The sequence below is a fragment of the Eleutherodactylus coqui genome, chromosome 10 (assembly GCF_035609145.1).
Source record: "Eleutherodactylus coqui strain aEleCoq1 chromosome 10, aEleCoq1.hap1, whole genome shotgun sequence".
NCBI classification, from domain to species: domain Eukaryota; kingdom Metazoa; phylum Chordata; class Amphibia; order Anura; family Eleutherodactylidae; genus Eleutherodactylus; species Eleutherodactylus coqui.
The window spans coordinates 74,823,326-75,103,210 of NC_089846.1; the positions used below are offsets into that span (position 1 = coordinate 74,823,326).

At 46.1% G+C, this 279,885-nt stretch overlaps 2 protein-coding genes and 1 pseudogene across 9 annotated transcripts in view; 2 read left to right on the top strand and 1 right to left on the bottom strand.

Moving 5' to 3' along the window:
- The window catches only part of LOC136580606 (H-2 class II histocompatibility antigen, E-S beta chain-like), a 474,076-nt gene extending 424,788 nt beyond the window's left edge, over positions 1–49,288 (top strand). The window contains exon 7 of the transcript XR_010786989.1: positions 49,175–49,288. The gene's annotated coding sequence lies outside the window, so the exon portion shown is untranslated. The remainder of the gene's footprint in view (positions 1–49,174) is intronic.
- Positions 1–50,487, top strand: part of LOC136581086 (class II histocompatibility antigen, B-L beta chain-like) — a 73,209-nt pseudogene extending 22,722 nt beyond the window's left edge.
- A 30,995-nt stretch (positions 50,488–81,482) lies between these two features.
- On the bottom strand, positions 81,483–240,779 carry LOC136580603 (collagen alpha-2(XI) chain-like). 8 transcript variants are annotated; one of them, XM_066581279.1, is made up of 67 exons: positions 240,548–240,779; positions 194,572–194,739; positions 194,291–194,501; positions 193,994–194,156; positions 158,040–158,171; positions 157,295–157,408; positions 153,116–153,325; positions 152,175–152,321; positions 151,694–151,882; positions 150,706–150,765; positions 149,665–149,706; positions 148,440–148,502; positions 148,275–148,349; positions 147,932–148,018; positions 147,801–147,857; positions 140,006–140,059; positions 138,545–138,598; positions 138,348–138,401; positions 138,214–138,267; positions 137,136–137,189; positions 137,013–137,057; positions 136,616–136,669; positions 136,489–136,533; positions 136,291–136,389; positions 136,149–136,202; positions 133,974–134,018; positions 132,137–132,190; positions 127,518–127,562; positions 127,342–127,395; positions 123,656–123,763; positions 123,515–123,568; positions 123,370–123,423; positions 120,456–120,500; positions 120,114–120,167; positions 115,574–115,618; positions 114,726–114,779; positions 113,183–113,236; positions 113,021–113,074; positions 112,812–112,919; positions 112,531–112,620; positions 111,622–111,675; positions 110,024–110,131; positions 109,403–109,510; positions 108,739–108,792; positions 107,389–107,442; positions 106,407–106,514; positions 105,059–105,112; positions 104,912–104,965; positions 103,049–103,102; positions 102,858–102,911; positions 102,637–102,744; positions 98,260–98,313; positions 97,968–98,021; positions 97,205–97,258; positions 96,576–96,629; positions 96,354–96,461; positions 90,249–90,302; positions 89,942–89,995; positions 87,688–87,795; positions 87,551–87,604; positions 86,554–86,589; positions 86,067–86,120; positions 85,716–85,965; positions 85,042–85,154; positions 84,895–84,963; positions 83,578–83,811; positions 81,483–82,596 (listed from the first exon to the last, which is right to left on the bottom strand). In XM_066581279.1, the coding sequence occupies exons 1-67, from the start codon at positions 240,648–240,650 to the stop codon at positions 82,450–82,452; spliced, it is 5,613 nt and encodes a 1,870-aa protein (XP_066437376.1). In that variant the 5' UTR covers positions 240,651–240,779; the 3' UTR covers positions 81,483–82,449. The 8 variants fall into 8 exon arrangements, with proteins under 8 accessions (XP_066437376.1, XP_066437377.1, XP_066437380.1 ...); XM_066581280.1 differs by lacking the exon at positions 157,295–157,408 and having other exon boundaries at positions 240,548–240,778; XM_066581283.1 differs by lacking the exon at positions 153,116–153,325 and having other exon boundaries at positions 240,548–240,778.
- Between the last annotated feature and the right edge of the window lie 39,106 nt (positions 240,780–279,885).

Genomic DNA, 279,885 nt, shown 5'->3' on the forward strand with positions numbered 1-279,885 from the left:
CACAATAGGGAGTTGTACCTGCCTGTGTCTATGAATTAAAAAGCCAGGTCTGACTGGGGCATGCAGACACCTTGACAGAATGAATAGTGTGTGGCACACAGGTTCCCCATTGCTATGCCCACGTGTGCAGCTCCTGATGGCGGTGGCACAGGATTATATTTCTCATTGCTTCTGTACAGCATTGTGGGCTATCGCCCCACCCCTTTTAAAGAGGGTCGCTGCCTAGCCGTGCCAACCCTCTGCAGTGTGTGCCTGCAGTTCCTCCTCATGGCAGATGCACTTATAAATAGACATGAGGGTGGTGTGGCATGAGTGCAGCTGAAGGCTGCGCAGGGACAGTTTGGTGTGCGCTGTGGACACTGCGTCGTGCAGGGGGGAGGGGGGTTGGGCAGCATGTAACCCAGGAGAAGTGGCAGCAGAGTGTCATGCAGGCAGTGATTGTGCTTTGTTGTAGGTAGTGTGGTGCTTAGCTAAGGTGTGCCATGCTAATGAGGGCTTTTCAGATGTAAAAATTGTTGGGAGGGGGGGGCCCACTCTTGCCGGTATTGTGGCTTAATAGTGGGACCTGTGAACTTGAGATGTAGCCCAACATGTAGCCCCTCGCCTGCCCTATCCGTTGCTGTGTCGTTCCCATCACTTTCTTGAATTGCCCAGATTTTCACACATGGAAACCTTAACGAGCATCGGCGAAATACAAAAATGCTCGGGTCGCCCATTGACTTCAATGGGGTTCGTTATTCGAAACGAACCCTCGAGCATCGCGGGAATTTCGTCCTGAGTAACGAGCACCCGAGCATTTTGGTGCTCGCTCATCTCTAATAGACTCCTTTAGGCATGTGGTGCAATCTACTATACCGGACAAGCAGAATAGAGAATCATTCAATATCAATATGCAGGAAAGAAGGGCCATCTATGCACTCAAAGACAACAAGGAGATCACCATTAAGCTTCCAGATAAAGGTGGCGCTATAGTTCTCAAGAATACATCAGACTACACGCAAGAAGCAGACAGACAGCTGACGGACACCAGATACTACACCAAACTGGATCAAGACCCAACTCAGAAATATGTGAGGGAATTGAGAAGGGTCATCATAAGCCAGTCTTTTGGACTTGATACAGCAGAACCCCACGGTTGGGGTAATATATATGCTTCCAAAACTATACAAAGCTGGCAACCCAGGGAGGCCAATTATCTCAAGTGTGGGAACCCTCACGGAAGGAATATCATGATGGGTAGAAGGTGTCCTAAAACTACTGATGAGGAACACAATCAGCTACTTGCAGGATACCACGGACCTATTGAACAAACTGTCAACCATAGGTCTCCTCCCCAATGGCGCCATCCTGGTCACCATGGATATGGAGTCCTTATACTCCAACATCCCACACGAAGATGGACTGACCGCCTGCCAGGCGCACCTTATCTCTGAATCTGTGTTACTACTCACAAGGTTCATCCTCACACACAATTATTTCTCCTTTGGCAAAAAGATATTGCTGCAACTCACCGCAACCGCCGCAGTAAAATGGCACCGCAATATGCCAACCTTCTCATGGCAAAACTGGACCGTGACTTTCTGGGCTCCTGCCCCAACAAACCACTGGCCTACTTCTGCTACATTGATGAAATCATAATCATTTAGACCAACACTGAACAAGAACTAATAAAATTCCATGAGAGAGTCAATGCATTTCACCCCACCATAAACCTGACATTAAGCTACTCGTATACAAAAATCAACTTTTTGGACAACACCATAAAAATTTCAAACTCCTCCCTATACCGGAAACTGATTGATCGGCCCACAAACCTCAGATGAAAAAGCTTCCATCCCAAACACATCAAAAAGTCTATTGTTTACAGCCAAGCCATCACATACAACCAGATCTGCTCCCACCGTCAGACAGAGAGGAACATTTTTTTAACAATCTCAAAAAGACATTTTTAAATCAGGGCTACCATCCCACCTCAATTGATGACTAAATCATCAGAGCCACCAGGATACCCAGAAATCAACTACTCCAATACAAGGAGAAAAAAAGAAACGGTCGTGTACCTCTAGTAGTGACCTACAATTCACAGCTAGAGGTACTAAGGAAGACTGCAAAGTACCTCTATCATACCATCACAAGGATGACCGTCTGACCATCATATTCCCAGACCCTCCTTTCCTATGTCATAGGCAGCCTCCTAATTTGAGGAACCTTATAATCAGTAGTGAATTGCCCTTGGACACTCAAAAAGGAACTTATCCCTGTAATGTAAGGAACTTCAAGACCTGCTGACATGTGCGGACCGCGGACACGACATGGATCCCCAACACACGGCAGGACTATAAGATCCTGTGGACATTCACATGTTCCACGTCTGATGTTTTGTACCTGATCATGTGCAGTAAATGTCCTGTTGGGGGGGCTTTATATTGGGGAGACAGGACGAAAGCTGAGAGCCAGGATGAGATCTGTGGCAAAACATTTTTGTGGTCACGGACATAGCATAGAGCAGATGAGGGTTATCATACTGAAGGGCAACTTCAAATCACAGCGTCACAGAAGAATCTGGGAGTATAAGTTTATGGCCCTGTTTGATACCCTTAAGAATGGAATGAACCTCAGCCTGGGATTCTTGCAAAAGTGGGAAATATGAAAAGGTTTGAAGGAGATCAAGATAGGTGTCCTCTTCCCAATCATTGTTTGTTTTTCTCAAAAAATTCTGAAATTGATTGAAGAATATTTCCATACAATAGGTGGTGCTGCAGAGGTAGTATTTCAATTTTCTTCTATGTGTATTGTAGATAAGAGACTTCATAATACTGTCACATTCCTCAGCTTAGTGGACTGATTTAGTATTTCTCTCTCTGCTCAGATTGTCTTCTGTTATTCCAAGTCCCAAATTTTTGTGTGTGAATATTTATTTAGATCAAGAGAGGTGTCCCAACTCCCCTCTGCATCTGTATGTTATATTTGTGTGCTATCTAAACTAGTTTCATTCATTAGCCTGACGAAGGGTAGATAGAACTTGAAAGCTCGCTATAACATCATGTATTTGTTAGCTATTAAAAGGTATCATATCTACAGGATTACTTGGTTTCTCTTACTAAGAACAATCACGTCATACTTCCCAGTCATGCATGAATCCTCTTGAAGAATTTAAGCCTCTGTTGAAAGTCTCAAAACTTGTTTCATTTCTTCTCTGTGTATTGGAGTAGTTGATTTCTAGATTACTAGAGGTCGTGTACCTCTAGTAATGACCTACAATTCACAGCTAGAGGTACTAGGGAAAACTGCAAAGAAACTCCATCATACCCTCCATAAAGATGACTGTCTGAACATTATATTTCTGGACCCTCCCCTTCTGTGTTAGGCCTCTCACATGGGCAACAACGATATTGCCGAGAGAAAATCATAGATTTCGCATCTGTGTTCTGTGTGATATTGCTGCGTTTTCTCACGACTTTTTAGCGCTCTTTAGCCGGGATTTTCGGTAGTGGACCCGGGGGCTTGAAATATAAGCCCTACCCCAGAAATAAGCCCTGGCTACATTTAAAAAAAACACCAAAACAATACATCACCCAACAGCTGCTGCCTGCTTTGCTGCACTTTTCCTGGCAGGTACACTTGTTTGAAGTTTTCCCGCAGAGCTTCCTGGTCAGGGGTTCAAAAAACCTTGCCTCCGATTGGTTGTTGAGCGCGGCGGCTCAGCCAATCACTGTAGTGCTCGTTGAACTAATCATAGCCATTCAATGCGATGGCTGTGATTGGTTCATCGAGAGCTACAGCTCAGCCAATCAGTGCAGTGCTCCATAAACCAATAAAAGCCAGCGCTTCCTGGAGGCGGGGATTTTGAACCTCCTAACCAGAAAGTGCTGGCTGAAAACTATAGACAAGTGTGCTGAAGCTTCAGAAGACGACGTGCGGCAGAGCTAGGGATTATTTTAGGGACAAACAGTAGGACTTCCTGCTGTAAAAGTTGCAAATGTATTCTTGTGCAATGCAACGTAAAAGAAGGTTCTATAGGGAAACATGGCCGGCAAAACATAGCAAATCGTAACAATATTCAGCATGCCGTGATTTTTTTTTCTCACAATGCAACAGGCTACAAAACATTGCTAATGTGAAGGAACCAATTGGAAAGCATAGGCTTCACATACATGTGATTTGTCACGCTGTCACATCGTGGGAAAATCGCACAATTTTGTCACCCGTGTGAAAGCGGCCTTACAAGCAACCTCCAAGTCTGAGGAACTTTATAATCAGGAGTGCATTGTCCTCTGACACATAAAAAGGAACTTCTCCCTGTAGGTTGAGGAGCTGTAAGACCGTCTGACATGTACAGACCGCAGACAAGATACGGTAAGGTTGGGACATCGACACAAAAATACTGATAGTATCGACTATCGCTGAACAAACTATCGATTATTGTAAAATATCAGTGAAAAACTATCGGTATTTCGATATATCGACTTTTTTAAATACTGTATAAAAATAAAACAGGTCTAGGGTTAATAAAGCAACACAATCAAGAAAAAAAATTTAAAATTTAAACTGTTTTATTTATTTCATAACTTATAACTATTAATAACATCCTGAAAATATAGTAAAGTTACAAACAAAAATAAAAAATTACAGATGAAACATATAATTAAAATTAGGTATATGAAAAGAAGTTTTTTATCATTGGCCCCAATAATTGTTATCTAATGAGCCAAGAAATATTAATTTGCTGGCATGCTCTCCCTTCACAATGCTCCTTCCAGCAGACAGAATTTCACCAGCTTTTGAAAACATTCTTTCTGCAGGAACCGAAGTAGCAACTACTATATTTCTGTCTCCATGGCATATTAACCCTTTCCAATCCACTGTCTGACGTCTAAAGACATTCTGATTTGAAGGCTGTACAGCTCCGATGTCGGAAGACGGCCGGCAGGGTATTCTTACTGTGGATAACTGGCCGCTCTCTTGTCGGGGGCCTCTCCAGCATGTCCCATACCGCAGTACTGGCTCTAGCCAGCAGATGACACCATTGTATAATGGCAGAAAGAGAAAGCCCCCTAGGAAACCCTGAATCCAAAATTGGATTGCAAAGGGTTAACAGCCTCCATGGCAACTTGTAAACAATGCAGGGTCTAGTAATTGCGTTAGATGGGTCTCCTATCTTTTCTATGGGCAGTGCATTCGCGTTAGACGCTGAAGACACGACATGTTGCGTCTCCTCTTCTGGACGCGACCTTTGTGCGTTCAGCGCTGCCCTCTATCTGCATGTGGAAATGCTTTCATTTATAAAGCATTGCCCACAGCCATCGTGTTAGACGCAAGCGTTCAGAGCCTGTGTCTAACGCGATGAACAAACACATGTGGGAAAGGGCCCGAAGACCCCACTTTGTCTGAGAGTCATTTTGGCTTGAGCAAACCTTATTGGTGACAAAGGTCACCTCACACTTTCCAAAAGTTTCTAGAACTTGTTTATAAGTTCATTAGTGCCTCGAGCAAAACTACATCCTGTACCGACACAAAGGGTAAGGGCAGAATCTAAAGAAAGAAAATATGGTCCCTAGACCACAAGTATCGCCAAAGCATTAGCGAAATATCGATATATCAGTTTTCGATGTCCCAACCTTAAGATATGGATCTCCAACACACAGCAGGAATATAAGATCCCGGGGACATTCACATATTCCACGTCTGATGTTGTGTACCTGATCCAGTGCAGTAAATGTCCTGTTAGGGGGCCTTTATATCAGGGAAACAGGATGAAAACTGAGAGCCAGGATGAGATCTCATCGCCACACGATAAACAGAGAAAGATAGAATTACCTACGGCTGAGCATTTTTTCTAGCCCCAAACACAACATAGAGCATGTGTAAGTGACCATGTTAAAAGGCAATTTCAAGTCACAACGCCATAGAAGAATTTGGGAGCACAAGTTTATAACAACTTTTAACACTTAACAGAGGGTTAAATTGTTCAAGAGGATTCATGTGTGACTGAGAGGTATGAGAAATCTATAGCACAGATAACACTCTGGCCTAGTGACCCCCTAACACTAATTCAGAGACCATAAAACCTTCATATCTTTATCAGTGACTATTTATGTATTTATTTCTCTACTTATCCTGTTCTGGTATTTTTTTTAATGGAAATTAATCACATCGTGTCTGTGCCCGAGTAGGTTAGAAAGCTCACAATAGCATCATGCATTTCTGTTCGCCATTAGAAGGTTTCATATCTACAGGATTACTTGGTTTCTCTCACTGAGAACATTCACATCAGTAATTTCAGCACCAAATACTTGTTTCCAGCCTGGCACATGTGAAGTACGTCTGTGAGCCCACTGCCCACAGCAGGAAGCGTACCATGCATGCTCCAGAAACAAATGGCTTACTTACAAGATTTCAATGCCACTAGTACTGATGAAAGGCTGGAGATTGTGGCGCTGTTAATTACGGGCGAGGGGGGCACTGGGCAGTAACAAGTAATAACTGGAGCACTTTATAGAATTAGAACAGCCATCGGTGCATTTGGGACCGCCCCTGAGACCACCTCGGGGAACTCGCCACCTAATTTGAAGACAAACTCTTTATTAACAAAAGCCAAATTAAAATTATATTATATATATATAAATTTATATCATAAATAAATATATATATATCACATCCCATGATCCCCTGGGGGATTATATTCTTCCAGGTGTGTGTACGGTCTCCACAAGCTCCTTCTGCTCACTTCTCATGAATCCTTTGTAATTGTCCCAAACTGCAGAAAAAAATAAATACCCCTTTTCATCCTTTGTGCCAGTTTGGTGCAAGATTCAGATACGTTACCAGCGCAGCGATGTACACTATGGTAAGTGTGTCCGACCCTCGCCGACCGTCCGTCTTGTGATGAAGTGCTGGTGGATGTGGGATATTCCCAGATTCAGTAATTCAGAGCGTATTTCACATTTTACTCTTCTTATGTCCAGCCATGATTGCTAGAAGTTTGCCAAGTCTTCTCTTTGCTGCTCGGCTCTTTATTGACCAAGTCTTGTTACACCTTTTGAAAAAGTTTTTAATAAAAAAATTATTCTGAAAAATATACAAAAGGGAAAACTGCTCGGCAGATTACAGTACGGCCCCGCGGACGACATCTGCGCCAATCTCATCCACACAATGCAGAAAATTTCAGCTTGGAAATGTAAAGCGTGACAAGAAGTGTGCCCTCTCAGTGCAGAGTACAGGCTACACGTGTGGACCATTCCACTGCATACGCATCCATCCCTGTTGATTCTTTAGCACCCATACTCACTATCAGGGTGTATTCATATGGGTGAGCGCAAAATCGCTCTGGGAAAGCTGGACAATATCGCACTCTTATTCCAATTCTGGGTGCGAGCGCAACACATTTATACTTTAAAAAATAAAATAAAAAAAGTATTGATAAACTTGAGGTTTTCACATGCATGAAAAAGATTGCAAGTGCTTCCAATAGTTTCAGTGTAAAAATCACATCCCGTTCGCACGCCAATCACATGTTATGCCAGTGTGATGTGATTTTATTTTGAAGATCTCATAGTTTTCTTGTAAGGAATCACCCAGAAGTAGGACTTACGGCAATCTTTCAATCTCACAGCATCGCTCATGTGAGTAAACACATTGAAATCAATCTCGTTATTTACATGTGCGAGTTCATGTATATCGCTATCAGATAGAAGTCACGCATAAAGCTCACTGGTGTGAATACACGCTTATCGGGCTCTCTGTACCGCAGTCTGTGCTCTGCTCTTCTGGCTCCGCCCACTAACTGCCTCTTCTGTGGGACACGCTGCTCCCAAAGGCCACTGCAGGAATAGCATCCTGGGGACAACTGTACTATGCAGACTGCTGGCCACATGATGGGGGCACGAGAAGCCTCAGATGTACTACATACTCAGACCGCCGTATCATTTGTAGTGGTTGTTCTCGGTACTGCAGCCTTATCCTATTGCAGTACTCAGAATGGCCTCTATAAATACGACGAAGTTCTGAGCGCTGACGGGGTCGGCCTCAGATGGACACAATCATCACCTGGGACCCCCCCCCCCCAGCCATAACCACCATGGCCCTTTAGTCAGCTGATTGCTGGGGGTCCCAGGTGATGATTGCTGGAGGTGGGGGGGCTTCCCATGTGATGATTGCTGGGGGGGGTCCCAGGTGATGATTGCTAGGGGGTTCTCAGGTGATGATTGCTGGGGGGGTTCCCAGGTGGACCTGAGGAGAATTCAACAATTTTTAAAGGCTGGATAACCCCGTTAATACAGACACCTAAAAGCAAAGATCTCCGACCCCTAAATAACTGCAGACATCAGATAAGACCCCACAATTAACTGACCTTCACAGAAAAGAACATCATAAAACTCTTTATTGATAAATTTAACGCTGTGGAAAGTTTTCGCGAATTTCTGCTCACAGGTGAGAAATCGCGGCATGTTGTGATTTAGTGCAGGATATGCACGTATCACGGGATACACGTCATTACAGAGCACCAGCACCTACTGCGCATGTGCTAGGGAGTGCTGGCAGGGACACATCCGCAGCGCTGGCAGAAATTGCTGGAGAGGTAGGCAATGGGCACCAGGTTGAACTCTGCTGCAGGAATTCTGCATCCGGGGTCCATCCCACCCGTGTACAGGAGGCCTTAGGTCTTATGCCCATGACCGTTGCGTGATACTCCCACAGATTTACACTGCGGGAGTACCACCCTAGTTAACAAAACATGCCAGCAAGTGATCGCGGAAAAACCCGCAGATTTCTGCGGTCTTCATTAACCCCTTAACGACCAGCCCATAGTGTTTTTACGTCCTCCCGAAGTTGGCTTTATTCTCTGAGGACGTAAAAACATGTGTCCTGCAGAGGCTGTGGACGTGACAGCTCCCCCCCCGGCATTGCGCCGATCCCAAAAAGGAAATAAAAGTACAAAAAAAGTTAAAGATTCAGCTGCTCTGACGGATCGGATCCATGAGGGCAGCTGAAAATACTCACCGAGGTCCGCCGCACTGCTCCCCGCTCTCCTGCCGCTCCGGGCCCCGGGCGGCATTACGTCAGCCGCATGCGCAGAAGGCCCGGCGGTGCGGGAGATTTAAAATCTCCTGGCTCCTGTAGGTAGCCGGGAGGCAGGAGATGTCAGCGGGGACCTGCGTTATCCAATGGATAACGGCGATCGCGGAAAAGTGCAAAAAAGTTTTTAAAAAGTAAATGTTTCACTTCCCCTCATAGATCGGATCCATAAGGGGAGGTGAAAATACTCACCTCAGGTCCGCCGATGTCCCCGGTGTTCCGGGACCCGAAGTCCCCCTCTGCGCATGCTCGCCCGATGATTGACATCAGGTGCGTGCTCAGAGGGGCTCGAGCCCCGGGAAATTCAAAATCCCTCTGCTCCTGGCTGCCATGTGTAGCCAGGAGCAGAGAGATTATACCGGGGACATGATCACTCATATCCAAGGGATAGCAGTGATCATGTAAAGTAAAAAAAAAATATAAAAAATGTAAAAAAAAATTAAAAAAAAGTTTTAAAAAAGCGTACGTTTTATCTTCCCTCACGGATCATATCCGTCAGGGAGGATGAAAGTACGTACATAAGGCCCCCGGATTTATCCGCAGACCTTACCCCAGCTTCTGCACACGCGCCCGTCGCCAAAATGGCGGACGCATGCGCAAAAGCTGTGGATTGCCAGGATAATTTAAATTCTCCCTGCTCCTGGCTACAAAACGTAGCCAAGAGCCTGGAGATTTCACGGAGGGCCGCGGTGAGCGGTTCCTGATCACATGTTCGCCATTATCCAATAATGGCGATCACGTAAAAGTAAAAAAAAAAAATTTGAAGTTTCATCTCCCCTCACCGATGCGATCGGTGAGAGGAGATGAAACTTTTTACCGGAGGCCTGCGTATTTGAACCCCGACGCGATCCTCCTTCGTGAACCTTCCTGAATTCTGCACATGCGATTGCCGGCAAAAAGCCGGACGCATGCGCAGGAGTCGGGGAGCCCAGAAAATTTAAAATCTCCTTGCTCTCAGCGACCAATGGTCGCCGAGAGCCTGGAGCAGTGACGGGAGGCCTCGTTGAGCGGTCCCTGGTCACGTGATAAAAAAGTAGCACTCTAACATAGGTCGGTCTCACATGACCAGATAGGAATTACGGATTCCGCATGCGTCTGATCTGCGCTAATATGCAGATCAATCGCATTGGATTACACAATTCCGCTCACATTACTGGGTCGGAATTGTGTAATCCACTCGCAGAAAAGAGAACGCAGCAGGTTCTATTTTACCGCGGCTATCCGCAGCATAGAGCCCATTGTGCTCCATGGTCGCGGATATACCCGCAGCCCATACGCAACTACATTGTATACGGGCTGCTGGTACCTGCGTCATCGCTAAGCGAGGGTTCAAGAAATGCAAACAACAAAAAAGGTGTACTGCGCATTACCGCCTGTGTGAGTAGGCAGTTATGCGCAGTACATTACGCGGCCGTACGCAGGGTCACAGCCGGGCTCACAGATGAGATCCGCTGCGGGCCTCCGCAAGCGGATTCCGCCTATGGCTGCGTGAGCCCAGCGTTATTCAGACCGCTACCTGTAATACGCATTTTACAAGAAGCCCCGGGAACGCTTGCCTTCATGCAGTTCCAGGAGCAGCTTGTTGAGCGCCTTCTGTGTGAGACCGCCGCACCTCCGCAAGCTTACGGAGACTCACGGAATGCTACTTTTTACACCCCATACTTGCCACTGAGGTCAAGAAATGACCCCCAATAAGCATGAGAGGAGGGGGGATACCCGGTTTTATTGCCCCATGGGCCGATTCCAACCAGCCTCCGTAATTACCCCTGTCTTCGGAAATACTACACAGTTCACATTATTACTTTTATCTAAGATTTGCGAACGCCGAAAAGGGCGCGGAGTGTGTGTGTGGGCGGGGGGGGGGGGGGGGGGGATTTTTAGGGAGTCAATTTTTATTCCGTACAAATAAGCAATGGGGCCTGGAATTTATTCAGTTGTGCCCTGAAATCCAACGGGTGTTCCCTCCTTTATAGGCCTTGCCATGGGTCCTGTAAGTAAATTAGGGCCACAATGGGTATGTTTCTGAACACGGGACAAACGGGGGTATCCATTTTGGGGTAAACGTCTTCATTCCTATGTACGCTGTACAAAAAAAACGTTTTTAAATTGAAAAAATTGCCAAAAAAATTGAAAATCGTAACTTTTTCCTTCTGCTTTGCTTAGATTCATTCAAATACTGTGGGGTCAAAATACGCAGTACACCCCTAGATGAATTCGTTAAGGGGTCTAGTTTTCAAAATGGGGTCATTTGAGGGGGTTCTTTATAGTTTTGGCCGCTCAATGGCTCTATAAGTGGGCTATGGGGCCTGGAATTTATTCAGTTGTACCCTGAAATCCAATGGGTATTCCTTTCATTGTAGGCCTAGCCATGGGTTCTGTAAGTCTATTAGGGCCACAATGGGTATGTTTCTGAACACGGGACAAACAGGGGTATCCATTTTGGGGTGAAAGTCTTCATTTATATGTGTACTGTACAAAAAAAAACGGTTTTTAAATTAAAAAACTGTGGGGTCAAAATACGCAGTACACCCCTAGATAAATTCGTTAAGGAATCTATTTTTCAAAATGGGGTCATTTGTGGGGGTTCTCTATGGTTTTGGGTGCTCAAGAACTCTACAAGTGGGCAATGGGGCCTAAAAGGACTTCAAGCAAAATCTATGTTCTGAAAACCACTGATTACTCCTTTCACATTTTGGGCCCCATTGTGCATGCGGACATAAGATTAGGGCCACAATGGGTATATTTCTGAAAACAGCACAAACAGGGGTATTCATTTTGGGGTGCAAGTCTTCCTTCATATGTGTGCTGTACAAAAAAAAGCTGTTTTTAAAATGACAGAATTGCCCAAAAAACAAAAATCCTAATTTTTTTCTTTTGCTTTGCTTGAATTTATTCACAAACTGTGGGGTCAAAATACGCAGTACACCCCTAGATAAATTCATTAAGGAGTCTAGTTTTCAAAATGGGGTCATTTGTGGGGGTTCTCTATGGTTTTGGGCGCTCAAGAACTATACAAGTGGGCAATGGGGCCTAAAAGGACTTCAAGCAAAATTTATGTTCTAAAAGCCACTGACTACGCCTTTCATTTTGGGCACCGTTGTGCATCCAGACATAAGATTAGGGCCACAATGGGTATGTCTCTGAACAAGGGACAAACAGGGGTATCCATTTTTGGGTGCAAGTCTTCATTCATATGTGTGCTGTACAAAAAAAGCTGTTTTTAAAATGACAGAATTGCCGAAAAAACGAAAATCACAATGTTTTCCTTTTGCTTGGCTTGAATTCATTCAAAAACTGTGGGGTCAAAATATGCAGTACACACCTAGATAAATTCCTTAAGGGGTCTAGTTTTCAAAATGGGGTCATTTGTGGGGGGTTTCTATGGTTTTGGGTGCTCAAGAACTCTACATGTGTGCTATGGGGCCTAAAAGGACTTCAAGCAAAATTTCTGTTTTGAAAGACACTGACTACTCCTTTCATTTTGGGCCCCTTTGTGGACTCAGATATAACATTAAGGCCACAATGGGTATATTTCTGAACATGGGAGAAATAAGGGTATCCATTTTGGGGTGTAAATCCTCATTTTCATGTAAACTGTAGGAAAAAAATATGTCTTTAAAATTACAGATTTGCAAAAATATGAAATGTTACTTTTTCTCCTCTAAATTGAATTAATTCCTGAAAAAACTGTGGGGTCAAAATACTCATGACACCCCTCAGTGAATACACTAAGGGGTGTAGTTTTTAAATTGGGGTCATTTGTGGGGGTATCTATTATTCTGACACTCATGAGCCTTTCCAATCTTGGCTTGATATAGGAAAACAAAGTGTTCCTCAAAATGCTAAAAAGTAATGTTAAATTTGTACGTCTCCTAAATTGTTAATAAAAACGAAAGTTTTTCAAATGTGCACCCAAAATAAAGTAAATGGGTGGAAATATAAATCTTAGCAAAAATTTCTATATTATGTTTGCACATATTTAAGATATTGCAGTTGGAAATGTGAAAAAATGACGATTTTTTCAAAATTTTCCCAATTTTGGCGCTTTTAATAAATAAACACAAATTCTATTGGTCTATTTTTTCCGCCTAAATGAAGTACAACATGTGGTGAAAAACAATGTCAGAATCGCTTGGATATGCAAAACCTTTCTGGTGTTTTTCCATGTTAAAGTGACACGTCAGATTTGCAAAATTTGGCCTGGTCATTAAGGCGCAAACAGGCTTGGTCACTAAGGATTAATGTTGTATTAATGGAGACCTCCCATGGCGTAAATCCGCGGCAAATAGTACATGCCACGATTTATTTCTCACTGCGGAAATCCGCGGTAGAATTACGCGAGTGAGAACTGGCAGGCAGAAAGCTATTGGGTCCAATAGAACCTAATAGCTGCGAAATTCACGTGCAGGAAACACGGTTGAAATCCGTTCGTGGGCATTCACCCTTATGGTCCCCCCATTCTTCTCCACAAGCAGGCTGCACCCCATGGACCCCCATCCTCCTCCACATGCAGGCGGCACCCCATGGACCCCCATCCCCCCCACATGCAGGCTGGACCCCCATTCTCCTCCACATGCAGGCTGCACCCCATGGTCCCCTATCCTCCTCCACATGCAGGCCACACCCCATGGACCCCTATCTCCCTCCGCATGCAGGCCACACCCCATAGACCCCCATCTCCCTTCGCGTGCAGGCTGCACCCCATGAACCCCCATCCTCCTCCACATGCAGGCTGCACCCCATGGACCCCCATCCTCCTTCACATGCAGGCAGCACCCCATGGACCCCCATCCTCCTCCACATGCAAGCAGCACCCCATGGACCCCCATCCTCCTCCACATGCAGGCTGCACCCCATGGACCCCCATCCTCCACATGCAGGCCGCATCCCATATACTCCCATTCTCCTCCACATGCAGGCCACACCCCATGGACCCCCATCTCCCTCCGCATGCAGGCCGCACCCCATGGACCCCCATCCTCCTCCACATGCAGACCGCACCCTATGGACCCCCATCCTCCTCCACATGCAGACCACACCCCATATACTCCCATTCTCTACATGCAGGCTGCACCCCATGGACCCCCATCCTCCTCCACATGCAGACCGCACCCCATGGACCCCCATCCTCCTCCACATGCAGGCTGCACCCCATGGACCCCCATGTTCCATCCTCTATCCGGCATTTCATTGACCTTTTCCACACCATAAACCAACCATACAGACTGTGTATATCTCTAAAGTGCAGCGTGTCGTCTATTTATAACATGAGTCACATGACCACTAGGTATATATTGATATTCCACTGCACTTCAGCAGCATAGAGGATTCCAGCAACCTTATTGGTTGTTGGGCACCACGTGGATACAGTTACACAGCTGTGCACGAGAAGCACGTGATCAGAGATGAGGGCACGTTTTGCTCGCGCTGAGAGAAACGTAGCTGCTGCATCTAGGAAATATATGCTTCCTCGTGCTGAGAGGAAGGTATCCGACATAAGCTGCCAAACTAAGCTGCTGCATGTGGCCATGTATGGCCCACGTGGGCGTATACATAACCGAACATCGCCCTCTCAGCACGAGAAAACATGGTCACGTGCACCTAGCCAGCTTATGTCAGATACATGCCACATCTGTCAGCACGTGCTTCTCAGATACGTTCCTCTCAGCACAAGTACAACATGGGCACATCTCTGATCATGTTATTCTGGTCAACGGCTCCTTGTTCCTCTCAGCACTAGTAACACATGGCCAAGTAAAACATGCCGACATCTCTGATCACGTGATTCTCGTACACAGCTCCTCGTGCACGGCTGTGTAACTATCCACGTGGTGTCCAACAACCAATGAGGTTGCTGGAATCGTCTATGCTGCTGAAGTGCAGCGGAATATCAATATATGCCCCACCACCACCACCCCACTGCCCCCAGAGCTGCACTCCTGCATCTACTTACAGACCCCTTTGCTAGAGTCCTGTGACCACAGCCGGCCCATAGGGGGCAGACCTCCACTGTGTCCTGCGGATCCGTCTCACCTCTCTTCTCCTCCACAGATCTCAGGGACTTCGTAGAATCAGCAACCAATGAATGTCACTTTATAAACGTCACGCAGCGGGTGCGGTATCTGGAGAGATACAGCTACAACCAGGAGGAGTATGTGTACTTTGACAGCGATGTCGGGATTTACATCGGGAAGAACGAGTACGGGAGACTCAATGCGGATCGCGTGAACAAGGATAAGGATATCCTGGCACACGAGATGAGTGCGTTGGAGACATTCTGTATCTACAACTATGATCACATCCACGGCTTCACTGCTGACCGGAGAGGTGAGGCTGCAGTAAACACTGTACACACCGCACCTTACACAGCCTCTACTTCTGGCTTCCCACTGACAGCGGCTCTTAATTGCAGGTTGGCTTGTAGTTTCTCCTCGCAGCGCTGTGGATACATACGGCTGTTTTATTGCTCTCTATTACATTTTTCTTGTAGACGGGCCGACGCAGCAGCTGCAGTTCTGACGTTTAGTTATATTGTTCTGACAACATTCACTGCGTGAGATAAGGAATGCCTTGGGCACACGGGCGGGGCGGGTCTCGCAGCAGACTCCTGCCCTGGCAGTAGCTTTTTTTTTCCTTCATCTGTCCTGCGGATGATCCGCACGTCTCGCCATCGGATCTGCACAGTACAGACTATTTTTTGTTTTATTAAAATCTAGGTGATGACACAGAATCCACAACGTCACTTGCGGACGGCCACAGATCGGGCGGCTTTCAGTGACCTCATTGGAAGCCGTCTGCACAGAATCCACGCAAAAATAGAGCAGGCTGCAATTTTTCCTCCACAAGCAGAAATCACAGTTGGCGTCCGCTCGCGTACAGGAAGAATCACTGCTCCATAACGGGCTAGGGTCAGACACCAGCTCCAGATTCTCTAATGGACATCAGCCCGTGTGTAGGGGCCTTACTTTCATAGATCGGACCTTTACAAGCACAGCAATACCAAATACACTTTTTTTTTTTTTTTAAACTTATTTTTACTTTTTTTTCTACTGCGATCTGATTGGTATTTCACCAAGCCACGCCACAGGCATGGCCTAAATAGACCCCCACCTGTAATGGCAACCACATGACACCCCGTGATCTAATTGTGGGGGGCTGTTCACGGCATTTAAATCCTGTTGTAAGAATTTACAGCAGCACTAAAAGGGTTAACAGCCATGACCAGTGGCAGTGCTGATCACAGACGTTGTGGACGGGTGTCAGCTGTAAGAAACAGCAGGGACCCGTGTGGTATGAAGGGGGATCACCCTGCAATCCCCCTCCATACAAACCTCCATGACATAACTGCACGCCCTTCAGCATTGTGGGGTTAAGGGGGGTTTGGAATTTTATCCATTTAATAATTTAACTGACTTTTTGTACCTCAAAAATTAAGCGTTAGGCCTCCTGCAGACGGCCAGGTCGGATCCCGCTGTGAGAATTCTCGCAGCAGGATGCGAGCTGTGCCTCTGCAGTGACCACTGCGGCTCACCTGCTCTGCTGCTCCTCCGCTCTGCTATGTGGCAGCTGCCGCCCAGCCAGCACATAAGCAGAGCAGAGCCGGCGCGTCACTAGTGACGTTTCTGTGATAACAGCCTATTAGACTGCGCAGGAGGTGGGGCCTCATAGGCTGCATTACAGACCTGGAAGTCTTTGTCAGGCTCCTGGTGGCCGTTGGAAGCCATTGGTACATTGCAGGGTGCTGATGGGTGACAGAAGTAGCCCCTCCACCGTCATCTGTTTATAGACTGGAGTGGCTTGTAAGGGGGTAAACGGCCAGGATCTGAGGTTTCTCCATTCCTGGCAGTTGTAGCAAGAGCCGGGCCGTCAGTAGTCGCCAGCCACCACCTTAAGAAGGTGTCTGCAGGTTTAGTGCGGCCAGTAATAAGGTTTATTGGCCGTCACTGAGACCACTCTCACACAGAAACCTTTGTACCGTAATTAGTGTTGCGTTTCAAACTGCGCAAATTGCGGTAAGACGCTCCTATTGCTTTCAATGGGGCCTTGCAGAGGAGCATTAGAACGCAGTGTTTTTTGAGCATTTTTAAATATGATGTGTCATCCATTGAAATCAATGGGGAGCGTTTTAAGCGCTGTCAAAACCACGGTAGAACGCTGTATAATTGTTTGCCACCAGGAGGGAAGCGGTGATGTCATTGGATTGCTCTGGCCGCACTGTGACTGCGCTCACACTGAGCATTGTACGGAGCAGCGCGGCCCGAGAAAAACCACAGGATTTTTACTAAGACCTGAGTGAGAGCAGCCCAAGGAGTCAATAGTATGTCTGTTGTCCTTCACCGCTTGTGGCGGGCATTAGGACCCTGCAGCCTGGTCAGAGATCTGGGCCAACCTCTAGATGGAAAACTAGTGGGCTGAAAGTGACAGTGGGTGGCAGGTAAAGATGTCTGTCAGCCAGTAGTGATGGCCGCTGTATCCAGGTATTGCTAAATAAGGAGGGTTAATTTCCTTTTGCATCGAGTTAACCCTGCGAGCACGAGGTGAGTCGTCCATTTATTTATGTTTCCATATGCTATAAATTTTTCTTGAGGCACATCTTTTAATCTATTATAATTTTTGCTTATATTTACGGTCCTCTATTGATTGGATGAACCGGATTATTGTATAAAGATGGCGACTCTTGTACACCTGGATATTTTAAAAAAAGAATGGGAACGTATCCCAGATAGAATTTGCAGCGCAATAAGAGATTTTTGGCCTTCGGAAGATGAAATAAAAGTTTCTGATGGATTATTAGACAAAAAGAAAAATCTAAAATTACTTTATTGTGATCTTTGGGAACATTCAATTGATTGGTTATGAACAATTTAACTCCTCGAGGATTGAGAATTCCACACAAATCGGCTTTTTCCCTGGATGAAACTTTTTCAGGAGAATGGCAGTCTATGCTACAAACATTCACATTGGTAATGTTGGACAAATGAATAGAGAAAAGAATAAAATTAATGTCCCATTGCATTATAAGTATAATAATACAATCTAAGATAGACAGTAACAGTAATAACAAAATGTTACAGGGCACTAATTATATAGAAATACCCATTTTATTTAGAAAAATAAATAAACTAAAAAGAGATTATGACGACTTTAATCAAAAAATTTATTTCTCACATCAATACAAAAAAACACAATACAAAAGAAAATTAGATGTAAACAAAAGAGAACAGGAGGAAAAAGAACAAAAGAAAAAAACAAAAAGAAAAAGAACCAACAGATAAAACTGAAAGAATAAAAAAGCGCAGCAACAACCATTGGAATGGGAACAGCATTATTTACAAAAGAAGCATCAAAACGCACACTAATAGTAAAAAAAATAAAAACAAAGCCAAATATAGAACCAACAAGCCATAGTATTGTCAATGAAGTGCAAAATACATCAGATGAAAATAATGTTAATAGAAACGGTAATGACAATAAAAATTACATAGTTCCCTCACAACTTCCTCCGCTAATACAGGAAACATATACAGATTCAAAAAAATATTTTCCGTTTTTGCTGTATTTACCCATTATCAGTTCACCCCCTAATTTTGATGAAATCAATGTAGTAATAGAAAATTCAGAAAGAAATACAAGTAAAAACAAAAAGGAAAATCAAGGAGAAATATAAAAAGAAAAGAATAATAAAATAATACATACAGGAACTATATCATCTGACAAGTCAAACCATTTTTTAGGGGCTCGTCCCAAAGTATTTTCTCCGCACAAACTACAAGCATACTTATAACATTTCTCCGCACAAACTAATAACATTTTTCCAATAAAGAAAAAGAGAATCATTTCAAAGAATTTCACCCCTCCGGTCACCAGATCAAAAATAAGCCATTTTGTTTATACACCACCGACAATGACAGGACTCACCACCAAAGGAATTTCAAACGGAAAAGAGGAAAAAAGAACACCACTAACAAGAGAAAAAAGATGGACAATAACACAGAAAAAGAAGTAACAAACGAAGAAGCAACCATAAAAGGGATTTTGAACATTACAAGCAGAACATTACAACAAGGAGAAATAGATTTATTATATAAAGGACTATCATATTGTCCCACCACACGTTCATCAATGTTCGAACTGTTTGTAGATTTGAATAATTACTAGAGATGAGCGAACGTACTCGTCCGAGCTTGATGCTCGGGCGAATATTAGGGTGTTCGGGATGCTTGTTACTCTTAACGAGTACCACGCGGTGTTCGGGTTACTTTCACTTGTATCTCTGAGACGTTAGCGCGCTTTTCTGGCCAATAGAAAGACAGGGAAGGCATTACAACTTCCCCCTGCAACGTTCAAGCCCTATACCACCCCCCCTGCAGTGAGTGGCTGGCGAGATTAGGTGTCACCCGAGTATTGAAATCTGCCCCTCCCGCGGCTCGCTACGGATGCATTCTGACATTAGTTCAGGGAAAGTGCTATCGTGTTGGAGCTGCTATAGGGAGAGTGTTAGGAGTTATTATAGGCTTCAAGAACCCCAACGGTCCTTCTAAAGGCCATAAATCTTCTGTATATGCGCTCAATGGGGCCGGCGGCAGCAGCGCCGACCCCATTGAGAACATATAGAAGACAAATCCTTCTTTTCTGCCACAGCTGTAACAGCTGTGACAGAGAAGAACGATGTTTGCCCATTGAATTCAATGGAGCGGCAATACAGCCGCTCCATTGAAAGCAATGGGCTGCCGGCGTGCGCGGGGTGAATTGTCGGGAAGGGGTTAAATATATAACCCCTTCCCTGCAATTCATCCAGAAATGTGTAAAAATAAAAATATATACCGGCGTATAAGGCGACGGGGTGTATAAGACGACCCCCCAACTGTCACCTTATACGCCGGTAATATAGCGGAGCAAAGAATAAAAAGCATTACTTACTTCTTCTGACGTTCTGCGGCGCTGCTGCAGGATGTCGCTCCCTCCTGGTCCACGGCAGACTATTGCTTTCTCTACGAAAGGCTTTAAATCCCTGCCTCCAGAAACACATGTGCCTTCAGCCAATCACAGCCAATGACAATGATGTCATTGAATGGCTGTGGTTCTGGAGGCGGGGATTTCAAGCCTTTCGTAGAGAAAGCAATAGTCTGCCAGGAACCAGGAGGGAGCAAGAGCCTGCAAACACCAGGAGGGAGCGACAGCCTGCAGGAGCGCCGCAGATCGTCTGAAGAAGTAAGTAATGCTTTTTATTCTTTGCTCCACTGTATTGCCGGCGTATAAGGTGACAGTTGGGGGGTCGTCTTATACGCCCCGTCGCCTTATACGCCGGTATATATTTTTATTTTTACACATTTCTGGATGAATTGCAGGGAAGGGGTTATATATTTAACCCCTTCCCGAAAATACACCCCGCGCACGCCGGCAGCCCATTGCTTTCAATGGAGCGGCTGTATTGCCGCTCCATTGAATTCAATGGGCAAACATCGTTCTTCTCTGCTACAGCTGTTACAGCTATGGCAGAGGAGAACGATCTTTACGCTGACAGTGCGGGGGGGGGGGGGCCCACTCTTGCCGCTATTGTGGCTTAATAGTGGGACCTGTGAACTTGAGATGCAGCCCACCATGTAGCCCCTCGCCTGCCCTATCCATCACTGTGTCGTTCCCATCACTTTGTAGAATTGCCCAGATTTTCACACATGAAAACCTTAGCGAGCATCGGTGAAATACAAAAATGCTCCGGTCGCCCATTGACTTCAATGGGGTTCGTTACTCGAAACGAACCCTCGAGCATCGCGGGAATTTTGTTCCGAGTAACGAGCACCCGAGCATTTTGGTGCTCGCTCATCTCTAATAATTACATTAAAAAACTCGTAACAGATATTTTCTAATTAATGATGTTAAAACTGTTACAGAAAATATTATAGATTTTGATATTGAAACACCCATAACAACGGATCTCAAACCAATTAGCAAATTTTATCCAGTTGATTCGAAAGGTCCATTTATAGAATTGTTTTATAACATGTTACAAGACCTAAATAACATGGTTAATAGTAAGAAAAAAATTAAATATAATCTCGCTAAACAAGAAAAATTAATGTTAGATAAACTAAACAATGAACAAGGGATAGTTATAAAAAGGGCAGACAAGGGGGGTGGGATCGTAGTAATGGACCAAAGTAGATACATCAATATCTGCAAAAATATAATAAATAACACAAATAATTACATCAAAGTAGAAAAAGATCCCACCACAGACATTTTGAATGAACTAAAAGAAATGATCTATGGAGCAGTAGAAAAAAATGCAATAACTAAAAAAGAAGCCGCATACATTACTCAAATAGAACCAGAAGTACCGTTCTTTTAGCAGATCCCAAAAATACATAACAATTTAAACAATCCACCCGGTCGCCCCATAGTAGCAGGAAAAAAATCAGTCACCAGCAGATTAGCAGAATACATCGATAAAATATTGCAAAAATATGTGATTAATCTCCCTACATATTTAAAAGACACTGGACATCTATTACAACAAATTACAGAGATAGAGTGGAAAGTTAATTATACATGGTGCTGTCTAGATGTTGAATCATTATACACAAGCATACCGCATAATTTAGGAATAAAAGCTATTGAATGGTTCCTCAATAGAGACCCTTTAATGCCTAAAATTCAAAAAGAATATATTCTAAAATTTATAGATTTTGCCCTAAAAAAGAATAATTTCACATTTCAAAACAAATTTTTTATCAAACGCACGGGACGGCGATGGGCAGCAAATTTGCCGCTACTTTCACTAACCTGTACATGGGACATTTCGAAAAAGATTTTTTCAATGATCCCAAAATTATTTATCACGGACGGTATATAGACGATATAATTTTAATTTGGAAAGGTTCAAATCAAGAATTAAAAAATTTAATTACTTCACCTAATGATGATAATAGTAACTTAACATTTACAGATAATATAAACAACAAAGAAACTATATTTCTGGATCTAGTTGTATACATAGAAAATAATCAAATAAACACAAAATCACATTTTGAAAAAGTTCATAAAAATAGCTATTTAGATTACAACAGCTGTCACAAGAAACAATGGAAAAATAACATACCTTATAGTCAATTACAAAGAATCCATAGAAATTGTAGTGAAAAAACAATATTTGAAGAACAAGCTAAAATAATAGTTTCACGCTTTGCGGAGAAAAAATATCCTAGTCAATTATTAAAAGATGCATATATGAAAGTACAAAATGACAGAGTTAAAGGGGTTGTCCTGCGAAAGCAAGTGGGTCTATACACTTCTGTATGGCCATATTAATGCACTTTGTAATGTACATACAGAAGTTATCAGAAGTTATTCACTTACCTGTTCCGTTGCTGGCGTCCTCGTCTCCGTCTAATTTTCAGTGTCTAATCGCCAGATTAGACGCTTGCGCAGTCCGGGTCTTCTTCTTTGCTGAATGGGGCCGCTCGTGCCGGAGAGCGGCTCCTTGTAGCTCCGCCCCGTCACGTGCCGATTCCATCCAATCAGGAGGCTGGAATCGGCAATGGACCGCACAGAAGCCCTGCGGTCCACCGAGGGAGAAGATCCCGGCGGCCATCTTCAGCAGGTAAGTAAGAAGTCACCGGAGCGCGGGGATTCAGGTAAGCACTGTGCGTTTTTTATTTTTAACCCCTGCATCGGGGTTGTCTCGCGCCGAACGGGGGGGCTGTTGAAAAAAAACAAAACCCGTTTCGGCGCGGGACAACCCCTTTAATAGAAAAGTAAAAATGGTTAAAAGAAATAATATAGATAAAATAAATGTTTCAACTAGACAGGCAGAACAAAAAATTACAAAAAATGCATTTATAACACGATATAGTAACGATAACAGAGATATTATGAAAATAATTAAGAAAAATTGGAATATTTTAAAAGACGATCCCTATCTTAGTAAAATAATGGAACAAAATCCCAAAATAATATATAGAAAAAATAGAATAATAGGTATTATAATAGCACCATCTAATCCGTTAAATAGAAGAACCATCAATAATAAGAAAAAAGAGACAAATGGTAATACAATTTTCTGTACCAATAAGAATCCCTCTACTACTACAGGTGGATATAAATGTAAAAAGAAAAAATGTAAATGCTGCAACCATATAGTTCATAAATAGAGATGAGCGAACGTACTCGTCCGAGCTTGATATTCGTGCGAATATTACGGTGTTCGGGATGCTCGTTACTCGTAACGAGTACCACGCGGTGTTCCGGTTACTTTCAGTTTCCTCTCTGAGATGTTAGCGCGCTTTTCTGGCCAATTGAAAGACAGGGAAGGCATTACAACTTCCCCCTGTGACGTTCAAGCCCTATACCACCCCCCTGCTGTGCGTGGCTGGGGTGATCAGATGTCACCCGAGTATAAAAGTCGGCCCCTCCCGCGGCTCGGCTCAGATGCCGTGTGAGTTAGTGAGGGAAAGTGCTGTTCTATTGGAGTTGCTGTAGGGAGAGTGTTTGTAGTGAGTGTAGGCTTCAAGAACCCCAACGGTCCTTCTTAGGGCCACATCTACGTGTGTGCAGGCTGCTATCAGTGGAAATTTTTTTTATTTTTTTCTCAAAATCGGCAGTGCAGAGCATTGCACCCGGTATTAGGGACAGAAGTGGTGCTTAGGCAGGGAGAGTGTTAGGAGTGAGTGTAGCCTTCAAGAACCTCAACGGTCCTTTCTAGGGCCAAATTTAACCGTGTGCAGTACTGTGCTGGCTGCTGTTAGCAGTGTTGCATATTTTTTTTCTTCTAAAAATCGTCTGTGCAGAGCATTGCAACCTCCATTGATACTACAGGGACAGAATTGTGTAGGCAGGGCCACAACACAGTTATTGTTCATTGAATATACGCAGTGGGTGCTTCCCTTTGCAAAAAAGCGAAAAAATTATATTTGGCCTGCCTGTGTCAGTCCTAAGGTCTCCGTGTACGTGTGTGCTGCGTGGAGAACGTACAAAAATCAGACGCAACCAGCTACGGTTTACTGCAGGCTTGTGCCATTGTCTTTCCTGACTGGCAAATACCTGCTCTGCCAGAGTTAATAACTCTGCTACACTAAAGTTGTGTGACACTTTTTCAGGGCCACACCACAGTTATTAAATGTATTGTTCATTGAATATACGCAGTGGGGCCTTCCCTTTGCAAAAAAGCGAAAAAATTATATTTGACCTGCAGGCTTGCGCCAATTTATTTCCTGCCTGGGAAATCAAATCACTGGTAATACAGCATGCTGAGGGGTAGGGGTAGGCCTAGAGGACGTGGACGCGGCCGAGGACGCGGAGGGCCAAGTGAGGGTGTGGGCACAGGCCGAGCTCCTGATCCAGGTGTGTCGCAGCCGACTGCTGCGCGATTAGGAGAGAGGCACGTTTCTGGCGTCCCCACATTCATCGCCCAATTAATGGGTCCACGCGGGAGACCTTTATTAGAAAATGAGCAGTGTGAGCAGGTCCTGTCCTGGATGGCAGAAAGTGCTTTGAGCAACCTATCGTCCAGCCACAGTTCTGCGCCGTCCACTGCTGCAAATCCGAATCCTCTGTCTGCTGCTCCTCCTTCCTCCCAGCCTCCTCACTCCACTACAATGACACATGCTCAGGAGCGGGAACACTCCCAGGAACTTTTCTCGGGCCCCTGCTCAGATTGGGCAGCAGTGGTTCCTCTACCACCAGAGAAGTTTATCGTCACTGATGCCCAACCATTGGAAAGTTCCTGGGGTCCGGGGGATGAGGCTGGGGACTTCCGGCAACTGTCTCAAGACCTTTCAGTGGGTGAGGAGGACGATGACGATAAGACACAGTTGTCTTGCAGTGAGGTAGTAGTAAGGGCAGTAAGTCCGAGGGAGCAGCGCACAGAGGATTCGGAGGAAGAGCAGCAGGACGATGAGGTGACTGACCCCACCTGGTGTGCAACGCCTACACAGGACAGGTCTTCAGAGGGGGAGGCACGGGCAGCAGCAGGGCAGGTTACAAGAGGCAGTGCGGTGGCCAGGGGTAGAGGCAGGGCCAGACCGAATAATCCACCAACTGTTTCCCAAAGCGCACCCTCGCGCCATGCCACCCTGCAGAGGCCGAGGTGCTCTAAGGTCTGGCAGTTTTTCACAGAGACGCCTGACGGCCGACGAACAGTGGTGTGCAACCTTTGTCGCGCCAAGATCAGCCGGGGAGCCACCACCAACAGCCTCACCACCACCAGCATGCGCAGACATATGATGGCCAAGCACCCCACAAGGTGGGACGAAGGCCGTTCACCGCCTCCGGTTTGCACCGCTGCCTCTCCCCCTGTGCCCCAACCTGCCACTGAGATCCAACCCCCCTCTCAGGACACAGGCACGACCGTCTCATGGCCTGCACCCACACCCTCACCTCTGCTGTCCTCGGCCCCATCCAGCAATGTCTCGCACCGCACAGTCCAGCCGTCGCTAGCGCAACTGTTGGAGCGCAAGCGCAAGTACGCCGCCACGCACCCTCACGCTCAAGCGTTAACCGTCCACATAGCCAAATTTATCAGCCTTGAGATGCTGCCGTATAGGGTTGTGGAAACGGAGTCCTTCAAAGCTATGATGGCGGCGGCGGCCCCGCGCTACTCAGTTCCCAGTCGCCACTACTTTTCCCGATGTGCCGTCCCAGCCCTGCACGACCACGTCTCCCGCAACATTGTACGCGCCCCCACCAATGCGGTTAGTGGCAAGGTCCACTTAACTACGGACACGTGGACAAGCACAGGCGGGCAGGGCCACTACATCTCCCTGACGGCACATTGGGTGAATTTAGTGGAGGCTGGGACAGAGTCAGAGCCTGGGACCGCTCACGTCCTACCCACCCCCAGAATTGCGGGCCCCAGCTCGGTGGTGGTATGTTCGGTGGTGTATGCTTCTTCCACTAAAGCACCCTCCTCCTCCTCCTCAACCTCTGTCTCGCAATCTAGATGTGTCAGCAGCAGCAGGACGTCGCCAGCAGTCGGTGTCGCGCGGCGTGGCAGCACAGCGGTGGGCAAGCGTCAGCAGGCCGTGCTGAAACTACTCAGCTTAGGAGATAGGAGGCACACGGCCCACGAACTGCTGCAGGGTCTGACAGAGCAGACCGACCGTTGGCTTGCGCCGCTGAGCCTCCAACCGGGCATGGTCGTGTGTGACAACGGCCGTAACCTGGTGGCGGCTCTGCAGCTCGGCAGCCTCACGCACGTGCCATGCCTGGCCCACGTCTTTAATTTGGTGGTTCAGCGCTTTCTGAAAAGCTACCCATGCTTGTCAGACCTGCTCAGAAAGGTGCGCCGGCTCTGCGCACATTTCCGCAAGTCCCACACGGACGCTGCCACCCTGCGCACCCTGCAACATCGCTTTAATCTGCCAGTGCACCGACTGCTGTGCGACGTGCCCACACGGTGGAACTCTACGCTCCACATGTTGGCTAGGCTCTATGAGCAGCGTAGAGCTATAATGGAATACCAACTCCAACATGGGCGGCGCAGTGGGAGTCAGCCTCCTCAATTCTTTTCAGAAGAGTGGGCCTGGTTGGCAGACATCTGCCAGGTCCTTCGAAACTTTGAGCAGTCTACCCAGGTGGTGAGCGGCGATGCTGCAATCATTAGCGTCACCATTCCCCTGCTATGCATCTTGAGAACTTCCCTGCAAACCATAAAGGCAGCCGCTTTGCGCTCGGAAACAGAGCCAGGGGAAGACAGTATGTCGCTGGATAGTCAGAGCACCCTCCTGTCTATATCTCAGCGCGTTCAGGAGGAGGAGGAGGAGCATGAGGAGGATGAGGAGGAGGGGGAAGAGACAGCTTGGCCCACTGCTGACGGTACCCATGCTGCTTGCCTGTCATCATTTCAGCGTGTATGGCCTGAGGAGGAGGAGGAGGAGGAGGAGGATCCTGAAAGTGATCTTCCTAGTGCGGACAGCCATGTGTTGCGTACAGGTACCCTGGCACACATGGCTGACTTCATGTTAGGATGCCTTTCTCGTGACCCTCACATTCAACGCATTCTGGCCACTACGGATTACTGGGTGTACACACTGCTCGACCCACGCTATAAGGAGAACCTTCCCAGTCTCATTCCCGAAGAGGAAAGGGGTTCGAGAGTGTTGCTATACCACAGGACCCTGGCGGACAAGCTGATGGTAAAATTCCCATCCGACAGCGGTAGTGGCAGAAGGCGCAGTTCCGAGGGACAGGTAGCAGGGGAGGTGCGTAGATCGAGCAGCATGTACAGCCCAGGCAGTGCAACAGTCTTTAAGGGCCTGGCCAGCTTTATGGCTCCCCAGCAAGACTGTGTCACCGCTCCCCAGTCAAGGCTGAGTCGGCGGGAGCACTGTAAAAGGATGGTGAGGGAGTACGTAGCCGATTGCACGACCATCCTCGGTGACGCCTCTGCCCCCTACAACTACTGGGTGTCGAAGCTGGACACGTGGCCTGAACTAGCGCTGTATGCCCTGGAGGTGCTTGCTTGTCCTGCGGCTAGCGTCTTGTCGGAAAGGGTGTTTAGTGCGGCTGGGGGAATCATCACAGATAAGCGTACCCACCTGTCAAACGACAGTGCCGACAGGCTAACACTCATCAAGATGAACAAAGCCTGGATTTCCCCAGACTTCTCTTCTCCACCAGCGGACAGCAGCGATACGTAAGCAATACGTAGGCTGCACCCGCGGATGGAAGCTACGTTCTCTCTCACCATCCAAAACGGGGACATTTCTGCTTCATCAATCTGTGTATAATATTCCTCCTCCTCCTGCTCCTCCTCCTGAAACCTCACGTAATCACGCTGAACGGGCAATTTTTCTTAGGGCCACAAGGCTCACTCATAATTTTTCTAAACAATTTTTATATGTTTCAATGCTCTTAAAAGCGTTGAAACTTTAACTTGAACCAATTTTTAGTTAAACTGGGCTGCCTCCAGGCCTAGTTACCACTTAAGCCACATTAACCAAAGCGATTAATGGGTTTCACCTGCTCTCTTGGTTGGCCATGGCCAATTTTTTGGATGTACATTAGTACTGTTGATACAGCAATTTTTGTGGGCCCTCGCCTACAGTGTAATCAAATGAATTTTTAGCCCACCTGCATTACAGCTGACGTTACATCCGCTGTGTTGGGCAATGCAATGTGATATTTCTGTGTACCGCCGGTGGCTTCCTGGCACCCACCCATGCTGTGGGTCCACAGGGAATTATAAATGCATCTGATTCCACTTGTAAAGAACCCCAGTCAGACTGGGGCATGCAGTGTGGGCCGAAGCCCACCTGCATTAAGCACGACATTACTACCTCAGCTGTGTTGGGCAATGCAATGGGATATTTTTATGTACCGCCGGTGGGTTCCAGGGAGCCACCCATGCTGTAGGTGCACACGGAGTTTAACCTACATCTGTCCACTTGTAAAGAACCCCAGTCAGACTGGGGCATGCAGTGTGGGCCGAAGCCCACCTGCATTAAGCACGACATTACTACCTCAGCTGTGATGGGCACTGCAATGGGATATTTTTATGTACCGCCGGTGGGTTCCAGGGAGCCACCCATGCTGTCGGTCGACAGGGACTTCACAATAGGGAGTTGTACCTGCCTGTGTCTATGAATTAAAAAGCCCGGTCTGACTGGGGCATGCAGAGACACCTTGACAGAATGAATAGTGTGTGGCACATAGGTTCCCCATTGCTATGCCCACATGTGCAGCTCCTGATGGCGGTGGCACAGGATTCTATTTCTCATTGCTTATGTACAGCATTGTGGGCTATCGCCCCGCCCCTTTTAAAGAGGGTCGCTGCCTAGCCGTGCCAACCCTCTGCAGTGTGTGCCTGCGGTTCCTCGTCATGGCAGACGCACTTCTAAATAGACATGAGGGTGGTGTGGCATGAGGGCAGCTGAAGGCTGCGCAGGGACACTTTGGTGTGCGCTGTGGGGGGGAGGGGGGGGTTGGGCATCATGTAACCCAGGAGAAGTGGCAGCGGAGTGTCATGCAGGCAGTGATTGTGCTTTGTTGGAGGTAGTGTGGTGCTTAGCAAAGGTATGCCATGCTAATGAGGGCTTTTCAGAAGTAAAAGTTTTTGGGAGGGGGGGGGGCCCACTCTTGCCGCTATTGTGGCTTAACAGTGGGACCTGTGAACTTGAGATGCAGCCCAACATGTATCCCCTCGCCTGCCCTATCCGTTGCTGTGTCGTTCCCATCACTTTCTTGAATTGCCCAGATTTTCACACAAGGAAACCTTAGCGAGCATCGGCGAAATACAAAAATGCTCGGGTCGCCCATTGACTTCAATGGGGTTCGTTACTCGAAACGAACCCTCGAGCATCGCGATAATTTCGTCCCGAGTAACGAGCACCCGAGCATTTTGGTGCTCGCTCATCTCTATTCATAAACAAAACACAATAAAAATAGGAGATGAAATCATTCATATAAAACAAAAAATGACATGTTGCAGCAAGAACACAATCTATATGTTAGAATGTCTATGTGGATATCGCTATGTGGGTCGAACCACTAACAGTCTAAATTTAAGAATTAATCGACATAGACATAATATTAAAAAGGGATATACAATACACAGTTTATCTAGGCATTGTTTAGAAAAACATAACAGTAATATCAAAGGATTAAAATTAATTCCATTAGAAACAATTAAACAGCAATCCATATTCATACTCAGAAAAAAAAAGATGTACCAGATATATCGTCTCAATACACTTGTACCGAATGGCCTGAACGAGGTTTTAGAAAAAATCTAAAATTATTAAAAATTACCATTATTAAATTTATTAATTGATAAATCGTTACTAGAGATGAGCGAGCACCAAAATGCTCGGGTGCACGTTGCTCGAGTCGAGCTTTCCGCGATGCTCGAGAGTTTGTTCCTGTAACGAACCCCATTGAAGTCAATGGGCGACTAAAGCATTTTTGTATATCACCGATGCTCGCTAAGGTTGTCATTTGTGCAAATCTTCAAAACCCACGAAAGTGATGGAAACAACACAGATACGGATAGGGCGAGGGGCAACATGCAGAGCTGCATCCCAGGTTCCCAGGTCTCACTATTAAGCCACAATAACGCTAAGAGTGCTCCCCCCCCCAACAATTTTTACTTAGGACAAACCCTCATTAGCAAGGCACACCTTAGCTAAGCACCACACTACCTCCAACCAAGCACAATCACTGCCTGCGGGACACACCGCTGCCTCCTCTCCTGTGTTACATGCTGCCCCCCCCCCCCCCCCCGCGCACAACCCTGCGTCCGCATCGCACACAAAAGTGCCCCTGCGCAGCCTTCAGCTGCCCTCATGCCACACGCTGGCCTCATAGCCACACCACCCTCATGTCTATTTATAAGTGCGTCAGCAATGAGGAGGAACCGAAGGCACACACTGCAGAGGGTTTGCAGGGCCAGGCAGCGACCCTCTTTAAAAGGGGGAGGCCATAGCCCACAATGCTGTAGAGAATCGATGAGAAATTGACGTTCGATCTTCATTCCAATCCTGTGCCATCTCCGTCAGGAGCTGCAAACGTCGGCATAAAGGGGACTCAGCTGGCAGCCCAGCACTTCTACACATCTCCACAATGCAGCAATACTCGGTGTGGGAAGTATGTGAGCGGGCCCTGGGTCAGCCTCTGTCACAGCAAACACCTTGTGTGGCCTAAGGTTTAAAAAATTGGTAGATATAGATGAGCCTTTTGGGCTGCAGAAAAATTGGCCGTTCAGTGCGATGACATGTTGTTTCTGGAGGAGGAGAAGCAGGAGGAGAACTAATGTCAGAGACAGATTGACAAAGATAAATGCCCCGTTTTCCCGGTGATAGAGAAGAGTGCTTTTATCTGCGGTTGCAGTGAAAAGAATATTTAGGTTCCGCTGCTCTCTGCCGGTGGAGAACAGAAGTCAGGGGAAATCCAGGATTTGTTCATCTTTATGAGTGTAAGCATGTCGGCACTGGCAGTTGACAGGCGGGTACGCTTGTCCGTGAGGATTCCCCCAGCTGCACTAAACACCCTCTCTGACAAGACGCTAGTGGCAGGGCAAGCCAGCACCTCTAGGGCATACAGCGCAAGTTCGGGCCACGTGTCCAGCTTTGAAACCCAATAGTTGTATGGAGCAGAGGCATCACGGAGGACGGTGGTACGATCGCCTATGTACTCCCTCACCATCTTTTTACAGTGCTCCCTCCGACTCAGCCTTGACTGGGGAGTGGTGACGCAGTCTTGCTGGGGAGCCATAAAGCTGGCAAAGGCCTTGGAGAGTGTTCCCCTGCCTGCGCTGAACATGCTGCCTGATCTCTGCGCCTCCCCTGCTTCTTGGCCCTCGGAACTACGCCTTCTGCCGCTAGCGCTGTCAGATGGGAAGTTTACCATCAGTTTGTCCACCAGGGCCGTGTGGTATTGCATCACTCTCGAACCCCTTTCCTCTTCGGGAATGAGAGTGGAAAGGTTCTCCTTATACCGTGGGTCGAGAAGGGTGTACACCCAGTAATCCGTAGTGGCCAGAATGCGTCTAACGTGAGGGTCACGAGAAAGGCAGCCTAACATGAAGTCAGCCATGTGTGCCAGGGTACCAGTACGCAACACATCACTGTCCTCACTAGGAAGATCACTTTTCGGATCCTCCTCCTCGTCCACAGGCCGTACACGCTGAACAGATGGGAGGCAAGCAGCATGGGTACCCTCTGCAGTGGGCCCAGCTGTCTCTTCCCCCTCCTCCTCCTGCTCCTCCCCCTCCTCCTCCTCCTCCAAAACGCGCTGAGATATAGACATGAGGGTGCTCTGACTATCCAGCGACATACTCTCTTCCCCCGTCTCCTGTTCCGACCGCAAAGCGTCAGCCTTTATGCTTTGCAGTGAACTTCTCAGCAGGCATAGCAGAGGAATAGTGATGCTAATGATTGCAGCATCGCCGCTCACCATTTGGATAGACTCCTCAAAGTTTCCGAGGACCTGGCAGATGTCTGCCATCCAGGCCCACTCCTCGGTAAAGAATTGGGGAGGCTGATTCCCACTACGCCACCCATGTTGGAGTTGGTATTCCACTATTGCTCTACCGGTCGGCTGAATGCTTCAGCTAGGGATAATGGAATAGGACCCCAGTTCTATTTTGTTGGTTTTCGGAACTGGGGCCATGATTAAGAGGGACGGTCGGGGGCATTCGTATTGTGCCGCTAGAGGTGAAATTCTTGGACCGGCGCAAGACGGACCAAAGCGAAAGCATTTGCCAAGAATGTTTTCATTGTTGGAGGAGGAGGATAAGGGGGAGGGTTTAGAGGAGGTGGCATAGACCGCCGCAGATACCAGAACCGAGGAAGGACCCGCAATTCTGGGTGTGGGTAGGACGTGTGCGGTCCCAGGCTCTGACTCGGTCCCAGCCTCCACCAAATTCACCCAATGTGCCGTCAGGGAGATATAGTGGCCCTGCCCGCCAGTACTTGTCCACTTGTCCGTGGTTAAGTGGACCTTCCCAGTAACCGCGTTGGTGAGGGCACGATTGATGTTGCGGGAGACGTGCTAGTGTAGGGCTGGGACGGCACAACGTGAAAAATAGTGGTGACTGGGAACCGAGTAGCGCGGGACCGCCGCCGCCATCATGTTTTTAAAAGCCTCCGTTTCCACAAGTCTGTACGGCAGCATCTCCAGGCTGATCAATTTGGCAATGTGCACATTTAATGCTTGAGCGTGCGGGTGCGTGGCTTGCACTCCAACGCTTGCGCTAGCGACAGCTGGATGCTGCGCTGAGAGACATTGCTGGATGGGGCCAAGGACAGCGGAGGTGAGGGTGTGGGTGCAGGCCGCAAGGCGCTCGTGCCTGTGCCCTGAGAGGGGGGTTGGATCTGAGTGGCAGGTTGGGGCACAGGGGGAGAGGCAGTGGTGCGACCCGGAGGCGGTGAACGGCCTTCGTCCCACCTTGTGGGGTGCTTGGCCATCATATGCCTGCGCATGCTGGTGGTGGTGAGGCTGGTACTGGTGGCTCCCCGGCTGATCTTGGCGCAACACAGGTTGCACACCACAGTTTGTCGGTTGTTCGCGCTCATACTGAAAAACATGCACACCCTTGAAGACCTAGGCCTCTGCAGGGTGGCTTGTCGTGAGGGGCTGCTCTACCCCTGCCCACCCCACTACCTCTTTCAACCTGTCCTGCTTCTGCACTTGCCTCCCCCTCTGAAGACCTGTCCACAGTTGGCTTAGCGAACCAGGTGGGGTCAGTCACCTCATTGTCCAGTGGTTCTTCCTCCGAATCCTCTGTGCGCTCCTCCCTCGGACTTACTGCCCTTACTACTACCTCACAGATAGACAACTGTGTCTCATCATCATCGACCTCCTCATCCACCGAAAGCTCTTGAGACAGTTGCCGGAAGTTCCCAGCCTCCTCACCCGGACCCCGGGAGCTATCCAAAGGTTGGGCATCGGTCACGACAAACTCCTCAGGTGGGAGAGGAACCATTTTTTCCCAATCAAGGCAGGGGCCAGAGAACAGTTCCTGGGAGTCTGTCTGCTCAACAGAATGTGTCATTTTCATGGAGCGAGGAGGCTGGGAGGAAGGAGGAGAAGCAGCGAGAGGATTCAGAGTTGCAGCAGTGGACAGCGTAGAAGACTGGGTGGCCGATACATTGCTGGATGCATTTTCTGCCATCCACGACAGGACCTGCTCACACTGCTCATTTTGTAATAAAGGTCTACCACGTAGACCCATAAATTGTGATATGAAGCTGGGGACCCCAGAAACTTGCCTCTCTCCTAATCCCGCAGCAGCCGGCTGTGGTTCACCTGGACCAGGAACTCGGCCTGTGCCCACACCCTCACTTGGACCTCCGCGTCCATGCCCGCGTCCACGGTCACGTCCTCTAGGCCTACCCCTACCCCTCAGCATGGTGTATTTTGAATAGAGCAGACACAAAGCAGTGTAAAAAATTAGGCAATTATTGGCCTGTACTTGGAGGCTGACAGCGGTACTGTAACGCACACTGTAGGCCGAAAAAATTATACGCTTGCTTGCAGAAAGGCCTAGCTGGCTAATAGTGAGCCACTACAACTCCCAGCAGCCAGAACAGTAATGCACACGGTCACAGGTAGCCCTAATGAAGATTTTTGTTCAGTTTTTTTTTTTTTTTTTTAAACAGCAGCCTAGATAGCGTGTATATGTCTTTTCCTCTATCAGCGGCTGTGGCCGTACGCTGTGCGTGAAGTTGACGGGATGCACAGAGCGGTGTAAAAAATTAGGCAATTATTTGCCTGCACTTGGAGGCTGACAGCGGTTATGTTACGCACACTGTAGGCCAAAAAAAGTATACGCTAGGCTGCAGAAAGGCCTAGCTGGCTAATAGTGAGCCACTACAACTCACAGCAGCCACAACAGTAATGCACACCGTCAAAGGTAGCCCTAAGCAGGAGCTTTTTTGGGGTACTTGTTGACAGGATTCTACACTAGCACTGTCCCTGCCTCACCAGTACTTTCCCTATACTCTGTATAATTGGCTGCAGACTGAGGCCTTAGTCAGACGGGCGTTTTTAGCCGCGATTTGCGCATGTGCATGCGTCCGGCGATTTTTTAAAACCATTGCTTTGTAATGGTATCGGACACATGAGCGCTTTTTATGCGCTCGTCCGATAAATTATAGAACAAAAAATCGCAGATCGAACCTATCTGCGATCTGCGATTCCTGTTCTCTTCTGTATATGCGCTCAATGGGGCCGGCGGCAGCAGCGCCGACCCCATTGAGAACATATAGAAGACAAATCATTCTTCTCTGCCACAGCTGTAACAGCTGTGGCAGAGAAGAACGATGTTTGCCCATTGAATTCAATGGAGCGGCAATACAGCTGCTCCATTGAAAGCAATGGGCTGCCGGCGTGCGCGGGGTGAATTGTCGGGAAGGGGTTAAATATATAAGCCCTTCCCAGCAATTCATCCTAAAATGTGTTAAAATTAAAAAAAATTGTATACTCACCTTTCCGCTGCAGCCGGAGTCCAGCCGCGGCCGCTGTCAGTTCTCCTGAACTGCTTCTTGGCACTATTCAGCCGGCGGGGCTTTAAAATCCCCGCCTGCTGAATGATCTGCCTCTGATTGGTCACAGCCCTGACCAATCAGAGGCTGAAAACACTCACACACCCATTCATGAATTCATGAATGGGTGAGTGACTGCTGCCTCTCAGCGCTGAGCCAATCAGGGGGCAGGTCTGACTCACACCCCCTTCACACCCACTGCAGGACGGCCGCTCGGAGCTCCGGCTGCCGGCAGAAGGTGAGTATACAAATTTTTTTTATTTTTACACATTTTAGGATGAATTGCAGGTAAGGGCTTATATATTTAAGCCCTTACCGACAATTCATCCCGGGCTCGCCCGCAGCGCATTGCTTTCAATGGAGACGGCTGTATTGCCGTCTCCATTGAATGCAATGCGCTGAACAGCTCCGGCCCGTTTCTAATGAAACGCGGCTAGGAGCAGATTTTCGGGCGATTTGCGGGCGACTTGCGCGCACCGGTCACGCGATTTGCGGATGCGCATCCGTCATGCGATCCACAAATCGCGCGAAAAATCGCCCGTCTGACTAAGGCCTGAGAACGCAATAGTCTGCAGAGCCCAAGATGAAAAAATAAATTGGTGCAAAACTGCTCCCAGCAGCCACAACAGTAATGCACGGTAAGATGTGACCCTAAGAAGGACCGTTGGGGTTCTTGCAGACGCAAACAATAGCCTAACACTCTCCCTATAGTACCAGCAGCACTCTCCCTAATCTCTGCCAGCGTGTGTCTGAGGCAAGCAGCAGGCGGGACTGCTTTAAATACTCAGCGGTCACTTGATCTCGCCAGCCACTCACTGCAGGGGGGTGGGATAGGGCTGGCACGTCACAGGAGGAAGTGGTAATGCCTTTCCTGCATGTCTATTGGCTAGAAAATGGCGCTAAACATGCAGGGAAGGAAATGGAATTGACTCAAGTACCCTAATACTCGAGCGAGCATCAAGCTCGGACGAGTACGTTCGCTCATCTCTAATCGTTACACATAGTTTTAGATTATATAGTTTTAGATCTTAGAATATCACTATAGATTATTTTGCTTCTTATGCAACTATATATAATGTTTTATGCATAATAATTTTTTATGCATATCTTTATAGAATAAATTTTTAAAAATACTATATAGTTTTTTAGAACGCCGGGAGCCACCCTATTGTAAGTGATTGGAGTGTATATGTATATATTCGTGATGTTTTGCATTTGTGTATCAGCTTGATAAAGACACTATTAGGCCTCGGTCAGACGGGCGTTTTTTGCCGTGATTTGCGGATCACATGACGGATGCGCATCCGCAAATCGCGTGACCGGGGCCGGAAAAAAAAAAAAAAAATCGCCGGAAAAATCTGCTCCTAGCCGCGTTTTCGTTAAAACGGGCCCGATCACAGGAGCGCTGTCCAACCCATTGCAATTCAATGGAGCCGGCAATACAGCCGGCTCCATTGAAAGCAATGGGCTGCCAGCGAGCGCGGGATGAATTTTCAGGAAGGGCTTAAAAATATAAACCCTTCCCTGAAAATCATCCAAAAATGTGTAAAAATAAAAAAAATATATATACTCACCTTGTCCCTGCAGCCGGAGTTCAGCCGCGGCCGGCCGGCAGTTCTCCGGAACTGCTTTCTGTAGTATTCAGCAGGCGGGGATTTAAAATCCCCGCCTGTTGCATGGGCTGCCTCTGATTGGTCACAGCCCTCACCAATCACAGGCAGCTCTCACTCACCCATTCATGAATATATATATATATATATATTTTTTTTTTTTAACACATTTTTGGATGATTTTCAGGGAAGGGCTTATATTTTTAAGCCTTTCCCGAAAATTCATCCTGCGCTCGCCGGCAGCCCATTGCTTTCAAAGGAGCCGGCTGTATTGCCGGGTCCATTGAATTCAATGGGCAAACATCATTCTTCTCTGCCACAGCTGTTACAGCTGTGGCAGAGGAGAATGATTTGTGTAGTATATGTTCTCAATGGGGTCGGCGCTGCTGCCGCCGGCCCCATTGAGCGCATATAGAGAACACAAGGAATCGCAGATAGGCGCGATCTGCGATTTCTTGTGTCCTAGAATTTATCGGACAAGCGCATAAAAAGCGGCCATGTGTCCGATACCATTGCAAAGCAATGGTTCTAAAAAAGCGCAGATCGCATGCGCAAATCGCGGGAAAAAACGCCCGTCTGACCGAGGCCTTATAGTGTTGAAATGTGTAGCGATAAATAAATTAAAAAAAGAGGTCTCTTATTACAGCGCGGGTTTATTTTCATTGAAATACTTGGATTTTAAATAAGGAGGATGAAAGATTAAAGAAAAAGGAGTAATGTCGCCCGCAGGGAGTAATGTTGCCCCCTCCCCGGACCGCGATCTGCTTCAGGGAGTTCACTATAAACATTTATCAGCACTTTTCCTCTACGGGGAGGGAGTAGGGGGACACACGAGATTATAGTCTATGAGGAGGAAATGGGGGGGGGGACGAGCTTACAGTCTATGGGGGAGAAATAGGGGGGACGCAGGAGCTTAAGGTCTGTGAGGAAGTAAGTGGGATACAAGAGCTTACAGTCTATGAGGAAGTAAGGGCTTACAGTCTATGAGGAGGAAATGGGGGGAGGACACAAGTTTATAGTCTATGAGGAGGAAATGGGGGACACAAGTTTACAGTCTATGAGGAGGAAATGGGGGACACAAGCTTACAGTCTATGGGGAGCGAATAGGGGGGACACAAAATCTTAAGGTCTGTGAGGAAGTAAGGAGGATACAAGAGCTTACAGTCTGAGGAAGTAAGGGCTTACAGTCTATGAGGAGGAAATGGGGGGGGGACGAGCTTACAGTCTATGAGGAGGAAATTGGGGGGATACCAGCTTACAGTCTGTGGAGGAAATCGGGGGGACACAAGAGCTTAAGGTCTGTGAGGAAGTTAGTGGGACACGAGCTTACTGTCTAAGGCAGAAATAGGGGGGATACAAGAGCTTAAAGTGTATGAGGAAGTAAGGGCTTACAGTCTATGGGGAGGAAGTAAGGGACACACACGACTTTACAGTCTATGAGGGGGAAATGGGGGGGGGGCACGAGCTTACAGTCTGAGGCAGAAATAGGGGGGATACAAGAGCTTAAAGTGTATGAGGAAGTAAGGGCTTATAGTCTATGAGGAGGAAGTAAGGGGGACACCGAATTACAGTCTATGGGGAGGAAGTAAGGGGGACACACGAGCTTACAGTCTATGGGAAGGAAGTAAGGTAGACACACGAGTTTACAGTCTATGAGGAGGAAGTAAGGGGGACACGAGCTTACAGTCTATGAGGAGGAAATGGGAGGACACGAGCTTACCGTCTAGGAGATGGAAATGGGAGGACATGAGCTTTCAGTCTATGAGAGAGAAGGAGGGACACAAGCTTACAGTCTATGAGGGGGAAATAAGGGGACACAGAAACTTACAGTCTATGAGGAAGTTAGGGGGACACAAGCTTACAGTCTATGAGGAGGAAATACGGGAGACACAAGATCTTAAGGTCTGTGAGGCAGTAAGGGGGATACAAGAACTTACAGTCTATAAGGAAGTTAGGGGGACACAAGCTTACAGTCTATGAGGAGGAAAAAGGGGGACATGAGCTTACAGTCTATGAGGAGGAAATAGAGGGGACATGAGCTTACAGTCTATGAAGAGGAACTGGTGGGGGACACTTGCTTACAGTCTATGAGGAGGAAGTAAGAAGGACACAAGAGCTTACAGTCTATGAGGAGGAAATAGGGAGGACACGAGAGCTTACAGTCTATGAAGAGGAAATAGGGAGGACACGAGCTTACATTTTGTGAGGAGGAAATAGGGAGGACACGAGCTTACAGTCTGTGAGGAGGAAATAGAGGGGACATGAGCTTACAGTCTGAGGAGGAAATAGAGGGGACATGAGCTTACAGTCTATGAGGAGGAAGTAAGGGGAACACAAGAGCTTACAGTCTATGAAAAGGAAACGGGGGAGGGGAGACAAGAGCTTACAGTCTATGAGGAGGAAGTAGGAAGGACACACGAGCTTACAGTCTATGAGGAAGTATGGGGGACACTGCTTTTCTGCCCAACCTCCAGGCATTGGAGGTTACGGTGTTAGTAACTGGATGCATTACAGGGGATCTGCCGCCTCTTCATGCTGCTCTCTGGGGGTCTTATCATGTAATGAACGGCTGCTGATAAATATTACAGGTCGTCCAAGTGGGGAAAATATTTAATAATGGCTGCAAATGCATTTAAACAATAACAGAAGCCGTTCTCACCCGTTGATTACCCCGAGGATCCAGTACTTCAACTTCCACCATCCTCCGTCTGTGTTTACTGATGACTAGAGTGTTACGTTCGTGTGGCGCACTAATGCACCGTGCCTCGGCACGGACGCAAGATGGTGTCCTAATAAATCCGCACACACTTAAATAGTATCTGCAAGTACTCATTAAACCACTTCGGGCAAAGACAGAAGGAAATCTGTCCCTCACTAATCAGGGACAGTGGGACAACCCTGCCTAAAAGCAGGGGAGGAGCCCTAACAAGGAGACTTCCACGGGGTAGCAATCTGGAGAGATGCACAAAGCAGGACATGACACTGTTCACACCAACACACAGGAATATGCATTAAACACAGAACAGGAACCCCTCCCAGAGCTCTCATGTATACAGATAGTAACCCATAGCTAGTCCAAGTATCCTCACACTGAGGGGGAAGAGAGTCAGCCACCGTGCTGACATAAAGGGAATAGTGTCAGGAATCGCCCATCTGACAACTCACAAGACATCAGACATCTGGAGCCGTACCTATCAAAGGGGACGGTAGAGGGGGTCCGCAAAGGATGCAGACGGTGACTACAGGTGTCCAGACCGTCCTCAGGGAAGATGAGAGAAACACTACAGACTAACATGTATAACACCAGCTCTGAGTGGGAATAACACAGAATGAGTAAAAAAGCCAGGATAGCCATTAGTAAACACAAGTTCTTGGACAGACGGGTGCAGGACAACAGTAGTGGTGTGGTTCTAATACCCAGGCACTGATATGCCACTTTATTAGACCCCCATGTAGCAGGGCGTCAAACTCCTTAAGCCTTCAGAACAGCAACTCGTTGTGGCGAAGAGTCTACTAAGAGACAAAAATTGTTCTGCAACAATATCGGCACCTGCGGACAAGAAGCTTCTTGTAGTTGCTGCAGATTAAATGGTGGTGCTAACATGGTTAATGCTTCTTGCGCCAAATTCTGACTTCCCATCAGTATGGAGCAACAGAAATCTGGCTACATCTGACCAGGAGATGTTTTTCCGCTGCTCAGTAATACAAGTTTTGCGCTGTTTTGCCTGCTGGAGTCTGTTTCTCATAGACACAATGGCGCTGGAACTGGTCGTCTGCTGTTATATCCTATCTGTGTGGAGGAACAGTGAGTTGTGCGTTCGGACACGTTAGTTGGAGCTCCAGCGTTGTATTCAGCTGACTGTGCAGCCTGTTGGTCAGAACGATTCCTGACATCCTCCCCCGACCCCTTTCAGTGATGAGTTGTTTTCACAGGATCCCCTTTCGCTGGACGTTTTCCTCGATCATGTCATTCTCGGTATACCCTCCACACCGTTACACAAGAAAAACCCCCGCAGTTGGCAGTGAGGCCCTGGCTAGTCTAGCACCGATGACCGGACCTGGAAGTCGCTCCGATCACTGGATTTTCCTATCTAATGTAGATTCACACTGAAACTGATCCACAGAAAACTTGTTACGTGATTTTATACTCGGGGGTCACAGGGGGAATGTCCATACAGGGAGGCCCCAATTGTAAAGTACCGCTGTCTCTAATAAAGTGGCTGCTCGCTGCGCATATCCGGTATTCTACTAGTCGCGCTGAAGGATGTGAATGCTGAATGTGCGATTTGATGAGATTTATTAACCTTCACGCGTTTCTTTTCTTCTAATAGTTGAACCATCAATCAAGATCTCCTTGATGAACGAGCTGTCTCATATGCAGCAGCACATGCTGGTGTGCAACGTCTTCAACTTCTACCCACCGGAGATCGAGGTGAAATGGTACCGGAACGGCCAGGAGGAAACCGCTCAGGTTCAGTTTACGGAGCCCTATCATAATGGGGATTGGTCTTACCAAATTGTGGTGATGCTGGAGACGGAGATTCAGAGAGACGACACTTTTACCTGCGAGGTTCATCACCGCAGCCTGGAGGCGCCGCACCAAGTACACTGGCGTAAGATATCGCTCCTGTTCATAATGTTACTTGTATTACATGTATGAAACCCCCTGTGATCAATGTAAAGAGCGGTTGTCCAGACAGTCCTGTCACGGATCACATGGTTACGTGTTTTCCACCTGTAGATGCGTACAGCCAGATGGGGTGACACATACCGGCGATCGATCCACCGACAAATGATCAGTGCTTTTAAAAAATGGTGACCGTTATCTGATGGACATTTCCATCATTAGAATAACCACACGTATGCCGGCAGTTTCCAACACAAGTTCAGTCGAATACAAACATACTAAACTTTAGGAAGGCAAAGTTCCATCAGCTCAGAGATGTCCTAAACCTCACTGACTGGGACAATGTCCTCAATAATAAGTGTGTGGAAATGTTAAAGGGCATCCTAATGCTCAGTAAGGATGTAAAGGGTAATAAGGATAAACCGTAAAAAGAAAGTGTTTAAACTACTAAAACAAGAAGGCAGTGGAGAAGCACTAAAAACCTATCAGGAAAAAAAATTATTATATTAAAAGCAGCAAAGATGAAGACAGAGATTTATTACCAAACAAAGAAAAACTAACCCTAAACTGTTCTTTAACACTATAACTAGTAAAAATATTAATACTGAAAGTGGTGGCCCTTTAATAAATAATGTAGGAGAAATTGTAGCGGCTGATGAGGAGAAAACAAATCTATTAAATAGCCTTTTTTCCAGTGTATTCACAGAGGAAAATGAAATGTCAGATGAGATGCAGAGTGATAAAGTAAACTCCCCACTAAATGTCACCAGTCTAACCCAGGAGGAGGTGCAGAGCCATCTTATAAAGATTAAAATAAATAAATCATTGTGTCCTGATGGCGTACACCCCTGGGTTTTAAGTAATGTGATAGACAGACCCTTGTTTCAAAAAGGGGTCAAAAAGTGACCCTGGAAATTACAGGATGGAAAGTCTTACTTCTGCTGTGGGTGAAATGGTTGAAAGGTTTCTAAGAGATGCCATCCTGGAGGACCTCAGGGAATATAGTTGTATAACTCCGTATCAGCATAGGTTATGAGAGATCACTCCTGTCAAACCACCCTGATCAGCTTCTACGAGGAGGTAAGTCCTAGACCGGAACGGGGAGTCACTGGATCTTGTGTATCTGGACTTTTCCAAAGTGTCTGATACTGTGCTGCATAAGGATGACTACCCACTGGTGTTTGCGTTTTTTTTTCCAGGTGTCTATGGGACTTTCTAATGTTAAAAACGCAGCGCAGCAAAATTGCAATTTACCATGAAATCGTGATTTTGCGCGATGCGATTTTAACATTAACAAGTCCCATAGACCCCTGGAGAAAAAAAAACGCTGCAAATTTCGCAGTGAAAAAGAACTGTAGTGGGTTGTCACCCTAAAAGGTTGGTATATAATGAGAATGCTTGGTCTGGGTGAGAATGTGTGTAAGTGGGTAAGTAACTGGTCAGTGATAGCAAGCAGAGGGGGGTTATAAATGGTATATACTCTGATTGGGTCTAGTGGGTTACCACAGGGGGCAGTACTGAGGGGTCACTTTACTAGTGGGGTACCACAGGGGGCAGTTTTGGAGGGTCAATGTTACTAGTGGGGTACCACATGAGTCAGTATTGGAGGGGATCACTGTTACCTAGTGGGGTGCCACAGCGGGCAATATTGGGCTCTATGCCTTTTAATATATTTATGAGCTGGTAGAAAGATTGTGCAGTAAAATATCAATATTTGTAAATTAGACAAAACTATGTAAAGTAATTAACACGTGAGGATGCAAGGAGATTGCAAGAGGAACAGGATAAATTGGAGGCAGAAAAGTGGCAAATGAGGTTTAACCCCTTAGTGACCGAGCCTGTTTGCACCTTAGTGACGGAGCTAAATTTTTGAAATCTGACATGTGTCACTTTAACATAGAATAACTCCATAAAGGTTTTGCATATCCAAGTGATTCTGCCTTTTTTTCACCACATGTTGTACTTCATTTAGGTGGTAAAATAGACCGAAAGAATTTGTGTATATTTATTAAAAGTACCAATATTGGGAAAATTTAGGACATTTTTTTCACATTTTCAACTGTAGTATCTCAAGTATGTGCAAACATACTGTACAGGTTTTTGATAAGATGTATATTTCCATCTGTTTACTTTATTCTGGCGCACATTTGAAAAACTTTTTTTTAACCATTTAGGAGACGTACAAATTTAACGTTGATTATCAACATTTTGAGGAACATTTTGTTTTCCTCCACCAAGCCAAGATCGCAAAGGCTCATAGGTGTCAGAATAATACGCCCACAAATGATCCCATTTTATAAACTACACCCCTTAATATATTCACTGAGGGGGGGGGGTCATTAGTATTTTGACCCCACAGCTTTTTTCAGGAGTTAATGCAATTTAGAGGAGAAAAATTTTCCTTTGGCGCACATGCACAGAAGACGGCTGAAGGTCCTTTTCAGAGCAGATCGTCGCAGGATATCGTGGAGGACGGGGTGAGTAGTTTCAGAGCCCCTCATGGATGCGATCTTTTTTTCACTTTTTATTTACTTTTATGCGATCGGCGCTATCCATTGAGTAGCGCCAATTGCATGACCGGAAGTGGCTTCCCGCAGCCCCTCCATGACAGCTCCAGGCTTTCGGCTACCTCCGGTAGCTAACAGCATGGATCTGTTAAATCCTCAGCCCCCAGGGATTTAATCCTCAGAGGATACAGGTTTTTACGTCCTTGAGGATTAAAATCCACTTGGCTAGGAGGTAAAAAAAACACTATGGGGCCGTCACTAAGGGGTTAAAACTGATAAATGTAAGGTTCTGCACGCAGGCAGGAAATACATGTCACTATTACACACTACATGGGAAACCACTGGGGACATGAGCATGGAGAAGGACCTGGGGGTTGTAGTTAACTGTAAACTTAAGGCTAGTTTCACATGGGCAATCGCGACTTTGTTTACGTGATTTTTGAGAGCCAGCAATGCTTTTTTTGGAGAATAATATCGCATCTCTACCACCTGTGATAAAATTGTATGATTTTTTTATCGCTAAAAGTCAATAGGACTTTCTAATGGTAAAATAGCGCATGTTTGTTGCATTGCGATAAAAAGTAGGCTCCACAAGGAAACATGGGAGATAAAAAAAAAAAAAAATCACAGAAAGATAGAGCATGTTGCAATTCTTATTTTTTTTTTTGTTCTCCCAACATCGCATCAGTGAAAACCTTGCAGATGGGAAGGAATCCGTTGCAAATCATTGGTTTCATAATCTGCTTTTTCACTGACTATCGCATCAGGCGAAAATCATGGAATTTTCTCGCTCGTGTGAAACCACCCTAACTGGAGCAGCCAGCGTCAGGCAGCTGCCGCCAAGGCAAATAGGATCTCTGGCCCTATTTGCATCAAAAGAGGTCTAGAGGTGCATGATGAGAACATTGTTCTTCCTCTTTACAACTCACTGGTCAGACCACACATGGCATATAGTGGGCATATCAGAGCTTGAGCGAATACAACAGTGGGCAGCTAAAGTAATAAATGGATGGGCGGACTACAATACCCAGAGAGGCTATCAAAATTGGTCTGATTTAGTTTAGAAAACAGACGACAGAGGGGTGACCTAATAACTATGTACAGATATATCAGGAAACAATACAGAGATCTCTTCCATCATCTATTTATATTCAGGACTGTAACAAGGGGGCGCTCTAATAACTATGTATAGATATATCGGGACAGTACAGAGATCTCTCCCATCATCTATTATACCCAGGACTGTAACACGGGGGCACTTTAATAACTATGTATAGATATATCAGGGGTCAGTACAGAGATCTCTCTCATCATCTATTATGGTTCAAAAAATATTTTATTCACTGCCACATTAATATCGAAGCATACAGAATGGAAATACAATTATAATAAACTCATCATCTATTATACCCAGTATTGTAACAAGGGGACGCTCTAATAACTATGTATAATATATCAGGGGTCAGTACAGAGATCTCTCCCGTCATCTATTTATACTCAGGCCCTTAACAAGGGGGCACTCTAATAACTATGCATAGATATATCAGGAGTCAGTACAGAGATCTCTCCCATCATCTATTATAGCCAGGACTGTAACTAGGGGGCGCTCTAATAACTAGGTATAGATATATCAAGGGGCAGTACAGAGATACCATCATCTATTATAGCCAGGACTGTGACTGTAACAAGGTGGTGCCCTCTCCGTTTAGAGAAAAGAAGATTTCTATACAACCTAGAAGGGGGTTCTCTACTGTAAGAGCAGTGAGACTATGGATCTCTAATCTGAGGATGTGATGATGGCGAATTCGATAAAAGAGTATAAAAGGGGCCTGGATGTCTTTCTTGAATGTTACAATATTACATGTTATATTACTGATTACTCAGAAGGGTCGGGGATTATTCCGATTGCCAGATTGGAGTCAGGAAGGAATTTTTTTCCTCTAAAATGAGGAAAGTTGGCTTCTATTTCATTAGTGTTTTTTGCCTTCTGCATCAACATTGGAGAGTAATAGGCTGAACTTGGTGGACAGATGGGTTTTTTCAAACAAAAGCTCTTTGTAATCTGCAGAGTAAATGTTGTACTAGTAGAGCCACTTCTCATCCTTACTCAGACTGGCATGTTACCGCTGTGGAGCCGCCGGTGACTTGGCCTATCATCGCGTATGACAGCGTATCTCACGAACGCTGTCATGCGCAGTCCACAACTTTTTTTTCGTTTTTTATGTTTCCCACTCCAGTGCTTCGCAACAGTGCGTATGCATGACTCTGCAACACAATTATAATAGGTATGGGCGGCATGTATATACCTACCCATAGAGAACAGTGGGCTCTCACGAGCGTATATATACGCAACTAAATTGACCCTGCTGCATTCTTTTTTGTGCTCGCATATTACAGAATTCCAGCTTGCAAATGTGATCGGAACTGCGTAAGGCCTTATAATTGCCGACGAATTACTGTGTATCACATCGGCGAACAGCGCACACGTAATACGCAGAAATCACACGTTCGTGTGCACCCGGCCTCAGGTTTTTGAGCCAAAGCCACAATTGGATGTGCAGGTGATGGAAGTATACAGAATGATGTCCGTTGTTCTTCCTGCTGGATCCATTTTGGCGCAAAAAACAAATGAGAAACTGCAGCTTCGAAAAACAAAAAGCCGCTGTAAACCAAACTAACAGAGATGGAGGAGAGACGTTTAGTCACAGCCGTCATCCATAGGACGTCACACCACGCAGCAGGACTAACTATATGGTTTTACTTTGTAGATCCTCAGTCATCAGATGCCGCTAAAACAAGATGGCGACCGGCATTGTGGGATTTGTGCTCGGAGTTGTGTTTCTTATAGTCGGCGCAGTCATCTACCTGAGAGGAAGAAAAGGTAACGATAAACTCGTACAAATATGCATAACAATATCAGTAATAAGAAGAACAGGCAAAAACCGCTCATGTACATTTTATTTTTTAGTGCAAACGTGATTCGGCGGCCATCAGAACGAACGTGAGTTGTTTGTATTTTATATTTGTAAATGCTGGTTTTACTTATTCTGTACCAATAATCTACAATTATCTCCTTATTAATGTACAAAGATGAAGAATATTATGCTGTCTGTGCGTGCGGCAGCTGTTGTTAGGCTGGCCGCACTCCCATCAGCTGCCCCACCTGTCTGTAACGGCCACAAATGCAGTCTCCTTGTGCTGCGATCGCCATGTGTTATTCCCCCGTGACCAGCCCGGATTACTCCCATCAGCCGCTGTAACAGAGCTCAGTCTAGTTCCGCTGTCAGTGGCTACACAAGGCACAACTACAGGGAAGTAACCCAGAAGTGTATTCTCAGCGGGCAGAAAGATACAGAGACTGGACTCCGCCACAACTGCAGTTGGGTTTCCGTTCGCCTGCCCCATTATGGGAGGGAAATGGAGTCATTCAGAGCATGGATTGTCCTGTGACTTATCTGAATGGCGCTTGACGGAACTCATTGACTACAGCAGGGTCCGTCCGGCTTCTGTTCAGCCTTCAAGCGTTTTCCTGGGCAAAGTAGAGCAGTATGCGGCAGTATTTCATCTGTTTCTGGGCACAAACGCACAGTACTGGGAATATAGGCCGGCAGATGAGTTCAACCAAGGAGCCCAATTCCGACTAGACACGAACACCGAGGGGCAGCAGACAAGGACAATGCTTACACTCAGTACTAGGGGCAAGAAACCACAGACCGGGAGTACTGAATGAACAGGAGTGTCACAGCTGTCAGTATCAGCCGCACAGACTGCTGTGACAAACAATATTTAATGGGAGGCTAGGAAATAGCAACTTTTCCCTAAAGAGGAGGCTGAACAAAGTGGTCAGCTGATCTGGTCCAGCGGTGGGAACATGGCAACGGTCCAACAACTTATATGGGAGAAAGTAACGATGCAAAAGCAGTCCTGCTGATCATGACCGGCGGCCGGCACAGCGGGACACATGTACATATATACACTGAAACCAAACAGTACCTAAAGTGTTTACTGACCACGAAATGATCATGTTCTCCCATCTGATGAAGCACTATGAGGGTATGTTCACACGGGGGGGGGGGGGGGGGGAATGATGTGGAAAATTCTGCCGAATATCCTGCAACATTTTCACATCCAAAATAGAGTCACAATCTGCACCATTATGCTGGTATGAGTCCACATCAGCTGTGGATTTCAGCATATACACCTCACCCCACAATGCTTGTACTGTCAGCGCCCAGCAGCCTCCAGCGGACACTGATGCCACTTCCACATTACCTGACTAGTGGCTCAGCGCTCCCTAGAGGCTGCCGGCTGTCTGTGCACACTCGATGTGAGGGAATCGTCTGCTGAAATCTGCAGCATTTCTGTCCTGTGTGAACATTTCCCTAGAGAGTGATACAAACTAGTGGGATAATACATAGCGGAAAACACCCCAGAACAGCCGTCTGTGGATGGATTCTGGCTTGGTTTTCAATTCTCAGTCATTGTTACAAGGCTTGTATAAAGAGTCTAACATTGACTTGCAGGAATGCTGCCTTCCAGTAGGTGGCGCTGCACAGGTATTGTTCAATCTTCCGTACTTGCAGGAAAAAAATAGTTACGGTCTGTAGTCTGTAACCATGGAGACACATAGATCTGCATAGGAGACAGAACAGTAGTAGATTTGTAGTGAAAACTAACTGCAAGTAGCATTGTTCTTCCTGCTGCGGCGGCGCTGGGTCAGATTACGGGACACGTCGTTCATCCGCAGTTATTACTATTATTTAGTCTTTGATTTTGTTACGGCAAAAATATATGGCCGTTTAGGGAAAGTGGAGTGTACCTTGTGAATGACGTCATATGACCCATGCTACGGCGATAGCCTGATGAGGGACAGCAGAGTGTACCCTGCGACTGAAGTCCAGGTAACCCGTGCAGTAGGGCTGCCACACCAAAACTTCAGTACATCATATGACGGAGGAATTAAATGACAGAGCCCATACAGTTATGGATTCATCAAAGTAATTCCCAACAAATCGATGTTGGGCTTCTTTATTTATAGCCCCCTTACATAGGGGTCACCTGGACTTCAGTCACAGGGTACACTCTGCTGTCCCTCATCAGGCTATCGCCGTAGCATGGGTCATATGACGTCATTCACAAGGTACACTCCGCTTTCCCTAGACGGCCATATATTTTTGCCGTAACAGCTTTCTACTGAATCACTTTGTGTCGCCTCTAATCTGTAATTTCATCTTCACCATAAATGTGAACTGAAGGGTTAATACGCTTTGTTTTTTGTTCTTACAGGCTTTTTGCCGCAGTAATCTGAACTGAAGCTGCTGTGATCCGACTCTCAACTTCTATCGCCTAGTGGAGTCACCTGACGTCCAGCGCAAGCTTTTCACTAATGTGTAGGGAGCTGTACATACGCCGCGCAGCGCCGCCGCTCTGAAATAAGTGCAAGTTATGTTATGTTTGTGCTGTTAGTAAATTACTCGTCTGATTGGGGGTCGTGGAGCTTTTTTATTTTATGTACAATATTATTTTCTGTAATTTGCGCTGAAGGTACGTAGCGAGTGTACAGGCGGCATCGGGGGAAGAGCCGCCTGACGTCCCTTCACTTCATAAATCCGCTGCAGTCCTTATATTGGAAGGAGTGTGCTACAGAACAATTCTACAGAGCTGCATGTAAGCCTATCTATGTAGACAAACAGTAGTCAGGCCGGTTACACATCTGTATACGAGGCCTAATACAGAGCCTGAGATACAACCATGGGGCGGATTCACACGAGCAGCCATGCTCGCTGGCACGGAGTGTAGTGGGCCTGAACGGGGGAGTTTCTTCCCTTTACCAGCTTTTCAAACTCCGGGCCAGCATGCAGGAGCTGCAGTAAGACCGCTGCCCCCCCATCCTCCCGCATGATGTATTCACTACAGGACAAGTGCCGTCTCTTCTCGGACGTACAATTAACGGGTGAGACTCCTGCTAGTGAAAACAAAAGCGCTGAAATCAGTGGTTTTGTTTTGTCCCGTTAAGTGGCCGTAATTATCATGGCCACATAACGAGATAAGGCCCCGTTCATCTGAACCCGTCCTACAGGAACACGCAAGGCTGGTATTTTTTCCATCCAGTTTGCAGGGGAAAAAAATCCAATGAAAATGGCCCGATTCATTTGTTTGGCTGTATGCTCACGGGCGTTCTAGTTACTCAAGTAAAACAAGTGCATGTAGTCATTAAAACAAACCTCCTCTTCAACAGAGAAACCAGGTTCACCAGCATCGAAACACACGGAGCGCTAGCACCATCTGTAAGCCCAATGCCTGCTGTTATTAGAGAATAAAGTGTTTTTTACACCTTAGACCCGACATTTTGTTTCACTGCTTGCTAAAAACAATCGCAGTATGCCGTATTCGTGACTGATTTTCCGGCAAGAATACAGATGTCCCAGTGCGACATCCCACACGTCAGACAGCCGGCGGACGGTGATTTTCGCGTGTTCTCCACAAGCTGTGCCTGAGAAAACCAGGTGTAACTATTTTCAGTTGATGTTCCTGTCCCCTTACTGTCAGATGAGCACATGGTGGCCCGCCTGACCTGGACTCACCGCAGCCTCAGGATCTACGACGATGTGAGACCAGTAGACCAGCGGTCGGGCCAGAACATGCGCCATAGTACGCTCCCCTTCAGCAGGAGGCGTTACCCTTATTAGACGCCGCTCTAAGAACATTAGTATCTGTGTGCAGCGGCTTGTCTATGAACAAGAGAAGTGATTACAGGCGCCACAACGGATAATCTCAACCCGTCACCTCGGTGATTCCTCATGTGCCTCCCCCATGGGAGCATCTGTAATACTAGATACTTGTGTCGTTTCTAAGAGCTCTCTGTTCCTCTGTTATTCCTCCTGAACATTTATGAATACATTGACATCTGGGCGTTACTATTCCTCCTGTCAAAGGGGTGTGGGCACTAATTGGACAATACCAGAGTTACAGGAAGTCCCCAGGTGGAGACAGCCAGATGCATATATCTTTATTACTCCCCAAATCCGCACCATTCACAACCTGATTGGTTGTTTGGATTTACTCATTCCCGTGTTTGGATTTACTCATTCCCGGTGATTGGTTATTTGGTTTGGCTGATTCATGGTGATTGGTTATTTGGTTTGGCTGATTCATGGTGATTGGTTATTATGTTTGGCTGATTCAGAATGATTGGTTGTTTAGGTTGGCTCATGTAGAAGTGGGGAGTAAAAGGCTAATATGCCACCCAGATGTCTGTTTATTCAGAATGTTCTGCGAGCAATAACAGAGGAATCGGAGAAAAGTTCCAGAATAGTTACTTGTTGGGCCGTACAAGTATTTACTAAGCAGAGCAGTCAGGGGGGTGGCGGGTTCTGTCTAACTTAGAGGGGTTCTCTTGGAAAATACATTTTATCAAAACAGTTTTGAGCCTGGAAAACAACAGAATGCATACTGACCGTCCCCCGTTCCGCCGCTGCTGCTGTTTCACCGGTCCCCATTGGTCGACCTCTCCTGATGCAGGGAGCCGGCAGTGACATCGCCAACGAAAGGGCCATGTGACCGCTGCAGCCAATCACTGGCTCCCTTCAGCCGGTGAATATCTGCGGTAGTCACATGACCCCATCATCTGCTTCTGGAAGTGAAGTGCAGCGGGGTGGGCGAGAGTGAGTATTTCCCCAGATCACCCTTAAATATAAGTCTGTTTCATGAGATTATTGCAGACGTGCCACGCAGAATGAAATAAACTTGGTTTCTAAACTTTGGAATTGTCTGTTATTATTGGGCTGTTCCCGGATGGTCGTCTACGAGTTGCGCCTGAGTTTCTTCAGTGTAAAGAAGATCGGACGTCGTCTCTGTTAGTGTCATGGATCCCGTTCGCTGCAGGCCCCACTGCCGTCTATAGGACCGGCACAATGGCCGCTGATCCATGTGGAAACCATCTGTCTCAACAGCCTCACCGACTGTAATGTGGCATCCGCGGCCCGACAATACAGCCATCTAATGGGCTCTTCTAGGGGGTTATGATGGATCTAATAACATTAGGACCTCTGTGTGATACCCTAATAATATCCTACTAGTGGGGGCATCTACAGAACACCCCAACAAATGGACACATGGGGGGGGCAGCACTTTCTGGGTCTATGCAGTGACATGGTGAATCACATGATCTCAGCAAGTCATTAAGGTCAGATTTGACGTCTCTCACCAGTTTTATAATTACATTAATTGCGCACTGAGCATCTTGTAACCCTCGCCCACCCCCTTCCTCACATTCATCATAACAAGTACCCGAGGAGTTCCCTAAATATGGTGATGAACGCCGTCATTTTCAATGTGTTTTTGCTAGAAGACATGAATACATTTCCAGATCTACCCCCTATTCCATCCGGGCTCCCTCTGATGCGGGACGTTACCCACGTCTTACGAGCTGCTGCCTGACACTGGGTGCTACGGGTCAGTTTGCTGTCCATTTAGGGGGTTTTCACACAAGTGGGACGCTGCTCCTGGGGGAGGGACGCCTCTTCGTTCCTGCTACCCCGGCTCCTTGCTGAGGCTACAGATGGTCGGAGGAGGGGGCAGACTGGAACCCTAATATCCAGACATTGGGGTCTATGCAGATAAAATGCTAAATGAAAACACAGTACTCGTACATCGGTCTCACGTCCAGCGGCTCCCGTTTATCAACATGGCCTAGCAGGAAGACGGCCTGTTGCCCCGAGCAACCAATGGTAGCGTACTGTTCATTTTTATTGAATTTTAGAAGTGAAAGCTGCGCTGTGATTGGTTGCTCTGGAGAACAGACCATCTCCTGCTGGTCCGTGTTGATAACTCTGCACTAGTGCGTTTTCTTCTGTTTTTGGATTAAAGGACCCCTTTTTTCTGGTAATATTTCTTAATTTTAGGGTGCCTACACACTAGCGATATTTTTTCTAGCGATGCGAGATCGAGTTCCTCACAGCGCAGAGAAAACTGCAATATCGCTCATTGCTTTCAATGGGGCCAGCGGCAGCCCACTGAAAACAGAAGGAGTACATCACGGATGTCTGCCACAGCTGTGACAGCTGTGGCAGAGGATTCCTTCATCCCTGTGTTCCCCGCGGGGATGAAGGAATCCTCTGTCACAGCCGTGGCAGAAGTCCAAAATGTACTCCCTGTTTTTCAATGGGGCTGTCGCTGCTGCCGGCCCCGTTGAAAACAATGAACGATATTGCAGAGTTTTTCTCTGCGCTGCGAGATTTAAGAATAAAAATCACAAATGAGTATGAATCATTGAAAATCATTGGTTTCATAATCATCGCTCTCACGTCGCAAGAAAAAATATCACTAGTGGGTAGGCACCCTTAAGAGAAAATAAAACCCTCTGTGGCCAGAAGTTCCTGGAGCCGCGAGGTAGCGGGGAGTACTAACACACTACGAGCCGGGTGTGCTGCAGCGTTTCCTGCACTGTTTTGGTATCCATGGTGATTTGCTGTTTTTTAAACCTTCTTGCTCCAGCCATGGCATATTTGTTTTCAGGCGCTTTCTCACAGTTTTTTCTAGGGGGGAAAAAAAACTGAAAAAACTATGGAGACTGCAAAGAGCAGAAAATACCTGAATTCTGCAACTACCTTAAATGTTCAACCGTTATCCCTGATGATTAATGAGGGATATACAGGAAGGCAGGTAAAGGGGTTCATTCTGTGCGGCCCCTGACTCTTCAGAACTCCAATGGAGTGCGATACAGTAATGGAGTCTTTACTCTACAGGAGGCACTGAGCTTAGAAGTTACAGTCATCAGATGCAGGTGTGGGGGTTGCTACTAGCAACAGTATCTTGTCAGGGCTCACAGCTTTGTGGTTACAGTTTCTCTGTACGAGGGCACACAGCTTGATGTTTACAGTCTCTCTGTACGAGGGCACACAGCTTGGTGGTTACAGCGACGCATGAAGAGAGCAGGGGCAGCCACTAACAACAGGCTACTAGGTTGGATGATAACAGTCCGCAACGTTGGCTGGACCCAACTCAGACTCGCCGAGTTATACCAGATTTCCAATTTCCAGCAACCACCTCTCAGGAGCACTCCTACCGTGAGGAATATTGTGCCTTCTGCCTCAGGCGATGCCTCCCAGTGGAAAGGGTGGTGGTGGTGCAGCAGACTAAAACGCTTAAAGCAACCCTGTGGGCCTGAAGAATCAAAGATGGCTGGACCGCTTCCCTGACTACCTGATGCACACTGCGTATTAGTATATATCGGTAATCTGAGACTATATGCTGCTCTGACTGGCCAGCACGGCCCATGTGGTCAGCACTGGTCAATCACAGCAGGTGTAGAGTCTTAGGGCGCCCACCCACTGGCGATTTTTTTCCCCTGCGAAATTCGCAGCATTTTTTTCTCTGCAGGGGTCTATGGGACTTGTAATGTTAAAATCGCGATCGCGCAAAATCGCGATTTCGCGGTAAATTGCGATTTTGCGCGATCGCGATTTTAACATTACAAGTCCCATAGACCCCTGCAGAGAAAAAAATGCTGCGAATTTCGCAGGGAAAAAAAATCGCCAGTGGGTGGGCGCCCTTAGACTAATGATATATACTAATACACAGGGTGAATCATGTAGTCAGAGAAGCTGCTGCGGCCATCTTTGTCCAGGTGTGGAGGGTCGCTTAAAAGGAGTTGTCTGAGTTATAGCTTACAGGTAATATCCCTTCTGCATGAAGTAGAATAACATAGTGATGTACTGACGTGGGGGGGCGTGGCTAGCCATGGAAGCGTAAGGTCGCAGGCTCCGGAGCTCCGCCGCCGCTAGCCTCCAAAAAACGGGGAATCATCCTGATACCGAAACCCACGAAGTATGACAAGGGTAGGGAAGAGAAGGGGGAGCCAGCCGCAGCACCGCGGTCCTCCCATCAGCAGTTACCTGAACGGAGCGAGCGCCGGGACTCAGCGGGACCCCGCCGGCGCACACGTGGAGCCGGCTCCGCAGCCCCGGAGAGAGGAAGAAGTGCCCTCACCTGCAGTAGCGGCAGACACGAGGAGGACGCCGTCGCCAGGCAACCAGGGGCTGCAGAAGCTTCGGAGAGAGGAGAAGGGCTCCCCGATGCCGGGCGCTGCGGGAGCGCCGACAAGCCTGACCAACATGGCGCCGGGTCCCCACAGAAAGCCCGCCAGCGAGGCTGAGGCGCCGGACCCGGCTGAAGAGGGGACAGAGTGCAGCACAGACACCCTCATACCCCAGTACAGGGAAGAGGAACTTACCCCATGGCAGGACCGGGGAGCAGAAGATCCACATGCGGAGCCAGTGAACGGAGGAAGATCCCCCCCCCCCTCTCCCCCAAACAACATGGCGCCGAGACACCACGAGGTGAAGGGATCCTGGTATGCAACAAACGCGCTTACGCTTCTCCCAGGAGGGACAACTTTGAAGGTCAGTAAGGGGAAGGGGGCAGCAGACCCTGGGACACCACAGGAGAAACAAGCTAGACCAATATACTGCACAGGGAGAAAAGGAGAGGCTGCAACACCCAACCTGGGGCACGACAGCAGGGGACAGCCGCAGTCTAGAGGTACCGAGGCAGAAGTCTCCACACGACACACAAAAGACAAGGCAGCCCACACTACAGGAGAAGAAGAGGGCCCCCGACCCCCCCGCACTAGCCAGTCACCAACCGGCCCTTACCTCACACCGCCGCCGACAACGACGACCCCTGACAACCCATTAACACCGCCTGCAGATGACTCTCAAACATTGCAAGCCCTGTGGGTCATGATTCGTGCGTTACCCACCAAGACAGACCTCGAGACGCAACTGCGACGCATTGAAGAAAAGCATGACAAAGCTATCGCGACAGTCAGTCACTCTGTACAGGCACTCACAGAGCGGGTGGCGGCCCTTGAGGAAAACCCAGAGGTCTCGACATCGGACTTTCAACAACTTTCTCTAACAATAGAAAGACAGCAAAGACAGATTAGAGACCTGACCTTTCATCTCGACGACATCGAGAACAGGGGGCGCCGCAACAACTTAAAGCTGCGAGGCCTGCCAGAAGACGTTCCCCCAGATGCGCTGCATGACTGCGTCACGGCCATCTTCAATAAATTAATGCAGCGCCCGGAGGACCGCATAATAGAATTGGACAGGGTCCACAGGACGCTAGGAGGCAGAACACGGAACGCCAATATGCCGAGGGACGTAATATGCCGGGTGCATTTCTACAGGCAGAAAGAAGAAATCCAAAGGCTGGCGTGGGAAAGAGGACCGATCAAATTCAAGGGAGCGGAGATCACCATCTTGCCTGACGTCTCCAGGCTGACTCTCAACAGCAGGAGATTGATCCGTCCCTTGCTCGAGGCAGCACGCAGAGCAGACGCCACATATAAATGGGGACATCCCTTCCATTTGATCCTACGAAAAAGAGGGCGCATCTTTACGGTCAGATCCCCGTCAGACCTAGAAGGGGCGTTCAGATTCCTGGAGGTCCCAGCGGTGCCAATACCGGACTGGACCGAACCGATGGACTTTGCCCCCGCAATCCCCTGAGCAAAAGAGTCCCCCAGGAGGAGCCAGCCATGGAATTTGAGTGATACACCACATTTACAGAGCGTGGGTCTCACTGGTTATGTTTCCATTTATTCCCGCCACGGACAGCTCGACAGAAAGTACCCACAAGCGAAGACAGACTTACAAAAAAGGACACTAACTTCAGCAGTTCCCGCAATTGTCCCCCCACACAGCAAATCCCTCATTGGCGGCGGCCTGGAGTTCCCAGGCAAGATCGTAAAAGAAAGAAACCTACACAAGAAAAGAAAGCGGCCATATTTTCTCCAGACTTGGCCAACAGACTTGAGAGCCCGGAGGCGGCCTTGCTGATTCGGTGTACTTCCACGTTTTCCCCCAGTAGGGTATCAGGGGACCTGGTCCGGCCCCGTGGTTTCGGGGGCACCAGGCTCCCTGATTAAGTTGTAGCGGCCAAACACTAGGCTGGTTGGAGGCTAACCTTCTAGTCATTTGGTTTTCCCTATTGTGTCGTGTGTCCCCCCAACTGCCCCTCCCCCTCCACACCCTCCCCCACCTATCCCGTCGGCGCAATACGTCCTCCCTCCTTTCCAGGAGCGAATCCCCTAGTATCAACCCCAAAGACCTGAGGTGCCATGTCAACGAATCCTAATAACCTTTTGATATCTTCAATTAATGCGCAGGGCTTAAACGTACCAGAGAAGAGGTCCTCCATCCTCCATCTACTCCGGAAGAAGAGGGTGCAGGTGGCCTTTGTGCTGGAAACCCATTTCCGTACGGACGCCTGCCCGAGGTTCGCGGACGCCAGATTCCCAACGGCATACCACAGTACGAATGCGGAGTCCAAGTCTAAGGGGGTCTCAATTCTCCTGGCCAACTCCGTTCCATGGGAGCACGGGGAGACGCGCTACGACCCGGGTGGCAGGTACCTGTTCATCAAAGGTAAGCTCGCCAGCACACCATTCACATTTGCCGCGGTTTATTCCCCCAACTCCGACCAGGTGGCCTTTCTTGAGAGGCTCCTGGAGGACTTGGACGAATTCAGAGAGGGTACCCTGGTGCTAGGAGGTGACTTCAATGTCCCCCTGGACCCACGGATTGACACTTCCAAAGGATCTGACAGCCACTCCGTCTCCGCACACCGTAGGATTAAGCGTACACTACACAGTCACCAACTGGTTGATCCATGGAGAATACTGCATCCCACGACCAAAGATTACACATTTTTCTCACACCCACACAACACGTATTCGAGAATCGACTATTTCCTCCTCCAACATTCCACACTATCGTCCTTAGTATCAGCAACAATAGATAACATTACCTTTTCCGACCACGCCATGATTACACTAACAGTAAAATTACCATCCCTACATAACAGGACTTGGCAGTGGCGATTCAACGAGTCCTTCCTCCAAGATCCGGTAGTCTCGGACGAAATACACAGAACGATCACAGACTATTTCACTTTCAACACAACGCCGGACGTAGACCCACTAACGATCTGGGAGGCGCACAAGTGCGTAATCCGTGGTCAGTGCGTGAAAATAGGCTCCCGCATTAAAAAGGAAAGGTCCGCGCACCTTAAAAAGCTCCTGGACCGGGTCCAGGAATTAGAGTCTAGCCATAAAACTACCCACGACTGCGCTAGCGGGGCAGAACTGTTCCAACTGAGGGAAAAGATCCGCTCTTACTGCATGGAGAGGGCCAAAGCGGGCATAGCGAAATGCAGGCGGCATTTTTATGAGTTCGGAGATAAACCCAGTCGTACATTGGCACGAGCACTGCGGTCCACTAGAGCCAGCACATACGTCCCGCACATCAATAACTCCAAAGGTCACGTACAACACTCATCGCAACAAATAGCCAGTGCCTTTCGGGAATACTACCACTCCCTCTACAACTTGGCCCCCCCACAGTCTACTCAGACGAGAGAGCAAAAGAGAGCCTCAATTCGAGAATACCTGCAACAGGCGAACCCCTGTAAACTCCCGCAGCAGGCAATAGACAGGATGGAATCACCTATCTCGCCAAGCGAGCTGGCAGAAGCGCTCGCTACCTCGCGGCCTGGAAAAGCCCCGGGACCCGACGGGATTACTTTAACGTACTATAAGAAATATGCGGAAACGCTGGCCCCCCATTTTATCCAGGCATTTAACTCCATAACCAACGGGAGCGAAATCCCCAGAGACACCCTAACTGCTAACATCTCGGTCATTCCTAAAGAGGGCAAAGACCCCTTACAGTGCCAAAGTTACCGCCCAATATCCCTGCTAAACGCGGACCTGAAACTATTCGCCAAAATACTTGCAAACAGGATCTCCCCCTACCTGCAAGCCATAATCCACACAGACCAAGTGGGCTTCGTCCCTATGAGAGAGGCAAGGGATAATACAACCAAAGCCATTAACCTTATTCAGGCAGCGCACAAACTCTCCCTGCCAACATGCCTATTGTCCACGGACGCAGATAAGGCTTTTGACAGGGTGGAGTGGGAGTTCCTGTTTGCAACGTTGACCCATATGGGGATGGGGCCAAACATGCTGCAATGGATTATGAGCCTATATTCCCACCCAACAGCATCAGTAAGAGTAAACGGTCAGCTCTCAGAACCATTCCCCATTACGAACGGCACGAGGCAGGGGTGTCCCCTGTCTCCACTGATTTTCATCCTGTGCCTTGAGCCACTACTGACCAAAATTCGAGCCAACCCAAATATACACGGGATCACAACAGGCGTCACCGAACACAAGATAGCGGCCTACGCAGATGATCTTTTATTTTTTATCACAGACCCTCGAATTACTCTACCAAACCTTATGGCCGAGTTCAAACACTATTCAGTTTTATCCAACTTCAAGATCAACTACCATAAGTCAGCTGCGCTCAACGTCTCACTCACACAACCCCTAGTGGAGGAACTCAAGGACTTCTTCTCCTTCACATGGGCAAGGGGCCATATTAAATATCTAGGTACAAACTTAACGCCGAGAACTGAGGATCTATACGCGGCTAACTTCCCAGCGCTCCTAAACAGGGTCAGACAAGACCTCAGTCAATGGACCAAGGGTACGTTTTCCTGGTTTGGCAGAGGAGCTATTATTAAAATGAATATCCTCCCTAGAGTCCTCTACCTAATCCAAGCCCTCCCCATACATGTCCCAATGAGCTTCTTCCAACACCTCCTATCTCTCACCACCACATTTGTATGGGCAGGAAAGACATCTCGGATAGCACGTAATACACTGACAAGACCAAAAAAGGAGGGCGGCTTAGGTTTGCCGGACTTTGTGAAATACCACCAAGCGGCACACCTGGTACGCATCATAGACTGGCATCGGCACGCTGCACTCAAGCAGTGGATAGCCATCGAGCAAGCGGCGTCACATGCACCGCTGGTGACCCTTCCCTGGTCGGACGGACCCAGCCTGAGAGAAGTGATGAGACATCCCACCATCGGACCCACACTGTCAACGGCTGCCAAGATACTAGAGAGGATAGACGTGTCCCCCAGGCCATCCCCAATGTTCCCGATCCTAGGAAACCCGAATTTCCACCCAGGGGGGGAGAAGGGAGTGTTCCACACTTGGATAACAGAAGGCAGATATAGGGCAGAACACTTCCTACAAAATGGCCAGTGGCTTTCGGTGGACACGTTGAGAGGGCCCTCCGTACCAACCCCTCTCCCACTCTGGCAGATTCTGCAGCTAAGACACTTTTTACAGTCTCTACCTCAGCCAAATAGGTTTTCACGCCCAAAAACACAATTTGAAGCAATCTGCACTGGAGAGGGCCCCTCGAGACACACGCTATCTAGAATCTACAATATCCTTGTCTCACTGCCGGGAGCCGCCCCCCCAAAATACATTGAAAAATGGGAAGGGGAATTGGGAATCATCCTCACCGCTGAAGAAACAGACAAAATATACACTATCACACACTCGGCATCCATCTCCAGCAGAATACAAGAATCTGGCTTTAAGATTCTCTCCAGATGGTACAGGGTGCCCTCCCTTCTGAATAAGATATTCCCGTCGGTCTCCCTTACGTGCTGGAGATGCGGCGCGCAACAGGGGACCATGCTGCACGTCTTCTGGGAGTGTTCGGTGCTGGCGGGCTACTGGTCAGAGGTATGGCGGGTCACCTCTAAATTTACCCACTACGCCATCCCGAGGACGCCTGCGTTCTTCCTCCTACAGCATAGTGACATCCCACTGGCGTCTTATAAAAAATCTGTGGTCTGCTTCTTGGTGAGCGCGGCGAGGTCGTGTATAGCGAGGCGATGGAGACAGACAGCTCCGCCCTCACTGGCACTATGGCTAAATACAGTCAACTGGATTAAGGAGATGGAGGACCTCTCTGCAGCACTAAAGGGTACGCAAGAAAAGTTCCGGAAAACATGGTACCACTGGATAGACTTCCAAAACACAGAAGAATACCGCCAACTACTTATCCCCCAAGTTAACTAAAACATCCCTCACCCCCTCCCAACCACACCCCCCCCCTGCCATAACCCCAGCAGCGACAAGCCCAGTCGCAACCCTGTACGCACCCCTTATGTGTCTAGTCTGTTTCAGTAGCTACTTGTGAATATGTTATACAATGCATAAAGCCACGAAGTTCGGCATAGTGTAATGTGGAAAATGCTGCAGACGGAGCCAGGAAGTTAAGCGAGACCTGATTTATTGTTTAGTTTGACTTGTTTTCTAAGTTTACATGGAAATTTGTGCAACTTAATCTGTTTAACATTGAGACGGACAGGCACGGTGAACGAGATTGATTCTTTAAGTTGTTACCCAGTTGGCATTGAATAACTTTCTGCAATAAATAAAGAATTTATATAAAAAAAACATAGTGATGTACTCACCCCCTTGCTCCATCCTGTGCCGCTGCTGCTGCTGCTGCAGGTCTCCATGCTGACATTACATTTACAGACTACCCCAGCCTGTTTATGGGACGCCACAGGCGCTGCAGCCAATGGCAGAGCTCAGTGCTCAGTCTCTGAGCTATCATTGGCTGCAGCGCTTGTGGCATCCTGTAAACAGTCTGGGGCAGCCTGTAAATGTAATTTCAGAGGGGAGACCCGGGGCAGCGGCACAGGATACAGCGAGGATGAGCAGCAGCACAGGACCCAGCAGGGACAGGGGAGTATGGGCCAATTTATTATTTTACTTCATGCTGAATTAATTTTACCTATAAACTATAACTCAGACAACTCCTATAAGGACCTTCCCTAATGTGGAATCATTGACTTTGACTAAGGATCTGTGATGATGTCATGAGGGGTTAAGCTTAGCAGAGAAAAGTGAAGGTCCTCTGATGATGTTTTGGGAAATGCTGGGAGTTGTAGTTCTCTCCTCTTATACCTTCTGACTTTCTATTATGATAGCCTAGGTGTTGTAGTTCTTTTATACTCCCTCCCTGTAATGTCTTCTAATATCACATTGCCTTCCTCTGGATCAACACAGTAGGATAGACAGGCTGGACTAGATGGACAATGTCTTCATTCGGCCTTACATACTATGTATGTTACTATCTCTTGTAGTCTCCCCCTGTAATTTCCTGTGTTGGCCCATACTGTCCTGGACACATTGGAAGTTGTACTCCTTTCCTTCTACACTGGGAGGGGCAGCTGGGACATGTGACGCGGGCCAAGCTAAAATTTGTCTGCTCTGGACCTCCAAAGATGTACCACCATTAACCGCCAACTGTTCTACATCATCACCATTGGTCTGCTCATTAACCTTTTATCTACTGTAGACCACCAGAGTTCTGCTTTAGGCCACTAAGCCTTTCAGTGATTCTGAAGCCCTTGGTTGGGCCCCCTTTGGGTATGTTCTGCAGCACAAAATCCGCAGTGAATGACAGCAGCAATGGAGTGCATGGTATTTTAGGCTAACAATTAGAGATGAGCGAGCATACTCACTAAGGCTGCATTCACACGTGTGCAGGGGGGGGTGGAAGAGCCAGGAGCAGGAACTGAGCTCCCCCCTCTCTGCCTCCTCTCCGCCCCTCTGCACTATTTGCAATGAAAGAAGGCGGTACGGGGCCGGACTAAGTGGCGCGAATTAGCCCGGCCCCCGTCCCACCTCTCCCTATTGCAAATAGTGCAGAGGGGCAGAGAGGAGGCAGAGAGGGGGCGGGAGCTCAGTTCCTGATTCTGGCTCTTCCATCCTCCCCCCCCCTGCAGATGAGGACGACGTATATTGGCTCGGCGTGAAAACTGAGCCGATATACGTTCGTGGGAATGCACCCTCAGGCAAACTACTCGAGCGAGTAGTGCCTTATGCGAGTACCTGCCCGTTCGTTTCTAAAGATTTGTCTGCGGGCGCGGGTGAGCGGTGAGTTGCGGGAGTGAGCAGGGGAGAAAGAGTGAGAGAGAGATCTCCCCGCCCCCCGCCGGCACCCGAATCTTTAGAGACGAGCGGGCAGGTATTCGAATAAGGCACTACTCGCTCGAGTAGTTTGCCTTAGCGAGTACACTCACTCATCTCTACTGACAATGACACATGTCCCTCTAGTTCAGCCTAATTTCCTGCAATGCTGATCTAGAGGAAGACAAAAAACCCCAATGAGGTAGAAGACCGTTTTCCTCATTTTATTAAAAAAAACGTCCTTCCCGGCTCCAATCTGGCAATCAGAATAATCCCCGGATAACCGACCCTTCTAAGTAATCAGTGATATAATGTAATATAAAGCATCTCTTAGAAACCCTTCAAACATTTTACCCACAATAGAAGTTAAACTTTCCAGATTCGGCTTTTGATCCCTTTTTGAATATTGGCACCACATTTGCTATGTGCTGTTAGACAACTGATTTACATTTAGAATAGGCAATAAGGCTACCGGGATCGGAGTTATCAATGTTTCCAAATTAATTAACAATGATCATCAGAGAAAGCACAAGAGACATCAACTCTGTGAAGTCTCCACTGTGCTCTTTCTGAGAGACCAGCCCAGGGTTAACTTTATTTATAGTGAAAAGCAGGACAAATGAAAGTGTAGAGTCTAGTCATGGTGGATAACACCTTACAAGGGAGCAAATTATTAAAACATCTAACACTGATGCCATAATGTGATATGTTACTTACATTATCCTAATAAATGAATGAAGATACAATAACTACATATTGTCTTCAGGAAACACTGCTTCTACTACAAGGACAGCTTAATCAGACTAAATATTCATTTGGAATAACAAGTGTAACACAGAATACCTAATATCATATTTTCTCCCCTTTTGATTACACTTCTATTCGAAAACTAGTTATATCCCATGAGCTAGTCCCACAGGGAAGAATTCAGTGCTTCGCCTTCCTGGAGCCTCCAAGGAGGACTTGTCTTCACTCCATTTCCCAATTTGAGAACTCCTCTGTGTTAGGCTTTATTCACACGAGTGTAATCAGCTGCTGTTTTCACGGCCGGCCGATATACGCTACCATCTGATGCATTGGATTCCAATACATCAGATCAGACAAGCGTATTCCCGCGGCATAAAAATGCCCGGCCGGCCAATATAGCGCCGGGCGCTTTCACGCCGCCCAGGAAAGGTAGTCCTGGATCTTTTTGGCCAGAATACATCGGCTGCTGCATAGACTCCTATAGGAGCCAATGACAGTGGCCGGAGAAGGGAGGTGGGAGAGAGTTTAGCAGCGTGACAGCTAAACTCTCTTGCCCTTCTCTCCTCCTCTCCGCCCCTTGCTGCCTGTTTTTAATGGGAGGGGGCGGGACAGGGATGGAACTAGTTGCAAAGCTCCCGTCCCATCCCTCCCCCTACCTTTGTTGGCTGTCAACAAGGGGCGGGAGCTTAGCACACTAGCTACTGCCCCGTCCCGCCTCCTCCCCTTGCCAAGAGTCGGGGAGGGAGAGGGAGACAGCTTAGCAGAGCTAAACTGTCTCCCCCTGCCCAACAGCATTGTGGGCTCAGCGAATATGCGCCGGAACGGGGCCGTCTGAACGGGCACAGAAATGTTAGCTTTGTGCGCCCTATCACGCATTTTTATGGTGCCGGCGGGCGCGTGTAAAAACGTGGGCACCATAAAGAAACAGCCCTTACAGAAACCTTGTAAATACAAGAGAGAGAAAAACAGAGGTTCTATTGCGCTTCAATCACCCTAAAAGGATCACTGTAAAGGTGTAATACACTTACTACACTGGGGGGATCTGGGACCAGCCATTTCCCCCCAATCTGGGTTCACTTCAAATATAGTGCAAATGTCAGTGTCCTTTACTTTTTTTTATTCTTCACAAACGTGGCAATAGACAGAAATACATACAGGGCAACGTGTTTCGGGGTGCATAGACCCCTTTGTCAAGCCTAGTGTACATAAACAACCTTACTTATATAGTCACCTGGTGATGTGCTATGCCCAGAGTACCCCGATGTGACGTCAGATTCTGGTGCCGAATCGTCCAACACGTGTCTAAGCGGGATGCCGGTGTTTCGGTTGTGTAGTGACAGGGCACATCTGAGAGTTCCGCAGTACATCTCCGGAGCCCGATCACGTGATCAGTTTTTGTAATGACGCCATGCGTCAGAGCGTTCGGTGGAACGCATACAGCATTCCATCATGCCCAGCAACAAGCGTTGGCTATGTGGAATGCGCTGGTAGAAGCACTGGCTATGTGGAAGATAATAATATAGCGACATGATGGTCACGTTGCTATATTACGCAAAAAGATGTCACTTCATCCTTAGAGATCCTGTTTGGCTGGGGATAAAGTTTTGCTTCCCACAACAGACACTGGAGAACGGCATCTGATGGTGATTTATAGTCAGATCCTATAAAGTTGCGCGAGGAGCATTGTAAGATGATTTTTCTGGAATTCTATGTATTAGTACAGACACTGCTGACGGCACGAGTCTGCTTCACCGTCAGTGGTAAATTGTTTGTCAGATGTATACTGGAAATATTCACACCCTGTTATGCTTTTCATAGCAGTAGGCCTGTCAATGATGCCAGTCTGATACTTACAAGCACCTCTTCTCTTTATAGGAAGGCTGATCTCCAGCAAAGAGACAGCCAAATGTAGATTGTGTCTTAAGACGCAGCCTAAGACTGTCCGCAAGTCTGATATGGCAATCTCATGGAGCAAAGCAGTCTTTCCAATGGACAACCATAAGACCTTTATCCTCACTCTCCGGAGGATGGGGATCAGTAGGCCCGCCATTACTCATCAGAGGGGATGCAATGGAGGAATGATTGAACAAGAACTGAGGCGTCTATTAGAATGATATGACGAGAAAACAATGTGTTATGTTTCTTTCTGAATTCTATCCAATGTTTATGTAAATATGGGATGAAGTAGTAGAAGCCGCTGATTATCCAGATTTTTACAGTGTTGCATATAGTTCAAGCTTTATTCCAAATCTTATTGCTACTGTTTGCAGTTTATGTTGCATTACGCTAATCTCGCTAATCTTTAAGGTCGAGGCTCCCATTGAGTCTATCTTCCTTCGCACTACTTTGTGAACCATGAAGTGTGAGACACTTGTACAATCATCAACAGATTCTGAATCCTCTCAAGAACTCCATTAACAAAGTGTTGTCCCGTATCCGCCTCTATTTCCTCAGGGGTCTCCATACTACTACTACTACTAATAATAATAATCTTTATTTGTATAGCGCCAACTTATTCTGCAGCGCTTTTGAAGCACAGGGGCGCTTAAACAGTACAAAGGTTACAAATGGTATTCAAAAGATTTTGGAAACAAAAGGAGTATGGGGGTGATACATAGGGTACAGGGCAGGGGAGACGGGGTGTGGGAATTGCAGGAGGTACAGGGGCGAGAAATTCTCATGACAGATGTATTATGGGGTAAGTTACTAGATCAGGAGAGTTGGTATGCTTCTTTGAAGAGGTGGGTCTTTATGACAACCCTTCTGCAACCCTTGTGGTCTCCCTCGCTTTGGCGCGTTTTACTCTTGGCGTCCTACTAACAGGATAGTTCCTGCTGTGCCTTATATTTTCCAAAGTCAAAATATTGATGGCTGGAGATAATTCCGCTGGCAACCCACCAGACATTGAAGATCCGGCAGTAGTTGCTGCGCCAGGTGATGCCGCCACGCCAGTAATTGTAGCATCTGCTGTTGCAGCCCCTGTAACTTCCAGCACCTCCAGCTTTCCGCGGCTAACTATGCCTTATTGCAATACTCCATACCCTTAGAGAGTTCAGTGGGAAGATGGGAGCAGTATTCCATCTTTATCCATTAGCAATGAAACAAAAGATAGAGATTTTTATGGGTCAGTTAGAAGGTCCCGCCGCCAGAGAAGTCAAAACATGGCCGCACGAACACAGAAAGACCATAGAGGACATTATGGACAGACTACAAACTATTTTTGATAAGCACACTGCATCAGAAATTTAAAAAAATGATTCTTCAACAAAAAACAGAAAGTTTAGGAGACTTTGAGAGAATATGTATTGTCCCCACAGGAGGACATGAATGCCGTAATAGGGGCCGCCCCTAAGGAGGCCGCTAGTGCTGACCAGGCTCTTAAGGAACAGTTTATTGAGGGCTCTTTAACTGGAACTCTCAGAAGCCAGTTGAAGATGTTGTCGGTGCAGTAACCCGTTAGCACATTTCTACAATTTAAGGAACTAGCAATTGCTATTCTGGGTACAAAGCCCCAGACTACTGAGGGGTAAGAGCCTAAGAAAGGGAGGAATGTGTTGTGTGATGAAAGATTGTCCCACCAACGTAAGCATAACGTATATCGACAGGATGAGTAATGCAACGATAATGTGTCTACCCCGCTGCTGGAAATGCAAAGGCAGATGACTGAACTGACTCGCAGCATTGCCGCGCTGTGCAAGAAAGTTAGCAAACTTGAAAGCCCATGTCCGGTACCTCAGCCATTGCTACCTGAGCGCCGGTTACCACAGGGACCACCTTGGCCGGCCGGAGGTTACCCACGGACCCCATGATTGTTTTCCGAACATTGCTTTCAATATGGACATAAAATTGAAACGTGCTTTTGTTTAAACGGGCAGCCCCTGGGTGGAAGGACCGTTCCTAAGAGGACAGAAACTAGATCCACACACCCCGAAAGGGATCTCTCAATATGTAGGCCCCGTCCTGAAGTCATGTATGTGGACGGTATGTCCCTACCTGCTCTAATTGATACCGAATCACAAGTAACTATAATCCGGTGAGGTGATTTTGAAAAGTATTGGTCCCCCAAAGTTCTCAGCTGTCGGCCCAAACAGTTGATAAATGTAGTAGCAAGCAATGGTCAACCTGTACCTATAGTGGGGTACTGGGAGCCAACCGTGATAGCTGGGAAAGCAGAGCTACGTAAGCAGAGGATACTATTGGTAGATGTACCGGATAAGAATGCACCAATTATCATGCTGGGAATAAATATCCTGAGAAATTGTTATTCAGAAATGTTGGAGTCTCTACAAAGTAATGTGCCCGCAGCATCTCAGGCCCAGCGAGCTGTGGGTGGAGCCCGTGTAAAAGATGTCACACCGGTTCTAGTCCCTCTGAAATCTGAATTCATTCGTTGGTGCCAAACACATCCAGGTCTGCATGGTCGTGCATATGAGGCTATAGTAGAGCCTATCCCAATTTACGGTCACCCATTCCTGATGGCTGCCCGGAGCCTGATTACTGTGACAGACGGGAGGGTGTTGATCCGTCTCATTAATATTGGGAATATCCCAGTACAATAAAAAAAATACACCTTGGCTCAAGTGTCTCTGCTAGCTACTGATGACGTATTAGAAAGTGAGACGGACGGGTTCCTACAGGAGACTCAGTCCGTGCAGGCCAGGTCTGCTAAGTCTCCCTCATGGCTCTCCGAGTTACAAATTGGAGATGCCCAAATGTCCCTGGATCAGGTGCGGGGATTAAAAGACGTAGCCAGGAAAAAGACGCTTTCAGTCAGCACAGCCTTGACTTCGGACAGGTCAAAGATATCTACCACTCTATTCCCACTGTCAGTCACGCACCTGATCAGCCCAGCCATTCACTGCTGTTGGCGGGCAGAGGGCTGGCACGTCACAGCAGGAAGTGGTAATGCCTTCCCTGCATTTTTATTGGCTAGAAAATGGCGCTAAACATGCGAGGAAGGGAAATGCAATTGACTCGAGTACCGCGTGGTGTTCGTCTCAATTAATGAGCATCTCGAGTACCCCAATACTCGAACGAGCATCAAGCTTGGACGAGTGTGCTCGCTCATCTCTAGTTGGTATAAAGAGATGAATGAGCACCAAAATGCTCGGGTGCTCGGTACTCGAGTTGAACTTTTCGGAATGCTCGAGAGCTCATTTTGATTAACAAACCCTATTGAAGTCAATGGGAGACTCGAGCATTTTTCAAGCTGACCGATGCTCCGCAGACCCCAATCATGAGGAGGAGGTGGCATAATAAGCCCGAGAAACCATGACCGAGGTAGGACCCGCAATACTCTGTGTGGCAAGCAGGTGAGCGGGCCCAGGGTCAGGCTTGGTCCCAGCCTCCACCTTGTGTGACCCAAGGTGCTGTGAGTTAAATAGCAATGATAAATCCATGTGTCCCCACACAATTCATTCTGTGTAGGTGTCAGATAGCAATGGTAAATCTTTGTGCACCTACAGCATAGGCGAGCCCCTGCAACCCAGAGACAATATTAAATATGAAGAAATTATAGTGCCCAAACATGGCAGAGTTTCACCCCAACCAGGACCTCAGCCTCTGCCCACACTTCTGCCCGATTCATTATGTGTATGTGTCAGATAGCAGAACAACGCAATGGGAAAGCCTTTGTGCACCCATAGTATAAGCAGACCCCTGAAACATTTCTATAGCAAGAGTATAGGCGAACCCCGGAAACATTTCTGTAGCAAGAGTATAGGCGGACCCCTGAAACTTTTCTGTAGCAAGTGTGAGGGGTTAATTCTAGATTTTCCCTTGTCTTAGAATAAATAAGAAAATACATTTAATTTCTTTTTCCAAATTTACTTCTTATCTGTCCTGTTCCCGCTATGTGACCCTGAAACTTGCCTTATCTGTCCTTCCACATATGTTATCCTGTTTCCCTCGTCATGTTCGGAGAAATCTTACCAAGGACATGTTCTTCTTTGATACAACTATCACCGGGCGTTGATATATTGTTTATGTAGGAGACGTCTTTGAAAGATATATTGTTCATTAAAATTTGCAGATGTTCAGCGGCCTTGGGCATGCGCAGTAATCAAATAACTACGTCAGCAAAAATCTTCTATAACTGTAACCTCTGCTGAATAAACCTGCACTTCGCTTATGACAATCCCATGATGCATGTGACTGTCTATCTGCGTCGTCTGAGTACTCATATCTAAGACTAATTCGGAAGCAGACAGCATCAGCTCAACGGTCTGTTTGACCCCCCACACAAGAGTATAGGCAAAACCACTCAAACCTTTACGTAGCAAGTATATAGGCGAACACCTTAAACCTTTCAGTAGCAAAAGTATAGGTGAACCCCTCAAACATTGGTGTACTAAGAGTATAGGCAAACATGTCATTAGTTGCCCATGTGGCATGATTTACGTAGATGAAACCACGACTGGGATCCGTAAGAGAATTGCGAATCATAAAAGTAACATCAGGACATGCAAGGTGGAGTTACCAATCCCTAAACATTTCGTTGATCAGGGCCACACGGTGAGCCAACTCCGCTTCAGAGTTATTGACGCGGTGGGGGTGAACCGGAGGTGTGGTGATCGGGAAAAATCATTGAAACTATTGGAAGCCAGATGGATCTTTGAGCTGGATGCACTTTGCCCTAAGGGTCTGAATGTGGAATACAACCCATTACCATATGAGCCTCGTGTGGTGCAGAGTGTAAGCTCTCACCTACGACCTGAAGGTTGCAAGTTTGATCCCCACTTGATTCAGGTAGCTGGCTCAAGGTTGACTCAGCCTTCCATCCTTCTGAGGTTCGTAAAATGAGAACCCAGCTTGGTGGGGGGTAATAATTACCTGGAGTCACTGAAGGGAACCACTAAATAAATAAAACTTAGCTTTTAATAATAAAATAATTAAAAAGGGTTGCGTAGCTGATTACTATTCTAATTTTCTATGCGCTACAGAAATGATCGGGCAATGTCACTATTATGGACAAAGTAGGTCAAAAACCTATAAATGTCGGATATGTTGACACATTGGTCCAAGATATAACTAGGACCCAAACATATCACTTACTCGGTGCTGTGATAAAAGGTCTGTGGTAGACGATCAAATGTATAATAGCTTACAGCCACTCACGACCGTTGACATAGCAGAACCTGTCCAATTTAGGACTGTTAATATTGATCTGCTAGGTCACCTATCACAGCACTAACAATTGGCCAGTATATAAAGAAGGAACCATGGACAACCTGCTGTGAACACATGGGTTACACAAACAGATTATACACACTTGCTGGTTCACAATATGACCAAAGTGTCTTAGTTAGCTAACTGCTTCATCAGTGTCGGCTGCTTGTGCTAGTCCTCTCCATACTAACCACCCTGATGAAGCAGTTAGCTATATATAATTGCGGAAACGCGTTGGTGGCAGGCAGTAGAGTAGGGGATGAGCTTTTTTAAACAATAATAGTTCATCCTCGCTCTTATGACAGTGATGAATGTTGACCAACAGCAAAATAGTATCCCATTCTTCCTGTCTTGTGAGGGGTTTCCATCTCTGCTTCTGAATCATAAGCAGTGAATAGGTCTCCTCACTGAATTGGAAAGCATTAGTGATAGTAAAGCTATAATGCTTAGTGATACTATCTTTAGTACCTTGAATGGGGTAATGCACTATCAGTGAATCAGTCATATGGGAACGGAGTGCTTTCTATATCAATATACTCTGTCTCTCTAACTAAGACACTTTGGTCATATTGTGAACCAGCAAGTGTGTATAATCTGTTTGTGTAACCCATGTGTTCACAGCATGTTGTCTATGGTTCCTTCTTTATATACTGGCCAATTGTCAGTGCTGTGATAGGTGACCTAGCAGATCAATATTAACAGTCCTAAATTGGACAGGTTCTGCTATGTCAACGGTCGTGAGTGGCTGTAAGCTATTATACATTTGATCGTCTACCACAGACCTTTTATCACAGCACCGAGTAAGTGATATGTTTGGGTCCTAGTTATATCTTGGACCAATGTGTCAACATATCCGACATTTATAGGTTTTTGACCTACTTTGTCCATAATAGTGACATTGCCCGATCATTTCTGTAGCGCATAGAAAATTAGAATAGTAATCAGCTACGCAACCCTTTTTAATTATTTTATTATTAAAAGCTAAGTTTTATTTATTTAGTGGTTCCCTTCAGTGACTCCAGTTTCGTTCCAGTGGGAACTTTTCTGCCTCGGTGATAAAGTAATAATTACCTGAAAGCGCTGCGGAATAAGTTGGCGCTATACAAATACCAAGATTTATTTTCTAGTGAAGTGTGGGGCTGCTAGTGCAAGGCACATGTTATTGTGCTCTGGTCAAATTTTATACACATTTGATGCACCTTGATTTGATTTTAATGTTGGTTTTTCTCTTTTTTTTCTTTTTCATTACAGTTGGATGCATACCTTGGTGCGTCGGTTATGGCGGATGCAGGTTGAATTGAAGTTCATTGGTCTTACACCTTGGAAATATCCGTTTTAGCTTTTGTCCATGAATCCTTGACAAACATACATAAATATAATGCTACACAGGACCGGAATGGTCCTTTATGTATGTAATTATAATGATATTAACATTAAATTGAGTTTGAAGCATACTCCACCTATAATTTCTTTGTCCGCCTGGGTGCATTCCATGTGATATCGGGAGGGATGCAGCCATTTAAGCAATGTTTACTATTCATGCCAGTGATGTATTTGTCTGGCTTGGCAGATTTTTGCTTTCTGAATATTGGCTATGGACAAATGGATCTCATATGATTAAGCTTTAATCCTCCCTAATCTTTGTATGAGGATTTAAGAGAGGAGTTGGTAAATTAAATCATGGTCCTGATATACTGCCTGAGGTATGGAGATATACACAGATATCCATGGTAGGTTAGGACCTGGGGTTCTGTAGCAAGCTTTGCCCTCAGATGAGGATGCAGCCCTACGTGTGGTCGATTCCATTATAATAAAGTTTTCACATATACACAAGGAAGGTTACGGGATATGAGCTCTGTACTCCGGTTAACGAAGGGTTAATGCAGCTTGCCACTTCGGTTGTAATTGTGTGCGATGCGATATACGGTGGATGTCTTGGTTACCTGAGGGAAGCTCTGATTGACGTCATATACGGGGCGGAGCTTTGTGACATCTTGGCAACCCAAGGAAGCCCCGGTCGACGTCAGATACAAGGCGGAGCTTCGGGCGCAAGCTCCACATGCGCAGTACATACCATCATGACGCGTTGTGGGAAAAGAACGCGAGAGGTCGTTCCGATCACGCGCATGCGCCCTGAGAGGCAGCGGATGCCATCAAGAGGTGGAGTAATGCTGGGATTCTGCATATGGACAATGTTTTGTAAGTGCGGACACCTGCATCCTCTATCTGTGGACCAATTAGATTGCCTTTTTCTTGGCAGTATGCTTGATTTTATATACACTATGCTTTGAATGGGTTTTATGTGTTTTGTATATATAAGGGGGGTGTCACTTGTGTTTGTATGGACTTGACAAAGACCACTGACTGTGGTCGAAACGTTGTCATTATTTTGGGCACAATAAAGAAGATTTAGATCAACGGATGTGAGTGGAAACCGTTATTAAGAAGATACCCCTTGATGCTGCTTCACGTATATATGGACTATTGGCATTTACTGGTTCAGGACCCAAGACCAGGTGAGAAGCTTCATCTGAGAACCCTTTGTAGATACCTCCCTCGTATATGAGGTATTTGTGTGTGCTGCTACTAAACCTATACTCTCAGCTGTTCTATTAACCCAGTGGATAGTGCTGATAACTGCGGCTACTTCACCGCACACAGGGAAAGGGTATTGTGAGATGCTATGCGCAGGGGCAGAAAACTATTAACCCAGTGGATAATGCTGATAACAGGGGCAACTTCACCGCACCCAAGGAAAGGCTATTGTGAGACGCTCTGCACAGTGGCAGAAAGCTATAAACCCAGTGGATAGTGCTGATAACAGGGGCAACTTCACCGCACCCAAGGAAAGGGTATTGTGAGACGGTCTGCAGAGCTGAAATGGTTTGCAATGGCACATGAAACATTAGAGTAGTGTTTCGCGGTGAAACCTCTGCCTAATGCACTGCAGACTAAGAATGGTATAACTGAAAGGCTCTGCACAGGGCTAGATGCTTTGGGGGGAAAAATGGGTGCACTATTGCTCCCAGCCAGCCACAACTGTAATGCACACAATGAGGAGTAGCCCTAAGAAGGACCATTGGGGTTCTTGAAGAGAGGATCCTGACTGCAACACTTTCCCTATCTCAGCAGCGCTTTCCCTAACCTCTGCCTGAAGCACTGCAGACTGAGAATGCTATAGCTATAATGCTCTGCACAGGGCTAGATGCTTTAGAGAAAAAAAAGTGCATTACTGCTCCCAGCCAACCACAACTATAATGCACACAATGAGGAGTAGCCCTAAGAAGGACCGTTGGGGTTCTTGAAGAGAGGATCCTACTCTAACACTTTCCCATTATCAGCAGCAGTACTTTCCCTAACCTCTGCCAGCATGCGTCTAGGGCGAGCCGCGGGCGGTTCCAGTTTAAGTACTTGGGGGGTCACCTGATCTTTCCAGCCACCCACTGCTGTAGAAATGCAGAGGGCTGGCACATCACAGCAGGAAGTAGTAATGCCTTCCCCGCATGTTTATTGGCTAAAAAATGACTCTAAACATGCGGGGAAGGGAAATGGAATTTTCTCGAGTTCCGCGTGGTGCTTGACTCGAGTACCGAGAATCTCGAGTAGCCTAATACTCGAACGAGTAGCAAGCTCAGACGAGTATGCTCGCTCATCTCTATTTATAAACTAATATATATGATTGATATCTTTAATATTATAATTCAATTGAGGTTTGCAATCTTGGGGTGTTGCTTTTTGCCACCTCAATTTATGTCTGGAATTGTTACCGGTTGAACAGGGGTTAAGAGTCCAGCATGACGCCTTGTTTTTAATTAAGTTTTAATTAAGACTGCTATAAAGGAAATTACGTTTTTATGTATGTGTGGTGATCAAGATTCCACTTTGAATCGAAACGCGTCCTCTGTCTGGGATTCTATGTGAAGCACTTATTTAATAAAGGCTCTTTTTTCATGAAACAGTAACAATTCATTTTTGCCTATTTGAATTCATCTACATCAGGGCTCCAGCACACTAGCGTTTTTTTTGCTCGCTTTTTTCACGCGATATCGCTGCATTTTTTTCCTGCGATTGTCCATGGGACTTTCTAATGTTAAAAACGCATCACAAGTTGGTGCTTTGCAATTTTTGTGTGATGCGTTTTTAACATTAGAAATCCCATTGACAATTGCGTAAAAAAAAAAACACAGCGACTTTGTGTGAAAAAAAACGCACAACAAAAACGCAAGTGTGTAGGAGCCCTTACCTAGCAGGCTTGGTCTAGGTCCCTTCCGCTGCTCTCTAGAGGTTCGGCACAGTTCGAGTGGTTTCTGCAGTCCTCAGCCGCTTGTACAACATCACTTTCTGGATACAGGATTCATAAATTCCGCCTCCAGGAAGCGATGGCTGTTGATTGGCTGAGCGGCAGTGGAAGAACCCATCAATGCAGCGCTGGATAAACCAATAACAGCCATCGCATTGGTTCATCCAGCATTGCATTGATTGGCTGACCAGCTGTTGAAGAACCAATCATAGCCATCGCTTCCTGGAGGCGGGATTTATGAATATCGTAACCAGGAAGTGATGTTGTATGAGCGGCTGAGGACAGCGTGAAACGCATCAGAGATGTGGGGAGCAGCGGGAGGGACCTGGACCGAGCCTGCTAGGTAAGTATAATAAGACATCTCCCAAAAATAAGACCTACTGCTTCTTTTGGGGCCAAAATTAATATAAGACAGGTTACGTACAGTAGTTTATGTGCGTACAAACATTGGATTATATCCTATTTTGGTTCTTGTCAGAAGATAAAATCACCCATTAAAGTCTTTGGGATCACATTAATAATGCAACAACTGCGCAGCCGCATGCACATTCACTGCGATTTTATGCACGCTGGCCGGAGACCGCGGTTATAAAATAGTGACATCACTTGGGTCTTTGTGTGTTTTTTTGCATGTGAAAAAGAGCAGTGAATACACGTGGAAAAAACCCCACGCATGCGCATCAAATACACGTAGATACACGCAGTACACATGTTGTGTATTTCACTGCATGCTCCCATGTGAATGAGCCCTTAGACTGCAGAGTGTACATACAGTGATATGTAGAAGCTGCAGACAGATGCTGCAAAAGGTGTAACTGATCCCTAATGCAAAAATGATTTTCAGCCCAAAATACATGACTGTACAACGCCCGCCGCGAGGACAAGTCACTGCTGGTAGAGTCTGTAAAAGGTTCTCTTTGCTGGCTTGTAATGATCTTTGCAAAACCCCTCCTACTTGTCTAACCGCATGCCGCCACATCAACAGCCATTGGGTGACACTTACAAAGCAAAGTGTGGACAGAGGAGGGGAATGTGACGTGTGCCAAGTTTGTTGTGCACTTTATAAAAAATGTTTGGTTAGGCTCAACAGTTTTGAATGTGTCTACAGGCAGCCAATAGAGGAATCTCTATAGTAGACGGTATCAACCTAAGACAAGACTTGGTTTCTTCTCTGATTGTGTTTCTGTGTTACCCCAATGCTTCCCCAAACATGTCCTCCAGCACCCCAGCGGCCATACCTCCAGTATGTCCTACATAACAAACATGCCAACTATTGGTGGGCCAAGGAAATTACACACGCAACATTAAGAAGATCTTCAGGCCTATTAGGGCTCCTTCACACTGGCGATCGCTATTTTGCGGCGACAAAATCGTGGCAAATTCACAGCTGTGTTCATGAGACATCTGAGTGCCAGCGATGCTTCTTCTTGCAAAAACATCGCTGCCGCTTACGATTTTCTCACGTGATTTCATTGCATGTTTTTCTCGCAAAAGACAGTAGAAGTTCTAATGTTAAAAACACATTGCGACGCACGGAAGTCACAAGTTCGTGTGTTTCGATGCAATAAGAAGGAGGCTCCATAGGGAAACATGAGAGATAAAAAAAGCAAAACGCAGAAAGATCAGACACGCTGCGATTATTTTTTCACTCCACATCGCATGAATAAAAACATCACAAATGGGAAGGAAACCATTGAAAATCTTTGGTTTTATAATTCTGCGTTTTCACTCACTCTCGCATCGCTCAAAAAACGAGTGATTTTTTTCGCAAGTGTGACGGCGCCCTTAGGGTGGTGTTATAAGAGCGGCAGTTATCACATGTGGTATCACCGGCGTCATTTGCTGCAGAACCAATCATTGTAGGCTTCAGCTGCTAGCTGTAAATGATTCACTGCAGACCGCTGCGGCTCTGTGCCGGGTGAAGCATGGCGGTATGACCACATGTGATGGCACCATAAGGGTTGTTATGCCCACAGATCTGGGCAGGATATGCGACTTCACACACGGCGCTCCCTGCAGTTCCTTTACACTTTTTACCAATTGAAACTTTTGGGTTGGTTCCTATGAATGTCTATAAAATGTTATTGCCGAACGCCTAAAAAACAAAACCTCTCCAGCGGTCCGACTGCCTCCCATATTCTACGGAGTTTGGATCACTTTGGAAGGTATATAGATATATAAGACTGATATACTGCTGCCACCCCCCAGCCTTACCCCGGTAGCTCTCTTTGCCCACTCTCTTGTAGAAGATAAATAATGACATTACCTGCTTGATATAACATAGGCTTGTGTGTCTCAGGTACAGATATGTCTGTGTCCCATTCAGTACATACTATTTGTGGTGATGTATATTGTTTTTAAATGGTCACCACCCTACCAGATAACGTGTGCTTATGTGGTAGCCGCTGTGATAACTAGCAAAAGTGCAAACACTTTATCTAAAGATTCCTCTAAATTACTGGCCACTAGGGGTCTCCCTTCTTCCCATTTCGCTGTTCATCAACCGTTCTGATGTAGTCCAGAAACAAGAGATAACAAAACAGAGAACAGGAAATGGAGAAGGTGATGACTGGTGTTTCCCATAGACATCTACAGGGGAGAGGAGGGAGCTGCTGGAGGGAGAGACTCAAAGGTACCTGATTATTTACAGTGTTATAGCTACTGGAATCACATCTGCACCGCTCTGTACTTCTACAGTGTCCTCCTTGATGATATGTGTATAGAGCGTTAGAGAAAAAGAAATTCTGTTTTCTCCATGTGTAAAGATGACTAATAACAGCAGGCTCCTCTCTCCAGCTCAGAGACAACTGAGAAGTACAGATGGAGCCTGCAGAGGGAAAAACTAGGGATAAATGCAGAATACAAGTCATATAATGGCCAGATAGTGTTATTCCTCACGTACACACAGTGGCTTGTTCTGAAGAATCACCTGAAAGAGTGCACAAAGCTATTAACCTTTCTCCAGCCAAGGACTGGTCCTTATTGTTATTTGTCTCTCCTGTGCTATATTCTGGCCTGCTTTACTCCTGCGATCAGCGCCACAGCCCCTCCACACTGACGTCTGCAGTAAAGCACAAAGCAGACACAACTGTGTGGCCTCACATACATGTAATTCTTCAATAGGAAACAGTGTAGTGCAACAGTTTTGCTTTCTGTTCTCTGAAAAATGCAGTTCTGACGCCCCGGCTGGTGTAACCTGCAGAATTGTCAGCTAGGCACCAAAACCATGCGGGTCCACAGTGCACCCCCAGAGGTGGTAGAATGGCCGTCACTGGCTGCAAAAGCTGTTTTTCAGTTTTAAAAAAAAAAAGTAATTCTTCTAAGCCCACAATGCAGTTCTAAGACACTCCTGTGGGACAGATGAATGTATTTTTTACCGTCTCGTGGGGCAGATGAATGTATTATTATTATGTATACAAACTCTACATTGCATGACGTTGTTAGGTACAATGTCACCGGGAATCATCAGCGGTTCGGTGGAGGGATGAGATGCAATCTCCTCAGCCTAAATCAAGGAGGAACATATGTCATCTGCTGAATGACAATTACTGTAAGAGTTGGAGAACTTTGTAAAGGACTTATAAGGAGGTTATCCGAAGCTTTTCCTATTGATGACCTATCTTTAGGGTAGGTCATTAATAGTTGATCGGCAGCGGCCCACCGCTCAGGATGTGCACCAACCAGCTGAGTCCTGGCACCGCTATCAGTGCGGACAGTACTGGAAGCAGATAACACTGTAAGTATTGCAGTGCCCCAGTTTGGTACTGCAGGAACGGCTCTCATAAAATTCAATGCAATACCAACCTGGCTGCTGCAATACAGACAGAGCTATCTGCTTCCAGTACAGTCCACACTGATAGCGGTGCTGGGAGTCAACTGATCGGTGCGAAGCCGTCAACCCCAGCCGATCAACTATTGAGAACTTATACTGAGAATAGGTCATCAATAGAAAAAATCCAAAAAGTCCTGGACAACCCCTTTAATAGGGGGCTTCAGCTTGACAATGGCATGGTGTCTGATGAATGCAGTACCATCATGTATAGAAGGTAACTAAGAAAAGACTGAAGCGGACAGGATTACTATGGTAAGTATATTACAATATGGATGAAATATCTGGAAACACCATGTAAAAGAGCTATTCTGTGTTGGCTCCCAGACCCCATGGTCCCGGCCACGGACACCTTAACCTTAGGCCGAATACCATGTCTACACCTGTCCGCCTGGCAGTGGCACCAGCTTCAGCTCTATCCGCTTCCTCAGGACGCAGATACAGTTGTAAAGAATTGAGGAGGTTAATAGTAATAAACAGAGTCCGGTCTCCACTCACACCCGGGTCCAGCGTTCACGGTCCTGTTGAAGCACATGACTACTTCAGCCAATCACCAGTCTCAGTACCTGTTGTACTAGGCCCGGAGGTTAGCAGAGACCACCGGAAAGGCTGTGGGGCCGGGGTTAGGGAAGTACGGGGGTGTTTTTTGCTACCAAAAAATTTAGGGGATGAAAGGGGGGCAAGGGTAGGGGGGGTGCTGTTTAATACCCCTGCACTGGACCTACTGGGGTGTTAAAAAGACCTTAAAGATATGGATAGCCCTTTAAGTGTTAAAGACCTCCTCAGATATTGTATATGAACCTATATTTATGGTACTCACCTTGGACCAGTGGTTCTCATCCTATGGCTGGGCCACATGCAGCCTGCAATTGTCTGGCCAGTCTATGAGCGGGCACCCAGGAGGGCACATAGCTCAGGGGCAGGTAGGTACTAATGGTGCACACATAGCTGCCCCCCATTAAAGGGAACCCATCACCTCCCTACAGCACTATAAACTAAATAATGGTGCTGTTAGGGGAGGTGACAGGGAGGCAGGTGATGTACGGTTTTCTACTCAATCGCTCTCCTGATCCGGTGCTACCACCCGCACGAAAATCTGACTTTTTTCATATTGCTGTGCCCACCCTCTGCCATAAACCTGCATGCATCACCAGCTCCCCACCACCTCCCGTAATAGCCCAGTTACGTAGTTTTTGGTGCGACAAGGGAGGTGACGGGTTTCCTTTGAAGGAAGTCAGTGAATTAACTTTAGTAATGTAAGCTAATTGTATGATAATAGCTGCAGGAGGCCAAAGAACAGAACTGGACCTTCATTTGTTTTAATCAGATACTACAAACCCCAAATATCCTACATGCAATATACAACTTAAACCCACCTGATGGGCCGCTCACGTCCCGCACTGGTCTGGGCTCTCCACCTTCCTTGGTATTAACCTGCTGCTCCAAGTAATGGCTGATGTCTGCGGCTGCCGGAGCCGTTAGATGTTTCACCGCACTAGAGGGCGCAGCGACGCTGGCGTCTGCTCACGTCATACATGATGTCACATACATGCGCTTTCCTCCTTGCGGCTCAGGCGCAGTGTTAGAAATGCACAGTGTAAAGACCCAGTGGGGCATGTTCACACCAAGGGAGGGCGCTATGGAGCATCGGATGGAAAATTAAACGTACAGTCATGTTCATCTACCACCGCACGTTATCATACAATTAGCTTACACTGCAAAGATCAACCGACAGTCCTCCCTCAGGGTGTCTTCACATCTAGCAGAATTGGTAAAGATTTTCCACAGCCGAAAACCTGCACCAAAATCTGCATCAGATTCTGCGTCACAATCTGCAGTATTGGTGAGGATTTTGACCTGGATTTTTATGCAGATCCGCAGCAGATTTCACCCCTCAAATTGAAAGGGTAAAATATGCTGCAGATTGGCACCAAAATCTGTAATGTGTGAACGTACCCTTACAGCGGGTGTGCCACCATACACAACCCTCACTAGAATGCGAGGCCGGAGGGACCAGCTGATCTCCTCTCGCTGCTGTCACTGCTGGAGCCATCAGAAGCCTCCGATCACAGCAAACAGGTTGTCATTCAAGGATGGAACGGCTCTTGTTCACACTAAGAGAGAAGTCACTTCTTACAGTGAGCTGAAGCCAAGTGACTGTCGAGTAATCTGTCACTCATTGCTCTGTCAGTGACTGCGGGAACGAACATCATACAACAATCTTGGAAAATTGCTTCCAGCAATTATTCAGGCAATTGCCGCCCCATGTGACACTGTATTGTCGGGGCGGCATGAGTGGATGGCCATCCTGTAATATAGGGATAGGACAAAGTCTGCCGCAGGAGGGGTTGCCCTTTTCAGAGCAGCTCCCTATACTAGGTCATAAAGGGGGTCCCAAACAGGGACATGATGGGGCAATGTAGAAAGGGGTGGACTTCTTGGCATAAGCCTTTTAAGTTTTATTGCAGCCCCTGGGAGAGGTTCAATATGAGAATGTGGCCTTGTACCTGAGAAAGTTGTGCACCCCCAGGTATTCTAAACCCCTCATGAGCATCAGGAATACTCCCACTAGCCCCTAGACCACGCTGCACCCAAAATGTCAGATGTGATTCATCATGGGGAAAGTTGAAAGAGTCTCTTTAACCTGCAGAGTTTCTGTCTCTGCTGTCGGCACGAAGGGAATTGGTAGATTCCCACATTTGCTCCTGGCGCACAATTCTGATCATTCGAGGTATGTTGTATTTTTCAGACTCAATAAAAGAACCCGACCTGCCAGTTTATTCCTCTGTGGATTTCACCTTTTGCACATTATTTATTTAAATAAAAGAGAAAACTGAAGACAGAGAGCAGATGGGAGAACAGGAGCGGGTGTAACAGGGAAACAGTGGAGGGAGGCGGCGGGACGTGGATAGTGACCGTTATGGAAGTTATGGATGGACATGCGCAAGAACAAAAAAAAACAAATAAAAATAAAAAGCAGCAAAATTATAGATTATATATTACAATACAAAAAATACTTACAAACATTACACAGTAATACTCTGAGCACCGGCGAGATTTGTCTTATAACCTTGTTGGACATAACATGAGCTTTACTCCGAGCACCATAGTAAAAGCTGCTTCACAGATCTCAGCTGTCGTCTTATCTGTTCAGGACGTCTGTTTAGTAATATTTCCCGTGTTGTGTGCAATGAAGAAGGGAAATGTAAGACCGACTTTATTTTTTAAATAATATTTAAAACTTTCATTTATCCACAGAAGAAAAAAATCTGAGTCCTGTTATTTCAAGAATCTGCATAGGTTCATTTTAAAAATGGTGACATTAAGAGCTTGAAGTAAAACATTATGAGAGAGAAAGCTCTTTATGGGCAACAAAGTGGCTCTTTAGGTCCACACCGTGAATTTTGTCGGGTTAGGGGCCGTCCGCGCCATTTTCTTTTTTCTCTGTCCTCTTTACCTCTTATTTTAAAAAAGCCACAAATAATTCTAGCTAAAAGTCTATGATTAAAAAATCTTTCTTTGGTCATCAGAATATTCGCCCAGCTTTAGGTCTTTGTCACCGGTTGACCGGGGCCTTTTGGTCTCTTGCACCGCCTCATTGGAAGGGCTTGCTTTCTGCTCTTTATCAGCTGAGCTTCTTGAATACTGGTTATGAAAATTAAGGAAAAGGGGGTTGGACATCTCCTTTTTTAAGAATGGGGTACAGTCGGGTTTGGAGATTGTCTCTTGTTTTTTGAACTGCCTCAGCCCCTAAAACATACAGGTCCCACTTCAAATCCAAATTTCTGGTTGGGTTCTCCAAAGTCCATGAACATAGCGTCCGTCAAAGGAAGCTGCTCTACACGCGGAGTGTGAATCTCTAGCACTGTCTTGTCGGTACCCTTCTTCATCTGTAGATAGAAATATAGAATGCGGTTAATTATATAATTGTTCCTGGAGTAAACTTTCAAAAACATTTATATGAATTATCATTCCATATATTGGGTTCTACTGGAATTCTCACTAGGAGACCGGCCTTTTTTTTCTACTAGGCTGTCTGTCTACCGCTGGAATATACCTTTATGCTCTGGGTTTTGTGTCTACTTTTCTGCCCTTGCAAACTGTTCCCTCTGTCTATATGAGCCAATGGCATACAAAGATGTTGGAAACAGTTTGGTTTGTGCGTCAAATGTTCAATATAAAGTCCTGCAGCCCACCACGTGTTTATAAAGCCATGTGCCCTAGAGGAGCCATGTTCCTGATTCTCCAGTTTCCTGCAGTCCTACGTTCCCAGGCCCTGTGCTTCTATCTGCCTGCTATCGTCATTCTGTATGAAAGGGGCAATAGTTATGCTTAAAAATGTAGAAATATGCGTTTTCTTTACAGTGCGATGGTAAATCCGTCCGCTCAGATCCTCCGCACTTGGCAGCCATATCTGAAGAAGGGGTTGTGTCCCCAAAACACGTTATGGCTGGCTGTTTTCAACAAAATTAATAAAGCAGAACCAGGAAATTGTTTTTAACTAGAAGTGTTGCAACTAAGCCCTATTTATGTGATCCTTTTTATGTTGAAGGTTTCCCTTGTTTTTTGGGCCTTATATGTTGTTTTTGCTATTCATGGTATGGATATTATTGGTTCTCTTCCTGCCCACTTCTCTGCTCCTGTTCATTGCTACAACTCTAAGCCTTGTTTTGTGGTTTTGTGGTCTTCAAGTTCTTCTGTCGCTGACCTGGACTTCATCAACTAAGACCCTATTCAGTATTACAGACAAATATCTGCTATCTGCTATTATGCCAGCTAATGTCTATTATAACCCAACCCAAACTGGCATCATCAGGCTTCATCTGTCCGGAGACGCTAATAAAGATCTATAAAAAAAGACTTCTTCTTACCGAACAGCCATCTCTGAGAGCCTTGATGTAAGGACTTGTATGGAAGGAGAGGTCCTCATCATTGGCACCCATGAAGTGTAGTGCTTTATCGTAACTATCGGCAGAGGCCATGTGCCAGGCAGCAGAGCGATGGCAGTGATATGTGAAGTTCTGGCTGGCAGAGATACTCAGCAGCCGAAGGAAGGTCAGCTGGACCACGCCAATAGGGATTCTGTCTGCATCAACATAAGAGAACTGCCGAGAGAGAGAAGATGCAGGTTAATAATTAACACTTCAGGGATGTTTGATGCAAGAAAATCTATAACCATGTGATGGAATAACAGCAGCGGAATATGAAGAAATGTAGAAGTCATGAGAGGCGGCCATTGTTTATCAGTTGGCAATCCTCTTCACACGCTGTGTTCCCAGTAGTGTGCTGCCTTTGCAATCGCTGCACACATTTTACTGTGAATTGTCACGGATTTGTGATGCAGTTTTTGGACTGCAGTTTTTACGAGTGAAATGTCTTAAAGGGAAGCTGTCACCACAAAAGCTATTGTAAAGCCGTCAACACAGAGTAATGTAGCACTACAAGAGCGTTCCATACATGCTTGCACCAGAAAAAAACCCAATTTAGCAATAACTAAAAATCTTCCTTTATATTTTTCAAGCCCTGTATGCAAATGTGCCACCCCAAGTCAAAGAGGCGGTGCTATCAGCCCTCAGAGCATTATAGATTAACCCCCGCCTCCTCTCCAACTTGCCACCACATGTGAGGTCGTCAGTGATTCTAGTACTGAGGTCTTGTACACCCGACGTGTGCTCCTCCTGCCGCATCTTCCTGCACAGTGCTGCTAAAGTCGAGATTTATACACTTTGCTTCAAGGAAGCTGCAGCAGGAGGGGCACACAGTGAGCGAGACGTCAGCACCAGAAGAGCTAACTTCCTCACACAGGGGGTGGCACCAGGATAGAGTGGAGGCGGGGCTTTATCTATGACGTGCTGATACGGAGGGCTAATAAGACCGATTCTTTGACACAAGGTGTTGCATTTGCATACAGAGCACAAAAAAATATAAATTAAGATGCTCAGTTATTGCTAAATTGATTTTTTGGGGTGCACACGTGTGGGATACTTTTGTAATGCTAGATTACACTGTGCTGGTAGCTTTAAAATGGATTTTGTAGCAACAGGTTACCTGTAAAAACCGTGTTTCACCTGTGCAATCCACACGATCAAAGACCACATGGCATGACTGTGGTAAAACACATACCGCTCAACCACATGGTAACTGGTTGGCATTCTACTGCTACATGGAGACCCATTACATGCACTAACCTTCCGCCCGCTCCTGAACTTGCTGAACCAGGTCTCTTTCTTCTCAGAGTTCCAGGTAGACATCTTAACCTAAAAGCAAGAAACACTGGTGAGCAACAAGGTAATTTCTCATGCCACGTGGCTGACTCAAGGAAGCCTACTGCTCACCTTCTCAATGTCCTTGTTGGGGTAGATGCAAGACTCTCCACCTGCTGTGAAGTTACAGAAGACCTTGAAAGAGTCCCGGGTGCAGCCCTGGTTGGGATCAATCCAATATTCACCTGAAAGGAAGGACAGTTTTATTATAACATGCCAGCAACCAAAACGTAAAGAGGAAGTCAACCTTTGATGAGAATTGCTGTATGAGAGTTGGAGCTCAGCATCAGTCTACACACTATCATCTCATAGTGACACATGGAGAGAAGGTGGTGGCTGTCAGATTCAGAGCTCCAATTATCATGGTAAATGTCAGCAAAGCTGAATGCTATAAAGGGGTTATCTGGAACTTTGATAATAATGAACTACCCATGAATTCTCCAGCCACGTATAACTGGAGAATGAATGGAGAGGTGGGAGCACATTGTGGTTCTCACCATTCAAGCCTTTGAGATTTATGGAAATAACCAAGCTTGACTTGACTACAGAGGTCACCTCTCCAGTCATTCTCCACTGCCTCGCCTACTGGAATTGGGGTCAGCGGACCCCATTTCTGCCAATATGTGAGGGTCACAGAGATGCAATATGTGGAAATCCAGTAAATGTCTAAGATGGGAAAAATCCTTTTGTTGTCCATTCATCCCTCTTTCAGTTATCAGCACTGTTTTATCACTACTCCAATTTACCATCTGGAAGCTCTGGGTGGCACAGTCGCAGGTCCAGGCATGTGCGGGCTGGGTGTTCCTTTGTGCCCAAGGGTGTCTTCATTAGTTCAATATCTTTCTTTATAGCATTGAGAGAGCCGTAGATTTCTTCCATGCCATCTGCATAATCCCCAGTGGGTTCATCGGCCATGATCTGACTGGCATCAATAGAGCGTTTATTTTTCTTGGGCATCTGGAAAGGCAGTGGCTGGATGACTTCGCCCGGAGGCCCCTGTACCATGTATAGAGAACAGGGAATTAGATGCCATGATCATACAACACCATATACTCTCTGGAACAACCAGATGTTCACTAGGCGAAGGAACCACTTACCGGGGGTCCAGGTGGGCCTTGTACACCCTTCTGTCCTTTGGGTCCAGCTTGGCCCTGGTAATTACAGAGCGATATGTAAGTAAGAAAATACAAACAGAAAGTGTATAGAAAGGTGTTTTATTGACACAGATGTACATAAAATATCCTATAGACTTTATAATCCTCATCCTTCCATTCATGCAGCATTGTCTGCCCATTTATAGACTAAGAAATAGTGCAATATTGAAAACTGAATAGGGTTTGGTTAGTAATAAGCTGAATGTGTATATTCATGATGCGTAATTCATGAAAGCAAGAAGAAAACATAAACTTATGGATAAGATTGCACCCCCTATATATCCTATAGTTTACCCACTGTGGCGAGCACAACTCATTGTAAAAAACACAGTTGCGCTATAGTGAAAGCCCTGCATGTCATCACTACATGGTAAGAGCGCCACCTCAACGTAGCAGCTAAAGCAAGCATGAACTAGAAGAGTTTACTCACCGAGGCTCCCTTAGCTCCTTTAGGACCCGGGGATCCCTGAATGATGAAGAAGAGAATAGTCACAACACTTACAATCTCAAACATTGTTAGACTTTTTGCTCCACGAATTCAAATCTATGCTAATAGGAGGAGCAGCTGCTAGAAGTCGCACTGCTTTCTGGCACAAATTATAGTAAATCTGCTGGCCGTGAGAGGCCAGGCGCCTTCTGCTAAGCAACACACACTTTTTTGAAGAGTGCACAGAGTGGCGAAAAAATTTTAAAAAGTCCCAAAGTTTAGCCAAATACTGTGACTTTTTGATGGCAGAAAACTGGTGCAAGCGGCTTCAGGGCTTCTACCCACTAGCGTTTTTTTTAATGCTGTGATATCACTGCGTTTTTTTAATGAGACTTTGGCCGCCTGCAGATGAGCGGGTCGGATCCGGCGGCGAGAATTCTCGCCGCGGGACCCGGCCCGAGCGCCTGCAGAGACGAGCGCGTACTCACCCGCGCCCGGCGGCCCCGACTCTTTTATGTGCCGGCTGCCGGGCAGCCGGCGCATGCGCAGACCGGAGCCGGCGGCCGGGTGAGTGACGTATCTGTGAGAGGCTCTGCGAGCCCCGCACAAAAATAGGACATGCCGCGGTTTGTTTGCCGCGCGACATTTTGCGTGGCAAAACCGCGGCCGTCTGCATAGGAGTGCGTATTGTAATGCACTCCTATGCAGGCTTTGAGCGGCGAAAATCCCGCCGCGGGATTTCCGCCCGTGTGCAGGCGGCCTTTCTCATGTTAAAAACGCATCGCACAAAAATCGCAGAAGCACAAGCTTGCAATTTTTGTGCAATTTTACCATTAGAAAGTCCCATTTAAAAAAACGCTGCGATATCGCAGCGTTAAAAAAAATGCTGGTGGATAAAAGACCTCATAATTACCCCACAATGGAGGTTAAAGACACAGAGAGAATGTGATGGTGAGAGAGAAAAAGCTAAAAAACAAGAGAAACGGAGTAAAGAACTCACAGGCTGCCCAGCCGACCCTCCTGGGCCAATAGGACCTGTAACACCAGGAATACCCTGTAGGGGAAAGAGGAGCAGAGTGAGACACAGGATAATGCACACATATAAAGGGAAATATGTATAGTAACGACTAGACTCACAGGTTCTCCTTTCTGTCCAGTTGTGCCTTGTGGACCCGGTAGACCTCTGTCACCCTTCTCACCCTGCTCTCCAGTTGGTCCAATGAGGCCAATAAGACCAGGATGACCCTAAATAAAGATGAACGTTATTCCAGTATTACTAGTAATATCATGGTGCAACACATGTAACAGTAGAAGACCACATGGCAGACATTAGGCATCATATCCATGTTATACGCTGACCTCCAGCATTTGGAGAGGCCATAGGAACACCAGCAACTTGATATTTTGGAACAGACTTGAATAATGTAAATTAGTATCCCTGTCATTGGTGTGGACACCTTAAACACTAGCTGACGTTTTGAGCACTCCACTGTACAAAAGGCATATCAGTCATAGTTATGGGTTCTTTACAGTAAAAGTGGTTAAAATGGGAAATTCCCATCATAAGAGGTAATAATGGTGGAATAAATAACATTTTATAAAAGCAGCAGATATTGAGAGTGTAATTGTAAAGGTAGGAATGTTCGGAAGCTTATTATCTCCATATTTTTGGCTGTTTGGCCTGAACATCCCGGACATTATATCATCCCAGGACATTACCTGAACGTCCTAGTCGGGGGTTAAACCTGACTTTGGGTTTATTGATACAAACCAGCAAGTACAATGTGTTTTGCAGCAAGAGCCCCTTCATCAGATGTGCTGGTATATGTGCAGCTCTCGCCTCTCTAAGGGCTGAGTTGTGCCCAATGCTCTTTCACGGGGCACAGCTACGCTCTTAGGGAAGTGTTGTGAATATTCCAGTATATCTGATGAAGGAATTCTCACCCCAAAATGCCTTATACTTGCTGGTTTTGCATCAACCAAGAAGTCTGGTTTGATCCTTGGCTCATGTGTCTTACAGGGTGGAATTCAGCGCCAGGCCCGCTCCTTTTTGATTTGGGTTTCTCCTGTGTCTTTTTATAACCTATGTAAAAATGTTCTTACAACAACTTTCCTGGGCTCCTATTCCCCAACACTACTTTTAATAATTCTCTTCTAGTTTGGGGTAAATACCATCTTGCCCTCCATTCCATCCGGTGCGCAGACATATTAAGCTCAATCTACTTTAGGTCGAAGCTCTTGAGGCAGTGGGGAGTGTTGGGCTTAGAGATACAACGGTCTTACAAGATCTGCGGCGGCTCTTTGGGGTCAGAATACAGAATACAGTACGTGGGTGTATTGTGAGTATATTGTGGCGAGTATTGACTGATTGCTTGTCTGCAGTAACAAAAACACTGCAGCCCCGTCCAGATCTAAGGTGTAAAATACCGCCCTGACAGAGAGACTCCTTGAGGTATTTAACAGTACTTCCTTTTTTTACATCCCATTTGGGCCACATTAGAGTAAACTCACACGTGGCAGAATACTTGTCGAAATTTATGCAACTGAAAATCAGTACCCTTCACCTGAATGGGAGAAGCTAAGGGCGAAACGTGCGCCGGGGAACAGGGTGACACTTTATTATATGCATGACATTGAGCTTAGTTGCGCCATTGTAGGTTGATATGAGCAGGATTTCCCTTATATGTGTGACCTGAGGTAACGGATTTCCCTTGCATTGATGATGAATCTTCTTCATGATTTTTTAAAATGTTTTCGTTATATATGTAGTTTTCAATAAACAACTTTTTAATGCTAAGTCTTGCAGTCCCGTCTTGGAAATTGATTTCGGGGTTATCATATTAAATATGTAGGACTGACATTTTTGGTGGGATTATAGCCGTTTTCATATAGGATTCATCTACCAGAAATGGCCTCTTTACACGACCCAGCGATTGGGCAACAATGTTCGTTAGCTTGCTCAATCATTGGGCCATGTGAAGCTGCACTCGATTAGTCAATGAATGAGCAAACCCTCATTCATCCGCTGATCACATCTTTTGTGCAGCCATTATTGTTGCCAGCACATCTCGCCATGTGAACGGTGGATGTTCTGCTGACAATCTTATGGGAGCGACTGATTATACGCATTATCATCTGTGCCCCATATATTCTGAGTCAGCCGGTGTGAAGGCCAGGTAAGGGAGTGCTGATCTCGTTGATCGGGGGTCATTATTTGACACACCTTGAGCCATGTATAAAGACCTTTAGTAGGCGATGGCATATTTATGTATAACGATGTATGATTGAGGCTTGACATGTTTTATTGTGGTCATTATACTTTATACATAAAGTGGATATGTCTGACTATTTATTACATATATAATCTCATAAAATAATCCAAGTTTCTCACCTTCTCTCCTTTAGCGCCATTATCTCCCTTGAGTCCAGGCAATCCAGGAGGTCCCTAAAGGACAGATAGCTTAGTACAAACTCCAAGGACAAATTAGATATACAAATATAGGAAAGTGTAACTGGACTCGTGACGCATTAAGATGACTTTCGGTGTTGTGGTTTGTTAGCACTTTCAATAGCTCGAAAATTCTTTTATTGTGTTAAGAGAACAATAGCTTTCGAAAGGCTTAAGCCAACTGGGCACAGAAGTCATCAGAGCCAAGTTACAATTTCCTACATCTGCAGTAAATCTGCCGTTGTCTCACCATTGGTCCAGGGGGTCCGGCTTGACCCGTTGCTCCTGGGCGACCTTGTTCACCCTGCAGACAAAAATAATTCAGGTCTCAGCAAACAGTTACAGTCTATAATATTATCCGTATAATGTAGATGTGCATCCAGCTCAGACAGCGAGACTCTGGACCCATGAGCCCCAATACCAGAGGGAGGACGCTTTACATCAACCGACCAATAAGGATCATTAACCCGCAATCTCATTAGTTTATCATTTTTCTGAAAGGTTCTGAGCTCAGTGGGCTATTTACTTAGAACAGAGTTTCACATGCCGACCCAAGTCATTTCTGCACTCGGCCACAGGCAACAAATGTAATAGCAGTTGCAAGCCTCGTAATACATCTGGCGGCACCTCCGTGCACCAGAAGAAAACCTACTTCCACTAGGAGCTGTGAAATGTAACCACTTTCTGCCATAGATTATAGTAAAAGTGATAGGCTGTGGGTGGCCACACCCTCTAATGCTTGGCCCCAGGCACTAGCTGAAAAAGTGAAGCGGTGCAATGTAAATGGCCTAAAAGGCTTAGTTTTGGTGAATGTGACTTTTGGATACCAGAATGCGGGCATGCGTCGATTAATAAATAGGCCCTATTTATGGCCTATAGCAAACCTTTGGGTCTACACCCTCCTCTGCTATATATAATATTGCCACCTAGGGCACAAATAATACTGCTATATATTAAATAAAACATATTTAGTCTTTACAATCATATGCAGACTCTATACATATATCGTAACATAATATGTTATGCTGAAAAAAAGACATATGTGCATCCAGTACAGCCTGTTACCCCCCAATGTTGATCTGGGGGAGACATATTTTTAGTGCATACATAGAATCCTAGAACAGTAGAGTTGGAAGGGACCTCCAGGGTCATCTGGTCCTCCAGGGTCCATGGGTCCGACCCCCTGCTCAGTGCAGGATCACTAAATCATCACAGACAGATATTTGTCCAGCCTCTGAAGACTTCCATTTAAGGAGAACTCACCACCTCCCGTGGCAACCTGTTCCACTCATTGATCCCCCTCACTATCTAATATCTAATCTGTGTCTCCTCCCTTTTAGTTTCATCCCATTGCTTCTAGTCTTTCCTTGTGCAAATGAGAATAGGGCTGATCCCTCTGCACTGTAACAGCCCTTCAGATATTTGTAGACAGCTATTAAGTCTCATCTCAGCCTTCTCTTCTGCAAGCTAAACATTCCCAGATCCTTTAACCGTTCCTCATAGGACATGATTTGCGGACCGCTCACCATCTTGGTAACTCTTCTCTAAACTTGCTCCAGTTTGTCTATGTCTTTTTTAAAGTGGGGTGCCCAGAACTGGACACAGTATTCCAGATGAGGTCTGACTAAGGAAGAGTAGAGGGGGATAATTACCTCACCTGATCTAGACTCTATGCTTCTCTTAACCCCTTAGTGACGGAGCATTTTTGCTTTTTTCCATTTTCGTTTTTTCCTCCTCCCTTTTAAAAAATCATAGCTCCTTTATTTATCCATTGACGTTGCTGTAATAGGGCTTGTTTTTTGCGGGGCGAGATGTATTTTTCAATGGTGCTATTTATTGTACCATAAAATGTACTGAAAAATGTTTTAAAAATTCTAAGTGGAGAGAAATAGAAAAAAAAAGCGACATTTCACCATCTTTCGGTGCGTCTAGTTTCTACGGCGCACAAACTGCAACAAAAATGACCCAATAACTTTATTCTCTGGGTCAGTACGATTACAACGATACCAAACTTATATAGTTTTTTTTTTGCTGTAGTACTTGTATTTTTGTTAAGATATTTAATTTTTTAAAATAATTTTTGGTGTCCATTTTCTGCGCACAATAAGTTTTATATTTTTCTGTCGACATAGTTATGTGAGGGCCCATTTTGTGCGGTACGTCCTGCTGTTTCCATTGGTACCATTGTTGCAAACAATTGACTTTTTGATCGCTTTTTATTATATTTTTTCTTAGAGACAGGGTGACCAAAAAAGTGCATTTCTGGCGGTCTTTTTTTTTTTTTTTTCGGACCACGTTCATCGTGTGGGATAAATAATGCATTACTTTAATAGATGGGACTTTTACGGATGCAGCGATACCAAACACGTATTTTTGGTTTATTATTTTTATTTTTTTTATTGCAAATGGGTTTTTTTTTTAACTTTTATTACTTTTTTTAAAAATAATTAGTATAATTTTTTTGCTCTATTTTTTTTTTGCACTTTCTTTTAGTCCTCCTAGAGGACCACAACCAGCGATGCTTTGATCGCTCCTGCAGTATGACGTAATGCTATAGCATTATATCATACTGCTTTTTGACAGGCAGTCTATCAAGCCACCCCACAGGAATGGCTTGATAGGCAGTCTGCTAAGGCAGCCCTGGGGCCTTTCAGAAGGCCCCCGGCTGCCATAACACCTGCACGGCTCCCCCAATCTCACCGCGGCGGAAGGGGGGCGTACGGGACCCCCAAACATCGTTCGGGGAATTTAAATGCCGCTGTCAGAATTGACATTTCAAGGGTTAATAGTTGACGCCCGCACTGTATGGAGGGAGATAGCAGCACTATCTCCCTCCATACACATCCTGCAATAGCAAGACGTAAAAACACTATAGGGTCATCACTAAGGGGTTAATACATCCCAGAATTGTGTTTGCCTTTTTGGCTGCTGTATCACACTGTTGACTCATGTTCAGTCTATGATTTATTAGTATACCCAAGTCTTTTTCACAGGTGCTGCTGCTTAGCCCACTTCCTCCCATTCTGTATCTGCTTTTTTCATTTTTCTTGCCCAGATGCATTTCTTGCATTTCTTAAATACCATTCTGTTAGTCGCCGCCCATACATTCGCTCATCTCTTACTCACTCGCTACACACTCACTATGAACATTCACCCATCCCTGCCTGTACATGTACTGCAAACGCACACATGCATGCTCTATGCCCTCTACTGCTTCTCTGTTGTCTGGCCAGTGATCTCAGCAGCCTCTGTATTATATTTCAGTCGTTACATATTAACCTGTTATACATTGGTTTACTATGTGCAGGCAGCCCAATAAGGCAGAGGCTGCACCGCAGTTCTCCTCTGCTCCTTTGAACCAGACATAGATCAGTATAGGGTTCTATATGTAGGAAACTTTATATACATGATTTACTTTGCATAGTCGACAGGAAAGAATGAAGGGGGAAGGTGGGGTGTCACTCCTCCCAGTCTATAGCCCCATAACAACTGCATGGTCTGCCTCAATTAAAAGTAAGCCCTGCGGAATAAGATGTCGCTATACAAATAAAGATTATTATTATTATCTCTGGTATTCAATCCTAATATAAACCCCCTAATACAAATTACAAAAAACCTTTCTTAATATTCCTCCTCCATTTCTGGTGAGTTGGGGTAAATTACAGATACCAGAAGTACATAGGGGAACGTAAGCAATGTGTGCTACCAGCTCTACTGAAAAAGATAAAGCGTGCACCGCTGGTCTCCAAGAGAGCACGTGGAAGCATCTCAGGTCTCCAAGAGAGCATGTGGAAGCATTGGTGGTGTCCAAGAGAGCATGTGGAGGCATCGGTGGTCTCCAAGAGAGCACGTGAAAGCATCGCTGGTCTCCAAGAGAGCATGTGGAAGCATTGGTGGTCTCCAAGAGAGCATGTGGAAGCATTGGTGGTCTCCAAGAGAGCACGTGGAGGCATTGGTGGTCTCCAAGAGAGCATGTGGAAGCATCTGCGGTCTCTAAGAGAGCATGCAGAATCATCTGTGGTCTCCAAGAGAGCATGTCGAAGCATCGGTGATATCCAAGAGAACATGTGAAAGCATCAGTGGTCTCCAAGAGAGCATGTGGAAGCATCGGTAGTCTTTAAGAGAGCATGTGGAAGCATCGGTGGTCTCCAAGAGAGCATGTGGAAGCATCAGTGGCCAACACTTTTGCTAGACGTTCAGCCACTACCCAGCTTGCCAATTATTCCCAGTCCATTGAACCCAAGCAGTAGTAGATATGCATGTTAGTATGGACAAAGTGTAATGTCTGAACTTACCAAAAACCTCCTAGGTATAAAATGCATCTCTACATGGTGATATTTCTAACTTTCATAGTTTCCAACAGTCCCCATTTTCACATGACTGTCCCACGAACTGAATCCAAATGAAGTTGAACTTATTCTAATTTGCCTCAAATAAAAGCATCAGGCAGAACTTAAAATGTCCCCATAAATGTTGGCAAGTGTGATTTCCAAAACCTACCTCTAAATGTAGCGGAAAAGCGACTATATAATGATTTTCCCCTTACAGAATGCTTTAAATAATCACAAAATAAAAGGAACAAGAAAAGCCACACATAATTGGTATCACCACATCTATAACAACCCGTACTGCATTACATTATTCATCCAGCACAGTAAATTCCATAAAAAGAAAAATACCAAATAGCTATTTCTGTTCAATTTTCTTCTCCAAACAAAAAAATAATCAAAAAAGCTGTATATGCCTCAGAATTGTACCAATAAAAACAATTTTGTACTGAAAAAATAAGAACGCTCCGGTCCTGGAATATGGCGACTCAAAAGAGTTATTTTGTTAAAAACAAAAGTGTTTATATTGAACAAAAGTGGTAAAACATACCGTATGTACTGGCGTATAAGACGACTTTTAAACCCCGAAAAATCTGCTCTGAAGTCGGGGGTCGTCTTATACGCCGATAATACAAAAAAAAGAAAGTGTCAAAAAATAAAAATCATTACTCACTTCTTCTGACGTTCTGCAGCGCTGCTGCAGGCTGTCGCTCCCTCCTGGTCCCTGGCAGAGCATTGCTTTCTGGACGCAGGGCTTGAAATCCCCGCCTCCAGAAAGCTACTGTGATTAGCTAACACACGCCGTCAGCCAATCACAGCCATTCAATGACATCATTGTCATTGGCTGTGATTGGCTGAAGGCACGTGTGTTTTCTGGAGGCGGGGATTTCAAGCCCTGCGTCCAGAAAACAATGCTCTGCCGGGGACCAGGAGGGAGCGACATCCTGCAGCAGCGCCGCAGAACGCCGGGGAAAGTGAGTAATGATTTTTATTTTTTGCTCCGCTGTATTCCCGGCGTATAAGGTGACAGTTGGGGGGTCGTCTTATACGCCCCGTCGCCTTATACGCCGGTATATACGGTAATAAAACCTATATTATACCGCATGGTGACCGCCAGCAAAAAATTATTAAAAGTTATTCAATACATTATGAAACTGAAACCATAAGGAATAAGAAATGGATATATATGCTCACAGGATCCGGGGTAAACGATTCAGAAGTGGACGAGAGATAATAATGAAAATCCCGTCTTTAATAGCATGTTATTAAAGATGGGATTTTCATTATTATCTCTCGTCCACTTCTGAATCGTTTACCCCGGATCCTGTGAGCGCTACATCCATTTTTTATTCCTTATGGTTTTATGTTTAAATGGCTTGCTCTCCAGAGGGCTGGATTATGGATGGGGATTATTTCTATATGCCTACTTGGATAACAGGTGTTAGTGGGTCCCCTTTATACTAAAGGTGTGTCCCACCCAGCACCAGGTGAGTTGATTGTCGTCTCATTGGTAGACTTCTCTATCTATCACGCAGCGCTGTTTTAATCCTTGGCTTACATTATGACACTGGTTATTATAAAAATGTGAATTTGCCATGCAAAATACAAGATGTCATACAGCGACACTGCTGAAAAATAAGAGTTCTGATCGCTGGGCACAAAAGAGGAAACGATTTACTGGCTCTTAAAGCTAAAATTAGTTATGTCATTAAGGGGTTAAAAATGCACCAAATATATTGACATATTAGGCAACATTTTTGGGATGATTTTTCCAAATATAATGTGCCTGTTGGGTTTGCATGGTCGGATGTGATTTTGTTGTTTAGCCTCTTCACTAAAAAGCCAGATATATTTAGCAGCCCAGCATGTGGGACAAGACGGTAATGGCTGCCTTACTTCTGTGTCTGGCCCGGATACGACTATCTGGTCCTAGTTGAAGCATATACTGTATATGGTATCATCTTGCTTAAAGTATGGAAATGTCTATTTTCGCACAGATGCATGGTCCTTTTGAGCAGATTACTCACCACAGCTCCAGGGATGCCTCGAAGTCCTTCTGGTCCTTGTTTTCCTTGAGATCCCTGAGGTCCAACAGCCCCCGTCTTCCCAGGAGGACCCAAAGCACCGGCTTCTCCCTGAAAGCAGAAGCAATGTATTATAATAGGCACTGCAGTGCTATGGCACATGTTAGACCCGTAATCTAGCAGTATATATGAGCTTTATCCTGGGGTAAAGTCTGGCACATTTACCTTAGCTCCTTTTCCACCCTGACGACCTTCAGGACCTGACGGACCAGCGGGACCCTGCGAAAGAGAGAAGAAATAATAAATACTAAACCTGTACATATATAGAACTGCCAGGAGGGCCAAGGGTTCCTCTCTTATTTATACCAGCATGTTTTGGATACATACACTACCGTTCAAAAGTTTTTGACTGGCACACTGGACAAAAAGGGCTACCACAGCCATGCAATACCCTCTGGTGTAAAAAATGGAATGGCCTGCAAAGTCATTTTAGCTTGTTTGGGATGAAAGGACAGAAGGGTGAAAGCAAAGCAATCTATAAGTGCAGCACATTTGTGGGAACTTCTGCAACCATATTGGGACTGAGGGGCGACTGGGAAGAGTCAAAAATCTAGATTTAATTTGGTGAAACAAAGTTACGCCATTATTTTTATTCATCTTCACTTGTTTATTTGTTCTCTGCTTTCATTTCAAAGGACATTTGAGATAGTAAACTGTAAATATTAATAAAAACTGGAGAACTTGAGGAGTTCTAAAACTTTTGACCAATAGTGTTTGTCATTAAGGTTTGAGTGATTGGGGTCTGAAAGGTCAGCATCAGAAAGTTTATTGTAATCTACTAAACTATTACTCACTCGCTTTCCTAATGGTCCAGGGGGTCCGTTCTCTCCAGTAGGACCAGGAGATCCCTAATAAAGAAGTAAAGGATATAAGAACTTAGAAATCAGACTCTTACCCATGATGAATGCACCAATGAAATACTCTAGCTGCTCATAACACTGCTCAGTCAGTCGTATTCAGCTTTGAGTGGCAAGGAGCGCAGATAACACTTGTGATTACCCAGGTAGGAAACAACTCCGGTACTCTAGACCACTAATGGTGGCCATATACCTTAGATAAGGCGAAGAGAGGTATAAGAAAACTGAGGCCTTGGTGTAACTTCTTGGTAGGTGATGACTTGAAAGACAGTGAAGTTGATGGCTTTCAAAAAAGTACAGTTTATCTAGAAGCAGCGGGCTTCCCCCTGGGGGTGCTCTGCCTGATGCTCTGCCCTTCTCCCTTTCCTTTTTGATACAGCTTAGATAGCTGTTGGCCGCATCAAGTTCTGGCGGCAGCCATTCCTCCCGTGACCCTCCTGCACATGCACACCCGGCTGACTGATTAGTTACTTTTCAATAAGACAGAATACACATTACATCAAACACTTTCTGTTTGCTACGTGAAGCCCATATAGATTTAGCCTCATTCATTCAAGTTTTTTAATTCTGTTTGTATATTTAACCCCCAAATAGAGTTAAATGCCAACAACAAGTCCTCATACATAAAGCAGTAAATGTGTTGTATTGTCTCGCAGTTATCACCAGCATCTGAGGAATCATTGAAGTGATATTCACTTACTGCCTCTCCTTGTTCGCCATCCTCTCCTCGTTCACCCTTTGCTCCATCTTGTCCCTATGAGATAACAATCATTGATATAAATCATTGGACACGAACAGCATCAACCACAAGACTTACCGTAGAGTATACCGAGGAGTGAAGAAAAAGAGCAGTTGGCTTAATAACTGCCCAGATCTCCATTACAGATCCGGATGCAAAACCCACAGCATGTCCGCCCGTGTGAACAAAGTCTTAAAGCCGCATGCCTTGTTTGATATACCAAGTGTCTGACTCCTTCATGATGAGTACTTACTCTGGGACCCATCTCTCCAGGAGGTCCAGGATCTCCAGGGAATCCAACAGGACCCTAAAACAACAGGATTTAAGAGGGGACTTTAATTATTTCTTGAGGGGAATCACTGAAATGTATATTTAGTAGCTGATCGATATTCACTGAGAAGATATATTATTATCTCAAAAACACTCAACACGGAGTTCAAAGGTGAGAATAGTGTTTAATTGGATGAGAATAAAATGTCACTTTTAATAATACATCTTCTCAATGAAGACGGACCAGAATGTATAACATAATCACTAATATGATAAAGGTTTGTAGTGTGTATATTTATATATGATTCTTCGCATCCGTCTTGAGGAAGAATCCTACGTGGATCAAACAACTCACTGTAACATCACTCCTTCTTGTAGCCATTAAAAGGTCTCATATCTACAAGATGACTCGGTTTATCGCGCTACTAATATGATGTGCGGCTGCAGTCCTGATGATGCTACAAAACATTCCTGACAAACCATCAGATCCGGGTCCTTTACCTTACTGGCGGCACAGCAAGCGCCAAAAATGTAACCTATAACATTCAATATTAGATCCTAAAGACGAAAAATCCAGAACAAGGGCAAAAATATTCTACAGATTGTCAGTCAGTAGTTGATCTCTTGGATGGAAGAAGGTGAGCGGTTCATGGCCGGCCATGGGACAAGCCAGTCAAAACCATCTGCTTTGGTTAGGCAGTAATCTCAAGTTAATGTTTATCTTAATAAGGCAATGACATATGGGTGGGACATTCCATCAATTTCTGAATGGTACGGGAGAGACTGCTGGAACCTCCAGTGTCCCTCAGAATGAAGGGCCACTGTGCTTAAAGGGGAAGTCCAAGAATTAAAAAACATGGCTGCTTTCTTCCTAAAACAGCACCACACCTGTCCAGAGGTCGCGTCTGGTATTGCGGCTGAACACCATAGATGTTATCATGTCTAAGCTGCAGTACCACACAGAAACTGTAGACCGGTGTGGTGCTGTTTTTAAGGAAAGAAGACGTGTTTTTTTCCTATCCTGGACAAGCCATTTAAAAGTGACATTCCAGGCTGCCCATTACTAAGGCCTATTATATGAGAGATAATTACCTGGTAATCATCTTTTTTTACTGGTGGTTTAGAATGTGGACTATATAATAATAATTGTACCCTTGCTGTATTGGAAATCACTCTCCCTGAACTGATTTCCTGGTGAGATTCAGATTTTTTTATACACAGCAGCCAATCAGAGGAGGCAGAGCTGCAGGAGGAGTGACAGAGTAGCAGCCTAAACCAATTATGAGCCGTGGGCATGTCTCAGACTACCTCAGAGCCTGTAGCTGAGCTGTAGTGTCAGATCCCTGCACTGCAATTAAGCAGCCAAGCTAAAAATCATCCAAGGAGCAAGAACTGAGGGAAATACTGTAAATAGCAGGTAGGCATTCCAGGTAGTTACTGACTTGCATATCATTTTTGAGCTCCTGACTGGACTTGTACATTAATGTAACAGCTTTCTCTGCAAGGTAAGGCATAAAACCCCTATACTGCACCTCAGCAATGATACCTGGGCTTGCCTAGGAGAGTGGGGTGCCGTGTATGAGCAAGTCCAGAAAGTTCTCTTGCTCAGCTAATGGACCCCACCAGAAACCCTCCAGAAGGTACTGACAGCAGAATGGGATATATTTGTTGCGCCCCATTAAATGGAGATGTCATTTTAACATAAAACTTATATTTTCAAAGTTAAACAGCTAAAATAATGGTTTGGAGACTTATTCATAAAGTGGATCTCTATCATATATAAGTCTCCGACAGCCAGGGTAGTGGTAAATGGCCTGGCCTCCACCTCCTTCCCACTTCATAGAGGAACCCGACAGGGATGCCCACTTTCCCCTCTCCTGTTCGCAATCGCAATTGAACCCCTAGCCCTGAGGATCCGGCAGCACACCTTATATAAAGGCATCCAGATAGGACCCAGAGAAGATAGAATAGGATTATACGCAGATGACATAATACTATACATGTCAGACCCTAAAAGCACCTTACCGTTAGCCATTTCTCTAATAGATAAATTTGGGAAATTCTCAGGCCTATGTATCAACTGGCAGAAATCCGCTTTTATGCCTCTAAGACCAGAGGGCTGGCTGATGGGGGAAGTATTTTGTAAGTTACAAATCGTCCCCAGGTTTAAATATCTTGGGATATACATCACCAGAGACCATACCCAGAGCTTTGAGCTAAATGTCACTCCTCTGTTGACAACTTTGCAGCAAAAATTAAAAAGCTGGAGCTCCCTGCCACTATCTGTAGCGGGGAGAATAAACCTCATTAAAATGATAATACTCCCCAAATATTTGTGCTGCCTGGAACACGCAGAAATAACCATACCACAAAAATTCTTCCAAAAAACGAAATCCCTAATAACATCATTCATATGGGGAAACTCTAGAGCCAAACTCCGTATGGATACTCTACAGCGTCCTAAGGAAATGGCTGGAATGGCGCTTCCAGATTTCAAACTTTACTACTTGGCGGGACGAGTCAGATACGTCCGCCATTGGTTATCAGATGCGCCCCTCCCTAACTCCGAGCACCACCTGATGTATTTCCTCGCGGAGACATCACTTTGGATCCTCCTGGAAAAACCAAGACTGTTGACTAAACAGATGTTACCCATACACAGACTTGCAGCTAATGTATGGCAGACATCAAGTCGCTGGCTAAACGGGACGACACCCCTCTGGAGACCCCCTTATGGGACAACAGAACACTACCGCATCTGGTGAACTTACCGGGCAGACAATTCTGGATAAGCATGGGAATTACTACACTAGAACACTTATACATCGACCAAACACTGGTCTCCTTTGAGCAACTACAACAATTATACCAGATTCCAAGAGCGGGCTTTTTTAGATACCAAAACTTCGACACGCTTTAACGGCACAATTTCCAGAACCAAGACAATCATTTTCTCAATATCCACTAATAGGCATACTACGCACCCAAGGACCCAAAGGCCTGATATCGGTGTTGTACACCCACCTACTACAATCCAAGATCCCCGATACACCAATGACAGTAGTAGAAAGATGGAGGGAACTCATTCCCACCCTTACTAATCAGGACTGGGAAACATACATACACCACGGTATCACCGGCTGCAAATAACAAACTAACACAATTATACATCCTACACCAATGCTACTTAACACCGACCAGACTCCACAAAATGAATAGGACACACACCAACCAATGTCAACGATGCAGAGCACTAACGCAAATTTCAATCACCTAATATGGAACTGTCCGGACATTCACGCGTACTGGGGGGAAGTCACAGGGTTCCTAACACAAATACTAGGGATACCAGTCCCGCATGACCCAGCAGTGTCCCTACTAGGTATTCTAGACGAAGAACAATGGCTGTACTACGACAGGATATTCCTCACCAAAGTACTATTTTATGCCCGCAAAGTAATAGCCCTGCGCTGGATGGATAGATGCCCTCCGACACTCTTAAAATGGCAGAATATTATTAATGCCATTCTGCCATATGAAAAAATAGTATATAAGAATAGAAAATGCCCTGAAAAATTCAACAAGGTGTGGGAGAGATGGTGTGGGTCAACAAACACAGTATACACGCAGGACCGATTTCAAAACCTACTAAGGGCTAATGTAACCAGAACCACTCGATAAGACTAGCGAATGTTTCTACCTTTCACTGACACTACGAGAAACTGCACTGTCATAATGTATTCAATAACTGCACGTGTTAATGTAATATACTAAAGTCTTGATAACATGTTCACAAAGAGCCTATGATGTAACCAAAGTTCTTTATTCAATTATTGTATGTAATACAGAGAATTCAATAAAACGAGTTTAAAAAAACAAAAAAAACGCTAAAATAATATACTCCCATTAAAAGAGGTTTGTTATCATAAACATTGATGGCATATTGCAAGGACATGTCATAAATGTCTGATTTGTGAGGGTCCAATCATGCAACTCCAATTAATCCCAAGAATGAATGCAGCTCGTACAAAATCTATTGTTGGGAGTGTCTAAGTGTAGGAGCAAAGCCAAATGGGCGACTGCTCTACATTCAGCACTGCAGACCCTGCATTAAGTGGACTCTTAAGGGTCCCAACACACGAAGACCCACTGGTCAGACTGCTGGCATATTCTTGTGATGTCCATCAGTGTCCATGTTCATATAAAGGTTCATTTTTACAAAAATATACCTAACTTCCTGCAGAGCAAAAACGGTCTGTTGTGTTGTTTCTCCAGTTAATCTTTAGATTACAGCTTTATACTATCTATATATCATGCAGTATCTGCTAGTTCGTCATTTCTTATGCGACCATATACTCACCGGGTTTCCTTTAGGTCCATCATCACCAGTAGGTCCCTTTCCTCCTCCGGGTCCGGGGTCACCTGGTTGCCCAGATTCTCCCTTTTCACCTCTGTCTCCACGGGGCCCCTGACAAGTAAAGAATAAGGTAAGGATGCCAGGTTGAGTTCATAGTATTCTATTAGAGCCAGGTCAAATCTCATGTTCACATCATCAGTATAGCTAAATTCTGAATCACTCACCTTAGGTCCGGGTTCGCCTTGGACACCAGGAACTCCCGTCTCACCAGGTTCTCCCTAGAATTTGTAAAGATGAAAAGAAATTTCTTTGAACAAAACTGTTCATATCGTGTCTTTGGCTAATTTCTAATTTTTTCTTAGGACATAAAGGACAACAACTTTTTTCCTAAGTTTCGAAGAATAGAATCACTTACCTTCTCTCCTGGGGGTCCCAAGTTTCCTATTCCACCAGGAGGACCTTGAGGCCCCTGCAAAGAGCAACACAATCATTAAGAGCCTTCAAACACATAAAAACAAAGTGTACTCAGCTGAGGATACAGTGCTGAGTAAACTGGTCATGAATATACAATAGCTGTTGGTTGCTCTTTCGCCCAATTCCACCATGAACATGCCCACTTGGTTGGTCGGGCATACACGTCTGTCAGTGGCTTATCTTCCAAGGAAGCAAAGGACCAAGCACGTTGAAAACTAATATTACAAATTCTTTGGTCAGAAGGTCTGGAGGCCCTAGTATACACGGGGAGGTCAATTGCTTCCAACAAGGCCGATTTGCCATTAGGGCTAACGGTGCATCTGCACCCGACCCCCTGGCAGTGGCACCACTTTAAACTGTATCTGTGTTCTGAGGGTACAAATACTTGAAAAGTAGTGAGGAGGTCAAAATTCTTTGTGTTTCTACTCACTTCCAAGTCCAGCGCTCATGTGCCTGTTGAAGCACATGACCACTGCGGCCAATCGCCAGTGACTTGCTGTAGAGGTCATATGCTTAGATGGATACGTGATTGCTGGACCTGGAGGTAAGAGGTGACCAAGGGAATGCATGTAGACTGTGGGGCTTGATCAAGTGAGTAGGAATGGTTTGATTATGCCACAAAAAAAGTTTGTGGTTAGAGGGGGCGGGTCACAGTGGAGGAGGTGGGGCAACAAGAGAAGGAGCCTGTTTTGATACCCATGCACAAGGCCAATGGCCCCAGGTTCAGCCGACTTTTATCTAATGAGTAGGAGCAACCTAAGGGTGCATTTACACTGCAAACATGATTGCTCAAAAGATGGCTTTTGAGCGATCATTTTGCATAAACTACGACTTGGCACTAATGTCTATTAGTACCAAGTAGCAGCGTGTGAGCCACCAGGAGCTGTAATCAGGGAATAGACCACCCGCAGTTCCCTAATTACTTTCTCTTAGTTCTGCCAGCGGGACTGACAGCTGAGAACTGCTGAGACAAAGCAATCAGCTGTAATCAGCTCTCCGCGGGCAGAACACAGCGTGCGGTCCTGCTTATCAAATGTTCTGCCAAAGGATGGTTTTCAAGCAGAACTGAAAACCGTCATTGGGCAGAAAACTGAAAGATGGACATTTTTAGACAAAACGATTATCGCTCAAAAATGGCTTTTGAGTGAACTCTAAGCGATAACCGTTGTGTCTAAATCAGCCTTAAGACCCCGTAAGACAGTCGTACAGTCAAAATCTGCTATGTAAATCTTCAGCAGAAATCTAAGGATGAAAATTGGATTTCTGCATCAATTTGCATTTGAAAATGTGGCAGATCCACATGTGATTTAGCCCCAGTCAAAGGGGGCTGATCCTCATGCGGTTTTCCTGACACCGACTTCAATAATTTACATTTTAATTATTTTTTTGTGCAACATGGATTTCACATCAGCGTGCGTAAAGCTCTGTGCCATATACTACAGCGTGGCTCTAAAGCGCGGTGCGAACACGATGCACATTCTGATGAACGGGTGAATGGGCCCCAGTGCGCTACTGTGGGGGTTATGAATATATTAGGTCCAGTTTTTAGTTGTTTGGCTTCTGATTTGCACATAATATACTTATTAACCACATTACTCCACACTGAATAGTAAAATACAGAATATTAGCTGAAGAATGAGAGAAGTGACAGTAATGACCGACACAATGGTCAAGAACCACCCAGTACTCACCACTATGTACCGTGAGACACAACAGACAACACAAGGTACTTATACATTTATAGCCATAGTGACGCTAATACAAAATGGATGGACATATATAAGTGACAATACTAATAACTCACATCAGCTCCATTAGGTCCTGCTGGTCCTCGGGGTCCAGGTGGTCCTGGGGGGCCCTGAGTAACAATAAAGAGAAGGATGTATAAGGATATAATATGCATCAGAGACATATTGATACAAGACATCGTACATCACATGACGGCACTCACCATTGGACCAACGTCGCCCGTTTCCCCCTTCTCACCCGATGGACCAGGCAGCCCCTGCAACACAGAAAAACAACTGGTCAATTTACATAATATGAGCTAAACTAGAGTATAATTCTCATGTACACATGCAGTAAAGCAGAAGCTCTCAGTAGGTTTCAGCTATGTGGATATTCAGGATTCATACTTGTTACAGGGGTTGTCCAGTTGTAAACTATTCATGGCCTCATCAATAACAGATTGGCGGTGTCTGCCACCTGATCAGCTGTTCACTGGGCTGCTGCACTCATGCACAGAGCTGATTTATACAGAAAGCAGACAGTGCTGTTCCCACTCTAGTGGCAAGGCTTGGTATTGCAGGTACAGTTCCCATTCATTTTAATGGGAACTTAGTCTGCAATACGAAGCCTGGCTACTGCAATTAGAAGACAGCTGATTGGCGTGGGTTCCTAGCTCAGTCACCCACCGAGCTACTATTGCTGATGTATATATAAGTGATGTTGAATGAAAAGCCAGTTCTTCACGTTCTGTGGTTACTCGCACATCCATATATACGCACACATTCGGATGCCAGATGATTGCACAATGTTGACATGAGTTACAGAAGCTCATCTGTACATTGCCTCCATATTGTGCTCTGTAGCTTCACCTTATTTGAATTCTCATGTGAAGGAGGCCAAAACCAAATACAAGATCTGCCTAAACTACTGTTCTCTACAGTAGCCAAACCGTGATCGTGACCCTCACACACAGTTCCTAAATCACCCAACACTCGTGCAACAGTCACTGATGTGATATCTGCCCATAGAACATTCCCGTTGGATCACGTTTTACCTGAACATCTTCCTAAGTCAATAAAACCAATAAAATGCTCGTTCTTTTCCACCCTATGATCTAGCAAAACCAGCCATGATCTACCTAAATCATAAAATAGTTGTTGACCCGACCAGTTCAAGAAATAGTCCTTCCGAGGACAGGAAGTGAGAATATCTCTCCATTGTAGAAGCATCTATCAGAAGAAAGCATTACTAAAGAGACCCAATGGGAAGCAGTGATGGCTGCGTGATGCCCAGTGCCAGTCTGATGGGGCCATTACTTTTATTGTCAACCAATATATTCTAAGCAGCTGATTCAAAATGGCAGCACTTCCTGATTTCATTTTTTTCAACTATGTCAATATATAAGATAAATGTATAACATAAATGTCGGCTGCTGCTCGAATTCCTAATTCTACAGTTTATGTGTGAACCCTCTGTAAATATAATGCCACCATATAAATTATCTGCACAGGCTCCGGGCGGTGGAGATGGAGGGCTGTTTACTAGTGTAATCAAGTATCCATCCATCTCACCTGCAGTCCAATGGGTCCCGGAGAACCTGGAAAACCTCGGGTGCCTTCATCTCCTTTGGCTCCGAAGATTCCCTGCTGTCCGCGTGCCCCGGGTTCTCCATCAGCGCCCTGAATAAAGAAATTGATTAGTAAAAGCAGGATAAATCAGGTTCTGCGGACTCCACTAGGCAAGACATTGTGCTGCGGGGGGGGGGGGGGGGGGACGGGACGATGCGTATGTTGGAAGAAAGGGAAGCGACACTTGATAAATGAATAGTACAGAGCTACAATCTATTGAAAGATTATATATAATTGCATAATTATTTTTTAAATCTGCTTTTAGTGTCCAAATAATACAATCATACAATGCCCAAATAATGATCTTGAGGAGGGGGACGCCCTGGGACATTTGCCCCTCTTGCCCTTCCAGTATGGCAGAAAGCTGTAAGGATAATGTGAATACGGAGTATCTTTAGGAGTTTCTAACGTTCCCCATAATAAGTGCTTCTAAAGATCTCCCATGAAGACGTCCCCCATAATGCATGATGGGGCTTTGGCCATTATAAATTGAGAAGATAGAGATTACTCAATACTTTTTAAAGAAACGTTAAACTGACCCCCTAGGCATGGAAAAGCAAAGCTGGCGGTAGTGCAGACGTATAGACAGATAGTCCTCAGAGTCTACTCTCTGCCTTCTGGATCAGTGAGGACCGACCTCTGGGTTGTATTCTCCCACCACCGTCTACAGACAGTCCATTGACTCGGTTCACACGTCTACTGTTAATGACTCTACTATAATGTGTGGGGAGATGTTCTATCTATCATTCAGGTACTCAGACCCCCTTGGATGACAACTGAGCTGCAGGCTCTACAGACGAATTGTAGAATGTACTCGGAGAATGTGAACACTAATGAAAAGGTTTGCAACCTCTTGTAAAGTAAAGAATATATTCAGCTCTCTGACAAGATGTGGCAAAATCTGTGATTATAATTATATACTTACCGGAGTGCCTGGCTGTCCAAGAGGGCCGATAGGACCGGGAGGACCAGGAGGACCCTGCAAAGAAGCAGAAATGTATAATTACAGGAGCAAAAGAAAGTGACCTGGTAAATCACAGCGCACATTCACCTCCTCGGATACTACTACACCGCATCGTTCTAACAGTCTACAGACCAACGTGTTACAATATGGGATACAAGGCATAGAACATCCACAGATGTAACACTACAAGGCCATGTGTCATCAGGTGGAGGAGACACTGTGGTACATCGGACTCCCCGGCCGCCACGTCCTCCATGTGCCATAGGAAGTAACGGAACAGTAATAAGTGTTCTACAGATGATTAGTATGGAGACCCTATGATGCTCTTACTGAAGGCGAAAACGTATCGCCTCGTGTGAATAATGCAAAACATCCAGAAAACATTAATATTTATATTTAGCAGCCTTTGCTTTTATAAAGGCAGCCAGCAAAAAATGTAAAATCTTAAGGCCTGTGTCACATGGGCGTATTTCCACGCATTGCTGTGCACGAAAATTTTTTGCATGTGCAGATTTCAATGGGTTTGTGCAGAAGAACGTATTTTACATGCACAACAAAAAAAAACCACAGCATGCCCCATTTTCCTCCACATTTGTGCAGGAAAAGAACACATCTTGAACTCATTACACTAATTGGCCATTTCAATGGTTGGGAGCATTATTGCATGTTTTTTTGCGTGCAGTAAAAAAAACGCACTTGTGCGTGCGAGTACACAAAACCCATTTACAAAACACAGTGTAACGGCGCACACAAATACACATGCGCTCATGTGACACAGGCCTGAGCGCTTCATGTTCAGTAGAGCAAATACATTGGTGCGTCCATTTATATGGGCACCAGATGAGAGATAAAGTCCCCACTGGGTTTGTAAACCACGAATGTACGGATGTTCTTTAACCTACATGGTGAGCACACTACAGGGTTAATGTAGCACACCTTTGCAATGTATGTATGGTAGCCGCTCATCCACTTTGTATGGGAGGGGCCACGTTATGCAAATCGTGCATTAATGACTGCCGCACGCCTACCCTGCGACTGGCACCGGCTGATATCTGCCCTATAGGGAAGTTACGGGACAAATCTGCAGTGCCTGCAATATGTCAGATTGACAACCACTGTCCTAGGTCCTCAACCATTGGTAGGTGGACCCCAGGGGTACAGGCCATGTTTGTAGGGGGTTCTTGCATAGTGTATTGGGAGTACTTGTCTTAGTGACTCAAGAGACAGTGCTAATGGTGGTAAAGAAGATGTCCCGTTAACTGCAATGTAAGCCTCCGGGCTTCAGTCATGGCCATATATCCAGATACTTACATGTTCCCCCTTGTTACCCTTGGCTCCTTTCTGTCCATGCTCCCCAACTTCACCCTGTAAAGTGATACAATCATAAGTAATCTATATTTTATACACTCCACGATTTATAATGTTGAAACCAAATACAACAACAAAAATAACACAACATATACTAAACAAAAAACCCTCTGTGCCATCTTTGTGGAGCCGCGCCACTGCTTGTATTAAGTATATGTCACCAGCACATGCCCCTGGCAACACATGAAGACTCCTCAGCAGTGTTGCCATGCAATGGCCCCATCACTTGTCCCTGACCCCTGATGAAGCTGGGTCACCATTGGGGTATTGTTTTATTTTTAATTACTGATAGACAAGGTAGCGATGTCCCTAGAACCTCCACTGCGGATAGTGAGGCCAGAGTTGTAGTTCCTTTACTTAACTAGATCACTATCTATATAATTATTGGGGTAGAAAGTTTTATCTTTCCTTGTTTGTGCATCAATAAAAATGATGTTTTAGATGAATGGAGCACCTACCTTCAGCTGTTGGGCTTAGCTAATACGGCTCAAAGTAGCCGGACATATTCAGACTCTATAGCTAATGATTACAATGGGAGACTCTGACTTTCTCTGGAGTTTCCTTTTGACACCGGGAAAAGAAATAGGACATTCAAAGTCAACTTTACCTTGTCTCCATCTTCTCCTGATATTCCCGGAGGTCCAGCGGGCCCAGGAAGACCTACAGGTCCTTGCACTCCATCTCTACCAGCAGGGCCAATGGGACCTTTTTCGCCCTAGAACAACATGCGATTTATACAGCGATGAGAACCATAGTGTGAAATGTGAAGGTGTAGTATGTCATAATCTATGGGGAACTCACTTAATGACCAGATGCAGGACTGCGCCTCAAAGCAACTTTCTGATCCTGGAGAAACAAAGATGGCCGCACCAGCTTCTCCAACTACATGATGCACCCTGTGTATTAGTATACATCATTAATGTAAGACTCTACACTTGCTGTGATTGACCAGCGCTTTCCACCCATCAAAGCAGCATGCAGGATCACTGCTGATGTATTCTATGCACACTGTACATCAGGTAGTCAGAGAAGCAGTTCGGCCATCTCTGTTTCTCCAGGACTGGAGGGTTGCTTTAAAGCTTGGTCCTAGGCCAGTGACTTGGGGGTATATACTTTGTGCCGGACTTCTATACTCTACGACTGAACATAGGAGTAATGGAGAGATACCCTATGTCCTGAGTGTGTCAGCAGGTAGATGGACATTGTGCCCAACCAGGCTCATACATACGGGAACACCCTTTTCTCCAGCAGCGCCTGCAGGTCCTTGAGGGCCAGGTCTACCAGGAGGCCCGATAGGTCCACCTTGGCCTGGTCCGCCTCTTTCTCCAGGAGATCCCTAAGAAGAATATCAGAGTTAGTGACATAAATTATTATCCTACAACTCTTTTATTACCGTAACCCATAAATGACGAGCACTCGGGGGAGACGTACAAACTACATTAGGGCTCACTGCTTTAGAGTACGAAAATACAGATCAGACGGGATGTGCAATACAGATGTTTTATTATTACAATTTGTGCCATTTTTGCTCCGTATTTTGCTATGAGTTGTCTGTTTTTCATCCAGATTTTTTTCAGTTATTTGTTAAAGTGGACATATCACATTTTATTTTACTAGTTAAAACCACATAGAGAAGCATTTTCCATTTTTCTAATATGCTTTTATTTTCAGATTTTTTATTCTACAATTTGTACAGGACTATGGGGCTGGCCATCTTGTCTGTACATGACTATGGGGGAGGCCACCTTGTCTGAACATGACTATGGGGGTGGCCATCTTGTCTGTACACGACTATGGAGGGGCCATCTTGTCTGTACATGACTATGGGGGAGGCCATCTTGTCTGTACATGATTATGAGGGGTGGCGATCTTGTCTGTACATGACTATGGGGGGTGTCCATCTTGTGTGTACATGACTATGGAGCTGGCCATCTTGTCTGTACATGACTATGGGGGGTGGCCATCTTGTCTGTACATTACTATGGGCGGTGGCCATCTTGTCTGTACATGACTATGGGGGGTGGCCATCTTGTCTGTACATGACTATGGGGGGTGGCCACCTTTACTGTACATGACTATGGAGGGTGGCCATCTTGTCTGTACATAACTATGGGGGGTGGCCATCCTGTCTATACATAAGTGTGGGGGGTGGCCATCTTGTCTGTACATGACTATGGGGTGGCCATCTTGTCTGTATAGGACTATGGGGGTGGCCATCTTGTCTGTACAGGACTGTGGGGGTGGCCCTCTTGTCTGTACAGGACTATGGGGGGTGGCCATCTTGTCTGTACAGGACTATCAGGTCGGCCATCTTGTCTGTACAGGAGTCTGGGGGTGGCCATCTTGTCTGTACAGGACTATGGGGGGGTGGCCATGTTGTCTGTACAAGACTATGGAGGGCGGCCATCTTTCTATACATGCCCTTTTTTTGCATTTTTGAAATTTACAGAGAGGGATGATGAAACTGGACCAATATACACATGTGAGCTATCTGCAAACATGAAAAATGTATTTTTTAATTCAATTACTTGACTTCTGTGGGCTAAAAATGGTTCCAATATAGAGCATATGCTGCACGGAGACCCGCGTGTTGTACGCATACGCCCGTGGACAGGGGGCCTCACAGTTTGCTGTATCTGCACCTCTATTATATCTACGTATCTTGTGAAATAGCTGCAGGTTCGGAGAGATGGAACCCGGAGCCAATAATTCAGTAACAAAGCGTCCGTTATCATGTAAGAAGATACAAACTTCGAGAGCAAGCGGAGAAAACAGTCAGTCCTATGCAAAGGAGGTAAATGTAGTGAAGAGAAGATGAGAACTTACTGCCGGACCCGCGGGACCAGCCGGACCTTCATTACCCTTCAGACCTGGACCGCCCTGAGAGGTAAAGACAGAGATTTACTGATTTACATCACAAGTAAGTGGAACAGACAATAGTAACACATACAGTGGCTGGGAATACAGATGGGTACCGCTCCATCACTGCTGTGGCTGACCACTCACCAGATGTATTGCAAATAGGACATGTATGGGACCATCTGGAACGCCAACATCAGCAGTCTACATTGTAATCACTTAGACCGCTCTCACACAGGCGTTTTTTACCACGATTACTGTGGCGTTTTGAACGCTGCAGTAATCACAGTATAACGCTCCAATGGGGCTTCACAGACAAGCGCTCGATTTCAGCGCTGGACGGCGCTTTCCAGCAACGCACTTTTTAGACACTGTCTGCTCTGGCTGTCCATTTATTAAGCCATATATACATCTATAAGTCATCCAGAGGAGGAGGATTCACTCTGGCAATATGATAAATAGATGTTATATATTAAGGCCACATAGCCCTACGCTGTCATGACAGAGTGCATACCTGTCCGCTCGTGTGACAGAGCAGTGAAATAAGTATTATGGTCATCAAAATAGTCTCCTTGTAAAGATGCTGTTGGCTTATCTCCTACTCATAAAGCGCCTGTATCTAATGTGCTTAAATCCATATATACTGCATAAGACTCATACGAATTCCTATGGCAGATGTCTTTGCTTCAGGTTGTGACGTTACCTGGATGAAACCACAGAAGCGCCAACTGAAGAGCACAAGATGGCACAGAGGATCAGGGAGAGGGCAGATGATGTGAGAAACCAGTACTGATTGATCTACTGCTAGGACTACTTATGCTACTACTACCAATGATGCATTAATCTCCCAGGTTAGTCCACAAGTCTGGTACTCACCGGTGTGCCCGGTAGGCCTCTCTCTCCTGGAAATCCTCTCAGACCAGCAGGACCATCCTTTCCAACGGCACCAACCGTTCCAGGATCTCCCTGTGGAAGACAGAATCATTGGGAAGTCTCAGGATGGTAATGAAATCAGACTAAGTGTAGATGGGGACAATATGGGCGGTTTAACATAGAAATGCTGCATTACGTTATGGGAGAAGAAACATAATACTGTCCTGTGAAAAGGAAGAAAAGCCTTAATATGGAACTAAATGCAGAAGTCATCGTTGGCTCACCTTAGTACCTTCTTTACCAGATGGGCCAGACAAGCCCTGCTCTCCTGGGGGTCCTGGAGGGCCGGGGTGCCCTCTCTCTCCCATAGGACCAGATTCACCTTGAGAACCCTACATAAAAACACAGATTTAGAAGTTTTTACACCATGCAGTTAACGTAAAGAGTGGAGAAGTGTGAGAACAAATAAGACCAAGTCTTGTATGTATCATACCTGCGGTCCCACAACACCCGGAGGTCCTGTAGTCCCCATTTTACCTTGGAAACCCTACAAGGAAGCATCAGATAGGCTATTATATAATAGGGTAGCATTGTGATGGCTCCATTGGAGATTTATATTCTGTACAGCACCCCACCAAGAAACCCCAACACTCACCACTTCTCCTCGCTGTCCGGGATGTCCTGGGATCCCATCTTTTCCTGGGGGGCCCTATAGAAGAACAAGGAGGAGGAGAAATAAGTGCTGTGTCGTTCCTTTATAGACCTCATGTCTTGTGGTGATCAGTGTCTGCAAATTAATAATGACAACATGGCCACAGTGACTATTAGTGGTGCTCTAGGTTTACTAGTAGTAGTTTCACGTGGTTGACTTAAACTCAACGTCGCATTCAGTTATTATAGGATCCCTGATATATTACAGGTCTGTTTGACCAATTTTGCAGCGGATCCTAACAGATCCCACCGACATAACAGTTTATTGTATTTGACAGACTAGCCCCGCAGGCTCGCAACAGAAATCTGATGGGACAAGAATTAATTCTGCTTGAATACACTTTGTTTTAGGTCATTGTACGGATTATGTTGCTCTAAGTAAGAAATAGAAGGAGGTTTACATGTTAGTTTATATAACCATAGATATTGGGAAATATGTCGGTGGAAATAACTAACAATCTCTAAATCTAACATTGGAACAAAAGTCATAGTAAAATATCTGCTTGTTATGAAGCTCAGAGGACACTTGTTTTTTGCTTAATGTACTAAAAACTATGACTTCACTTGAATAGGGTCGAGCTGTAATACCAAATGGACAAGAGTGGCGCTGCTTCTAAGAGGAAATAGTAGACCCTTTTTTATCGAAATGGTAAATTCATAATAAAACTGTTTTCTACTTTCTCTCCTGCAGTATCTTCTCCTGGTTGGCGTTCCGGCACAGTTTTCAGGCTTTGTAGTCTGGACCGCCCCTCTGAGTGAATCCAAGGCCGGTATGGAGAGGTTCAGACAACAACCAGAAAACAGTTAGGATTACCCAGTTTCTAACCAGTCAGATCAATATGAATTAAGTAGCGTTGTCTATTGCTCCGACTGTAACCCGTCTCACCTACCATAAAATCTATCTGATAATTACCATATAACACCAGTGTTATAATAAAGATGGATTTGTAAAGACGAGCAGCGATCAATGATATCGTGCGTTTTACCCTTCAAAAGACACATATTATGGAAGGATAAAATACTTGTGCCCAGCGCAGCTCTACAGATGAAGGAGCTGGAAGGCCGGATAAAGTTCTAGTATTTAGACGGCTGCATGCCACCTGCTTCCGAACCCACATCAGACAGAACATGGACACCCATCAGTGAAAAGGACCAAGAAAAGTACATGCAGTGATTTCTTGCACACAGACGTTCGCATGTATCGCCTCATAGGCTATAATGTGGCCGTTGGCTGTCTGTGGAATACATGGAAAGCACACAGCCCAAATATGCATCTGTCTGAACGAGCTTTTACAGATGACTGACATGTGCAAAACCAAAGGTCCATCTGCTTCTTAACACAGAAATCTGCCAATTAATCGCCAAAAACTTTCAGGCAAATTTTATCCAGACTGTATGAGCAAGTTGAGCACAAGATTACATTGTCAGGTAGCATCATTATAGTTTATTGAATATGGTGCAAAGCAAGAACGCCAAAATATACTCACAGGAGGTCCTTTAGGCCCAGGGAACCCATTAGAGCCTTGCGGTCCAGGGAGACCCTGGAAAAAAATGAAGGCAGCTTCTTAGAGGAAATGCACAAAAAGAGAAAATGCTAAAATATTAAATTGTGTCACGTTAGAAATAAATTATAACATCAATAAACGACTGGTAAAATAAGAATGGTGGCAAGAAAAAGTGAGATAGGAAATACACAATGTGCAGCAACATCAACGGTAGAACGATGGCTGACGAGCTACTTAAAGGGGTTGTCCCGCGGCAGCAAGTGGGTCTATAGACTTCTGTATGGCCATAATAATGCACTTTGTAATATACATTGTGCATTAATTATGAGCCATACAGAAGTTATAAAAAGTTTTTTACTTACCTGCTCCGTTGTTAGCGTCCTCGTTTCCATGGAGCCGACTAATTTTCGCCCTCCGATGGCCAAATTAGCCGCGCTTGCGCAGTCCGGGTCTTCTGCAGTCTTCTATGGGGCTCCGTGTAGCTCCGTGTAGCTCCGCCCCGTCACGTGCCGATTCCAGCCAATCAGGAGGCTGGAATCGGCAATGGACCGCACAGAAGAGCTGCGGTCCACGGAGCAAGAGGATTCCGGCGGCCATCTTCACCGGTAAGTATTGAAGTCACCGGAGCGCGGGGATTAAGGTAAGCGCTCCGGTAACCTTCCTTTAGGTCCCTGCATCGGGGTTGTCTCGCGCCGAACGGGGGGGGGGTTAAAAAAAAAAAAAACCCGTTTCGGCGCGGGACAACCCCTTTAATGTAAAGGGAACGATGAGAGTAGAAAGTTTAGGAAAATGCATTATGAAGTGCATTTGGTGTTGAGATCTGGACTTACTCTTTCTCCCGGTGGGCCAGAAGGACCGTCTCCTCCAGATGTACCCTAGAGGGGGAACAAAATGCATAAGTATTGAATACATAGATGGAACAGGTCTCGGGTAAATGACAGGTATATATGACTATAATGTCACCGAGCTGCAGTGTTACTGAAACCACCTACGATGACCAACAGATGGCAACACTGTTTTTTTAAAAGCTGTAATTTATCTAGATTTGTGGGATTTAAAACACTTTTTCAGCTGCTGCTCTTGTCCACATTTTCAGTACCAAACTAAAGTTCAGGACAACCGACTTACTGTACTGTACAAAAGTTGTAGGCAGGTGAGGAAAAGTAAGAATTTTTTTCAAAAATAGAAGATGTCTGATGTCAAACTTATTCTTCAGCAGGACAGCAACCCTCAACCTCCGGCCAATGTCATTAAGAACTATCTTCACTGTTGGGAAGAACAAGGAGTCCTAGAAGTGCTGATTTGGCCCCACAGAGCCCAGATCTCACATCATCCAGTCGGTCTGGGATTACATAGAGATAGAAGGATTGGAGAGAGCCGACATCCACAGAAGATCTGTGCTTAGTCCTCCAAGATGTCTGGAACAACCTGCCTGCTGAGTTCCCTCAAAAACTGTGTGCAAGTGTACCTAGAAGAACTGATGCTGTTGTGAAGGTAAAGGGTGGTGACACCAAATACTGATGGGATTTAAATTTCTATTTTGTTCGTTGACAAAAAACTCTTAACCCTCCTATTATTGGAAGTATTCCCACTCTGCAGCATTTTTCCACACCTGCCTGAAACTTTTTCACAGTGCTGTACAGTAGGTCATTCACCATCAATCACTTGGGATAAGCCCTGACTCAACCCAATATTGTAAACTGTGGTCTTATTGGTCCTAAATATCAGACCAATCTACAGGATGAGGACGGGAGGCAGATATAGACATCCTGGGTCTACTTCTGATTCTTGCTTGCTCCCCATGTGGTATCTGCACTGGGCTGCCAGCAGCAACATCACTTACTGTATCCGTATCCTCAGGTCATGGATACAGTTGGAAAGTATTGTGGGGCTACAAGAATAAAACAAGAAACACTCACCTCTTGGGTACCCAACCACTCCAGTCCTGCGGTCTCCGCTCACTTCTGGGTCCAGCGGTCACAGGCCCATCCAAGCGCATGACTGCTGTGGCCACCATTGATCTCAATAACATTAAGACTAGTGATTGGCCACAGTGGTCAAGTGCTTAGATGGGTCTGTGACCGCTGGACCCAGAAGTGAGCAGAGACAGCGTGGAAGCCAGAGGAGGGAATGTAGCCTGCAGGATTAAGTGAGTATGTCTTTTTTTTTTTAAAGGCTATTTTTTAAGTACCACGCTGTTTTGTACCTTAAGGACCAGACACTTTTTAGGGATTTTACCCAAGTGATGGTTTTACTGCCCTTTTTTTTTATCTTTAGCTATCAAAATTATTTTTGCTGCGCTTTTTTTCCTGTGACATATAGGGACTATTTTTTAAATATCTTTTTTACTGACTTTTTTGCCGTTTTTTTTTGTTTTATTGGGGGTGAAAAGCTAAAAAAATGATTTTTTTAACATTTCTAGTTATTTTATTTTTAATTAGTATATTTACACTAAAATAAAGTATGGGAATGGATTCCTCATTTTGTTTCGGATGTTCTGATATATAATAAGTATGGTTTGGGATTACAGGGCGCTTATAGCGACGTTTTAGGTTGGCGTCGGTTTTGGGTTATTTTCTTTCTTATGTACCATATTTTTCGCTTTATAAGACGCACTTTTCTTCCCCCCAAAGTGGGGGAGAAAAGTCAGTGCGTCTTATAGAGTGAACGTGCGGCTTGTTCGCGCGATCGCAAGTTTAACGCGCAATCATGCGAACATTCGGCCAAAGAATCAGTTCTCTCTCCTTTGCACTGCTGCCCGCTGATTGGTGGTGAGCGCCGGCGGGAACAACTGTTGCTCCCCTTCCTCCACCAATCAGCTTGACCCCTTCCTCCTATGAGGAAGTGCTGACAGTTCTTTCATTATTGCATGACAAAGCTACCTTAGTCTCCTGCTGCATCCATCCAATTTTAGAAAGATGTCAAAGCAGAAACGACTAGCATATAGAATCCCTTTTAAACTGAAGGTAGTGAAATACGCCAAAGAACATGGGAACAGAGCAGCTGAGAGAAATTTGGGGCCGCCTCCAACTGAAAAAATGATACGTGAATGTAGGAAACAGGAGGAGGAGCTGCAAAAAGCAGATAAAAGTAAGCACACTTTTCGTGGGCATACTGCAAAATGGCCACAGATAGACGTGGAAATGAAAGAGTGGATAATACGTCACAGGAACAACGGATTTTCAGTCTCTACAAAAATGATCATCTTTGAAGCCAAGCGTCTTGCTGCAGAGAAAGGCATTGAGGAATTCACTGGATCCGCATCATGGTGCTACAGGTTCATCAGGAGATGTGGCCTTGCTATGCGCACCAAAACTAGGATTGCGCAAAAAATGCCTAAAGAATATGAAGCCAAGATTGTGTCTTTTCATAAATTTGTAATTGATGTAAGAAAGAAAAATGGCTTTGAAATAGGCCAGATTGGGAATATGGATGAAGTCCCGTTAACTTTTGATGTTCCATCAAACAGGACTGTTGATTTGAAAGGTGCAAAATCCATAACTGTGAAAACCTCAGGACATGAGAAAGCGCATTACACGGTTGTGTTGTCCTGCTGTGCAGATGGCACCCAACTTCCACCAATGCTAATCTTCAAAAGAAAAAGCATGCCAAAAGAAGCGATCCCACGAGGAGTTATTGTCCATGTTCATGAGAAAGGATGGATGGATGAAGGTGGAATGAAAATATGGATCGAAAAAGTGTGGTCCAGACGCCCTGGAGGGCTTCTGAAGAAACCTGCCCTGCTAGTACTTGACCAGTTTAGGGCACATATCAGTGAAAACACAAAAAAAATATTTAAAGAAGCAAAGACCCATCTAGCTGTAATTCCTGGGGGGCTTACCAGCCAGTTGCAGCCTCTGGATGTTTCTATTAACAAGCCATTAAAAGTTTTCATGCGAGGGGAGTGGAAAAAGAGGATGGCTGCTGGAAATCATGACCTGACACCCACTGGACGCATGAAAAGGCCCACTATCACTTGTGAGTGGGTGAAAACATCGTAGCTGGCTGTGAAGGAAGAAATTGTTGTAGGATCCTTCAAAAAATGTGGCATCAGTAATGCCTTGGACGGTTCTGAGGATGGAATCCTTTATGAAGATGCTGACACCAGTGATAGTGAGTCACTGAGCTTGATAAGTTCGGACAGCAGGGAGGAGTTTTTGGGGTTTCCTGATGACTACAGGTGTATTGTTCTAAAATAAAAATCTCTGCTCATCTGTTAATTACAGTAATAATAGTTCTTAATGCGGCTGTTGACTGACTGCTGTTCATGCTTACATATTATTCTGTTATTTTATTAAATATTTAAGCCCACTTTTTGGTTCAAAATATTTTTTTCCTACTTTCCTCTCTCTAAAACCTAGGTGCGTCTTATCATCAGGTGATAGCGAAAAATACGGTATGTATTCTTGTTTTATTCTGTAATTCTTTTTACTGATAGATAGTAAAAAACATAATTACATACATGTCCCCCATGACAGCATGTAAGACCTCTGGGGGACATTCACATGTTTTGTTTTTTATTTGACACTTTCCCACTGTAGCTGGGGCATTCCCTGCAACCCTTGCAGTGACATTAGTCACTGGCAGTGCTGATAAGGGTCCAGCTCTGCTGTAGCGGGGAACCCTGGCGGTCACATGACCCCCCCCCCCCCCCGCTCCCGGAGTGAAAGCTACAGTTTACTTTCACTTTCTAGTACACAGTGCTCATTGAGCACTGTGTACTTGGGGTAAGAAAAGGCAGGAAGGGTTAAATACCCCTCCTGCCTTCTGCTCTGGGTTATCAGCTGTTAGTAACAGCTGATAACCCGTAACCTGCCTCTGATTGATTGCAGAGCAGGAGGCTTAAAGCGCCGCCATAATTTTACATACGGATAAGCTTTAAGCCAGACCAGGCACGTAAATTTAGAGTGCCTGGTCCTAAACGGGTTAAGCCTCAAAAACTTTGAGGACAGAGAGGGGGGTGGGCCTGTTTTAATACCCCTGCACTGAACCCAATACCGTATTAGACAGCTCTGCACCTGCCTGGCTGCTGCTGCAGAGTTTTCTTGCACAAATCCCCAAAGACAATCTGCAGCATCTTCAGCAGGTTAGGTTGTACCTTCACTAGGTTCAATTCTCAGTATTTCCAGTAATATGATGGACAATTACTTAACATAATACCACAAATCATAGCCGGGCACTGAATCTGCTCTACCTGTTAAATCATCTTATCATAAACCTATACTACATCATCATAATAATAAAAGGCTGGACATTCACTTATATGGAAGCTGCCGTCCAAGAGAGGGCGCCGTGGAGGCTTTGTACCATCCCTAACTTGCATCACAATGATAGAGACAAGAAGCAAGACAGATGATTCTACTCCACAACCTTTGGTCCTGATTTCCCGGTGGCCCCTCGTGGTCCTCTTTGTCCTCTTGGACCCTGGAAAAAAGGATAAATTATAAAGATACAAAATATACAATGTGTTGTATCCACGGCTGACAGCACTTGTCAAGCCCCATCTTACACAAGCGTTGTTATGGATGTCACTCCAAAAAAGGTGACATGGACACATTATAGCTTAATCAGTACTAGACATTATAGATAGTAATGAATGCAAAGGTGGAACAATCAGGATGATTCTACTGCGATGTCTGATGGCGGAGTAAACTAAAGCACTAAATATACTTGTTGTTTAGAAAGAAGAGAGAGAAAAAAATATTCACTTACTGAGGGTCCTCTCTCACCCCTTGGGCCTGATTTTCCAGAAAGACCCTAAAAAAAATAGAAAAGTAGAATGCTTGCTTACACAATGAGCAAGAAGAAACCATTTTCTTTTTCTGCCGACCACCCTGTACACCCAGGTAAAGCCGCACATTAACCTTTTCCAATCCAATTTCTATCCTTACTCTTCTTCTGCTGTTACACAACAGCGCTATATGCTGGCTAAAGCTAGTACTGCATGAGGTGACACGTTGGATAGGCTCTGACAGCAGAGAGGCTGGCAATATACAGTAAGAAAACCTCACAGATATCTTCCAACAACGGAGCTGTACAGCCTTAAATCATAATGTCTTCAGAGGTCAGACAGTGGATTGGAAAGGGTTAAAGAGGAGTTCTAACCTTTGAACAATAATTCTGTTTTAAATATACAGATAGTCCCCTACTTACAAGGAGGTTCAGTTCCAGGAGCCTGTTTGTAAGTCCATTTTGTTTGTATGTCCAAAGTACATGAAGTATGAAGTATTACACGGACCGGCAGCCTGTTAAGCGGCTGCACAAGCGCTGGCATCAGCGCTTATGTAGAGCTTTCAAACTGAAAGTCCTGCCGTCGGCTCGCTGGCTTCTCACTCAACGCTTCTTATGGGAAGTGCTGAGCAGGGAGCTGTCACACAACTGTTAAAACATGTTCTACTAAAACTTTTAACTTGACAACCTTGTTCGTATGTACCGTATGTTCGTATCTCGAACGTTCGTAAGTAGGAGACTATCTGTAAATAGTTTAGAAATACGGCAGTGATTAATTTCTTAATATCTAGCAGTCAGAACTCCAAATCTCCTGCATAGACAGAGAGCTCAATGATAAGATTATGACTGCCCGTAGCCACCACTAGAGGAAGCTGAGGATGTTACTGTATACTGTGTATACAATGAGCTCCCTCTAGTGGCAGTTGCAGGTAGACAGCATGTTATTTTTTAATCCCACTGTATGTCTACACCCAGTAAACAGCAGGGGATTCCAAAAAACTGAGATCTGACCATTATGAAGATATTAAAAAATTTGTATCTAAAAAAAGCCATGATGATAAAAAGGTGGAGGTTTACTTTGAAAAGGCTGTGCAGTCCTAAACGATTGATGCCCTATCTCCACAATAGGTCATCAATAGCTGATTTCTGGGGGTCCTGTACACCGACACCCCCATCAGCTGTTCACCACGGCCAGTACACTTGTGCGCAGCAGTGCCCCAACGTAGTATTGCAGGCACACTTCCTGGTCACTTCCATGGGAGCTGCACCTCCAATACCATGCAGGGCCACTGCAGTGGGCACATAGCTGTGTGCTTCTAGCTCCATACACTGACAGCAGCCCGATCCCAGGTGACGGACCCCCAACAATCAGCTATTGATGACCTGTCCTGGGGAGTAGGTCACCAATCATTTTTAACTGAAAAAAGCCATAAAAAAAAAGCTGCCAAAAATTTTAATTACTGGATATTGATAGCGGCCAATTGTCTTTATAATTTCCTCATTTCTGATGGATTGGCCGGTGTAACGGAAGGAGAAGATCAACGATAAAAAATCCTGGAAGGGGCATTTGCAGTGGGCATTGCTGCCTCGTGAGCATTGGGCTCTTGTGCTGCTCCTTGACCAGGGAGATGTAAGCTGCACGATGAATACATCCCACCAGAGGCTTTACTTCTTTTCTCCCATCTGTGACATCTTGTATATAACGCGAATGTTAATGGTTTTTAACATTAGAAAGCCCCATTGACATCTGCATTAAAAAAAGCGCGGTATTAAAAAAAACGCAAGTGTGTGGGAGCCCTAAAACGTGTGAAAAAAGGTGTGTTTTACTACGATACCAACAACTACCAAAACTAAATAATCTAAAAGGGTTACGGGCTAAACTTATGATTATTTTCACCATATTTCATACCACTAAACTGGGCTGATGCCATATTCTATAAAGAAAGGCAAACACAGCCTCGCACTCCACAGGTCCTTACCTCCAGTCATCCTCGGGGGCAGTCGATGATGTAAGTGGGTTACTCGGGCACAGACATTTTTTAAAGCAACTGATAGTGGTAAAACATAAAATAGCTATACTTGCCTCACCTGATTCCTGCTGTTCCAAAGCCTCTGTCGCTCTCCACTTCCTGTTGCAGCAGCGAACCAATCACTGGCTCAGTTCCCTGTATGGGGGAGCCATTGCAGCTGTGGCAGGAAGTGGAGAACTACCAGGGACCCCGAGTGGTGGGGAATTGGGTGAGGTGAGTGTGACTCTTTATATTTTGCCAAAACTCTGAACTGTTTTCAATTTTTGTTTCTGTCTTGATAACTTCTTTAAATTGGCTATACCCCTTTAATAACTGTTGGTTCAAGACTTTTCCTCCTCTACCCCATAAAAATGCATCCTCAGGTTGCCTGAATATACCTGTGTTCTCAATTGGGAAATCGGAATAAGCTACTGCCAGACCTTAAGTGATGGCTTATCTCCAATGAGAACAAAGGATTGGGCATGTTGAAATTCAGCATGCCCAATCCTTCTTTCCTCCAACATCTTCTGTCAGGAGAAAATCTGCACAGTCCCATACACATAAGATAGTTGGCTGGTTGTGTCAAAATCAGCGGGTTGGGAAGGCTTTGCTTCTGTATGTATCGGCATCTTAGGGACTTTTCTACTGAGTCATACAAAACTACTGTATTCTGCCCGCCATTTTTTCATAATTATGACATGAGGTGGATATTTACATTGAAGTAACTACAGATTTTACTCATTTTGACCATATGGCATATACAAACATATCTGATTATCCACCCTCTGTGTTTAGGCATTGATATTAGCAATACAATAAAACCCTGATTCTGATGCCCTCCAGAAAGGATGAGGTGGGTGTAATCATATTAATAGATTGTCCCATACCCGCGCTCCCTTCTCTCCGTTGGTCCCTGCGAATCCTGGGAAGCCAAGAGATCCCTGTAATGATAGAAAGTAAAATAGACCATGAGTCATTGCAACACTTTTGGGTCCTGCATACCCGTTATATTCCGCTGTAACCCTCCTTTACCTTCGTCCCCTGTCGTCCAGGATATCCTGGCAGGCCTGGAACACCTAGTTTGCCCTGGAAATGAAAAAAATACATGTTTAATGGTCATCTTGTGTATTAATGTTTGGCTGTGAACACACACCAGACACCACCACATCTCACCTTCTCACCAATCAATCCAAGGGGTCCTGGATCACCAGTAGGGCCAGATCTTCCCTTGGGACCTTCAGGCCCATCCTCTCCTCTTGACCCTGGGACTCCACCTTCACCCTAAACAGAAATATTAAGATACTTAAATATTGCATGTCGCTCACAAATCCTTAATTTTACCGTAGAGAATCACACAGTGCTACAGCACATGGGAAAGACTAAATTTAACAAAACAGATTTTAGGAAAATACTGAAGATTTGGTGTGATTAATTGTAAAACAATTCAGTGGATGCCCCTTTAATCTCAGGGAGGACAGAACCCCACCATCTTTAGTCATTATGCCCTCAGCCCAGTGGCAAGAAGCTATAGGGGTCGCAGCGGTCACAGTTGCAACCGGGCTCCTAAGCCAGGGGGACCAACATGCCACTGTGTCAACTAGAACCCGAACAGTCACCGCTGCTGCCCTGGTCCAACTCCTCCGCACACTCTCTCGTTCAGCTTGTATCTTTTCAGCTTTGCTCCAGCTGCTGCCAGAGAGGCCCGACTCCCTCCGATACTGTACTGAGACAGTGGGGGGTGCAGTTGGACCGAGCAAGGATGCGCCCTACTCTTCTAATGCTGCAAGGAAGGGCCATCTAAGGGACCTAGTAATGCAGCGTTAAGGATCATGGCAGGCAATTGGGGAGAGAGGGAAGCTGAAATTTAGGTGCAGGGCCCAGAAATCCTACTAAGCATGAAAGAAAACGTCACATTGAGAGGCCTCAATGCAACTGTAAACGTAAAAGGAGCATCATCACAACTACAGAGTTAATGGAACACAACACGGCCACTTTAACCACAGGGCAAATGAGCATCTGCACTGTGCCCCTTGGCAGCACCAGGCCCTCTTCCAGCGGCATCAGTTTCTTCAGGACACAGATACAGTGAAAAGTATTGAGGAGGTTTAAAAATAGTAAAAAGCCATAGTCACCTACTGCATGTCTCTCTACCTCTTCGGTCTCCACTCACTTCTGGGTCCAGCACTCACGTGCCTGTTAAAGCACACGACCAATGTGGCCAATGACCGGTTTTAGTACCCGTTGTGGTCGTGAATTGGCTGCAGTGGTCATGTGTTTAATGGGCAGTTGACTGCCGGACTTCAAGCTGAGCAGACTGTGGGAAAACCTGCAGTCTGCTGGGTCATGTTTTTTTGCCATAATAAATGTTTGGAAGCGGGGCAACAGTGATGGGGGTTGGGCAACAGTTGAGAGGGGGCAGGGCAACAGTTGAGAGGGTGTCCATTTTAATACTGGTGTACTGGAATCACTCTGGTATTAAAACAGCTCTGGAGCACAGATCCAATTATAGGATGTGGTAATATAATGAAAATGTGATTGTCCTCAGTGAGTGAAACCAAGTAATCTTGTAGATATGAAACTTTTTACTGGCCAACAAAAATACATGATGTTATGGCAAGCTTTCCAACCTCTCAGGCTAAATGGAATAGATCCGAAGAGGTGTGTGTGTGTGTATATATATATATATATATATATATATACACACACACACATATGAAAGAGGATTGATATGGTGGGATTAATTTTTACTTAAAACAATACCAGAACAGAATGAATAGAGGAGTGAATACTTAATTAGTTCACTGACAATGATGTGAAGGTTTCCTGGTCTCTAGATTGGTGTTGAGGGTCTTCAGTCTGTGTGTCTGCTACTGATTTCTCATACTCTCCAATCATGCATGAAGCCACTTGAGATGTTGATGCCTGTGACACTGTAAAAGTGTCAAAGATGGTTAGAAACTCCTAAATTCTTCTATGACATTGGTATTTGAAGTTGCCTTTTATTATAGTAGCCTTCATATGTTAGGTACACGTCCGTTTCCTTCCTTCTCCTTGTATAGGAATACTTCATTTCTGGGTATCCTGGTGGCTCTGGTGATTTAGTCATCAGTTGAGGTGGGATGGTCACCCTGATTTATAAATGTCCTTATAAGATGGTAGAGATGTTCTTCTGTGTCTGTTGGGTTGGAGCAGATCTGGTTATATCTGATGGCCTGGCTGTAGATGATGGACTTGATGTGTTTAGGATTGGAACTGTCCCATCTGAGGTATGTGGGTCGATCAATCAGTTTTCGGCATAGGGATGTCTGTATTGAGTTGTTTGAAATTTTTATGATTGTGTCCAAAAAGTTAACTTCGGTATACGAGTAGCTTAATGTCAGGTTTATGGTGGGTGGAATGCATTGAATCTTGCATGGAATTTTATTAGTTCTTGTTCGGTGTAGGTCAAGAAGATCATAATGTCATCAATGTAGCAGAAGTAGGCCAATGGTTTGCTGGAGGCCAGAAAGTCACTCTCCAGTTTTGTCTTGAAAAGTTTGACATATTGCGGTGCCATTTTACTGCCCATGACGGATCTGGTGAGTTGAAGATATATCTCTTTGCTAGGTGTACCTGGCAGGTGGTCATTCCATCTTCGTGTGGGATGTTGGAATATAAGGATTTCACATCCATGGTGGCCAGGTGGCCATAGGTTTTATTAAAACAGTCCAGATGTTCACACTAAGTGCACAGTTGCAACATTTCAGGCTCAACGCCCTTTGTCAAACCTATGCAGAAACTTGGAGTACTAATCGTTATTGACAGTAATTCAGCCTGGATACAAGGTAGCCTCCAAATGTAAGTTAGACTATGTGTCAAAAAAGTCCTGTGATAGAGTACGCAAAGGGGACCTCAGTCGCCAGCTAGGGGGTTCTGTTCTAACCTGCCGGACTCTGGGTGTTCCTGATCGGTGTTTGGGTACAGGCCTACTCTGGACTCGGGGTGTTCCTGATCGGTGGTTGGGTACAGCCCTGCTCTGGACTTAGGGTGTTCCTGATCGGTGTTTGGGTACAGGTCTGCTCTGGACTCGGGGTGTTCCTGATCGGTGTTTGGGTACAGCCCTGCTCTGGACTTGGGGTGTTCCTGATCGGTGTTTGGGTACAGGCCTACTCTGGACTCGGGGTGTTCCTGATCGGTGGTTGGGTACAGCCCTGCTTTGGACTTGGGGTGTTCCTGATCGGTGTTTGGGTACAGGTCTGCTCTGGACTCGGGGTGTTCCTGATCAGTGTTTGGGTACAGCCCTGCTCTGGACTTGGGGTGTTCCTGATCGGTTGTTGGATACAGGCCTACTCTGGACTCGGAGTACAGACAGCCCTGCTTTGAGTCAGAAGTCTTTGGAGTTTCTTTTCCTTGTTCTTTATTAGGTACAACCGTAGTGTTGTATAATAGTTACTCCTCTGCTCATCTTGTTCTGCTATTGTTTTAAGTACAAATTAATCCCACCATGTCTGTGCCTTGTCCTGTGTATGTGTGTATATATATATATATATATATATATATATACATATATAAATATATATATATATATATATATATATATATATATATATATATATATATATATATATATATATATATATATATATGCATTTATCCATGCCTGAAAGCGCTGCGGAATAAGTTGGCGCTATACAAATAAAGATTATTATTATATATAATATATATCTGGAAAAGTTATTATTTCTACAAGATTACTTGGTTTGTCTTACTGAGAATAGTCACATTTTGTGCTACTGGCGACACCAGACCAAGCGTTTTACTTTTTAATATAATCATTTACTTTAGAACACGTGTATATACTGTATATATTTAAGTCTTACCTTGTCACCTTTTACACCCATATCACCCTTGAATCCAGGGAAACCATCTTCTCCCTGTGAAAATGAATAATAGATGTGATCAGCTGGGTATCTCATTGGGTTTTAGCTGTAGATTGGCATGGAGGGTGATTGAGCAGATAGCAGATAACTACAGGCTAATTATTACTATTTCTTACCTTCTCACCCTTATGCCCTTTAAGACCCCGGATTCCATCCACTCCCTGTAAAGACAAAGTGATAAGTAAAGATTCACCAATGCCCATATAGAGGATAACAGGATGTTTGTTGCTTACCGTAAAATCCCTTAACTGTCCGTGTCATTGGGGGCCACAGCAGATCTCAGCTATAGCTGCTGCCTCTAGGAAGCGACACTAAGTATAAGTCGAGCTAGTCCCTCCCAATGAATGTGGGGAGAAATGGATTTTACAGTAAGCAACAAAAATCCTGTTTTCTCCTCTGTATCATTGGGGGCACAGCAAGGCCTTGGGATATTCCAGAGCGGCACCCAAAGGGTGGGAAAGTGTGTGTTGTTCATCCACCGTCTGCTGCCAACCCATATGGCTTAAGACATGACAACTGAAGATGCACGGAAAGGTCCATTGTAGGACCTGGCAAGAATGTGAAGAAAAGACTATCACATGGATCCACCGCTAGGAGGTGCGAGGCTCGAAGTTAAACAGACTGAAGCAACTGCCTTTCTTGGTGAAGGAAGTATCAGGAACAATGACATACACCCCCGAAGGGTGAGCGCTTGCTTATCTTCAGGAACACCCTGCAAAAGCCAAAAGTAGAAGGGCAACTGAGGAACGGCGATGTCCTGGACAACAGCAAAGCGTTGAGACCACTTAAGTGGAAGGAAAAGTCAGAGCCGATTACCAAGAGACCACTATGAGAAGGTAAGTAAGCCATAACCTAACGAATATCCCACAAAAAAGGTTGGTGGACAGTATGCAGAGCAAGAGTCATTCCTGCAATGATATCTGGTAAATGAGGAAGTAAGATGGAGGGCCGAACTACAACCTTCTAGGGGGCCAGTGAACAAGTGGAAAAAAGAATGTCTTTTAGTTTCTAGTGGGCAAAGGCAAATACCAATCTTATGATCGATCCAATGTCAAAGATGACTAGCTACCTTGACTGAATGGGTGAAGGGCTCACTCCTCGGATTGATGTTCTCAGTCAAGGATGTTGGCAACCTTGTTGTGCACTCCAGAGATGCAGCATGCTAAGGAGCAGGTAAGTAGATCTCCGCACACTGACTAATGTGTGTTGGGATTCTGACATGGCCATGGCAATGCAGACTCTACTTGATCACCTAAGAAAGCAACTACTGTAGCATTTGGAATGGAACAGGGAGTGAATAACAGATTGGTCTTGTGCTGCTGGGAAGGAAGGATGGTTTGATGTTAGAAGATGAAGAAAGTGAATTTGTGCAGAGACCATATATGTGATGATGGACAAACACTGGAACAGAAGGAGAGAAAGAGCCAGGGCACATTTGATGAGGGTAAGGGAAAACCCAATTAGATAAAATAGTGTCAGAGATGCATCACGTCTAGAATGTTTGTGGATCTCCTCTAGCATGTTAAGATTGTTCCTGGTGGGAGTAAATGTGGGTTTGGGATAGAGTCACCACATAGAGGAGGACGAATTGCCCCCGGCCTGCATGCAAAAAAACCAGAAAGTCTATGCCCTATAGTCCTGGAATTAGAGTCCTGGTCTAAGTGAAGTATTTGTGTGGAAGAAAACGAAGTGGACCTCTGGGCCTTCCAGATGTGTTGTACAGCCTTGGCCACAGTGCTCTAGAGAGTAATGTAATAACTCTCTAGAGCACTCACCAGTTTACTCACCTTATCTTCATCGCTTCGGTGCCCCGGGGCACCAGTAGGGTCACCTCCTCAGCGACTATCACTTATTGGTGAGAGATCACTGGATGGGGAGAGCAGGCAGAAATATTAGGTTACCCCCATGGCTGCTGGGAAGCAGAGAGCTTAGAGCCGCTCAGGTCCACTTTTTCTTGGAGGAGGGAGTAACAGCATGTGAAGCACTATCTGCACCCCCACTTGGGGACAATGAGGGATGTTAAGTCATCCCACCTACAGGGGAAAAAGGAGGAAAAATAGTAAAAGCAGATGAGAGCTGCAGATCAGGAAATCTACCCTCTACGGACACTTAACTAAAACTGAAAAGCTCAGTGCCTGCAGGACGGGTGTAGCTAGTGGAAAGCTATCTCTTCTTGTACTTCGTGTCGCCTCCTAGTGGCCACAACTATACCAAAGGTCTTGCTGTGTCCTCCAATGACATGGACGAGAAATAAAATCTGCTGTTCTAAAATAAAATAAGAAATTTTAAAACACCCGGGGAGAATTATGACATTTGTGCCAAAATTTTTTATGCTGCAATCACGACATGTATTTTAGCAGGCGGGGCTTGGTGGAAAGGGGTGTGACCTCTTACCATTATGTACATTTACTATAATTTATGCCAGTTTATAGTTTGCATAGACTTTCCTGTCCCTCAAGTTACAATATTATCAACTTGTGAACTTTCCTGGGCCTTCATCATTTAAAACCACAATCAACCAAAGCAGTGCCAATCCGTGATGAAGGCAACTTGTAATCGGGGTCTAACTGATAAAATACGTGAATCACAACATGAGCTGAGTGGCTGTCTAATAGCGCCCCTCTACTGCTATTTGCCTGCACTACGTGTCTTATACCGCTCTGTACATGCACTACATGTCTTGTACTGCTCTCTACCTGCACTACAAGTCTTGTACCGCTCTCTACCTGCACTACATGTCTTGTACCACTCTCTACCTGCACTACATGTCTTGTACCGCTCTCTACCTGCACTACATGTCTTGTACCGCTCTCTACCTGCACTACATATCTTGTACCACTCTCTACCTGCACCACATGTCTTATACCTCTCTCTACATGCACTACATGTCTTATACCTCTCTCTACATGCACTACATGTCTTATACCTCTCTCTACATGCACTACATGTCTTATACCACTCTCTACATGCACTACATGTCTTATACCGCTCTCTACATGCACTACATGTCTTGTACTGTTCTCTACCAACACTATATGTCTTGTACTGCTCCCTATCTGTACTACGTCTTGTAATGCTCTCTACCCGCACTACATGTCTTATACTGCTCCCTATCTGCACTACATGTCTTGTACCGCTCTCTACCTGCACTACATGTCTTGTACCACTCTATACCTGCACTACATGTCTTGTACCACTCTCTACCTGCACTACATGTCTTGTACCGCTCTCTACCTGCACTACATGTCTTGTACCACTCTCTACCTGCACTACATGTCTTGTACCACTCTCTACCTGCACTACATGTCTTGTACCGCTCTCTACCTGCACTACATGTCTTGTACCACTCTCTACCTGCACCACATGTCTTATACCTCTCTCTACATGCACTACATGTCTTATACCTCTCTCTACATGCACTACATGTCTTATACCTCTCTCTACATGCACTACATGTCTTATACCACTCTCTACATGCACTAGATGTCTTATACCGCTCTCTACATGCACTACATGTCTTGTACTGTTCTCTACCGACACTATATGTCTTGTACTGCTCCCTATCTGTACTACATGTCTTGTAATGCTCTCTACCCGCACTACATGTCTTATACTGCTCCCTATCTGCACTACATGTCTTGTACCGCTCTCTACCTGCACTACATGTCTTGTACCACTCTATACCTGCACTACATGTCTTGTACCGCTTTCTACCTGCACTACATGTCTTGTACCGCTCTCTACCTGTACTACATGTCTAATACCTCTCTCTACATGCACTACATGTCTTATACCTCTCTCTACATGCACTACATGTCTTATACCTCTCTCTACATGCACTAGATGTCTTATACCGATCTTTACATGCACTAGATGTCTTATACCACTCTCTACATGTCTTGTACTGCTCTCTACCGACACTATATGTCTTGTACTGCTCCCTATCTATACTACATGTCTTGTACTGTTCTCTACCCACACTACATGCTTTGTACCACTCTCTACCTGTACTACATGTCTTGTACTGCTCTCTACCTGAACTACATGTCTTGTACTGCTCTCTACTGACACTATATGTCTTGTACTGCTCCCTATCTGTACTACATGTCTTGTACTGTTCTCTACCGACACTATATGTCTTGTACTGCTCTCTACCTGCACTACATGTCTTGTACTGTTCTCTACCAACACTATATGTCTTGTACTGCTCCCTATCTGTACTACATGTCTTGTACTGCGCTCTAGCCGCACTACACATTCTGTACCACTCTCTACCTGCACTATATGTCTTGTACTGCTCTCTACCTGCACTACATGTCTTGTACTGCTCTCTACCCGCACTACATGTTTTGTACCGATCTTTACCTGCACTACATGTCTTTTACCGCTCTCGACCTACACTACATGTCTTGTACCCCTCTCTACCTACACTACATGTCTTGTACTGCTCTCTACCTGCACTATATGTTCTGTACCGCTCTCTACCTGCAGTATATGTTCTGTACTGCTCTCTACCTGTACTACATGCCTTGTACTGTTCTCTACCTACACTACATGTCTTGTACCGCTCTCTACCTGTACTACATGCCTTGTACTGTTCTCTACCTACACTACATGTCTTGTACTGCTCTCTACCTGCACTACATATACTGTACTGTATGTCTTGTACTTTGTTCCATCTGAATGTGTAGTTAAAATGAAAGAATAGAATTCCTGCAGATCTTTCGTCGTTTACCTTCCCACCGCGCGGTCCAGGATAACCGATTGGACCTTGTGGACCAGATGGACCCTAACAAGATAAGAAAGAAGAAGCGATTACAAAGTGCAGATCAAGTATTTACAATAACTTTGTGAGGTTGTTGGTTAAACCATTAGGCTGGGCTCATACGGCTGAAAGTGTGAGTCATGCAGCATTTTACCTCTGTGGAGCCAGCGGTGACCCGGTGTATTGCTGCATATGGCAGTGATATTCTGCTGTGCATGACAGCATATCTCACACATTGTCATGCACGGTCTGCCTGGGTTTTTTTGTTGTTTACATTTCCTGTGCTGTCGCTTCGCAACGGCGAGTATATACTCCACCCATACACAATTACATTACAGAAAAATGGGCTGCAAAATAGAACACACTGTTCTTTTTTATAGTCATGTATTACGAAATTCCGACATGCAAATGTGATCGGAACTGCGTAAGGCAATGTAATGGATTGGCTGCTAGTTACCGCGTATCACACAGGCGTACAACGCACACATAATATGCGGTAATCATATGCTCGTGTGAGCCCAGCCTTACAAACATAGGGAACTTCAAGGACACCAACTAGACAAAAAACAATCCCACAGTGCTGTGTACCCAAAGCTAGAATGTAAGGGCTCACTCACTGCTTTGGCTGCGTATTAGGTGAGTATTTTTTACACTCGTAATACAGACTATAATGGACGTATTACGTATATAAAATGCACAAAATATGACATGCTGTACTTTTTTCATGTACCTGAACAATGCAGGTCTGAATGAGCCAATGTAAATGAATGAGGTTTGAGCAGTGCGTGTTTCACGTGTGATGTAGAGTAAAACTCCGCTTGTGTAAGTGAGCCCTTATTGTCATGGCCGATCAGTAACAATTACTGTTATGCTTATCTGCAGGAGGAAGATTCACTTCAACTACTGCAGTTATTAAATATATGTGACAAACGACTACAAATCACAGCAATCCACAGAAATACTTAAGGACCATTTAGACCCAACGATCCTCGCTCAAAAATTGCTCAAAGTAGTCTTTTGAGCGAGAATCGTTGGGTCTAACTGCGCGGTCATCGTGCAGATTTCATTACCGAGTTGTTCATCATTGTCTTCCAGCTAGCTGAAAGAGAACAATGAGCCTTATCAGTGCCGTGCGCTGAGTTCTCAACGGGATACTATTGATACTATTGTTTCAGCTGGTATCCTGCTCAGAGAACACAGCCAGAGTATGAAGAAGACAGCGCTCCAGCTGTGTTCTGCATACCCCGCTCGGAGCACACAGCTGCATACCAGCTGAGCGCTCCGTGAACACAGTAGGAGTATGCAGAAGACAGCGCTCTGGCTGTCTTTTGCATACCCAACTTGGAGCGCTCAGTTGTATAGCAGCTGAGCGCTCCGTGAATACAGCAGGAGTATGAAGAAGACAGCGCTCCAGCTGTGTTCTGCATACCCCGCTCAGAGCTCTCAGCTGGATACCAGCTGAGCACTCTGAGAAGACAACAGCTGTATGCAGAAGATAGCGGTCCCGCTTGTCTTCTGCATACAGCGTGAGCCTTCATTTATACACTTTTGCAAAGTGAACGATAAAAACTGTCACTCAATTTGCTGTTTAAGCGAATTTTGAGCGATCATCTTGCCATGTAAATTCACACAATGATTATCATCTTTTGAGCGAATTTTGAGTGATAATTGTGTCTAAATTGGGCTTTACACAAGTAGAATTAGTGAAAAATAATCTTTAGGTCAGTTTTTAGGCCACAATAAACACGTTCCACAATGGATGGAGATATCATAGAGTATAAGATGCTGAGGGAGACGTCAGACTTACTTGGTTGCCTTTGAATCCTCCAGGACCTTCTTTACCAGGATGACCCTGGAGAGCAAAAAGACGAAGACGTGATGCATTAATTTATCTCCCTTTGTAACCAACACATTTATGCTAATTCTTTGTCAGACGAGATCACTATTTTTGAATCGTGTAATACACCATACATGAATTAGTGGTTGGAGCGTCCTCTGTTTATATGGAACCCATAACTCCCCGTTCTACAATGATATTAAAAGGCTTGTGCAAGAAAAAAAGGCTTAAGTCCATCTGATACGGATCTACATGTCTGTAATATTCAAAAAAAATGTATTCTTATATGCTTGCTTATAAATGGGCAGTGCCAGCCTTAGGTTAGATGGCACAACCTCCCCTCCATTGTAAGAAAAAAACAATATATATTGTATTGATAGGCAGTCTGCCTGTAGTCTAGTTGTGCAGAAAGCAGTAAGATAGTAACATACCAACACCAGAACAGCTTGTAACATAAATACAGCACCAGAACAAAAGTAAGTACATAGATGCAATACCAGAACCAAGCTCTTAAGATAAATGCAGAACAAGAATAAACCTCAGTACACAGAAAATACAAAGATACAAATACGAAGATACAAAGAAATAGAACCAAGCTGATAAGATAAATACATTCCTAGAATTAAGCTCCATAAATAAATACAGCACCAGGCCCAATATCATAAGATACGTACGGCCCCAGAACCAAGCTCAGTACATAAATACAGTACCAGCACTAAATTCAATACAAAAATACAATACCAGAAGCAAGATCATAACATAAATACAGTACCAGAACCAAACTCATAACATAAATACAGCCCCAGAACCAAGCTCCACACACAAACACAGCACCAGAACCAAGTTTATACCAGAAATACTTCCCACGGAATTAAGCTCAATACATGTATACAGCCCCAGAACCAAGTTCAATACATAACTACAATACAAGAACCAAGCTCATAACATAAATGCATCACCAGAACCAAGCTCAGTGTATAAATATAGCCCCAGAACCAAGTTTAATGCATAAATATATCACCAGAACCAAGCTCAGTACACAGATACAATACCAGAATGAAGCTCATAGCATAACCAATGGTAACCATGTAAATCCCCCCTATCAAGCCAACAACTTGCACCTTAAAAAATATTTTTAGCCCCATATGGACTTATGAAGGACTACCAGAGCAGAATATATAGGCGCTAACCTTTTTCATACTTTTGACATAAAATACACATTTTTAATTAATTAAAATGGAAAATGCCTTTACACGAGTGATAACTCCTTTATCTCCTCTCTTCTTCTGCCTTCTATGAATGGTCTCTGTTCTACTGACTGGCACAGAAGTTCTGCCCACTGATCAAACATTTATTGCATATCCTACTGAAATGCCTTATAGGATGATAGTGGGCACCGCATGCCAAAGTCTTCTAATAACATTAAACACAAGGCAATGGATTTTCATTCTTCCATGCACACCGGCGTGATGACACTGCGTGTCGATATTCACATGAAAAAATGTGGCATGCTCTATTTTACTGCGTAATACACGCATACAGCCCCCAATAAACTCTATGGATGCGTGTGAATACACAGAGCTTACACAACCCATTGCATAAGCCTTGCAAGTGAAATGCTTGTTGCCTAGCAAAATGCTCATTAATTACTATATATGCTTATTTCCCAGCCTGCGTTTTTTCACGAGTGTATGGAAACGCTGTTATATACGCAGCCATACCAGCGCACGACAAAAGAACATACGCAGTCAGAAGCAGGGAAATACGCAAGGAATACGCAGGCTTTGATACACAGCGTTTTACATATACGCCCTTAAGCTGAGGGGTCATGTGTTTTCAATGGGAACAGGGAAATAAGCTGCTGCCAGAAAACCTCTGGCGGCCGTTTATCCGCTGTGAGAAAAAGGATCAGACATGTTGAAATTCAACAAGCCCAATCATTGTTTCTCCCAACATTATTTGTTGGGGAAGAGTCAGGACACCCCCATACACATAAAATAGTTGAGTGGTCTTAAGTTTGGCCAACGTTGCCCTTCTATGTGTAGGCACATACACCAATTGCAAACTCAAACAGAAAAACAGGAATTCAAAAATATAAGCAAATACAGAAAGTCTATTATATCATGAACACGTTAATATGCTTACAGGAGGCCCATCAGAGCCAGGGATGCCAGGAAGGCCAGGTTTACCATTTGGTCCCTGTAAGTAAATATATAAAACTTAAGAATCTTATAGAAAAAGTTTTTTAGGTAATTTCTAAACTGACATCTAACAAAGTCACACTTACAGACTCTCCTGGAGGTCCTTGAGCTCCTTGCGGCCCTGAAAGCCCCTGTGTCCCAGGAGTTCCCTGCTGTCCAGGGGGGCCAGGTTCACCTTGTGGGCCCTAAAGAACAAGGAGGAATAGCACTATGGGTATGTAGACCTTGTACTGCAGGTGTTCGGCATCCTCTATAATGAATGTTAAGTGGACATTTTAACCTACCAGGTTTCCTTTTGGCCCCACAGGTCCATCCATCCCTCTTACACCCTGTAGAGACAAGAAAGGTGTCACAATGACGAGAACTCATCACACCGGTATACACAGCATGAAACATTGGGAAGGTACTCACAGGTGGACCAGTAATACCAGGTGGGCCTTTGGGTCCAAGCAAACCTCTGACACCCTAAAGACACAAGAACATGACCACAATACGGTGAGTGACTGTGACTAAATATGGATTATATGTAGAATGATTCAGACTATAACGACTGCAAATATCCGTATTCTTACTTGTTAGATACAAAATATCAAGAAAGGATATTTGACGATACAAGAAAACACTTTCCAGAATACGATGAAACATCTACAGGTTTCGGGGGAATTAAAGCCCCACGGTAAACTTGTAGAAATACATGGGGTATTCCTTTAACAACGGGAAAACTAATCAGGTCACTTCCAAAACAACTGAAGTGTGAAAATCTGCTTCCAAATATTGTGTAAAAATTGATTTAAAAAAGTATTCTTACTGGTTCACCAGGAAGTCCACGGGGTCCAACGTCTCCATCAGATCCCTAAGAAATACAGGAATGACAATATCAGCTACTGAGCAAAGTGTCGGGTGACCCAACAGCACTGAAATAAGTACCAACCCTCTCTCCGTCTTCTCCTGGTGGTCCCAACGGCCCCTGAGATCCAGAATCTCCCTACAAAAACAAGATATCCTCAGTGGAGCTCTCATCTTCTGCACTGGAGCATCTCTTATAATAGTAGTTATTGTGCGGCATTTGTGGGCTGTATTACTTGTTACTTACTTGGTCTACATACTATGGCTGTGGCCCCACAATGTGGCAACCACTTGTGACTGGAAACCAGCCCAACCACAGTGGAAAGATCGTGGCCACTGGCTGCCAAGGGTGGGTGGTGATTTGGCCACGTGTGGTTATCACATCGCAGGGCCACAACTTAGTCTAGGAGTTTCTTAGAGGCAAATGAGTTACCTCTGTTTTGTGAGTGAACTTCCAGGGGTCCATAAAGTTGTGCCTAATTGCTTATTAATCCATTTTAGACACTTATCAGATGCATCAGAAATGTATGGAAGGTCTGCTCTGACGTACATTTCTGATATAATTTATGACAGTTTATGGTGTCAATTATACATAAAAGCATCAGTTTGGGGCAGCTACGACCCCTCCCAACAAGTCACACCCTCCTCTTTCCCATATATTTTCTCCATAGAAACTAATTGGATCCGTGGACTGATAATATCATGTTATCCCCTACCCATAGAATACGGGATGACTACCTGGTCAGTGGCTGTCTGACCACTGGGAACCCCGCTGATTGCCAGAACTCAGCTATTTTCATCAGTCCTATTGAAATAAATGGGGTGATGGCTGATTCTGCAGCCCCATTTATTGCCAGACAAAGAGGAAGAAACATGACCTCTGTTTTGGTGATAGATGTTGGGTCCCAACAGTCTGAACTCCCACCAATCAGTTAGGCTATGGGCACATTGGAATATATGATGGGACATTTTTCTACCGAAGTATTCTCCGCATGTGAATCATTGATGGTCTACTGCAAATATAAGAGACTGCATAGTAGTAGAACTCATGTGAGGATGTTTGTTAATCTTCATGGGGTCTGTGAAACTAACCATACTTAAAAGTAACATATCATATCTGTAATTCACACAATTGTAATAGGAAAATGAATCATTTAAGTTACCCGGTGACCCTTCTCTCCCGGCAGTCCAGGCAGCCCATCGAAGCCACGTTCGCCCTGACACAGAAACAGAGTTTATTAAGGTATTGGGTGGTGGCAGAGAAACGCCATGACCGGGTCACGGAAGAAATATTTACCTTGCCACCAAATTCACCAGGTAAACCACGAGCTCCGTCAGCACCAGAACGACCCTAAGACAAAGGGAAGGTTTCAGATCCCCAGTACCAGACTGGTTCAAATTGTCAAGCTGCGCTCTTCAACGCCTCATGTCACAAGTTCAACAGATGTTATTCCCTACATCTCTTCGATATTGAAACCAGAGATGTGTCCTTACCCTTCTCCCCGCTTTTCCCGGAGGCCCAGACAGTCCCTGTGGTCCTCTTAGTCCCTAGAAATGTTGATAAAATTGTGTTTAACCGATGACATAAAAGTTACATGTGGCTGTACAGTAGAAGTTATTCAAAGTAATCTAAAAGGCCATATACAGGGGGCGGGGGGGGGGGGGCTTTTCAGCTGCACTTATTTGCAAGTATTATATAAAAATACATATTTTAAGAAAAGAAGAGAAGGTTAATTCAGAAACATTTGACCATCAATATGTTATAATATAAGTAGTAGTTCAGATTAAATTGCCTTTGTGTCTCCGGACATTTTATTTCCCCGATCTGGACTTATTCATCTTTTATAAAACAGTTATGGATTGTAAATGTCACCCTGGTCCATAAATGACAAAATGTCGAGAATCATAGATATCTTCATGTGGTTGAACTACCTGTTGAAGACTCCAGAGAGGGTTGAAGCACGTTGCACTGCATACAGCTGTACGTTTGTACCCATCTTCTGGTGTGAGGGGCTTCTAGTATACGGCCCACCATGTAGCAGCGCCCTGGGTGATGTTTCTTCAACTACATAAGGATATGAAGCAATGGGTTTGGGGTGTCCTGGACGACATCTCCCCATTACCATCATGGCTTGAAGCTAGTGGCACCACAGAAGCTGGCATTTATTGCAATGTGCCCAGGTGAGCACAATCCATCGGGTGAGAGGTTTTGCATATCACTACACATTTTTTACAGTTTTTTATTCCTGCCCTCAGTTCTGTGCCCTCGGCTGCTTTCCTGTTCTGTCTTCATGTGGCTGGAATCCCAGAATAGCAGATATTGGTGACACAGTCTTTCATCTTCTGTACAAGAAGCCCATATGTCCTTTCCCTGAAGAGAAGTATTTGCAGCTAATAATTTACAAAGGTGAAACTAATGTTTTTCATTTTTTCTAATGTTTTCTCGGCTCCGGTATTCAAGTTTCTCCCAACAGGTGATGATTCAGGACATCCTACAGAGACCTGGGCAATATCTGATAATAATTACATCACCTGCAATGCAGTGCAATACTCAGGAAACGCTTAACCCCTTAATTACCCACCTTTTTTTCATTTTTGTTTATTCTTGCCCACTTTCAAAAACTCATAACTTTTATTTATTTATCCATTGACGTCGCTGTCTGAGGACTTCTTGTTTTTTGCAGGACGAGTTGTATTTTTCAAAGGTACTATTTAATGTACCATATAATGTATTGAAAAAGTTTTAAAAATTTCTAACTGGAGTGAAATGGAAAGAAACACAATTCTGCCATCTTTGAGGGGGTCTTGTTTTTACGGCACTGCGGCCTATGGGTCAGTACGATTTTTCAGGTTTCTACATCGATGCTTTCTTCACATATAACAAAAGGTTAAATTGATCTTATTTGTTTGATGGAAGGATATTACCAAGCAATATCTTCGTGCTTACTTAATTACCTGAGGACCGATATCTCCTTGTTCCCCCTTCAGTCCAGGACTTCCTGGTGATCCCTGAAAGAAAACACAATAAAACAAAACAAATTTATAAAACGGTAGAGAAAAAAACATCACCATTTCTTACTGAAATTCTACCTAAACTCAATTTAAAGAGACCTTCCTATTTCAGGACTACATTGTATCCTGGGACCATGGAGGGACCCAGCATTATATTACTTGCAGTTGTTCTTCTCTATCCTACCATTTGCCAGTTCCAGGTCCTGTTTTCAGCGATCCAAGATCGCCGATGCAATCTTCAAACTACCTAATCCCCAGATTAGGTTTGACTACCTGCTCTCTGATTGGCCAGGGCTGCAACAGTGCATGGTGCGCATTAAATAGTTATAAAATTGTGGCAGCCATCATGAATAGCTGAAAACCAGATTCAACATTTATTGGAGAGACAGCAGAGAAGTTCAGCTAAAGGTAATGTACCGCCTCAGGTCCTGAGACAGAATTTTGTCCCGAAACCAAAAGGATGCTTTAAGTTTATAAATGAGTAAAATGCACTTCAGTACGACGACCTCCAGCCAGAACATGGAGCTTGTAGAGCATTATCTATGTTCCTGATTTGATTTTGAAAGAAGTGAAAGTCCAGACTTCTATTGTTCTAATCAGACTGAGATAAAAACATGCAGCCAATTGTTTATTAATTGTAATTTAACATTTAAATAAATGTCTAATTTCTCTGGTTTGCCAAGGATATAAGTGCGACTGTATTTGGTACCTCACCCCCCCTGGTGGGGCCAATGTAATCTACTATTATCCTCTATTACTATTGGGGCTTTCTGGCCAGACATTCATTATTCAAAAGAGGCTCCGCTGGGTTTTTAACTGCCCACAAAACCCCACAAAACCCCCCAGATACCTTATCAGTTTTCCATTAGTCCCTCTGTATTGTATTCTTTCCCAGCAGAGGAGGAGCAGAAGCCTTAGGTGGGGTTCTCACAGGACAGAATACCACCGGAAATCTTGTAGTTGTGCAAAAAAACGCAAGATTTCCGCCAGGAAAGGGCAGTTTCAAAACCCGCAGCACTTAGCCTCGGGTTATGGAGCGGCTTGGCTGCATGCTTTTCCATTGCGGACAGCGCTCCCATAGAGGAGAGTGCGGTCGCAACGGGAAAGACAAATTGACATGCTGTGGCCAGGGAATCCGCGCAGCAGCGCCGGCTTCTGCTGGCTTTGCAGCGAGGGATTGGCCATCCCGTGTGGACAAGATTTTTGACAAATCTTGTCCACATGGCTGGCTAACCCCGGGACTACCGGCCGCAGCAGGATTTGCCACAATGAAATTCCAGACGGAATTTATGCAGGAAATCCGCCCTGTGTGAACCCAGCCTTACAGATAAGAGCTATATAACGCACTGCTAAGCGCGTCGTATTCTAATGCCCCATTAAGATGGAACAATTATCGTCCAGGAAGTTGTTCAAACGAGCAAAACTGAATGATTATCGGGCCAACGACTGAATGAGTGAGAAGTGTGAGGTTCTCGCTTATCGTTCAGTTTCAGACGGCATAAAAACCAGCATCAAGTCGCGCATTTTTTGTGCAGTTTAAACAGTTATCGTTCAGTGTTTCACATAGGATTGTGACCGAGACCCGCCACGATTCTCAACCAGAATTGTGTAGTTTAAACAGGCTGCACAAGTGCGGGCTAGGGTGGCCCTTAGCTATAGGTAATTTTCTGAAAGTTAAACTTTTTCTTCTCCCATCCCCTAATCCTGCTGCACTCGGACTGTGCAAAAAAACGGACTGTGCAAAATTTTAGCTCAATTGGACAACTGCGAGGTACACTTTTAGAAAGTTGAAAAATAAGGGCCACCCATGTGCGAACGAGCTGGTATTGACGTCACCAGCTCGTATGGTTGGGCAAACAAGAATCATGAGGTTCTTGGCCAACATAAAAGGGCCCTAAGTGTGCGGTGTCTTAAGTGTGTGACCTGGGATTAGTGATTTTGGATTGGGGGACTTTGGAAGAGTGACTTGTATTTATTTACTGCTTATCCATTTGAATTTTTGCATCTATTACTTTTATCTATTCTATCTGCATGATCCCCATTTAGAATGTAATGTGCTTCAAGATTGACAATGCCATCCAGTGTACATTCTGTGTCATGTATGCAATCCTTGACCAGTTGGCTGCATACTGCTGTAAAAGATGTGGGGTTGTTGCGAATTTGGAAGCCCAGATCCTGGAACTAAATGATCAGCCGGCAACATTAAGATCCATTGGCATCATGGAAAGTAGTTTGTTGCTCACTGAGCGGACGTTCGCTGGGGTAGATGTGGGGGTGGAGGGAAGTTTGGGTAAGCAGGATGAGCAAGCAGCTAGCTGGATGATAGTTAGAAGGAGGGGTAGATGGAAGAGATCCAGGGATGCTGGTCCTGAACTGGAACACCCCAACAAGTTTGTAAAGTTGGCAGATGAGGAGGATGTCATTATAGGATAAGCACTGATGCAGGCCGACATGCCCAGGGAGATGTCTGCTCTAGTAAGAAGGGGAGCGCAGGGCAGGGTAGACAGATCCTGGTGGTGGGAGACTCAGTTATTACGGGGACAGACAGGGTAATCTGCCATAAAGACCAAGATCATCAAACAATGTGTTGTCTTCCTGGCACTTGAGTTCGACACATCGTGGATCAGGTTGACAAATTACTGGGAGGGGCTGATGAGGATCCAGCAGTTATGGTATATATTGGCACCAATGACAAAGTTAGAGGGAGGTGGAAGGTCCTTAAAAACTATTTCATGGAACTAGGATCTAAGCTCAGGGCAAGGACATTCAAAGTAGTATTTTCTGAAATACTACCTGCACCATGAGCCACACCAGAAAAACAGCAGAAGATTAGGTAGATAACAAGTGGCTCCAGAGTTGGTGTAAGAAGGAGGGGTTCGGGTTCCTGGAGAACTGGGCTGACTTTGCTGTCAGCTACAGGCTCTACCGTAGAGATGGTCTGTATTTCAATGGGAAGGGTGCAGCTGTGCTGAGGGAGATGAACATGTGGAGGCTCTATAGGTGGAAATACATGGAGGGAAAAACAACAATAAAACCCTCACAGGGATTTTCTATAGAAAACCAAATGTAACAGAAACTAATGCAAATCTATTATTGAAGCAAATAGATGAAGCAACAAATCACAATGAGGTAATTATTATGGGGGACTTTAACTATCCAGATATAAACTGGGAAGCCGAAACCTGCGGATCTCATAGAGGTAACAACTCTCTGTCAATAACTAAAGATAATTACCTTACACAACTTGTACAGAACCCAACTAGGGGGATGGCCATTGTGGACTTAATATTAACAAATAGACCTAACAGAATAACAGGGGTGCAGGTTGGGGGGCACCTGGGAAATAGTGACCATAATATAATACATTCAACTTGCCCTTCTGAAGAGAGTTTTATAGGGCAGCTATGAAAATACTAAACTTTAGAAAGGCCAAGTTCGATCAGCTCAGAGATGCCCTAAACCTTACTGGGACAATGTCCTCAAAAATAAGAATACAGACAATAAATTGGAAACGTTTAAAAACATCCTAATTACTTACTGCGAGCAGTTCAAGTCTTACAGGAATAAAAGGGTTACTAATAGGAGAAAGCCAATATGGCTTAATAAAGATGTAAAGGGGGCAGAAACAGCAAAAAGAAAGCATTTAAACTACTAAAACAAGAAGGCAGTGAGAGAGATGCAGTTATCCACACTCAGCTTTGCTACATGCAGGTATCCACACTCAGCTCTGCTACATGCAGGTATCCACACTCAGCTCTGCTACAAACAGGTATACATACGCAGGTATCCACACTCTACTCTGCTACACTGAGGTATACACAGTGGGGTACCACAGGGATCAGTATTGGAGGGGTCACTGTTTCTAGTGGGGTACCACAGGGGCAGTATTGGTGGGGTCACCGATACTAGTGGGTTACCACAAGGGTCGGTTTCGGGCCCCAATCTTTTTAATAAATTAATGGCCTGGTAGAAGGATTGTACAGTAAAATATCAGTATTTGCAAAACTATGTAAAGTAACACAAGAGAGGACGCAAGGAGACTGCAAGAGGATCTGGATAAATTGGGGGCAGAAAAATGGCAAATGAGGTGTAAAACTGATAAATGTAAGGTTCTGCACATGGGCAGAAGAAATACATGTCCCCATTACACAATAAATGGGAAACCACTGGGGACAACGACATGGAGAAGGACTTGGGGGTTTTAGTTAACTTTAAACTTAACTGGAGCAACCAGTGTCAGGCAGCTGCTGCCAAGGCAAATAGGATCATGGGGTGCATCAAAAGAGGTCTAGAGGCACATGTCGAGAACATTGTTCTTCCTCTTTACAAGTTACTGGTCAGACCACACATGGAATATTGTGGACAGTTTGGGGCATCAGTACTCAAGAAGGACATATCAGAGCCTGAGCGGGTACAAAGGCGGGCAACTAAAGTAATGCATAGAACGGGTGGACTAAAATACCCAGAGGGGTTATCAAAATTGGGGTTATTTAGTTTAGAAAAAAGACATTTGAGGGGCAACCTAATAGTTATGTATAAATAGATCAGGGGACAATACAGAGATCTCTCCCATCATCTATTTATACCCAGGACAGAGATCTCTGCTATCATCTATTTATATACAGGACTGTAACAAGGGGGCGCTCTAATAACTGTATGTATATATATATATATATATAAAGCTGAAAGCCCTCACTGACTCATTGACTGACTCACTCACTCACTCACTCACTCACTCACTGACTCGCCAAAAGTTCTCCAACTTCCCGATGTCGTAGAAACATGAATTTTGGCACAAGCATAGATTATCTCCAAAATAGGAAAAGTAATTGGGTCCCAACTCGATTATTCAATTCTAGCGCAAAAGAATTAGCGTCGAAATTTTACGTACGTAATCTAAATCTCTCACTTCCCAATGTCATAGAAACTTAAAATTTGGCACGGGCATTGATTATGTCATAAATAGAAAAAGTTTATGGGTCAAAACTCGATTATTCAATTCTATGCGCAAAAGAATTAGCGTCCAAATTTTACGTACAGAATGTAATTTTCTCACTTTCCAGTGTCATAGAAACGTGAAATTTGGCACGAGCATTGATTATGTCATAAATAGGAAAAGCTAATGGGTCCCAACTTCATTATTCAATTCTATGCGCAAAAGAATTAGCGTCCAAATTTTACGCACTGAATGTAATTTTCTCACTTTACAGTGTCATAGAAACGTGAAATTTGGCACGAGCATTGATTATGTCATAAATAGGAAAAGCTAATGGGTCCCAACTCGATTGTTCAATTCTATGCGCAAAAGACTTAGTGTCCAAATTTTACGTACGGAATGTAATTTTCTCACTTTCCGGTGTCATAGAAACATGAAATTTGGCACGAGCATTGATTATGTCATAAATAGGAAAAGCTAATGGGTCCCAACTCGATTATTCAATTCTATGCGCAAAAGAATTAGCATCTAAATTTTACGTACGGAATCTAATTTTCTCACATAGAAACATGAAATTTAGCACGGGCATTGAATATGTCATAAATAGGAAAAGCTAATGGGTCCCAACTCGATTATTCAATTCTATGTGCAAAAGAATTACCGTCCAAATTTTACGTACAGAATGTATTTTTCTCACTTTCCGGTGTCATAGAAACGTGAAATTTGGCACGAGCATTGATTATGTCATAAATAGGAAAAGCTAATGGGTCCCAACTCAATTATTCAATTCTATGCGCAAAAGTAGTAGCGTCCAAATTTTACGTACGGAATGTAATTTTCTCACTTTCCGGTATCATAGAAACGTGAAATTTAGCACGCACATTGATTATGTCATAAATAGGAAAAGCTAATGGGTCCCAACTCGATTATTCAATTCTAAGTGCAAAAGAATTAGCATCCAAATTTTACGTACGGAATCTAATTCTCTCACTTCCTGATGTCATTTTATATAAAGGAAACGCTGCATGGTTACCTCCCAGTGGTGTTTCCTGGGTAACGCAGAGAACTATGCAAAATGGTGAACATATGTTTTTCCGGTATCTCTAAAGTAACCACGACTTCATAAGATTTTCCGTGTGAACACCAGATAAACACCAGTACCAAATGAACTCGGGCGAAGCCGGGTATATCAGCTAGTATATATATATATACGAGGGGTCAGTACAGAGATCTATATATCATCTATTATACCCCGGACTGTAAAAAGGGGGTGCTCTAATAACTGTGTATAGATATATCAGAGGTCAGTGCAGAGATCTCTCCATCACCTATTTATACCAGGACTGTAACAAGGGGCCGCTTCAATAACTATATATATATATATATATATATATATATATATATATATCAGGGGATAGTACAGAGATCTTTCTCATCATCTATTATACCCAGGACTGTAACAAGGGGGTGCTCTAATTACTGTGTATAGATATATCAGGGGTCAGTACAGAGATCTCTCCCATCATCTATTATGCCCAGGACTGTAACAAGGGGGTGCTTTAATAACTATGTATAGATAAATCAGGGGACAGTACAGAGATCTCTCTCGTCATCTAATATACACAGGACTGTAACAAGGAGGCGCGCTAATAACTATGAATAGATATATAAGGGGCTAGTACAGAGATCTCTCCCATCATGTATTTATACCCAGAACTGTGACAAGGGGGCGCTCTCTACATCTAGAGAAAAGAAGGTTTCTACGCAACATAGAAGGGGGTTCTTTACTGTGAGCAGTGAGGCTATGGAACTCTCTCTTGAGGATGTGGTGATGGTGATACAATAAAAGAATATGAGAGGGGCCTGGATGTCTTTCTTGAGTGTTACAATAATAGATATTGTTCAGGAAGGGTATTGTTTCTACTTAAGAAGAGCACCCAGAAAGTGTGGGGAGACTTATAAGGCCATCCATACTCCTCTATGAAATATGCAAATGAAAAGATGGAATAACACCTCTGCAGCGCCACCTCTTGGAAGGCAACATTCCTGCAAGTCAATGTTAGACTTTTTAGACAAGCCTCATAACAATTGTAAACCATCTTCCCATTTGAATATTACCTGTTATATTATTAATAACTTCAGAAGGGTTGGTGAGCCAGGAATTATTCTGATTGCGAGATTGGAGCCGGGAAGGAATTTTTTTCCCTTAAATGAAGAAAATTGGCTTCTACCTCATTGGAGTTTTTGCCTTTCTCAGGATCAGCATTGGGGGGTATCAGGCTGAACTAGATGGACACAAGTCTTTTTTCAACCTTTCATACTATGTTACTATGAGTGTTTATCACAGCGATTTCCGGCAGTGACTACTTTATGGCACCCATAATAACTTGCACTGGTTTCCTCGTCTGCCAGCGCTACAGCGTCCCAGTACACACAGGCAGGACTGGATGAGAGCCCACGGACATGACATAGTTGGAAGTCAAGAAACTGCATGCAGACAGAGTCATATGACCGGCTTGAGGAGGCTCCGATCCATGGGGAGCCGGTAAGGAAACTGTATTACAAAAGTGCTTGAGTCCAGAGGATGTCTTAAAAGAAGCATCAATGCCCCGACATACCCCTATAACATGACCATGTTTACACGTGGACTGATGTTTTGTTCCAGCTCTGCTCATTCTGTCATCCTTAAGTGAATGTTTTAAATGTTTGTCAGGCCGAGAGAGAAAACGCTCATTCAGCAAAATTAGTATTAAAAGTACAATTCTATTCATGTAACCATATATAAGCTACATCACTACTTACCAAGGGTCCTGAGCGTCCAGTATAACCCATCGGTCCAGGTGCTCCACGTAGAGCCAACTGCAGAGACAACATTTACATAAGATAACTTCCAGTAAATTCACAAATTCAATCTTGAGATGAATAAGTCTCACCCGGGCCTGCTGTAAGATGGCCGCTGCTTGAGCTTCTTGTTGGGAAACTACTGGCCCCTTGTCTCCCCCACTGGCTCCAAACCGGAACTGCAAAGACGAAATGACAAAAATACTTAGAAGCTATCACATATGTTGCTAAGAGAAATTTTTAAGATCTGGTAAAACGCTGGTATTCCTTACAATCTGCGCTAAAGTTAATGGTGAACTTCACCCGGTTTATGCCTTTTTGTGTCGTACACTTTTGCTGCTCTTATCGACTAAATTTGACATTGTGATTTCTAGATTTTTAACATTAAAATAAAAGATTTTTCTACAATATTTAAATTCATTCATGAAAACTTACAGGAAGCATTACAGAGCTGCCGGGCTTTCCTGGCAATCCATTGGCTCCGGTGAGACCTGGTCGGCCCGGTGGTCCCTAAAAGTCATATATAAAAAGTTAATATTCTGCTAAGTATATAAGAATTGCATCAAATTTATTTCTAAGCCCTTTTGGGTGATTTTATACCCTCTCTCCAGGTTCCCCGACAGGTCCGGGGTGGCCTTGTATTCCAGGGGGACCGGAGTGACCCTGTAAGAGAGACAGAAGGACAAGACACGCTGTACATCAGTGAGTTATACTCTGTATCACACCAGCTTATAATGTGTTATCATTATCCTTGGTGACGCTATTGCAGTGCTAACATATATTGATTTTTTTTTATTTTGTAAGCAATTAACCTTCTTAATGAAATAAAAAAAATGTTTACATTTTTTGAGGGTGGCTTTTTCAATTTATTAACGTTTTATTGAACTTACAGGGGTTGTTCCAAGTTCAAAAGCTATCCCTAGCCGTAGAATAGAGGAATAACTTAATGATCTGTGGGACCTTAACTCATCCCAAAAACGTGGTCCTGAAGATCGCAACATGAACGGAGATGAGGTCGCATATTTTCACTCCACTGCTCCATTCTTTTCAACATGTACATCAGAAATTGCCAAATGCCAGTGCTAAGCAATCTCCAGCACTCCATATAAATGAATGTAGTGGTAGCGCGCATCTACTAGTTAGGGGGCGTGAGGTTCTTTGGCGGGTGTGTATTTGAAATTTCAACCCCTATTCAACTCATTGCTTTCTGAGTTCACTGAATGCACATATATATGTGCAAGTGGTCTTCGAGTGAATACCCACAGAGGCTGCAGTATCGAGTCTTCCATCGAAGCAAAACCAGCAATAGACTGCAGGAGCGAGGCTAAATCTAGTCATATCTTCGAAGACCAAAAACAGCCAGAGACTGTGGCAATGAGTCTTCTTTTAAAGACTAGCGGGACTGTACAGTCAAGGATCTTTCGCATGTATTTATGTGTTTTCAGGAACCAATGCGCGGTAAGTGGGAGGGCAAAATGTTCAAAAAAGGCGGACGCCAATCAGCATTTGCTATAAGGCGCACACCGAACAAGCACCCCTCATTGATAATTGTTGGCTGGTTCTTGAAAGATAACCAGATGCTAATTAATCAATCAGCCACTATTTTTAGGTGAGCCGATATGAAGCAACTAGTGAATGAATTCTCGCTCGTCGCCTGGCTGGTGATCGTGTTTATGCTGAGCAAATGTTGCTTATGTTCGCTCCATGGAGCAAATAGTCGGATGATGGTTGTCCCATGTAAAGCCACCTTAAGTAACACAATAGTGTCATTAAAATCTTCTCCTATTTAGGATGTGTTTGCCTTTAATAGGAATATCATACGTACCGCAGGTCCTTCAGGCCCTGGTGGACCTTCTACCAACATACCCTGAAAAAGGAAACAAAGACGTGTCCGGATCATTATCAGTAATTTACCACAAAGGTCACATTGAAAATCATCCATATATTAGTAATGGTTGAGTTAAGGAGGCAGCTTGCTTGGTCAATCAACAGCCATCTCACCTGACTCTGCTATACAGAAGAACACGCGGTTCCATCAAGTGCTCATCTGTTTGTAATAGGCAGAATGGTGAAATCTGCTATCAGACCCCTCTGGTGGCAGCTTATCTCCAGAGAAAGGATCAAAAATTCAATGTCTGATCCTTCTTTCCCCCAACATTATCTGTCAGGGAAGAGTCGGAAGGCCACTACACATACAGTAGATGACCAGTCAATCCATAATTGGCAGGTTCATGCCCAACCAGCTACGCTCTTCTAAGGCCAGCGCACAAATTCCCCCCATTCCAGTCATGTGGTACTCCTGGCTATATCAGGCATTAGTTTGTCATCTATTGGTCCTGCTTAAGGTACAATTCAAGTGTGTTCTGATTTTCTAGTTCCCAACTTTGGCTACTCCTGACTATGTTCCCGTCTCCACTCTTAACTCTGGCTTGTTATACTTACCACACTTTTGTCTTCCGCCTGCCCTAACTGCTGGTTTGTTGTACCGTCTTGAACTCATTCTGTGTGACCCTACCTCTGACTTGTTCCTGGCCCTGAAGTTGTGCTGCAGGACCCGACCAGACTGTCTGACTACCCTCCTGTTCACACCTTCAGGTACCGCACCTTGATCTATAGTAGCGTCAGCAGCCACATTACTGGACTACTTCAAGAGTAGTGGCCTGGGAACCCTGCAGTGAAGCCTACATCTTGATTGGTGGGGTTAAAAGGTAAAGACTGGGGCTTCTCAAGTGTCGCCTCCAGATCTGGCCCAAAACCAGACCAGTGTGCGACACAGCGGGTCCACATCCACTTATCTCTGACTCTTACTACTGTTAAAACTTCTGGTTTACTTGCAGATGGTATATATGTGTGTGAATGTACTTACCGCCTCCAAGTGGGCTGCTTCACCCTTCTCTCCCTTCAGCCCGCGGGGACCGCTGATAGCCTGTGGGTAGCACACATATAACCACAAAGACACAGTTATTTAGTATCACTCAGACTTCAAAGACCCTTACTACGTGTTCCTACTGTCCGCTCAATCTAGTTATATACCCCACAAGTACAATGCTGATACGTCTAATTGTGCGCAGTATTTTCCCAAAACATTGCTTTGGACTATTTCATGCGTAGTATCTAAATAAGAGGCTTTCATGTAAGATTTCAGTTTTATTACAATTAAACTTCCTTATAATATTCTTCTAAAGCATATTGATGATAAAATGTAAATCTTAAGCTGATATGTGAAGCTTTTCTACAGGATATTGCTGTACATAGTGACCCCAGTGATGCAGAAGTGAGGGCTGACTACATAAGCCAAGCTGCCAAGTACAAGATACCCAACGCACTTCAGGCAGATCATTAAATTCCCAGCATGTTAGGAATTCTATGATGTCTAAAGCAAGAGTCAGGAAGAATCCTGTTGATGTCTTCAGATACCATCGGAATACTTCCACTCTGACTTCATGTAATAGAGTGTGATGTCACTGCGACATCATCATCGAGCTGAGCAAAAAGGGATAAGTTGAGGAAAAGCAAACGAGGACAACAAATAGGTGACATGAGGAGAGGAGCGAAGGCTGGAGAAGACCCTGAGACGTATCCAGCGGGGAAAGAAGACACAAATGACATGAAAGGTAGTCAACGTCCATCAAAAGTAATCACACAAAGGAAAGAAGGCCGATAGTAAGTATCAATGACCGGACAATGGGGGAACAGAGACAAGCGAGACAAAGGAACAAGAAGAATATGACAAGCCAACACCGGGAGGACCAGAGAGGGAGGAAAGAAGTTTTGATTTGTGCTCAGAGATCTCATAAAGAACATTGTAGGATTTGAGGTTCTCATGCGAAAGGATTTGGTTATGTGAGACTTACACCTCCGCTTTCAGGGGTCTCTGCGGAGAGGACTGGACCCAGGTGTGTACTCTCCGAACCCTCATGGTAATCCTTGTACACATACTCATAGTCCAGACCGACTGTTGGATTTTCCTCCTCTCCAGTCACATATTCCTCTATAAAGGAATCACTACCCTTGACATCTGTGGAAGGAGCCTCTGTCTTTTCCTTTGGCAAGGGCAAATAAGGTAAGAATAGAGATAAGGAAAGGAATGATAGGAGGGAAAGGTGAAACAAAATAGAACCAAAGATTTATAGGAGGTTTATATATGGCGGTGTATGGAAGAAGTATGGAGAATCCCATTGGCTGGGAATGGGTGGGAACAACTACAAATTTAGAAAAAATATGTTTTGGCAAATATCTCATCCAGGAATGGTCCAGGACTGTCTATGAGAAGGTGTCCAAGATCAGTGGACATTGTAAGCTTCATCAGTGCCCAACAGAAGAGCCAGCGGTTACCTGTGGACTAGGCGGGACTTCTTGAGTCGGTTCTTCCTCCCAAACCTCATACACATCCTCCCCATTTGGAGACAGAGTATAATCTAGGCTCTGTTCTAGTATGGTGGGCTCAGGAGTCAGCTCAGGTTCAGGGGTCTGGGCGGGGTCCTTTATAACCACAGCAGGTAAGAAATGGAAAGATGGAGGAAATAGCAAAGCATGGAGGAATAGCAAGATAGGAGAAGAGTAAGGAAGAAACAAGTGAAGGTCAATCCATGGAAGATCAAGGGATAGAGGGGAAGAAAATAAAATTGCAAGCATTAGTTTGTTATCAAATTACTCCTCACCCCGAGGAGACAAAAGTCTTCCCTATCATACTGCAGATTTACTTGGATGCGTCATTATCAGCCCAGTGTGACAAGATATCCCCTGAGCAGTAGATAATGAGCCCCATCATAAATCACTTCAGATGATGCCCCCCCCCATCCGTAAATGGGGGAGTGGGGTGTATGTCATTCATTTATTCAATGTAACAAAGCAGTTACACAAATAGCAAAAACTGAGAGCCCTGAAGTAACAGAACCCCCAATGGTAACTAGGAGAGGCCGATTTACTGCGACGGTCGCCATTATTAATTGTATCAGTTAGGACTTTGCTGTTTGTGCCAATTAGTATCAACTACAAGGCTGCGGCGGACCAGCGGGAGACGGGCGGTGGTTCTGGTCATCATCAGAGGTCTCTATTTTTGCATAGACAACAATGAATGAACCCAAGCAGTAAGCACAGAATGGAGTAACACAAGTAAAACTCGAGGCAAAACGAAGACAGACAAATATCATCAACATCTTCATGTGGAAAGCCCATATCCGTTGGAGGAGAGGATGATGGGGTAGCGGTGGGGGAGTGGGGTCATGTATGTCAGATCACGCCCCTGGGATCTGCATACTTTGTTTTTGCTCTACCTGCTGGTAACTATTCCCCACGTTCCTCCTCTTGGCAGCAGCAAACTTTTTCTTGGGCTGGGCTTTGCCCACAGAATTTTTCGCAGGGGTGTTTCGCTTGGCGGGGGCTTTGCCTACAACACGGTTTTTCGCTTTGCCAGTACTCTTTGCAGGAGGAGGCACCTTTGGCTTCAACTTGGCTGGTGGCTTGTTATTTTTGGCTTTGTTTTTCTGCCAGTGGCCATGGCAGGATAGTTAGGGATGAGGACATGGGGTTTTCAGGGCAGGTAGTGACAATGAAGAACAGGCGGGACACAGACAAAAAATGGATTGGAGAAAAAGAGAGAAAGAGACATGAATAAAACATGTGATGAACAGACGGCGGTCAATGGATGCAGGAACTAGGTGTCGCCCAGCAAGGAATAGTAGGGGAGTACTCCGTTCCATCCAGACCTCCTCACAACTACTCAGCGGAGGAGCCAATATGTTCGGCACATTCTCCGCTTACACAATCATGGCCATCTGAGCCGGAGATAATCCTGACATAATGATAACCGCAGCTATCAGGTCCAGGCGCAATTTACTTACAAGACAACAGGTCCAAAAATATTGTATGAAATTTGTGCCAAGGGGACAGTTTACGAGTCCCAACTATTCAGAATCCCATTTCCTGCCGGAATGAAGTTATGGGAAGAACCAAGGACAAGCGGCTCTGATGTAAGTAAGTAAATTGAGCCCCAAATAATACAGACATAAAAATAAAGAAGAATAGGACGAATGACACAAAATACAGAAAATACACAAAACTGACAAATATAGATGTGATAAACATGAAAAACACAAACAGGAGACATTGTGCACATATGATGAGAATATGAGAAGACAAACAGTAAGCAGACATTTAGGAACAACCAGAAGACAAATGACAAATGCAAATTATATACTTGTTAAAGGGTTATAAAACTACAACAAATAAGCTGCGATCTGAGAGAAGGTAAAACCAGCGATCACATCTCGTCTCCCTCGGTGAAGAAGCTTCTACTGTCCAACTTGTCTTTGTTTTGGCAGGCAGCATGTGACTGTTCGAGCCAATCAGCAGCTGCAGTGGTCAAATGCTGTGCTATTGGCATCACCTCTCAGTGATGGGAGCCATGATACCAGGAGGATGGCATGTGACCACTGCAGCCCCTGATTGGCTGAAGCGGTCACCAGCAGTGGGTGATGCTACTGTTGCCAGCCAGGAAGCAGATGCCCAGGAGACCACAGGGGCTGCAGCGCTAGATCACCGGGGAACAAGAAGCAAGTACTGAGTTTATTCTTTTTTAATGTTGCACAAATGGCAGCTGTAAAGTTGGATAACACCGATAATGTAAAATAATATATTATAAAATGAAATTTTAAAGAAAAACTGTTAGTGAAGAAAGAGCCGAGCAGATTAATATATAGTTTTATGGGAGAATATCTATATATATAAAGATGAAAGCCCTCACTGACTCACTCACTGATTGACTAACTGACTCGCCAAAAGTTCTCCAACTTCCCGATATTGCAGAAACATAAAATTTGGCACAAGCATAGATTATCTCCAAGATAGGAAAAGTAATTGGGTCCCAACTCGATTATTCAATTCTAGCGCAAAAGAATTGGCGTCGAAATTTAACGTACATAATCTAAATCTCTCACTTCCCAATGTCATAGAAACTTGAAATTTGGCACGGGCATTGATTATGTCATAAATAGGAAAAGCTAATGGGTCCCAACTCGATTATTCAATTCTATGCGCAAAAGAATTAGCGTCCAAATTTTATGTGCGGAATCTAATTCTCTCACTTCCTGGTGTCATAGAAACTCGAAATTCGGCAAGAGCATTGATTATGTTATAAATAAGAAAAGCTAATGGGTCCCAACTCGATTATTCAATTCTATGCACAAAAGAATTAGCGTCCAAATTTTACGTACGGGATGTAATTTTCTCACTTTCCGGTGTCATAGAAACGTAAAAATTTGGCACGAGCATTGATTATGTCATAAATAGGAAATGCTAATGGGTCCCAACTCGATTATTCAATTCTATGCGCAAAAGAATTAGCGTCCAAATTTTACGTACAGAATGTAATTCTCACTTTCCGGTGTCATAGAAACGTGAAATTTGGCACAAGCATTGATTATGTCATAAATAGGAAAAGCTAATGGGTCCCAACTCGATTATTCAATTCTATGCGCAAAAGAATTAACGTCCAAATTTTACGTACGGAATGTAATTTAATCACTTTCCGGTGTCATAGAAACGTGAAATTTGGAACAAGCATCGATTATGTCATAAATAGGAAAAGCTAATGGGTCCCAACTCGATTATTTAATTCTATGCGCAAAAGAATTAGGGTCAAAATTTTACGTACATAATCTAAATCTGTCACTTCCCAAAGTCACAGAAACATGAATTTTGCCATAAGCATTGAATATGTCATAAATAGGAAAAGTTAATGGGTCCCACCTCGATTGTTCAATTCTAAGGACAAAAGAATTAGCACCCACATTTTACGTATGAAATCTAATTCTTTCACTTACCGATGTCATAGAAACTTGAAATTTGGAACGGGCATTGATTATGTCATAAATAGGAAAAGTTAATGGGTCCCAACTCGATTATTCAATTCTATGCGCAAAAGAACTAGCGTCCAAATTTTACGTACGGAATCTAATTCTCTCACTTCTTGGTGTCATAGAAACATGAAATTTGGAACGGGCATTGTTTATGTCATAAATACGAAAAGTTAATGGGTCCCAACTCGATTATTCAATTTTAAGTGCAAAAGAATAAGCGTCCAAATTTTACGTATGAAATCTAATTCTCTCACTTCCTGATGTCATTTTATATAAAGGAAACGACGCATGGTTACCTCCCCGTGGTGTTTCCTGGGTAACGCAGAGAACTATGCAAAATGGTGAACATGTGTTTTTCTGGTATCTCTAAAGTAACCACGACTTCATAAGATTTTCCGTGTGAACACCAGATAAACAGCAGTACCAAATTAATTCGGGCGAAGCCGGGTATATCAGCTAGTTCAGTATAATTTGGAACTTAGTGATTAAAATTCCTCCTATTTCTATGTTTAGGAGTCCAGTGGGCGGTCCTATCAGTGATTGACAACCATATATGTCTGCATGCTCATACTAGGAAGGCTGTTATTCACTGACAGGACCACCCACTGGACCCCTAAGCACATACAGTAAATAGTTTTAAGGGGAATGATTTAGTATATGCTTAAGACTCCAGTGTGAAGTACTCCTCATAATTAACAGACTTCCTTGTGTAAATGTACATACAGAAATAACTGTCAATTACTGATTGGACCACCCACCAGACTCCTAAGAATAAAAATAGAAGGAATTTCAATCAATAGGTATTAACATGCTGAATCTTTTCCCACAGACTATTCCTAGGTTTAGGAGTCCAGTGGGCGGTCCTATCAGTGATTGACAGGCTGCCTAGTATAAGCATACATACAGAAATAACTGTCAGTCACTGATAAGACTGCCCACCGGACTCCTAGCATAGAAATACGAAGCATTTCAATAAATAAGTTTCAAGTTATACTTAATCTTTTCCGATAAAACTATATATTAAACTTCTGATGTAGCCTGCTGCCCGCAGATAGGACTGCATAAGAATTGCGGCAGGTTCCCTTTGATTGTAATTATTACTTAAAGGGAAACTCCTGTGAATATTGGAGGTTCCATTATAATAAATTACTGCGTTCTTCAGACTTCTAATAAATTCAAACAAATAGTTTTTATGCCGCAAAGTTCTGGCGGCAGAGATACCATTAAATGATCGCATCCCGGCAGGGCTCGATGTCTCCTTGACTGGACGATGGTAATATTAGTAAGTGAATGATGAACAAGGACGAGACTCACAATGGAGATTACACATATAATGCTCAAAGCGTAGGAAAATAACAACATAAAAGTGTTAAACAGATAAATCTGCTGCCCTCCACCCGGAGGAGGATGGAAATGGCACTTCGGCCCTGATTAGCCCTTAAATGTTTCATCATCTTTATCTATTGCATTCTGGTTTCCTATCAGATGGAACATCCGTGTAATCCCGGCCCCATTCCTGGCTGGGCAGCCTCCAGTTATACATGCCAGATGGGATGACGCGACACATGACACCAGGATGACACACCCACAGGTTACCTGCTTAACGGCGCCCCCTTCAGGGGCACTTGCAGTAGGTGGGGCAGGCGTCCCTTCCTCCTTATTGTCATAATAGTAGGGATATTCATAATACTCCACCTCTTCCTCTGCATACTACATGTGGCGGGAGGAGGGAGAGGGCAGTAAGCATAGGACATAGATAAGAAAGAGTCCATTCTGGAACTGTTAATAGAGATTGAGAACGACTGGAATGCCTGTGGACACCAAGTCTGGTCACGTTTAATGACACAACCTTCACACTGCAATGATCTAGACCACTGAAATAATAAAGCCTGGACAGATCTATAGAAAACATATTTGTAACTTCATATCACAACTAAACTAGCTTGTGCTTTTCAGCTCCTTCCTGAAGTTCTAAGACAAGATCTCCACCTCAGTCCACCACTGATGCTAGTAACATCACCACGGACCTCATCTTACTCAATCTCTTAAGACAGACCATTTATAATGCAGAGACTATTGAGGTGACCGATGCAAGGCGGTGAGCGTAGGATAGGTCTATCTATTGTGTGCATGTGATGCCCCAGTAGGGTCCACAGAATGACCAAAGTTTAATGTGCGTTTATCTCCCAATTTTCACTTTCTCTACGAGTTTGTCTGCACTACAGCCAGTATCTAATACACTTGTCCATCAGAAATACCTGAGGATACAGGGCCTATACTGGGTGTACTGGGTCCCCTACAATATGGGGTGAACTGCACTGATTCAAAGCTCCATACTTACATCTTGCCTTGTGTTAGGGTCCTGCGCTTGAGGACTGTTGAGCAGAGCAGAGTCGCAGTCCGGACTGTAGTGTTCACAGTAGTCATAAGCTGCCTGAGCATTATTGGATATTAGTAGTTGTTGAATATCACCCTGAGGAGGAACAAAAAAACATCATTAACCTCACAGAGCTGTGTTACATCTATACGACCGCAAACAATATAAAAGCAGCAGTTTTTTTCCTTCTATTTCTTTCCACATATTTGATTTTTACAGAATTTTTGTTAAAGGGGTCGTACCAAGGCTGACTTTTACCACTTATTCCCATGATAGGAGATAAAAGTCTGATTGGTGGAGGTCTCTCCACTAAGACCCCCACCAATCCTGAGATAGGGGTGTCACATGTGCCCCTCTCCTCCTCACTGTGGACTCACTGCTCCTCCCACAGTGACAGGGAGACTGAATTGAGCATGTGTGACCGCTGCTCCATTGATCCCTGCCGGAGATAGCTGATGAGCGCTTGTGCTCTGATATTTCCATTAGCCCCATTGAAATTAATGGAATGGCACCGGACATGTGTGACCGCTACTCCATTCAGTCTTGCATCAGTGCAGGTGGGTGTCGTCAGTCTGCAGTGACAAGAAAAGGGGTCACAGGACTCCCGTTCTCAGGATCGGTGGGGCTCTCAGCAGTGACTTTTCCTTTGGACAAGGGATACAAGTCAGTCTCAGTACAACCCCTTTAAGGTAAAACAGCAATAATTTAAAAATCTGAGTTAAAACAGGCTCAAACTGGTCAAACACTGGACCTCAGGCTCTAAGTGTCTGATGCTGCTGCATCCTCTCTCTCTGGCTGTAGAGGCAGTATCAGGAACTTGAAGCCTGAGGTCCCAGCCAACTCTCCCTGAGTATGGCAGGAACTTATACTTTTATCTTACATCCACAGGTGTTATCTGTCTTATTTCAGGTACAAGAATGCCTGTCTACAGCCCCCTCCAGGCCATTCTATGTACTACCTTTCTACAATATATAGAATCCTGCAAAAAGAACAAGGTTATTCCACAGAGCTCTTCCCATTCGGCCTCTACTGCTATATGTAAAGGATAAATGTAGATGCCACCATGTATCACCCCCTTACCAATAGTGTTACCACTTGTAGTGTTATGGGCTTCCGAGGTCCTGATGACTACGTTTGGCGCTGCCATGTGTGGTTTTACTGTCCGCCACATCATGTGCTTCCCTGATTGTATTGCAGGTACTGTTGAGTCTTAAGAGTTAATGTCCTTCCATGTTTTATGTGATTGGTGTTGAGCGGCAGATTCAGAGTGTAGTACCACACGGGGTCTCTCAAGCACGCAGTCCGGGACTATAACTGGTGCAGCTTTGCGCACTTTGTTGTCTGTTGAAGCGAATGAGATAATCCAGCCACAATGTTTCATCTAAAATGGCTAAAACTGCAGCCCAAATACTTGACCCCACACCTGTCACCGCGCGCTTCACACCTCGCCTTTAGTCATGGCACATGTACTGCAGGCTGACGTCCACTGAATATAGGGAGAAAAACACACATTACTATTTGTGACCCATGGGTGGAGATAACAAGTATTTCCTCTTTCAGACTGCAGGGGTCCGCTGCCCCAAAACCCGATCAGCTGATGAGAAGCTGCTACGGATGTCTGGAAAACTCAGAGTAGCCTGCAGTATATCGGACGGTGTGCTGCCCAGTATAGCAGCCAATCTAGTACTGCAGTATAGGGTCCGGTGTGATACTGCAGTATAGCAGCCCATCTGGTACTGCAGTATAGCGGCCAGTGTGATACTCCAGTATAGCAGCCAATTTGGTACTGCAGTATAGCAGCCAATTTGGTACTGCAGCATAGCAGCCAATCTGATACTGCAGCATAGCAGCCAATATAGTACTGCAATATAGCGGCCTCGTCTGGTACTGCAGTACAGCCGCCCGGGCAGGTACTGCAGTACAGCGGCCCGGGCTGGTACTGCACTATAGCGGCTCAGTCTGATACTGCACTATAGAGGCTCAGTCTGGTACTACACTATAGCGGCCTAGGCTGGTACTGTAGTATAGTGGCTGTTCTTGTACTGCACTATAGCGGCCCGGTCTGAAACTGCACTATAGCAGCCTGGTCTGGTACTGAAGTATAGTGGCCCAATCTGGTACTGAAGTATAGTGGCCCGGTCTGGTAATGCAGTATAGCGGCCCGGGCTGGTACTCCAGTATAGCGACCGGGCTGGTACTGCAGTATAGCGGCCTGGTCCAGTACTGCAGTATAGTGGCCAAATAAAGTCTTGATCACGACTTTGTTTCTCCGAGTCAAAACGCATCCTGAGCAACATCTGCTCTTTTATGTGCACTTAATACAATAAAGGTTTTGGATCTCCACTGTCAGAACAGCATTTCTTCTACATTTATTCTGCACGCATTGCCGCTGTGGACTGAACGGTGAAGCTGTCTGAACAGGATTACAAACTCGACACGGAAGTGGAGGCAGCACATACAGGAGCGGGTGAGCTACCTTACAAAAAACTTTTTTGAGTATAGTGGCCGGTCTGGTACTGCAGTAAAGCGGCCGGTCTGGTACTGCAGCATAGTGGCCAGGTCTGGTACTGAAGTATAGTGACCCAGGCTGGTACTGAAGTATAGCGGCCCGGGCTGGTACTGAAGTATAGTGGCCCGATCTGGTACTGAAGTATAGTGGCCCGGTCTGGTACTGCAGTATAGTGGCTCATTCTGGTAATACAGTATAGCGGCCCGGGCTGGTACTGCAGTATAGCGGCCCAGGCTGGTACTGAAGTATAGTGGCCGGTCTGGTACTGCAGTATAGTGGCCAGGTCTGGTACTGAAGTATAGTGACCCGGGCTGGTACTGAAGTATAGCGGCCCGGGCTGGTACTGAAGTATAGTGGCCCGATCTGGTACTGAAGTATAGTGGCCCGGTCTGGTACTGCAGTATAGTGGCTCATTCTGGTAATACAGTATAGCGGCCCGGGCTGGTACTGCAGTATAGCGGCAGGGCTGGTACTGCAGTATAGCGGCCCGGTCTAGTACTGCAGTATAGTGGCCGAATAAAGTCTTGATCACGACTCTGTTTCTCCGAGTCGAAACGCGTCCTGAGAAACATCTGCTCTTTTATGTGCACTGAATACAATAAAGGTTTTGGATCTCCACTGTCAGAACAGCATTTCTTCTACATTTATTCTGCACGCATTGCCGCTGTGGACTGAATGGCGAAGCTGTGTGAACAGGATTACAAACTCGACACAGAGGTGGAGGCAGCACATACAGGAGCGGGTGAGCTACCTTACAAAAAACTTTTTTGAGTATAGTGGCCGGTCTGGTACTGCAGTATAGCGGCCGGTCTGGTACTGCAGTATAGTGGCCAGTCTGGTACTGCAGTATAGCGGCCAGGTCTGGTACTGAAGTATAATGACCTGGGCTGGTACTGAAGTATAGCGGCCCGGGCTGGTACTGAAGTATAGCGGCCGGTCTGGTACTGCAGTATAGTGGCCGGTCTGGTACTGCAGTATAGCGGCCAGGTCTGGTACTGAAGTATAGTGACCCGGGCTGGTACTGAAGTATAGTGGCCCGGGCTGGTACTGAAGTATAGCGGCCCGGGCTGGTACTGAAGTATAGCGGCCCGGGCTGGTACTGAAGTATAGCGGCCAGGGCTGGTACTGAAGTATAGCGGCCCAGGCTGGTACTGCAGTATAGCGGCCCAGGCTGGTACTGAAGTATAGCGGCCCGGGCTGGTACTGAAGTATAGTGGCCGGTCTGGTACTGCAGTATAGCGGCCAGGTCTGGTACTGAAGTATAGTGACCCAGGCTGGTACTGCAGTATAGCGGCCCAGGCTGGTACTGATGTATAGCGGCCGGTCTGGTACTGCAGTATAGCGGCCAGGTCTGGTACTGAAGTATAGTGACCCGGGCTGGTACTGAAGTATAGCGGCCCGGGCTGGTACTGAAGTATAGCGGCCTGGGCTGGTACTGAAGTATAGCGGCCAGGGCTGGTACTGAAGTATAGCGGCCCAGGCTGGTACTGCAGTATAGCGGCCAGGTCTGGTACTGAAGTATAGTGACCCAGGCTGGTACTGCAGTATAGCGGCCCAGGCTGGTACTGAAGTATAGCGGCCGGTCTGGTACTGCAGTATAGCGGCCAGGTCTGGTACTGAAGTATAGTGACCCGGGCTGGTACTGAAGTATAGTGGCCCGGGCTGGTACTGAAGTATAGCGGCCCGGGCTGATACTGAAGTATAGCGGCCAGGGCTGGTACTGAAGTATAGCGGCCAGGTCTGGTACTGAAGTATAGTGACCCAGGCTGGTACTGCAGTATAGCGGCCCGGGCTGGTACTGCAGTTCCCGGCTTCTATCATTGAAGGGAAGTAGGAGAAAATCCGTATGAATACTTTCTCCTTGGACATTGTTTATGACGAGACGTCACTAAAGTTTCTGAAACAACTATATTTTGGTACATGTTGGGGACTCTTACACCTAACGAGTTATTGGTCACACGAGGAGCCGTGTCACAGGTCACCGTTCACTTTTCCAGCCTGTTCAACAGCAGATACATCGTCTAGTCACTCGGCTCGCTGTGTCGGCTTAAAGAGCCAATGACGACATCTGCATGAAATAGACGATAAGCGTATGAATCATCCATCGTTGGATTGTCGTCCGTATTCACACGTAACAATTATCATTCACATTCGCACTTTTGTGAATGATTATCATTCCGTCTAAACGCATCTCTGCGGAGAACGACCCCGTCCGGCTCTGGAAGCCTTCGAGGTACGTTTAGGTGGAGCGATTATAATTCTAGAAATAGTGATGGCGTTACAGCGAGCTTCCTGAACTCCACGGGGTCCTTCCTGCTGCCTTGCTTCTTCTTAGGGGTCCTTCTTAGGGGGCTTTTGTGTATGCAGATACTCTACATATTTAAACAGCCCATATATTCACTGCGTATCTGCAGCGGCCCTTATACTTACCAAAACAGGGCGCGCCGCATATTTGTTCATGTGAATGAATATTGAGAAAGAATACACTTGTGAACAAGCTTCTAGAAACTCACGGCTTCTATGCGCTGTGTGTTACGTGGTGCACGAGATACACTACACAAATAAGCTTAAGTGAAAGAGCCCGTACCGAGAACCAATCACACGCTCTGTTACATAAATCCCAGTAACGACGCTCTCTATATCTCTCCATATCTCGCTCTCTCTCTCTCTCTGGCGTCAGTTTTTCCATTTTTTTTTTTTTAACTAAGAAAATCAGTCAGGCGGAGCGCTCTCTTGTGGTGGATACCGATAATATGCCTACAGGGGTATCCCGGGAGCTGGGCAAAATTTTCAAGACTTCCCCAATATACCCGCTGACCGCCATTATAACAAACCTCCATCTACATCGTCACACTGACCGCCAGGACCTGTTATACCACCTCACAGCAGCCGCAAACACTACATCTCCCACAATGCCGCACACCCATCTCGTTCACAACTACAGACTGTCAGCATTATAGAATGTGCCGGCACTGAGCGGTAAATCAGCGAGCGTACGGGGGGAACCAGGGGAGAACTAATGGTAGAGGAACATCTGCAGCGCTGCGAGACTAGTAATATTACAGCCTTACATGTTATCCCCTTATACAGCGGCTAACTGTCACTTTGTAACGCCGGGACACCCCTTTAAATCAACAAGATACGAAGGGGCGCTCCGTCTTGTAGTAGATTACAAAGGTACCTAATAGAAATCAGTAAGAAGCGCGCCCTCTTGTGGTAGAACCTCATAATGTATTCAAGCTGGCAGAGAAGAGCTCCCTCTTGTGGTGGATATTAAGTATTTACTCACGTCGGCTCATACCGCCCTATTTCCCTCCTTAATAATGACGTTAAAGTAATTGCAAAAATACTGGCGACGCGTATAAACTCAGTACTGGGTGAGATCATACACGCTGACTAGTCCGGCTTCATGCCTGGCAAAAGCACGGACATGAACCTGAGAAGGCTTTTTAACCACCTATCATACCAGCATACTAACTGCGAGAAGCGCACTCTGGTATTTATAGATCAGGCAAAGGCCTTCGACTCAGTGGAGTGGAAGTACCTATGGGCGGTGATGCGGCAGTTCGGATTTGGGCCAACTTTTATTAAATGCGGAATATGTTGGCGCTATACAAATGAAGTTTATTATTATTATTATTAAATGGATTGAAATTCTATACGACTCCCCGGTAGCCAACATCAAGACTAACATACATGTTTCTGCCCAGTTTTCCCTGAGTAGGGGGACAAGACAGGGCTGCCTTTTGTCCCCTGCGCTGTTTGCCCTCGCCATAGAGCCTCTAGCGATCCAAATCTGAACGTCACCAATAGTGAAGGGATTTAAACTAAACAACTACGAAGAGTGCATAGCGCTCTATGCAGATGACACCCTTCTTTTCCTTCAAGACCCGGAGGCCTCTCTTAACGCAGCGCTGGCCATATTCAGCGCATTTGGTACACATTCAGGCATTAAGGTCAACTGGGACAAGACCCACTTACTGGCGGTGGACCCTGTGGCCGCTGAGCTTCCCCTGTCCACCCCGCTGAGCTGGACAGCCCAGACCACCTACTTGGGTGTAAAGGTGACAGCAGAATTATCCACTTTCTACAACTCCAACCTGGTCCCTCTCCTGGGCTGGGCCGAGGAGGTGGCGACACGCTGGGCTTCTCTCCCGCTTACCCTGGTGGGCAGAATAAACCTGCTAAAAATGAAACTGCTACCAAAATTCCTGTATATACTGCATAACTCCCCTACGTTAGTCCCCAAAAAATTCTTCACTACGCTCCGCGGGATTGCGTTACGTATACTGTGGAGGGGCACCACACCCAGGATTAGATTGGAGACTCTGTGCCTCCCGTCGAGTGGGGGAGGGTTGGCCCTACCACACTTCTATTACTACTATCTGGCTAGCCAGCTGGTGTATGCCTGGTGGTGGCTATCCTCGTCAGACTACAACCCGGCAGTGAGTCTGGAGCGGAGAATGGTGGACCCTGCTCAGAACCTACGGGGGCTGCTGCTGAGCGGCCCCTCATCTTCGACTTCTCCCCTGCCCACTCCCATGCTGGTAACATTGGAAATCTGGCATCGGGTCACAAGACTGTCCACTGAGGGGGAGACTGCGCGATCCCCACACACTCCTCTCTGGAATAACCTCAAACTGCCACACTTCCAGCGCTTCCCAGAGCCTGCCTTCTGGAGGCGTTGGGGTGTCAATGTCCTCTCGGACATAGTCAGCGAGGGTACGCTCTGCACCTTTCTACAGCTACGAATAGCCCATGGCCTGCCTGAAAACTCCTACTTTAGATATTACCAGCTGCGAGACGCGGCCAGGGCTCAGTTTGGAGGTCTGTCTATCCCACTATCCATGACACGGATGGAGGGCCTGGCGCAGATGTGCAATCTTGTCAAACTGCTGTCGAGCTTCTACGCCCATATAGCACAACATCTGACCCAACATCTGGCGCAACATCTGCGGAGATAGGAGGGGGACATCCCTGACCTGACCGAAGGGGAGGATGAGGATATACTAGGTCGATCCGGTCCCCCCCTTGTTAGCGCGAGAGACAAACTCATCCAAGTTAAGTTCCTACACCGTATATATTATACCCCTTCTAAATTGTGTACTATGGGGCTGCTCTCTACTGCAACGTGCCCGCGATGCCTGGCTGCGGATGGGACGGTCATGCACGTGTTCTGGGAGTGTGCAGTCCTGCAGGGCTACTGGAGAGACGTGCTTGTCTTCATGGAAACGCATCTGGGGGCATCAAGGATCATGCATCCTGGAACGTGCCTATTTGGGCTTGTTGGAGACCTGCCGGTGGCCGCAGCAACGCGTATGCTGTACAAGTTGCTACTTTTCTATGCCAAAAAAGTCATTTTACTTAACTGGAAGCACCCTGGGAGGCCAACCAGGAATGCATGGGTTCGGGTGGTCAACGCCAAAATCCCGATGTACAAACTGACATACATGGCCAGGGGATGTCCTGAAAAGTTTGATAAGATCTGGGGTGGTTGGGTGAGTTGCTCTGCGACGGCGTCGGGAGAGCCTAACTACGTGGTAGAGAGGGAGTGAGGGAGAGGGAAGGACACAATGAAGGACATCTGTTCAACTTGTTCCCCAAGTTAAAACCCTATTCTTAGAATTCTTTTCTCTGTTTTCACAATTTTCCTTAAAAGAGTGGCGCCAGGGGGTTAGGGGGGGGGGGGTCCTTTTAATTTCCTTTATTTCTTTTCTCCTTTTTCTCTTTTCCTGGTTGATTACAGCTAATTCATTTCAAGGTTAAATTGTTGTTTAGCAATAATTGCTAAAGTTAAAGTTTAAAAAAAGAAAAAAGCTCTAGCCAGGCACTATGCATCAAGAAGAAATGAACATGTAAGAAATGAAAGGTAACGCCTATTCTTATCCTGTTTATCATGCAATGTACTGCCCACTGAATCTGACACCTGTGGTGTCAGCTGCCTATGTTTGTATGTTGGTTAATCAATTTCTGGCTAAATAAAGTTCCTTTAAAAAAAAAAAAAGTATTTACTCACCTCAACTAGAAAGGAATAAGAAGCAGAGCCCCCCTTTGGTGTATTTGATGGAGCTCCATTGTGACATTCCAGAACAAAAAGTCTGTGGGTGACTACCCACAAGATTTTTTTTTCACTGCGAAATTCGCAGCGTTTTTTTTTCTGCAGGGCTCTATGGGACTTGTAAAGTTAAAATTGAGATCGTGCAAAATCGCTGAAAAAAACGCTGCGAATTTCGCAGTGAAAAAGAACTGTAGTAGGTAGTCACCCTTAAAGTGGCCAATCCACAAGATAGGATACAGTTATATTATCACTGGTGTCTCCCCTCTAGAACCCCCTGATCACGCGACCCCCCTGTTCTAGAGGGGGGTCCATTCTCACTGCGGTGGTCAGTGAATAGCGCAGTGGGCACACACGCACGGCCCCTTATGGGACTGATAGTCCCATAGACCTTGTATGGATGGGTAGCGCACATGTGTGACCACCGATCCAACTCCCCCAGCCTCGGATCTGGTGATGGTGGGGGTCCCAGCGTCATACATTTATCTCCTAGTCTGCAGATATGTGATAGATGGGGTTTTTTTAGGACAACTTCTCTAAAGTCAGAAGACAAATCTCCTTCCATGTCTTCTAACAGTGATCACCGACATGCGAGGGTCTCAGGATGCAATGAACTAGACCTACGCCAGCCTCTCAGGGACCACCATGAACTGAATGCAGCCTCAGTTTGTATCAGTCCTGGGGAAGCAGTGGTCAATGTGTAAGCAATTGGCTGGAAAAGTCAACCAATCAGATTGTGGCTTCTACAAGCAATACAAGCGTGATTGACAGAAAGTCAACAGTTTACCAGGGGTCTCATTGGCCCCTGAGAATCGCCGATCCTCATGGGTATGCTGATTGTGTGACCCCAGTACCGTATAGTAATGGTGCCGAAACACTGCAGTAGACCTGCAGCTCTAAGGGGAACTGGGAGTCATGACTCATTCGTCTTCTAAAATGTGTGCAAGGAGGGGATGGAAGAGACGCTCCAGAGCGCCACCCAGTGGATGGTGACTTCCCTATAAAATCCTTCCACATTGTGCTGTGGAGATACTTTTTATCTAAGGGGGCCTTGCATGGCCTATACAAGACTCCCGACAACAACCTAGCGCCCTCCTCAAAGAAAAATTTTATCCCTCAAGTCCTTTTTCTAAAAAGTTGGTATATAAAAAAAAATTACCACAAAAAGCAGTTCCTTACAGGTTTTTTTAAGGGGGTTCCTTGGACTTTCCTATTGATTGGTGGGGTCCGCTGCTGAGAGCTGGAAGCAGGCTGATTTGTCCAGGTTGGTATTACATTGGATTCAGAGGGATCTGCGTGTGCAATCCTGACCAAGCTATCTGCTTCCAGCTGCGTCAGCACAGACCACGGACTGGGCAAACAGCTAATGGGCCCCCAAGCGACGAACCCCGCCAATCAGCTATGGCTGACCTGTGCTGGGCAAACTTGAATCTCATCAATATCTATCATCAGAGAGCACTTCTTATAATTAACCCTTTCACAACTGCTATACGTTGTGGGGTTTTACTAAAATTAAAAAAATAAAACAAGTTCAAATAAAACCCTTTTTCCCATGTAAAAATAAGTAAATAAACAGAACTTGGTATCGCCACATAAAAGTCCAGACTATTAAAATATCCCACCATTTGTCCCGAAAGAGTAAACACCATAAGAAAAAATATTCGCACTATCAGAATGTAGCGGCTTCCCATCTCCTAAAAATAATTTTTTAAAAAGTGATCAAAAAGTTGTATGTACTCAAAAATGTTACCAATAAAAACTACAACTTGACCTGCACAAAAAGAGCCCTAAGACACATTTATCAATAGAAAATGTAAAATATTATTGGGGGTGGGTGGTCAGAAAATGGCGACAGCAAGCAGTAAAAAAAATGGTCCTTTTAACTTTTAGCCTGGGTTCACACAGGGCGGATTCGCCGCGGAATATCGCCGTGGCAAACCCGCCCGCGGACGCTAATCTCGGGATTAGCCAGCCATGTGGACGAGATTTCTCAGAAATCTCGTCCACACGGGGCGGCCAATCCGCTGCTGTAAGTCAGGCTTGAACCGCGGCTGCGGCCGCCGCAGCCGCGGTTTCAGAATATGCAGCATGTCTGTTTATCTTTTCTTTCCGCCGCGGCCGCGCTCTCCTCTATGGGAGCGCCGGCCGCAGCGGAAGAGCGAGCGGCCGGGCCGCTTCAAAGCCGCCGCAGGTTTTTCCACGGCGGTTCTCCCGGTTTTTGCTGCAACCAAACCGCGGGAGTTCCGCCGGGAATACGCCCAGTGTGAACCCAGCCTTAGAAGTAGTAAAACATAAAGAACTGTATAAACAGAGCAGCAGAATCAGGTCCACATGTAATTGTCACCATACTATAAATAAAAAGACCCCCCATTGTGTTTTTTCCTCACCTTTTAAGCAGTTTTTGCAGCATTCAGAATTTACTTGCCAACCTCGGTGACGACCCCCAGGACCTCCTAAAGGTACCTTTACACGGGCCGATAGTCACCCAAATAATACCGCAAACAAGCAAGTATGGCCACTGTTGGCCGGTGCGCACAGGGTTCCCCACAGGGTGCTGATCGAAGAGTCACTAGTCATTCCATTTCAGTGAGCTGAACGATTATGGGCGACAGCTCGTTTAGTGTACACAGGACTTGGACAATCTTTGAGCGACTGCCTGCTTGCAGTGAATGGAGGATGGTGGCTTGATGAGATCTCTGCCCGCTCCACCTCCATTCACTGACAGACTGTCGCTGCTGTGTGACAGCGAGGAACAATAGTCGCTGGCTGTTGGGCGCTGATGTGTGGAGCTATAATGTGTTGGCGCGGGCCGTCCTTGTGGGACTTCTGGTTGCAGCGGTCTGTCTCTGCTCCTTTCCCCTAGAAATTGTGACTTCACAGCCACAAAAGGGGTGTGGGTGACGGGGAGTGAAGAAGTCCAGGGAAACATGGAGGTCAGGAGGGGGCGTACTTCTTAGGTCACAGAGTACTATGAAGAAAAGGTACCCAAAACAGCCAGAAAGAAGCCAAACCCTGTGCTGGCAAGAGGAGGGGGCGCAGCCCTCTACAGTCTCCTCAACGCCACACATAAACTACAAGTTGTTCTGGGTTTTAAAAGGGGCGGGGTTTCTTTAACTTTAAAATCTTTAAAAGTTTTTTAAAGATTCTATAGTACATTAAATTGTATCATTAAATATAAAACTTGTCCCATAAAAAAATAAGTCTTCTTATCGCTAAATCAGCCAAAAGATGAAAACATTATGGTATTTGAAAATGGGAAGCAGAAAACAAAGATAAACAAATGAAAAATCTCTGGTCTTGAAGCAGTAAAAAGCTGGCTGTGTGAGAGCGGCTTAACTAGGATACATTATCAAAGGGTTAAAGGGGTTGTCTGATTATAAACTATTGATGCCCTATACAAAAGTATACTATTGTAAATCGGCCAGGGTCCATTTGCAGAGATCCCCGTCGATCAGCTGTTCTGTGGGTAAAGATGCTAATGCACTGAGCTGATTTCTACAGGAAGCAGACAGCTCAATTCTCACTGCGGTGGCCAGGCTTGGTATTGCAGCCACTGAAGTGAATGGGAACTTGGCCTGTAATACCAAGCCTGGCCACTGCAGTGGGAACGGAGCTGTCTGCTTCCTGCAAAAAAATCTACACAGTGCATGATTGCACTGGTCTGGCGAACAGCTGGTAGGCAGGGGTCCCGGGTGACAGAAAACTACTGATATGCTATTACCTATCCTGAGTGTCGCCATCAATTTATAACTGGACAACCCCTTTAAACAGTCAGCTACTACATCATACGTTAGCTACTATCCCAATAGATGACGCTGTGCAGGTTACTCATCACTCATTTGCATAGGTCTTTCCAGGCAGCATTGCATGGGCTCTCAGGCTCATTGCCCCTGTTCTCCACATTGAGGGGGTTTCCTCTCGTTGATTCCTAAACAGAGTGACCCAAACGTATTTCTACAACGCCTGCAGTGTGCTGTGGTCTTCAGCTGTGACGTAGAGGTTGCATATTTCACACTTACTTTCCATGTGAGCATAAAGAAACTATTTCTGGGGCACCAGGAGCAGAACATGGGAGGACCAGCTGAGTTTGGAGCATTCGTGGACACACCATATGGCTGCAGAGTTAGGGGACAGGGTCCGTCCCTGGAAACAATCAGGAGTGCGATGGGATGGGGCAGCAGGCAAAGGATCCATGCAGCCCATTGTCAAAGATTCCATAAATAACTTGGGTCACAGAAACTACCACAAACTACAACAAGAGCGCGCTCTTCTGAACATTTTTTTTTAAGGTGAATATTTTATCACCGTCCACCACAAGAGGGCGGTCTTCCTATTCTATTTTGTAATCTGACTGCATTATTGAATGTTCCCATGCAGATGAGTGATGGAGTAACCCTCCAGAGCGCCACCTACTGGGAGGTAGCTGCTATATGAGTAAATATCCAGCCTTTAACAGGCTTTTTAATATGACTAGAGATAAACACCGCTCCAGTGCATCCATGTACGACAGCTGGTTTGGGGTAATTGTCTCTTATCAGCATACGGTAGTTACCATTTCCAATAGGTGGCACTATGGAGGATCATTTCATCACTCATTTGTATGCCTTATTGCCATGGGTTAGGGATGTCCAAGTCATCAGCCTTATGGTCGCCTTCAAAGAACCAATTCTTATTGTAAGACTGTATAGTCGGGGCTGGTCCGCACGAGCGTATTATGTGCGCAGTTTTCGGCTGCATAATATGCTGTGAATAGAACCTACTAATTTTAGTGGATCCGTTCACATGATGTATGACTGTGGGAAAAAATACGTGGCATGATGTATTTTGGTGCATATTACCTCAAAACAGCTGGGGTATTATTGTATCTTGTCTCCACCAGGAAGTCCTGGTGGAGACAACAGTGACAGGGCGGTGACGTTCCCTGTAGCTGATTGGCTACAGAGCAAGCTGGCCTGCAGGTCCTGGCAGCCCACTAGGGGGTTCTTCCACAGCGGCAGCATCAGCTGGAGAGAATCCTCAGGCAGGGAAGGACCTCGGCCAACCAGGGAGCGGTGGAGGCACTACATGCCCACCCAGCCGGGGAAGGAGACGCTGAGGTATTGGTAATCCCCCTACAGCATGCGGCGGCGGGACACACCGGAGCACTGAGTCAGCGGAGCCCCTGCCTCAGTGAAGGGGAATTGCTGCAGGTCGGAGGTTCGCCGTAACGGTTGCCATTGGGAGATTGTAGGAGGACGACTGCTCCGGGGAACCTTCTTGCAGCAGCGTCTGTATAGCTTGTTCCCTGGGCTGTACGGTAACGGTTAGGGTTAGGGGTTTGTATTCAGGTGAGGCTTAGATGATTCACTGTTAATGCTTCCATGTTACCCCTGTAACATGGAAGTATTTACAGCTAATAATGTACGCCTCACCTGAAGACATACCCCTAACCCTAACCGTTACTGTACAGCCCAGGGAACACACACTGCTGCAAAAAGCTTAGAGAAGTCACCCAATCAGGAGCCAGGGATGTGACAGGGGCGTGTCCCCCATGCAACTCCTGTTAAAGGAGATGTCCCGCGCCGAAACGGTTTTTTTTTTTTTTTAACCCCCCCCCCCGTTCGGCGCGAGACAACCCCGATGCAGGGGTTAAAAAAACCACCCGCACAGCGCTTACCTGAATCCCGGCGGTCCGGCGTCTTCATACTCACCTGCTGAAGATGGCCGCCGGGATCCTCTGTCTTCATGGACCGCAGGGCTTCTGTGCGGTCCATTGCCGATTCCAGCCTCCTGATTGGCTGGAATCGGCACGTGACGGGGCGGAGCTACACGGAGCTACACGGAGCCCCATAGAGAAGAGGAGAAGACCCGGACTGCGCAAGCGCGGCTAATTTGGCCATCGGAGGGCGAAAATTAGTCGGCACCATGGAGACGAGGACGCCAGCAACGGAGCAGGTAAGTATAAAACTTTTTATAACTTCTGTATGGCTCATAATTAATGCACAATGTACATTACAAAGTGCATTATTATGGCCATGCAGAAGTGTATAGACCCACTTGCTGCCTCGGGACAACCCCTTTAAACCCCGAGCTTCCGGTGGTGACAAGATAGAACAACTGTCGTACACGGATGTTCTGGCACAGTGTCTATCCCTAGCTGCATTGCCAGGCCTGTTAGAAGCCTGGATATTGACTCAGGGCAGCTGCCTTCCAACAGGTGGCTCTCTGGAGGGGTTATATAACTTATTATCAAGTGAGTAAAATATTACACTCTTCCACAAGATTCTTCTCACTGGCTCATTCCATTAAAGTGTCCTTTAAATAAGTGATGGAGTAACGCTCCGCAGTGCCACACGTTGGCAGACAGCTGCCCTATTAGCGGGTCTTACAAGCCATGTAAAGAAGTGATGGAGTTTATCTATCACCTCAGTGTATTATCATGTCATACCACACAAGGGCGCTGTAATGAAATTATGTGAATACAGGGTTTTGTCGCCTTGGGCCTCGTTCACATGGGCTACAGAACGCATGTATGTGAGGCTGATGGTGTCCAACGGGGGCTTTCACATGAGATGCTTTGTAGCCTGAAATACCCCGTTGGGAACCATCAGCCTCACATACAGGCGTTCAGTAGCCGGTGTGATAGCCCGCAGGACGGCTTCTCACTGGCGCATTTGAGCGTGCAAAATTTGCACACACAATACACAAAGGTTCATTCCCATGTGTGTATTTTACTGCACATTTCGGTCACACAAGAAAGGCCACAGCGCGCTCTACTTGCGTTTACGCATTAAAGTCCCCAAAGATGTCTGTGCTGACGTGCAAATCCGTGCAAAATACACCAGGAGAGGCTTGAAACCCTGTGTAACTGCGCAGGAAAAAGAAGATATATGGAACTCATTAGACTAATTAGCCGTTTCAGTCGGCGCGTCTTTGTTTGCTGCGTACGAATTAACCTGCCTTGCGGGCGCAAAAGGTACAGTAAAATACGTCAATGCACGCGCAAAAGAGCATAGTTTATTCTGCAAATACGCATGTACTCTTCACGGACAGGATTGCAATGCATCAGGTTGCACAGGCGTATTCCTGCGGCCAATATAGCGTCGGGGCGCTTTTACGCCGGGCAGCAGAGGTAGTCCTGGAACTATTTTTGTGCCGCTGAATACATCGGCCTCTGCATGGGCTCCTATGGGAACCAATGACAGCGGCCGGAGAAGGGAGGTGGGAGCGTGACAGCAAAGTTAGGTAGCATGCGTGCACGGGCCGCGGGGCTCCTGAACTAGCACTCGTGCCCATCTCCAAAGGGGTGTGTGTACCCAATAACCAATGAGGTTGCTGGAATCGCTCACCGCTACTGAAGTGCAGCTAAAATACAATATGCGAGCTGGAATGGCGGAGACAGCTTAGCAGAGCTAAGCTGTCTCTTTACGCCCAACGGCATTGCAGCCTCGGTGTATATGTGGCAGGCGCACGAAATAATGCCTACGGCCGTGTGGAGGAGCCCTGAGGGAATACTCTGGTCTTTCTTAAAGGGGTTGTCCCGCGCCGAAACGTTTTTTTTTTTTTTTCAACCCCCCCCCCCCGTTCGGCGCGAGACAACCCCGATGCAGGGAAGTAAAGAAAGTTTACCGGAGCGCTTACCTTAATCCCCGCGCTCCGGTGACTTCAATACATACCGCTGAAGATGGCCGCCGGGATCCTCTGTCTTCGTGGACCGCAGCTCTTCTGTGCGGTCCACTGCCGATTCCAGCCTCCTGATTGGCTGGAATCGGCACGTGACGGGGCGGAGCTACACGGAGCCGCTCTCTGGCACGAGCGGCTCCATAGAAGACTACAGAAGACCCGGACTGCGCAAGCGCGGCTAATTTGGCCATCGGAGGCCGAAAATTAGTCGGCAACCATGGAGACGAGGACGCTAACAACGGAGCAGGTAAGTATAAAACTTTTTATAACTTCTGTATGGCTCATAATTAATGCACAATGTATATTACAAAGTGCATTATTATGGCCATACAGAAGTGTATAGACCCACTTGCTGCCTCGGGACAACCCCTTTAACTGTTCAACTATTCTTTCACATACTATAAATCAATGATGAGAAGCGCCCTCTTGTGGTGGATTTTGATAACAAGCAAGTTAAAAAGCATGGAAGGAAATCTCAATCCCCCTGAGATGGGTCATCAGTTACCGGTATTGGATATCCAGCTTTTTTGTTAACCAATGTCTTATCCTCTACTCTAGATAGGTCTTTAGTGGTTGATGGACGGGATCTGCCGCTCAGGACCCCCATGAATCAGCTGATCATCAAGCCGGCTGTCAGTGGAGCAGATCAGATGTCATCATTAATAGTCAAAGGAAGCACCAGCATCATCATTATTCACCAATAGTCACCAGTATGATTAATAATCATCAGTAGTCACCTGTATCACAAATATTATCATTAATCACCAATATCACTTGTAATCACCAATGTTCACCAGTAATCACCAGTATCATTAGTAATCATCAGTAGTCACCAGTATTGCCAATCTTATCACTAATCACCAATATCACTAGTAATCACCAATAGTCACCAGTATCACTAGTAATCGCCAGTAGTCACCAGTATCTCCCGCACGCTGTCAGTATCTCCGCACGCTGTGAGTATATCCCCCACGCCGTCAGTATCTTCCGCATGCTGTCAGTATCTCCCGCACGCTATCAGTACCTCACACACGCTGTCAGTATCTCACATTCGCAGTCAGTATCTCCCCCACGCTGTCAGTATCTCCTGCACCCTGTCAGTATCTCACACACACTGTCAGCATCTCGCACGCTGTCAGTATCTCTCGCACACTGTCAGTATCTCTCGCACACAGTCAGTATGTCCCGTACGCTGTCAGTATCTCTCGCATGCTGTCAGTATCTCTCGCACGCTGTCAGTATCTCCCACACGCAGTCAGTATCTCCCGCACGCAGTCACTATCACCCGCACCCTGTCAGTATCTCACACACGCAGTCAGTATCTCCCACACGCTGTCAGTACCTCCCGCGCGCTGTCAATATCCCCCACACGCTGTCAGTATCTCACGCACGCTGTCAGTATCTCTCGCACGCTGTCAGTATCTCTCGCACACAGTCAGTATGTCCCGCACGCTGTCAGTATCTCTCGCATGCTGTCAGTATCTCTCGCACGCTGTCAGTATCTCCCACACGCAGTCAGTATCTCCCGCACGCAGTCAGTATCTCCCGCACGCAGTCAGTATCACCCGCACCCTGTCAGTATCTCACACACGCAGTCATTATCTCACACACGCTGTCAGTACCTCCCACGCGCTGTCAATATCTCCCACACGCTGTCAGTATCTCATGCACGCTCTCAGTATCTCACACACGCTGTCAGTATCTCACATTCGCAGTCAGTATCTCCCCCCCGCTGTCAGTATCTCCCCCACGCTGTCAGTATCTCCTGCAACCTGTCAGTATCTCACACACACTGTCAGCATCTCGCACGCTGTCAGTATCTCTCGCACGCTGTCAGTATCTCTTGCACACAGTCAGTATGTCCCGCACGCTGTCAGTATCTCTCGCATGCTGTCAGTATCTCCCACACGCAGTCAGTATTTCACACACGCTGTCAGTACCTCCCGCGCGCTGTCAATATCTCCCACACACTGTCAGTATCCCGCGCTGTCAGTATCTCTTGCACGCTGTCAGTATCTCTCGCACGCTGTCAGTATCTCAGGCACGCTGTCAGTATCTCACGCATGCTGTCAGTATTTCACGCACGCAATTAGTATCTCACGCAAGCTATCGGTATCTCACGCACGCTCTCAGTACCTCAGGCACGCTCTCAGTATCTCACGCATGCTGTCAGTATCTCACGGATGTGGTCAATATCTCACATACGCTGTCAGTATCTCCCGCATGTTCTCAGTATCTCACGCACGCTATTAGTATCTCACGCACGCTGTCAGTATCTCACGCACGCTGTCAGTATCTTTCGCACCCTGTCAGTATCTCACACACACAATCAGTATCTCCCCCACTCTGTCAGTATCTCCCGCACCCTGTCAGTATCTCACACACACTGTCAGTATCCCGCGCTGTCAGTACCTCTCGCACGCTGTCAGTACCTCTCGCACGCTGTCAGTACCTCTGCACGCTGTCAGTACCTCTGCACGCTGTCAGTATCTCACGCACACTGTCAATATCTCCCACACGCTGTCAGTATCTCACACACACTGTCAGTATCTACCTCATGCTATCAGTATCTCACGCCTGCTGTCAGTATCTCACGCACGCTGTCGGTATCTCACGCATGCTGTCACTATCTCACGCACGCTGTCAGTATCCAACGCATGCTGTCAGTATCCCACGCACGCTGTCAGTTTCTCACGTATGCTGTCAGTATCTCACCCATGCTGTCAGTATCTCACGCACGCTATTAGTATCTCACGCAAGCTGTCAGTATCTTCAGCACCCTATCAGTACCTCACACATGCTATCAGTAGATCACGCACGCTGTCAGTATGTCCTGCACTCTATCAGTATCTCCCGTACGCTATCCGTATCTCACGCAAGCTGTCAGGACCTCAGGCACTCTGTCAGTACCTGAGGCACGCTGTCAGTATCTCACACATGCTGTCAGTACCTCCGCCCGCAGTCAGTATCTCCCGCATGCTGTCAGTATCCCACGCACGCTATTAGTATGTCACACATGCGGTCAGTATCTCACGCACGCTGTCAGTATCTTTCGCACGCTGTCAGTATCTCACACATACGGTCAGTATCTCACACATACAGTCAGTATCTCCCGCATACAGTCAGTATCTCTTGCACGCTGTCAGTATTTCTCGCACGCTATCAGTATCTCTCGCACGCTGTCAGTATCTCTCGCACGCTGCCAGTATCTCCCACACGCAGTCAGTATCTCCCGCACGCAGTCAGTATCACCCGCACCCGGTCAGTAACTCACACACGCAGTCAGTATCTCACACACGCTGTCAGTACCTCCCGCACGCTGTCAATATCTCCCACATGCTGTCAGTATCTCACACCCATGGTCAGTATCTCACGCACGCTGTCAGTATCTCACGCACATGGTCAGTATCTCAGACATGCTGTCAGTATCTCACGCACGCTGTCAGTATCCCTCGCACACTGTCAGTATCCCTCGCACGCTGTCAGTATCTCACGCATGCTGTCAGTATCTCACGCACGCTATTGGTATCTCACGCAAGCTGTCAGTATCTTCAGCACCCTATCAGTACCTCACACATGCTATAAGTACCACACGCACGCTGTCAGTAAGTCCCGCACGCTATCAGTATCTCCCATACGCTATCCGTACCTCAGGCATGCTGTCAGTACCTCAGGCACGCTGTCAGTACCTCAGGCACGCTGTCAGTATCTCACGCACGCTGTCAGTATCTCCCGGATGTGGTCAGTATCTCACGCACGCTGTCAGTATCTCCCGCATGTTATCGGTATCCCACGCACGCTATTAGTATCTCACGCATGCTATTAGTATCTCACGCACGCTGTCAGTATCTTTTGCACCCTGTCAGTATCTCACACAAACAATCAGTATCTCCCCTACTCTGTCAGTATCTCCCGCACCCTGTCAGTATCTCAAACACACTGTCAGTATCCCGCGCTGTCAGTATCTCTTGCACGCTGTCAGTATCTCTTGCACGCTGTCAGTACCTCTCGCACGCTGTCAGTACCTCTCGCATGCTGTCAGTAGCTCTCGCACGCTGTCGGTATCTCACACATGCTGTCAGTACCTCCGCACGCTGTCAGTATCTCACGCACGCTGTCAATATCTCCCACACGCTGTCAGTATCTCACACACACTGTCAGTATCTCCCGCATGCTATCAGTATCTCACGCCCGCTGTCAGTGTCTCACGCATGCTGTCGGTATCTCACGCATGCTGTCGGTATCTCACGCACGCTGTCAGTATCCAACGCACGCTGTCAGTATCCCACGCACGCTGTCAGTATCTCACGTATGCTGTCAGTATCTCACGCATGCTGTCAGTATCTCACGCACACTATTAGTATCTCACGCAAGCTGTCAGTATCTTCAGCACCCTATCAGTACCACACACATGCTATCAGTACCTCACGCATGCTGTCAGTATGTCCCGCACACTATCAGTATCTCCCACATGCTATCAGTATCTCACGCACGCTGTCAGTACCTCAAGCACTCTGTCAGTACCTGAGGCACGCTGTCAGTATCGCACGCACGCTGTCAGTATCTCCCGGATGTGGTCAGTATCTCCCGGACGCTGTCAGTATCTCCCGCATGCTGTCAGCATCCCACGCACGCTATTAGGATCTCACACATGCTGTCAGTATCTCACTCACGCTGTCAGTATCTTTCGCACCCTGTCAATATCTCACACAAGGGGTCAGTATCTCAAACACGCGGTCAATATCTCCCGCATGCTGTCAGTATCCTACGCATGCTATCAGTATCTCCCGAACACTGTCAGTATCTCACGCATGCTGTCAGTATCTCAAGCATGCTGTCAGTATCTTAAGCACACGGTCAGTATCTCCCACACACCTTCAGTATTTCACACCCTATCAGTATTTCACACCCGCTGTCAGTATCTCCCGCACCCTGTCAGTATCTCCCACACGCTATCAGTATCTCGCACACGCTAACGGTATCTCACACATGCTGTCGGTATCTCACACATGCTGTCAGTATCTCATGCATGCTGTCAGTATCTCATGCATGCTATAAGTATCTCACTCGCGCTGTTAGTATCTCACGCATGCTATCAGTAACTCCAACACGCTGTCAGTATCTCAAACACGCTGTTAGTACCTCCCGCACGCTGTCAGTATCTCACACACGCTGACAGTATCTCCCACACGATGTCAGTATCTCCCACACCCTGTCAGTATCTCACAGACGCTGTCAGTATCTTCCACATGCTGTCAGTATCTTACGCACGCTGTCAGTATCTCCCGCATGCTATCAGTATTTCAAAATGTGATTGTTCTCAGCAAGAGAAACGACGTAATCTTGTAGATATGATACCTTTTAATGGCTAACAAAAATACATGATGTAATAATAGCGAGCTTTCGTACCAACGCAGGGTACTTCTTCCGGCTTAAATGGATTGGATCTGAAGAGGCATGCATATTTATACACACTTATAACATACATACTTATGACAAGGCACAGATATGGATGTGATTGGTTCGCACTTAAAAGGAATTCTGCAACTAGACACTGATAGCGGAGTGAAAGTTTTATGGTCCCTAAATTACTGTTGGAGGGGGGGAAAAGGTCAACAGGCTTGAATTGTTATAAGAGATACACAAACATTTTTAGCTAAATACTGATAAGGGAGTGAAAGTTTATGGTCCCTGAATTACTGTTGATGGGGGTCTTATCTGTGCAATCAAGTCTCACACTTCCCATTCACGCATAAATCCTGGGGAATAATTTAACCCAGTATTCAGCGTGTCAAAGGTTGTTATCAATTTATATTCCCAAATTCTTCTGTGGTTTTGTGACTTGAAACCACCCTTCAATATCAAAACTCTCATATCTCCTATGTCATGTCCATGATTAGAGAAGTGCTCGGCCACACGTAATTCTCTTCTTCTGTGTTCAATCGTGTGGCGATGAGATCTCATCCTGGCTTTCAGTTTCTGTCCTGTTTCTCCAACATAAAGACCCCCAACAGGACATTTACTGCACATGATTAGGTACACCACATTGGACGAGGAACATGTGAATGTCCCCTGGATCTTATAGTCCTGCTGTGTGTTGGGGATCCGTATCCTGTCCGCAGTCAGTACATGTGAGCAGGTCTTACAGCTCCTTACATTACAGGGATAAGTTCCTTTTTGGGTGCCAGAGGGTAATGCACTCCTGATTATAAAGTTCCTCAAGTTAGGAGGTTGCCGGTAACACAGAAGCGGAGGGTCCGGGAATATGGTTTTCGGACGGTCATCCTTGTGCAAGGTATGGTGGAGTTTTCTTGCGGTTTTCCATAGTACCTCTAGTTGCGGATTGTAGGTCACTACTAGAGGCACACGATTGTTTCTTTCCTTCTCCTTGTATTGGAGTAGTAGTCATGTGCAGTAAATGTCCTGTTGGGGGTCTTTATGTTGGAGAAACAGGACAGAAACTGAAAGCCAGGATGAGATCTCATCGCCACACGATTGAACACAGAAGAAGAGAATTACCTGTGGCCGAGCACTTCTCTAACCATGGACATGACATAGGAGATATGAGAGTTTTGATATTGAAGGGTGGTTTCAAGTCACAAAACCACAGAAGAATTTGGGAATATAAATTGATAACAACCTTTGACACGCTGAATACTGGGTTAAATTATTCCCCAGGATTTATGCGTGAATGGGAAGTGTGAGACTTGATTGCACAGATAAGACCCCCATCAACAGTAATTCAGGGACCATAAACTTTCACTCCCTTATCAGTATTTAGCTAAAAATGTTTGTGTATCTCTTATAACAATTCGAGCCTGTTGACCTTTTCCCCCCCTCCAACAGTAATTTAGGGACCATAAAACTTTCACTCCGCTATCAGTGTCTAGTTGCAGAATTCCTTTTAAGTGCGAACCAATCACATCCATATCTGTGCCTTGTCATAAGTATGTATGTTATAAGTGTGTATAAATATGCATGCCTCTTCAGATCCAATCCATTTAAGCCGGAAGAAGTACCCTGCGTTGGTACGAAAGCTCGCTATTATTACATCATGTATTTTTGTTAGCCATTAAAAGGTATCATATCTACAAGATTACGTCGTTTCTCTTGCTGAGAACAATCACATTTTGCTCTACTGGCTAACACGGTACCAGATCTTTGTTTTCATTATACCTAATGGAGGATACCAGAATGTACCGTACAAAAATGGAACTGAAACATCTTCTGAAGAAGTTGGCACAACTGGACAGCGACATTTTCTTTCTAACCAGATGCAAGAAGGAACATCTAATTCCCAAAGGCCTCTGCCTAAAGAACCCAACTCTGCACACTTACAACACTCGTTATGCACAACGTCTTTGCTACAGGACTTCTGAAAGACTGCGGAATCACCTTATCCACGTCTTCTACAGCAACAAGAATAAGGCCCTTGTGGACATACAAACTTTAAGAAATACACTTACAGAGGACGTGAACCTGGAAATGCAACACTTTTATACAACACTACGATGCTGCCTTATTCAGAACAAGGAAAAGAAACTCCAGAGACTTCGACTCAAAGCAGGCCTGTACCCAAACACAGATCAGGAGCACCCCGAGTCTGGCAGGAGGGAACAGAACCCCCAACGGGACACGGACAAAGGTAAAGTCAGCTGTGTTATCAATCTGTCATCTCACAACCCCAGTAAGGTGGAGCTCAGTGTCCTCTCCAGGGGACTTTCATTCTGTCCCACTAAAACACTTGACAAAACAGAACTTTGTAGTGACATGGAGGAATATTTCAGAAGACTAAGACTGAAAGAATTCTTTCATGATAAAGAGGACACAGGCCTTTCAAGCACACAAACACAGGATAAACTTGGGGCCAAAAAGAAGTCTGATTGGACGCCCCCTCCTGGCCGGAGTCGCACTTTGGACAAATACATAGACTCCTTTAGGCATGCAGTGCAATCCACTATACTGGACAAGCATGGAAGTGAAACATTTAATATCAATATGCAGGAAAGAAGGGCCATCCATGCACTTAAGAGCAACAAGGAAATCACAATTAAGCCTGCAGACAAGGGTGGTGCTATAGTCCTCATGAACACATCGGACTACAAAAAGGAAGCAAACAGACAGCTGACGGACACCAGATACTACACTAAACTGAATCAAGACCCGACTCAGACATATGTGAGGGAATTGAGAAGGGTCATTAGAAGCCTGTCTGGGGGCTCCACAAAACTTCTGGACTTGATACCGGAGAACCCCAAGGTGGGGACATTCTACACACTTCCAAAACTACACAAAGCTGGCAACCCAGGAAGACCAATTATCTCAGGTGTGGGAACCCTCACTGAAGGAATCTCAGGATGGGTGGAAGGCATCCTCAAACCACTGGTGAGAAACACAACCAGCTACCTGCAAGACACCACGGACCTACTGAACAAACTGTCAACCGTAGGTCCCCTCCCCAATGGCACCATCCTGGCCACTATGGATGTGGAATCCTTGTATTCCAACATCCCACACGAGGATGGACTGACTGCCTGCCAGGCGCACCTTGAGGCCAATGGGGTCGCCTCTGATGCAGTGCTACAACTCACAAGATTCATTCTCACACACAATTATTTCTCCTTTGGCAAAGAGAAATTCCTGCAACTCACAGGGACTGCCCTGGGCAGTAAAATGGCACCGCAATATGCCAACCTTTTTATGGCAAAACTGGAGAGTGACTTTCTGGCCTCTTGCCCCAGCAAACCATTGGCCTACTTCCGCTACATTGATGACATCATGATCATCTGGACCAACACTGAACAAGAATTAATAAAATTCCATGAAAGATTCAATGCATTCCACCCCACCATAAACCTGACATTAAACTACTCGCATACAGAAATAAACTTTTTGGACACCACCATAAAGATTTCAAATAACTCAATACAGACATCCCTATACCGAAAACCGATTGATCGGCCCACATACCTCAGATGGGACAGTTTCCATCCTAAACACATCAAAAAGTCCATTGTCTACAGCCAGGCCATCAGATACAACCGGATCTGCTCCAACCCAACAGACAGAGAGGAACATTTGTACCATCTTAAAAGAACATTTATAAATCAGGGCTACCATCCCACCTCAATTGATGACCAAATCACCAGAGCCACCAGGATACCCAGAAGTCAACTACTCCAATACAAGGAGAAGGAAAGAAACAATCGTGTGCCTCTAGTAGTGACCTACAATCCGCAACTAGAGGTACTAAGGAAAACCGCAAGAAAACTCCACCATACCTTGCACAAGGATGACCGTCTGAAAACCATATTCCCGGACCCTCCGCTTCTGTGTTACAGGCAACCTCCTAACTTGAGGAACTTTATAATCAGGAGTGCATTACCCTCTGGCACCCAAAAAGGAACTTATTCCTGTAATGTAAGGAGCTGTAAGACCTGCTCACATGTACTGACTGCGGACAGGATACGGATCCCCAACACACAGCAGGACTATAAGATCCAGGGGACATTCACATGTTCCTCATCCAATGTTCTGTACCTGATCATGTGCAGTAAATGTCCTGTTGGGGGTCTTTATGTTGGAGAAACAGGACAGAAACTGAAAGCCAGGATGAGATCTCATCGCCACACGATTGAACACAGAAGAAGAGAATTACCTGTGGCCGAGCACTTCTCTAACCATGGACATGACATAGGAGATATGAGAGTTTTGATATTGAAGGGTGGTTTCAAGTCACAAAACCACAGAAGAATTTGGGAATATAAATTGATAACAACCTTTGACACGCTGAATACTGGGTTAAATTATTCCCCAGGATTTATGCGTGAATGGGAAGTGTGAGACTTGATTGCACAGATAAGACCCCCATCAACAGTAATTCAGGGACCATAAACTTTCACTCCCTTATCAGTATTTAGCTAAAAATGTTTGTGTATCTCTTATAACAATTCAAGCCTGTTGACCTTTTCCCCCCCTCCAACAGTAATTTAGGGACCATAAAACTTTCACTCTGCTATCAGTGTCTAGTTGCAGAATTCCTTTTAAGTGCGAACCAATCACATCCATATCTGTGCCTTGTCATAAGTATGTATGTTATAAGTGTGTATAAATATGCATGCCTCTTCAGATCCAATCCATTTAAGCCGGAAGAAGTACCCTGCGTTGGTACGAAAGCTCGCTATTATTACATCATGTATTTTTGTTAGCCATTAAAAGGTATCATATCTACAAGATTACGTCGTTTCTCTTGCTGAGAACAATCACATTTTGCTCTACTGGCTAACACGGTACCAGATCTTTGTTTTCATTATCAGTATTTCACGCACACTGTCAGTATCCCACGCATGCTGTCAGTATCCCACGCATGCTGTCAGTATCCCCTGCATGCTGTCAGTATCTCACGCATGCTGTCAGTATCTCACGCACGCTATTAGTATCTCACGCACGCTATTAGTATCTCACGCAAGCTGTCAGTATTTTCAGCACCCTATCAGTATCTTCAGCACCTTATTAGTACCTCACACATGCTATCAGTACCTCATGAACGTGCTGTCAGTATCTCCCGCACGCTATCAGTATCTCCCACACGCTATCGGTATCTCATGCAGGCTGTCAGTACCTCAGGCACACTGTTAGTATCTCACGCAGGCTATCAGTATCTCCCACATGCTGTCAGTATCTCCCACATGCTGTCAGTACCACAGACTCGCTGTCAGTACCTCAGGCACGCCGTCACTATCTCCCGCATGCTGTCAGTACCTTAGGCACGCTGTCAGTATCTCCCGCACGCTGTCAGCATCTTCCGCACACTTTCAGTATTTCCCACACGCTGTCAGCATCTCCCACATGCTGTCAGCATCTCCCACACACTGTCAGTATCTCACTCACGCTGTCAGTACCTTAGGCACACTGTCAGTACCTCAGGCATGCTGTCAGTATCTCCCGTACACTTTCAGTATTTCCCACACGCTGTCAGTATCTCAGGCACGCTGTCAGTACCTCCCGCACGCTGTCAGTATCTCCCGCATGCTGACAGTATCTCCCACACGATGTCAGTATCTCCCACACGATGTCAGTATCTCCCACACGCTGTCAGTATCTAGCACACGCTGTCAGTATCTCCCACACGCTGTCAGTATTTTACGCACACTGTCAGTATCTCCCGCATGCTATCAGTATCTCATGCACCTTGTCAATATCTCACGCACAATGTCAATATCTCACGTACAATGTCAATATCTCACGCACGCCGTCAGTATCTCACGCACGCTGTCAGTATCCCACGCACGCTGTCAGTATCCCACGCATGCTGTCAGTAACCCCTGCATGCTATCAGTATCTCACGCATGCTGTCAGTATATCACGCACGCTATTAGTATCTCACGGAAGGTGTCAGTATTTTCAGCACCCTATCAGTATCTTCAGCACCCTATCTGTATCTCCCACACGCTATTAGTACCTCACACATGCTATCAGTACCTCACGCACGCTGTCAGTATCTCCCACACACTATCGGTAACTCACGCACGCTGTCAGTATCTCAGGCACACTGTTACTATCTCATGCAGGCTTTCAGTATCTCCCACACGCTATCAGTATCTTACGCACACTGTCAGTATCTCCCGCATGCTATCAGTATCTCCCGCATGCTGTCAATATCTCACGCACACTGTCAATATCTCACACACGCTGTCAGTATCTCACACACGCAGTCAGTATCCCACGCACGCTGTCAGTATCCCACGCATGCTGTCAGTATCCCCTGCATGCTGTCAGTATCCCCTGCATGCTGTCAGTATCTCACACATGCTGTCAGTATCTCATGCACGCTATTAGTATCTCACGCAAGCTGTCAGTATTTTCAGCACCCTATCAGTATCTTCAGCACCTTATTAGTACCTCACACATGCTATCAGTACCTCACGAACGTGCTGTCAGTATCTCTCGCACGCTATCAGTATCTCCCACACGCTATCGGTATCTCACGCATGCTGTCAGTACCTCAGGTACACTGTTAGTATCTCACGCAGGCTATCAGTATCTCCCACATGCTGTCAGTATCTCCCACATACTGTCAGTACCACAGACACGCTGTCAGTACCTCAGGCACGCCGTCACTATCTACCGCACGCTGTCAGTATTTTACGCACACTGTCAGTATCTCCCGCATGCTATCAGTATCTCATGCACCTTGTCAATATCTCACGCACAATGTCAATATCTCACGTACGATGTCAATATCTCACGCACGCTGTCAGTATCTCACGCACGCTGTCAGTATCCCACGCACGCTGTCAGTATCCCACGCATGCTGTCAGTAACCCCTGCATGCTGTCAGTATCTCACGCATGCTGTCAGTATCTCACGCACGCTATTAGTATCTCACGGAAGGTGTCAGTATTTTCAGCACCCTATCAGTATCTTCAGCACCCTATCTGTATCTCCCACACGCTATTAGTACCTCACACATGCTATCAGTACCTCACGCACGCTATCAGTATCTCCCACACACTATCGGTAACTCACGCACGCTGTCAGTATCTCAGGCACACTGTTACTATCTCATGCAGGCTTTCAGTATCTCCCACACGCTGTCAGTATCTCCCACACGCTATCAGTATCTTACGCACACTGTCAGTATCTCCCGCATGCTATCAGTATCTCCCGCATGCTGTCAATATCTCACGCACACTGTCAATATCTCACACACGCTGTCAGTATCTCACACACGCAGTCAGTATCCCACGCACGCTGTCAGTATCCCACGCATGCTGTCAGTATCCCCTGCATGCTGTCAGTATCCCCTGCATGCTGTCAGTATCTCACACATGCTGTCAGTATCTCATGCACGCTATTAGTATCTCACGCAAGCTGTCAGTATTTTCAGCACCCTATCAGTATCTTCAGCACCTTATTAGTACCTCACACATGCTATCAGTACCTCACGAACGTGCTGTCAGTATCTCTCGCACGCTATCAGTATCTCCCACACGCTATCGGTATCTCACGCATGCTGTCAGTACCTCAGGTACACTGTTAGTATCTCACGCAGGCTATCAGTATCTCCCACATGCTGTCAGTATCTCCCACATACTGTCAGTACCACAGACACGCTGTCAGTACCTCAGGCACGCCGTCACTATCTACCGCACGCTGTCAGTATTTTACGCACACTGTCAGTATCTCCCGCATGCTATCAGTATCTCATGCACCTTGTCAATATCTCACGCACAATGTCAATATCTCACGTACGATGTCAATATCTCACGCACGCTGTCAGTATCTCACGCACGCTGTCAGTATCCCACGCACGCTGTCAGTATCCCACGCATGCTGTCAGTAACCCCTGCATGCTGTCAGTATCTCACGCATGCTGTCAGTATCTCACGCACGCTATTAGTATCTCACGGAAGGTGTCAGTATTTTCAGCACCCTATCAGTATCTTCAGCACCCTATCTGTATCTCCCACACGCTATTAGTACCTCACACATGCTATCAGTACCTCACGCACGCTATCAGTATCTCCCACACACTATCGGTAACTCACGCACGCTGTCAGTATCTCAGGCACACTGTTACTATCTCATGCAGGCTTTCAGTATCTCCCACACGCTGTCAGTATCTCCCACACGCTATCAGTATCTTACGCACACTGTCAGTATCTCCCGCATGCTATCAGTATCTCCCGCATGCTGTCAATATCTCACGCACACTGTCAATATCTCACACACGCTGTCAGTATCTCACACACGCAGTCAGTATCCCACGCACGCTGTCAGTATCCCACGCATGCTGTCAGTATCCCCTGCATGCTGTCAGTATCCCCTGCATGCTGTCAGTATCTCACACATGCTGTCAGTATCTCATGCACGCTATTAGTATCTCACGCAAGCTGTCAGTATTTTCAGCACCCTATCAGTATCTTCAGCACCTTATTAGTACCTCACACATGCTATCAGTACCTCACGAACGTGCTGTCAGCATCTCTCGCACGCTATCAGTATCTCCCACACGCTATCGGTATCTCACGCATGCTGTCAGTACCTCAGGTACACTGTTAGTATCTCACGCAGGCTATCAGTATCTCCCACATGCTGTCAGTATCTCCCACATACTGTCAGTACCACAGACACGCTGTCAGTACCTCAGGCACGCCGTCACTATCTACCGCACGCTGTCAGCACCTTAGGCACGCTGTCAGTATCTCCCGCACGCTGTCAGCATCTTCCGCACACTTTCAGTATTTCCCACACGCTGTCAGCATCTCCCACACGCTGTCAGCATCTCCCACACGCTGTCAGTATCTCCCACACGCTGTCAGTATCTCACTCACGCTGTCAGTACCTTAGGCACACTGTCAGTACCTCAGGCATGCTGTCAGTATCTCCCGCACACTGTCAGTATCTCCCGCATGCTGACAGTATCTCCCACACGCTGTCAGTATCTCCCACACGCTGTCAGTATCTCCCACACGCTGTCAGTATCTCCCACACGCTGTCAGTATCTTACGCACACTGTATTTCCACACGCTGTCAGTATCTCAGGCATGCTGTCAGTACCTCCCGCACGCTGTCAGTATCTCCCGCATGCTGACAGTATCTCCCACACGCTGTCAGTATCTACCACACGCTGTCAGTATCTCCCACACGCTGTCAGTATCTCCCACACGCTGTCAGTATCTAGCACACACTGTCAGTATCTCCCACACGTTGTCAGTATCTTACGCACACTGTCAGTATCTCCCGCATGCTATCAGTATCTCACGCACCCTGTCAATATCTCACGCACGATATCAATATCTCACGTACGATGTCAATATCTCACGCACGCCGTCAGTATCCCACGCACGCTGTCAGTATCCCACGCATGCTGTCAGTAACCCCTGCACGCTGTCAGTATCTCCCGCATGCTGTCAGTATCTCACGCACGCTATTAGTATCTCACGCAAGCTGTCAGTATTTTCAGCACCCTATCAGTATCTTCAGCACCCTATCTGTATCTCCCACACGCTATTAGTACCTCACACATGCTATCAGTACCTCACACACGTTGTCAGTATCTCCCACACACTATCGGTAACTCACGCACGCTGTCAGTATCTCAGGCACACTGTTAGTACCTCAGACACGCTGCCAGTACCTCAGAAACGCTGCCAGTACCTCAGACACGCTGTCAGTACCTCAGGCACGCTGTCAGTATCTCCTGCACGCTGTCAGTATCTCCTGCACACTTTCAGTATTTCCCACACACTTTCAGCATCTCAGGCACGCTGTCAGTATCTCCCACACGCTGTCAGTATCTCACCCACGCTGTCAGTACCTCACGCACACTGTCAGTACCTTATGCACGCTGTCAGTGCCTCATGCACGCTGTCAGTGCCTCACGCGCGTTGTCAGTATCTCACGCACACTGTCAGTATCTCACGCACGCTGTCAGTATCTCACTCACGCTGTCAGTATCTCACGCACGATGTCAGTACCTCAGGCACACTGTCAGTACCTCAGGCATGCTGTCAGTATCTCCTGCACACTTTCAGTATTTCCCACACGCTGTCAGTATCTCAGGAACACTGTCAGTATCTCACTCACGCTGTCAGTACTTCCCGTACACTGTCAGTACCTCACGCACACTGTCAGTACCTAAGGCACGCTGTCAGTCCGTCATGCGCGGTGTTATGCGCCATCAGCCTGGTTTCTTTTTTTGTTTACATTTCCCGCTCTGTCGCTTTACAACGGCGCACATAAACGCCGCCCATATGCAATGTTAATATACAGAGCATTGATTACACGCCCGTAGAGAACAATGCACTTCATGACATGTAATATATGGCAAAATAGAACATGCTGCGTTTTTTTTTTTGCGCGGGTATAATAAGTAATGAATATTCGCAGACATGAATCGATCAATGAAAATCAATGTTCTCTCATTGTCTCCGTTCCCTGCGTGCTGCGCACATGTAATACGTGGTGAAACCACGCTCGTGTGAGTCCGGCCTTGTGATCAAAATTGCTAATATAAACTTGCAGAACTTTTCATTATAGAATAAACTTTTTCTTTTCACATAAAACCAGGAACTCCCTTTTCAATAGACCTGACTGAGCATCATGTGGTTTCTCCAAGGCCTCCCACCCGGTGGTTGTGTCCTGGGGAACATTAGGGCTCTGTGTGGCGGCACATGTTTGTAGGGGAAAGACAGCATGAAATGAAAAATGCTGCATTGCTTCCTCTGTAGGATTCTGTGGAATAAACCCCACATACCTCCATATGAAATGAGAGGTTTACAGCAGTCCAGTAGCGCCCCCTAGAGGTCCTGTGAGCTGCTGACACTCCACAGCCTGGGGACCACAATGTACAAATTCTCCTCATTAATATCATATATGTCTAAACGCTAAAAGTGGGTGCGACAACTGACGGATGTCTTCCAGGGTATCGAGTGCTTTTCAGGCTTTCTACATAACAGATCTCGGCGTCTGATAATTTTTCCCCATTTACAGCTGATTGGCGCCAGTTGGAAAGGACGTTGGCTGCCTCAAAGACATCAGCAGAGAAGTCAGTGAGAGGCGCCAGGTCTGGACACAACGCCGTACGGTAGAGACTCTGGGGGTCATCTGGCTGAGCTTCTAAGGAACCTGACCTCGTAGACCCAGCCAGGGCGGAGATGTGATGCGATACTGTCGGCGGCCGCGCAGGCACAGAATCACTGAAGACAACCTACAAGTTCAAAACCCGGCAGGGGGGCAAGCGGCTACAGAAAACTGCACAGAAGCTTTCCTTCCATCACAGTGATCCCTTTAAGGCAAAGGCTGCAAAATTCAATGCAAAAACCCCATCACAGTGCAACTACAGCTATTCTTTATGGTAAAACATTGGCCCTTACTGCTGCCCTCTGCTCATTAACCCCTACTGCCGTCCTCTGCACATTGGCCCCTACTGCCGTCCTCTGCACATTGGCCCCTACTGCCGTCTTCTACAAATTGGTCCCTACTGCCACCCTCTGCACACTGGCTCCTACTGCCGTCCTCTGCACATTGGCCCCTACTGCCGTCCTCTGCACATCCATCCCTACTGCGGTCTTCTACACATTGGCCCCTACTGCCGCCCTCTGTACATTGGCCCCTACTGCCGACCTCTGCACAGCTGGTAACCAAGAGCACTGCTGTGCAGGAAAAAATGTTAAGGGGCCAAAGCAATAAGTCAGCGCTGTGACCCCTTCATTCACAGGGATTTGATTCAAAAGTCAAAAAAGTGATGCCATATCCTATCCACACCAGCTTATATATTTTACTTCAACGGTTCTCAGAAAAAAGAAAATCCAATGAAATCTGAATATGTAATATATACACAGCCATAACATTAATACTACTGACAAACAACGCTCTATTTCTTCGTAGGCACAAGACAGCCGGTACATTGGGCAGCACATGTCGGGGGCCATCGCACACTAAAAATTAAACCTGATGCGGTGGGTTTCCAGCAGTGGGTGGGAGTGCTAGTGGGAAATGATGTGGGAACAATGGGACCTTCCCTGCCCCTCCACTCACTGTGTAGATTCATAGGGTACTAGCAGTCTATGTGGTATATTAGAAGATGGAGTCCAGGTCACGTGATTGGACGAGAAAAGGAGGAGCTTAGTTCTAACGTAGGTCAAGTCTTGACATACAGAAAAGCTGCAATGAGGAAGGTAACCAGGAGACTGAGAGGGAGAAGTCTGTCTGAGAAAAGGAGGAGCCATGGGGAGCAGTCTGTGAGAGTAGGGGCCACGGGGAGCAGTCTGTGTGAGAGGAGGAGCCATGAGAAGCAGTCTGTGTGAGAGGAGGAGCCAAAAGGAGCAGTCTGTGTGGGGGAGGAGCCACGGGGAGCAGTCTGTGGGAGAATAAGAGCAATGGGGAGCAGTCTGTGTGAGAGGAGGAGCCTTGGGGAGCAGTCTGTGAGAGGGGAGGCCATGGGGAGCAGTCTGTGTGAGAGGAGGAGCCATGGGGAGCAGTCTATGAGAAGAGGAGCCACGGGGAGCAGTCTGTGAGAGGATGAGCCATGGAAAGCAGTCTGTGTAAGAGGAGGAGCCTTGAGGAGCAGTCTGTGTGAGAGGAGGAGCCAGAAGGAGCAGTCTGTGTGGGGGAGGAGCCACGGGGAGCAGTCTGCGGGAGAATAGGAGCCATGGGGAGCAGTCTGTGTGAGAGGGGGAGCCTTGGGGAGCAATCTGTGAGAGGAGAGGCCATGGGGAGCAGTCTGTGTGAGAGGAGGAGCCATGGGGAGCAGTCTATGAGAGGAGGAGCCACGGGGAGCAGTCTGTGAGAGGAGGAGCCATGAGAAGCAGTCTGTGTGAGAGAAGGAAATATATAAGTAAAGCCAGGCAGCACCTGATGTATTTCAATAAGTATATCGCTTTTTTATTCCTCCATAGTACAAAGACTGGCGACATTTAGGCTTCAACTGAAGCCTTCAGTTGAAGCCGAAATGTCGCCAGTCTTTGTACTATGCAGGAATAAAAAGCGATATACTAATTGAAATACATCAAATGCTGCCTGGCTTTACTTATATATTGGCTTATTATCTTGGTCTCGATCCGGACCTCGCTGGGCTGGTGCACCGTCTACCTCATACTGAGGTCCCATTCAGGTTGGTGAATTCCTCATTGAGTGCTGCGTTGCTATATACTTTTGTGTGAGAGAAGGAGCCTTATGGAGCAGTCTGTGAAAGGAGGGGCCATGGGGAACAGTCTGTGTGAGAAAAGGAGCAGCCAAGGGGGGAGCAGTCTGTGAGAGAGAGGAGGCATTAGTTATATGAAGCACTTTGGCATCATTTTATGTGGGGCAATTGCAGGTAATTTTAAATGGTGCATTTGAACGGATTTAATTTTACATGCAGCAGCAGTTTGGAGGACATTAAATAATTTTATATCTGGCTCTTAGGGGAACACTACAACATATTTATATAGCATATGGTATTATCTGTATGAAGCTATTTACTGTGAGGTAGGGTCATGGGTGCCCAAGGCTAAGGAAGGCCACCGTCTGGTCTGATAGCAGACCTGTCAGAGCGCCTATGCTGACCCTTATCCACTGCAGAAAGTGTCTACAATAGGAACATCATGGAGTATAGAAGAAGGCGGCCTGATTTGATGAATCGTGTTTTACACCATGTGGAGGGTTGGGCATGTGTGTCACTTACCTGGAGAAGATGTAGCACCAGGATGCACTATGGGAAGAAGACAAGCCTGCAGGGCAGTGTGATCTGCAATGTTCTGCTGGGTACTTGACTTCTGGCATCATGTGGATGTGACATGTACCACCTATCTAACATTGTACGGGCAAGTAACTCTTTCACGGCAGCGCCCTCCACAGGATAATGTACAGCAACAGATGAGAAACAAGAGACCAAGAGGATGACTTGGTGTCCGGATTTCCCAGATCTAAATCCGATCTGTAGGTTGTGCTGGAAAAACCAGTCCAAGCCATGGAGGCCCCACGGAACAACTTACAGGACTCAGAGGTTGTGGAGACTCCACAGGACTCCTCACCGGTCTTGTAGACTCCAGGCCCCAACGGGTCAGGGCTGTGCTGCCAACATGAGGCGACCTACACAATATTAGGTAGGTGGTTGCAATGCCTTCGCTGATTAGTGTATGATGGAGGGAATTAAAGCAGAACAATTACTAAGACCTGACTTTGAGAACTCAACATTCCTCTCACCTCAAATGATTCCTCATCCAGAATTCGGGTTCCAAACACGGTGATCCCCTTGGTGTCCACAACTGGCTTGTTCCCTCGCGGCAATGGCTTCGTTATCTTCTTTTTGCAGTCCAATATTAAAGTGACGGATTTCTTCTGTACACTCAGGGCGATACGGTGCCATCTGGATAAAGAGATGGGGTGAGTGAGCAAGAGGGCAACACGAGGAAGGGTGAAAGACGCTGAGAGACAGGCTGAATATATGGGGGAGCAGAAGATGTAATTTTGAGTGAAAGTACCAAAGATATATTTACTGACTTTCCATCAGCCAGATTGACCCCGCTGAATATTGGATAGTCTTCAGGAGCTGGTTTTCCATGCTGATCTTCATAGAGAAAGACGGGAGAACGTCCCAACTCGACCCCGAGCTGCTGGACTCCTTGCTCATTGTAGATAGACAGGAGGAATGCTTGCAGGCCGCTCTTAGCTCGAACCAGTGCCATGACTGAGAAGTCCTCTGGGAATTTACCTGTAGAGGCACAAGGTGTTAGCTCTGCAGACAACAGCTTCAGCCCGCGTACGTATGACTGTACACCTACCTGGGAAGAGCTGCCGCGTGGGGGCACTGATTTGAGCTCGCTTGGATATCTTGTAGGCCACATCTCCACCAGTGCTTGAACGTCGGGCTGGGCAGAAACCAGGGATCCGCTTTACACCCTCAGGTTGGGTTTGAAATTGAAGGCCCTTTAATACATCCACGGGATCGGCTATGGGAAGAGGATAGAGGAGACGTTAATATATAAGGGACTGTGATGGGGTAACAATAGGAGTTATACAATGACAGACACTGGGGTCATTAACAGGACTATGATGGAGCAGGGATTTCCGATAAATATCCCTCATAATCGCATGGAAGAATGTAAAAAAAATCTACAATGGTTACCACAAACGTGCCTAAATGGCCTGAAAACCAGGTGAATGCCCCATACGATATCGGAATCATCTTCCATAACATCTTCTATCTGTGGGATGAATACCGCGGCCTCTGACTATTGTTGGATCCTATTAAGCCAGGTTAGGGCACATGCAGGCAGAATAGGGCTTAATCATAATCACTTGGACACCAGAATTCTGGCGTCCTAAAGTTGCAGTTTTGGCGCTCGGCCTCGCGCAGCCCATCATTGTTACTATAAAATATGCTGGAAACTAGCATCAATAATGCCAAAAACCTCCTACAGCCGCCAGATGAGATAAGTCTTGTGCTGGTGCCACCTAATACATTTGTGCACGGATTACTTTTTTTAGATGGCGTTGGAAACACCTAAGTACAGTCACCGCTGGCCATGAACAACGCATTATGAGGTTGAAGCCTCTTCATATATTTGTCTCATCAGGTGAAAAACCTACATCAGCGATGGCTGGAATAGGTTATTGCCGTAATCTACACAAGTTTCCAGAGTAATTTTATAGTAAATGCAAATGGTAGATGGAATAATGCCTCTACAGCGCCCCCTACTGGATTGGGAAACAAGGATTGGGAATTATGAGCCAAAGCCAACCATACACAGACAGCTGTTATAGGGTTTCACCCCACATCAGGGTGCGGTAGGTTATCATCTCTGCGTATGAAGAGCACCTAGTAGGCCTCTCAAAACTCCAGAAACAGCTGTCTGTGTATGTCCATGTTGTTGGAAAACTCAACTAAGGGGAAAAATGTAAGAAAATAATACCAGAAGCATTACTTAAATACCCAGCTGCTCCAGCGCTGCTGCTCCAGTCCTCCGCATTGGGATGTGCTTACATGGCCGTGGGTCACGTGGTTACACAGACACTTCTCCGCTGCAGCCATGTGAACACAACCCAATGCGGAGGACTGGAGAGGCAGCGCTGGAGCAGCCGGGGATTTAGTGGGTAAGTATTGCTTCTTTTATTATCCTCTAGCCTCCCCCTACCCATTCTGAGCTTTTCTAAAACCCCTTTAAGTATTAGATTTGGTGCATCCTCATCTGGTACAGACACGGAGAAGTAATGGTGCCTCGGTCGGCTGTGGCTCGGTCTGCGGTGCCTCGCAGGTGTCTGGAAGCCGTTTGGCTGAGGGAATGGAAATTGGCGAACGTAAATATTTGACAGTGAAGATGCCAGCAGCGTCTGTTATATCCATTCAGCCCGAATACAAATCTCCCCGTACCGTGGAAGTCCACGTATATGAAGAGCGCCGCGAGCTCCCTCTACTGGTCAGCTATCCCATCACATCCACAGGTGACGTGAATCACATTGGTTATCTGGTGAAAATGGCGCCTGTCCGCAGTGCGATCTATGAATCTGCGAGTCAGTGCTCAGGTCTTAAAGTTGATATTGGAAGCAGGAAAAATGGTGAAGCGTGCGGATCTGACTGACAAGGGCCAAACTGTGATGTCTGGACGACTGGTCAGAGCACCTCTAGAGCGGACGGTCTTGTGGGGTGTTCCTGGTATGTAGTGGCTAGTACCTACCAAAAGTAGTCCAAGGACAACCGGTGAACCACAGACAAGGTCACGGGCACCCACGTCATTCTAGTCCGACCCCACAGAAGTACGACTGTACGACAAACTACTGATGTATGCCCTGCTGGCGATGATAGGATGATGGCGGCTCGCTGTTTACAGGGCGGCATAGTCACACACTGGCCGGCGAGCCCACGCTGACCGCAGCTCACCTCCAAACCTGACTACAATGGACACATGAATATTAGCATGGGAACCGGCCGTCAGGCAGGGGCTTCACTGAAGGCTCAGGGGCGCCGGCGAAAAACTTCAGTTCTTGTCTCCTTGTGCACAGCTTCTCTTTAGTTACTGTGATGCTCTCTTAGGGTCTGCATGCTGTACACATCTTATCACACGTATGACTCATGCCAATCACATGTACTGATGTTCTATACTAGTTTCATGGGGGGAGGAAGTCCTGCTGCTCCCGCTGTCATATGTACTCGGCACTCGGGCAACTTCCCACTGGGAGTTGTAGTACCGTAATACATGGAGGGTAACATACTGCAGCGCACGTGTATAAATACTACAGCATAAGAAGAGCTTACTCTACAACAAGTCCCAGTATGCCACAACACTTACAGGACCACAACGCTATTATTAATTTATAAAACCAGATGAGACACATTTCCCATCTTTCTGCTGTGATTATTTCCTGAGTGTAGAATGTTTTATCTGTTGTATATACGACCGCGGGGGCCGGTGACAGCCATCGCCAAGGGGGAAGAAAGTTGCCAGCTGAAAGGCAGGACAATCTTTTCCCTCTACAAGTTGACCTCTTAGGTCTCCCAGTGATGACTGTACCCCATGGGGGTCCCAAAGAGACCTCCAGGCTCCTCACACGACATAATAACCAATGGCAGGAACGTGCATAGACCATACAGCGGTCAGATACCAGGCGCTCTGCAGAGTATCACCATGCTGCAGACTATTAGACAACACAGTCACAGGCAGAATACATATAGCAACAACCAGAGGATCTGTCAGATCCTATCAGAGGTTTGAAAAAGCCTTGTGTTCCCCATGAAAGAGCAGTATTGGAGCATCTTTTCTGCACTGTGTAATTCCTCTTTTATTCCTCTTGAAACTGTAGGAAGAAATTGACAACTGGGTGTTACAATTTCCCTTGTTAATAGGAGATGTCTCTACAGTCTGACAGCGTCCAATCAGGGGAGACCGTATCACACTATGCATGATACCTCTTATTAACCGGGGGAAATGGTAACACCCATTTGTCAATTAGGCCTGGGATACACAGACTTTGTAACACTAAAACTACCGTCGCACACATCAGAGCTGCGAAAAAAACCTGCTGCACAATCTCTGCAGTGATTCAGCAAGCGGATATTGTGCAGCATTTACAGCCTGTGTGAAGGCAGCCTAATGATTGATTTCAGCTGCAGGCCACAAGATTTCATCTAAAGCTGGGTTTTCACAATTTTGCCACATTTCTACACCATTTTTCTAGCAATCTGTCTCAGGGGTCATACACGTATTTACTATCACAGACATGTTAGGAAAGGTGACAGCTCCTCTATAAACACAGTGGCTCACAACTGATAATTTTGAACATTTCCTTTCTCTTCTTCTCCATCCTGCCCAGACCACCATGACAACTTTAAACATATACAGTTCTGATAAAATAATGTGCTATTATACAAATGAACAAATTATTTAAGCCGACTTCAGATATAGGGCTATTCTTAGTAATGAACTTGTTGAGTTGCCTACAGGACAGTGTAGGCAGTATATTATAGTACAGTAACATATAATGGTGACAGTAGTATATAATGATGGCCAGAGTTCTTTCATGCTAATAGTTTTGGTAGCTGATTAATAGTTCCGGTGCTGCAGGTGATTGCCAGGACCCAAGCGGTCATTACACAGCTGCTGCCTGTACTGAATGTTAATGGGATATTAAAATCAAAGCTGAACGTGTCTGAGATGGGAATACAGTCCTTACACTGCGGCGGAGGTGGCTTTTGGGCAACCCTACCTCTGTAATTCCCATTCACGTCTATGGAAAGTCTATGAAACAGCGCAGAACATCTTAGCCATCCCAGCTGTTCACAACCAGAGGAGACGGATCTACCGCCAGCACACTGTACACCCAGAAGAGACTGTAGTTTACCCTCTACTCACAGAGGCTGATCTGCTCCTGGGGCCGCGGGAGCGACTTCATCCTGTCAGATCATGGAGTTACAATTAACTATTTTTGGGGCTCATTTTATTGGCGACATTCCCATAATCTGGCGCGGACCACCACAACACTTGCAATTTTTGAATGCAAACATTCCTAATGTCCGAATGACAAGCTTGACAAAGACCCTGTGACAGGGTCGATACGTGGCTCGTCCACCTTTTACTATGTGGTTTTAATAAAGAAGCATCGAGTGTGATACATCGTCTTTTAGCCACTTGTTGCTGCTCTCATTGGATCTATTTTGATTGTATGGACTTTGGAACCCAGGAGTCGGGTTCCTTTCTTTGAGCTTTGCAACGAGGATTCCCTCACACCAATAGGTGGTTTACAATGAAGTGCTGCTGGTACATACATTCTGTCTTTTTCAGATTTTATCATCAAACGTGCTGGATTGGCCTTTTACAAGCCGCGTTTGTAGAAAGGAAATGGCTGCTCATTCATTTCTTCACGCTACATTTTCTCATCCACCACAGACTAGTAAGGCAATCCCGACTGGGCCGGTCCTCAGGATTCCTGGTTAGAGGTTGCAGCAAAAGGACCATTAAGAGGGCTTACAACAAATCAAAAATACCACTCAAAACGGTCATCAGTGCAATAACATCAACACACCAAACACACTGGTGAGATGTATAGCAAGCTGAGATTCACGATGAGGTGAAATGAGGAACAGCACACAACAGTATTGGACTATCCCACCTGCGAATCAGCTTTGGAAAAAAACCTGTCCATGTGTAGTGGCCCACAACACCTATTTCTGGCCCCTCCATAATTGTCATACATGTCATGTCCTTTGTGTGGATGCACTGTGAAAATTGTCTTGTCTCTTGTTATGTGTATTACACAGCTGCAGCAGATGTAGGGTTAATGTCTGCATGAGACTGGGATATGTGTGCAAATGTATTAATATATGTCCTGTCACGTGGTACGTTAGAATCTATGAGTGTTGGAGAGCAAGGTGCGGTCCAGAATCTTCCACGGTTAGGAGAGGAGTGTAGAGCCAGTCACATGAGGGTAACATCAACCCTCATGTGGTGAAGAGGAAGAAAGGTATCTTCAAGACCCCAATGCCAGGAGCCAGTAGAGAGTAAGGAGAGAGTTAGAGAGTGTGAGTACTAAAGCGAGTCAAGATCACCATGCAGAGGTACTTTATCCGTCAGTATCTGAGGAGAGTTTGTCTCCTACCCTTTCCAGGAGTATTACCATGCAGATAACGGAGACCGTAGAGCGGTATCATCCTGAGTTCCTCTCTGGCCTCCCTTCTTTTGTCTTGCCTGCAGCGGGGTATTCTTAAATTGTGAAGTGTCCAAGTTTTCCAGTAAAGTTTTGCCAGGCCCTCACCATTCCCAGGGACTAAGGTACTTAAACAATAAAACATGTGTGGACTCTTTATTATCACCAAGGTTCATTCCAATGAATAATGCAACGGTGGCATCATGTGACAACCCAAAGTTCTACCACATGTATATTGGCCATCCCTCCCCTAGGAGTGTCCGGAAGAGGCCCAGCGATGCTCTGGCCAAGCCTGCGTGTGTCCCTCTGGGGAGCAGTCTGGTAAGTGTCACAGTGACAAGTGACAGCTTTACCCTCCCAGCTCCTCAGCGTATGCCCCGTGTCCTAAGTTACCCTTTGGGACGCTGCACATGCTGGGCTCCGACAGCCAGAAGAGCAAACAGAAATCACCTGGTTAAAAGTTACTTCCAGCCTGGAGGTCCTCTAGGTAGATGGTAGATGTAATGCCCAAACATCAAGAGAGCGATTGTAGAACTCAGCGAGCAATCCCAGATATAAATAACGCAGCATATCACTAGTGAAGCAGTTGTACACTACATTGTCTGCTGCGGCCCTACATATACACTGGAAGGCAGGCAAGAGAATTTTACATTCGGTTAATTAAGATATCTCCTTGGTGGGCAATGAGAGTAAAGCTGAAAGTTTAAAAATTGATCCCAAGACATTTTAAAAAGCTTACTGTAATCCAAGACTGTCGTATGTGAGATGGAGCAACTGCATTGTAGGCCTGCAAGGACTGTATTCTGCTCTCAGAGAGTACAGACTGATCTGGAGACAATCGCAAAATCCAAAGGCTTGCATAAATAAAGAGTGAGGCCAGTCAAAGTGTAAAAAGTCTGACTTCATCTTATTCATATATGCTAGTGATTGTCACGTGTTGCAAGGCATAGATCCCCTTCCTCAGATATACTGGAGGGTATACAACTCCAGCTAGATAGTTGTGTCCCGCTTGTGCAGCATCCGAGGAGCTGGCCCACAGCCAAGACAGTGGGGTAGAGAAAGGCCTTGTCACGGGGCTCTACTATCTCCTCCCAACAAGGGTAGCTCGGGACCCGACTAAGTTACTGCTGGGGAAGATCACAGGGATAGTTGTCACTCGTGACGCCACTGTTCCTCCTCCAGGGCTTGATCTTGCAAATAAATAAAGTAGTCCAACACCAGAAGAATATATTTTGGAACCAAACTGGGAACGGTCGATCTTGTCTATTTACTTAAACGTTTGCATAAAGTTACTGACTATTGTAGAAGAGTTGCTGAACAGTTGTAGAAATCACAGTTCACAAGTATGCCATCTCGGAGGAGCTCACGGGGCAATTGTACAATTCACAGTCCAAGTTATCTGTAGATTCCATTACTCGAGGTACTCACTTTCTCTCTCTCTACCTGCAACCACGGGTTACTTTTACTCTGAGACTGATGAATCACCTGATGAGTCTAATGTGTAGCCTGTATACTGTACACTCAGATGAGACTGATGTGTCGCCTGTATACCGTACACTCGGATAAGATTGTTGTGGCACCTGAATACTGTACACTCGGATGAGACTGTAGTGTCACCTGAATACTGTACACCCGGATGAGACTGTTGTGTCCCCTGTATACTGTACACTCGGATGAGACTGATGTGTCGCCTGAATACTGTACACTCGGATAAGACTGTTGGGTCAGCTGCATACTGTAAACTCGGATGAGATTGTTGGGTCACCTGAATACTGTACACTTGGATGAGACTGATGTGTCACCTGAATACAGTACACTGGGATGAGACTGATGTGTTACCTGTATATTGTACACTCCGTTGAGACTGTTGTTTCACCTGTATACTGTACACTCGGATGAGACAGATCTGTTTCCAGGTTTATGGCTGCTGGTTGAGGTATAAACAGAGTAATGAGCGTTGAGGAAAGTTTGAATAGAGTTTTGGAGGATGGAGGGTGATGAAGACGCAGACATAGATGGAGAGAAGGAGCAGGAGGGGTGACTAATGAAAGGAGCTGATGTGAATGGCAGACTCCCAGTAATATGACTCTTTCTCAGTCTGCAGGACTTCCAACCAGAAGCCAGGGAGGAAAAACTCATTACCCTCCACATATCTCAATCCAAGTGGGACTAAGAGACAGAAGGAGAGGAGGAGAGGAAGAGAGGGATGAGGAAAGCTGATGGAAGAGAGCAGATCAATACTGTATATACAGAAGACATCTCCCTTACTGCTTTATTCTGCCTCACTTTCTTTCATCTTCTACAAATGCCTACATCTCCTTGCTGCCATCAATGCTGCGGCTCTTGGTGCAAATGAAAATCCACGCCCCATTGTCTAGTAACAGGTGATGAATGTCGGTTTAGGAAAATGTCAGCAGAACTTAATACATAGGAATTCTGTAAATGTCACTAGTAGAGCTCTGTTGGAATGGCATGTCATCCATCATGGCAGCCTAGCGGTGAATGGCACGTGGGTTACCACTTTCCTGGTTGTATCCCTGTGTCAGGCTACATCTGCTCAAGCCCTGCACTAGGCATCTAAATGGGAATAAGGATACAATAGAAATCAGCGTTACAGAACCGAGTCCAAAAAATTGAACCTCCAGGCAAATGCCAATATGACAAACCTGATTTAATAGAGCAGAAGTCTATGTTCTCATATATAAAGCCCATAATACTATTATGTACATTATATCGGAGTGGTGCACCCAGGTGGAGAGGTACAGTATATACTGTATACATACCTCACAGCTTTCAAGGAATGAAAAGAGGGGCATTTCCTGCAGCATATGTGCATCTATTCTTTCCCCAGCTCCTCCTTCCTGTCTCCTGCTCTCTTATGCTCATATTTGGAGCAGGAGACGGGGTGGGAGGTGAGCTCTGCACTGCACTGAGCTATGATGTGACCTACAGAAGCCACGAGCAAAAGTAACCCTTTGGTCCAGAACAAACAAAGATGGGTGCAATCCGTCTGACTACTTGATGCACACTGTGCATTAGTATGCATCATTAGTCTTAGACATATATATATGTGTACATATATATATATATATACATATATATATATACTCCTTTGATTGGCCAGTGCTGCTTATGTGAGCACCCAGAAATCATTTCAGACAAATGTAGTAAGCAGCACCCTTGTATTCAAAGCAAACCTTTGCTGAGGCCATATATCTTTATGCCAGATGCCACTCGAAGGTCAGAACCACTAGCTCCAATGCAAGTGTCCAATAATCCTCAAGAAAGAGTGGAAGTATGTATGGTGCAAAAGGTAAAAAGTCTCTTTATCCTTCCATAATAAAATGTGCGACGTTTCAACCTTAACGGTCTTTGTCAAGATCCACAAAGGATCTACTGAGGTCCAAACGTCACGCATTTTATTATGGAGGAATAAAGAGACCTTTTATCTTATGCCCCATACATGCTTCCACTCTTTCTTGAGGATTATTCAGCACCCAAAAATTAGACTGACCCTTTGAAATGAGGCCGGTTGGGAGGCATGCTGTAGACACCGGATGGCATCACCAAAGAGACAGACTTTTACTATGTCCAGAAATCAGGACAAATTAAAAAAAAGCCTCAATCAAAGCCCCAAGAAGCTTTCAGTTGTTGCTTGAGATGTGACACCCACATCACTGGCCTCCTCCAGGCCCACTGCAGGCAAATAAACCATGGACACTGGCCGACTGCTTGAGGTCAAGGGACATTACTGGTCCCCCCACAGACCCCATAGTGATTACTGAAGGCAAAGGCTTCATTTAGCATCAATATGGAGGGTATATTGTGCGTCAAGCAGAGAATGATGGTGCGCAGTACAAGTCATACTATACGCAGATGATATCAGTATTCTTAGTGCTGTACATGTATTATATGGCCTGCAGTAATATGCACCTTATTAAACATGGGGAGGTCAACAGAACAAACCATAAAATGTAATTTTACAATACTGTCAGTTAAGAGGTCGTTTTGTTTAGGAAACAGATTCATACAGATATATTCTGGAATAATAGGGGGCTGTTCAGGACCCTCATCCATTAGCTGAATGGGGGGGAACCTACAATATCTGTTCATTCTGTGAATAGGTCATTCATGTCAATGGACACTGCAACTCCCCATTTTTCCTCTAGAGGCGTTGCAGGAGAACTGAAGACTTGTTGAATTAGAGCTGATTGGGGAACCTAACAACCTACCAGTGAAGGACCCTTCCATATCTTAGCCTGCTCTACAGTGGTAGAAAATGTCTTCAAGGCTGTGTTCACACAGGCGAGGGCGATTTTGGCTATTTTCCATGCATCTGTTATGCGTTTTTATGATTTTCATGCGTGATTTGCATTTGTTTCACATCCAGTTTTCACACAAGTTACTCACTGCTCTTCAGCTCTCTTTCTTCATGTGGCCCTCATAGTAACATGCGTTAAACACGGATCGCACTCACATGCAAATCAGATTATCTGCAACTAGCATCTGTTTTTCAAAGTCATAAAAAATAATGGGCAATTTTGATTTAATTAAAGGATCCCCTATCCTGTGGAGTAATTAATGGGGTGCCCTGGTTTGAACACTTATCTATTAGTCTGAGCATCAAACACTACAAGAAGGGTCGCCAGCTTGGGAGGATCCGGCGCATCCGTACAAGACTCAGACTCAGACAGCTCATCGACTTCAATGGGAAATGCTTAGTTCTCCCTGTGGTTTTCTCATCATGCAGAGTTGTCCAGGTCTCTGTAGTCGCTGACTATTTCTGAACTGTCTAGATGGGTGCACTCACTTCTGGCCTCCTCCTCCTCATGACACCTGCTGCGGGATGCAGGGGATTTGCATGTCAGCGGGACATTGTGTGCTCAGCGGAGGGCGGGAGCCTGTCTGCTCGGTATGAGAGACGGGAAACTTGGGGAATGAAGTCTCTGCTGGCATTTGGTTTTCATTTGGAACAAGGAGAGCAGCAATATTATTGTAGGATGTGCTGGGCACAGCAAGACAGTAGTATGGGGGAAGCGGTGGGGGAGCAGAACCCAGACGGGAAGTCATAGACTGGGTACAAATAAGGTCATAAATACGTTCTGCTACCCAAAAGAAACTACTGCTCCTGCAAAAAGAGGACAACATAAATAAAGGGCCACTCCAGTGAAAACATTTTTGCATACCTGCTCCATTACCTGACTGCCTGTCACACTCTGCATGTCTCCTCTGTGTATTGCAGCCACTGTCTTTTACTTATCAGGCACCATCTTGATGGTGACAATTTTGTTTTCACTTTTAATCAATCCCATGATGCATCAGCATAGAATTCCCGAGAGGCTTTACAATTTTTGCTTGCAGCTGGGGGGACATTATCATTACCTTCTATATTAAGCTAAATAAGTTACAGCCCATAAGCATACAATCAGGAGAATGAGCTGTGCTCTCCTCCTTTATAACTGTGCGACAGGAGCTGTGTGAGCATCATCAATAACTGTGACAGGAGTTTCTTTGCCCTCCTCTAGGCTGAGAAACTGACCAGAAACCTCACACATAAACCCATACAGACTTCAGCTGTCTAGAACTTTAATAATCTGAGGGGAAAGTATTACATAGAAATGCACAACTAAGGCCGCCTGCAGACGAGCGGGTCGGATCCGGCGGCGAGAATTCTCGCCGCGGGACGCGACCCGAGCGCCTGCAGAGACGAGCGCGTACTCACCCGCGCCTTGCGGCCCCGGCTCTTTCATGTGCCAGCTGCCGGGCAGCCGGCGCATGCGCAGACCGGAGCCGGCGGCCGGGTGAGTAACGTTTCTGTGCGAGGCTCTGCGAGCCCCGCACAAAAATAGGACATGCCGCAGTTTGTTTGCCGCGCGAGATTTCGCGTGGCCAAACCGCGGCCGTCTGCATAGGAGTGCGTATTGTAATGCACTCCTATGCAGGCTTTTAGTGGCGGAAATCCTGCTGGAAATCCCGCCGCGGGATTTCCGCCCGTGTGCAGGCGACCTAACCAAGATAATACTAGTCCACTTATATATATATATACTGGGGGAAGGGGTAGATGCATAATGAATGAATAAAAAAAATTACTAGAGTGGCCCTTTAATTTATATCTGAAGCCAGCCAATCACAGCCAGTGCTCGATGAGCCAGTCACAGTCATTCAGTAATGTCATTCACTGAATGGCTGTGAATGAGCGAGCTCCTGCTGTGATTGGCTGGCACTTGATCCAATCACAGCGCTCACTTTGCTGGAGGCGGGGTATTCAAGGCCCCGTCACTAGAAAGAAGAGGATTTCTCAGCGCATAGGACATGGCAGCCGCGGCGCTGGAAACCATCTCGAGGGACACAGGCGCAGCGGGCCAGGTGAGTTTAATTGTTGTTTTTTCTTTTAGCTAGGGCTTATTTTTGGGAGTGGGCTTACATTTCAAGCCTTCCCCCAAAACAAGGCTAGGGTTTACTTTTGGGGTAGGTCTTAATTTCGGTGAAACACAATATTGTAGTTATATTCTTGCACATAAGAGGGCAGTATTATAGTAGTTATATTCTTGTACATAGGGAGTAGTATTATAGTAGTTATATTCTTGCACGTAAGAGGGCAGTATTATAATAGTTATATACTTGTACATAGGGGGCAGTATTATAGTAGTTATATTCTTGTAAATATGGGGCAGTATTATAGTAGTTATATATTTTGTAAATAGGGAGCAGTATTATAGTAGTTATAGTCTTGTACATAGGGGCAGTATTATAGTAGTTATATTCTTGTACATAGGGGCAGTAGTATAGTAGATATATTCTTTTTCATAGGGGCCAGTATTATAGTAGTTATATTCTTGTACATAGGGGGCAGTATTATAGTAGCCCTCCCGGCTACCTTCCAGACCCTCGAGGCCTTCTCAGCCGGTCACGGCGCACTGCCGTGGAGGAAGTGCGCCCTGTGGGGGCCTGAGCCGCCCGGGCCTCGTCTCCTGGCCGCGCCGGGCGCCCGCGCCGGCATGCCCCCCGGCCTCCGCGAGGGAGGCGCGAGGGCGCCGGACGCGGGCGTTCCGGGCGGAGAGTCCGGCGCCGCAGGACGGCCGGCAGCCTCGCCCGCCGGGTTGAATCCTCAGGGCGGACGGCACGGGCCCCACCCGATTTTGTGATCCACGTATGTATTCAGTAAAGTTGTGTGCTTCCTTCCTCCACTCATTAAAATATATGAAGTTCGTCCTGAGGCATGATGCAAGAGACATGGGTTTCATGGACCACCTTTGCATACGTCATACAATTAGCAGCAGCACCATTTTTCAGTGCCATAGACACCTTTTTTAAGGAGGTTATTATTAATGACCGAGGCGCCACTTGTGAAGCTCACAATCACTGGATGAGAATCGAAGTAAATTACACAGGAAGAACCTGCGAAGACAAAGTGTCCGCAGGCTGCACAGACTATACACAGACACAGATCCCCGCTGTGATTTCTGCACTTCAAATACACTGGATGAGATAAATAGAGACTGTAGAGGTGGCAGCTTAGATTACTCCAGGAATATATAATATATACACATTGCGCTCTCAGCCCTGCATTGGCTGCACAAATAACCACTTCTGGAAAATCACTTTATGCACTCAGAGAAAACTTTAAACAGATGGAAAGTTCCCAGGAGTGAGAAGTAGAACACATTCTGCTTCGAGACATTCTGACTAAGGAAATAGCATGAAATAATAGAAAAGGATGACTGAAAGCTAGCGGTGTATCTGATTGTCCCACCTTACTATTGGAGGGTGTTGCAGCTGGATAACTGCAATATATCATGTATCCTCACCCGAACTCTGAGTATCATAGGGATCTATGGGATATAGGAATCAGTGGTGGCTGGATTTCAGGCCAATTTACCTGCAGGTCAGGCTGGGACACTCACCTGTATTACATGCATAGATAAGGCTGGGATACGCTCATGAGCATGGCCACAGGTGTAGGGCTATACAAGATATATCTGGGACATTGCATCCTGTCATGGTTCATAGCCAGCGATCTTATGGCGCTGTTGTCCAGCTCCAACACCCTCCAATATCAAAGTGGGACAACCCCAGATACCTCGCTACAATGTAAGACTGGGGGCACCTTTTACTTACCTATAGTTCGTTTAACCTGTACCCAAAAAACATAACAACACAACTTCTTGCTGAAAATTGTGGGTTGGCCACAGCTTTATTAAATAATACCAAACATATATATTAACTTTACTCTTTAATTTAACTTTACTAACTTTTCTAACTCTAAACCTCCCATGCCTAACTGAAACTCTTGTCAAAAACTGTAACGGCCCAGAGGACGTTCGTAAGCCCCTCTACATGGGCCTGTAAACCTTCCTATTGCGCCGTAGCCCGCATGGGAAGCTCCCGGCCAAGCGGCATGCGCCATACGCCTATGGCGCGTACCGCCCCCCCCCGCCAACCCTCTCCAGTGCCATCTCGACTCCGTCCTGCAGTCCGGACAAAAAGGTGTCCAAACCCACCTCATTGAGGTGCACGCCGTCCATCCTCAAGGCCCCTTTTTCCCTGTCCTCCAGCTCCCAGTGGCGGACTGCCACTCCACCCATCGATTGCACAAAACGAGACATGCGCAAATTTATGACCTTCCTTACACGTTCGATGGCGTCCGTGTTCCTGGCCCCTCTCCAAACTCTCCGAGCCACTATGTCCGACCAAACCAGGGTGCAGTCATTAAAACAGTCCCGGAAACGAAGCAAATCCTGCTTCATGAGTACCAACAAGTCATTCATTTTCGTGCATCCTAAATCGTTCCCCCCGGCATGAACGACCAGTATAACCTTCCGGGGGGTCCATTTGCTAATTCTTAGCACCAGTTGTAGCAAACGGGGCCAAAGCAGCCCCCGCACTCCCACCCAATTTACCAACGCTCCGCGCAAACCCAAGTTCCTGCCCATGGGTCGTGTTGCCGCTCTCCTCTCTGCCCAATATATGAAGGAGTGTCCGATGATCCACACATGCCATGGCTCGTGCACTGCAATAGAGAGGTGATATAGCAAAACAACAAACCCAACATATTTAAAACATATAACCGACGAAACATAAACGCTTCTACACTGCCTCTCAATCCTCACCTACTTCAATCACCCGATCTGGTCTAACATAAGACTTATAGGCCTGCGATTTCCATCTTCCTAACTTTTTTAAACCCTCTTCTGACATGCCGTGCGCTTCCGCGGTCGTAGCGGCCCCGATCCTGAACGAGTGGGTTCCAAATTCCATCGGATTTAGTCCCAACTCCCTCAGCGCCGAACGCAACACTGCCGCAAACTGAAAACGGGTAAGCGGTGCCCCCGATGCGTGTGCTAAAAATTTGTCCACCGCTGGGCGCTTTGCGATAAAAAGCCTCAGTATGCCCACCGGGCACCATCTATCCTGCAGACTGCTAATGGACAGCCATTCGCCTCTACCGTACAAATCCGTTTTAGACTTTCTGACACAGACTTTAACCGTTGATTCCGTGGCAATCACGTCCCTTTGCCCCAAGCCACCCGATTTTGCCTTGCTCGCCGGGACCAGCTCGCCGATGCGCAGTGCCGCGAAAAAAGCGAGAGCAAAGGCTGCTCTAAATAACGACACTTCAAATGCATCCAAGCACACTTTTTCCAATGCCTGAAACAACTTAAATAGCAATTCTTTCGTAATGGGTCGCCGTGCATCCACGCCCGCCTTCTCCTTTTTCCAACCTCGGATAATCTGCTGGAACACAAATTCCTTTGTCACGTCTGCCATACCATGTAACTTCAATAGGAAGGCCACCCCTGCCAGCTGTTTTTTGGCCACATACACGGACGACCCATTATCCCGCACTTTTGCCAATAAGTCCAACGTTGCCGCCCTTGCTCTAGCACCTCCTACTACCGTTCCTCCTACCACACTCAACCACGCTGCCCAAACCGCATTATAGCTTTTCCACGTTGACCCAGACACCGATGATTCCACCAGCCTCAGCAGCTCTCCTCGGCCAGGTTCCACAAGGAAGGCGGGCACCGTACCCCTTCGGCATCCGCCTCTGGGTGCCGCTCCCTGAACCGGTCCATCTGTGAACGAGAGAGTGCATCAGCCGCTCCGTTGTCACAACCCGGGACATGTTTTGCACGCAAATAAATGTTACTTTGTAAACACCGCAATACCACGTGTCTCAACAATGCCAACACCGGCGGTGACGCTGACGTTTGCTTGTTTATGGTGTGCACCACCGCCGCATTGTCAGACCAAAAGCAAATCTTCCGGTCCCGTAATTCTGGTTCCCATACCTCGATGGCCACCACCACCGGAAAGAATTCCAGCAACGTGATATTTTTTGTCCAACCTCTCTCTTTCCATAGCATCGGCCAGGGTTCCCTGCACCAATGGGTTGTAAAAATTACGCCGAAACCGCCCGATCCCGCCGCATCGGCGAACAAACTGATCGCCGGGCTTTCCACATCCTCCTTTGGGCACACCACCTGCCCGTTGAAGGACTGAAGGAAAACCCTCCATATGTGCAGGTCTGTCCTGATTCCTGCTGTTACCCGTATGAAGTGATGCGGTTCGCGAACTCCCACCGTCGCTAAGGACAATCTTCTGGAAAAAACCCGCCCCATCGGAATAACCTTGCACGCGAAGTTCAACAAGCCCAAGAGACTCTGCATCTGGCGCAGCGTCACTTTCCTGCAATGGGCCACGTCCCCCACCGCTTGGCGCAGCTTTGCGACTTTATCCGCCGGTAGCCGAAAAACCATGTTTTCCGAATCGATCTCGATGCCTAAGAAGGTCAGGCACGTGACCGGACCCGCTGTTTTTTCTGCCGACAGCGGGACCCCCGCTAAACGCATCAGCCTTTGAAAATTCGCCAATAGGAAACCGCAATCGCCCGATGTCTCCGAACCGACGAACAAGAAATCGTCCAGGTAATGTATCACCGATGAGATGCCCGTTTCATAACGAACCATCCATTCCAAGAACGAACTAAACAATTCGAAAAAATAACATGAAATGGAGCATCCCATCGGCAAACACATGTCCACGAAAAACCTGTCTTCGATCCTACAGCCGAGCAAATGAAAGCAGTCGGGGTGAACCGGAAGCAGCCGGAAAGCCGATTCTATGTCGGTTTTTGCCAGCTGTGCAAACCTGCCCGCCGACCTCACTAAACGTACCGCGCAGTCGAACGACGTGTAAGCTACTGCTGCCTCTGCCTTCGAAATACCATCATTTACCGATCCCCCACTTGGGAACGATAAATGATGGATGAGCCGAAACTTTCCGGATTCCTTCTTAGGCACGAGGCCCAACGGGGATACCCGTAAATTTTCGAATGGAGGAACATTAAAGGGGCCAGCCATACGGCCCAGCTGCACTTCCTTCATCACCTTCTCCGTCACCAACTCAATGTCGTCTCTTGCCGACTTCAAGTTAGGACATAACGTCGTTATCTGTTGCTCATAAAAAGGTATTCTAAAGCCCTCCAAAAAACCCGCTCTAATGATTTTTGCTTCCTGTTTCCTGTGGTATCTGTCTAACCACGGATCCAGGAAGCGGCTTCTCACCGGTGTTCGCATGGGCGCTGGCGCCGCCCACCACGGGCGTTGCTCTCTGTTTGCGGAAGCAGCGCACAGCTGCGTGCTGTCCCCCGCAAACCGAGCATTCGTGTCTAAACTTGCAGGTGGCGTAAAACCTGCAATGGCCCTCGTTGTATAACCAACAAGAGCCGTTTGGTCTAGAGGAGGCCGCGGGCTGCTGGGATGTGCCCCCCGCGGCTGCCCCTGGAAAGGACGCCTTGACCGGACGCTGCGCTAAAATTAGTTGTATCCACACATCAGTGGCCTTAGAAGCCCAACTGATGTGGCTCTTTCCCGAAATGCGACGCCTAAAGTCCTCGTCGTAGCGCCACCAGGCCGCACCCCCGTGCAGCCGATAAGCGCTATAGATGGTGTTTAAGTACACCATCATTTCCGGACCTTTTGCGGGCTGGTGCTGGCACATAACGTGTACCATCACCATATACGCCTGCAACCAGTTACCGAAGGTCTTTGCAATTTTGGGCTTTTTGTCAGAACCGCGCTCTGACCCACGCTCCTTATCGACCATCACGTGGTCCGCCGAAAGCAAGGACCATATATCTATATACGAACCACTCCTAATCTTCTCCAGCAACTCATCCGTCAGACCCACCCCCAATGGGGCGACACCACAATACATTGAATCACCAAACTGTAAACCAATTGACGGGTCTATTTCCGAACCCGCTGCTGAGCTACCACCGGTGCTACCCACAGGCGGGCCTGAACCCCCTGGAGCGCAGGACACTAAAAGCCCTCTTTTTTGTTCTATCCGGCTCAGCAGCGACCGCAACAACTCTACTACATCCTTCCTCTCCGCACCCGCTGCGGGATCCATAAAACATTTTATCAAATCATACATTTCGGACTCACCAGCTGGACCGACCTCCGGCGTTGCCAAGGGTGTTGTCCCCGCTGTTCCGCTCCCGCGGCTCCTGACCGATTCATATCCGGGCTGATGCACTGCCGTATACAGTGCCCTTCCTTCGCTGTGTGGTTGCGACGTGCCAGGCTGTTCCCGCCTTGAGCGACTGTGATCGTGGTCTCGCCACCGTTGCCGTTCCCGGTCCTCGCGATAGAGGGATAACTGCGGGTCCGACTGCCGAGGCTGTTCCACCAATCGCTGCGGTTCCTCTAGCCCGCTGCTGCTACTTGACTCGCGGCCCCTTTCCCTGCCTACGCATGCCAAGCCTGACTGCTGCGCTCGTTGCCGCTCTAAACGCTCCTGCCTCTCCTGCCTGGCTCGCGCCTTCTGCCTCTGCCTTGCCCCTTGGCCCTGCCGCTTGGAGCTCCTGCGCGGGGGCTGGGGTTGTGGGTAAGTGTAATCAGAATATTCAGCTTGCGGGGCAGTGTATCGTGGGTTAACATAACACCGACGGTAGGAAACCGTCGGTTCGTTAAGGTCATAGAATGGCATCTGGCCCGGAGGCTGCTGCCTCCCCATGGCTGTATCCTGTGAAGGGGTTGCTACGTGCCGGGGTGACTGCAGCTGTACGCTAGGCCTGCTGGCGGGAAAATGCTGTCGCCTCCTTGCCCCCCTCCCCCTCCCTGTGTGGCCTTCCTCTTCGGAACTAGCTGGTTCCCCTATGGGCTCCCCTAAGCTGCTCCCCCCCTCCCTACTGCTGCTGTACTCGCTACTAAAAATCTCCGGACTATGTGTAGGGGGGTTATATGCAGGCCTGCTGGCTGCTTTTTCCTTTCCCTTTCCCCTACCTTTGCCTCCTGTGTGCCTGCCTGGGCCAAAGCTGCTGCACACCTCGTGCGCTACCCTCCCCCCCCCACGTGCTGGGCCGCCATCTTGGGAGGACGAGCGGCCTAACCGCGCGCTTCCCTGCCGCTCTTCGCTCGGCCTGAGCTCACCTGCTGCCGCCGTCGTTGTCCTGCGCCCGGATGCGCGCTCATGACGATGCCCGGAGCCAGTCCCCGTTGCCGAAGTCCGTCCTCGGCCTTCGGTGTCCCCGCTGGCCGCCGACCGTAGGGCCTGTGCTGCCGGTCTCTCTGCCGCGCGCCGAGGTGCCGGCGCCCCTCCTCCGCCGGGGCTACCGGACCCTCTCGGGCAATCGCCGGCACGGCTGTCCCTCCGCCCCCCCCTCTTCCTCGCTGGGCTCGGGCTGAGCCTTACCGGCGGCTGCTTCCGTCTCCTCGGCCGGCCTCGCGGAGCCTCTTCTTGAATGCCGACATCTTCTCCCGATTCCTGGCGACGTTCCTCTTGCCCGGTGTTCGTTGCTTGGACCGCTGGTGTCTGGCATGCCGCCAGCAGCTCCTCGAGCCACCGGGTCCCGTCTTTTCTCACCGCTTCCTTGATCAGGCCTTGCAAGTCCTCCATATTTGTAATCCAAGGGAAAAACTTTTCCTCTGGGCTGGCGCTGGAAAGAAACTCTCCCGATAGTCCCGCACTCTCTTCGCCTCCTCGGCCTGTACTTCCACTCGATAATCCCGCTCTACTCCTTTCGCCGTCTGCCCTCTTCCACACGCTGGTCCCGGTCCTCCTTTTCTTCTTCTCTGGCGTCCTCTTCCACCCGATACTCCTGGCTTTCTCCGGCCGTCTCTTCACTCCGCTCTCCCCGTTCTTCACGCAGTCTTTCACTTCTATTCCCGTTTCTTCTCTAGCGCTCCTTCTCTCTCGCTGACTCACACCTAACTGCTTTCCCGCTCCCCCGCTCTCGTCTTTTCCTGCCTGTAGCTCCTCCCCTTCCTTCTAAACCCTCACTATTTTGAATCTCCCTCACCTTTTTCGCCCCGCCCCCAGTCCCACGCCGCCTCGCTAAACGCTTTGCTGCATACAATCCTTGCTGATATTAATGTAGCTTTCAGGCATCCTTTTCACACTATCTTCCCAGTGCAGAATGTGTTCCTTCTCACTCGGGTGACACTCACCTGTATCACAGGCCTATGTTGGCCATATACATTTGACTATTGGATATGAGAAGACTTATTGATCATCAGGATGGGATGACCATGAAGCATAACTGACCATGCCATTTGGAGTATATAACGCTGGCCACACAGTTTAGAGAACGGATTCCCGAAATGGCCAATCATTGGCTGCAAAACTAAAGCAAACATCCAGTGGCAGACTATAGTCATTCATATCTCTTTTAGTGTTCCCCATCATGCAGTACAATCGTCATGGTCCCCACCACTCAGAACCCAGAACAGGCTGGTAGCGGTCACATACCATTTAGGCAAGATTCGCATGCAATACAATAGAGCCCATTGATTTCAATTTTGTGTACGCATTTCAGTCGCGGAAAAAAAATATACATGTTCTATTTTTCTGAGCGTTTGCGCAGGGAAAGAGAACATTTTAAAGTCATGAAACTAATTGTCCATTTCAATCGCTGCGTATTTTTTTCTGAATGCTAAAGTGCACAATTTGCTTTGGCAAAAAGTACAGTAAAAACCGCACTTGCAGGTGCCAATACACATATTCTTGTTTGATTCCACCTGGTTGTGCATGTCACTGCTTTGAGCCAACCCTGCCGTAACCAGAAGACCACCAGACCCACAGTGAAGATAGTGGGGGTCAGCATTAAGTCGGGGGCTATTCTGCTGATGGAACTGGGGCTTTAGTCAAGGTGGAGGGAATTATGAACAGTTCCAAATATCGGTCGATCTTGGCAGAAAACCTTCAGGCCTCGGCTATAAGGCTGAAGATGAAGAGGAATTTCACCTTTCAGCTCAATGACCCAAAGCAGACCTCCAAATCACCAAGAAAATGGTGTCATCAGAAAAAGATTAAAGGAGATGTCCCGCGCCGAAACGGGTTTTTTTTTTTTTAACCCCCCCCCCCGTTCGGCGCGAGACAACCCCGATGCAGGGGTTAAAAAAACCACCCGCACAGCGCTTACCTGAATCCCGGCGGTCCGGCGTCTTCATACTCACCTGCTGAAGATGGCCGCCGGGATCTTCTACCTTCGTGGACCGCAGCTCTTCTGTGCGGTCCACTGCCGATTCCAGCCTCCTGATTGGCTGGAATCGGCACGTGACGGGGCGGAGCTACACGGAGCCGCTCTCTGGCACGAGCGGCTCCATAGAAGACTGCTGAAGACCCGGACTGCGCAAGCGCGGCTAATTTGGCCATCGGAGGCCAAAAATTAGTCGGCTCCATGGAGACGAGGACGCTAGCAACGGAGCAGGTAAGTATAAAACTTTTTATAACTTCTGTATGGCTCATAATTAATGCACAATGTACATTACAAAGTGCATTAATATGGCCATACAGAAGTGTATAGACCCACTTGCTGCCTCGGGACATCTCCTTTAAGGCTTTGGAATGACGCCGGCAAAGCCCAGACCTGAATCCCATTGGAGATCTCTGGTTGACCTGAGGGGGGCACTACAGATGAGATGCCCTTGCAAATCTCAATTTGGGAGCTTTTGTAAGGAAGAGTGGGCAAAGATTGCCTAGTCAAGCTGTGCCCTGCTGATAGACACCGACCCAAAAAGACTGAATCCTGTCATAAAGTCAAAGTGTGCATCAACAAGGTATTAGTTTTTGGTGTGTATATTTATGCATACACATTATTTTATTTTTTTTACATTTTTCCCAATAAATCTAAAATGATTCATCTTCCTCGGATTTTTTTAACATAACAAAAACCTGGCTATATATATATATATATATATATATATATATATATATATATATATATGATTGCACACTGAGGATATTGCCAAACTTCTCTGTTTATTTATAAAACTAGTTTATATACGTGTTTCGATGTCAGCTGATCTCTTCATCAGTATGTGCTGGGGACATGCTATATATAACACAATAGCCATTTAAAAAGAAATGGAGGGGCGGGGTAACGATGGTGAGTGGACGGGATGATAATTGCAAACATTTCAAAAATAGGAAAAAGGTAGTTACAGAGATGAAGATTGAACATGAAATACTTGATGAGAGGAACGAAAAGAAAATATTACTTAATATAATATAAAGATGTGCAATTGGTAGAGGCTAGAGATGAGCGAGCGTACTCGGAAAAGCACTACTCGCTCGAGTAATTTGCTTTACCCGAGTATCGCTGTGCTCGTCCCTGAATATTCGGGTGCCGGCACGGAGCGGGGAGCTGCAGGGGAGAGCGGGGAGGAACGGAGGGGAGATCTTTCTCTCCCTCTCTCCCGCCCGCTCTCCCCTGCTCCCCGCTGCGACTCACCTGTCAGCCGCAAGGCACCCGAATCTTCAGGGACGAGCACAGCGATACTCGGATAAAGCAAATTACTCGAGCGAGTAGTGCTTTTCCGAGTACGCTCGCTCATCTCTAGTAATGGCAAAACCAGATAAAACAAGTTATCTCTTCTTTTTGTGTAAATGTCTGGTCTATGTGTGGAGGATGATAGTGATGTCATATGTATGTGTAGATTATCCCTCGACAAAGAGTTGGCTAATTCAAATCAATAGGTTATTAAATTATATTTTAAAAACTGAAGCAAAAATATACTGATGTGATAGAAACCTGGAAAGAGAAGGTTCATTGTAAGTCTTATATATATGCCATCGCCCCCAAAATACAATTGATGACATAAAAGTACAGTGTGTGATATCAATAAACCAAAGATGACGTATATGTAAAACAGTCTCTTTAAAAGTGATATTATTAAAATTAATTAACCACATTTTTTATGTATGATAAAATACAATTGTCACACAATATATATATATAGAAAGAGAGAGTAAAGTAAATAAACACATATAAGGATAATAATGGATAATATATATGAGCAACAAATTACTTGTGTATTAGAATAAATACTTAATGAATCAGACCGTTTGTAATAAAATTGCAGTTTGTGAAACAATAAACTACATATGATGTAAATGTAAAACAGACTAATTAAAATGAATTCACTGCACTCAGTATTAGTGAGGCGGGTCTGTCTTCAGTGAATCATGTGTTTGTCACATGATCACATAACGAGGAAGTGACGGTGCTGCCTACAACGGCAGGGGAGTGGCCAAGGAAGGTTTTTTCATTTATTGCATATAAGGAAGGGGGGGCAACGAATTCTCTGTGCATCCCTGACCTTCCCTGGATGGTGAAGGCGAATATTAGCAAAGTTAGATGCCACTTAATGAATTTAACACCACAAGAGGGCAGGGAATAAGCTGCTCAACATCCCGGATAAATAAGGAAGATAACCAGCAGACTTATCACAGGTCCAGGTAGGAAGCTGCTGATAAGACAAGAAACCTCTAAAGACTAATGCGCCATTTATACGGGATGATCAAATGACTGAATCTGAGCGATAATCGTGCAGTGTAAATGCAAAGACATTTTTTACAGTTTGTTCGCTGTTCGTCATCACTGGTCAGCATTAAAAACCAGCACTGGATCGCCCGCTTCTCCTTCTGTGTAAATGCTCCCCACATAGAAGGTGAAGCGCTGAGCAAGAATCCAGCAATCCAGCAGTGAAGACCACTGGTCTAAACGCTTTGCACGGGCGCTGATGACCTTACCAGGGACATCAGCGCTCATTCAGTCATTTACCCGACTGTCAGCCCGTGTAAAAAGGACATTACAGTATGACTGACATCCACAAACTTACGGCTCATGTCCATGGCTGTGACAGACTCCGGTAGCGGAATATCGCAGCGGAGTCCGCCACGACGCCCCCCAAAACCCCCATACTTACCACTCCGTATCCCCCGTTCACCTCCTGCATGGAGGGCTGGCGCGCATACGCCAGCAGCGTCAGATGACGTGGCCTGCGGTGGGCGGGGCCGGCTTCCATTGACTACAATGGAAGCCGGCCGCATGTATTCATGCGGCAAATAGGACATGCCGTCGGTTATTTCACACTGCGGAATTCCATAGTGGAATTCCGCAGCATGAACATTGAGCTATTAGGTTCAATAGAACCTAATAGCTGCGGTGTAACACCTCGGATTTCCGCCATGTTCCATGCGGCGGAAATCCGGTTGTGGGCAGTAGCCCTTAGGGCTCATGTCCACGGGCAAAATATGATTTAGGATCCGCAGCGGATCTCCCGCGTGCGGATCCGCATCCCATAGGGATGCATTGACCACCCGCGGGTAGATAAATACCCGCGGATCGTCAATAAAAGGGATTTTTAAAAAAATGGAGCATGGAAAAATCTGGACCATGCTCCATTTTCGTGCGGGTCTCCCGCGGGGACGGCTCCCGCGGGCTTCTATTGAAGCCTATGGAAGCCGTCCGGATCCGCGGGAGACCTAAAATAGGAATTTAAAGTATTTACCTATCCGGCGCGGGCGGGGAATGTCAGCTGTTCCTCACGGCCGCATCTCCCTTGCTTCGGCTCGGCGGATGTGCCCGGCGCATGCGCGCGGCACGGCGACGACGTGCCGGCGACGTGCCGCCGGCGTCAGGAATTCATCCGCCGGCCGAAAATGAAGATCCGGCCGTGAGGAACAGCTGACATTCCCCGCCCGCGCCGGATAGGTAAATACTTTTAAATTGCTATTTTCGGCGCTCATGTCCGCGGGGCAGGAGGGACCCGCTGCAGATTCTCCATGTAGAATCTGCAGCGGATCTGATTTTCCCCGTGGACATGAGGCCTAAGGCTGATTGGCCATGGTGCCTGTCTCCCAGCCTTCCAATCAGTCCATACACCAGCAGAGATGTGTTCCTGTAGGTGTTCAGAGCTAAAATGACAGTGAGCATGAGGATCATGTGAGCCGGGACTGACACTGTGATGTCCCCATGGTCCCAATTACCATTCGCCAGTGAGCCATGGCTCCGCTTTTGCTACTTGCAATTAAGGTAGGAAAGCAGTATTGTCCTAAGAGGGGTGAGCGGTTCCCCAATCCCTACTTACACTGCTGCTAAGCCCCGCCCTCTCTGGCTAGTGATGTGGCCAGTACGGGGACAAGTAGAGCTGCACAGGCGCATGCCAGATGAGAGACACCACCGCTGGACACAGTGATTTGGGCGAGGTGGGAAGAAACCAATAGTTGCACGTAAACTCCGGAGATTAAAGGGGTTGTCCCGCGCCGAAACGGGTTTTTTTTTTTTCAACAGCCCCCCGTTCGGCGCGAGACAACCCCGATGCAGGGGTTAAACAAGAACACCGGACAGCGCTTACCTGAATCCCCGCGCTCCGGTGACTTCTTACTTACCTGCTGAAGATGGCCGCCGGGATCTTCTCCCTCGGTGGACCGCAGGGCTTCTGTGCGGTCCATTGCCGATTCCAGCCTCCTGATTGGCTGGAATCGGCACGTGACGGGGCGGAGCTACACGGAGCCCCATTGAGAAAAGAAGAAGACCCGGACTGCGCAAGCGCGTCTAATTTGGCCATTAGACGCTGAAAATTAGACGGCTCCATGGAAACGAGGACGCTAGCAACGGAACAGGTAAGTGAAAAATTTCTGATAACTTCTGTATGGCTCATAATTAATGCACAATGTACATTACAAAGTGCATTAATATGGCCATACAGAAGTGTATAGACCCACTTTGTTTCGCGGGACAACCCCTTTAAGTGCTTGCAAGCACTAGAAACGAGGTTCTGTGTAGTGGCCCAGAACAATGGAGCCCTCACAAATGCATGCTATATGTAGTCTGTATTGTCTTTGAATGTGGCATGATTCAGCAGAATGTGTATTGGTGTTCACAGGAATGAAAGGTTTAAAGGGGTTGTCCCGCGCCGAAACGGGTTTTTTTTTTTTTTAAACCCCCCCCCGTTCGGCGCGAGACAACCCCGATGCAGGGAGGTAAAGAAAGCTCACCGGAGCGCTTACCTGAATCCCTGCGCTCCGGTGACTTCTCTACTCACCGCTGAAGATGGCCTCTTCCTCCGTGGACCGCAGCTCTTCTGTGCGGTCCATTGCCGATTCCAGCCTCCTGATTGGCTGGAATCGGCACGTGACGGGGCGGAGCTACACGGAGCTACACGGAGCCCCATAGAAGACTGCAGAAGACCCGGACTGCGCAAGCGCGGCTAATTTGGCCATCGGAGGGCGAAAATTAGTCGGCACCATGGAGACGAGGACGCCAGCAACGGAACAGGTAAGTATAAAACTTTTTATAACTTCTGCATGGCTCATAATTAATGCACAATGTACATTACAAAGTGCATTATTATGGCCATGCAGAAGTGTACAGACCCACTTGCTGCCTCGGGACAACCCCTTTAATGTCTGCAAATCAGCTGTCTCTGTCTGGAAATGTATCGTTTTATGTTGTGAGTTTGTTGTCACCTGACCATGCTTTATATTAATGTTTGAAGAATGTGAGTGCAAGTCAGTCTGCACTAGTCTATGCAAGAATCTGTCTGGAGTTCTGCAGAGGAGGGCATGAGCGAGTCTGCTATGTTCTAGGAGAAACCGTGCCTTGCCTTACTGAGGCCCAGAATGAGGGAGGCCGAGAGGATAGCCTAATGGCTGCTTGGAGACTACTACCCCCAGGAGTTCGCAGCCTAAGTAGAGAGAGGAGTTGCCAGCCAAGACAGAGGCTCTGCTCCTTAAAAGTTATCCCTGTGAGAGGACTGTTTTATTTGCAACATCATCTGGATTCCCCGCAGCAGATGGAACGGTGGCGTCACATGACAAAAGGCCTTAAGGTAAACCAGTTGAGTTACCCCCCATTTAATAGCCTGCCCTAGGCCTCTTGGACATCTCCCTGTTTACTCTCCGGGTAGGAGATGGTAGAGCCCCATGACAAGGCCCAAACTATACCCCGCTGTCTCCTAGGCTCAGGCCCGCTCCTCGGACGCTGCATGTTCCCCCTGTGATGTGTAGGTAATGCAGCTAGCGTGTTACCGCTCAGAAGATACTGCTCCCAGGCTAGTAAATACTAAAGGCTAAGCCCTGACCATCCCCAGAACATTCTAGGCAACATATGAAAGATCTGTGCTGCGCCACTAGTGAGGTGACGCAGCAACGAGACGAGAGCAGCAGAGTGTGTGAGAGGTTGCTGAAGTGGCAGAGGCCGCTGCCATCAGAGAGCGGTACGAACTGCATATACATGCTGGAGGGTGAATGAGAGGCTGTTGGTGAAATCATGGCACGGGGCAAGCTGAAACTATGACCAGAACTGGACAACCAGGGTACAAGCAGCCGAAAGATCTGAGAGAACCGAACAGCACTAATGGCCCAGGTTCCATAACTGACACGCTGTGAGGAAGAAGAGGGAATGTCCCATGCGGGACCGGGTCATGGAAAGTGCTGGGAACAGGATGCATGAGAACAAGCTCCCCAATGTTACTGCACACTGTATGGACTGTGACTGAGTGACAAACAAGGACTGTGCTAAACAGGGACAGTGTGTGGCCATATCAGTTCATAGGAGTAGCTTATCGTGTGCCGTCAGAAGGTGACGCGGTGTATGAAGACTCTCTGTGATGGAAGGACAAGGATCTGTGCCAAGGAAAGTGTAAGAGAGTCGGAAATGACTGCTGCACCCATGATGTGTTGCGTCCGTGATGCCACCGAACTCTGATAATAACGACAATCCAGAAATTCAGACAGATACAAGTGAAAAAAAGAAGTGCATTGTTGTAGCAATGTAGATACACTGATTGTCAGTAACACCCCTATATATATACATACACACACGCTCCTTGTCAGTAACATCCCTCTGCTAGAAGTACATTATATATATATATATATATATATATATATATATATATATATATATATATATAAATACACACTCATTGTCAGTAACATCCTCCCCTAGAAGGAGTGTGTATATATATATATATATATATATATATATATATACACACACACATATACACACTTATTGTCAGTAACATCCCTCCCCTAGAAGTTGTCAGATAAAACTTTCTCTGTGTGATTGCAACGTTGATATAAGTAAGTGATTACATTATCAGAACAAAAGGATCATCTATTGTGGAGAACTGACCCCTTGTAGGGAGGCTCTAGTACCCTGTTGTACCTCCTCTAGCTTGAATACAAGATGTGATCAATCTGGCGTCCAGACAGACACTGCAGTGTGACAATGTTGTTGGGACTTTCTGTGACCCACATGTGTGTGCGGCCGAGCATTATCCTGTTGCCTTTTGGAAGCAGCCATGAGTTGTCATTGTCCCTTGTACCACGACTAGGGGTGACCGACTGTCGTAGGTGATGGCCCCCCAAACCATCACACCAGCAGTGGAGCAGGATTGAGGCACTCACCCCGAGGTCTCCAGACACAAACACGGCCACCATCAGTGCTCAAACTAAACCTGGGTTCATCATTGAAGACAACCCGGTTCCCCTCCGTAGCGTCCACTTTTATTGTTCATGATATCACTGCAAACGTAAGCGACAGTGAGTGTAAGAGGCCGTTCATGTAATGGAGGCCGCAAGACCAAAGGTCCTTCAGCCAAGCACCTGGAAATAGTTCCAACAGACACAGGGGTGTAACGATGGCGCCCCCTGTCTCTGGATGGCAGACAACAGAACAGTTGAGGCTGCTGGTGCTAGTCAGACGATTAGATAGTCCTCTCTGCTGGTGGTCTGTCGGGGATGTCCTAAGCCCAGTGACCTTGTGTGCCCTCATCCACTGGTCCCAACACCTCCTAACAGTCTAGTCAGACGATTAGATGGTCCTCTCTACTGGTGGTCTGTCGGGGGGGTCCTGAGCCCGATCACCTTGTGTGCCCCCATCCACTGGTCCCAACACCTCCTAACAGTCTGGCCAGATGCTCCTCTCTACTGCTGGTCTGTAGGGGGCATCCTGAGCCCAGTCACCTTGTGTGCCCTCACACATCCACTGTCCCCAACACCTTCTAACAGTCTGGTCAGATGCTCCTGTCTACTCGTGGTCTGTAGGGGGTGTCCTGAGCTTGATCCCCTTTTGTGCCCTCACATCCACTGGTCCCAACACCTCCTAACAGTCTGGTCAGACGCTCCTCTCTACTGGTGGTCTGTAGGGGGCGTCCTGAGCCCGGTCGCCTTGTGTTCCCTCACACATCCACCGGTCCTAATGGCTGGTGAGGGACAATTCATCAATACGGCCATCCAGCTTCTCACATCCCAATAATGCACCCCTCTCAGACTCTGGTATCTGGAATAAGATCTCTTCTCTACGTCGTAGAGGCGTCTAGTGGTCAACAAGCTCGGTATTATTGTATCTTGTCACCACCAGCAGAAGGGGTGGCGAGCTAATGATGGGCTTTATCCGCCCAGTGCACGCCCACACGCTGCTAATTGGCTGTGTGCAGCCAGGCCCTCAAAGGTCCTAGCAGCGTGGGGATGAAGTTCATGCTGGGATGGCGGTTTAGGGTAAGGAGTTGTTTCAGTGTTAGGGATTACATTAGTAGCTGTTAATGCTTCCATGTCAGAGGCGGCTTCATGAACATGGAAGGATTTACAGCAAATAATATAACCCCCAACAGTGAAACAACCCCTCACCCTAACCCCCCATGGTAGGCACACTTGTCACCCAGCGCTGTCCCCCTTCCACTGCAGCCTCCCCGTCCCCCTCCCTCCCTCATCCAGTCTGACCCACCGCTGTGCTGCCGCCGATCTCCCGGTTATGCTGTGTCCCCGCTCCCCTGCAGCCTTCCGCATTGCCTACCCTGTCTCTGCAATCAATCAGAAGCAGGACAGGTTGTCAGCTGTTAGTCACAGCTGATAACACGGAGGAGAAGGCAGCTCCCAATGAGCGCTGAGTACTGCGAGAGAGGGGGTCATGTGAACGCCAGGATTTCCTGCTACAGCAGAGTTACAGGGTCCAAGTAGACCTTTATTAGCTCTATCAGTAACTATTGTCACTACAGGGGATGTTTTTACCTGTAACTGGGTCTCTTATGGATGCCCCAGCTACAGTGGGAAAGTGCCAAATAAAAAAAAGCATGTAAATGTCCCCCAGAGGTCTTACATGACGTCATGGGAGACATAGATAGTAAAAAAAACATAATTACATACATAAGTAGATAAAAATTACAGAATAAAACAGTAAAAATATATACATTAGAAAGAAAATGACCCAAAGCCAATGCCAAGCAAAACCGTCGCCATATGCGCCCTGTAAACCAAACCCATACATATGATATATCAAAACATCCGAAACAGATAGATGAACCCGTTCCCATACCTTATTTTAGCATAAATATACTAATTTAAAAACAAAATAATTGTAAAAGTTAAAAAAAATCATTTTGTTAGCTTTTTACCCCCAATGAAACAAACAAAAAAAACGGCAAAAAGTCAGTGAAAAAGATATTTTAAAAATCGCCCTATATGTCACAGGAAAAAAAACACAGCAAAAATTATTTTGGAAGCTAAAGGAAAAAAAATAGGGCAGTAAAACTACCACATGGTTAAAATCCCTAAAAAGTGTCTGGTCCTTAAGGAACAAAACAGCCTGGTCCTTAAAGGGTTAAAGGTGTTGTCCTACTTCTATGCATTTTGTTGCAGGAAGCAGACAGCTCCATACATTGTGCAGCGACCCAGGTTGGTAATGCAGAGTCCTACTGAAGTGAATGGAACTCAGCCTGCAGTACCAACCCTGGCCACTGAGCAACATATGGAACCCCCTGCTTCCTGCAGCAAGACAGCTAAAAGTGGGACAACAACAAGGCTAAATTCATACATTGAAGGTTTGATGCTAACTTCCACATGGAATCCACATCAAATCTCAGCCCAAGTTGCATTCCATGCAAGTGAATCGGGTCTCTATAACCTGATTCATATGCAGTGGAAAAATCTACGTAGATTGTTGTCGAGGGCAGCCATCCGTGTGAAGAATGAGTGTGTTCATTATTCTTGTAGATTCCACATGGAAAAACATAGAAATAGCCCCACTGAAAGACAATGGGGCTAATCCTCGTTCGGAGCCACATCAACAGAAATCCAAGGGTCAGCCTCTGATTTCGGACATGAATCCTCTAGTCTGCTGAATTTGTCATAGGTATATCCTCAACATGTAAACGTAACCTGACTGCGGCACTGTACTACTCACACTTGGTATACAGGGACTAACTGTGGGGATTCACTGCCGAGTCCCACCATTATGAACCTCGTAAGCTGCAAAAATGAAAAATACAACCACCAAGCTGTCAAAAAAGTATAAAAAAAATAGTGTCAGTAACAATACAAACTATGTATAACGTCTCCTCACTTCTGTACTCCGGCTCATTGTGTCAGATGGTTATTTTGAGGGTTGCCTGTCAAATTCTGAGGGTTGGGAAAGATGAGGTCCTCGTCTACTTCTGGACGCTATCGTTTTTACTATTCCATCAGGAACAGTCAAAACAAAACATCGAGATTTCTGCTTTTTAAAGCTTCACGGATTTATAGATATCAATGAAGATGAGCCAGGTCTTCGGGAGAGACAAGACAAGGTTAGGAAGAAGCTACAGATAGGTTTAGGGAAGAGTATTTATTAGGGTGACTGCAGGAGATGAGTCTGGTTCTAGTAGAGTCCAACAGGGAGAGGACGGGCTGAGGAGAACCAGTTCCACAACAGGACCGAATATGAGGATGAAGGATGGGAAATAGTCAGATTGTAGAACCTAGAACAAGACAAGGTTAGGAAGAAGCTACAGATGGATTTAGGGAAGAGTATTTAACAGGGTGACTCCAGAGGATGAGTCAGGTTCTAGTAGAGTCCGACAAGTTTAGGAGATGGGAGGATGGGCTGAGGAGAACCAGTTCCACAGCAGTACTGAATATCAGGATGAAGGACAGGAAATAGGTTGTAGAACCTAGAACAAGACAAGGTTAGGATGAAGCTACAGATGAGTTTAGGAATAAGTATTTAACGGGGTGACAGCAGGGGATACATCTGGTTCTAGCAGAGTCTGACAAGCTTAGGAGAAGGAGAACACGGGCTGAGGAGAATCAGTTCCACAGCAGGACATAATATAAGGATGAAGAATGGGAAATAGTCTAATTATAGAACCTAGAATAAGACAAAGTTTGCAAAAGATCCGCTTAAGGTACTTTCCATGGAAAACTAACAGAGTTCTAGGGTAGAAGCTAAGACAAGCTTAAAAGGGCGGTCCAAGGTGTAACATTCCTGTAAAACTCATTACCGATGCAGTAATCCAACTATATATATATATATATATATATATACACTCACCTCTCCTCACTCCCGCACCACCACACCAGGTCTCTCCTCTGACATCATGTTTACAGGCTGCCCCAGACGGTTTACAGGACGTCACAGGCACTGCAGCCAATAACAGGTCAGTGCCTGATGGCTGAGCCCTGCTATTGTCTGCAGCAGCTGTGACGTGATATAAACCAGGGCAGGACTGAAGCTTGTAGACAAACAAAGCAGCGGAGGACCAAGCAATGGTTTTATAGGACACAGCGGGAACGCTGAGAGTGAAGTATATAATGGTTTATTATGTTACTGCATGGCGAACGGCTTCATAGTGGCTGTTAACCCTTTAAATGCCAGTGTAAGTTCTTACAGCAGCATTTAAAACCCATAATCAAAGTTAAGGGGACCTGGATCCCTTCCCCCCCGTGATGTGACCACGAGGTGCCACTTGGTTACCATGGCAGCTTGGGGTCTTCTAAAGGCCCCCAGTGCTGTAGTGGCTGATCGCCTATCAAGCCATACCTGTGGCATGGCTTGATAGAATGCCTGCCAAATTGTGGTATAATGTAATACTATGGTATTATATTATACTACAGGAGTGATCAAACCATCGAAAGTTTAATTCCCCCATCGGGATGTAAAAATGACTATATAAAAAACTTGTATAATTATAAGGAAAATAAAAGTAAGTAAAAGCTAAAAAAAAGCTTTTCCCATATTTATAATAAAAAAATCAAAACAATAAAAAAACATATTGGGTATCACTGCACCCATAAAAGTTCAATCCATCAAAGTAACGTTATTTGTCTTGACGGTAAACGTCGTTAGAAAAAAAAACACAACACCACAATTGCACTTTTTTGGTCACTCCATCTACAAGAAACAAAAATGAATGAAACTGTTTAAAAGTTGTAAGTACTCCAGAATGTTACCAATGGAATTGATATCGTAGTAATCGTACTGAACCATAGAATAAAGTCATCATGTCATTTTTGCTGCAGTGTGTACGCCGTAGAAACAAGACCCCACCCCAAAGATGGTAGAATTTAGGTTTTTTTTCTACTTCCCTTAGCTTAGAATTTTTAAAAAGGTTTTCAGCACATTATATGGTACATTACATAGAATTACAGAGATATACAACCCTCAGACAGCGACATTGATTTATAAATAAGAATTATGATTTTTTAAAGTGGGGACGAAAAAACGAAAATGAAAAAGGGGCGGTCTTTGAGGCGTTAAGATGAAATAGCAGGACCGGATTAACATACAGAACAGTTGATTAGTTCAGAGGATTAGTCTCTAGAGTAATAAGGTTCTAGAGTAGAGGATAAGGAAACACAGAGGCCAGGACGTGTTTAGGGTACAGAACAGATTTACCGCAAGGGATGATGTCGGGTTTTAGAATAAGTTCCATTATAGCATATGATAATATGATTGTATATATCATCCATAAATTACCTTTGCAGCGGTCATCTGCAGGGGCTGCACTGCAGGTGTGCAAAGATTACAGTCACACCTGGGCCAAGGAGACTGATGGGCCCCAGAGGGTCCCTCCGCCCCATGTAAGGGGACTGGTCTTATGAATGATGTGATAGAGGGGGCTGTTCTAGATGGTGTGTTAGGGCATCAGCGCCCAAGTTACCCCATGAAATTAAGTGGTGAGGACAAAGTAACTAACAAAAACATATCATGGGGGTTTTGGAGGTCGTTCTATTAAAATAAACCCATCACTCGCTGCAGAGATTCCCTGCAATATACCTATTATTAGCTGCTTCAAATGTTCTGTAGAAGAAGAAAGTAGACTTCCCGGATTTGACCTGGATTTCCATACAGCGGCAGCTGCAGGCGGCTGAAGCCCTAGCCGTACAGGTGTATGTGGCTACTAGCCGTCTTGGGTGGGCAAGGTTCAGTCACTTGTGGCTACTGCTGTAAGGGAACCCCACCATAGCGAGTGCTGCCTCAGATTTATCTCATTACCACTAGTGAGTGCTGCATCTCAGAAGAGTGGGCTAGACCTCATCATCTTGGCAAGATTGATCGAGGATCTAATTTGACTGCGGCCTACAAATTGTCCCCCAACGGTTGATGGCAGGGAGGAGAAGGCTCATGTATGCTGGTTTTTCACGCCCATTCCTTTGTTGTCACAGAAGATAAGCCATTGTCCGAAATCAAGCAAGCGTTTATGGTCAGCTGACTCGACTGCCGGTTTGTGAAGGAGTTTAGCGGACAGCTATCTAATGTATATCGCACCTACAAGAGACTATAGGCCCTCCATCACCCTGAGTCCTCAGGCACTGCCCTAATACTCAAGGGCAGATAACGCGTGCCAATTCATGACTGGCACTCATTAAACTGTCATTAATGTGCAGCAATCATCGTTAGTAGTACAAGCTGTATGAGGGCAAGGAATGGTTAAAAGAAGCTGAACTTTAGGCCTCATGTCCACGGGGAAAATATGATTTAGGATCCGCAGCGGATTACCTGCACGCGGATCCGCACCCCATAGGGATGCATTGACCACCCGCGGGTAGATAAATACCCGCGGATGGTCAATAAAAGGGATTTTAAAAAAAATGGAGCATGAAAAAATCTGGACCATGCTCCATTTTCGTGCGGGTCTTCCGCGGGGACGGCTCCCGCGGGCTTCTATTGAAGCCTATGGAAGCCGTCCGGATCCCTAAAGACCTAAAATAGGAATTTAAAAGCATTTACTCACCCGCAGCGGGCCGGGAAGGTCTTCTCTTCCTCACGGCCGCATCTCCCTTGCTTCGGCTCGGCGGATGTGCCCGGCGCATGCGCGCGGCACGTCGACGACGTGTCGTCGACGTGCCGCCGGCGTGACGAATTCATCCGCCGGCCGAAAAAGAAGATCCGGCCGCGACGCAGAGAAGAAACGGAGCGGATGGGAGGTGAGTTTATTCTCATTTATTCTGATTTTCAGCGCTCATGTCCGCGGGGCAGGAGGGACCCGCTACGGATTCTACATGTAGAATCCGTAGCGGGCCCGATTTTCCCCGTGGACATGAGGCCTAATAAAGTTTTAACATATCAAAAGTATTGATTAGTGGGGGTCCGGGTGCTGAGAACCCTGCTGATTGCTGGAAAGAAGGAGCAGAAGCATTCACCGTGAGAGCGAAGCCCCTTCAGCTGTCAACACTTCTTGTTGGCTCCTCTTGGCCGCTGATGTGTAAGAGGGGCTGAACTTCATTTTTTGATGGTTTTTGTAGACACTGTTATGCTGTTTGATTTATGGAGCACCTGTTCCTTTAAAGGTGCAGAGGCCAAGTGTACAGTGGAGTGTTCAACTCTGGGAGCACAATCCTGGACCGGACACCAGGAAAGAAGCAGTCTAGTGCGTAGCGAGTACAAGCTGCACAACTGAGGAAGAAGCTAATCCTCACAGCCATTAATGTCCAATGGGCAACACCAACATCAGCAATCTTGTCTCAGACTGCATTTAGCCAAGAGTCAGCCCGAGCGCGCCGCCTCCTGCACCTCGCCAGTTATCACTCAGCGGTAACGAACTGTGAATAAGATCCTTGAGTAACTCTGGAGCCAGACATACATATATACACTCTACAGGCAGGGTCAGGGAGCAACAGAGACATTCCAAGTCCCAGTTATGGGAACTCCATCCGTACTTTTACCGTCACCGTTTTCCTAGCAAGAGGCTTAATATTGTAAGAGGCCCATACACAACCTGTTAGACATTCTGCATTGGACTGTTCTGTTTTATTACTAAACCATTTGTGAGCAGCAATATGGGTGCAAATTTTCTCCAGAGTATTAACAGGAGTATCTGGTGGGCGGCCATGCTGAGGGCCCAATTCATGGTGGTACACCACTGGCCAAAGCCCGATCTGACGGGGCCATGAAAGCCTGATGAGCCTGTTTGCATGGACAAGGCCACCATGACACCCATTACGATCCAATGCAGACCGAGATTTCCATTCCTCAGTGGCAGAGGAAGCCACCCTCAAAGCCCCATCTTGACCGTTAGTGTCATAAGCATTGACTTCCATAGACATCTATGTGTCCGTCTTCAGCAGCCAAGAAGAGCCAACAAGGAGCGATGACAGCTGAAGGGACACAAGTGAATGCCCCTTCATTTCTGCGATCAACGGAATTCTCAGCACCCGGACCCCCACTAATCAAAACTTTAGACATGTCGCTCTGACATGTCAAAAGTTTTTAAAAGTGCAGTTACTCTTTAATACAACCGTTTGCCCCGTACAGTGTGCATTATTGTTGGCAGCACATCCTGTTTCCACAAGGGAAAAGATGCGTTCTGCAACAAACGCTTGGGAATATTCATGTAGCCAATCATTGGTCCATGTTAGGGAACTCTCCATCAATCTATCCATTTAGTCGTGTCTGACTCTCGGTTACTTTATAGGCAAGCATTCTCCATGTATAAATTGTTCCACAGGATGCAGCAGAATTTGCTGTCCTATGAAAAATTCCTCACCACCATCCGCATGTCTAATGTGTGGATTTTGATGCAAAATTGAAAAAGGCAGAATTCTGCATCAAAATCCGTATTTAGATATGCGGACTTTGGTGCAGATTTTCGTGATGTCAAATTTCACAAATTTCACAGCTTCCTACGGATGTGTCTATGTGAAAGGTGTCTTAGAGACCCCATAAGGTTGTCCTCTCCTCGGGACATGAATGACTAGAATCTGTAAAGGAGATGCAGAATTTGTTGGGAATCTATAAGCAAAGGGAAATAAAGAAGTGAGTTTGGAAGTTTTCAAATCATTTGAACCCAAAAGCATGAAAATCCTAGAATTAAACTACTTTGCTTGTGATGCCATCGTCTGCAGTGTATATATATATATCCGGAGCTGTGAATGCATCCCAGTGTTCAGCTCAGAAGGCTGAGGAGAGATTCTGAAAACTATCTTTTTGTGACACATACTTTCTAAAACCAAACCAAATATTTACCTCCCTCCCTGGCTGGCTGCGCCCCCGGCCCTCCTGAAGCCGCTCTATAAACAGGAGCTCTGTGCGTCCCTCCACACAATGGGCTCTCTGTGCGTCCCTCAGACAGAGGATGCCCTCAGCACTCACAGGGACTTCAACATTCACTACATTTCCATTTCAAAAAGGCCTTTTTCGGGGACCCTGGGTGAGACGCGGAGGGACCCCAAACACAGCTAAGGACCACTTGTAAAACTTGTATTACTAAATGCCGCATTCCTGTCTGTAATTTAGAAAGCATCATCTACGGGCCGCCGCATACCAGCCGGGGAAAAACAGTAGCCGTGTGTCTGCGGAATGAGATCCATATGGCTGTACCGTGTGGTTATGGGGAGCAGCTCATGTGAATCGCTATTTGTCGTGTTCAGCCATCTGACTGACCAGCGAATACCTGACAGCTTGCCAACTATTTTATCTGGGATCTCAGGTATTATTCCAGGACAGACATGATTGCCTGTAAACCGGGCAGAGATCACCAGTGGGAACATGATCAGGGGTTCGTATAGTGTCCGAGGGGCATCTAGATATAAAGCATATTGTCCACAGTCGTGCAGCTACAAAGGTTCCTGATGGGCCTTTTATAGGATATGGCAGTCCGTGCACAATGGAAGACCCAATTCTAAACTGGTGACATAAGGGCCGTTTAATAACTTAGTGGGCCCGATACAACACCGACCATCGCCCTACCCCTCCATGCCATCACTCCGCCCCCTCCATGCCATCACCCCGCCCTTCCATGCCATCACCTCGCCACCTCCGTGCCATCACTCCGCCCCCTCCATGCCATCACCCCGCCCTTCCATGCCATCACCTCACCACCTCCATGCCATCACCCTGCCACCTCCATCTCTGAAATTTTTTGAAGCTAAAAAAAGTAATAAAAATAAATGGTCTCCTAATCCTGCAACCCCCCCTCTGACTTCTCTGCAGTCTCTGCTCACTTCCAGGTCCAGCAGTCACATGCTCGTCGCTAATCACTGGTCTCAGTGTTGCTGAGACTAATATTGGCAGCAGTGGTCATGTGACCATAGAACCCAGAAGTGGGTGGAGACCGCGGGACCTGAGCGGCAGGGAATTCGAGAGGCGAGTGTTTTATTACTTTTGAACGGCACCTGTGCCCTGAGGACGCAGATAGAGTTGTAAGTGGTGACAGGAGGCCACGGCAGATACACTGTTTGCTCTATGGGTAAAGCAGCCCTGTAAACTGTAAAATAATTTGCAGAACTTCATGTTTCCAACGGGAATTTTGGAGTTTCTCACCCTCAAGCTAATATGGGGCAGGAGTTGTATAAGAAACACAGAAATCTGATTGAGCAATGGAGACCTTTACATTTTATGCCTATTGGATGCTTCTTCTAGCCTCTTCCTACATCCGTGCCCCATCACATGACCTGCCTCTGGCCATCCCAACAGGAGTGAACTGAGCGGTCAGGAACTCGGCAGTGTCTAAGAAATATGGCCAGCCGATGGAGTACTGGTGTAATATAAAGCCACAGAAAAGATTAAACCCTTGCTATCGTATGTAATGGTTACATATAAGATGCAGATTAAATATACACAAACATTACAAATACAAGGCAAATTTGTATAGAACTAATCTGCAAAATCTCTCCCTATTGGTAGTTTTGGCGTTCCTACAAACAAATTAAATCCTGAATACAGGTAACTATTGTGAGGGAAAGACAAGTGTTAATGATATTTAAATTTATTACGCTCAAGTAATAATATCTATGATGCTAATACTGGGTGGGCACTACTCTGCTACATAGAGGCCACCTGAAATTGCTGCCTTAGGCCCAGGTTTAGTAACGTGTCTTTCAATAAATGGGTTACTATGATTATCATGAATACAGTCCTCCAGGTAAAACTGTTGAGTTGATGCAAAATTAAAGTTCAATGGTATATACAATATTATGTACACTAGCATATATATTAGTCTTCTAAAATGAACAGCAGCATAGCTTAAAGGCTATAGAAACCGTTTGTGCATGAAAAATAAATAGACACACATCTTACTAAGGCTGCCGCAGTAAAATCCGAACCTGACTGCGGCTGGCGACCGTCCGTACCTGTCGTCATCTTCTTTTTGTGTACTGCAGATGGTCCAGATGGTTCGCCGTCGGACATGCGCAATACAGTTTTACCCACGCCATCGCTAGGCGATGACGGTATCCCGCAACCTTTCCGTAGTTTTTAATTGGGGAAGAGCCATGGGTCGGACGGCTTCCATTGACTTCAACAGAAGTCCACTTCCATGTGGAGCCCGCACAAAAATGGAACATGCTGTGATTTTTCCTCCGCTCACGGAAACCGCAATTGGTTTGCACACGTGTGCCAGAAGCAGCGGTTTTCCAAAGGAGGTAACAAATGGCAGCAAAATTCTATTCGTGTGCAGGGGGCCTAAGGCCCTGTGGAAAGAACTGATACACATCTGTTTTGCATTGATTTTTCCTTCTCATGCATTTATAAAGCATCATACTTGGTTAATTCCATATCCTAAATTCAAGTTTCTAGCTTGGGACAGTCCCAGCACTAATCAGCTGGTTACTCTCATGGAGTTCACAAGCTCAGCTCTCCTCTTTTAGAGACTGTGCAGCATAACCATACCCACCCAATACTAAACAGTTATCACATCCTCTCTTTGAGTAGCTGCTGGCTGTTCCTCCTCACTGCTGATAAGAGCAGAAAATTCACCCAGAGTGAATTACGGCCCACTGTAATAGTAGCTTTCTTTGCTCTGCTCCAATTCTCTGGTACTGTCATATACTCAGTGGAAAGGTAGTAAATGCATGTTCACAACAGGGCGGAGGCTAGGGAAGGAGCTGTCAGTTTACTCAGACAGACAGAATTTTCTAAGATTTTAGTTCTCCAGTCTGCAGTCTCTTGGAAAACAATATGAGCAAAGAAAGTAAACAATCAGAAATTTTGAATGAAAACCAATCACAAAAAGCCTTCAATACCAAAAACTGTTAAAAGAGTGCAAAGGTGTAAATATACTTTAAGATCTGTGTAGGCTAACAATGGGGTTTGATATTTGTAGGTTGGTCACATAATGATTATGTAAGCCAGGGGCACAAAGTGATGACATTACTGCAGGGTCCTCAATGTGTTGCCTCCTTGCGTTGGTTACACTACTTCGCTATATAATGATCACCTAAACTTGCCGCCTTATGTCCAGGCCTAGCAATGTGTCTTTCGATAAATGAATTGATACTATTATCATGAATACACTCCTCCAGGTAAATCTGTTGACATAGGCATATATTGGTAGGTCGGTCATGTAATGATGACATAAGCCAAGGGGCACCAAGCAATAACATCACTCCAGGGTCCCCAATGTGTGGCCTCCATAAGTTGGTTCCATAGTTGAAAATCCATTAAATTACTGCTGTGTGATTTAATATGCTCATAAATGTGTCCCTCTCACTGAGTATATATGTGATAATATAGTAGTATCTGGGCTAATAGGAGCAGATATGGAGGACACAGCAGTACATTCTATAGGCTGCGTGTTTGGGATTAGCATTGCAGGGCGAGAGTCCGGCATCGGGCATTTCATCCCTAATTGCTATTTCTGTAGGAGAGCCAACAGGCAGAGTATAATCTGCACATTATGCTTTGTGTGAAAGGAACGCTCTGAGCCCGGATCACACCCACAGCTATTTCCTAAGTGACGTTTCACATTGCAGATCTCTCTCGTCATTAATTCAAAGAGCAGAGAAATCCATCGAGTTACCAACAATCTGTCATAAAGCGGAATGAAAACACAGACATCGTGTGCCGCCATTATTACTGTCCCCACATCACCGCCTGGAACGTGCGGCGGATCGCAGCAGTACAAAGTCTCTTCTGTGCCTCTCATCCCTCCAGATATTTGTACGCTGCCCCCTGTAATTGGCTTTTCTGCATGTCACACATGGATGCCTATATCATGCACACGTATAATTATGTTTAGCCCTAATTTCACATCCGTCTTCTGTATATATCATTATTAAATAAGACTCAATAGACACTTTCTATATAATCCATTACATCATCCCCCATAAACGAGCCCACAGATATTTCCGCTACTCTATATAACAAGTTCCATTATTTCACATTCTTCCCGCAGGTGGTTTTCCTCCTAATACTCCGCCCGTCGCACCTTCTGATATTACATAGGACATCTCTGTAGACTCCCTATGATCAGGGTTCAGAACTATTAACAGCAGATGGCATGGAGCCGGGCTGTAAGGGACGCTTCTCCACACAACTTACTGACAACAGGCCTGGCCTGAAACGAGTAGCCGGAAGTTGTCAGCAGCCATAGGTCAGACCAGAGACTTCCTGGCCATCTCAGCACATTGATATTGGTACAAGGCCATTCCTCAGAACCTCATGATGATTAAATATGTGTCTTTATCTCTGTATGTATATATGTACAGCCATAGCTACGTGCGACCCATGCAGTAGCACTCGGTGTCTGCCACCAGCTTGTAGGGGAAACACCAGGCAGATGCCGGCTGAGGATGATCGCTGCCCTTAGGTCCACCTGGCCAGATGATCTTCTTCCTCTGTGCAAAAGCGTCTTGTGGAGCTACATGAATCATCCTCCTCATGGCTCTATCTCCTCTGATGTTCCAAGGCGTCACTGTTACCCACTGGTGCCCCAGCAACACTGTTGCTTAGTTCTGCTGTTGTAGCTATGCTATAAGCTTGGTAATACTGCTGTATTTATGTCATTAGCTTAGTTCTGGTGCTGTATTTATATATTGAGTTTCATTCTGGTGCTGTATGTATGAACTCAGCTGTTCAGGTACTGTATGTATGTACTGAGCTCTTCTGGTGCTGTATTTATGTTATGGGTTTAGTACTGGTGCTGTATTTATGCTATTAGCTTGGTTCTGGTACTGTATTTATGTTATGGGCTTGGTTCTGGTGTTGTATTTATGTACTGAGGTGTTCCGGTATCAGTATGCTGCTGTTTTGCTGCTTTCTACATAAGCAAAACACAGGTAGACTAATATCAGTGCTATATTTATATATATATATATATATATATATATATATAGATATATATATATATATATATAATTTTTCTTTCTTCAGGGAATAAGAAAAATTCTGCATAGGATGCAATATAAGCTAAGACGGGCACGATGTCTGTCTATAAATCTGTGTATATGTCTGTTTGTTTTATTCATGTAAGTGAACCTTGGAGCATGTGTGTACTTACAGGTTGTCATATGTATGTTCGTGTCTATGTGTACACATGTATACTGTGTATATAATAGTGTATGTAGATACATGTATCAGTGTGGCTGTAATTAGAAGCTCTATTACTCTATCTGCCTTTTATTCTTACACCTTCAAGTATTCATCTAGGTGTTTGACAAGAACTCATATTTCTATATCGACCTCCTCCAATGACAGCATTATATACATATATATACCTACGCAGAACACCACGTGGTGGCAACAGTGCAACGCTGAAATGCTATAAGACCATTACATGTCTCTGCTGGTATATTCCCCATATACAGAACGAACTCCCCACATAATACAAGGTGATGAAAAGACAGCAGAGAAACAGTGAAGCGGACCTCACCCTACATGAATAGACATCCATCAGCCAGAATGACAAGAAAAGATAGAACTCTTCAGGTTTTTACAGATGTCGGATTGGGGCGCCGTTGGTGACGCTTGACGACCTAAAGGAACGCATCTCCGCTGCAGTGGAGTCGATTGCTGAGGATTTGGGCAGAGGTGGAGTGCTGGCCGATATCCGCTATGTCACCAACGGCCCGCGGCATCTCTTATCTTTTCATGCCATTCTGGCTGCTTATATTGTGACCTATGTGTGCATACGTGATGTGATACCCACTGAGGTATAAATCATTAGAGGCCTTGATTGTTCATTTTATTTAATATTCCTCTTTATGGTCATGAATTGGGTTTCATACACCAAATCTCACCATGTACTTTGGGCCTGGCTCTTAACCATCTCTTCATCAAAAAATGGCACCACTTTTTACCAGCCAACATGGTAAAGATGGAGTGGTAGCATTCTAGGGCAAATTGCTATTATCATTGTCCTTGCTGGCGGAGCTTGCAACATGCCAACATTTATGTGCTACAGTCCAAGCAGTGAGTCCCATATTGGCACAGCTTCACTTGGCATGTATACCAAACACTATAATGACAAAAGTCATAATTATACCCCTGACTATGGCACTATCTCCGTCCACAGGGGGCGCTGTATTCCACATTCGGGCAGAGAGAACAGGAGTGGGTTTGATGCAGTTCCTCTCACTTGTTCTTTCGTCCATCTGGGACCCGGGTGATTGACACACTGCTCTCTACTGTAATAAGAGCACCCGGATTGGCTGCTCGCTCCTAACAAGCTGCGCTTTCATCCCTCGCTCTCCGCTGTCTCCCACTAACTGACACCTCTTTCTAACTATTCAGCAGCCCTCCCTGGCACTCAGCGAGCAGGTAGAGGACAGAGGGTGGCATTCACTGAGGGCACACAGGAGGGGTGGCACCAAGAGACAGTAATGATGTCAGGTCCTCTGCGCTCCATCCTAAACATCTCCACATTTACAACCATCTCTAAAGCTCTTTTACAGGAATACAGAAGGATTTACATTTGGAAAAACTGTACTATAGTTTTTGAGCCAAAGCCAGAAATGGATTCGGCAGGAGGAGAAGCAGAATCCTTCCTTTATATTTTGCATTGTTTTTGAATCAACTTCTGGTTTTGGCTCAAAAAAAATTGCATGAAAAACTGTAGTGGAGTTTTTCCAAAAAATGTTGTGTGAAATCCCCCTAAACCAGATGCCGAAGCTCCAACTTCATTGACCTCAATCCTCTATCTGTACAGACTGATCAGGACGGACATTAACCCTCCGCCTGTACGGACTGACTAGTCACCTGCTCGACAGCCTCACAACAGATCCCGGCTGACTAGACTGTCATCTACTCTCATCCTGGCCCGCAGCGTTCCCTCACCTTGGATTTGGCCCAAGACTAATTACTTCTAAAGTGTTAAGTCAGTGGTTGACAAGTTCATCTTCTTGACAAGTTCATCTTCTGCTTCTGTGTCTCCTGCCCTCTGGGTGTCCCTGGTCCTAAGGATCTCTTCTGTCCCAGTAAATTGCCGCTCATCCCTTATCCAAATCCCCCCTCCATACTCTGACTTTCACCTCTATCCCGGGAATCTGCTATAGTTCTCAGTTTGGGATCAGTTCTTTATTTTTTTTCAATTCCTGCAAATCTCAAAGCCAGAAGAAAGCGTCTCCTTCCCAGCGATCACCGCCAGCACCTTTTTATGGATTCGTGCAACTGAAATCTCATTCTGGCTTCATGGAAAATTCTGTACTTGCTATAAAAGTGTTCTTGTTCCATCAGCCAGTGCTGAGCTCATTAAAAACAAACCGAATAGAAAAAAATAATCTGGCCAGTCAAACAATAAAATATCTTCATTGTTCTCTGTGTAGAGGAAACGTCAGGGAAAAAGTTCAGGGGGGAGAATTTTTTTTTTTTTTTGCCCACAAAATGACAAAATAAATCAATCATTCATCCTCTAGAGAACTCGTCTCCTTGTGGCTACGAATTCCTTATGTGTCTCCGAAACAAATAATAACCAGACGATATTAATGTCAACGGCTTCTTTCTCAAAAATTATCCATAAAACTAATAAAAAGTAATATATATCCAAAAACGTTCTCCATATTCCCCATTGGGAGGGATCTCTGGGATTGAGACTATTGAACTATCCGGTGTGGGTAACATTTACTTTCTGAAGTCATTACAGGTTACGGCCTCACCCAGGTGGGGTTTACCTCTCCACGCCCTCCACCCCTCGTGCTATCACCCATGTTTATTGTAAGTCGTGGCTCCAACCCCCCATCTCTGGGGCCACATGCTGCAAATACCAGCACATTGATAAATCTCCTGCAGCAGATGTGAGTGTCATGAGGGTGGTACGAGGCTGCGCTCCAAGACATCCCGACTACCCTCTACCTAGGCTCCCTGTGTGCCTGCATCCCCTGCACACCACAATGTGCCACTATGTGAGGCTGCCAGCATGATAAAATGTCACACAGAGCGGGGATGTGAGATAATGCAAGACTTATCATATAGATACATATACCTGGAGACAATGTAACACCTGGAAGAAGAGCAACCACTAGACATTATTACTAGACTAGCAGCCCCAGATAGGAAGCACTGGCAGCAGAGATCCACATTGTGCAAGAACTGGCAGACGAACGGATTTCTTCCAAAACCAAAACCAGAAGGAATGTGCCTAAAGACCCGCAGCAGGTGGTTCTTGCTCGCCCTATAATCCAGCTAACACCCCTAAATAGACTGCGTGGACCTCCACTGACCTGCACAAGATTAGGGATGCTGGAGCTCCCTGCAGCTTCCGACATTTATGTCTAGAATTATTTATGCAGGAGGGTTAAGGGTTAAACTCATTCATTACTATTGAAATATCTTTAGCATTTAGTTTCTCGCTGGATCGGAGATGACAGCCCCCCCAAATGGATTAATCCCAACAAATGCCCGAACCCCAATGCATTGTAACAGCAGACAGACAATTGTGAATAGTAGCCCCCAGCCTCCTGATGACTTACTGCAGACGACACCTTTTATCCCCCCCGCTAACCCCTCGCTCATTTCTATCAGTTTTTAGGCTGCAGAACTGACATTTAATATTTCGTGCCGTTTGGGCGCCTCCCTGTCCGTCTGCGAGTCGCTGCCAGTCTGACTCACTATTGATGACTTTGACAGCCCACCTCAGACTTCCAAAATATTTTTGAACCCTTTTTGGTCGCAGTTTGAGACACTCGGACACTTTCCTCCTTGATTCGGACACCTGCTGACACCTTTCTGTTAGTTGTCACCTGAGTGACCATAAAATGCCAGCGCCATTCTTCACTTCTCACCCAAGTGGGCATCTTTACTAAATTTTTGCAGTTGCTGTAAAGACTTTGCATTACCCAAATTATTCTGCACCATAGCACTTATTCCCCGGTACAGTCTGCCCCCCAAAATGGCATGATGAATGCCAGTCTTACCTGCTGCCTGGGTCCGCACCAGCTGCCAGAAGAGAAGCAGCGCCAGGCTGCAGAGAGGGGGCACCCCGGGGACCCTGCATCTCCTGGGCTCAGGCCGGGGCATGGTGCCCAGGTAGAAGGGTGGGGAGGAGGAGGGCCGCAGGACCAGCAGGAGTGAGGTACAAGGGAGCAGGACAGGACAGGACAGGAGAGTAGAGGACAGGCTGCAGCTACTGCTGGGAACTCTCTACTTACACCATGTGCAGCAGCCTGGGGAGGGGAGAGGAGGCTGCGCTGGGAGGGAGGAGAGGTGAGACCCCATGTCAGCTCCCTCCCACCCACTTTCGACTGGGTTTACCTCCTCTCTCACCTTCTCACTTTTCCTTTGACATTAATTCCTAATATCCATCCCTAATTTGCAGCAGTTCTGCCTCCCCTCGCTGTCACTGTCTGCCCTCCCTCCTGCCATCTCTACTTGATGACCTATGCCCCCTTGTACACTCCCCATGTGTCACCCACCTCTACCCTCTCCGACTGCTGGTGGGACATGGCAGCGCCGTACGTTCTACGGAAACCAGTTCATTGCGTTTATTAGTCATTAATGAGGAGTTTAGATGTTGTCGGAGCGCAGAATTCACGGTCTTCCACGTAGACACTAAATTCCGAGTCTCCGTCCTGCGCCTCTCTGTCATCAAGGGCGTCCAGGAAACCTGCGGGGTGTCCTATATTAGGGCTTCCGGACGAGGGGATCTTCACTCTGTATTCGGTCTGTGATGGAAATCAGTTTATCCTTTCACAGATTTCTCTTTTTGTGTTTTTCCTTTGTACTGATAGTATTTCTTCTATTGTCCAGTAGACAATAAAATATACGGAGGCAAAAGGAGATCAATCACTGAGGAGATACTGCAGCAAACGGTCGCCGTGTCATCCGCTACATTTCCGTAATACGCGTTACAATACTCTCGTCTGCAGCCGGCTGACAGAAACCTTTACACCGAGCAGTCGCTCAGAACAGTCGCTGAAGCGTCCGAACAAGTCGTTTGTTTGCTTTGCACAGCGCATTTGTTGTGCATCAGTTGTTAGCGGACTTGTCGTTCGGAGGGCGTCTCCGCACAAGTCACTATAAACGGGGAGCCAGCACCATTATTGTCAAGTGAATGGCGCAGAGCCGCACTACTAGACACGACCTGTGCACAAGAGTGGTGCTGTTTCTAAAAAAAAAAGCAGACAACCCGGATAACACTGTGTACCTCATCCTACCTGACACTCCGATGCAGCAGCAGACATAGAAGTGTTGGGCCCTATAGCAAAAACATAAATGTGCACCCCGTAATAATGGCCATTTTTGTCCACCCAGGACAGGAGAGCCGGCATGTTTCTCATCCCAGGCCCTTTAAAATGACCCTAGGAGGAGTTCTCTGCCTCCTTGGTGGAAGGTCCGCCTCCTATATATGTCCTCACTGCCGAGTAGCAGAAGGTGCAGTCAAAGCTGGAGCCCCTCTCTCCGAGGCCCCGTAGCAGTGGCATGGTCTGCCTCTATGGGAAATGTGTCTTCAGAAACTGACATCTTGTATAAATCAGCTTTAATATTTTGAAAGAATTTTGGGTGATTTACAAAAAAAAAAATGTTTGATGTCACATCCTAAAACTAATCTTGCAGTTTGCACATTGACCACTAGGGCCTAAGGGTAAATGCACGGCGGAATCCAATGTAGAGTTTTTTACGTGGATTCTGCCTCCAAAAGCCGCAACAGAGATTTGTAGCTGAACTGCGGACTCTGCTCCAGCCATGCAGACGTAGGGCAGCGGATCCGCATATGGATGCAGACATTTTCAATGACACATACGTACGCGGAATCCCCGAAATGGAATCATCGTACAGAAGTCATAGGTCTTTTTTTTTTTTTGCCACACACACACATTTAAAATCTGCATATGTAAAAATGTGCACTGAATGAACTGCGACACGGATTTGCTTTGAATTGAATGTGGTGCAGATTTGCAGCAGATGTTAACAGGAAATCAGTGCTGATTCTGTGTCTAAATTAGTGGCAAAAATCTACCATGTGAACAAGTCCTAATAATAGTGTGACACAGCTCACCTCCTCCTCTCCCTGCACACTGACCACTAAGCCTGACACTTCCTGTTCTGTAGAGGAAACTTCTTAGCCCTCATCACATCATTACAGGCAGGATTACACTGAGAGGTGACACCTCTATATAGATAACATGGGACCCACCATTCACAATAGTCATAGCTCACCTCCCCTCTTGGCACACTAACTACTAGGTCTAATAATAGTCTGACACTTCCTGTTCTGTAGAGGAAACTTCTCAGCCATCATCTCATTATGATAACAGAGAGGATTACACTGAGGTGATGTCACAGCTCACATCCTCCCCTCCTTGCACACTGATCACAAGGACTAATAGTCTGACACTTCCTGTTCTGTAGAGGAAACTTCTTAGCTGTCATCACATCATTACAGACAGGATTACACTGAAAGGTGACACCTATATATAGATAACCCAGGATCCACCATTCACAAAAAGTGATGTCACAGCTCCCCTCCTCCCCTCCCTGCACACTGACCACTAAGCCTAAAGGCTGATTTACACGGGCTGATGATCACTCAAAGATCGCTCAAAGGACAGTTTGAGTGACAGCTTTGAGCGATCATTTTGCATAAAAATTAATTGGTATTTAATTAGCTACTCAGCTATTTAAATACCAATTAGGTATGCAAATGAAGCCTTCAGTGTATGCAGCTAATAGCCAGAGGCTATTATCTGTGCTCAGATCCTTTGTTCTCCACAGGGAAACAATGCTATCAGCACCCCCCTCCCCCACTAGTGGAGAACTACTGATAAAAGTGAGTGACAATTTTTATGTTGGACTGAATTTAACCATCAGCCGAAAGGCAGACGATTGGCGCACATTTACATGCACCGATTATCACTAAAACGATTGCCGATTAACGATTTTTTTAGCGATAATCGTCCAGTGTAAATGGGCCTTAATAATAGCCTGATGTCACAGCTCACCACCTCCGCTCCCTGCACACTGACCACTAGGACTAAAAATAGTCTGTCATTTTCCGTTCTGTAGAGGAAACTTCTCAGCTGTCATCTCATTATCATCAAAGGCAGTATTACACTGAGCGGTGACACCTATATATAGATAACGCATGATCCACCTTTCACAATAGTGATGTCACAGATCACCTCTTCCCCTTGCTACACTCTGACCACTAGGACTAATAATAGTCTGTCCCTTCCTATTCTGTAGAGGAAACTTCTCAGATGTCATCTCATTATCATCGCAGACAGGATTACACTGAGAGGTGACACCTATATATAGATAACACAGGAGCCACCATTCACAATAAGTGATATCACAGCTCACCTTCTCCCCTCCCTGCACACTGACCACTAGTACTAATACTGACTCTTCCTGTTCTGTATAGGAAACTTCTCAGCCGTCATCTCATTATCATCACAGGCAGGATTACACTGAGAGGTGACACCTATATATAGATAACACAGAATCCAACATTCACAATAGTCACAGCTCACCTCCTCCCCTCCCTGCACACTGATCACTAGGAATAATAATAGTCTGACATTTCCTATTCTGTAGAGAAAACTTCTCATCTATCATCTCATTATCATTACAGGCAGGATTACACTGAGAGGTGACACCTATATATAGATAACACAGGATTCAGCATTCACAATAGTCACAGCTCACCTCCTCCCCTTCCTGCACACTGACCACTAAGACTAATAGTCTGACTCTTCCTGTTCTGTATAGGAAACTTCTCAGCTGTCATCTCATTATCACCACAGGCAGGATTACCCTGAGAGGTGACACCTATATATAGATAACACAGGATCCAACATTCGCAATAGTCACAGCTCACCTCCTCCCCTCCCTGCACACTGATCACTAGGAATAATAATAGTCTGACATTTCCTATTCTGTAGAGAAAACTTCTCATTTATCATCTCATTATCATTACAGGCAGGATTACACTGAGAGGTGACACCTACTGTATATATAGATAACACAGGATCCACCATTCACAATAGTCACAGCTCACCTCCTCCCCTTCCTGCACACTGACCACTAAGACTAATAGTCTGACTCTTCCTGTTCTGTATAGGAAACTTCCCAGACCCCATCTTATTATCATCACAGGCAGGATTACACTGAGAGGTGACAACTATATATAGATAACACATGATCCACCATTCACTATAGGTGATGTCACAGATCACCACCTCCCCTTCCTGCACAGTATCCACTATTCACAATAGGTGATGTCACAGTTCATCTCCTACCCTCCCTGCACAGTATCCACTATTAACAACAGGTGATGTCACAGCTCACCTCCTCCCCTCCTTGCACAGTATCCACTATTAACAACAGGTGATGTCACAGCTCACCTCCTCCTGCACAAGGACAATAATTCTTTGTAATCAGAAATTGCCCTACAGAATATTACAAGGTGCTCATCTGCTGCATGATATTTAGAAACCAAACTGCGCGTTCTGCAGTACGTGGAAGAGGCGGCGGGAGCTGGGGAGTCCCGTAAGACGTAGCACAACCTCCAGTGTTCAGACTGACTTTATTCTTCTCAGATGTTGCCCGCTCCTCTCATATGATCAGAGGGGTAAGTGGCTGTTGTAAAATGGTGTGCAGAGTCTCTAGGGGTGAATATAACGGGTCACATGATGCAGTACGGAGCTCAGGGAATGATACTTCTTAAAGCCATACCTCAGCCTCTCATGGACTCATGTCGTCAGGTTATGGGCGTCATACTAAGGGTTTGCTGTGGGCACACAATTCCACAGCTGTGCCTCGTGGTTCCGTGCCTCTTGAATCCATCCCGGGGTCAGCTGCATGAGGCGTCAGCTCTTGCAAAGAACATATTGATGTTGAAAAACACACAACTCCAACGAACATGAAAATATCCGTTTGGTCGTGTATTAGGGGATAATGGAGTAACAGCAAACACTCATGTTCCCTGCTAGGAACCAGAGGTGTGATTAAAAACCGGCACTGAATCCACAGCTGAGAAGCCACTCGTGGTTTTTCCATGACTTGGCGTAAAAACTCATCCAAAACTGCATCAATCATGGCAAAACTTCAAGCGGCTTTCAAGTGCAGTTTTTGATGCACTTTCAACCGTACCTGAACTGACCTGTCTAAGTCCGCCCTTAAAGGGACCCTCCATTCTCCTGTGCAGCAGTTACCTGATAGTCATCTTTTTCTCATGGTGGTTTATTATCTGCTCTTTATAATTATTGTGTAATAAATATCACTTCTTCATCTACTGACCTCCTGCTGAGCCTGTAATAGACTTATGTTATACACAGCAGCCAATCAGAAGCAGCAGAGCTGCAGAACAAGAGAGACAGCAGTAGTCTAAACCAATGAGGAAACACGTGCTGTATCTGCCTGCACCAATGATGAGGCAGGGGTGTGTCCTAGACTACCAGACTCCTCTGCCCTCATGGAGCTGAGACAAAACGCAGCCAAAGAGCAAGAACTGTAGAAAATAAGTAATCATCCCCTTCAGGTACTAACTTATCATTTTTGAACTCCTGACTTGACACTTTACGAGTGCATTCACATGAACGTATATCGGCTCGGTTTTCACGCCGAGCCGATATACGTCGTACTCATGTGCAGGGGGGGGGGGGAGGATGGAAGAGCCAGGAGCAGGAACTGAGCTCCCGCCTCCTCTCTGTCTCCTCTTCGCCCCTCTGCACTATTTGCAAGGGCTACAAAATCTCGCTACAAAACATCACTCATGTGAAAGAACCCATTGGAAACCATTAACTTCACAATGTAGCGATGTTTTGTAGTGAGATTTTGTAGCTCGTGCGGATACAGCCTAAATGTTAAAGGCGTTATCTGATTTATAAAGCCCATTTTATATACCCTGTTAGGAGATTCTAAGTTAATTGATGGGGTCCCTTGTTAAGAACCCTTGTCTATTAGTGAGAGCAGCTTCTAGAAAGCAACAGACCGCATAGGGAAGGGGGCTAGGGACTGGGGGGCGAGAGGGTTTAGAAAGGGTTAACAGAAGAAGCGACAAGGGGAGGGGTTGGGAGGAAAGGAAGTGTAGAGAGGAAGGGGAGGAGTCGGCAGTCCACGAGGAGAAGAGTCAGAGAGAAGACGCGTGGACCCATGCTACCTGGATTACAACTATAAAGAACAAGAATCCAGCTTTGTGGATCGGAGAATTATTGACCCTACATTTCCAGAAAACCGGGCAGCCTGTGAAAGAAGCCGCGGCAAGTAAGGACACAGACACAAGACAGTGAACGCTGCAAGCAAGGACCGAAGACCCAAGACGGAGGACGCTGCAGACAAGGAAAGGAAGACCCAAGATAGAGGTTGCTGCGAGTAAGGACCGAAGACCCAAGACAGAAGAATCAGGGAAGGCGGCATGGAGCAATTGATGCAGCAAATAAAGGACGCCGTGGCCAGCCAAGGACCGCAATGGCTGCTGCAGATGGCCGCGGAAGTAAGTGCCGCATCATCGGGAGAAGCCCCCCCGGACAGGAATATCCCAGAGCCGGTTCCCGCACCGGAGCCCCGCGGGAGACCCATCAGAAGACGCCTCCCCCCTGCCAGGCTGAGCCCAAGTCCGGCCGCGAAAAAGGGGGGAAGAGGAGGGAGCCCGGCAAGCAGAAGACCTGGTGGGAGCGTTTTGGCGCGGTCGCAGCGCAAAGGTCAGAGGAACAGTCGGGGCGCACGTGGGAGCGGCGCCGAAGTGCCGCGGATGAGCGAATCGGGACTTACCGGGATGTCGGAGATCGGCGGTGGTAAGTCCAGCGCGGGCGGGGGGTCCCCTGCGGCTGTCCGACAGGCGGCTGGGGGACAGCCGTTGCAGACTGTGAGTGGAGTCGGTGGAGGGCGGAGGGATCCGCGGCCGGGAAGTAGTCCCGGCGGAGAGGCGCTAATTTACCGCAGGAGCAGCGGGGGCTATGGGAGCGAGTCCCTGTACAGCCCGGAGCCGGAGGAGTCCTGGATGAGCAGGCAAAGGGGCCGAACGGCCTCCGGAGGAGCCGTTGAAAGCGCGCGCCCGGTGCTTAGGAGCGGGGGGGTGGAAAGGGGGAGGGGGGGGAGAGAGAGTAGTGAGGGTAGCAGCAGCAGCAGCGTGGAGCAGGCCGTTCGCGGGCTTTCTCACCCAACGCAGCGGGACGTAGCGTCCCAGGCAGAGGTGGCTGTTAGCAAGCGACACAGGGCATATGCAGCAAGTAGATATAGAACGCCTTATGGGGGGGGACATGTGAGAAAGAATGCCTACCATCAGAGTACCTCTCACATGAACGTTAGGGAGGAGGGGGCGGAGCTGGGTATGCAGGTCAGGAGGGAGCGAGTGTTGCCAGGGCCAGGTGCAACGGGCGGGGGAAAAGGGGGTAGGTGCGCACAATCTAGCTCTTCGGCGCCATCTTCAGGCGACGAATGCGCAAGCTGCGGAAGAACCCCTCGTGCAGGGCAGCACAAGCGTACAGAAGCGGGTCGGGACACCAGCGGGCGTAGCAGCCAAGTGGTGGAGGCTTGGGCTCCGCGGTCCACTTTTCATGTATTCCCGGCTTCTTCCGCAGATAGTATGCGAGCCGGTCGTAGCAGCAGGCAATGCGAAGCGATTGCAGCCTGCGGGGCTTCAGACGTACGGAGCCCTAAAAGCCGTGGTGTCGCTCACGATAGAGTTCAGGTACGACACGCGGCCCAAAGCCCAATGGTCCACAGAATGAGACCACCCGCCCCCGTTTATCCCTTGGCAAGACCGGAGGACAACAGAGCGGGTGAGTCAACATGTGCAAAAGTCTGGGGCACTGCATCGCCCGGTGATAACGATTTTATGGTAGCGCTAAAGGCGCTGGTTAAGCAATTTGATAAGAAAGGACTACCAGTGTCCTATGTGCATCCAGGGAGTCAAGGCTCGCCTGAGGTTGGTCTGTTGGCTCACGCACCCGGGGCTTCGTCCGTAGAGGCGAGCGGGACAAGCGAAGAGCTTGGAAAAGATGGTTTGCGGTTTGCGGATTCACTATTTTGTGGTGTTGCTCCGCTGGGCGTTGGCCTCGCGGAGGATGTTTTGGAGAAAATAAGAAACGGTGTGTATGTGGATATCTGGTCATTGTTGTCCGTGGAACATGTCGCTGTGGATAAGGAGCGTTTTTCGGAGCGTGGCGTCGACAAAAAACCGAGAATCGCTAAAACCTTCAGTAATTGGTTGCAAGCGATTTTGACCTTAGCACATGTTGTTTGTCAGCAGTATCCGCAAAAAGGTCCGGAACTGATGGTGTACATCAACACGATACACAGCGCCTACAAGCTGCACGGTGGTGCGGCTTGGTGGCGTTATGACGAAGATTTTCGTCGACGCATTTCCGGGGTGAAGAATGTCAGTTGGGCCACTAAGGCGACTGACGCCTGGATTCAGTTAATCCTAGCACAAAAACCTCCCAAATCGTTTTTTCCAGGAACCACCACAGGAGCCAGCTCGGGACAGCAGGCACCTGTGGTGCACAAGCCATCGGGTTCCTGCTGGGCTTTCAACGAAGGCCATTGTCGGTTCCTCGCGTCATGTAAATTTAGACACGAGTGTTCTTTCTGCGGAGGAGCACACGCAGCGGTGCGTTGCTTCAGACGCCAGAAGACATCGTCGGTTGCGGGCGTGCCCGCGGCTGGGAACAACCCCAGTGAGCGTACGGTACCTGGATTGGTGGTTCGCCAGGTATCACAGGAAGCAGGAGGCAAGCCTACTTAAAGCGGGTTTTACCTCTGGCTTTCTTATTCCCCATACCTCGGTTTCGGCGCTTACACTTAGTCCCAATTTAAAATCGGCTCGCGACAACAAGAGTTTGGTGATGGATAAGCTGCTTAAGGAAGTAGAACTGGGTCGCATGGCGGGTCCTTTCAGGGAGCCGCCGTTTGAGAATTTGCGGGTTTCTCCATTGGGGTTGGTCCCGAAAAAGGAACCTGGCAAGTTCCGGCTTATCCATCATCTGTCTTTCCCAACGGGTGACTCAGTCAACGACGGGATCTCAAAAGAGCAAACTGCGGTGTCATACACGTCTTTCGACAGGGCGGTAGAATTGGTACGGCAGGCGGGTCCCGGAGCTTTGCTGGCCAAGGCGGATATTGAATCGGCCTTCCGGCTGCTCCCGGTACACCCGGATTGTTTTCATCTTTTGGGTTGCCGGGTTGACGGGTTGTTTTTTGTGGATCTGTGCCTGCCCATGGGTTGCTCCATCTCGTGCTACTATTTCGAGGTTTTCAGTTCCTTTTTGGAATGGATGCTGAGATTCGAGACGGGCATCTCATCGGCACTGCACTATTTAGATGATTTCCTGTTCGTCGGTCCAGCAGGGTCAGAGATATGCGGTTTGCTGCTTGCATCTTTTCAGTCTCTGATGGAAAAGGCGGGGGTTCCGCTGTCGCGGGAAAAGACGGTCGGTCCTTTGTCGTGCCTCACCTTTTTGGGCATAGAGATAGACTCTTGCGAGATGGTTTTTCGGTTGCCAGAGGATAAAGTTCGAAGGTTGCGTCAAGTGGTGGAGACGGTTGGCGGTTCGCGAAAAGCTACACTGCATCAGTTTCAAGTTTTGACGGGCTTGCTGAATTTTGCTTGTAGGGTCATTCCTATGGGCCGCCCGTTTGCCAGGCGCCTGTCGCTGGCCACGGCGGGGGTTAAAGAGAAGCATCATTTCATAAGAGTTACAAAAGGTATTCGGGCAGACCTGCACGTGTGGCGGATTTTTCTCCAGGCTTTCAATGGTCAGGTGATCTGCCAATCGGCGGAACTGGCGAACGAGAGCCTGTCCCTTTTCTCGGACGCGTCGGGCGCATGCGGTTTCGGGATCATACTGGAGAACAGTTGGTGTAACGCTCCTTGGCCGGGGGAGTGGGTGTCCAAACGTTGGGTAAAGAACATTGCGTTACTGGAAATTTTCCCCCTGTTGGTGGCCATGGAAATTTGGGGAGCGAGACTGAAGGATAAAAACATATGTTTTTGGTCGGACAATCAGACGGTGGTGAGAGCTGTGAACAAGCAGTCTTCCTCGTCTGGTTTGGTTTTGGCGGTCCTTCGTCAATTGGTGTTGAGATGTTTGCGGTGCAACGTAAAATTAAAGGCAAGACACGTGCCAGGTATATTTAACAGAACTGCTGACGCTCTTTCTCGTTTCCAGATGGAGAGCTTCAGGGAGCTGCACCCGACGGCGGACGTCGAGGGGGTACGTTGCCCGGCTTTCTTGTGGGGGATGGTAGAAGAGAGCTCCTAATGCTGATTCGCAGCTCAGTTGCGGAATCGACATGGAGGCGGTATAGTAATATCTGGACAGCATGGATAGCGGCAGCGGGGGGGGTATTTCCCGACGAAGAGCAGGCGAGATCGGTGACGCTAGATACGCTAACGGACTTGCGAAAACGGGGCGCGTCGGCGGACGCGGCACGGAAGCACCTGACGGCGATCGCATTTTTGCTTAAGCTTCATGGCGCTCGCGATGTCACAAAAGATTTCGTTTTTGGACAGATAATCAAAGGTTGGAAAAAAGAGAAGTCGTCTAGAGACGGTAGACGACCTATAACTTTTGAATTATTGGGTGCAATGTTGGAAGGGTTGGATTTGGTCTGCAGTAACGAGCAGGAGGTAAGGTTGTTCCGGGCAGCTTTTTCGTTGGCCTTTTTTTGCGGCGCTGCGGCTGGGGGAGCTAGTATCCCCTAGCAGGACTAGACAGGGCGGCCTGCTTTTTGCGGACGCCCTAGTCGGCGAGCAGGATGTGAAGCTATGCATCAGGAGGTCCAAGACGGACGTCTATGGCGCAGGCGAATGGCTGCGGATAGCAGCTATAGGGTCAGCATGCTGCCCGGTCGCTCTGCTGAGAGATTTCATGAAAACACATAGAGGAGCGGGTCCTCTGTTAGCGCACGCGTCAGGCTCCCCGCTGACGAAGTTTCAGTTTAGGGCAGTCATGCGCACATGCCTGTCCAAGCTAGGTTTTGAGCCAAGTGAGTTTGGAACGCACTCGTTTCGGATTGGCGCAGCGACGTCAGCTTTTGCGTGCGGACTCAAGGGAGAAGAGGTGAAGAGGGTGGGTCGGTGGAGGTCGGAGGCCTACAGGTCTTATGTCCGACCGGATTTAAGAGTTTTGTAAACTTAGGATTATTAAGTTAGTTTGGTTGGTGTTTTTCTTTTGTTTTTTCCTTTGCAGTAGCAGGATGGACGGTTTGGTTGGTCGGCCATTCATATATTTATTGGGCCGAGAGGAGAGCGAGGGCACGGCCCATGGGGGCGAACTTGGGACTACAAGGAACGCAAGTGAGATGGCATGGTATTAGGGGCTTGCACTGGGCCAGGCTGCTCCGTGAAGTCCTGTATATCAGCAGATGGTCTCCGGAAAGGGTGATTCTGGTGATTCATGCCGGAGGCAATGATTTAGGGAAAATGAAAGTAGCGGAGCTAACGGCTCTAATAGAAGAAGATATGGTTCGTTTTAAAGAGTTTTTTAAGGATGTTATACTGGTGTGGTCAGACATCGTGGCGAGGAGATTCTGGAGGGAAGCAAGAGACGCGGAGGCCATCGAGAAGGTGAGAAGAAGTGTTAATTTCAAGATGTCGAAATTCGTTAAATCGTTAGGCGGAGTGGCAGTAAGACATTGGGAGCTGGAGAGGAGGGAGCCGGGTATGCTGAGGTGCGACGGGGTACACCTCAGCGACATCGGGATGGATACTTTCCTGTCAGGATTGCAGGACGGGGTCGAGGCGGCTTTGTCGCTGGCATGTGGGGGGCGGAATGCAGCGTACACGCTGCATCCTTCGTGGCGTTAGTTGGACTTTCCATGCCAGCGAAAAAGGAAGGCGTTTACAGGCCGTTTAGGGGCTTTCTCACGCCTGGTGCTGTTGATTGGACTTTGACTCGTTACGAGACTTTTAGGCATGGGAAGAAATAGGAGAGAAAATTAATAACGTTCGGTTAATAAAAAAGTTAATAAAGCTGTGGCCTTCCCACAAAAGTTTACGCCAGCAAGGTATAATTGTGTTTTATTATTATGTTGCGCCGTTACTATTTAGTATCTTATTGTTACGTTGGAGCAAGTTATAAGGTAAGAGGTAGTCCCCCCAGTCTAGAAAGCAACAGACCGCATAGGGAAGGGGGCTAGGGACTGGGGGGCGAGAGGGTTTAGAAAGGGTTAACAGAAGAAGCGACAAGGGGAGGGGTTGGGAGGAAAGGAAGTGTAGAGAGGAAGGGGAGGAGTCGGCAGTCCACGAGGAGAAGAGTCAGAGAGAAGACGCCCGCCCGCCCTCTGGTCAGAGGGGGAGGATGTGTTCGCAATTTGCGCGGAAGGACTTTTCACTGCGTTTTAAGTCGTCACAGCTGTTGGCGTTAGTTGGACTTTCCATGCCAGCGAAAAAGGAAGGCGTTTACAGGCCGTTTAGGGGCTTTCTCACGCCTGGTGCTGTTGATTGGACTTTGACTCGTTACGAGACTTTTAGGCATGGGAAGAAATAGGAGAGAAAATTAATAACGTTCGGTTAATAAAAAAGTTAATAAAGCTGTGGCCTTCCCACAAAAGTTTACGCCAGCAAGGTATAATTGTGTTTTATTATTATGTTGCGCCGTTACTATTTAGTATCTTATTGTTACGTTGGAGCAAGTTATAAGGTAAGAGGTAGTCCCCCCAGTCTTCTCTGGAGGACCCAGTATGTCTCTGCATTACATGGATTTCAATGGAACTGTGTAATGGTTCATTTGTATCAAGAATGCAGCTGATCGCTCAGGGTCCCAGCAGCGGGACATCGTGGATATTACTAATTCTCAGAGGCTCTACAAAAAAGTATTTCCAAAGCAGCAAACTCGCAAGTCCCCTCAGCACATGGAGTTGGGGATTGGCTGATATTTACCCATCAGGGAGGCGTCTGATTGGCTGCAAACTTATTCTGCAGCAGGGCAACGACCCCCGGCCAATGTCATGAAGAACTATCTTCACTGTTGGGAAGAACAAGGAGTCCTGGAAGTGATGATTTGGCCCAACAGAGCCCGAATCTCACATCATCCAGTCTGTCTGGGATTACATGAGGAGACAGAAGGATTGGAGAGAACCGACATCCACAGAAGATCTGTGCTTAGTCCTCCAAGATGTCTAGAACAACACCGATCTTCTATTTCTACAGACCCAAGTTTAGAGTCTCAATGTATACAGATTCTGCACCAGACCTTTCATTTATACAAACCGTAGACCAGACCCCTAACAATACAGACCCCAGACCAGACCCCCCCCCCCCCCCCCCCATCCTTAAAGACTCAGACAAGACATACGGATACTCACCTCTTCACTCCCGGCCACCACTGCAGACAACATCCTGACACCCCCAGGGGTGGGAGGTATAATTTAACCCCTTAACTCCCCATAACGTAAGGGTACGTCATGGGAGCGGGGTACTTCCCGCAAAATGACGTACCCTTACGTCATAGGGATAGTGCGAGATCATTGCAAATCTCGCGCTATCCCGCAGCAGGAGCCGGCTGTCACTAGTAGTCAACCTCCCACTGCGACAGCGGGGGGCATCGGAGATGCGCCCACCCGCCGTTAACCACCCGCGCGCTCCCTCTATGACTTCAGCCAGCTCTCGCGATTACATCGCGAGAGCATGGCTGGTTGCTATGGCAACAGGACACTAGATACCGGCGTCCTGTATTGCCATTGCCTAAAATCGCTATAGTAAGCAATAAGGCATGGCAGGAGAGAAGTCCTGCCATGCCTTATCGTAGCGATCATTAGTGCTGCACTGTAAGTCCCTCAGAGGGAAACAAATGGTGTAAAAATAAGAGCAAAATAAAGTACAAAAAATAAAAATGTAAAAAAAAAGTCAAAAAACAATTTTTTATGCTTTTTCTCATATTAGCATAAAAAAAAAAAAAATCCCACATGTTTGGTATTGATGGGTTTGTAACAACGCATACAATAAAATGAACGTGCTTTTTCTTCTGCACGGCAAAAAGCGTAAAAAAAGCGCTAAAAAGACTAAGGCAAAATGCTAATTTTTAGCATTTTGCCTCCCAAAAAACGCAATAAAAGTGATTAAAAAAAAAAGTGCCCCAAAATGGTACCAATAAAAACTACAGCTCGTCTCGCAAAAATAAGCCCTCATAGAGCTCCGTCCATGGAAAAACATAAAAAGTTACAGGACTTTGAATGCAGGGAGTTTAGAAAAAAATAATAATTTCCAAAAAAAAGGGTTTTTATTGTGGAAAAGTGGAAAACCCTAATAAAATATAAGAATTTTGGTATCGTTGTAACCGTACCGACCCACAGAAAAAAATGTTGTGTATCATTTATGCTGCATAATTAATGCTTTAAAAAAAAATCTATGGCAGAATTGATGCATTTTCTCTCCCTACGATGATAAAAAAAATGATAAAAGTTTTACAATATAGTCTATGTACCCTGTAAAGGAAATTATTTGATTGTAAGGTATTATAATATTTATATGAATTTAAAATGCGCAATGAGAGACACCATTGAAATATACCAGGAGAAGTTACTTCACAAACTAGGGACATATGTCTAGATGAGATAAGAATATCAAGAAGCTTCCACATGTTAGCTGAAGGGGCCCTAGGAATAACAAGATACTAAGGGAGGGGTTGACGCCTCACACTAAGACTAGAGAATAATGTTCATAAACTAGAAATATGTGGATGTGTATATATATGGATATACATGTATGTATATGTATATATGTGCATATGTATGTGTATGTATATATGAAGGTGCACATGTATGTATGTGTGCCTATATGTATGTAAATGTGGGTATATAAGTAATATTTAATATTACACCACAGTCAGATGAAAAGGACTACACAAAATGGCCGACCACATGCTTTGCTAAAGTACAGGGAATACATATGTTTTGATAAGATAAGGACTTCGAGCTACTTGGGCCCCTCAGCACTCCATCAAGAGGTTATTCACTGCTGACTTGGAAGATTCTGGAAGGTATGCAAATGAAGGGTTAAGTTGACCTATGACAAATGTTGGATTGGAAACTAACCAATAAACTGCATAGTTAATTGTCCAATGATGTTGCGACACCCCATTGTAAGGGGACTATAAATAAAGATGCCCGACATCGATTTGTTGGGAATTCTTTGATGAATCCATAACTGTGTGGGCTCTGTCATTTAATTCCTCCGTCATATGACGTACTGAACTCTAGGTGTGGGCAGCCCTACTGCACGGGTCACCTAGACTTCGGTCGCAGGGTACACTCTGCTGTCCCTCATCAGGCTATCGCTGTAGCATGGGTCATATGACGTCATTCACAAGGTACACTCCGCTTTCCGTAGACGGCTATATATATTTTTGCCGCGACATACCCAAACATGGTACTAATAAAAACTACAGTTCGCCACGCAAAAAACAAGCCCTTATACGGCCGCATCGACGGAAAAATAAAAAAGTTATGGCTGGTGAAAAATGGAGATGAAAAAATACCAAAAATCGTTTGGTCCTCAACGTCAAAATAGGCCGTGTCCTTAAGGGGTTAAAAAAGTTTTGGCAGCCACGAGAAAGTCACTGCAGAGTTGTGTTCATGAAGTCACAATGGGCAGGATTTGCTGCAAAGGAAAGTTGCTACCAAAGTGTTGACAAAGGGAGGGAGATGTGCCATAAAGGGGAGAGATGTCTGCAGAGGTTTGGCTGATACCTGAAAACACAGCTTGCTCTCTAGGTTTGATTTCAGAGCTGTGTCCTGGATGTGGAGCAGACTCGCCCGAGGGCTTCAGAGCTCCTACAGAAGCCTCATGCGCCACCAGCGTGGTCCGTACATCCCTTCTACATGAGAATGCTAGCGGAGTGACATCACAACATATAAGAACGCCTTGACTTGCTCTTGTGTAGAGAGTCGGCATTTGTAGGCAGAAGCAGCGGTAATTATGGTGTGGGCAGCGGCCCGATGGACGCCTGGGGTTTAGGCTATTCTGAGTAGATGAAATTACAGCCTCCCGGGCGGTTATAATATGGCTGGGTAGTTCTGTTACAGCGGCACCTGCCTTCGATCTGCGCCCATCATGCCGTCCAGGTCATAATCACTGTCATTGTCACTCTGGTCATCCGGTCAGAAGAACATCATGAAGATAAAGCAGGCAGGAGAACGCAGGATCCTGGAGCCTCGGCACATGTGGTCTGCACTCTCCATAATTACCATAATATACTGAATCCTTCTGACATATGGAGGCAGATTACAGAGTCCGCCTGGAAGAGTCAGAAGAAAGCCATGCAAATTAGTGGTGTCTGACCCGATCCTATAGATAGTTTATGGTATGTGGGATGGATGGCACATAGGCGGACACCTGCAGGCCAAAGCCACTTCAAAGCGGCAATAAAACGGAAAGAAAATAGATGTAAAATATAGAATATTAACATTTTGGAGATTTCACAACTGCAGAAAAAGTTGTAGTCATGGTGGGAAACATTCTTCTACACACAGGAGACTTCCTGTAAAGTTACCCCATTAGTAGTCATAGAATGACTGATAACATAGAAGAATAGCTAAGGCTACAAGGATCACAGCAGGAAGTACTGTCAGTATATGAGGACATAAACGCTGGACAACAGAGCTTACAATCTAAGGGCCCATTCAGACAGTGGTATATCCCGTCTGTGTACTGTACGAGTATTTCACGGATAGCCCACAGACCCATTATAGCCAATAAGGCCATTCACACAATGAAGAGAGTTACTGCATGTCTTCGTCAGGTCCGTATCCTGTCCGCTGCCCCCGGCGCCCTCGCAGAGACGTGCATCCATCTACTGTCCAACGCAGTTTGCGCCCTCAAATCTCTCTAAATGGGCCCTTAGACGCGGGGACCCACAAGTGGGGAGATGCTGCAGGTTCTGAGGTTTGTCTCATTGTAATGCAGTATCAGGGAAGGTGGGGGGGATTTATTACCGGCGATTCCCAAATACGCGGATCATTTGTCTGGCTCCTTATAGAAATTGACCCAGATGAAGATTATGGAGCAGATGTAGGAGTGCTGTCTAATAGAAAGCCAGTCCTTGTTGCCCCTAGCAACCCATTACAGCACAGCTTTCATTTTACCTAGCTAGGAGCAACATAGGCGTTTTCATAAATTTCCCACTGTCTGTTGAACCATCACACCTCGCAGCGCAGAGGACTGTAGCCTGTATCCAAATGCGACCACCAGGCATCTGACTGCGTGTGCCACAAACATGTCCCCTTGATGATGCAGCCTCACTGCCTTGAAGAATAGCCTCCTCTAAAAGAACAGTGAATGAGGCTAAGTTCTAGCCGTCACCCTGAACCATCCGGGAAGGTCTCGGCACAGCGGGTGCCTTATAAAGGCCAGGAGTCTGCGCCACGAAGGGGACTGGATGCAGCACAGGAGAGGCAGCAGTACTACACAGGAGGCAGCTCAGCAGCTCTTAAGGCTGCAGATGCAGAGAGGCAACACAGCAGGCACTATCTACATGCTGGGGAGGGCCAGGGGCCAAGTGAGTGACACCTATGGGCACTGGTGACCAGGGGGCAAAAGATGACGTGTGGAAGGAGAGGGAGTTTCCTTACTCATATAGGACTTGGTCCCAGAAGACACTGACAGTGTCATGTGTAGTGGCCCAGAGTTAGCATAATGTTAAATGTTTGTCTTGTGCAATGGTATTGTCACTGTCTTCTATGTTGTATGCATTTGATGTGAATTGCACCTCTGCAGCATGGAGTTGGTTAACGACTGGGTTATGTCTGGGAAATGTATCATGTTGTAAGTCGTGATCATACTATGTATATGTGTTTTTGCAAGGGGGATGCAAGTGAGTGTGCAAGTGAATGGAAGAGGCTGAGCGATGGCCTGAAGCCTGTCCTGGGCCTAAGCTACCCAGGATGTGCCAGTACTGCTATGTGCACTAAGAGTGAGATAGAAGTACATCAGAAGAGTGAGTGATGACCAGTAGAGAGTTTGCCAGGAGCAGGATCTCACAGATAACGGATACTGTGGTTTGTCTGGATTAACCTGAGAAGTCCTCCCTGTCACACCACCTTCTGAGGGTGTAAAATGTTTTCTGAACTGTTACTGTTCTTTGTTGGAACTTTATTGGAATTAAGTAAACGGACATTTCCGACCGTTCCCAGTTTGTCCAGAAAGTTATCTCAGTGCGTGGACTACTTTATTTTCTCTACAAGATTCACTGCAGAGGGTGAAACAGTGCCATCACGAGTGACAACGGACTGTAAGGTAACTGCTAGTTACCCTTTCCCTTTAACCTCCCCCAAGCAGTAACTTGGACGGGTCCCAAGCTACCCTCAGGCGAGGAGATGGTAGAGCCACCGTGACAGAAACCTTTATCTACCCCACCATCTCCTCGGCTGTGGGTCTACTCCTCGGACGCTGCATCATGGATCTGGTACAAGGAGCAAAGCTGCTAGACACATGAAACCGGTTCACACTTTTAGGGACCATGATGGAGTGACGAGCATAAACTGAGGCAATACCTCCACAGATAGGACTGCGAAAAACGGGGATTGTGACATACGCTGTTTAGTTAAGAGGGTTTGTAAGAGTAGCGATGTCATGTGTAGACCTTGTATCGGGGAGGACAAAGCACTTGGCTTATGTTAGATGTAAGTTGTGATCCACCATTTCTGTGGTTATGGAGTTGTACTTCTGGCACCTGCAGTGCGTGAGCCACAGTCCTTACAATGTGTCGCAGACCTTCGAGAGTATAGTATGTAGAATGATTAAACAATGTAGATGTAAGTGTGAAGTCTTGTTAACACAGGTAACAATGAAGTAATTTGTGCGCTCCTGTGGAGTAACACCGCGTGTTAGTAAAGTTTATTTTAGTTTGAGAAAAAAATCCTGCGTCCGTCTTCGAGCTGCTGTGCCATCAGGAACCCGAAACCCATTTCAAATAAAGCAATAAGCCGCGAACAACTGATGCCCTCAAAGACGTAAAGTGGTGGGAGGTCGCTGCAATTACCGACGTCGCATTAGCAGAGGTCTTCATCAATATGCAGACTCGCATGCTAAAGTGCTTGGATGCTTGAGGCCATTTTCAGCAGATGGTCTAGACAACCTACAAGGAAAATACTGATCAATGGTCATAGAGGACCGGACAGTAATTACAATGTTACTGAGGAATAGTTGGGTTTCCCAGAGAGAACTTCCCTGGAGGGGTTCATAAAATCATAAAGGAGACCAATGGTAATAATCAAAATGAGTTCCAGCTGTGTGTATACACCATCATAGAAAGGGGGCGTAGGGGTCCCTGTGATGTGCTGCATGCAGTCAGGGGTGTCCGCTTCTGTGTAGCCCTTGCGGTCAGATTCCATTCTTCCATGTTTGCTAATGTTGTGGAGTCTTTTACAGTAAGGCTGGATTTAATCCCCGCAGGGTGGAATCTCGCCAGAAATCTCGTGGTTTGGGTGCAACAAAAAAACGTGGGATTTCCACCAGGAAAGCGCTGCCTCAAAACCCGTGGCACTCAGCCGCTAGTTTCGGAGCGGCTTGGTCGCATGCTTTTCCATTGCAGCCGACGCTCCCATAGAGGAGAGCGCGGCCGAAACGGGAAAAAAAAAATTTGACATGCTGCGGCTGGGGAAACTGCGCCGCAGTGCCGGCTTTGTCGCAACGGATTGGCAGTCCTGTGTGGACAAGATTACTGACAAATTTCATCCACATGGCTGGCTAAACCCAGGATTAGCGGCTGCAGGCAGATGTGCTCCAGCGAAATTCCGGATGGAATTTCCACGGCTAATCCGCATTGTGTGAATCCAGCCTAAGGGTGCATTTACACGTTGCTGATTTGCTGCGGCTTTTGTTGCAGATTTTAGTGCAGATCTTCAGCAGATTTCACACCTTCAGTTTGAAAACAATTGAAAGGGGAAAATCTGCTTCAGATCTGCACCAAATCAGCGATATGTGAACGCACCTTAAGAGTTTATGTTTCAAAAGGTTTTATTGAACTTAAACTTACAGTTGGCAACACTCTGCCTCGGAGTCCCCGCGCAGGGGGCTAAGGATATTTTGTATTAGGAAGTCATACAAGGTCGTCAGTTTGTTTGTTTTCCACCACGTGAATTGGGTTGCCTCCAAGCCCGGTGGGAACTCTTGGTTGTGTAGTAAAGGGGTGAGAGGAGAGGGGGTGTTCTTGGTATTAAGCTTGAATCTGACTTGTCGCCAAAGTAAAATGGAGTAGAAAGTGAAGGGTGAGCTTGATTTGAGCCCGGGCGGGAGGGGAGTTTTTGTCCAGAGAAGAGCTGGCCAGGTATTTGGGGTAAATTGAGATTCTTCAATTGAAGTCCACAATGGGGATTGGCGACCGGCATAAACGGGTGGGATTTGTGCCATGCGGGCGGCTTTGTAATATTTTGCGATGCAGGGTACTGATAGGCCATCGTATTTTTTGTGTAAGCACATAATGGATTTGGGAATTCTGGGTCATTTATCTGCCCATATAAAGGCGAATATTTTTTTCTGGAAGGCTTGTAGGTCCGCGGTTGGGACCGGTATTGGGAGGGTTCTAAATAGGTAGAGTATTTTGGGTAGAAGGGTCATTTTGACGCTATGGATACGACCTATCCATGAGAGGTATGGGCAGTCCCATCTTTCTAGATCTAGTCCTAGTTGGCAAAAGAGCGGTTCGTAGTTGTGTTTGTATAGTGAGTCTAGTGTGTTTGTAATTTTGATTCCTAGGTAAGGTAGGTATTGTCGCTGGGTTTTAAATTGAAAATTAATTTCAATTAGTTTTTGTGTGTTGGGAGGGGTATTGCAGTGAAGGATTTTTGACTTTGTTTGGTTAATTTTCAGGCCCGAAATGAGGCTAAATTTTCTTAATAATTCAGTTAAGTTGGGTAGGGAAGTTAATGGCTTGGTTATTGTTAGGAGTAAGTCGTCAGCAAAAAGACTTAGTTTATTGTTGGTATTACCTGTCAGGATTCCCGTAATGTTGGGGTTTTCCCGTATGGCAATTGCCAGAGGCTCCATTGCCAGTGCGAAAAGAGCAGGTGAGAGTGGACATCCTTGTCGGGTGCCTCTAAGGATTTGTATCAGGGCTGGCTGGGTCGATGGGATTTTAAGGAATGCTGTAGGTTTTGAGTAAAATGCTGAAATTATTTTTAGGAATGGGCCTGCAAATCCCATTTTGTTAAGGGTTATTTGGAGGTATTGCCATGATAGAGAATCGAAGGCTTTTTCTATGTCTAATGCTAGGACCGACATGGGGGTGTTGGTCTTGTTTGCAATGTGGATGAGGTTAAGAATTTTTCTAACATTGTCGAGTGCTTGTCTACCTGGGATGAAGCCCACCTGGTCTCGATGCACTAGTGAGGGGAGTATTCTATTAATCCTATTTGCTATTATGGAGGTAAATAATTTTAGATCTACGTTGAGAAGGGAAATGGGCCTATAGTTAGAGGAGAGAGTGGGGTCCTTTCCTGGCTTTGGGATGGTTGTGATCAGGGCTTGTAGGAAACCTGGGTGAATGTGGCCTTTGTGTAGGATGTAATTACCTTAAGAGTTTAAAGTAACTTTCCGGGCCTGGAGAAACTGGCCTCCTCAGGGGTACATGGAGCTATAGAGGACGCCGGTTGTCTAGTAAAACATCTTGGGCTCTAGTGCTATGTTTCAGCTTCAGATCTGTAGGCATCTATCTCCTCACTACTGATTGTGGTGCTCTCAGTATATTAGTACCACTGATACCAGTCAGTGACTAGTGCTATACATGCACTAGTTCACATGGTCATATTGGTTTCTATGACTCAGTTTGCATAAACCAGTGTGCCAGAGTCAGAAGAGTGAGCACTAGCTCCACCGTTACTAATAAAGTGTGTATATACACCTAATGTATTTAGTGAGTCAGGTAGTCTATATGTTCAGACTCTTTGAGTCAGTATAATATTGTTCTGCTGCTGCAGCAGATCTGTTCTTTTTATATATTTTTGAGGTGAAATTTTATATGTGATAAATAAAAGTTACTTTTAAGGGGATCCACTCAGGGTTGTCGCTTTTGGCAAATATATTGGTTTTGGTATTGATTACAGTGGGACCCTCCTGGACCCTGAGCCTTTCGTATTTGTTTTTCCATGTTATTCTAAAAAGGGTCAGGAGTAGAAATGAGCGAGTATACTCGCTAAGGCTAACTACTTCAGCGAGTAGTGCCTTAGTCGAGTATCTGCCCGCTCGTCTCTAAAGATTCGGCTGCCGGCGGGGAGCGGCGGAGGAGACTGGGGAGGAACGGAGGAGAGATCTCTCCCCCCCCCCCCCCCCCGCTACCCCCTGCTCACCGCCGCAACTCACCTGTCACCCGTGCCGGCAGCCGAATCTTTAGAGACGAGCGGGCAGATACTCGACTAAGGCACTACTCACTCGAGTAGTTAGCCTTAGCGAGTATGCCCACTCATCTCTAGTCAGGAGTGCTAAGATAAAAATATACAACAGAAGATATTTACAGAAGGGGGAGAAGCTAAAACAAACAGCATGAAAACAAATGGGATAAAATAATATTCCTAGACTGGTAGAGTAGGAAGGGACCTTCGGGATCATTAGGACCTCGGACCTCCGTGGTCATCGGGTCCAACCCCCATGCTCAATGCAGGATCACTTAGGCCTCTTGTCAACGGGGAAAATCAGATCCGCTGCGGATTTGGGCTGCGGATGCACTGTACTTGTTTTATTTTTCATGCGGGAGATCAATTGAGCTATGTGCTCTATGAGCTTCCGCACGCGTGATCCGCACTAAAATGGAGCATGTCCATTTTTTTTCATGCTCCAGAAATTTTTTAATTCACTTTTAAATACCATCCGCGGGGATTTATCTACCCGTGGGTGGTCAATGCATTCCTATGGGGCGCGGATCTGTGCGCGGGCAAAACGCTGCGGATTTTAATTCTTATTTTCCCCGTGGACATGAAGCCTAAATCATCCCAGACAGATATTTGTCCAGTCTCTGAAAACTTCCATTGAAGGAGAACTCCCCACCTCCGGTGGCAACCTGTTTCACTCATTGATCCCCCTCACTGTCTAATATCTAATTTGTGTCTCCTCCTTTTCAGTTTCATCCCATTGCTTCTAATCTTTCCTTGTGCAAATGAGAATAGGGCTGATCCCTCTGCACTGTGACAGCCCTTCGTATATTTATAGACTGCTATTAAGTCTCCTCTCAGCCTTCTCTTCTGCAAGCTAAACATTCCCAGATCCTTTTACCGTTCCTCATAGGACATGATTTGCAGACCGCTCACCATCTTGGTAACTCTTCTCTGAACTTGCTCCAGTTTGTCTATGTCTTTTTTAGAGTGGGGAGCCCAGAACTGGACACAGTATTCTGGATGAGGTCTGACTAAAGAAGAGTAGAGGGTAATAATGACCTCACATGATCTAGACTCTATGCTTCTCTTAATACATCCCAGAATTGTGTTTGCCTTTTTGGCTGCTGCATCACACTGTTAACTCAAGTTCAGTCTGTGATCTATTAGTATACCCAAGTCTTTTTCACATGTGCTGCTGCTTAGCCCAATTCCTCCCATTCTGTATGTGCTTTTTTCATTTTTCTTGCCCAGATGTAGGAATTTGCATTTCACCCGTTTAAATACCACTGTGCCAGTCGCCGGCCACTGTTCAAGTTTTTCCAGATCTTTTTGAATCCTCTGTGTTCTCTTCTCCAGTGTTAGCTATCCCTCCTATATTTGGGTCTCCCCCACAAACTTGATCAGTTTCCCCTAATTTCCTCCTCTAGATCATTTATAAAAATGTTGAACAACATTGGGCCTAGGACAGAACCTTGTGGTACCCCACTTGCTGCATTCTTCCAATTGGATTTGCAGGCATTTATGACCACTCCTTGAGTACAATCACTCAGCTCCTAGTTCCTTCACCTTCCTGCTGAGGTCTTTAAAGTCTCTGCAGATAGTTGCAAGGTCCTTTTTTGCAGTGTCATTTGTCCCTACATGTATTAGTAGGAATGGGTGGTGTTCTGTAGAACTGAAGAGTCTTGACGGCCTATCAGACACATCTTTGATTTGTGCCCCTGGAAGACAGCAGCCCTCTCGTGAGGTGTCAGGTCGGTAGACAGCAGCCTCTGTTCCTCTCAACAGGGGAATTTACCACAACCGCCGCTCTCCTTTTCTTCTTCACAATAACACTTCTTTTTCTCCATCCAAGAGGACTCTGTGTGCTTACTATACTGTTCTTTGTAGGCAAAGTAATTTCATGATGTACCTCCGCATTGTTCTCCTGCATAAGAATCTCGTACTGGTTCCCGAGCAGTATGGGTGCTGGCTGACTCCTGATCCTCCGGCTTCTTTGGGTCACGTGCTTCAATTCCTCGGCTTCTGCAGATACACTTACATTTCTTTCTCAATATTCTGAAGAGTCATTTCTGCTTTGTCAAGGAAATCCTTATCTTCCTTAATGAGTTTCAATGTAGCTGTTCTCTCCTGAAGACTTTGCACCTTTTCCTCCAGTAGAGAAACAACCTTACATTTCTGGCCGATGTAGTTTGGCTTTTCCTCTGGTATGTCTGTAAACATGTTGCAGCTCACCATATGGAGACTTACCTCTTCCATGTTAATGTCCACTTCCGAACTTCTAAAAGTCAATAATTCTTGTGGTGATATATAACCTATAAGATGCTATGAAGTGTAAAATTTTGCGCGCCATCAGGCACAGGGTCTGGCGATGTACTCAGAGCAGCTAGACCAGGCTAAACTCAGTATTCTTCCCACTCATAGCAACTCTTCACTCTTTCCAGAATGCATTGTTTCCAATAGTCCTGGGGTGAGAAGCATGCGGAAGGAGAGGAAATTTTACAATTTAGGGATGGGTTCCCCTTAGTTTTAAAGCCTTCTTTGAGTCACCTTCTCCATCATCCTTTTTCATATCATCTTTGGGTGGCAGAGTATAAGCATAGATCATCTGGATGGAGCCCAATTTAACATTTTAGCCATATTTCCCCAGGAGGTACTCTAATAGAGAAGCTCTGGTCTCCATGTTTCATACTATGAATTTACTTACTTTTGGATACCAAACATATGTGACAGATGATTAGCCTTGCAGGTAAGGCGATTCTATGGGTTGCGGGGATCATATCGTGATGAGAGTAAATGTACTGGGTTCGCGGTACACTTGTGGTTCCAAAAATATAACTGTTGGGCTGGGACCTTCAGATGACCCATAATCCCTGTTATTAATTCCTCCTCTCATTCATGCAGTATCAAGGCTGTGTGCAGCAGTGTCTGGGTTGTGCATATTGCACACAGGATGGGAGACAAATTGTCAGGGCTTGAGCCCACAACATGCTGCACTTCAGTTGGCAGCTCTCTCCACTAGGAAATCCAAGACTTGGCCAGTTTCTTTGCTGAAATCTAGCCTTGTTCTATATTCCTCATGATCTAATTCCTGCCTCTCTGTCCTGGCGCCACCCTGCCACTAATTGGGACTCTCTATAAAAGCCTGGCCCTACCACTAACTTCTTGTGTGATTATTCTGCATTGTTTGGTCAAGCTCCACGTTACCTGCTCCTCTACTATTTCTGCAAGACTACATGTCTTCCATCTGACTCTGCTTTTCGCATCACCCATTTGTACCGTAACTGTGACTACCCAATAATCACTTCTGGCTTCTACCGGACTATGCTTTCCACCTCATCTATTGTACTGCAACTGTGACTATCTGCTTATGATCTCCAGCTTCCTCCTGTCAACTCTCCAGTCCTGCATGGGTTCTATCCAGCTCCGGTAAGATGTTACAAAATAATCATGCCCAAACATGGAGCCCATAGTGACCACCCTACAGAAGCAAGTACAAAGCTCCAGGAATTTTGTGCCTCCTACCAAAACATGTTCGCTGCATTACAGACCCTGGTGCTAGATCAACAAAAGGAAATCATTAGTTTACAGAGGCAACTTCTGGATTTGCATCACGCAGGCTCTGATGTCTGCATGTCACTGCCTGCAAAATTTGGTAGGGATCGTTATCAATATAGAGGCTTCCTTAATCAATGCCAGATTTATTTCCAGAAGCAGCCCACCTTGTTTACCAGCGACAGAAAAAAGGGTTTTTTACATCATTAACCTCCTCATCGCTCACAAGGGTCTCACCGTACAGAGAGACTAACAGTAATTTTATAGCCTTGACGCCTTCACTGTCGCTATGGGTCAAATCTTTGATGATCCGAACCGTTGTACCACAGCTGAAGGGAGGCTACATAACCTAGGAAGGACGGTGTTCCGTTGCAGAGTATACGGTGGAATTTCGTTGCTGGGTGAATGACACTACGTAGAACCCAGCCGCCCAACAGAGCTAATTTCATCAGGGTTTATCTGAATGGGTAAAAAATGAACTTCCTAAAGTGGAGACCCCTGATAACCTAGAAGATTTTATAAAGCTGTGCATCTGGATTGACGAGAGAGTTTCTGAGCATCGAAAAGAGAGACTGCGAGGTTTGGGCACCAACACCCCTTCAGTCAATCCACGTTGAGTCCCTAGCTGAGGACTGAAGCCACACCAGAACCAATGCAGGTTGATGTAATCCGTGAACCCCTTTCCACCACTGAAAAAGAAAGGTACCGTGCTTGAAAGCTGTGCCTTTACTGTGGAAGCTTGAGACATTATGCCTTAAACTGTCCAAATAAGTTCCAAAGGACTCTCGCCAAGCTAACATCAAGACCATGACCAATCCAGCCATTGCGAAACAAGGGGATGTCACCAAACACACCTTTGCACCAGTACTTCAAGACTGTGTGAAAACTCTTCCCCCAGTCTACCATTTTGACCTCCCAAAAGAGATCCTAATGCGTAATCAGAAGATGCAGTGCTCAGTAATGTTGGATTTAGGAGTGGGAGGGAAATTTCATGGACTCAAAATTCGCTCTTGACAAAAACATTGCTACCAGGCTGAAACTCATACCGATTGATATGAACCCGTGCATGGGTCACCCTTGTCCTTGGGACCTGTCACACAGGAGACAATTGAACTTGAACTCCGCATGAAACCTGAACATCAAGAAACGTTCAGCTTCAAGCTCATCTTATCCTCTAAATTTCCAGTGATTCTTGGGATACCCTAGTTCTCTACCCATAATCCCTCTAACAACTGGGAAACAATACCATTGCCTTCCCTTCAGATCACTGCAAAGAGAACTGCCAGATGGCACCATCCACCCCTGAACCAGTGCAAGACCGTGATATTGGTCAACAGGACTTTGAGAAATTACCAGTTCACTGCCAGATGCTCAGGGATGTTTGCAGCAAGAAGAAAGGTGACCAGCTGCCATCTCATCGGCCATATGACTGTCCCATTGAGCTGTTTCCTGGATCTTCTATTCCATTTGGGCGTATCTACAACCTCACAGAACCAGAGTTGGGGTCCCTTCCGGAACATTTGAATGGAAAGCTAAGGAAGGGGTTCATCCAACCCTCTTCCTCTCTGGAGGCAGCAAACATTTTGCTTGTTAAAAGGTAAGACTCTACTCTTCGACCATGCATTGACTACCAGGAACTAAACAAGATTACTGTTAAGAATCACTATCCTCTAGCGCTAATTCTAGAATTACTGGAGAGGCTTCAGGGAGCCAAGGTCTTTACTAAACTGGACCTCACAGGAGCATGTAATCTGGTGCAAATATGCCCCGGATATGAATGAAAAACTGCTTTTAGAACAAGATATGGACATTTCAAATCTATAGTAATGCTGTTAGGTTTCTGCAATGCTTCTGACACCTTCCAACCCTTTATCGATGATGTATTTCGAGACCTGTTGGATCAATTCGTAGTGGCATATCTCAACGACATCCTCATCCTCTCTGACAATTTAGAGGAACATCGCAGGCATGTTCGGGAGGTCTTGGAATGACTCTAAAAAAATAACCTCTACATGAAGCTAGAAAAATGTGAATTTGAACAGACCCAAATTCAATTCCTGAGTTACATTATCTTCCCAGACGGCCTAAGTATGTATTCCAGCAAGATTAAAGTCACCCTGGATTTGCCCATTCCAAGAAATTTGTAGGAGGTAGAGCGCCTGATTCGTTTCACAAACTTCCACACAAAATTTATCAAGGACTTTTCAGAAAGTCATCACTCCCATCACCTCACAAAGAAAGCACACACGTTTTCCGGGTGCCCGGAGGCACAAGTCACTTTGGAGAAACGTTCTGTTTGCTTCAGCCCCGATCCACCCAAGACCAGAATTGCCTTTTGTCGTGGAGGTGGGCACCTCCGACTCTGCTGTGGGAGCTATCCTATCTCAGCGAGTTGGAGATAAAATGCAACTACATGCTTGTGCATTTCTGTCATACATCCTATCACCTGCAGAGAAAAACTATGATAACGGGAACAAAAAACTTTTGGCCATCAAGGTGGCTTTCACTGAATGGAGGCACTTCTTGGAAGGAGCCCATCATCCAGTAATGGTTCTTACTGACCATAAAAACCTAGAATTTCTCCATACTGCCAAGAAGTTATCTGCTAGACAAGCATGATGGGCCATGTTCTTCTCAAGGTTTAATTTTGTTGTGTCCTACTGCCCGGGTTCTCAAAATGACAAGGCAGATGCCCTTTTCAGGATATTTTTGGAGCCTGAAGAGAAGTTAAATACAGACCTCACAATTCTGTTCCCTCCCAAATTTTGCGGTATTCTGCATTGTGAGGACTTTCTAACAAAGCTCAAGGGAAGCTACGGAAGTGACCCTGTCCTGAGTTGTCCTAAGGATGTGAAGATCTCTTTCAAGTATGGACTTTGGTGACGAGAACATCAACTATATGTTCCCGAGGCTGGTCGACTCAAAGTCTTTAAACGGGTCCATGATTTCAAGCTGGCTGGTCACCTTGGGGTCACAAAAACTTTGGAACTCCTGCTTCGTTCGTTCTGGTGGCCTAACTGCAGGAAGGATGTGACGAGTTATGTCACCTCTTGCGAGGTATGTGCTCGGAATAAGACGCCATGAGTTCGCCCTCTGGGTTTCCTACAACCCCTTTTAGTCCCATCCAGGCCATGGGGTCTATATCTATGGACTTCATTGTAGAGCTACCTCCCTTGAAAGGGATGACTGCCATTCTTGTTGTCGTGGACCGACTTATGAAGACGGCTCATTTCATCCCCATCAAAAGATTTCCCACTGCGGAGTTGATGATCTGAGAAGTCTTCCGCCTTCATGGCATTCCCATGATGTGGTCTCTGACAGAGAGGTACAGTTCACGTCATAGTTCTGGAAACACTACTGCACGGCCTTGGGAACTACCACGAATCTCTCCTCTGCCTTTCATCCTCAACCTAATGGTCAGACTTAACCCCTTCATGACATGGCCTATTTTGGGCTTAAGGACGCAACAATTTTTGGCGGATTTTCTTCTCCGTTTATCAAAAGCCATAATTTTTTAATTTTTCCGTCGACGCGGCCGTGTAAGGGCTTGTTTTTTGCGTGGCGAACTGTAGTTTTTATCGGCTACATTTTTGGGTACATTAACCCCTTAATGACACGGCCTATTTTGGCGTTGAGGACCAAGCGATTTTTTGGTATTTTTCCATCTCCATTTTTCAAAAGCCATAACTTTTTTATTTTTCCGTGGACGCGGACGTATAAGGGCTTGTTTTTTGCGTGGCGATCTGTAGTTTTTATCGGTGCCACTTTTGGGTATATAGACAATATCGTAAAAATTTTTTTTTTTTTTTTTTAATGATAACAGGGAGAGAAAAGGCATCAATTCTGCCATAGATTTTTTTTTTTTTTTTACAGCGTTAATCATGCAGCATAAATGACACACTAAGTTTTTTCTGCGGGTCGGTATGGTAACAACGATACCAAAATTGTTGTATTTTTTTTAGGTTTTTACACTTTTTTGCAATAAAACCCCCTTTTTTTTGGAAATCTTTTTTTTTTCTCTATAGCTGCATTCAAAGTCATGTAACTTTTTTATTTTTCTATGTACGGAGCTCTTTAAGGGCTTATTTTTTGCGAGACGAGCTGTAGTTTTTATTGGTACCATTTTGGGAAATGTACGGCTTTTTTGATCACTTTTATTGCATTTTTTGTGAGGCAAAATGCTAAAAATTAGCATTTTGACTCTGTTTTTTAGCGTTTTTTTTAACGCTTTTTGTCGTACAAAATAAAAAGCATGTTCAACTTTTTGTACACGTCGTTACGGACGCGTCAATATCCAATATGTGGGGTTTTAGTTTTTTTTCCCTTTTTTTATGCTAATATTAGAAAAAGCATAAAAAAAGGGTTTTTTTTTACATTTTTTTTTTACATTTTTCTTTTTTTTACACTTTTCTTTTCTTTTTTTTATACTATTTGAGTCCCTCTGAGGGACTTACATCACTGTGCCTATGATCGCTGTCATAAGGCATGGCAGAGCTACTGCTCTGCCATGCCTTATCGCTTGTACAGCGATTATAGGCACAGGCAATACAGGACGCCAGTGTCTGGCGTCCTGTTGCCATGGTGACAGGCCGGGCTCTCGCGATAACATCGCGAGTTCCGGCCGGAGACACACAGGGATCGCAATCCCTCTGTGAACTCTTTCCCTGCCGCGATCTACTTAGATCGCGGCAGGGAAGGGGTTAACAGTGGCGGGCGCATCTCCGATGTCCCCCCGCTGTTGGAGCGGGACGCCGGCTGTGACTGACAGCCGGCTCCCGCTGCGAGATAGCGCGGGATCTTATGTGATCCCGTGCTATCTCCAGGACGTACCGGTACGTCCTTTTGCGGGAAGTACCAGGCTCCCGGGATGTAACGGTATGTCCAGGAGCGGGAAGGGGTTAACTATATTGTAAAACTATAATTTTTTTTTTATGATAGCAGAGAGAGAAAACGCATCAATTCTGTCATAGATTTAAAAATTTTTTTTTACAGCGTTAATCATGCAGCATAAATGAGACATTCCATGTTTTCTGCGGTCCGGTACGGTTACAACGATACCAAAATTCTTACATTTTTTTTAGGTTTTTCCACTTTTCTGCAATAAAAACCCTTTTTTTGGAAATCTTTTTTTTTTCTAAATCGCTGCATTCAATGTCCTGTAACTTTTTTTATTTTTTGATGTACGGAGTTATGACGGCTTATTTTTTGCGAGACGAGCTGTAGGTTTTATTGGTATTCATTTTGGGGTGCATATGGCTTTTTTGATCACTTTTATTGCGTTTTTAGTGAGGCAAAATGCTAAAAGTTAGCATTCTGCCTCAGTTTTTTATCGTTTTTTAAACGCTTTTTTCCGTGCACAGTTAAAAGCATGTGCAACTTATTGTATGCATCGTTACGGACGTGACAATACCAAATATGTGGGGTTTTATTTTTTTTTATGCTAATCTGAGAAAAAGCATAAAAAATGTTTTTTTTACTCTTTTTTTACATTTTTTAATTCATTTTTTTAACCTTTGTTTTTTTTAAGACATTTGTGTCCCTCTGAGGGACTTTGACCACAGCCCTGATGATCGCTGTCATAAGGCATGGCAGAGCTACTGCTCTGCCACGCCTTATCGCTTATACAGCGCTCTCAGGCACTGGTAACACAGGACGCCAGTGTCTGGCATCCTGTTACCATGGCGACAGGCCGGGCTCTCGCGATAACATCGTGAGAGCCGGCCGCTCCCTCTATGATCTCTTTCCCTGCCGCGATCTACTTAGATCGCGGCAGGGAAGGGGTTAACAGCGGGGGAGGGGCATCTCCGATGGCCCCCCCCCCCGCGCTGTTGCAGCGGGACGCCGGCTGTGACTGACAGCCGGCTCCCGCTGCGGGATAGCGCGGGATCATATGTGATTCCGCGCTATCTCCAGGACGTAAGTTTATGCCGTGTTGCGGGAAGTACCCCGCTCCCAGGACGTAAACTTACGCCCTGGAGCGGGAATGGGTTAAAGAACTAACCAGACCCTCGAGCAGTATCTTCGCTGCTTCATTTCCCATCTGCAGGATGGTTGGGTGGATAATTTATTGACAGCAGAGTTAACTTACAATAACTCTCAACACAGTTCTACCAACCAGAGCCCATTCTATGCAAACTACAGGACACACTCTGTTTTCATTCCTGGCCTTCCTATCAACACCCCTGTCCTGACTATCAGTAACAGACTGACGGCATTAGCAGAAACCCAGAAGGATTTAAAAGAAGCCTTTTAGGCAGCCCTAAATACTTATAATAAAAGCGGCTGACCAACACTGCCAAGCAGCCCCTACCTTTCGAAGTGAAGAAAAGGTGTGGTTATCCACTAAAAACTTGAAGGCCCATGTACCGTGTCCCAAACTTGGGCAAAAATTCATTGGGCCCTTCCCAGTCTCGGCAAGGGTCAGCCAAGTGGCTTTTCGGTTGCAGCTCCCGGGCAGCCTAAAGATTCACTCTGTTCTCCATGTCTCCTTGCCAAAGCCATTTCAGAAAAACACCTCCATTGGAAAATATCAACTGCCCCCCCCCTCCTGTGAAGGTTCAAGGCCAAGACGAATTTGTGGTAGAGGAGACTTGTGGTAGTTGACCCCAGACGGCATTGAGGAAGATTGCAATACCTCGTACAGTGGCAGGCATATGGGCCAGAGGAAAACTCCTGAGAACTAGAAGAAAATGTGCATGCCCCAAAACTCACAAGAAAGTTCCACAAAAGATATCTTGGGAAACCAGCACCTGGGATGTGCGAATGCCATCCTCGAAGGGGGGAGGGCTATTGTCAGGGCTTGAACCCACGTCCTCCTGCACTCCATTCGGCAGCTCTCTCCACTTGGCAATACAGGACTTGGAAAGTTCCTTTGCTGAAACCCAGCCTTGTTCTATATTCCTCCTGATCCTAGTTCCTGCCTCTCTGTCCTGGCCCTGCCCTGTCACTAATTGGGACTCTATAAAGGCATGGCTTTGCCACTCCCTTGTTGTATGATTTTTCTGCTTCACATCACTGTTCGGTCAAGCTCCACGTTACCTGCTCCTCTACTATTTCTGCAAGGCTACACGGTAACAACTCCTGGCTTCCATCAGACTACGCTTTCCGCCTCACCCATTTGTACTGCAACTCTGACTACCTGATAACGACTCCTGGCTTCCATCAGACTACGCTTTCCGCCTCACCCATTTGTACTGCAACTGTGACTACTCGATAACGACTCCTGGCTTCTATCTCACTATACTTTCTGCCTCATCCATTGTACTGCAACTGTGACTACCTGCTGATAACCACCAACTTCCTTCGGACTAATCTCTGGTCTCGCAACGCTACTACAAGCGTGGCTCCTATCCAGCGCTGGTAAGACATTGCATGCATGGTTGGGAGATAAAACAACTGACATCCCCTTGTAACTTGGTAGCTTCATTAACATCTCAACAAAGGTTTCCTTGTTGGTACTAGAAAGAGCAAGTGACATCAAAGACGACTCTGGTACAGGTGTGAATGGAGGAGGATTGAATATTGATGAGTGGAATGAATATTGATGAGCTCTGCTTGGCAGAAGATGCACTTACCATCTGTTTTGGTCAACTCATCTTTCCACAGACCAGAACGGTGGCAGATTGACATGGAAAGCTGGGTGAAGATCTAGCAGTATCATTACATCCCAGACCCATGCAAATTTTGATGCAGAATTTACTGCAACTTGCAGCTCGGAATGCAGCAAATTCCACTTGTGTAAAAGAGCTCTTATGGTTGTCTAGGAGAGGAGGAGCAATCAGAGAGAGACTGAAGCGGTTAAACATGGCGAGAATCTGAAGGTAGAGAAAGCGGGTTTAGTTTATTTCTGTCGGGGGCTCGATAGTCAGTGGAGTCAATAAGAGCAACAAAATAGAGAGATGGAAGGAATGGACATACAACAGGTTTTACAAGGTGTTAGTAATAGATTCGCATGTGCCTCCCCTCTTGTATCTTCTTCTCCTGACGCGTATGACCCTGGTCAGACAGAGCCGTATGTTATGACACAGCGGCGTTCCCTTCATGTGTCAGTAACTACATCCACAACGCTGCCGTGTCTCATCCCAGGACAATCAGAATAAACCTCTCCGTCCGCTGATGTAAAGGCTTCACAAACCAACACAGGAGGATATACTGCAGAGAAAGTATATAGACACTATTACAAAAAGTGTCTTAAAGAGAACCTGTCCTTACGGTGTTACAATACTGTCCATGATGAACTTTTAACAGCACTGCTAATAGGATTTCCTTATTGCTTTTTGTAATCTGTGCCCCGAGTATCTTTACAATCTGTGTATTCTAATTAGAGTTAGATTTTTCCTTCAGCCTGTTCTTGATTGGCATGCATACTGACTTCCCTTCATCGCTGCAGTTTCACAGAGTTGCTGTAACAAGCCCTGCCCGCACCCGCGCCCCTGCAGCTCTTTATTAATAGCTGTGACTTCATGCACTGTGAGGCTCCGTACTCCCGCTGCATCCGAGGTCAGATGATTGCAGAAGTAACAATCCGCAAGGTGCGATAAAGCTGCGGAAGTCCCAGCAAGTGAGGGAGAGCTGAGGTGCGGGAACGGGCAGGGTTTGCTGCGACACCTGCGCGGGATTAAAGCAAAGAAGAGAAATCAGTTTGCATGCCGCTCCAGAACAGGGGCGGCGCTGTGGGGAACATCTGACTCTCTTCAACTCATATACATTGTGGGAAAACTTTAAAAACGGGAGCGGGATATGGACTGCAAAACTAATTAGCAATAAGGAAATCTCATTAGCAGCGCTGTTAGAGTTTTATTGTGGATTGGATTGTAAAAACTTGATGACCGGTTTCCTTTAAGGACTGGTTTCAGTCTACGCGAAGTACAAACACAAGCTTGGGCTTTCTTCACTTCAGTGTTTGCCCTTAAAGCAATCCTCCAGTTCTTGGGGAAGACTAGAGAGGAAGGGGGGTGGATTACCTGCAGTTGGGTTTCCGTTCATTGGTAGTGTTAGATTACTCATGTACTATACCTGCTCTGTCATTGGCTACAGCTGCTCACATGATCAGCACTGGCCAATCAAAGAGCAGTGCATTGTTTACATTAGGTAGTTAAAAAATTGCTGCAGCCATCTTGAATGACTCAAAACGAGGCCCAGAGCCAGTAGATTGGGGGGGACTGTGAAAGAAGAACAACTTTTGACAATATACCTCCCAACCCCTTCTGTTCCAGAACAGAATGTAGTCCTGAAACCGGAAAGTCACTTTCAAGGATTTTTCCAGCTCTTATCCTCTGAATAAGGCTGCCTGTTCCCAGGCGGGTTTTCATTGCATTCCCCGCGGCGATAATCCGGCCGCGGGGAACAAAGGAAAGCTCTCCATAGCATGCTGCGATTTGCCGCGATTTCTACGCGGTCGTCTGCGGTCAGCCTATCTGTCAGATAGGCTGACAGCGGAGATCCGTCTGCCAGCTCCTGCTCCCAGGCAGTGGCTCCCGCGGTGGAGATCCGCCGCGGGATACCGCAACGCTTGTGGACAGGAAGCCTAAGTTATCAGTAGATAATCGTCCGGGTTCTCTTGCCAGGACCCCGCACAATCAGCTGTTCACTGAGCCGCTGTCATGACGTACAGAGCAGGAAGCAGATAGCTCCATATATTATGCAGTGGCTTGGCATGGTATTGCAAGCACAACTCCCATTGAACTGAATGGGCCATTGCACAATGTAAAGCGCTCTCTGCGTCCTGCTCCGTACACCATGACAGTGGCCTAGTGAACAGCTGGGGGCCGGTGGTGAACTCCCACTATTAAGCTCTTGATGACCTATCCTTCAATGCATAAAGCTCCATGGTTGCATCAAATACATCATTACTAAAAGTCTGTCCTCCTTCAGTAACTGTTCCATGTGTCATAAAATGTCATGAGGCATCCAAACACACAGAATGGCAGGAAACACCAATTTTAAAAGTCCACGCCACATTTGTACAAAAACTTGTGATTTTTTTTCTTTATATTATTTCTCTTTTCACTTTTCAAAACTGCAAACACCAAGTATGAGCTGCAGATTTTCTGCGTCGAATTTGCGGTTGGAGAATCTACAACATCTGACAGAACCAGCAAGTAGATGAGATTGTAACAAACCTGCAGTTCTGCGACAATTTCTTGCACAGGATATTGACCCGTAACGCAGATTTTGAACTCCATGCATGTGAACACTTCATCGCAGAATTTACTCATGCAATGCAGATCCAGGAGAAAGTCTGCGACACAATCTGCATCTAAGCAGTATTTTGCGGTGGATCTAAACACCGATGCACGCGGTCTGCAGGCGTCCAACTGCATTACTGAAGGTAATTTTCCACATTCATGAAATCGACGAACCCCATACACTGCTAATAAGATGTGATAACGTAAGGTATGGAGGTGTCTGTGGATGCCAGATGTAGTTTTGTGTGGCTGAATTGCAGATTGCCCCTTTAAGAATTTTTTGTTTTCTTTTAACCATCTGCTCCCCAGTTCTCATAACGTTCATCGTTACATGAAAGTATCTGTATGAAGCCTCATACGGATCCAGGGTGGTGGTTCCTGGGACCCCCTGCAACTACAACACTTGCGGACCCCCACTTGCGGACCCACCTGGGACCCCCTGCGACTACATCACTTGACACAGAGCCAAAGCCATAAGTGGCTCTAGCAGGATGGAGAAGTCCTTCTTTATATCTCCCTCTTGAATACACCTCTGGCTTTGGCTCAAAGAAACTGCGTTTTTCCAAACATTGTTGTCTTTGAAACCAACAAAATGAAGAGACGGTAGCAGAATGCGTGTGTGCATGTATGTGTGTGGGGGCTTTGGTTCACACTGCAATCAAAACTGAATGTGCTGTTTTAGTGTTAAACCACCATTAGTGCTACTAGGACTGACAGCCTGGCCCGTGCCGATGCCCATCCTATTGTATATGTACGGGGGGGAAGGGGTTAATGGCCGCTTGTAGACTTGCCAACTCCGAAAGTAAGTCTCCTGTATCAAAGCTGCTTAGAAAGTACAGTGAAACCAGATGTCACCAAATGCCAACCATGAGGGGAACCGGGGACAGAGAGAAAACCGCTCCCGAGAGAGAAATAATGATCAATATAAAGAAGCTGCGGTTTGTGCAGCTCATGCAAAGACGTGTGAAGAGAATCCGTTGGACGAGCCGATACCGTAGAAGACGTCTAAGACGGGGTCATCAGCAAGAGCCGAAACATCTCCTTATACACTACAATAGCTGAACCTCCATGAGATGCATTGTCAGCAGATGGGAGGATCATTGGAATATCTCTCCAAGAAACCAGGCACCTAATAATAATCCTGCGATGGTGAACCCTTCAGAGGTCAACGTCTTCCGCACCGTCCAGCGGAGTCCTTACTGACGGACTGGAGGCATCTTGGCTAAACGGACTCTTCTACTAAGGTGACTTACAATATTACTGTATGTGATGATAGAATGTGCCGGTTTTATACAGCATGTATCGCGTCAAGCAACCTTAAAGAGTCCCTCCAAGCCAGGAAAAACAAAGATGGCCGGGCCACTTCTCTGACTCAGACTACCGCTCCATACTATTGCACAGGTAGCCTAAGACACCGCATGCTGCTCTGACGAGCCGGCGCTGCTCACGTGGACAACACTGCTTAATAAAAGCAGGTGTAGAGTCTTAGGCTGGGTTCACATGGGACGGAATTGCTGCAGAATCTCCGTGCGGATTGTCCACACAGCAATTCTGCCCATGGCTCCTAATCCCGGGATCAGCCAGCAAAGTGGATGAGATTTAGCAAACAGCCATGCGGCACGGAAAACAAAGACGCAAAAATGCAGGCGGCGAAGCTGCTTCAAAAGCCACAGCTGCGCTTCTCCAGCGGAATTCTCACGTTTTTTTGGTGTGGCCAATCAGCGAGAATTCCGCTGGAAATCCGTCCCGTTTGAACCCAGCCTTAGGCCTCCCTCACACAGGTGTTTGCAAAAATGCTGCATTTTTCCAAGCTGTGTTTTCAGCACAGCTGATAATGCAGCCAAGGAAGCTGGAAACTTTTTTTTCAGGCTTGCTGGCGCAGCAACCTGCGTTTAACGCTATAAAAACGCTGTACAAAGTTGTGCCGCAATTTCAGCCTTATGTGAGAGCCCTATTGAAATGAATGGGAGCGATGTGCTAAATGCTCTACAGAAACACCTGTGTGAGAGAGGCCTTAGACTACTGATGTATACTTATACACAGTATGGATCATGTAGTCGGAGGTGCTGGTGTGGTCATCTTGGTTCATCCAGGACCCAAGGGTCACTTTAAAGGGGTTTAAAAGTTATATCCTGTCCACAGGATAGAGGATAACCTACCAATCAGTGGGGGTCAGCACTGAGACCCCCACCAATGCCCAGAACAGGGTACCCATGTGTAGTGTCCCAGAACATCATACTGCACCCCTCCATAATTGTCATACATGTTTGTCTTATGTAGATGCACTGTGCAAAGCTGTCATGTCTATTTTCTGTATGTGTGTTGCACAGCTGCAGCGTCTGAAGAGTTAACCCCATTAAAATCATTGCCTGTGAGCTTGGCTGCATGTTGATTGTGTCTATCGTACAGTGTCATGTGACGTGGTGTAGATGAATCTATAAGTATGAGTGATTGGGTTGCAGAAGAGAGTGGAGTCCTGTCATCGGCTGCTGAGGGGCGCCCATCTACCACCTGAGGGTTTGCTACCACAGAGGCGCATGAGGGCACCATCACCCCTTGTGTCGCTGAAGATGGAGGAGAAGGAGAGATTGCAGGACCGTATGTGAAGCGCATGGGAGTGAGTGAGCCTAAATGTTTTCCCCACAATGTTCCATCACAAGAGAGAGCCGTAGTAAGTAACTACCGCTTCTAGTGACTATACGTTATACAGCTAATAACAGTGCAGAAGTCTACCGAACCTCTGAAGATAATATTATCTCTGTTTATGATTCCTATGCGGCCGTCTGCAGTCTGGATCACCGTATAGAGGTACACCTTTAACCGACATCCACACGTGCTGAAGTCTATGACAGCAAGGTGATCATTACTGCCATTCTGTAGGCATTGACTTTCATGTCAAGTATTGCTGAATATGTACTAGGTTTTCCTGCACTGTAAACTCTGCATACTGAAGTCTGTTGCATTATATGGAAAAGTCACTAGTAAAGTTCTACCGGGCCTCCACCGTAACTATGCACTTGTACAGTGTGATTAATTCGTGTATGGAATAGTGGCGTCATGAACTGACAACTACAACCCCCTGCCATTTCACGTAACAGGAAAATTGTATATAGTTTATCTCTCAGCCCCGTGTACAAAATATTTGGCATCTCTCACGGCTTATTACAAAATCTATGACCTCACAAACAGGGCACCACAAGAATCTTTGGCGTCCAATGAACAGGATCTAACCTTGTGTGCTAAAAGTTAATGGACTGTAAAGATTTTTA

Excerpts from the sequence above, each read along its gene's own strand:
- LOC136580603 (XM_066581279.1), bottom strand. The coding sequence starts at position 240,650 with ATGCCCCGGCCTGAGCCCAGGAGATGCAGGGTCCCCGGGGTGCCCCCT. Across the intron at positions 132,191-133,973 it reads GAGGATTCAAAGGCAACCAA|GGTCCATCTGGTCCACAAGG; the intron begins GTAAGTCTGACG and ends TTATCTTGTTAG. Across the intron at positions 108,793-109,402 it reads CAGGAGAAGATGGAGACAAG|GGTGAAGTTGGGGAGCATGG; the intron begins GTAAAGTTGACT and ends ATCACTTTACAG.